This window comes from Leptodactylus fuscus, chromosome 3, assembly GCF_031893055.1.
Source record: "Leptodactylus fuscus isolate aLepFus1 chromosome 3, aLepFus1.hap2, whole genome shotgun sequence".
Lineage (NCBI taxonomy): Eukaryota > Metazoa > Chordata > Amphibia > Anura > Leptodactylidae > Leptodactylus > Leptodactylus fuscus.
The window spans coordinates 6,825,336-7,027,835 of record NC_134267.1 but is presented as its reverse complement, the minus strand read 5'-3'; the positions used below and the strand labels follow the sequence as shown (position 1 = coordinate 7,027,835).

The 202,500-nt window shown below is 44.1% G+C and overlaps 2 protein-coding genes across 2 annotated transcripts; one reads left to right on the top strand and one right to left on the bottom strand.

The window, feature by feature from the left end:
• The first annotated feature begins 34,120 nt into the window (after positions 1–34,120).
• GTF2A1L (general transcription factor IIA subunit 1 like) lies at positions 34,121–70,193 on the top strand. Its single transcript, XM_075267043.1, has 9 exons — positions 34,121–34,150; positions 36,885–36,986; positions 45,857–45,980; positions 48,951–48,997; positions 52,142–52,235; positions 57,367–57,959; positions 66,273–66,512; positions 67,625–67,714; positions 70,086–70,193. Exons 1-9 carry the CDS (start codon positions 34,121–34,123, stop codon positions 70,191–70,193), a joined length of 1,428 nt encoding a protein of 475 aa, XP_075123144.1.
• Positions 70,194–75,013: 4,820 nt separating this feature from the next.
• On the bottom strand, positions 75,014–157,121 carry LHCGR (luteinizing hormone/choriogonadotropin receptor). The gene is made up of 11 exons (XM_075267033.1): positions 156,961–157,121; positions 142,749–142,823; positions 115,139–115,213; positions 114,413–114,487; positions 107,340–107,414; positions 105,722–105,799; positions 103,881–103,949; positions 97,323–97,397; positions 92,983–93,168; positions 78,081–78,161; positions 75,014–76,164 (listed from the first exon to the last, which is right to left on the bottom strand). The coding sequence occupies exons 1-11, from the start codon at positions 157,119–157,121 to the stop codon at positions 75,033–75,035; spliced, it is 2,082 nt and encodes a 693-aa protein (XP_075123134.1). The 3' UTR covers positions 75,014–75,032.
• Between the last annotated feature and the right edge of the window lie 45,379 nt (positions 157,122–202,500).

The following is a 202,500-nucleotide window of genomic DNA, read 5'->3' as shown; positions in this document are numbered from 1 at the left end:
CTATCTATCTATCTCCTATCTATCTATCTATCTATCTATCTATCTATCTATCTATCTATCTATCTCCTATCTATCTATCTATCTATCTATCTATCTATCTATCTCCTATCTATCTATCTATCTATCTATCTATCATCTATCTATCTATCTATCTATCTATCTATCTATCTATCTATCTATCTGTCTATCTGTCTCCTAGCTATCTATCTGGGATTGTAGGGTTATAGGTTGGACGTGATGGACTGATGTCTTTATTAGAGATGAGCGAACAGTGTTCTATCGAACACATGTTCGATCGGATATCAGGGTGTTCGCCATGTTCGAATCGAATCGAACACCGCGTGGTAAAGTGCGCCAAAATTCGATTCCCCTCCCACCTTCCCTGGCGCCTTTTTTGCACCAATAACAGCGCAGGGGAGGTGGGACAGGAACTACGACACTGGGGGCATTGAAAAAAATTGGAAAAAGTCATTGGCTGCCGAAATCAGGTGACCTCCATTTTAGACGAATAGTGGATTTCAAATCCGGGTCATATGAGAATGTGAACTTTGTGACTATGAGACAGGGATAGCTGTACAGGCAGGGATAGCTAGGGATAACCTTTATTTAGGGGGGAATGTTATTAAAAATAACTTTTTGGGGCTCTATCGGGTGTGTAATTGTGATTTTTGTGAGATAAACTTTTTCCCATAGGGATGCATTGGCCAGCGCTGATTGGCCGAATTCCGTACTCTGGCCAATCAGTGCTGGCCAATGCATTCTATTAGCTTGATGAAGCAGAGTGTGCACAAGGGTTCAAGCGCACCCTCGGCTCTGATGTAGCAGAGCTGAGGTTGCACAAGGGTTCAAGCGCACCCTCGGCTCTGATGTAGGAGAGCCGAGGGTGCACTTGAACCCTTGTGCACCCTCAGCTCTGCTACATCAGAGCCGAGGGTGCGCTTGAACCCTTGTGCACACTCTGCTTCATCAAGCTAATAGAATGCATTGGCCAGCGCTGATTGGCCAATGTATTCTATTAGCCTGATGAAGTAGAGCTGAATGTGTGTGCTAAGCACACTCATTCAGCACTGCTTCATCACGCCAATACAATGCATTAGCCAGTGCTGATTGGCCAGAGTACGGAATTCGGCCAATCAGCGCTGGCTCTGCTGGAGGAGGCGGAGTCTAAGATCGCTCCACACCAGTCTCCATTCAGGTCCGACCTTAGACTCCGCCTCCTCCAGCAGAGCCAGCGCTGATTGGCCGAATTCCGTACTCTGGCCAATCAGCACTGGCTAATGCATTGTATTGGCGTGATGAAGCAGTGCTGAATGTGTGTGCTTAGCACACACATTCAGCTCTACTTCATCGGGCTAATAGAATGCATTGGCCAATCAGCGCTGGCCAATGCATTCTATTAGCGTGAACTGAGTTTGCACAGGGGTTCTAGTGCACCCTTGGCTCTGCTACATCAGATTGCTACATCTGATGTAGCAGTGCCGAGTGTGCATCAGATGTGTAGTTGAGCAAAACTGACTCAGCACTGCTAAGTCTCTGCATTCGCATAGGAATGCATTGGCCAGCCTTCGGCCAATCAGCGCTGGCTCTGCCGGAGGAGGCGGAGTCTAAGGTCGGACCTGAATGGAGACTGGTGTGGAGCGATCTTAGACTCCGCCTCCTCCAGCAGAGCCAGCGCTGATTGGTCGAGTTCCGTACTCTGGCCAATCAGCACTGGCCAATGCATTTCTATGGGGAAAAGTTAGCTTGCGAAAATCGCAAACTGACAGGGATTTCCATGAAATAAAGTGACTTTTATGCCCCCAGACATGCTTCCCCTGCTGTCCCAGTGTCATTCCAGGGTGTTGGTATCATTTCCTGGGGTGTCATAGTGGACTTGGTGACCCTCCAGACACGAATTTGGGTTTCCCCCTTAACGAGTTTATGTTCCCCATAGACTATAATGGGGTTCGAAACCCATTCGAACACTCGAACAGTGAGCGGCTGTTCGAATCGAATTTCGAACCTCGAACATTTTAGTGTTCGCTCATCTCTACAGAACAGTGCCTTAATGTCAGCTTCACACTAGCATTTGGGTCACTGTCTTTATAGTCCACTTAGGGACCAAAAAACAGAAACCCTATCCACTTAAAAAACAGTTACTCATGGAAACTCATGGACCCCATAGACTATAATGGGGTCCACGGGATTCCGCCCAATATCGGCAGAGAGAAGGGTCCTGTTTGCTGTATATTTTAAGCAGAATGGGGGACGGAGTCCCTGAAAAGTCACCCAATACTAGTGTGAACGTCGCCTAATCTGCATGTGTACACACTGCCTAGCCATATATCCATCCATTCCTTATGGATACAGAATATCACAGCAGACTTGGTAGAAGTAGACGACATGGGCTGACAAAAGGCCATCCCTCCTTATAGCAAGTCACTGAGCTGGAGCAGTCGCTACTGACTGTCTACAGGGGACTTATCACTGCTTCTGTCCATTACGGCGGCTTCTTACATGATGTTGCAGCTTTTTTACCCTTTACCCTTACTCTATAGCTCGCTGCCTGATTGTGCTGGCTCTGACTTTTGGACGGTTTCAGCCATTATTGTAGAAGTCGCCCCCTGTGTGTGAACAGTCAGAGACTCTGTGCAGAGCTTCCATCTCCATAGACTTCATGGACAGAATAGTGCACATGTCGAGTTATTCTGTCCACCAAAACCATGGGAACCACGTTGAGACCTATTAGACCCCATTATAAGCAGTAAAGGTCCGTCAGACATCAGTGGTCGCATCTTATATCCCGCAGGCTACATGTGGCTCAGCCATTATACGCCGCCATTCAGACTATTACTGGAGACACTTTGACTAATCCTCCTCAATTCCATGACAATTCCTTCCATCCATGTTCCTTGCGATGTAAGTATCCCCTCCCCCCCCCATTCTATCCAATTGTCAGCCCACCCCAGGTTAATTCTCCTTGGATCTAACTTAGTCTACAGCTCATTGCTATCCCTCCTTCCAGGCAGCCCATTTTACCTTTCCACCAGTAGAGGGCACTACACACTTGTGTATACGTCTACAACAAACAATGGCTTCTACCTTACAAGGGGATGAAAACATTGTTGGAAATAAATTCAAAGAGAAATGTAGCAAAATGTTACCGTCAGCGGCGGCGAGAAAGTATAATTACATATAATTAGACCTTATACCTGTTTTTGTAGCTGGAAGTGTATATAATTCAGTTATTTCTGTAATTGTCCACAATATTGGAAGAGTAAAAATTGAGGCAGGTTGTTCAGTAATACATTAAAAGGAACGCGCAAAAGATCTGTCATTAGCGGCAGCATCATATTGTCATGTACTTGTCTGCAAGATCTCTGGAATACGGGCAGGATGGGAAAATGCAAATATAATACACGATGCTCCCACCGGAGGATTCGCACCCCAAGGGGATCTGAGCGAGAGATTGCGCTCCATCCGATAACAGACGTTCCTGCGAGCATTGTTCAGCAAGGCTGCCTCAGTATAACAATTATTGTATGTTGTGTTTGGTGTTACACTTCTTAAAAATACATTATATGTGTGTGTGTGTATATAATGTATGGGAGTGGTCGTGGCTATGAATTCACTTGTATACTGCAGGAAGAGATAATAATCCTGACATCAGTCATCAAGCATTCTAGGTAGAGCAAGATTTGGCATTTGGGGGAGTGGGGCTAATAATGTCCCCTTATAGAATACACTTCCCACACTTTATACTGTCTCCCTTAATTCCCCTACATACTATACTTGCCCCTTAGTGCCCACAGTTCTCCCTATACACAGTATACTCTCCCCTTAGTAATCTCACCATACAGTATACCCCCCCCCCCACAATAGTATACTGCCCACTTAAAGGGGTATTCCCACGTCGCATACTCACTAGTCTTCGCTGCTGTAAATTCTTCTTTCTTCCAGCTTTGTTGCGTCATTGGTGGGCGGGGTTACATATGCAAACGCTGCTATGCTGCTGGCTCTGCGTGTGCGCTCCCGATGCAGCTAGGCATCGGACGTACAGCCTTCACAATGCAATACAGACCCGGCATCCGCTGTAATAGAGAGGCGGATGCCAGGGAGTGTAGACGCCGGCACAGGTGCCTGCAGCATCGCTACACTCCTGCCCTGCATGAAGCCAGCAGCAGCAGGAGCGATGCTGTTATTCCGTTTCTCCGCCCCCCCCCCCTCCCCTCCGGAATAGTAGCATCGCTCCTGCCGCTGCTGGCTTCATGCAGGGCAGGAGCGTAGTGATGTTGCAGGCACCTGTGCCGGCGTCTACACTCCCCGGCATCCGCCTCTCTATTACAGCGGATGCCGGGTCTGTATTGGCGGCCCCTTCCCCCCCCCAAAGTGTAAACTACCCCCCCCCCCCTCCAGACTCGCTCCCGTGCACTTAGCCCCTCCTCCCTCCCCCCTCAGAGCAGCAGATACATCACTTGACTTTTGACCAGATAAATCAGGGCTGTGTCAACAGAGAAATGAATAAAGTGATATGGACAAACAAAGCAGTTTTGCTGAAGCAATGTATTTAGGAAAAGTCTTACATTCACATTAACAAGCAGTATAGATAGGATCCTTGTGATGGGACAACCCCTTTAATAGTCCCCACATACAGTATACTGCTTCCTTAGTGCTCCAAAATATAGTATAAGACCCCTTTGCGGTCCATACATATAATATACCTCCCCCACACTCAGTATACTGCTCCCCTAGTAATCCGCACACATAGTATATTGCACCCTTAGTATTCCCAACATACAGTATATCTCCCCCTCACACAATAAACTACCTCCTTAGTGGTCCCCGCATACAATACATTTCCCACACACACAGTATACTGCTCCCTTAGTGGACCCCACATACAATATACCTTCCCAACACAGTATACTGCTCCCTTAGTGGTCCCAACTTACACTATACCTTTGCCACACACATTATACTGCCCCCTTAGTGGACTCCACATACAATATACCTCCCAGTCTTCCTCCTCCATCCTGCCACAGTCGGCCTTACTCACTTATGGTCAAGCCTGGAGAACACTGGCCCATGCTGTACGTTCCTGGCGCTGCCATCATGGAGTAGCTTCAGGAGATGCTGACTGGCATGGAGAGCGTTGGGATGTCATGGGTGGGAGCACATTGGGCTTAAGAAGTGGAGTCAGGAGCCAGGAGAGGTGAGTATTAATATAATGCAATCACTAAGGGTGATTAAAAAATAAATTAAAAAACCTGCTGGTCTGTTTTGTGGGACAATACCCAGAAGAAACAGTTTCTAAATCTTAAAGATTCGGGGAAGTCCCTGCAAATTTGGGATAGTTGTCAGCTATGTGATCAGCAGGGAGCCCCATAGAATTTGGGATGTGTGGTGGTAAACATGGCCCCTTATCCTGGCGTCCATGACATGGGGATTTTCCTGCACCAAAATCTTCAACTGCATGCACAATCCAGTCTAGCCTGTGCCAAACTGACCATGGCTTCCAGTCTTGAGGCATCAATGGGTCGCAGTTGTTTTTATGTGATATGGGGACCGACACAATAATGTCCCCCTCCATGTGGCCCCACACACAGACACAGGGGCTGAATTATGAAGCAAGAACATGTTGACTCCTGACAGTGAGACAGCACCTGAAAACTGGGACCTTCCTGCTGGACCTGGGACTTGGGACAGCTGTAACCTGTGAGGAAACAGGGCAACAAGTCTTCATTTTTATTGCAGCGCCACCACAGGCAAAATGAAGTATTACACTGTCTCACCATGCTGAACTATACAGGCTCCTCTGAGCTTTCCACCATTAACATTTTCCTTCCAAACACACGACCACAAAGCGACCAACACTGAATGATGAGCAGCCAGCAAAATACAATCTGATGCATATTCAAGAGACAGATGTTGATAAAAGCCTGTCCATCTAACGCGTCCCCTAATAGTTGCTTGAAACTGGTGAAATCATTGTTGTATCTGATTTACATCCAATCTCTATGACAAGACAAGAGCAAGCAAACAAATCCCACTATTCTCTGGATCACTAATGCATCCATAATGTACCTTGTCATAGATCTATCCGGGGTGTCTTTCATCCATTGTCCCCTGAGTGATCAGGATTGTTCACATTATACAGAATAACTGCTAGAAAGTGATTATTTCTCCATTTTAGCTGAATACGTTTAGGAATATAAATCATATCCAGCGGGTAGAACTTTGTTTCAATAGCTCGGGCGATGAAGTTGTTCCCCTTGTACAGAACTAAAGGGTCGTAAAGTCTTACTATGTATTGAGTGTAAGACATAGGGACAAGTGAGCGCGGGTACACAGCAAGATAGAAAATAATACTCTATAATATATAGTATAGTATTGATTTGCCCACAGACTCATTTGAGCATGTCCCTGCCAAGGAAAGGTCGGGCTTTCCCAAACCCCATACATAAAGGATGATCCCATTGGTTTGGTTTTGGGCGTGCCCTGGACAGAAAAGGTCTGACAATATATAGACAATTCTAATTTTCCCTGTAGGATTATACTATACCGCCATGCTAAAGAAGTGCCCGACTCCATTCCTGACATAAAGTATCAGGATCACTATGCAGATCCGGCTGTGCGGACAGTAACTGGGCACATGTGTCCACCAGGACGTAGCTGTATAGGTGGACAACACCAGATGGCACCTCACTATGTACAGGCATTTCCTATATCTTCACTGGATCGTTGCATGTCATTGCCAAACCCTCTCCATTTTTTCTTATTCATTCCATGAACCTATATACCAGTTCCACTGCCCGGATTCTCTTGTATATGGGCGGTGGAGTGAATATACTGTAACACAGGCACAACTTGCAGCATCTTAGAAACCTAATTGAAAACTGTGGAAAGACAAGAGAGGACCTTCGGCTCCATGGCCATGCCCTGTCCCCGCACAGATGTAATTAGGATCACAAGGCGAGGAGGAAAAGCAAAATACCTTCAGCGCTTTGGTGGATTCCATCCTAATGAGGTCAAGGAGATATTAAGGTTTAATACAACTTCTCACTTATGTTCTAACCCTGTTCTGAGACTCTGTGACATCTAACTTAAAGGAATTTTTCCAAGGAGAGCAACTTAGTCCCGTCCTGTGAACTCTTGAATGGACTAGTGTTTGTGCAGGTGTCTTGATGGTCCCAGAGATAGCTAGGAGCTGTAGGCCATCTCTCTCTGCAGTGGCGTCACTAAGGTCTTGGGGGCCCGGGTGCAGTGTTTTGTCTGGGGTCCCCTACCTCATTCCTACAGCAAATTCTTTTTTTATTATGTAGATTGAGAGCCCCACATAGAGGTCACAATGTACATTTTTCCCTATCAGTATGTTTTTGGAATATGGGATGGAAATCCATGCAAACACGGGGAGAACATACAAACTCCTTGCAGATGTTTTTTTTTGCCCTTGACAGGATTTGAACACCAGGACTCCAGTGCTGCAAGGCTACAGTGCTAACCACTGAGCCACCGTGTAGCCCCAACCTACTGCAAATTCTTGATAGTGATGGTTATGGGAGCAAAGGAGTTTAATTATGTTTAGTGTGGTTCGGATAATCTGTGGGTCTCCTTGGCCAGATGGAAGCTGCAATCTCAATACTGATACCAGTGCTTATGGGCCCCCTAAGGCTCCTGGGCCCTTGTGCGACTCACCCTCTGCACCCCCTCAAATGACTCCCCTGTCTCTCCGTCCAATAGAAATGAATGGAGCAGTAACCATTCCATTCTGAAGGGGGCGCACTGTACTCCTGTTCTTGTGATCAGTGAAGATCCAAACAATCAAACCCCCACCGATCTGCAGCTGTTTTTGTGAGCAAACCCCAAAACAGTAGATTTCAGACCAACACAGCTAAGACTAGGTTGCAATCTGAGCTTGGCTCTCCACCATTTGGTACACCTGCAGACCCCATACACTATAATGGGGTCTGCCGGGGGTCTGCTGGTCTTATACTGACTCTGGTGGAGAGAAAAGTCCTGCGGTGGAATCTCCAACAGAGTCTCTGGGGCACATGTGAACTTAGCAGTTTATTCCTGACTTCTTGGATGAGACCCCTACTTTGGTGCTCAGAGTCATTCTCCGTTACTACCAGAGCTAAATTTTCCTGATTTCCACATTTCTGCAGTACTTTGGTATTAAGGGTTTGTCCAGCTCATTTTTATTTATGGCCTACTGTCAGGATAGTTCATCTTGACAAGATCGGTGAGGGTTCATCCCTTGGGACCCCACTTAATGACTGTGCAAGTGCTGTGACCCCTTCTTTGTACACATCACACACCGTTTGTTTCCTAGTGGCAGTGCAATGTAATAGCAGTCTCATCCCATTCACTTCTATGGGGCTGTCATGACCTCCTATGGTCGCTGTAAAACAAATGGCACGTGAATGCTACGGGCCCCCTTTACACAGCTGATCAGCAGGGGTCCCGTGGGTCAGACCTCCACTGATCTTTCACTGATGACATAAAAATGAACTGACAACCCCTTTAATCCGTTTAAGGCTTCATTCACACTACCTTTTAACAGGCTGCAGTTTTGATCCATCAAAGGATCAGAACAAGGAATTGGACAACACACAGAATGACTGATAAAAACAGAAAACTTTCCATTTACGACTGACTGCAGAACTAAAGAGATGAAAACTCCTTTCTGTTTGCTTTCAGCTCTTTAAGTCATAAGAAAAAGTGCAGCATCTTGTGTTTTTTCTTCTGATTAGAATAAGTGAATGCAGATGGAGAGGAGGTGATTTGCATACGGATTAAAAGTTGATTTTCTCAGCAGGAGGATTTCACTCTGTTCACTCTGTCACTGACGGCCCCTATCATGTAGCCATGGCCCTCTGTACAATGTGACAATAATTGCAACAATATTGCAACAAATACATCAAAATAAGATGAAAAGTCAAAGTTGATTCCGAAAAAAATTGGCATAATAAAGGATAGTAAAAAACAAAATAAACTTAAAGGGATTTTGCAAATATTTCATCTTATTACCTATGCACAGGATAGGAGGTAAGTGTCTGATTCCCTTGGTCTTAAAGACGCATGGAACGGCCTGGGATGTGACGTGGGACGGGAGCCGGCCTCCTACTCCCTGCAGGTAGCAAAGTGCAGGCGCACCTACTCTGCTCCAGTGTGAGGCATGGGGTGTGTCCTGCAGTATACAGGGATTAGTATATAGTCTATATATTGATCAGTATACAGTTTATACACTAATCTCTATATACTGCACCCTCTATGGTAATACAGAAATCAGTATATAGGATACAGTATATAAAGCTCAGTATATAGGATGCAGTATATAGAAATCAGTATGTGGCAGGGCGCAAACAAAAGTGGAGCACAGTAGGGCAAGAGCACAACCACCTGGACGGCAAGAAAGCAGTTGGGAGCTATAGAAGGGAGCATTATACTATGGAGGCCTATTAAGGGGGCATTATACTATGGAAGCCTATGAGGGGACATTATACTATGGAGGCCTATTAAGGGGGCATTATACTATGGAAGCCTATGAGGGGACATTATACTATGGAGGCCTATTAAGGGGGCATTATACTATGGAAGCCTATGAGGGGACATTATACTATGGAGGCCTATTAAGGGGGCATTATACTATGGAGGCCTATTAAGGGGACATTATACTATGGAGGCCTATTAAGGGGGCATTATACTATGGAGGCCTATTAAGGGGACATTATACTATGGAGGCCTATTAAGGGGGGCATTATACTATGGAGGCCTATTAAGGGTGGCATTATACTATTGAGGCCTATTAAGGGGGGCATTATACTATGGAGGCCTATTAAGGGGGGCATTATACTTTGGAGGCCTATTAAGGGGGCATTATACTATGGAGGCCTATTAAGGGGACATTATACTATGGAGGCCTATTAAGGGGGACATTATACTATGGAGGCCTATTAAGGGGGGCATTATACTATGGAGGCCTATTAAGGGGGACATTATACTATTGAGGCCTATTAAGGGGGGCATTATACTATTGAGGCCTATTAAGGGGGGCATTATACTATGGAGGCCTATTAAGGGGGCATTATACTTTGGAGGCCTATTAAGGGGGCATTATACTATGGAGGCCTATTAAGGGGACATTATACTATGGAGGCCTATTAAGGGGGCATTATACTATGGAAGCCTATGAGGGGACATTATACTATGGAGGCCTATTAAGGGGGCATTATACTATGGAGGCCTATTAAGGGGACATTATACTATGGAGGCCTATTAAGGGGGCATTATACTATGGAGGCCTATTAAGGGGACATTATACTATGGAGGCCTATTAAGGGGGCATTATACTATGGAGGCCTATTAAGGGGACATTATACTATGGAGGCCTATTAAGGGGGGCATTATACTATGGAGGCCTATTAAGGGTGGCATTATACTATTGAGGCCTATTAAGGGGGGCATTATACTATGGAGGCCTATTAAGGGGGGCATTATACTTTGGAGGCCTATTAAGGGGGCATTATACTATGGAGGCCTATTAAGGGGACATTATACTATGGAGGCCTATTAAGGGGACATTATACTATGGAGGCCTATTAAGGGGGGCATTATACTATGGAGGCCTATTAAGGGGACATTATACTATGGAGGCCTATTAAGGGGGGCATTATACTATGGAGGCCTATTAAGGGGGACATTATACTATTGAGGCCTATTAAGGGGGGCATTATACTATTGAGGCCTATTAAGGGGGGCATTATACTATGGAGGCCTATTAAGGGGGGCATTATACTTTGGAGGCCTATTAAGGGGGCATTATACTATGGAGGCCTATTAAGGGGACATTATACTATGGAGGCCTATTAAGGGGACATTATACTATGGAGGCCTATTAAGGGGGGCATTATACTATTGAGGCCTATTAAGGGGGGCATTATACTATGGAGCCCTATTAAGGGGGGCATTATACTATTGAGGCCTATTAAGGGGGGCATTATACTATGGAGGCCTATTAAGGGGGCATTATACTATGGAGGCCTATTAAGAGGGCATTATACTATGGAGGCCTATTAAGGAGGACATTATACTGTGTGGGAACCACAAGGAGGCATGACAAAATGTTAGGACCAATGTACTGTATGGGGGACATGAATGGGAATGGGCACTATACACCTTGGCCGAGATGTCAGCACAGTTAATGTTGCGTGTCCTGATAACTGAGAGAACAACAAACTGCAAGGGCATCAAGAGATGTGCGGACGGGAACCTCTACATGGAGAGATTGTGTGATTGGAAGAATGGGGTCAATCCTCTTCTGCAGTGAGTCCCATTTTTGTTTAGGATGTGGAACCACATGAGCAACGCCATGAAGAGGTCCTCACAAGGGAACATCACACCAGTCCTACTCCCAGGAATAGTGCGGTATAATGTACGGTCGCCTCCAGTACACTAACAGCTCAGCGTTACATTGATCTGGACGGTGAACCAGTGGCCATTTCTCCAAAGTGTCCCAGGAGTTGTTTTCCAATAGGGCCACACGTTGCATGCACGGCCTAAACCAGTCACCATGGCCTGCAGCGTCTCCGGACTGGCCACCCCTATTCCACGACTTATCGGTCTGCATTGATAAATGCTTTATCATTAGAGAACTATCTCTCTACTCGTCGATGTCTGACCTCTCCCTGTTATGTATCCCTGGGAATCCAATTACAAGGGAACAGCAATATCATAGGCTGTAAATCGCCTCCAACCTCTGGCTGCCCCATGACAAGGGTTTCTAACCTGAGATCAAGGACGCGTCACTGTATTGCCCGAAGAGCATTACGTTGTATTTTGGAGCAGAGTAACATGAATGAAGTAGGAAATCCTTTGAGTGGATGTGTTTGGAGCACCGCTGTGAGGAGTGACATCCGATGCAGCCTAGATCAGGCCTAACTCCGCCTAATGAATTACCCTGCTAGGCAGGATTCGGATACATCTTTGAAGTGTATCCGAATGATGATAAAGAGATCAAATCCGATTGAAAGGGAAGCATACAATGAACGTTCCCTGTACAGCAGATAAGGATTTAACCCATTTGTGTGCAGTCATATTTAACATTGATCTCTCCAATTAGATCTTACTTGTTGTTTTTTTTTTTATCTTCGTCGGCCATTGTTTCAGGATTTGCAGCGCGTAATTGGCGATATGTCATGTGACGCTTCTTCCGTTCTTGAAGATGTCTTATCTTAATCAGTCATTTCATTCATTATGAAGTAGATGCCGGATGGAGGAAGGATACGTGGAGATACCAAAAATATTTCATTAAAATGAAATAAATTACATTTTTTTACTGCATCTAGGTCTGCTGCCAAATCTCCGTCTTGGATTTAATTAAATATACAGAAGTCTCTTAGATTTTCTTGCAGTTTTGCAACAAATTATTGAGACCCGGCTTTGTGCATTACAAATTTTATCGATATGATCCTCATGTCAGGTCATGGGCTGTTTCTGCTGCTGGCCCTATCAATGGCCCATTGAGTGCATGGTGACGACCTGCTCATTGACTCTTTGGGTCGCATTGGTAAAACTAAGGCTGTAAAATCAATTGTGAGAAGCAACTGGCTCTAAATAACATATAAGTATAGATTATAGGTGCTAAGTTCACTTATGGGGTTGCTGTTCATAGTAGTTACACGAGTTTCACCAGCAAGAAACACTATCACCATGCACCAAACAGATGCCACTGTGCTGATATAACATAGTGCAGTGCAAAATACCCAGGCAGAAGTGCTAAACACTACAGTACAGCATCACTCATAACAGTAAAGCTGACATTCTCAATGTAGTTTCTGCTTTACAGCCCCTGCTTTGTGCCAAAGTTAACACCGGCACCCACGGAGAGCCAGCCATGCTTCAACTTTGCATTGTACTGACAGGGAAAGCTATGTATTAACATATAGGAGCAGTGAGGAGAGACCTATCCCTCCATCATCTACATCCTATGTTTCCGTCTTGAGCCTGTTTGTTTCTAAAGACAGAATGGAGACTGATGTGGACTGATCTTAGACTCCGCCTCCTCCAGCAGAACCAGTGTTGATTGGCCGAATGCTGTACTCTGTATGGCATTCGGCCAATCAACGCTGGTCAATGCATTCCTATGCTGAGATGTAGCAGTGCTGGCGCTCAGCTCGGCTACACCGGAGATGTGAACCCTGCTGCACACTCAGCTCTGTTGCATCAGAAATGTAGCAGAGCTGAGTGTTATTATTATTATTTATTTATATAGCTCCATTAATTCCATGGTGCTTTACCTTTGGGGGTTACATACAATACACAAAATATACAGGTAGATATAATACTAACAATGACCGACTGGCACGGTGGGGTAGAGGGCCCTGCCCGCGAGGGCTTACAATCTATGGGGGAAGGAGGGTAGAGACAGAAGGAGAGGGGGAGACAGTTCAGAAGGTGGTGTGGTGATAGTATTATTGGAGGTTGTAGGCCTTCCTGAATAGGGGAGTCTTCAGGGCCTTCTTGAATCCTGTGATTGTGGGGATCATTCTTATGTATCTTGGTAGGGAGTTCCAGAGTTTGGGGGATGCACGGGAGAAATCTTGGAGGCGGTTGTGTGATGAGAGAAGAGCAGAGTGTGTGCTGAATCCTGCTGCACACTCAGCTCTGCTGCAGCTCCGGTGTAGTAGTGCTGAGCGCACGGCCAGCACTGCTACATCTCGGCATAGGAATGCATTGACCAGCGTTGATTGGCCGAATGCCATACAGCGTACAGCATTTGGCCAATCAATGCTGGTTCTGCCGGAGGAGGCGGAGTCTAAGATCGGTCCACAGCAGTCTCCATTCTGGTCCGATCTTAGACTCCGCCTCCTCACAGACGAGCTTCCGGCAGAACCAGCGTTGATTGGCTGAATGCTGTACTCTGTATGGCATTCGGCCAATCAACGCTTGTCAATGCATTCCTATGGGAAAACGTCAGCTCCTGCATATCGCAAGCTGACAGGGATCCCGACCAGATGGAGCCCCAAAGAGCTGGGTGAGTGACATTCCCCCCTAAATAAAGGTAATCCCTAGATAACCCTGCCTGTACATCTGTCCCTGTCTCACAGGGACATAGCTCACAGTCTCATATGAACCGGGTATTAAATCCACTGTTCGTATAAATTGGAGGTCACCTGATTTCGGCCGCCAATTACTTTTTCAGATTTTTTTTCAATGCCTCCATTGTCCTAGTTCCTGTCCCACCTCCCCTGCGCAGTTATTGGTGCAAAAAAAAGCGTCAGGGAAGGTGGGAGGGGATACAAATTTTTAGTGCGTTTGCCACCTGGTGTTCGACTCGAATTGAACATCTCGAACAGCCTGATATCCGATTGAACATGTACTCGATCGAACGCTGTTCGCTCATCTCTAATTGTTATGCTTGAGTTCAGGAGGGTGGGATCCTGGTGATCCATCACATCCAGCATGCAGGTGTTTATTTGCAATCCCTGCTGATTGATTATTTTGTAAGCTCGCTTAGGAACTCCCATCATCCCCTATAGCACATAATATGACCCCCAAATCCACACACTCTGCTGCTCAATACACAGTATGTGTCCGTTGCACACACAATTGCTCCTATGCATGCAAGGTGGTATGATATATAGTTGCTCATGCAAGGTGACGTGAACAAGGCATTGATGGCAGTCTTAGCAGAAACAACTATATATCATATCACCGTACATGAAATATGGTTGTGAACTACTCTGCTACCCAAACCCCCTGAGAAATAGGAAGGGACAGAACAGCCCTCACCAGAACAAAATAGAATTGTGTGTTAGATGGACACTAGGGTTGAGCTGATCTTGAGATTTCAGGATCAATTTTAAAATCCGATTTCCGATCATTTTCCAGCCAATCCCGATCGCGATCATGAAATTGCTTGATCGCTGATCGGAATCCAATCTTTTCCGATCCCGATCGCTCAACCCCAATGGACACATTGAATATTGAGCAGCAGAGTGTGATAATTTGGGGATCATATTATGATGTTCTCCAGGATCTGTGGTCGGTGTTTTGTGCACATGTGCTTTGGTGATGTCTGTTCTGCTCTTTGACAGGCACAAGGTCTTTTTCTAGAGATGGGCAAACTGATTTCTAACAAATTCCTGTATAGCTACGGAAACCAAAGTCACCCCAACGCGCGTTTCACAGTCCAGCATTGTCTAGACTGGTCTGGAAATCTGAAACAATGGAGGATTTGGCCCTGGGGGCTGCATAAATTGGGAGGTCTGGAGATCTGTTGATGGTCTGTATGGATAAGGATCTTCATACACGGAAGGTTTGGTTTGTGGTTGTGTATATGCCAATCTGATCAATGGTTCTCTATATTCCCCCAGATAACCATCTCCATTTATACAGACCCCTTTCTATTCATATTCCTACACCAGACCCCATCTCTATACAGATTCCAACACCAAATACCCATCCCCATACAGATACCAGAAAAGATCCAGAATCTATACAGGCTCTATACCGGACAAACACATCCACTCACTGGATCCTCATTTACAGACCAGACCCTTAAAAAAAAAAAAACAGGGCCAAATCCCCATCTATACCAATCCCAGACCAAAACCTTCATCTATTCACAGACCCTACACCCGCTCCACCATCGATACAAACCCAGAGATTACACGTTAGCTCCTCAGTGTATTATACACTATGTTTATAGCAGGTACCAGGAACATATTACATGACTGGTTACCCCTGAGAAGACACGTAACATACAATCCTGTTAGCGGCAAGAAAGGATCTCAAGACAGGTAATTAATATTTCTATTAATTACTAACACCATTGAGCTCTAGACCTGCAGAGATGTGATCCCATCTTCCTGACACGGGGGGAGGAGATGTAGATTCTTTTTGAGTCAGATCTATTCTTATTTTTTTAGACCACAAAGTATCAGCATCTCCGAGCGTTCCCACGCAGGGGACGATATGTGAACAACAAGGACCACAAGGCCAAAGGTATACAAGCGTGGTACGGAACGGAAAAAAGCCGAATAATGAGCAGCATAGTAAAGTAACATAAAATAGTAGATAGTGAGCTAACAATACTGTGTGTGATGGGTGACGAGACCACAGAAGGGGAATGTTCCCTGGGCGAAGGGGTAGAGCTATAGGGGGCCACAATGGACAAAAAGCGAGATAAACCAGCGGTGCATTGGCTTGGAAAACATCACTGGGAAGGAGATGGGAAAAGCCTGGTTTGGTGTAACAAAGACGTCTTCTGTATGTTAGTAAGGAATGGGGTGTAATCCAGAGACTCGAAATTCCACACCAAATTCCTCACCATTTTCCTCCGTGTGAATGGACCCTAAGCGTCTCCATTGTTTGGAAGTGTCTCCAGGTAAATAAGGGCAGGTGCAAGGGGCAGCCTTGCAAGGTGCAGTTCCTGATCTGGAAATGTCCAGACAGTGCGCCCATTAACTCTGCACAGAGACAGAAGATAGACAATGTATTTGCCCCTCGGTGCCCTCTCCCATGATAACGTCCAGGGACCAAGCACTGATCTGGGTTCTTTCCTCACTGCTTTCCTCCCAGTTTCTTCTCTGCCCGGGGTCGGCTGTAACGTCAGTAATCAGATGATATAAACCAAAGCAATTGTTTGTCAGGTGGAATTTACTGCACTGGCTTTTTCCTCCGATGAGAGTCACTCTAAAAACAATGGACCCCCGACAGACCCTATTATAATCAATTGGGTCCATCGGACGCCATGTGTGACCTTCTTTTTTGTGGTTTGCTACTCTATTCTCCAGGTGCCCCGATGGACCCAAACAATGGAGAGGTGGCGCTATTGTGAACGTAGTCTCAGCCAATAACAATATTACCTGAAAAAAGTTGTGTTTAAAACAGAAAGAAAACTGTGCAGATGCAATGAAAAACATTGCAATTTTTTGGCTGCATCTCGCTAGGTGGGGCCTTTGCCTAAAATAGTTTTAGCTTTCCATTATGGTAGCTAACACATAGTAGTGTGCTATAATGGGCAGGGCTACATCCAATGTTGGTTTATTTTACTTCCACTTTAATTTTTATTTGTTTTTTTTGTTTTTTTAAATTTTTTATATATTTTATTTTTTACATTGTGCCCCACATAGACCCTTTTTTTTTTCTACCTTATTTTTTTTGCAAATAGCCCCCAAGCGACAGGAGGAATGCAGCCTCTTATCATTTACTACACAGTCCAGTCCTATTAATGTGACCAGCGCCTACTTTTTACGTCAACGTTACATAACCAATGGCAGAAGGCGCGTGCCATCAGCCATCTGGGTGCACTCATCATTGTGGAAGACACGATGGATCAACACCAGTATGCATCTATCCTTGCGGACCATGTTCACCTCTACATATGAATTGTTTTTCCTCAGGATGATGGCATCTACCAGCAGGACAATGCGACGTGTCATAAAGCTCGCAGTGTACGTGTGTGGTTCGAGGAGCACCAGGATGAGTTTACCGTACTCCCTTGGCCAGCAAATTCCCCGGACTTGACCCCAATGGAGAATCTGTGGGACCACCTCAATCGGGTTGTTCGCGCCATGGATGCTCAACCGCGTAACCTAGCGCAGCTGGCCACAGCACTGGAGTCGGCATGGCTCAACATCCCAGTGACCATCATCACAACATCCCCTCTCTTCCTGCACCTTTCGCAGCGGTCCGCTCTGCCAAAGGGGGTTATTCTGGATTTTGACAAGTGGTCACATTGATGTCACTGGACTGTGTATATAACTGATGTGGGTCTTCTAGAACTCAGCAGCTCCTACAGTTTTGGTCCCTGGGACACATTGAGAAGGCAGAGATGGTAATAAACTATCCCCTCCTTCTCTAGAGGAACCCTGTCTCTAGTAGTAGCCGGTTCTTCCATTCTGCAGCTGCATAATTTTGTGCATCTTAAGCACTGCGAGCATGTACCATTACATCCTTGCAGGGTTATAAGAGGACCCCCCGGACGTATATAGTCAATGTGCAATCCAGAATCGATTAAACCGATCACTGTTTGATTATTGTATTGATTATGCAGGGTGATGGTCTGGGTCTGGCTCACCCTCCCACACGGGCGCCCATGCTCAGACACATACAGACCCTAATCATTTATATACCTATTTTATCCACTCTATTACATACCTACATAACACGCGTGACCTGTAAAGTGTTTTTTTTTACAATACATTTAAAGTACTGTCTCCTGCAGACATAACTCAATTTCAGTAAACTACACTTAAGTATGACATTCGTAAGAACGGGAACGTCTTTTATGCAGAAACAGCAAATGCACAATGCCAGTGGCTAGTTTCCAAGGTGACATCGTACTACGCTGGCATTAAACCGTAAGTGTCATGATTGCTTCTTAACTCTTTCCCGTCTAGGGGCAGTTCTAATTGCATTGCAGCAGGGAATGCTTGTCACTTGGAGATATCAGCATATGAGCTGGGGGAATGTAATTTTCCTGTAATCAGCTGAGACAAATTATATTTCTTCTCTTGGCAGATCCTGCAGATTGTAATGATACCCGCGGTCCGGATTTACTCGATCACATGTTCCGTAGAATTATTCTAAATGTTATTTTCTTTTATTTTTTTTGCAAAGGACTTGTTTAAACCATTGAGGTGGCCTCTATAGCCAATGTCTATAGGAATAGGTTCTCGGTTACAATGTAAATGTATTGCCCTGAGATTTGCATCAATCTCTGATTGCTAAGTATGTGGCATATCACATTAATAGGAGAATAGAGAATGTATGTGCTGACATGGGAGATGACACTCAGCAAACAGGGAAACAATGATAAGAGCAATATATAATGTCTGCTTAACAATGCCACATGTCAAAGGTTCCCTGACTAAGTGAGCTCATTACTTATCTTTCCGTCCATTGCCCTTTGCAGCCACCCAGAGGCTCTTGTACGCCTGTCCTTTCTCTTGACCCCAGGCGGCAGATACTGACATTGAAGCATGGAGATACATCAGGAGGGCATTACCTCGGAAATTGAGCTTTTAATATTAAGGGTGGATCGTATTAGAAATAATAACATTTTTTCCAGTTCTTAAAATTCGGGCTCGTGAGACAAGAACATCGCAGTAAAAGCAGAAAATGGATTTTTTTTTTCTTCTTCTTGGCCTTGTACTGAGGAATAAGACATTAAGAGAAGCAGGTGAAGCAGAAATTGCTACAGGATAATGGTAAAGGCGATGCCGAGGTTAGAGCTGTATGATAATGAACTGGGTGGTTGTTACAGTCATGTACGGGAAATGGAACTGCTCAAAGATGCTTGGCAATGGTAAAACTGGAGGATGGTTGTAATGCTGCTGTGTTACTGTAGTCCCGCTGACCAGAACACCCTAACAGATCTGGTGGTGTAGTGTAGTCTTATGGGGAGGAAAATCCACTGGACACTCTTTAAAGGGATCCTACCATTGGATACCCTTTTTTCTGATTAACACATAGGAATAGCCTTAAGAAAGTCTATTCTTCTCCTACCTTTAGATGTCTTCTCCGCGCCACCATTTGGTAGAAATCTGGGTTTTCTTAGGTATGCAAATGAGTTCTCTTGCAGCACTGGGGGCGAGCCTCAGCGCTCAAACAGCATTGGGGGCGGGCCCAATGCTGCAAGAGAACTCTCCAGCGCTGCCTCCATCTTCTTCTGGAATGGCCTCTCCCTGTGTCTTCTTCCATCCTGGGTTTCGATCTTCTAGGCCTCGGGCAGAGCTGACTGCTCATGCCCAGGCCACAAGACAATGGCTGCTTACACTAGTTTATTTGAGTAAGCAGCCATTTTCTTGTGGCCCAGGCATGCGCAGTTGGCTCTGCCCGAGGCCTAGAAGATTGAAACCCAAAACGGAAGAAGACACAGGGAGACGGCGTTCCAGAAGAAGATGGAGGCGGCGCTGGAGAGTTCTCTCGCAGCATTGGGGACGCCCCCAGTGCTGTTTGAGTGCTGGGGCCCGCCCCCAGTGCTGTGAGAGAACTCATCTGCATACCGAAGAAAACCAGGATTTCTACAGAACGGTGGCGCGGAGAAGACATCTAAAGGTAGGAGAAGAATAGCCTTTCTTAAGGCTATTCCTATGTGTTATAAAAAAAAGGATATCCAATGATAGGATCCCTTTAATACTGGACCCGAAACTTTAGACTTTATCCTGAAACTTGAGTCCCCTGGAGCTTACACATATGAGCTGGTGGGTATTACTTCTATTTCGAAAGGCGATACTGCCCACCATACCCTAACAGATTACCCTCCTGGTCTTATAATGCAGCAGCTGCTTCCCAGGACCACGTAGACCAACTAAAAGGACTCCACATAGGAATGAACGGTTGATGGACTTTCTTGACGAGAAAAAATGGGGAGATGGCGCCTCATGGTGTAGTATATTAGTAGTAGGGCAATCAAAATAGGATATTTATGCACCTGGTAGTGAGCAGACGTCTGCGTGGTAAAGCCGCTGCTCCTCCCAGAGGTAATATCACGGTTATACAGCATGCCTTTGTCCTACCGTAACCTAAGTGTCATGCTGCGGCTAATATGGGTCATAGTATGGGATGTCCAAAGAACAACACATCGGTGCATCCAACGTTCCTCCTCCACACGTTACACCTGCAAAAGACACACAACATTATAGACTTTGCATCACCAACACATCTTGGACACAACCTCGAATAAAAGCAGTTTCTCAGGGGATGCCAACCGCCTTGAGTTGGGACACAGTCTATGGCCATCTACAATCACCTACCTATGGTTGCCTATCTAAAGACGTTAACCTTCAGCACCTTTCATAGACACTAAGGGATCCACTGGTCCTCACTAGAGATGAGCGAGTAGTTAAATACTTGATATTCGTTTTGAGTAGCCCCTCAATATTCGACTACTCGAATCGAATATCGAATCCTATTATACTCTATGGGGGAAAAATGCTCGTTTCAGGGGTAGGCAACATTCAATCAAATTGAACTTAACAAGTCCACGAGTGAGGGTCGGGCTGGATTCTCCAAGAAGTTTTACAGTCAAAGTGGCCATTTTCTTGTAGCGCGGGCATGCGCAGTTGGCTCTGCCCAGGCCCGATGCCAGGGAGAGTGAATTCAGAGCCGGAAGACGCCGCGGGGACGCTGCACGGAGAAGACTTCTAAAGGTAGGAGAAGAACCAGCGTTGATTGGCCGACTGTATAGCATTCGGGGTTAGGACATATGACAGGAGCATCAGAGGAGGAACCGTTCTGTTTCCCCAATGTGATGATACTAGAACCGGATGAGATGAGTAACACTGTCCACTGCACTGTCCAGGGTAGGCCAAAACAGCCCCCCTTTGGGCACAAATATCAATGAGACCTTTTGGATATATCTGTTGTACAGGACATAGAGTTGTTCCAGTGCACATAGAAAAATTACTGTGCGCACAGCCTCGTAGGTGCAGCAAAGAATACGATCATGGTCTTGGGAGTAATTTGATGTGAATTATTTGGCTATGGGATACACAGTAACACGCCATTACGACACTTCATCGTTCTCCAAGGGGCCGTTACCTTATTGGAAGGAAACACTAAGCTATCAAATGCTAGTGTGAATTATCCCTAAATAGCGGCACACATGACATCTACAGTATCTGCCTCCTGTAGAGCCCGATGTACACGGACACGCTGTTTGAGTAGCGGCTTCATCCATTTTAGCCATAGACATCTTTCTTGAGCTCCCGTGCTCCCAGCTCTTCTAAGGCCACCGTCCCTTGAAGTTTAGTCTGTTATTCATCTCTTCCCTTTCCTTTCATCCTCTAGCCCCCCCCATTGACAATGTTCTTGACGTCATCTTCGATCTTGTCTATCCATCATTTTTTTTGCTGACCTTTCTTATTTTTCTCTTACATATTCGTCTCAAGTTTTGTCTGTTCCATTTATTCCATGTCATCAGTCCGGAAATTTTGATAAGTGTCAGTGAGAATTTACTACGAGTCTTGCACCAGTTTTCTGATGGCAAATTTTGGTAGTCATTTCACAAATTTTCAAAAATTTGATTTTCTTACATATTTTCCCATCCGTCGCCACTTTCAAAAATATTGGTGGGGCTTTGAAGCAAATTTAGCTTTTTTTTTTTTTTTTTTTACCACATTGCACCAAAAAAACTGGAGTGAATAACTGCTGCAGCCTGCGCCATTTAGGATTGCAATGACAATGCCAGGCTTGTGTCTATAGCTGACCCTGAAAGAAGAGCTCCAACTGCAGACAAATACAATACACAATCTGTATTGCAGGTGTTATGCCACAAAAATGATTTGTTGGGGGTCTGACCACTGAGATTCCAATTGATTCTAAAAAAGGGGGGATATTTTTTCCCCTATGTGAATGTAGCAGCTCTCCTGTTCCTATCATTTCAATGGGGCCACGGGCAATAGCTGTGTTGTACTTCAGCCCTCCCATCGAAATGATGGTGGGGGTAGTGCTTCTATGTCCACCTTGGCTATATTCACAAACACCCTCTGTTCTAAGTACTTAGAATGGTCTTACCCCCCATTCACGGACCCCAATCGCTGGACACGGACCCCATAGACTATAATGGGGTCCGTGTGCTTACCACCAGATCTCCGCAGGGAACATGTGGACAGGAAAGTAGTTCACCATCGACTTTCCTGTCCGCATGATTCATGTGGGCAGCGTGTGACAAGAACACGGACCCCATTATAGTCTATGGGGTCCGTGTGCTTTTACTGCACACCGCTTGCAATTGCGTTTGTATGGGGACCCCCCCGAACAGAATACAAACGCTGATGTGAATGAGGGCTTAGCTGTTGGACTCACCAATCAGCATTTTACCCTCTATCCTATGGTTACTTATATACCCACCTTCATGGAGGAACAAGGGAAAGGCTATATCACCAGCAGTATGTCCTCATGTCTGTGTGGTCCCTTGATTCTGCCATCCTGTGTATATCACATAGCCCCTGTGATTGGGGCACTCTCTTTAGTGTTCCCCTTGTCCCTCCATGGGTGTCCAGCACTATGGGTATACACATATACTGTATATTAATGCAAGTTGTTTATTGTATTTCTCTATACTAGCCATCCTTCTTGCAGGGTTGCCTATAGACACAGCCTTACTGTGCCCATAGGAGAATCCAGTCCTGTGTACAAACCCCCAGCACTTGCCTTGTACTATCAGCCTAATAACTATTTGCTGCCTTCTTCATGGATCGGATACGCGTAGACATGACATCACTGTTTGCTATTCAAAGCTTCACTTAGCTGAAGTCAATGCGTCACCATTGTTTTCCTCTCCTTGCAGAGAGCTGGCCTTATCTCCAGTGACTACCTTTGCAAAAGACTGTAAGGCCAAGAATAACCGAGGTCCCTGGTGGCTGAACAGACTCGGTGAATAGTCAGAAGCCGCCATACCTAGATATCTATACAGTCTATATACAGTGCACACAATATAGTATATCTGTGAATACGGCTGCACAGGCATACAAAGATGCTCACACCAGCTCACAAATCCATAGGAGCAGCAGCGATCGCTTTCTTCAAACAGCCCTTTACATTTATTAGGTGATAAATGAACGACTTCATCGCATCTCTAATAACAGGCCGAGAGGCTTTTTGCTTAGAGAGACTATTTCAGCAAAGCACAAAACCTCCCCAGCACATAAATAAAAAGTCTCGGTGATACAGAAAGTATCTGACAGTATATTTAAAAGTAAAATTGCCTTGATACAAAGACAGACTGTGAGAAAGCCTTCTTGTGTCTGGAGGACGAATAGCCGGAGTCATTTATCATAGTCTGCCAAACTGGGGCAAATATAATGCACTGAAATGATATAAAAAAAAATCATTATTGATTTCCATGTCAGGATTTCTGCTGATTGATTTGCGGCAGCTCCGTGCCCCAGTTACGTAGCTGGAAAGCTTTTGTTGGAAGGTGTGCGGGAGATGACAATAGCATGTGAAAGGCTTCACGGGGGGCCTAGGCACCCACCCGAGTGTGCAAGATGATGGTGCAAACAATGTGGGTAATTGCTGTAGATGAGGGGTCTCAAACTCAATTTACGCGGGGGGCCGCTGGAGGTGGAGTCTGGGTGAGGCTATGCTCGCCGCAGCAAATTTAGCTCCGCCCAATATTATGATGTCTCCGCCCATTCTTATTCATTTCACACAGTATAATCCTCCTACAGTCACCCGTACATTATATGCCCCCACATTATAATGTTCTCTTCCTACTGTCCCACAGTATTAAACTGGGGGAAACTAGAGGGGGCATGAAACTGGGGCAGCTGGAGGGGGACATAAAACAGTGGGAGTAGTTGGAGGGGGGCAATAAATTAATGGCAGCTGAAGTGGGACATTAAACTGGGGGCAAATAGAGGGGGACATTAAACTCGGGAGGCTAGAAGCAGACATTAAACCGTAGGGGTAGCTGGACAGTGACAATAAACTGGAGACAACTCGAGGCAGACAGGTCCCCCTCCAGCTACTCCCACGGTTTACTGCCCCCTCCATTTGTCCCCAGTTTAAGTGCCCCCCTTCATCTACCCTCAGTTTCATCTCCCCTCACCATTTCTCCCCCAGTTTGATATCCCCCTTCATTGGCCCCATTTTATGTCCCCCCTCCATCTGTCCCCAGTTTCATGTCATCCCTCCATCTGCCCCAGTTTCATGTGTCCCCTCCATCTGCCCCCAGTTTCATGTTCCCCTCCATCTGCCCCAATTTCATATCACCCTTCATCTACTCCCATTTTCATGTCCCCCTCCATCCGCCCCCATTTTAATGCTCCCCCTCATCTCAGCCCCCAGTTTCATGTTCCACTTCATCTGCCCCAATTTCATATCCCCCCTTCATCTGCCCCCATTTTCATGTCCCCCCTCCATCTACCCCCATTTTAATGCTCCCCCTCATCTCTGCCCCCAGTCTCATGTTCCCCTTCCATCTGTGGCTCCAGTTTCATGCCCCCCCCCTCCATCTCTGCCCCTAGGTTACTGACACACACACACACTCCACTCTGCATCTCACATTTCTCTCAGTACTACATCTCTTCATCTTCCGGCCGGCACACTGATACACGCCTCCCTAGTCACGTGACATCTGACGTCACACACAGATCCTTCAGTTTTAAGCTTCAGTAGTACTAGCTTTCCACCGATCATCCATCACTTTCTATTGCTGTTATAAGAGTGGGGGAGTGATCGGAGGAAAGTTTAAGTAAAACACTAAAGGGACATAGCGGGACATGCAGGGAGCTGCGCGGGGGCCGCAAACTATCGTTCCGAGGGCAGCAGTTGGCCCGCGGGCTGCAAGTTTGAGACCCCTGCTGTAGATTATGCAATGCAAAGTGCTACACCTAGAGAGGAGTTCTCCTAACCCAAGGCATTCGGGTTGCTTGTTTAGCCCCATATCTGAATACCGCTCTTGGTGTTAGCGGTACAATCCCTGAATTTTGCCCATTGTTCTGGATTCCTGGAAAGGCACCAGCATGGTAGAAATCTTCACTTTATTACAGGCTGATGCTACGTTCACTTGTCCTATACGCTTTTCTAGTCTGTTGCAGGACTGAAAGAACAGAAAGATGGCGAGCAATGGATTGGTGAAATGACGGACACAGATCCCAAGGGGCTGCATTGACTATAATGGAGTCTGTCGGGTGTCCATTTTCTTATCTAAAATCGCCGGATGAAAAAGCTTACAGCAATTTTTCATCCAGGAATTGTGATGGAGCTGGCGCAGATGTGAACATAGCCTGAGATGAAGGTTCCATTGCATTGTCTTGTAGGTAACAATCCTAAACCATACTTGCTGAATTATTCTTGGTTCCTATCTGCATTGGTATTATGTCCGGGGCTGTCCACATGGGGACCCCCGAACAGAATACTGAACTCAACTGCAAGCGGTGTGCAGTGAAAGCACACGGACCCCATAGACTATAATGGGGTCCGTGTTCTTGCTGCGCACTCCCCGCAGGAATCATGTGGAGAGGAAAGTAGATTGTGAACTGCTTTCCTGTCCACATGATCCCTGGCGGCAAGCACACGGACCTCATTATAGTCTATGGGGACTGTGTGCTTTCACTGGCACACCGCTTGCAGTTGGTTCGGTATTCCCAGATGGAATACTAACGCAGAAGTGAATGAGGCCTTACTGGCATCCAGGAGGCACAACACATGGCAATGCCCGCTTTTTATAGCCCTGCCCCTTTCAGATGCCCTACACCCCTACATGACATACACTCACCGGCCACTTTATTAGGTACACCATGCTAGTAACGGGTTGGACCCCCTTTTGCCTTCAGAACTGCCTCAATTCTTCGTGGCATAGATACAACAAGGTGCTGGAAACATTCCTCAGAGATTTTGGTCCATATTGACATGATGGCATCACACAGTTGCCGCAGATTTGTCGGCTGCACATCCATGATGCGAATCTCCCGTTCCACCACATCCCAAAGATGCTCCTCTATTGGATTGAGATCTGGTGACTGTGGAGGCCATTGGAGTACAGTGAACTCATTGTCATGTTCAAGAAACCAGTCTGAGATGATTCCAGCTTTATGACATGGCGCATTATCCTGCTGAAAGTAGCCATCAGATGTTGGGTACATTGTGGTCATAAAGGGATGGACATGGTCAGCAACAATACTCAGGTAGGCTTTGGCGTTGCAACGATGCTCAATTGGTACCAAGGGGCCCAAAGAGTGCCAAGAAAATATTCCCCACACCATGACACCACCACCACCAGCCTGAACCGTTACCGATACAAGGCAGGATGGATCCATGCTTTCATGTTGTTGACGCCAAATTCTGACCCTACCATCCGAATGTCGCAGCAGAAATCGAGACTCATCAGACCAGGCAACGTTTTTCCAATCTTCAATTGTCCAATTTCGATGAGCTTGTGCAAATTGTAGCCTCAGTTTCCTGTTCTTAGCTGAAAGGAGTGGCACCCGGTGTGGTCTTCTGCTGCTGTAGCCCATCTGTAGCCTCAAAGTTGGATGTACTGTGCGGCGTTCAGAGATGCTCTTCTGGCTACCTTGGTTGTAACGGGTGGCTATTTGAGTCACTGTTGCCTTTCTATCAGCTCGAACCAGTCTGGCCATTCTCCTCTGACCTCTGGCATCAACAACGCATTTCCGCCCACAGAACTGCCGCTCACTGGATGTTTTTTCTTTTTCGGACCATTCTCTGTAAACCCTAGAGATGGTTGTGCGTGAAAATCCCAGTAGATCAGCAGTTTCTGAAATACTCAGACCAGTCCTTCTGGCACCAACAACCATGCCACGTTCAAAGGCACTCAAATCACCTTTCTTCCCCATACTGATGCTCGGTTTGAACTGCAGGAGATTGTCTTGACCATGTCTACATGCCTAAATGCACTGAGTTGCCGCCATGTGATTGGCTGATTAGAAATTAAGTGTTAACGAGCAGTTGGACAGGTGTACCTAATAAAGTGGCCGGTGAGTGTACGTATGCAATGCGCCAGTTGCACTTTTTTTGTGACCTGACATGCACATAAAGTACCCATGTCACGTATACTATAACTGCGAACATGCAGGAGCATTTTGCAGGGTCTGGGACATTGCCCCAGTCTTTAGGGAAGCCAGGTCACCCTGTTTTGTGGGAGCTTCCTAGACGTTCCAGAAAAGTTGGCAAATATGGTCTAAACTGGATGTCTGCTCATTTCCCAGCTTATTCCCAGGGCCTTTTAGACTTTGCTGCAGTTTTTTGAGACAAAGCCAGAAGAGGATTGAGCAGAAGGTAGAAGAAGAATTTCCTATATACACAGTCCAGTCCTATTAATGTGACCAGCGCCTACTTTTGATGCCAATGGCAGAAGGCGCGTGCCATCATCCATCTGGGTGCACTCATCATTGTGGAAGGCACGATGGATCAGCACAATGCATCTATCCTTGCGGACCATGTTCAACCCCAATACATGTGAATTGTTTTTCCTCAGGATGATGGCATCTACCAGCAGGACAATGCGGCGTGTCATAAAGCTCGCAGTGTACGTGCATGGTTCGAGGAGCACCAGGATAAGTTTACCGTATTCCCTTGGCCAGCAAATTCCCTGGACTTGAACCCAATCGAGAATCTGTGGGACCACCTTGATCGGTTGTTCGCGCCATGGAGGCTCAACCGCGTAACCTAGTGCAGCTGGCCAGGGCACTGGAGTCGGCATGGCTCAACATCCCAGTGACCATCATCACAGCATCCCCTCTCTTCCTGCACGTCTCACTGCGGTCCGCTCTGCCAAAGGGGGTTATTCTGGGTTATGACAGGTGGTCACATTAATGGGACTGGATTGTGTAGTTCCCATTCCTTTTGTAGCTTTGGCTTAAAAAGTCACAGCAAGATCTGCAACAAAAAATGCTGTTTCCACCATGTGGGGCCTTAGCCTAAACTGGCTTCCCAGCCTGGTTGTGCTGGCGGCAGATGACCCCCTGTAGATTTGCAGCAGCTAATTCACTGTGATGTGTAATGAAAAAGGTGAATGCCGCTGGGCCTGTAGAGATTTAGCGCGCTACTTAGTGGATAACTCTCCCCCTTTCCCATATAAATAACTACAGGACACCACATTACACTCTTCAATGGGCGGGGTGGCCACGGCTTTAATACATTTTTTCTCCAACATTAACTTACAACTTCTGAACAGCTGTAGGCCGACCGCGGTTATCCCTACAGGCAAGTCCGCCTTCATTCCCAAAATACACGATTTGTACTGTCAGCTGTGACTTAAGAAAATGACTCAGAGAATTCTAGAAAAAGAGAAACGCATTAGTCAAGGAAAAAAAAAATCCTGTATTGGAAAAATTAACTAATCATAGGGCAACATGTACCAAAACCTGAAAGAAGTTGCCTAGTTGTAGTGGGTAGGAAAAACTATTTTAGGCTAAGGCCCCACTGGGCGTAAACGCTGCGCTAAAGTGCTGCAGAAAGAACCGCTGCGTGAATGCACTGCGGTTCTTTCCGCAGAATTTTCAACAGAAAGTTTGCAGAGTTTTCCTCCACGGACTTTCTGTTACAATTATATCTATGGGAAAGCCGCCGGCTGCTTTGCAAATTGCAGCATGTCCGCACTAGGCGTTTTTTTCCGCAAAGTTGGCATTAATCTCATCCCCTTTGCATGCACTGTAAAACGCCGCAATTTTTCCGGAGGAGATTGGCCTTGGGGGCATTTTTTTTAAGTTAGGGGGGTGGGCACAATGCAGTGCAGTGCCCAGAGTGGACACTGATCACGCGCACCCGCAGACCTAGTAGTGCAGTGCACGCCATCCCGCTCGTGATTACGCCCAAATCAACGGCGGGAAAAAGAAGCAAGCTACTCGATTGCAATGAATGAGAGCCTTTTTTGGAGGCAGATTTGAAGGCGGATTCCGCATCAAAATCCACCTGCAAAAAACTCTGTGTGAACTAGCCCTTAGACTGTAAACACTCTTCAGTCATCTACACACGAAGAATAAGAAATGTAATAATCCGGCGCAGTATTTGTCTGGTACCGCTATCTACATGTGGTCAGCATACAACATGGCGGTCCGTATCTCACCATATACACACGGGGTCACCCACATCCCCTCCATGAGCACCTTTCAGAGCTATAACCTAATATAATAGATTCTTCCTGAAGACTGTGGAAATACAGCTAGATAAGGCCCCGCGTAATCCACAGTCTTATACAGCCACCATTTTAGGTAATAGATAAATTTCCAAATGGAGGATGAAATAGGTACATGAGGTAAGGTTGGACATTTTTTATGAAGCGGCCTCAGGACAGCATATATAAAGTGACTGGAGGCTGCCGTATATCCTCACAGGATTCAGTATACAGCCCTGATATATAGATCATTAAATGTTATATACAGCACTAAGATGGAGGCCCTATAGAGATCACTGGACTCCATATACAGTGAGGGACCTATATACAGCAGGGACGATGTGCACAGCATGGCCAGTATATAGAGCTAAGATGGAGGGTGTATACAGATCACTAATCTCCATATACAGGGAGGGGTAATTAATAAACTGTACAGTATGGCCAGTATATACAGTATGACCCGTATACAGCCCTGAGAAGGAGGTCACATAGATATTATCAGTCTATAATCTATCCCACCATGATCAGTATTAGCCCAGAGATGGAGGTATATACAGGGATTATCAGTGTGGCCGCCATTACCATCACCGCACTGTATATCTGATATCAGGCTGTCCCTCTCTCACCACAGGGTCTCCATTACATGTGACCCCCCAGCTCCACCATAGAGAGACCCTCAGTCCCCAGGACAACCTGCATTATACATGAGTCCCCCTGCGAACTTCCGGTTGGCACATGCGCAATGGAAGGGCGGCAAGAAGACTTCCTGTTCCTTAGTGAATTAACGAGGGCTGGGTATGTACTTCAGGGTATGGTCCTCGGGTTACGACGAGCCTGCTGCAGAACCTCATTTTCTGAATGCTATACAGTGTATAGCATTCGGCAAATGAAGGCTGATTGTGTAGCAGGCTCGTCCTTGCTACAAGCAGGTAAGTATGCTGTTACCAGTTGACTTTTTCTCATTGAAATGAATAGACCAGCGTTGATTGGCCAGTTGCCAGTGATTTGGCCAATCAACGCTGGTTCTGCCAGAGGCTCGTCTGAGGAGGCGGAGTCTAACATTGGACTATTCATTCCAATGAGAAAAACTCTTGCCTGCCTGTAGCAAGGACGTGCCTGCTGCAGAATCAGTGTTCATTTGCCGAATGCTATACATATATATAGCATTCGGCAAATGAATATATATACTGTATAGCATTTAGCAAATGAGGTTCTGCAGCAGGCTCGTCGTAACCACGAAACAGTATGCCTATACCCCTGCTAGACATGGCAAACTCTCAAAACCGGAAAGAGATCTTCGACCGGAAATAGGAAGGGCGGGACTTAATCCTTTGTTATTGTTGTCAAAGGGGGACTCATGTATACAGCAGTGTATATGATATATCAGCCATGTCTGTATATATCCTGAGGTAATATTGCAGTATATATATCAGCCAAGCCTGTCTGTATATATCCTGAGGTAACACTGCAGTATATACTGTATATCAGCCATGTCTGTATATATCCTGAGGTAATACTGCTGTATATATATATCAGCCATGTCTGTATATATCCTGAGGTAATACTGCAGTATATATGATAGGTCAGCTATATACTTCAGTGTGTGAGGTAAATGCATGAGGGGCCTGTGTATATATCCTGTGGTAACACTGCAGTATATATATCAGCCATGTCTGTATATATCCTGAGGTAACACTGCAGTATATATTATATATCAGCCATGTCTGTATATATCCTGAGGTAACACTGCAGTATATATTATATATCAGCCATGTCTGTATATATCCTGTGGTAACACTGCAGTATATATATCAGCCATGTCTATATATACCCTGTGGTAACACTGCAGTATATATGATAGGTCAGCCATGTCTGTATATATCCTGAGGTAACACTGCAGTATATATGATGTAGAATGGTGATACTAAAGAGTAAAGGGCAATGGTTTTGTAACCAGGGAACGCCTTCCCTGTCCCGGCACCTGATGCCGCTATCTACAAATAAGACACAGACTCGTCTTGGGTAACAGTGGGGGTCGGCCACAGCTTTATTAAACAAAAGTAAGTGAGTCGCCCCGGCTCGGCCTATGTAGATTCACGGTACGAGCAGGCCCGACACCGGGGGGCGGCAGCGCCTTGAAAAAGGGGAGTTTTAAGCAAAAATGGATTAAAGAAAAATAAAGAAAAATAAAAGTTTGTCGTGACGCCAGTTGGGGTTTCGGCTTGAGGTGAAGCCGGGCACTGTAGGCAGGGCCTCTGGGAATAGGTGGTGATGCAGTGCCAGATGTTATACCCTCCCCAACCAGGGCAGGTCCCAGGGCCAGATGATATAGGTGAGGAAGGGATGATTTCCAGGAGGAGTAACAGAGGATCGATGAAAGAATACAGTCCAGACAGGGGTTAACCAAACACTTACAGTTTACTTCTGTAGTCAGCAGGAGATAACAGATGTTACAGGAGGAGTCACCTTGCTCCAGTATAGTGAGATGCCAGTCTTCCCTTTTACCACCAGTATGATTCAGCCTTCCATTGCTGCTCAAACTCTCTAATAGGTTTCCTCTGGTCCTGGGTTCCAGGAGCTCAGAGGTTAATTACAACTGGGTAGATCCCCCTTCTGGACAGCAGGTAACGCGAGTTCTTTGGGATGCTGGATACAGACACCCCAACTCTGTATGTTACTGAGCCTCCAGGAATCTTGCATTCACTAGGCCTGGGTCCAGTGAGTTTCTCAATGTTCTTAGTGTTTCTCACACTAGTTAGGAATTGATGGTCCTATAACTGCAGCTCCGTGCCTGTGAGGTCTCATCTCACCTCTGCAGGTCTCCGGCCTCCTGTTCTATCACACCATGAGGCTGCAGCACACACTGCACCTCCACACCTCTCCTCTCTCCTGCACACTCCTGCCCAGGATCTGAAAGAGAGAGACCCTCTTCCAGTCTGTAGCTCCACCCCTTTTCTTAAAGAGATAATGGCTGTGGAACTTTGTGTATGCTAACAGGTTGACTGGATCTCACTATACCTTCACAGTACACAGTATAGATCACATAAGATGACATTTGTAGTGACCCACTCTGTGGGGCGCTACATAAGCATATCAGCAGTACCCCGCTACCCCATGATGCAATGTAAGGTGCGTCACTGGAATGCCCCGACACCACATGCGGTGTGCATGTATGATATGTTCAGCGGGTGACGCGCCTCTCCTCTTGTCTCCAGATGCCGAAAGGGGGTTGGGAACAAGGTCCTGCCAATATGGCAGCTGTGACACCTAAAGAAAACAAACAAATAACCACGGAGTAAAATAAAGAACGAAACACACTCAAAACAAGAGAAAATACAAAAGGAAGCCGAGAGGCGACCATTAGGGGAGGGAGGGGAAGATGTATCGCCGATGCTGGCGGGGATCCGAAAGGAAGTCCCCGCCCAGCGCTGACATTTATAAGGCTGCTGTAAGGCTCCGCCCACAGCAGCGTCAGCCGCCAGGAGGGGGGGGGAGCGGAGTGATTGCAATCACGCTCAGTCACATGATGGCTAACACTAGTAGTGATGTCTAATGTGAATGTGGTCACACCAGTGTTGTGTGAGGTGATACATCCTATGAAAGAATTTTTTTGAGAGAAGTCCTCAGTAGTTGATACCTTTTTAATGGCTAACTTAAAAAGTTTTTTGATGACATATTGAGCTTTCGGGACTACTATAAAGGTCCCTTCCTGATGAAGGGACCTTTATAGTAGTCCCAAAAGCTCGATATGTCATCAAAAAACTTTTTAAGTTAGCCATTAAAAAGGTATCAACTACTGAGGACTTCTCTCAAAAAATTTCTTTCATTTCATATCCACTGGCTAACACGGCACAAGGATATATATTTTCTTTTGTGATACATCCTAGTAATATACTCTCTAATACGGCAGCCATATTTCCTCCAGAAGAGGACGAGACAGGGAGGGACATTTATTCCTGAACTCCTCCTCCTCCATATATACCCCTATAGCTGAACATACACACATATATACCCCTATAGCTGAATATACACACTATATACCCCTAGAGCTGAGGCAGCCTGTATAAATTCACACAACCACTGCACAAATTATCCAGCAGGTGAGACAGACACCCGGCCACCAGTATACACCCGACCACCAGTATACACCCGGCCACCAGTATACACCCGGCCACCAGTATACACCCGGCCACCAGTATACACCCCGCTACCAGTATACACCCGGCCACCAGTATACACCCGACCACCAGTATACACCTGGCCACCAGTATACACCCGGCCACCAGTATACACACAGTGGTGTGACTAGTACAGCAGTTGGCATAAGCAACCAATGTGGCCTAGTGCAGAGCGCTGCTACCTCACTAACACCAGATGGCGCTAGACAAAGAGCTCCTGTGCTGTTAGGATGCAGGTGATTGGCAGGCCGGGTCAGGTGACCTCACTGCTGCTTCCCTGTCTGAGCCATCTTTGGGTGACTGAGCGGAGCTGCGCGTGGGACGGTCACTCCTGATAGGAGAGTAGGGGGCGCTGTCTGGGCCTACAACCATGGCTCACTCTGGTAATCCAAACCCTGTGGTGAGTGCCTGAAGGAAGGAGCCTCTGTCCCTGACTGTGTGTTAGTGGTGGCCATTGGCTGCTTTCAGAGTTGTTAGCCCGATGCTATGGTCAGGTTAGTCTATATTCACACTGTGCAGTTATTAACAGCATAAACATTGGGCTTTCGTCACACTTTCTGTAGGTTTTGCAATGTGGTGCTCAGCGCTGCTGTCGTTACAGGTAAATTTGCACAATAAATAGTCACATGGTCAATTACCGCAGCAAAAACACCCTGAATTTGTATTTTATTTATGCGGTGATTGCATTGTCTGAATATAGACTTAATACATGGAACATAAAGGGGTTATACTGCTAAGCATAGAGGATAAATGCCTGGGGGTTGGGGGGTTTGACCTGCACCGATCCTGAGGACAGGGGTGTTTTACCCCCCGCTGTGAAGGCCAAAATCCCTGGTGGGGGTAAACACAGTCCTGGTCACTTCTATGGGAGTGTTTGGGGATAGGCGAGTGCTGTACATCGGCCATCTCCAGTGGGTACGAGGCACATAGACATCCACCAGGGGGATTTTCATTCACCGCGGGGGTAAAACACCCGCCGCCCTCCGGATCACAGGCAGTTGCAGCAGTCAGCCCAAATTCTATATACTTGTACCATCAGGGGGACATCGCTCAGTGTCCAGCAATGACATCCCCTCTGACATAATCTAGTGATCTTTGTACCAAAACTAACGGCGCTGATATCTCTGCAACCAGGGAAGATACCGACGATGCTGACAGTCAGCTTTCCAGCATTAAAAAGGCCATTCGGGTGCTGCCTCTAGTTCTGCAAATGAGCCCCTGGGTTCCTGGAAAAACAAAGAAATAGTATATGTAAATGAGGCTCACCGAGCACCGTGGGCATTCCCCAGGGCCTCCGCGAAATACCGCAGAAATGCCCCTCCATTGCTTGTACTTTGAATGCCTTCCTCCTCCAGACATCCTGCACCGCCCATACCTTCTCTATTCTCACTGAAATCTCGTTCATGCGCGGTACCGCTCCATTCTGAAGATTACTGTGCATGTCTGAGCGCCATTTTGTTGTAGAGAACTGCACAATCGTAATGCGCAGTTCTCTACAACAAAATGGCGCTCGGACATGAGCAGTAGAGATGAGCGAACACTGTTCGGATCAGCCGTTCCGAACAGCATGCTCCCATAGAAATGAATGGAAGCACCTGGCACGTACACTTTGCCGGCGGCCGGTCGCCGTGCCAGGCGCTTCCGTTCATTTCTATGGGAGCATGCTGTTCGGAACGGCTGATCCGAACAGTGTTCACTCATCTCTAATGAGCAGTACTGCTCAGAACGGAACAATGCTGCACATGCCTGAGATTTCAACTGCAGGAGCGAGAATAGAGAAGATTTGGGCGGTGCAGGATATCTAGAGAACGAGGGCAAACGCAGTACAAGCAATGGAGGGGCGTTTCTGAGGTATGACGTGGAGGGTGCTCAGAGGCCCTGGGGTATAACCACGGTGCTCGGCGAGCCTCATTTACATATACTATTTCTTCATTTTTCCAAAAAACCAGGGGGTCATTTGCAGGACTAGAGGCAGCACCCAAATACAGGCTATGCCGGCATATGTTTAGCACAATGTACCTTCCATATCAAGATGCCTTTGGAGTGTGGGAGGAAACTGGAGAACCCGGAGATAACCCATGCAAACATGGGGAGAACATACAAACTCCTTGCAGATGTTGTACTTGGCAGGATTTAAACCCAGGTCTCCAGCGCTGCAAGGCTACAATTCTAACCACCAGGCTACCTGTTGTTCATCCCTGTCTATACTCTGCAGAATGGTATAACCCATAGACCAGTCAGTGCCGCGTAGAGATGAGCGAATCTCGCGAGGTTCATTTTACCTGGTTTGGACGTTAGTTTTGTTTTGGCCCCATAGATACTTTGGGGATCTTGATCGATATGCGGTTTATACTGAGCACCATTGTTTTCTGTGCTATTCCGTGCCCCAGGTTTTTCACATTCTGAACTCAGATGCTGCCCTTATAGACGCTGTATGGGATTCGTTTTTTCTCTCTCTTGACCCCAAAAGTTGGCATAGGCTCATGAGAATGCTCCATTGCGTTCACAGTGCACTGATCACAACAGCCCCGAGGCAAGGAAGGAGATATTACTTGTAGTGTAGATACAAAACCACCTGCTGTAAGGGCAAATGTCAGAGAAACCTCAGGTATCAGCCATTTAACCCCTTATATCAACCAAGGGCAACCATTAACCAGGATCCCATCCACTTTGCAGTTACTGTAAAACAATGGACGTTTACGCTACGTGGGGTCCCGGCCTTAAAGGGCTATTCTATTTAATTCAAATGACTCCCTATATACAGGAAAGGAGATGAGTTGCTCATTGATGTGAGTCCGACTGCTGGGACCCCTCATTGGTCACAAGAATGGGGTCTTGTTCCCCTATAGTTAGAGCTTGTGCACTTCGGCTTCGTTCGTTCTCTATGGCACGGCTGGAGATGGCCTAGAGCTGTACTTGGCTACCTCTTGCAAAGCCAAAGGAGTGAACAGAGCGGCTGTCAGAAACAGAAAGTGCACAGAGAAGAACTGCAGACGTTCTGTGAAAAATGCTGCGGAATAAAACACAATGCACCTCCGTCGTGGTCTTTTTCGCAGCGTTTTTTTTGACTCACTACGTGGGGTCTTAACCTATAAATGGTTCATACATCTCATGTTGTTTTTCGTGTTCCTCAGCCAAAGCTTTACAAGTCCATTATTGAAGACGTTATAGAAGGAGTGGCAGAGATTTTTGCAGAAGAAGGTGTAGACGAGCAAGTTCTTAAAGACCTAAAACTTGTAAGTACCTTCACTTTCTGATTTTATGTGTCATGGTGGATATTGTAAAGGGGTCTGAAACATTATATTTGCTCTCCAACAGCATCTCTTTAATAGTACTGAACCACTTTGTGTGTATGGGATTAAGGTAGGCATAACAGTTGTCATGAGCCAGAACAAAGAGCCACTAGCTAAACCTGGCCCATCCATATACTACACTGTCTACCAATAAGTATTTGGAACCCTGTGGTAGAATAGAAAGATAACATTCATTCCTATCTAATAGTTGGAGACCCCAGCAGACGCTTCCTTACAGATGGGATTGATGGACACAATACTCCCGGATACCTGGTGACACTCCTGGTGTATGTCAGCCATCGGTTGGGTGCGGTTTTTCTGGCCAGCACTCGTCGGTCTCCCAGTTTCAGGGGTCTGCCGACTCGGGGCACTTTCCGACAATCACCGTTCACCTTCCACTTTGTAATCACATAGACCACAGTCGATTTTGGGTAATTCAGTTCATTTGCTCCCTTAAGGATCGACCATTTCGGTGGTACCCCACAATTACCCCTTTCTCGAAATCGGACAACTCTGCACTTCGTGGCATCTTACATGCGACTAATGCCAATGCTCTTTGCTATTTAACACCGGAAGGCGTGACGTACATCACGACTGCAGATATCTTTATTTGCATGCGTGCCCAAATACTTATTGGTAGACAGTGTATTAAATGGATGTCCATATATCATATTTCAATACATTTCCCTTGTAGGGGTCATTGTCTTGAAGTTGAATCTTGAGATAAGCCTCTTTAACAATCTGCATCTGGGTTCTTGTCTTTATGGACATGGCAGGAGACACTGGTTTCTATGTAAGCATTTACACAACATGCAACCAGTCCCTGCCAATGTCCTCAGATAGGGTCATCCGGGGTAACTATTGACACCTAAGATGTTGCACATGCTATGATATAGGGAATATATAGAAAAGTCTTTGCTGGGCTTTTCATATTGATTCTCCTTAGGATTGTCATTGATATCAGATTGGTTATATCAGCACCCTTCATATTATCTCTTTTCAGCTGGTGCTATACAGTGCACAGAGCTGGAATGAGAAGACTCCATGCACTGTGTTGCTGTATTGACACCATTGTTTGCAGAGAGTGCCGCTGATCTTACAGTCATCAGTATCAACCAATCCACTGCTGCAAAAGACTGGAGAACCCCAAACTAGGCTTTGCTTTTAATTGTTGATTTTTTTGTGTTGTGTACAGTTTACTACTCTCCCTAAGGGTCTGTTCACATCAAAAGCCCCCACGCTCTACTGGATCTGCCACGTGTGAGATACTGACAGCGTGTGGGATGGACTGCGCTCACTTGTAATGGGGTCTGTTGGGTTTTGCTTTGTGTTCTTGGGTAGACTTAGGAAGGGCTGTGACGTGATGAACTTTCAGTGTATCTTGAAGAACAGTTCAGGCCAAGCTTCCCATAGGTCTTGATAAACAAAGAAAAACTATTTTCTCAAATAAAATGAGAAATTAAATAATAATTCATGGCGAAGCCTGTGCGAGCCCAAAGCGCAGCGATAAATCTCCATCAGCCATGAAGGGTTTGATGACTGAATGCAAACTGGTCCCAGATCATATCATTTAGCCCTCCATGTGACTGTTACTGTATACTATATCCACATCCTGACTATATAATGCTATATACCAGCTTGTGCAGTTGTCCTCATGTACATCCGTTCTATGTTATCCAGTTTCCTTCCCGTGATAATTTAGGTGTCATACCTACACTATGTGATCAAAAGTATCCGCACACCCGGCTGAGAATGACTGACAAGTTTGTGGCGCCCTCCATTGGTAATTCTGGATACAATATGGTGTTGGCCCACCCTTAGCCTTAATGGCGGCTTCCACTCTCGCAGGCAGACGTTCAATCAGGTGCTGGAAGGATTCTTGGGGAATGGCGGCCCATTCTTCACGGAGTGCTGCACTGAGGAGAGGTATCGATGTAGGTCGCTGAGGCCTGGCACCAAGTCGGCGTTCCAAAACATCCCAAAGGTGTTCTATAGGATTCACGTCAGGACTCTGTGCAGGCCAGTCCATTACAGAGATGTTATTGTGGTGTCACCACTCCGCCACAGGCCGTGCAGTATCAACAGGGGCTCCATCGTGTTGTAAGATACAATCGCCATCCCCGAATTGCTCTTCAGCAGTGGGAAGCAAGAAGGTGTTTAATACATCAATGTAGGCCTGTGCTGTGATAGTGCCACGCAAAACAACAAGGGGTGCAAGCCCCCTCCATGAAAAACACCACCACACCATAACACCACCGCCGCCGAATTTTACTGTTAGCACTACACACGCTGACAGATGACGTTCACCGGACATTCGCCATACCCACACCCTGCCATCGGATTGCCACATTGCATACCGTGATTCGTCACTCCACACAACGTTTTTCCACTGTTCAATCATCATGTTTATGGTCCTTACACCAAGCGAGGCGTTATTTGGCATTGACCTGTGTGATGTGTGGCACCCAATCACCTGACCACGTTCGAAGTCTGTGAGTTCCGCGGAGCGCCCCATTCTGCTCTCTCACGATGTCTAATGTCTACTGAGGTCACTGATATGGAGGACCTGGCAGTAGGGGGCAGCACAATGCACCTAATATGAAAAACGTATATTATTGGGGGTGTCTGGATACTTTTGATCACATAGTGTATGTCATAACTGCTGCAATCCTCGGCAACTCTATAGAAGTGTATGGCATGATACATACTCATTCACATCTGTAATGGGACAACTTCTAAACCAAAGTGATCCCAAACCCCAGGAAAGGTTCCCTTTAAACCTCACAGTCCTCGTCTCTTCCTTTTTGTAATGTCTGTAAGACTGTTTTTTGCATCTGGATGAACAATGAAACTTGTCTCTCTGTTTGATGGTTGCAGCGCTTATCTGAGACAATTTTTAATTTATTGCTTATAAAATACTCAAGTGTGGTTTGTAAAATTTTATTAAAACCAGATGGTTGTAGGCGTTGTCAGAGTGACATGTAGAGTTATATTTTGTCGGCCCTGATTTATGTTATTGCTTGTCTCTGCTCTGGAATTATTAAACACTGTAACGCTCCGTGTTCTGCTTGAGCGTTCGCAGGACCAGCGGTTCCTGGCTCGGGAATAATCACTTTGTAATATGTTTTTATTTTGCTGTGAGGGAGATCCGCTGCACACAAAGATCAGCGCGTGACCAGCAGGCGGTGGCCATAAATGTAATTAAAGTGGTTGTCTAAGATTAAGAAAACACAACTATATTGTACCTACAGCTTCACTGCTGGTTTACTGGTCATACTCCACCTCCTCCAGTCTCAAGAACTCTACATAATATTCTTTACTTCACACCTAAGACGCCTCCCTGTTAATTAAGGGCTCGTTCACATCTGCGTCTGGGACTCCGTTTTGCAGGTTTCCGTTTCCTGCACAAAACAGAGGCAGGAGACGGAAAGCTGCAGGACTCTTTCATACCCATTCATTTGAATGGGTTTGAAAGGTGTCCGGCCGTGAGCAGCGGTGAGCGTTTTATGCTCTCCGTGGCTAAACCGTTTTTTTTTAAACCAGACACAGACAGTACTCTGTGTCTGGTTTAAAAAAAAAAAAACGGTTTAGCTGCGGAGAGCATAAAACATTCACCGGCGCTCACGGCCGGACTCGGCATGACAGATTTCAGTCTTCTGCATATGCAGCCGGAGCTCCCAGAGAGAAGGCAGGGAAGGTTAATTACCTTCTCTGCCTTCTCGATCGCTGTGTATACACAATGAGCGCTGTATACACAGCTATCCGCACCGTGATGAGGCGGCCGCCCTCGACCCGGCAGTCACGTGATCCACCGGGCTCAGTGTCATGCAAGAGCTGCTGGGTCCTACAGGACCCTGATCAGCTCTATAAGCTGTATATATTGCCGTGCAGGAGCTGTATTCTTCCTGCAACTGGGGCTAAATGTACCAGCCCCAGTTGCAGGGGAAATTAGTCTACAATACAAAAAAAAAAAAAGTGATCAGATGTCCCAAAGGTCTCTTAAGACTTTATGGGGACACCATCTGAAAAAAAAATCGCTGAAAAGTTTTTTAAAAAATGTAAATAAAATAATTTAAAAAAATTAAATAATAGGGGGCCACACGGTGGTTCAGTGGTTAGCACTGCAGCCTTGCAGCGCTGGAGCCCTGGTGTTCAAATCCCGCCAAGGGCATAAAACCATCTGCAAGGAGTTTGCATGTTCTCCCCGTGTTTGCATGGATTTCCAACCCATATTCCAAAAGACATACTGATAGGGAAAAATGTACATTGTGAGCTCTGTGTGGGGCTGACAATCTACATTTAAAAAAAAATAAAAATAAAAAAAAAAAAAAAAAAAAAAAATCAAATAATACGCCAATTAAATGCCGTTATTAAAGGTTATAGTCCCACCCCCAACGAAACCATACAAAATAAAAATTATCGTAACGGAGAGGAAAAATTATTTTATAAAGTTTGTCAGTGGCACTTTGTGGTGTTAATTAAAAAAAGAAAAAAAAAAGAAAAGTGAAAAACAGACACAATTTCCCTCCTATTTTGTTTATATTTTCCCGGATATAAAAAAAAATTAAAACACATTCGAAAATAAAAACAACATAAAAATAAAGCCCCATGTGTCCCCGAAAAAAGACGCAAAAATTAGTTGAATGAGACGTATGAGAAAAACGTTACAGCCCTCTAAACTGCACATACAAAATAAGTCGGGTTGAGCGATCGAGGTTGGAAAAAATGGGATTGCGATCGATGATCGTTTAAATATCATGATCGGAATTCCGATCCCGATCTTTTTAGGCGGGATTGAGGTCGGTGATTATTTCCCACAATGCTTTGCTACTGGCCAAGCATTGTGGGAAAAGCTAACAATGTTAGTTAGGTCCCATAGGAATGAATGGATGCAGCCGGCACACAGCCTGTGTCAGTGTCCGGCCGCTTAACCCCCTGCACGCCGGCTGCGTCCATTCATTCTAAAGGGAGACTAGCTAACATCTCTAGTAGCTAACACTTACCTGCACAGATCGCTGTCCGGTCCCTGCTGTTCTCGGTCCTCTTCTCGCCTCGCTGCCCCCGCCTCCCAGGTTAGTGTTACAGACCTAGGAAGAAGGCGGGGCTTCTGGCTTAGGAGAGTGTGGGCGGGTACTGGGAGGGAAGATGTCACATGATTGAAGAGATCCTGGTCACGGTATATTACAGGTTGTACAAAAAAACATAACACAGAAAAAAAGCCAAACTTACCCATTACCTGGGGGTACATGGCTGTGCAGGGTGCAGACTGGCCATATATCAGTATTTTTGTATCCAAGGGCTAGTATATCCAAAATCAATAGTTTTTCAGCACAGGGGTATACTCAAGTGAAAATAAAACGTAGCTTTTAATAAATATGATTAAAAACGAAATTTCTGTGTGTCTCGTCACTGCTATTGTGTTACAGTGTTAACAACAAGTATTGCACACTTGTATCCTTTTGTGGATAGGGCAAGGGGGGTGGCCAGAGTCGGGGAAACCCACCCCACCAGCAATGGTTCAAAATAATTAGCAGCGCGGTGTGGTATACACCCACCCGTATGACCAATTCCCCCCTATATCTCCAAGGGCTAATGTCATTGCTCCTGTCACTATTTGTTAGAATGGTGTCTAAACAGATATAGTCACTTGATAAAACAATAGTAACCCTCTTGTCTAAATAAGTGCAGATACAGCAGACTGCCTCTAATAGGTCGGATATAACAGGCTGCGCTTACACTATTACAGGCTAATTGTTAGCACACAAGTAAACTGAAGTAGACTGAGCTAATGGCATTATAAGCCCTATTTAAACACTCTCTACGCATTTCGCAAGGCTCATCAGGAGAGTTAGAGATAAGAAAACAAAAAAAGGTTGCGGTGATAACTAGAGATGAGCGAACAGTGTTCTATCGAACACATGTTCGATCGGATATCAGGGTGTTCGCCATGTTCGAATCGAATCGAACACCACGTGGTAAAGTGCGCCAAAATTCGATTCCCCTCCCACCTTCCCTGGCGCCTTTTTTGCACCAATAACAGCGCAGGGGAGGTGGGACAGGAACTACGACACTGGGGGCATTGAAAAAAATTGGAAAAAGTCATTGGCTGCCGAAATCAGGTGACCTCCATTTTAGACGAATAGTGGATTTCAAATCCGGGTCATATGAGAATGTGAACTTTGTGACTATGAGACAGGGATAGCTGTACAGGCAGGGATAGCTAGGGATAACCTTTATTTAGGGGGGAATGTTATTAAAAATAACTTTTTGGGGCTCTATCGGGTGTGTAATTGTGATTTTTGTGAGATAAACTTTTTCCCATAGGGATGCATTGGCCAGCGCTGATTGGCCGAATTCCGTACTCTGGCCAATCAGTGCTGGCCAATGCATTCTATTAGCTTGATGAAGCAGAGTGTGCACAAGGGTTCAAGCGCACCCTCGGCTCTGATGTAGGAGAGCCGAGGGTGCACTTGAACCCTTGTGCACCCTCAGCTCTGCTACATCAGAGCCGAGGGTGCGCTTGAACCCTTGTGCACACTCTGCTTCATCAAGCTAATAGAATGCATTGGCCAGCGCTGATTGGCCAATGTATTCTATTAGCCTGATGAAGTAGAGCTGAATGTGTGTGCTAAGCACACACATTCAGCTCTACTTCATCGGGCTAATAGAATGCATTGGCCAGCGCTGATTGGCCAGAGTACGGAACTCGACCAATCAGCGCTGGCTCTGCTGGAGGAGGCGGAGTCTAAGATCGCTCCACACCAGTCTCCATTCAGGTCCGACCTTAGACTCCGCCTCCTCCGGCAGAGCCAGCGCTGATTGGCCGAATTCCGTACTCTGGCCAATCAGCACTGGCTAATGCATTGTATTGGCTTGATGAAGCAGTGCTGAATGTGTGTGCTTAGCACACACATTCAGCTCTACTTCATTGGGCTAATAGAATGCATTGGCCAATCAGCGCTGGCCAATGCATTCTATTAGCGTGAACTGAGTTTGCACAGGGGTTCTAGTGCACCCTCGGCTCTGCTACATCAGATTGCTACATCTGATGTAGCAGTGCCGAGTGTGCATCAGATGTGTAGTTGAGCAAAACTGACTCAGCACTGCTAAGTCTGCATTCGCATAGGAATGCATTGGCCAGCCTTCGGCCAATCAGCGCTGGCTCTGCCGGAGGAGGCGGAGTCTAAGGTCGGACCTGAATGGAGACTGGTGTGGAGCTATCTTAGACTCCGCCTCCTCCAGCAGAGCCAGCGCTGATTGGTCGAGTTCCGTACTCTGGCCAATCAGCACTGGCCAATGCATTTCTATGGGGAAAAGTTAGCTTGCGAAAATCGCAAACTGACAGGGATTTCCATGAAATAAAGTGACTTTTATGCCCCCAGACATGCTTCCCCTGCTGTCCCAGTGTCATTCCAGGGTGTTGGTATCATTTCCTGGGGTGTCATAGTGGACTTGGTGACCCTCCAGACACGAATTTGGGTTTCCCCCTTAACGAGTTTATGTTCCCCATAGACTATAATGGGGTTCGAAACCCATTCGAACACTCGAACAGTGAGCGGCTGTTCGAATCGAATTTCGAACCTCGAACATTTTAGTGTTCGCTCATCTCTAGTGATAACCACATTTCCTGAGTCCTGGATGGTAGGACTCAGTACATATAGCAGATCCGTCAGTACATATAGCTATCCGTCGGATCTGCTATATGTACTGAGTCCTACCATCCAGGACTCAGGAAATGTGGTTATCACCGCAACCTTTTTTGTTTTCTTATCTCTAACTCTCCTGATGAGCCTTGCGAAACGCGTAGAGAGTGTTTAAATAGGGCTTATAATGCCATTAGCTCAGTCTACTTCAGTTTACTTGTGTGCTAACAATTAGCCTGTAATAGTGTAAGCGCAGCCTGTTATATCCGACCTATTAGAGGCAGTCTGCTGTATCTGCACTTATTTAGACAAGAGGGTTACTATTGTTTTATCAAGTGACTATATCTGTTTAGACACCATTCTAACAAATAGTGACAGGAGCAATGACATTAGCCCTTGGAGATATAGGGGGGAATTGGTCATACGGGTGGGTGTATACCACACCGCGCTGCTAATTATTTTGAACCATTGCTGGTGGGGTGGGTTTCCCCGACTCTGGCCACCCCCCTTGCCCTATCCACAAAAGGATACAAGTGTGCAATACTTGTTGTTAACACTGTAACACAATAGCAGTGACGAGACACACAGAAATTTCGTTTTTAATCATATTTATTAAAAGCTACGTTTTATTTTCACTTGAGTATACCCCTGTGCTGAAAAACATATATCAGTATTTGTTCAAAAAAGGTGCAAAGGGCTTAAATGCACACAGATAAAACTCATACAAGGCGCTGGCCACATGATAATGTGAGGGCACAGCACCAAAGAACAGCCAATTGATCACACCTCTTACTATTAGACCGTGCGAGCTGTCCAGCACTTCCATAGGTGCACCCTACTAGTACCAGCACCCCACCAATATAACCGGGCCTGTCTATATTCTACAAAAAAAGGTAAAATAACCATAAGGTATTATATTATGGTCAAAATACACAAGCTTGCAAACCATCATCAAGGTTCCTCATGCCATTGTGAGTCCCTAACCAAAAAAAATCAACAGGTTCCAGAGTTAGAAATAGGCCGACAAGCAATCTGACCCTCCCGAAGGAGGAGAAAAGCAGATGCAAAAACCTGTAACCATGAAAACAATCTAATAAAAAGTGAGTAATGCCGTAATGTGATCGGTGGTTATTATTACATGTTCATTTTCTATGTTTCTTGCCCTAACAGTTGTGGGAAACCAAAGTTATGCAATCTAAGGCTACAGAAGGTTTCTTCAGAGATCACAGTAATCTACCTCAGTTTGTTCTTCAGTTACCCCAGCATTTACATCAGTCGCTCCACGCATCTACAGGTTGGTCATGTAAAAGAACTGATTACGGTATTTTTTTTTGAGTTGTCAATCCTGGGGACATATACGGGTAGAAAGAAGCTTGTCCACACGGGTTCCCGCAGCTGAAACAGATTCGTGACTTTCACTTTCTGGTCATCCCCAAATGAATGACCTATAGAAAATGCCCCTCGGCCAGTCTCTAGATGGGTCACCAATTGGTCGAGTTGTCAATTCCTGTGTCAAGAGTGGCCAGAAAGTAGAGACCAATTCTTCCCCTTTTACAAATTCTTCCCCTTTTCTTACACTATGTACATATCTGTGCCGGGTGTCCATTGTTCTGGTCCGTTGGACAGTGGACACCTATAGTGACCGATGTACCCCATTGATAGTAATGGGGTCCACCGGGTGTCCGTTTATGTATACTAAAACTGCTGGAGGACTTGCAGCACTTTTTCATCCAGCAGTTTTTATGGGCGGTCACTGCGACAGAGTTTCCAAACAGAGACTCCACAACAAATGTGACCCCAGTCTGAAAGTAAAAACAAATTATAGCAGACAACCGTTTAAAAGTCAAGAATAGATATGGCTAAGTAGAAAAGATAAGTATTTCAATAGCGTAAAGTTTGTTCAGGAGGTCCATGGCTATTCCCATCACAAGGATCCTATCTATACTGGTAGTTTGTAGAGATGAGCGAACACTGTTCGGATCAGCCGATCCGAACAGCACGCTCCCATAGAAATGAATGAAAGCACCTGTGACGCTGACTTTGTCGCCGGCAAAGTTAGCGTCACAGGTGCTTCCATTCATTTCTATGGGAGCGTGCTGTTCGGATCGGTTGATCCGAACAGTGGTCGCTCATCTCTAGTAGTTTGTGTAAATTGAAGACTTTTCCTAAATATATTGCCTTTGCAATGTTGCTTTGTTTTCCTGCTATGTGAACTTATTCCTCCCATTGTTTACACAGTGTTTCCATAACCACGGACCTGTGAGATAGGACAAGTGATGTCACTTACTGCTCTAGGCCAATCAGTTCAGCTAATTGCAGTTTGCTGATAAAGTCCTGTCTGTTATCTCTCTATGTAAACACACAGATAGCACTGAGTCCATTCTCTACAAGCATGTGCTTATTATCCTATCTGCTTTTATATTAGATTTCTAGTAATCATAAGTATAGTGATACTTCATAGTGTCCTGTTCAGCAAGCTGGGGGGGGGGGGGGAGGATACGATGAATGAATTCATGGTGGAGTCTGAAGCAAAAATTCCACCATGTGAACTTACCTATGGCGTAGACAGTGACCTTATATACCGCTACCAACCCCCCTCCCCTCCACAAGGTCATAGCTAGGCCTCATAGGTCGTACAATGAAATATAACGGGCACAGTTATACATACACACATATATATATATATATATATATATATATACACACAAAGATAATGGCACAATTTAGATTTTTTTTTTTTTTAATAAAGTAACACTTTGTGCAAAGTTGACGTGAGGTTGCTGCAGCCTTCAGAAGACGTCCTCGGCTTCCTCGGTGCACCGCCTTCCCCCTCTATTTTCATAGTAATTTGTTTCAATTTAGTTCAATAATTCATCAAAGTAAATTTCGCTATTTATGAAGTCAAAACACAGAAAATGGGAAAGAAAAAACCTAATATGATTATTTATTGGGTTCACACCAAGTGCAAACAGCAGTTAATCTGAGCAGATGTGTTCTTGTAAGATCAGAGCGCGGAAGGAACGAGAAGGAGAGGTTCAGGGTAAAGTCTTAGCTTGTATAAATGGAAGAACTCTCTTATCTTCATTCATATTGTCTCTTTACTTTAACATGAGCAAAATTAGCAATTTTTTTGCAAAGTGTTTTTTTTTTTTTTCCCCCTCGATTCTTCATGTTATTGATATGAAGATGGAACCTTAAAGGGATTCTACCATTAAAATCAAATTTTTTTGTCAGTAACACGTAGGAATGGCCTTAAGAAAGGCTATTCTCCTACCTTTAGATGTCTTCTCCATGCCACCATTTTGTAGAAATCCCGTTTTTTGTCGGTATGTAAATGAGTTCTCTCGCAGCACTGGGGGCTGTCCTCAGCGCTCAAACAGCACTGGGGGCGTCACCAATGCTGTGAGAGAACTCTCCAGCTCCATCTTCTTCTGGAATGGCCTCTTCACGCATCTTCTTCCGGCGCTGGTGGTCCAACGTCTAGGCCTTTGGCAGAGCTGACTGCGCATGCCCACAGGCCACAAGAAAATGGCCGCTTACTTACTGTGTAAGTGGCCATTTTTCTTGTGTGTGTGGTTATGGGCAGTCGGCTCTGCCCGAGACCTAGAAGTTTGATCACCAGTGCTGGAAGAAGTCACGCAGAGAGGCCGTTCCAGAAGAAGATGGAGGCGGCGCTGGAGAGTTCTCTCGCGGCATTGGGTCCGCCCCCAGTGCTGTTTGAGTGCCAGGGCCCGCCTCCAGTGCTGCGAGAGAACTCATTTGCATACTTATGAAAACCAGGATTTCTACGGAACGGCGGCACGGAGAAGACATCTAAAGGTAGGAGAAGAATAGCCCTTCTTAAGGCCATTCCTACGTGTCAACGAGAAAAAAAAATAGATTTTAATGATAGAATCCCTTTAAAGGAATATTCCAGAGATTTTGCTATTGATGAGTTCTTCTTAGGATAGGTCATATATAGCTGGGCGTTGTAGTTCTCTCCTCTTATTCCATTGCCTTATAATGTCCTCTATCACATCGGAGCCTGGACATGAGCCTACACAGTATATATGTTCCTGAATCTTCTCCAGTTTACCTATAGCGGACTCTGGGGTTCTGCGATGATCTGTGCCCGGCTCTGTAGAACAGGTTGTGTTGCTGCGGCTTCGGTAGGCAGACATAATAATTCTTGCAAATTATGTTTTAAAATGTTATAAATAATAAAGAATAATAAAAGAATAATAAGAACGAAGAAAAATAATCCATTGTTCTCTCTTTGTTGAAGTTCTTCAAGGCGGCAGAAATCTATCAAACTTTACAGGGACTGACATGGTAAGTAAAATCCTGCTCATTTGCCCCTTAAATCTGAGAACGCTTCAATGGTTTCATTACACTATAAATTCCTCAGCGATTTATTAATACGTTTAGTGTTATTTTGGATGGTTTTATGGGCAGTTTTTTATATTATGATATAGGAAAGTATAAGGGGGAATTCATTCATTGATCTACTGTTCTTGTTAAACCTGAGCATGTGAACGTAGCCTGATTGTTTTCCGATCACAATAGAGTAGGTGCAGTTTTTGCTGGTAGCGGACAGCTGTCCATCACTTGTGCAGGCACTACAGCAGAACTCACAAGATTTCCAATTGTGTGGACAGGGGTCGGGACTTACGGACTGTTGTGATGTGTGGGGAGAGGAGGCAGAACTCAAAGGGCAGGGGTGGCAGGACTAATACTGGAGGTATTCCAATGTATGGATGGGAAAGGCATGACTTACAGGCTTTCCTGATATATGGTCAAGGACGGCAGGCTTCTAGATGTGTGGATTTAGGTGTAGGTTACAGGCTTTCTTGGTGTGGAGGAGGCAGGACTCAAAGGCTTTCCCGATGTGTAGGTGGAGGAGACAGGACTCATAGGCTTTCCTGATGTGTAGATGGAGGAGACAGGACTCATAGGCTTTCCTGATGTGTAGATGGAGGAGACAGGACTCATAGGCTTTCCTGATGTGTAGATGGAGGAGACAGGACTCATAGGCTTTCCCGATGTCTGGGTGGAGGAGACAGGACTCATAGGCTTTCCCGATGTGTAGATGGAGGAGACAGGACTCATAGGCTTTCCCGATGTGTAGGTGGAGGAGACAGGACTCATAGGCTTTCCTGATGTGTAGGTGGAGGAGACAGGACTCATAGGCTTTCCCGATGTGTAGATGGAGGAGACAGGACTCATAGGCTTTCCCGATGTGTAGGTGGAGGAGACAGGACTCATAGGCTTTCCTGATGTGTAGATGGAGGAGACAGGACTCATAGGCTTTCCTGATGTGTAGATGGAGGAGACAGGACTCATAGGCTTTCCTGATGTGTAGATGGAGGAGACAGGACTCATAGGCTTTCCCGATGTCTGGGTGGAGGAGACAGGACTCATAGGCTTTCCCGATGTGTAGATGGAGGAGACAGGACTCATAGGCTTTCCCGATGTGTAGATGGAGGAGACAGGACTCATAGGCTTTCCTGATGTGTAGGTGGAGGAGACAGGACTCATAGGCTTTCCTGATGTGTAGGTGGAGGAGACAGGACTCATAGGCTTTCCTGATGTGTAGGTGGAGGAGACAGGACTCAAAGGCTTTCCCGATGTGTAGGTGGAGGAGACAGGACTCATAGGCTTTCCTGATGTGTAGATGGAGGAGACAGGACTCATAGGCTTTCCTGATGTGTAGATGGAGGAGACAGGACTCATAGGCTTTCCCGATGTGTAGATGGAGGAGACAGGACTCATAGGCTTTCCCGATGTCTGGGTGGAGGAGACAGGACTCATAGGCTTTCCCGATGTGTAGATGGAGGAGACAGGACTCATAGGCTTTCCCGATGTGTAGGTGGAGGAGACAGGACTCATAGGCTTTCCTGATGTGTAGGTGGAGGAGACAGGACTCATAGGCTTTCCCGATGTGTAGATGGAGGAGACAGGACTCATAGGCTTTCCCGATGTGTAGGTGGAGGAGACAGGACTCATAGGCTTTCCTGATGTGTAGATGGAGGAGACAGGACTCATAGGCTTTCCTGGTGTGGAGGAGACAGGACTCATAGGCTTTCCCGATGTATAGGAGACAGGACTCATAGGCTTTCCTGATGTGTAGATGGAGGAGACAGGACTCATAGGCTTTCCCGATGTGTAGATGGAGGAGACAGGACTCATAGGCTTTCCTGGTGTGGAGGAGACAGGACTCATAGGCTTTCCCGATGTATAGGAGACAGGACTCATAGGCTTTCCTGATGTGTAGATGGAGGAGACAGGACTCATAGGCTTTCCCGATGTGTAGGTGGAGGAGACAGGACTCATAGGCTTTCCTGATGTGTAGGTGGAGGAGACAGGACTCATAGGCTTTCCCGATGTGTGGGTTTAGGAGTAGGACTCATAGGCTTTCCTGATGTGTAGATGGAGGAGACAGGACTCATAGGCTTTCCCAATGTGTAGATGGAGGAGACAGGACTCATAGGCTTTCCTGATGTGTAGATGGAGGAGACAGGACTCATAGGCTTTCCCGATGTATAGGAGACAGGACTCATAGGCTTTCCCGATGTGTAGATGGAGGAGACAGGACTCATAGGCTTTCCTGGTGTGGAGGAGACAGGACTCATAGGCTTTCCCGATGTATAGGAGACAGGACTCATAGGCTTTCCTGATGTGTAGGTGGAGGAGACAGGACTCATAGGCTTTCCCGATGTGTGGGTGGAGGAGACAGGACTCCATAGGCTTTCCTTAGTTTTAGGCAGGGGTGGCTGTAGGTTTTCTGATGTACGGACAGGAAAGCCATGACTTACAGTTGTTCCTGATATTTGGGCAGGGGTGGTAGTCTTCCAGATGTGTGGGTTACAGGCTTTCCTGATGTGGAGGAGGCAGGACTCACAGGCTTTACTGATCATCAGGCAGAGCCCACTGTGCATGCTGTGTTCGCCATTTTGCTGTGGTCTGCTACACAATTGAAAAATGTTGAACGGAGCTTGTGCAGTCGGCGTATAGCACAACGCCCAATGCCTACACAGAGCAGAAGATCAGGAGAAGATGCAAGGGGGGAGAAAATGAACTAAGGGGAGGCGAGAGGTGATGTGGTATAAATTTCCAGTTTTCCTGCATATGTTATAGTAAATTGGTTGGACCGAGGCATCCCTGGTCTCTGTCCTCTAAAAATTGGTGAGCAGGTCACGAAAATGTCGCATTCTTTAGCGTAAAGGGCCGTGCACTACATGCGCCAAACGTTTGGTGTAACATTCATTGGTTTCAAAGAAGAACTACATACAGTGGAACACGCTGGTTACTTTTGTTGTTATCCGCACTTTTGATCCCTTCACCATCACTGGTATGACAGGATCTCTATCCTACGGAAGTATTTATGAACATGTTGGCAATTCATTTATTTTGTGTCGCCCTATCACACCTATCAGACTATTAACCGTAACCTTATATTGCAACCCTTTATTTCAGAGCTCGGCTGGATCAGGCGGTACATTTACTTTGCCACCTGGCATCACGTATCCCTTTCACTTACCAGCTGGAATGACTGTACAGACGGCGTCAGGTGAGTCGGGACTGGCAGCGCTTATGACTTTAATGCTTTTAGTGGTGCCCTTGCTTTTAAGTATTATGTGTTCCTACTTACTCGCTGAAGATAAATTGTATTATTCTTAATACTAGAAAATTATCTGCCTTGGAGCAAGTTTCACTCTTGGCATCTGCATTGACATATTAAATAGTTTTCTTTTTTTTCCAGCTGCTAGCTTGTGTAATACAAAAGAAAAATCACAGACATAAGAGTTAACCTAGAAATATTTGATTTTTATGAGAGAGCTGTGCCGTGCCGTTGCTCTGTTACTCCTCCTGGAAATGGGAGAAGTTATTATGTGTCATTGAGGCATGTCCCGACACCGTCTGAGGGTTCACAGCACAATTTGTGCCTCTGTGCCGGGTCCGTTTATGCAAGGTGATGCTTTTTGTTGGCATTTTCTTAAAGGGATCCTATCATTGGATTCCCTTTTTTTTTCTAACACATAGGAATAGCCTTAAGAAAGGCTCTTCTTCTCCTACCTTTAGATGTCTTCTCTGCGCCGCCGTTCGGTAAGAATCCGGGTTTTCTTCGGTATGCAAATGAGTTATCTCACAGCACTGGAGGTGGTCCTCAGCACTGAAACAGCACTGGGGGTGTGGCCAATGCTGCGAGAGAACTCTCCAGCACCACCTCTATCTTCTTCTGGAACGGCCTCTTCACACATCTTCTTCCGGCACTGGTGGTCAAACTTCTAGGCCTTTGGCAGAGCCGACTGCGCAGGCGTGGGCCACAAGAAAATGGCCTCTCACCTGGTGGGGTTGTGAGTGGAACACATGTAGATAATATAACATCCTGGTGAGAGTGGCAGCGGTTCTATCAGCATACACTGGAGAGCTGGGAAATTAAATGGACAGCAATGGGGACCCAAGTCCCTTACCATTAGATCCACGCTCAATGGTCGTGCGGGTGAAACAGAAATCCAAATGTTGGTTGAAAAACCTTTTATTAAAGTATAAAAATAGTAGGCACAACTGGTTTTGAGCTCTAAGATGGCCCTTTCTCAAGTGCAAATTTCCAGGCACACATCGGGTCTTGTAATTTTATGCCCTTGTAATTTTGCACTTAAACGTCTATCTTGGAGTCTGAAACGCGTTGTGCCTACTGTTTTTATACTTTAATAAAAGATTCTTCAACCAACATTTGGATTTTTGTTTCAACCGCACGACCATTGAGCGCGGACCTTCTGGTACGGGACTTGGGTCCCCATTGCTGTCCATACTAACAAAATTGTGACCCAACTTGCTGCATTTTTGGGGAACGATGGCGTGTCTCAGTATGCCACTTTTTTAGACAGTAAACAGTGGTAGACAAGGTGGGCTTGGCCAGGGGCACCCCGGTTTGTTAGATTTACTCTAAATAGCAGTACAGGATAACAAAAGATTTGGGAAGATGATGCTCCAGGATTACTACGAAGGGGTACTGTGTCCCACAAGGGAGAGATGGCACAGGGTCTTATAAGACCATGCATGCCCTGCTAAGGATTCTGTGTAAGAAAATACCAATAATGACAGCTTCACAGTAGCGTTCGGGTTTCCGTTTTTCGGGTCGCTTTGGGACTCGAAAAAACGCAAACCCCCCATCTGCTCAAAAACGATTACCGGTACTTGCGGAAACTTGCAGACCTCGTAAACTATAATAGGGTTTGATGAGTTTAGTGCAAGACCTCATTGGGGAAAAAGAGCGCCACCTGTTGTCAGATAGCTCCCTATAGATTACTACCTGGTTGGCGAAGAAGCCGGAGAGGTTTCTGACTGCAGGGACCAGTTCCATTTAATTAGGGTTAATTGTATTTATGATCAGTGGGATTCCCAGCACTTGGACTCCTACTGATCCGACACAACTCATCAATTCAGCGGGGAGCTTCAGTCTCGGGATAACCCTTTGCTGCATTTTAGTATTTGCAAGAACACCACGTTATAAATTGAGATTACAACTTGCTTGATTTTTTTTTTACTACTTTGCAGTCCGTTGTTTGCTTCGGGGTAGGAAGTGACTATTTCAAGAACTTCTGGTAATATTTCTCATGTATTCGGTGTAATGAGATTTCCCTCTGCCTGAGCAGAGTCACTGGCGGCCTATATCGGGGGTTCATAGCACGCTGACCTAAGTCATAGATTAATTTGCAGCCATGTTTTACTGTAGGTGTGAATGTATAATGTATTCCCTTTCCTTACAGGTGGCGGTAGTGCATGCACGTTATATTTTCTAACATGTCTCTGTTACAAAGTAATTAAAAATCTATTCTTAGAACGTCTTTTATGTTTTTGCACAAATTAGTTTACAATTTTTGCAATTTTTTTTTTATTTTTTACTTTGTGTCGATTGGTTTCGATCTGGCCTTCAATGGGACTTTCCCAAATAGTCACTCTTCATTAAAGGGATCCTATCATTGAACCCTTTTTTTTCTCGATAACATGTAGGAATAGCCTTAAGAAAGTCTATTCTTCTCCTACCTTTAGATGTCTTCTCTGCACCGCTGTTCGGTAGAAATGCCGGTTTTCTTCGGTATGCAAATGAGTTCTTTCACAGCACTGGGGGCAGGCCCTAGCACTCAAACAGCACTGGGGGCGTCCCCAATGCTGTTAGAGAACTCTCCAGCGTTGCCTCCATCTTCTTCTGGAACACCCTCTTCCTGTGTCTTCTTCAGTCCTGGGTTTCAATCTTCTAGGCCTCGGACAGAGCCGACTGCGAAATGCCCGGGCCACAAGAAAATGGCCGCTTACATAGTAAGCTGGTGTAAGCGGCCATTTTCTTGTGGCCCAGGCATGCGCAGTCGACTCTGCTCGAAGCCTAGAAGATTGAAACCCAGGACTGAAGAAGACACAGAGAGTGCGTTCCAGAAGAAGATGGAGGCATCGCTGGAGAGTTCTGTCGCAGCATTGGGGGGATCCTATCATTGGATACCCTTTTTTTTTTCTGACTAACACTCTTACCTTTAGATGTCTTCTCCGCTCTGCCATTTGGTAGAAATCCGGGTTTTCTTCAGTATGCAAATGAGTTCTTTTGCAGCACTGGGGACGTCCCCAATGCTGCAAGAGAAATCTCCAGCGCCACCTCCATCTTCTTCAGGAACAGTCTCTCCCTGCGTCGTCTTCTGTCCTGGGTTTCAAGCTTCTAGGCCTCGGGCAGAGTCAACTGCACATGCCCACAGGCCACAAGAAAATGACCGCTTACACAGGCAGCTTACTGAGTAAGCGGCCGTTTTCTAAAAGTTGCCGTATTCTGACATCCGTAACATTTTTATACTTTCGTGTACGGACGATGTATGGGGTGTCTTTTTTTTCGGGGCCGGGTGTACAGGTTTGGATTTTTGTTAAAGGGGTTAAAATATAAATAAAACCTTATAAATTTGGTATCCCCGGAATTGTCCCGAAACATAGAATACAGGGGACAGATCATTTTGGCTGCACCGGGAACGCCGGAAAAACGAAGCCTGTAAGAAAATCGCAGAAATGCAGTTTTTCTTCAAATCCCTCCCCCCCCCCATTCTGAATTATTTTCCTGCTTCCCAGGACATTGTACAGAATAATTAATGGAGGCATCATGAAGAACGATTTGTCCTGCAAACATTAAGACCTCATATGGCTCTGGGAGCGGAGAAATAAAAAAGTGATAAGGTTCGGAAGGAGGGGGGGGGGAGTCAAAAACGAAAACCAAAAATAAAAAAAATGCAGTCGGCAGGAAGGGGTTAAAATATTTCGTCTCTGTATACCTTTTAGCTGACTTGCTTTGCAACAGAAATTTGTGCTGCAATTTCTCTGCACTTTGTCGCATCTTAAGACCGGTGCCCCACGGGATGTAAATGCTGCGGAGACACTGCAGGAAAAATCACGGCGTTGTACAGTGCAGGCAAAGTGAATGGGATTCCTGCGAATCCCATCCCCACTTTGCGGAAAAGATCGCAGCGTGGATAAATGCAAATCGCAGCATGTCAATTATATCTATGGAAACGCCGGCGGCTTTCCCGTAGATATAATGTTAAGAGAAAGTCCGCGGAGGAAAACTCTGTGAACTTTCTCTTAAAAGCGCTGCAGAAAGAACCACAAAGTGTTCACGCCGTGGTTCTTTTCGCAGCGCTTTAGGCTGCGATTACGGTCCGTGGGGCCTTAGCCTAAATGGGTTTTCCAGGACTTTTCAATTGATGACCTACCCTTAGGATACTTCATTAGTTGAAGATCCATGACCCCCTAGGACCTTTGCAGATCAGCTGCTTGAGTGTACAGCTATGTACCACTTCACAAGCCATGTGACGTCACGTTCATGGGTGAATGGGTCTGAGTTGCGATACCAAGCACAGTTGCTGTTCCGTTGTACGCTGCAGTGCTTGGTAAGTACTGAACAGGTTGCTGGGCTCACCAGTATCAGAAAGCGGTTCAGCAGGGGAGCCCAGGTGTCGGAGCCTCATGAATTTGCCACTAATGACCTATCCTATTTGGTCATCAATTTTTTTTTAGTTTAGGAAAGCCCCTTTAAAGGGATCCTATCATTAAAAAGCAATTTTTTTGTGACTAACACGTAGGAATAGCCTTAAGAAAGGCTACTTGTCTCCTAACTTTAGATGTCTTCTCCGGGCGGCCGTTCGGTATAAATCCCAGTTTTCATGAGTATGCAAATGAGCTCTCTCGCAGCACTGGGGGCAGTCTTCAGCACCCAAACAGCACTGGGGTTTCCCCAATGCTTCAGATAAGTCTCCAGCGTCACCTCCATCTTCTCCAGGAACGGCCTCACTGCGCGTCTTCTTCCAACGCTGGTGGTCAAACTTCTAGGCCTTGGGTGGAGCCGACTGCGCATGCCCGGGACAAAAGAAAATGGCCACTTACTTACTGTGTAGGCATTGGCATGTGCTGTGGGCATGCGCAGTCAGCTTGGCCCAAGGCCTAGAAGTTTGACCCCTAGTGCCGGAAGAAGATGCGCAGTGAGGCCATTCCTGAAGAAGATGGAGGTGGCACTGGAGCGTTCTCTCGCAGCATTGGGGACGCCCCCAGTTCTGCGAGTGAACTCATTTGCATACCGGTGAAAACCAGGATTTCTACCCCACGGCGCACATGCGAACTTAGTAAATTTCCCCAATACATATGAATATATTCCACGTTTTGTTTCCTAGGCCAACTTTACAAAGTGACTGTGCCAGTCATGGTGACCCAAGCCCCCGGAGCCCCCAGGATTCTCCAGCAGCCTCTTCCACAGTTTTTCCAGCATGTCGCTCAACCTCCCCGACCAACCCCAGGCGCCCAGTTTGGTGGAAGCGTTCCGGTTGGGCAGAGATGGCCGCAGCCGGCGCCACAAGTCAACAGGTCGTACGAAGCTGTAAATGGATGCGAGGCTGAAAGGCCGGCGGATGGTAATTTTGGGAATGCTAATGGAGAGTCATTTATTCAGCAGTCTGTTGATATGCAGAACCAGCAACTTGCGAGTAATGTGCTTAATCAGCCATTGAATGGTGTAAAACAAAATAATTTTAATGATATGCCACCACCGCTGTTTAGTCCCAAGCAGACTGAATTAACCTTGGCTGATAAGTCTGAATCTCTGAATAACTTAAACATGGCTCAGACAGTTCAAGGACAAGCAGACGGCTCGAGCCTATTGAAATCGCCGGGCGCTGATAGCGTGGTCGACCTGATATTGCTGGACGATGACGAAAACGAGAATAGAAATATACAGCTCGATAACGACCATGACAATATTCTAGATAAGGTAAGTTAGAGATCGCGGGGTGTATCAGATACAATATCCAATGCTATTTATCTTTGCATCACACCTTGGTCTCCAAGATACATAGTTGGATGTCTATGGAGGCCAGGGTTCACTTACTTTTGCATGTCCCCATAGCGGTCTATATGAGCGTTTGTAGAGCTCAGTGTACAAACACGCAGCTTAGTCACAGGCCACTGCTACCCCTTTAGGCTACATTTGCACCAATGGGCCCATACACGGGTTCACAGCTTCATACACGGATCTGTGATCATACACATTTGTGTATATGGGGCCATTACAATATAAAGGGTCATTGTGCTAGTCATGAACAACACACTGATAAAGCACACAGTCCTGTGCATGGAATCTCAAGCAGAGTTTACAAATTGCAGAAAAGCAAAAATGCAGCAAAATTTGCAACAGAAAGCTCAGCTTTTCTGCAATGCAGGGCCTCAGACTAGTATGGAATGTAGTACTAAGGCTGTATTCACATCGTACTGATTTATCGAGACCACCATTTTCCATACTGGTTTTGGTGCTTCCTGTTCTGTAGGAGTTTGCGCTTACTATATGACAAGGTGCGCACCTCAAATAAGATTAGGAGCTTTCTGACCCAAAACAGGAGTCTACTTTTGTACATGTCTGGCATAGCTTACACCTGAAAACTGGTATAAATGATAAATGTGATGGGGCCAATGACCACACCAACAGCACCACACCCCCTTGTGGGATACACGGTGTAAATCCTAAAAAGTCACAGTTTTTGTGCAAAAGATTCATACTTGTGACTTTCATGGCTTGTACATTGCTCTTTTGATGCATGAGCCTTGATGAATCTGCCACATTGTGTTTAATGTGGTCATGGAATGTATATGCCAGGAAAGTTCCTTGCTACTCGTAGACCTCCATTCACCTGACGGAGGCTTAAAGGGATCCTATCATTAGATACCCTTTTTTTCTAACACATAGGAGTAGCCTTAAGAAAGTCTCTTCTTCTCCTACCTTTAGATGTCTTCTCCGCCCCCCCCGTTCGGTAGGAATCTGGGTTTTCTTCAGTATGGAAATAAGTTCTCTCGAAGCACTGGGGGCGTCCCCAATGCTGCGAGAGAATTCCCCAGCATTGTCTTCATCTTCTTCTGGAATGGCCTCTCCCTGCATCTTCTTCAGTCCTGGGCTTCAAGCTTCTAGGCCTCAGGCAGAGCCAACTTCGCATGCTCACGGCCACAAGAAAAGTGGCCGCTTACTCAGTAAGCTGTGTATGTGGCCACAAGAAAATGGCCGCTTACACAGCTTACTGTGTAAGCGGCCATTTTCTTGTGGCCTGTGGGCGGCTCTGCCCGAGACCTAGAAGTTTTACCCCCAGCACCAGAAGAAGACGTGTGAAGAGCCCGTTCCTGAAGAAGATGGAGGTGGTGCTGGAGTTTTCTCTCACAGCATTGGGGACACCCCCTGTGCTGTTTGAGCACTGAGGACCGCCCCCAGTGCTGCGAGAGAGCTCATTTGCATCCCGAAGAAAACCAGGATTTCTACTGAATGGCGGTGCAGAGAAGACATCTAAAGGTAGGAGAAGAATAGCTTTTCTTAAGGCTATTCCTACGTGTTTGTCAGAAAAAAAGGTATCCACTGATAGGATCTCTTTAAAGCATCTTGCTGCCATGATGATCCCAAGGTCTGGCGTTACTGCGTAGACAGCCTGGAGTCAGTGGTATAGTCCCAGTACAGTGCCGTGACTGCAAGCAACTGATCAGCGGCGGTTCTAGGACTCAGACCCCTACCAATCCATCCAGATGATAGGCCAACAACAGCAAACTCCCGGCCATGCTCTGAAATAAACCACGAAGGTTTCTTTTGCAAGAACTCCTCCAAACAGTAAAGAACTGATACAGAAAGTCTAGATTAGAGTTGTAGAACTTTTCAGAACGGAAAGGCTTTATTTGCTGAGACCAGTAATCTGTATCCTACACTTCTGTGATGTTCAGCAGTTATCGTGACCAGGGCTCCCCTAATAAATATGTAAGACGGGCTCTAATATCCTTCAGATAAGCCGCTTACAAAGCTTTTCCTCCTTTTGCAGTTCCTCAGTGATAATGTAAGAGTTCACTGATTCATTGTTCTGTTCTTAACCTTCTGTTTCGCCGCTGTGCACATTGTAAACATTCTACGTTAATGCCGCTTAGAATATGTATTACAGTGTTGGTGGCAGATTTCATGGACGTTACTTTTTTGGCTTTACACTCCTTTCTGAAATCATATTCTTGTTTAAAGGGGTCATCCAGTTTAGGATAGGCCACCGATATTAGATCAGTAGGAGTCTGACTAGTCACATCCTCATCAACAGTACAAGGCTATGGAAGAGTATTGTCCCGGGTGCAGGGGCCGCTCCGGACAGCCCGGCGATGAGACTAGACTGCAAGGCCCACGGTGCAGGGGGCGCTCTGAACAGCCCAGCGATGAGGCTAGACTGAAAGGCCCACTTTTCTGAGAGTGAGAGATATTGGTGACAAAATTAAAGGGATTCTACCATTAAAATCAAAATTTTTTTCTCGTTGACACGTAGGAATAGCCTTAAGAAAGGCTCTTCTTCTCCTACCTTTAGATGTTTTCTCCGTGCCGCTGTTCGATAGAAATCCCGGTTTTCGTCGGTGTGCAAATGAGTTCTCTCACAGCACTGGGGGCGTCCTCAATGCTGCAAGAGAACTCTCCAGCACCGCTTCCATCTTCTTCAGGAACGGCCTTTTCATGCATCTTCTACCAGCGCTGGCGGTCAAACTTCTAGGCCTTGGGCAGAGCCGACTCTGCATGCCCGGGCCACAAGAAAATGGCCGCTTACTTAGTGTATAGACTTTTTGCACCCGTAATTTTGCGTCCGCAAAAATACACGCATAAGCCATTGAACTCAATGGCTTACTACATTTTACACGTGTAAAATGGACAAAATGAGCAGAGCGTTACATCGTGTGAAGGCGCCCTAAGACTTAATCTGTGGCACAGCCTTCTATGGAGACTCCAACGCAGATGTGAATCCAGCCTTAGTGATAACATCTGTTGACCTGATTGCTTACCTATGGGTACGACCGAGAATGCAGGAACTTTCTACAGTCTAGTCTGGGACTTGCCAGAAGCCCAGCCATGACTTCCTTATTGTGGGCAGGAACATTACATGTATGAGAATATAACCCGACCACAATAAGGACATCATGGCTGGTTATCAGGAGGACACTACATGTATGAGAAGGTAACCTGACCACAATAAGGACATCATGGCTGGTTATCAGGAGGACACTACATGTATGAGAAGATAACCTGACCACAATAAGGACATCATGGCTGGTTATCAGGAGGACGCTACATGTATGAGAAGATAACCTGACCACAATAAGGACATCATGGCTGGTTATCAGGAGGACACTACATGTATGAGAAGATAACCCGAGCACAATAAGGACATCATGGCTGGTTATCAGGAGAGGACACTACATGTATGAGAAGATAACCTCACCACAATAACTGACTTTCTAAGTCCCAGACCATAGCCTTTTCCTGCATTCATGATCATATCCATTGGCCACCAATCAAGCCAAAAGATGTCACTTCTAAGATGATCAGAGAAACTTTGTTTTTCTTCGTTCTTTGCGGCCTTGCTTGTGCAACACTCAGGAGGGCCAGGGCTGGTATCACAGGTAATATTCGATGTGGACGGCTTTCAGGGGATTAATCCTGGGTCCCAAATGTGCACAAACTCTCCTTTTTGATGTCCCCGACTACCCTCCCCTGCGTGATATCTGACAATGACAACAGACAACCAGGCTTCGGGGGTAATCGTTGCTTTTCTTTTTACTAGCAGGACAAAGTAATACAAATGTACATATGGAGGACTTCTTCACATACAATACAGCGATCTTTGTAGGTAGTGTCCAATTAGCAGAGGATGGGGCAGAATGCTTTGGATAGTAGTTGCTTGGCAGTTAACTTGTATATACTTGTAAAGATGGCCTGTATCCAGGGGGTTAGTCCTCACAAACTGGGTACACGTATATAGAAGAGGAGATACAATTCGGCAATGGGAGACCCTCAATTTCTGCCAGACTAGCTATGGGTTTCTTACTATAGATTTGTCCCAAGGACTTACTTGGATAGCGATATACGTGTGAGGTCCCAGATGTACGGATAAGACAAGTCCATCAACTTCAGCGCTTGTAAGATTAGAGCTTCAGAGGAAAACACTCTCTGAGAAGGGCCTTGAGGACAGAGGAGAAGGCATCTCTGCTTGGTGTACCCTGATAGTGGGCAGCCATCATCCATGCTCCATGTGCTCCGTCTGCTAGCTGTCTCATGTCCTAGACTTGTAGCCCCACACCAAAGAAATCAGCCAAAAACGTCCCCAACCCCCTCTAGAGGGGTGGTCACTCAACTCTCCCCCCAGGCCAGTCAAGGGAGCCTGATTGGTCCTGGAGGTCAGCTAATCATAATGGACACTCCCTTTACAGTAACAACTCAAATTACAATGGCAAAGTATAGGCAGGTGCAGTTCACAAAAACATCCACAAGATGGCGCATTAATAGACCCCCTGTGTGCTGGCTCTGGAAGAATAGAAATATATAGAAGGAATGAAGGGGGAGGAAAATATTTACCTTATATGAAAATGTCCATGCTATCTCGGTCTGCAGTAGAGCGAATTGGACTAGCAGTACCGGGACATTACACTTGCTTTTATACGGGAGCATAGAATAGTCTTTTGTTTCCCTCAGGACATGTTCACACAGTCTTGTCTTCGGTCCATGTTAAGACATAGTAATGAATGCTAAAAGCGAACAAAATGGATTGCGGTGTTTTCAGGACATTGAGGAGGTGGATACGGTTGAGTTCCTTGGGACACAGCAAAGATTTCTTGAGAAATTTCTCACTTTTATTTGTAACATGAGACAAATAGGATGAAGAGAAAGGAGGAGATATCTGAAGGCAGTGCTGGGATATACACCGTATAGATATATTTGATGTTTTTGACTTCTGATGTAACGCTTAGTGCCAATCCTTGAGAATTTTCTATCTGTCTTGTAGAAGGTGAGTTTCTTTTTCGCAGGTTTTTGCATCTTCCCGTCTCTGATACAATATTTTATCTCTGTGCCTTTAGTATTTTTCAGTGGTTTTCTCATATTCGCGCTCGGAGCTCCGCGTATTCAGCCATGCAGACTTAAACCTGAGCTGACAACTCTCCATGTAAATTGGTTTTTAGAAGCTTTTGAGAAATGAGTCTGTAAAAGTCTATTGATTTTATTTTGTTTGCCTTTTTGTGGATCTGCGAGTCTCCTTACGGACTCTTTATTTTTCACCGTTTGCAGTTTGTTGGTTTGAGAAATTGGAATAAGATGTCCCAGTGGCCGTAAAAGACCCATTAATGGGGCACATGGATTAAATCTATGAGGATTGCTGTCTCGGAGCCTGATCTGTTTTCAGATCCTTCTCTTCATAGTACAGTATGTTTTATAAAAGAGACGTTCTATATACGGCTTCATTATAGACTGGGAGGATAAAAAGGTCCAAGTGTCTGTCTATAGGAGTATGTTATAGTGTACGGTAGAGGCCCAGTTTGTATCCTTGTGGTTTCTGTATATAAGTAACGCGATAGATTGTGAAATGATATTTAAAGGGATTCTACCACTAAACTAAAATTTTTTCTAATGACCACGTCGGAATAGCCTTAAGAAAGGCTATTCGTCTCTTCCTTAAGACGTGGTCTCCGCCGCGCCTCCGTCTTGAGCAGCAACTCTGCCTCTTCTGTCTTCTGATGCGGTCCAACTTCCGACGCCTGCGCAGTAGGCTCCTGTATTGAACTACAAGTGCGGCCTCCCAAAAATGGCCGGCGGCCATTTTTGGGTGGCCGCTCTTGCAGTTCAATATAGGAGCGGCCGGTGGCCATTTTTGGGTGGCCGCTGTATGCTCCTGTATTGAACTGCAAGAGCTCTTGTACGTCAATACAGGAGCCTACTGTGCAGGCGTCGGAAGTTGGACCGCATCAGAAGAGGCGGAGTTGCTGCTCAAGAAGGAGGCGGCGCTGGAAACAGCTCTCGGGCAGCAATGGGGACGCGCTCACCGGCGTTTCATCGCTGGGGCCCGCCCTCTTTGCTGCAGAGAGCTCATTTGCATACCGGTTAAAACCGGTATTTCTACGGAACGGCGCGGCGGAGACCACGTCTAAAGGTAGGAGACGAATAGCCTTTCTTAAGACTATTCCGACGTGGTCATTAGAAAAAAAATGTAAGTTTAGTGGTAGAATCCCTTTAATAAAATACAAGTAAAGCACATTTTGTCTAAGGGTATGTTCACCCGCAGCATAAATATCCCAGACTAATATGGACAAGAAATTCAGAACAAACAGGATTTGTCCTACGTTTTCCAAAAGTTTTTTTTCTAGCTCATCGTCTGCAAACCGGATGTGAAATGAATATACTCTTGAGTCTTTTTAGACCCCAGAATATACTAGGTGGCGGCCCAGGGACCATGTAAAAAATAACAAATATTAATATTCTCCTTCCCTCATCTCTGATATCGTGACCCATCTGCGGTGCTCCAGCTATACAGTGCACCAGACAGGGACAAATCAAATCAAAAAAGCTTTATTGGCATGTCCGAATAGACATTGGGCATTGCCAAAGCAAAGAGAGTGGTGAGTATGGGGGGTGGGGTGGGGTGGGATGTATCGGGGCGGATAGGTGATTAGAAGGGGCAGTAATGGGGTATAAGAGTCCATGGGGTCTCATCTTCCCCTTAGTTCGTGGCAGCTGGACACCTATTGGGCAGGACTCCTTTTCCCCCAGTAGAATGTAGAGTTTCCTCTTCTCGTCTGGGATGTGGACAGAGAGTCTTTGGTAGTAGACGGCCCTCACAGCTGAGTATTTGGTGCAGTGTAGCAGGAAATGGGCTTCGTCTTTCACGGCCCCCTGGGCACAGTGTTGGCACAGTCTGTTCTCTCGTGGTTTGTACACCTGCCTGTACCCGTCTCCATCTCCAGACTGTGGGTGCTCAGTCTGTACTGGCTCATGGTCTGTCTGTGTTTGGGGTGGAATATCTTCTCCAGGTAGGTGGCCATGGTGTAGTCCCTAGTGACATCACATCTATACAGGCTGCAGTGCTCCATGAAGTGACATCACGTCCATGCAGGCTGCAGTGCTCCAGGAAGTGACATCACGTCCATACAGGCTGCAGTGCTCCAGGTAGTGACATCACGTCCATACAGGCTGCAGTGCTCCAGGTAGTGACATCACGTCCATACAGGCTGCAGTGCTCCAGGTAGTGACATCACGTCCATACAGGCTGCAGTGCTCCAGGTAGTGACATCACATCTATACAGACTGCAGTGCTCCAGGAAGTGACATCACGTCCATACAGGCTGCAGTGCTCCAGGAAGTGACATCACATCTATACAGGCTGCAGTGCTCCAGGTAGTGACATCACGTCCATACAGGCTGCAGTGCTCCAGGTAGTGACATCACGTCCATACAGGCTGCAGTGCTCCAGGTAGTGACATCACGTCCATACAGGCTGCAGTGCTCCAGGAAGTGACATCACATCTATACAGGCTGCAGTGCTCCAGGTAGTGACATCACGTCCATACAGGCTGCAGTGCTCCAGGAAGTGACATCACATCTATACAGACTGCAGTGCTCCAGGAAGTGACATCACATCTATACAGACTGCAGTGCTCCAGGAAGTGACATCACATCTATACAGGCTGCAGTGCTCCAGGAAGTGACATCACATCTATACAGACTGCAGTGCTCCAGGTAGTGACATCACGTCCATACAGGCTGCAGTGCTCCAGGTAGTGACATCACATCTATACAGACTGCAGTGCTCCAGGAAGTGACATCACGTCCATACAGGCTGCAGTGCTCCAGGAAGTGACATCACATCTATACAGGCTGCAGTGCTCCAGGTAGTGACATCACATCTATACAGGCTGCAGAGCTCCAGGTAGTGACATCACATCTATACAGGCTGCAGAGCTCCAGGTAGTGACATCACACCCATTTAGGCTGCAGTGCTCCAGGAAGTGACATCATGTTCATTTAGATACAATATCACATGACCATAACAACAGACATTGCACAATCCTGTTACAATGCGTCCACATGGCTATACCACAACTGGCTACCATAGACCTGTATCATGATGTCTCCATAGGTTTGTTGTTACTACACAGAGTCAGGGAAACTTCCTCTTGGCAAAAGTATTACAGTTTTGTTTAATGTGATAAAGCTAGAGCTCTAGTAAGAAGGTTGTAGGGATCACAATCTGCTGCTTTTCTTTCCTAGATGCCTACTGTAGAGAATCCGATCGCTCCCAGTGACAACGATATCATACAAGTTGATGGAGCTGGAGACTCGTCTTCTGATGAAGACTTAGGAGCTGTCAGAGATGTGGATGAGAATGAGTTTCTGGGCATTATTGACAACGAAGATCTCAAGGCTCTGGAAGAGGACGATTCTGGGTCAGACAATTCCAGTAGTAACAGCAGTGATGATGAGGATCCGAAGATTGACGTGATCGAGGAGGTAGACTCCATGTTCTTGTGTTAGATTTTATTGGGGGATTCCTCTCTGAAGTCCGCCTAAAATCTGATGACAGTCCACACCCTGTGCATGCATGTGAAAGGGGGGTCTGCAACTCCATTTATATTCTATGCGAGATTCCCGCACAGATTTTTGGCTGCGTCACTGTCGGAGGTGCAAGGCCCAAAGCTTTGTGCTCTGACTGCGGTCAGACCCATCAATGTGATGCCTATCCTATGGCTGAGGGATAAGTATCTTTGATGGGACTACTCCTTTAAACTCCCGCTGATCTGTCCATTTTTCAGCAGAGGGGGCAGGTTTTGGATAGTAGGGAAGTGCTCAACAATCTTTTGTTGCAGCAGGAGCCTCCCCCCACCCCTACCTACCCTAGTGGACAAGACTCAGGACAATGAGGAGGAATGGTGACATAACTAATGTCCTAAGATGCTCAGAGAATATTTCAAGGGACCCCAGGCACCAGTACAAGGGTCACGCGACTCCTGCCCGGCCTGGCGAGATAGCCACTACGAACCACATTCAGATAGAATGAACGGTGGGTCATGGAGAAGTTCATTGCTTGATGGAAATAAAAGCGAATTGAGAGCTTACCCTTTCATTGCCTGCCTAGATATGGCTACCGCCTGCCCTGGTGTACTGGTGGTCAGAGGGCCACCATGATGGGAATGTTCCTTTAAGTTAAATTTGACATTGGTTATTATTGGCATTCCCTCGGGTTGATGGGACCTTTATAAGAGTTTCACTTCCTTATGGTTTATTATTCTATTTCCCCCCAAACTCTTCACAAATTTAGGCGATATTCACAAGATGAATGGGGGATTCCTGACTTTTTATTGCAAATCACGAGCAACACTGTGGGTCTTTAGCTTTACAAAACGATGCCTGATAATACTATCGGTGCGTTCAATGTCGGCAGGGGTGAACCAGTGGTTTCTGCCGCCTGAGGCAGATGTCAGAAAGCCGCCCCCCCTCCCCCGGTCGCTTCAGGTCGCCTCATGGGAGGTTCGGCTCTGAATGTCGGGTGGATTATCTCTGACCGTATTTTTCCAGCTCTAAGATCTGCAAATACTAAATTATTTTTGCCTTTCCTTCTGTAGGATCCTTTAAATTCTGGAGATGATGTGAGTGAACAAGAAGTTCCAGACCTTTTCGACACCGATAACGTTATTGTTTGTCAGTACGACAAGGTATTTCTGCTATTCAATAAGAGGTTAACTTACTACTGATAGATTATGAGACAGTACTGCTATCGATGTGACAGTCTATATAATGCTGAGAGCCGCATCTGTACAGGGTACCTGAGTTTCTGTGAGAAGTTGAAATATCTGCAGGGTCTTGCTGGGCAGTCTTTTCTAGGACTGTATAAGTCTTCTTACATGATGTCCTATTAGTTTTTCTGCTGCTAATAGTTCTTTTATGGTTGCACAATGTGTGTACAATAGGGAGCAGTCTGTCCCCTCCCCTCTGCATTATAACGTCTATTGGTTTTATATGCAATTCTGCCAGGAGTAACTGTAAAATAGCTTAAAGTGTAGGACGCAACAAGGTTCTGTAAAATAGGAGACAAATAGCTGAGAAAAACCCAAATAGATCTAGGAATACTGGACTGCAAATATAGGGCATGATGCAGCTAAACAGATCCCTGAAAGATAAATCACAGCTGCTTACTCTCTGTGGATATGGTGATAAGTGTCTATATTTACACAACCCTTTTAACCCCTTCCTGACCGCCCATTGGGTTTTTATGTCCGGATAGTGGTTTCCTTGGACGTAGCGGTACATCCATGCAGTTTTCAGCTGCTGCACGAAATTGTGCAGCTGCTGAAATGGGGAGCTGGCTGTAACTACAGCCGGAGCTCGGCTAGAGAAGGCAGGGAAGGTTTATCTCCGTCCCTGCCTTCCCGATCGCTCAATGAGCGTTGTGTGCACAGCCATGGGTGCCGTTATGATGCGGCTTCCTTCTGACCCGGTGGTCACGTGATCTGCTGGGATCGGAACCTGTTAGAACTGGTGGATCCCCAATAGGTCTATTATTACCTTGTGGATACAGAATGTAAAATTTAAAAAAAAAAAAAAAAAAAAAAAGTAATAGAAAAGTTTAAAAATTTTAAAAAAATAAATAAATAATTAAAGAAATAAAATAATACATGAATAAAACGCCATCATCACAGGTTCTAGCCCCACCCCCGAAGACACCATACAAAATAAAAATTACTGTAAGAGAGGAAAAACAATTAAAAAAAAAGTTTTTTAGAAGAACTTTGTGCTATTGAATAAGAAAATAAAATAAAAAAAGTGAAAAACAGACACATTTTCACTCCTTTTTTGATTATATTTTCCCAGATATATATATATATTTAAAAAAAAATGCAAAAATAAAAACATAAAAATAATTCCCTATGTGTCACCCAAAGACGTAGAAATTAGTTGAATAACACAAATGATAAAAATGTTATAGCCCGGGGCAACACGGTGGCTCAGTGGTTAGCACTGTAGCCTTGCAGTGCTGGAGTCCTGGGTTCGAATCCCGCCAGGAACAACATCTGCAAGGAGTTTGTATGTTATCCCCGTGTTTGCGTACTGATAGGAAAAAAAATGTACATTGTGATCCCTATATGGGGCTCACAATCTACCAAAAAAAATGTTATAGCCCTCAAAACGGAACATACAAAGAACCGGAAAATGTATCTGGTCCTGAACCAGAAATTGGCCTGGTATTCAAGTGGTTTAACAAGACTACTTTGTGAAGTCTGTGCTGCGGAGTAGGGGCAAACTGTGGCGGAAGCAAGCTGGGGCATTATGGCTTAGCAGCAAGGGGGTCCTCGATAAAAGGATAGCCTACAGGGCAAGGGTTAGCAGACGGTCCTACCATCCCACTCTGCTCCGCATCCATGGAGTAAGCTTAGTTCATCACGTGGGTGCACAAGTGATGGGTGATAGCAGTGGTACCGCAGGGTGTCTGTATATGGTGGGGTGTGCAAGGACTGAGTCTTGGGCCCACCTGGGGATTTACCAGCTCCTAGATGGGCCAGTTCAGATCCTGCTTATAGCCTATCACGTTGTGATGTAATATCCCAAAACCGCTTCTCTTGAAAATCTAGTTATCCTGTGATCTGGATATATCCAACCAGGAGGAAAGGTAAGGAAGGAGACCTTTATATACGTCAGGAAATATTCCCGTCTATCACTAGGTTCACACAGACAGTCGGACATGTAGCCCTAACACTCCGATACAGAGTCTGCCGGACGGCCCGGGCTCACATGAAGCCCCGCTCTTCTCGCTGTGAATACACGGCCCGTTCTCTGTTTTTCTCAGTATTTCTTATTTTCCCGAGAGGTGAAACAAAAACTAAATAAATCTGTGATTCAGCAGCCAAATTATCGAGAGACTTTTAGGATGTTTGCTCGATACAACAAAGCGATAAGCCGCGCATCTTTAGAGAATGGATTAACGTTGTTTTTTTTCGGCAATAACCGCCGTAAACCTAAATTGCTTCCACGGGAAATGTTCGGGGATAACTTTCTTTTTTATTTGTTTTTTTGTTTTTTTTTAAACAGATCCACAGAAGCAAAAATAAGTGGAAGTTCTACTTAAAAGATGGAGTCATGTGCTTTGGAGGAAAGGATTATATTTTTTCAAAAGCCATCGGAGAGGCCGAATGGTGAATTTGTACCACGCGCCCATCGCAAGCTCGCCCAAAAACCAAGGCATTAATCCTTAAGCCTCTCGTATATAGATATAAGTTTATTTTCTTGCATTAGTTGAGATTTTTTTTCCTGAGAGCTGCCGAACCTTCCTTTGTTTTGGAATGGACGGTATGAAGGTTTTTCTCAGTGAATGTTCAGAATTGAACCCTGTTTTTTTTTATTTTAATATCTATGTAGTTCCCGTATTCTTCGGTAATTCATCTCTCAATGCCAAATCCCTCATAGAGTACAAGGAGTTGCCCCATGTTCAGACTATATAATTGATGACCTATCAGTTAAAGATCGGCAAGGGTCCAACACCCGGGCCCCCAGCTGATCAGCTTTAAGGACTCCAGTCCTTATCAAGCACAGCGTCATACAGTTATACAGCGGCCTTGCTTTGGTATCAGTGCAAAGCCCATGGATCTGAGCTATGAGCAGACGATGTGATCGATGAACGTGAGGTCGCACAGCCTGAAAATAGAGCGCTGCCCCAACTAATCCACGGGGCACCCCAGTGTCAGACTCAAGAAGTCGTCAATGGATAGTCAGAAATCCTAGTAAGTCCTTGAAAACCCCTTTACTGGTACAGTCCAATGAAGCCTTTTTTTTTGTATTTCCACTTATTGTAATGCTCATATAGCTATATAGAATACTAGAATATTCTATATAGCACTATATAGCACTTGCTATACTACAATAGCGCCTCCTGCTGTATACTTTGTCCACCTCCAGTATATGATTGGTTTGGGTGCACATGCCCAGTTTTGCCTCTCACTCTCTTTGTTTCTCAATCCCTGTTGTTAAGAGCCCCTTAAATGGATTTTCTGAGACATCAGTACGGGATCGGTGGGGGTTCAACACCTGGGACCTCCACTAATCAGCTGGATGAAGGGGCTGCAGCATTTCCGGTGAGCACTGCGGCATCCTCACTGATTACCAAGCACAGTGCCATACATATTGTAGACGCTGTGCTGGGTATTGCTGCTCGGCGCCATTCACTTCAAAGAGACGGAGTTGCTTGCTTTAATATATGAACGTAACATCGGCACAGAAAAGAGGCCGCAGCACTTGCGAGTACCATGGCCTCTTTGAACAGCTGATCAGCGGGGGTCCTGTGTTGTCCGGGCTTTGGCCTATTCTCAGTGTAGGCTATAAATATAGGATCGATAGAGGAGGCGACTCCTGGCCACCAGACCCACCGTCTGTATAGAGCCACTTCTGGTGCCCGTCTAGTACACAATATGAGGCCGGTGGCGGAAAGCTCCGTCTTTGTAGTCAGTGCGAGGTGAGCTGCAGGGAAGACGTGGAGCAGCTCAGAGCAGACAGAGCTTTCTGATACTGGACCCATATTGTGTACAAAACAGGTACTAGAAGATCCTGCCGGGTGTCACCCCCCCCCCCCCCCCCCCCCGCCCTATTGATCCTGCACCACCCCTTTAACACTTGTTCAGTATATCAGGAATCTCAGGTAGGTAAGTGAGAAAAGCAATACCGAGCGTGTGCGTCCACCTTCCTTTGTTTACAGACGACATTAAGTCTATTCATACACCAATCTGGTGGCGCTATTATATAATTTTAGTAATTCCTGGAAAATTTAGAGATAAAAAAGAATGACTTTATTAAAAATAAGTGTAAATGCAAAAAAAAATGTATATAGTTATGGGCTGGATATTGTGGCTGCGCTGAGCTGCGAGGAACGCTCCCCTGACAGTGCAAGGCTATGATAGAATACTGTCAGGGGGGCGTTCCTCACAGCCCAGGGATGAAGCTGATCTGTAAGCCCCACCCTTTTGACATAAATGTAAGCCCCACCCTTTTGACAGAAATGTAAGCCCCACCCTTTTGACAGTGGGGAGATATTGGTGTCGAAATAACCAGCACTGATATCTCCACCACTGGGGCACATACCGGGCACTGAATCCAACGCACGGTCTGCCTTGTAGCGGTATATAATGCCGCACCTCTATGAGGCTGTGTAGGGTCGTCTGTAGCTTTATATAGAGAGTTTGGAGTTCTATTAGAACTTAGAGTAAAGATTATTACATAGACCTTTATCATCCCAGAATACTGGACCTAGAAAAGACACCGTGTTAAAAATTCACTTTCATGTCGCACATTTGTCCTAATTTTTCCGCGCACGCGGCTCTCGGTGAAAGCTTCCTACACATTCTGGTTTAATCCTTCATCTACAAGATTTTTCTTTTGCTGTAAGAACAAAGTAATTGCGATGAGGGCTGAGCTACTGATCAGCCGGCAAGTTACAGAAATATATATATATATGTGTGTGCGCAAGTTCTCTTCTAAGTTATTAAACATTCTATCGAGCAGATTATCTGTATGGTTTGTTTTCCATGGTATCCGGAAATTTCAACAACTCATTGTGAAAAGGATTGCCACCCAGCTTTCCTGGAGTCTTGGAGTAAGTAATCTAACTAGTAAGGTGGAATTCAGATGGCTGTCCTATATCTGTACTAAACTACAGCGGCAACATCACCGAGGCCTATGCAGAAAAGGATGGAGTCTATGGAGCGTCTTAGATTTTGGAGAAGAGACCCAACTCTACTGAATCACTGAAAGTTTACTTGGAATCTCTTAGTGATGCAGAACATTAAACATGACCTTTATTAGACCTCTAAAACATGGCGAGATGTATCGCAACCAGAATACAGAACAACTCCAATACCTCAGTGGAGAGGAAACAGTCAAAGTCAGACGCGGAATAGACTCAAGGGAGGTCGTGACGCGGATTGTGCATCTATATGTTCTGCACTCACCCTGGAGCTCTACACATGGCTACCATCTATACAAAGATGGGCCCTAAAGCCCGGACTGGGTCCCTGCACCTACACCAGACTAGCGCTGCTAGAAAGCTTAGTCTGTTGATATGTCCGCTGAGGAATCTAGCCACATGGTAGATGAAAAGCACGGGGCTACTTACTGTTTAGGGCTAGCTGTGGGGCAATCTTTGTAAGGACGGGAGTCATCTGTGAGGATCCTGGGTAAGGCCTCGTTAACACCTATGTTGGTATTCTGCATGAGGACCCCCCCAGAATGGAATATAGAACGCAACTGCAAGCAGTGTGCCAGTGAAAGCACACGGACTCCATAGACTATAATGGGGTCCGTGTGCTTGCCACCAGATCTAGAAAGTTGCCAAAAAAGTGCCACAATTTGGTGCATTTCTGTTTCACGATGGTACATCTCAACCCCTGCGCTCCAATGCACAGATCTTTGTAATGATCTTTTTACTCTTAGGCAGGTGACGGTGACGCCTATAGGAAAATCACTGATCGGGATTCTTTACTGTAAGAGCAGTGAGGCTATGGAAGTCACTGCCGCAGGAAGCGGTGATGGTGGATTCACTGTGCAAGGTCCAGAAGGGCCTGGATGCTTATCCTGAACGGAAAAATATTACAAGTTACAAATTTTAGATTTTGGTAACAAGTTAATCCAAACAAGTTATTTTTATGCTGATTGCCAGATTTGGAGTCAGGAAGGCTTTTTTTCCCCCCTGACTTGGGTCAAGGGGCATATGAAATACAAAAGGAGAGACACCGAGGGCCAATATAGTGCAGTATTGGGTACACTGAGATGGAATAAGATTCACTGGTGAATGGCCTCTTACCTTCTGGCGTTGTGATAGGTCACAGCAACACAACAGTATAGAATTAGGCCCAAACGATAAAGGGGCAGCAGCTTTCCCATCGCGTTAATCAAGGTAACCAAGATAGTGTGGACATCAACAGTACAGAGTCCCTCAAGGTCTAAACCAGTGGGGTTAGGAGGATTTGCAGTTGCGCTGATATTCCGTTCGGGGGGATCTTCCTGCAGACTCCTTCCGGACGGGAGGCAAGCGCTAATGTGAACTTACTTGCCCTGCAGAACCAGCATTGATTGGCCGAATGCTATACAGTATACAGCATTCGGCCAATCAACGCTGGTTCTGCAGCAGGCTCGTCTTTTCTAGTCGGGAGAGCTAGCAGATTGTGGTTATGCAGGAGCTGACTTTTTCTCATAGGGATGCATTGACCAGGGTTGATTGGCCAGTGTACAGCATTCGGCCAATCAACGCTGGTTCTGCCAGAGGTTCATCTGTGAGGAGGTGGAGATGCAGATCGAACCACAGCAGTCTTCATTGTGGTCCGATCTTAGACTCCGCCTCGTCAGAGACGAGAGTGCGGCAGAATGAGCATTGATTGGCCGAATGCTGTACACTGTATAGCATTCGGCCAATCAGTGCTGGTTCTGAATCGAATCTTTACTGTGAATAGTATTCAAACGAGTACGAGTGTTTCGAATACCATAGTATTCTATCGAATACCTACTCGATCGAATACTACTCGCTCATCTCTAATAGCGACCTATCGGATAGACCACTAACTGGTTCCAATTGCACTTGAGAAAGGGATCGACCCGAAACGCGTTGTTTGATTCTTAATAAATGTGTTGAAGGATTCCTGTGAATTTTTGGGTTGTGCGCCCTCCCACCCCTCTCCTCCTAACCCAACTGGTTTAGACCTTGAGGGACTCTGTACTGTTGGGTCACGGGGCTTGACCTACGCAGTGTCTGTCTAAATAAATTCCTCCCTCTGTGTTTGATAAATTTTGGTAACATCATTGTTTTATTAACACTTTCTTTGCCATTGCACAATTTTCTGTGGTCGCTTGTTGCTTGCTCCTTTAGAACATTTAATACAAAAATACATGTATACAACAATTAAAATAGCCCCCGTCTAGTCGCACCTGGTATATACATAAATACATGTACATATTTACATGGTGTGTGCAGCTTAAATAAGAATCCCTCGTTGAGACTCAAGTGTCTAAACATGATGGTTTGTCGTTGACGCTCAAGTACTGGCCATCGAAGCTGTCGAGATGCACATCCCCCCGGGAGGTCTTTTTGGGTCCGGAATATAAGCTGTCGGTCTTGCAGTTGGAGGTATAGGCAGTGAAATTGTTGACCCTGTAAAGTTCTGCTTGAATCTTGCAACAACCAAACTTGCTCATCAGCAGAAAGAAATCCCTTCGAAACGCTTTGGTAAAGATTGCATATAGGAACGGATTGGCGCAGGAATTGACGGGGTAGAACAAGACCAGCAATATTTTGGAATTGGTCACCGTAATGAGTGGAACCTTAAAGGCTGCCGATATGGCAAAGAATGATATAGGCGCCATGCATGTAAAGTCAGTGAAGATGAGCACCGCCATTTTCTTGGCTATGTTGGTATCTTTGTTGGTCGGTGTGAGCTCTGGATTTTGGACGGCAATGTAGATTTTGATGTAACAGGCACATATTATAATGAAGGCTATGACGTTGAGCACCAATATGATGATGATATACGCCTGGGAAAGAGGTGTCTCTATGTCCATTGGCAGGCATATGCTGACTTTAATGTAATTGCTGACCCCGACAAGGGGCAAAAGAGCAATAAGCAGCGAGAATATCCAACCTCCGAGCATGATCAGGATGGCGTGTCTTAATCGGAGCTTACGGTCAAGTTGCATTGCATAGGTTATGGTGTGCCACCTCTCAAGGGTTATTACAGTCAATGTGTACACAGAAAGCTCACTGGCGAAGACCGTGAAGAACCCAGCCGCGCTGCAGCCGCTCCCTGTCTGCCAGTCAATAGCATGGTTATAATACTGACTTTTAGTCTTCGAGTCCACCGATGCTATTAACAACAGGTAAATGCCCATGCAAAAATCTGCAAAAGACAGATTGCACATCAGGAAGCGAGGGACGGTGAGCTTGTAATGACTGGTCAGGAGGACGAGAAGAACCACAGCGTTCCCTACAATAGCAAGAACACTGATAAACCAGATCAGAATTCGGAGAAAATTGTAGCCCATGATGTCCTCACAAGGGTTAAAAGCGTCCGGCTCTGGGTTGCATCGAAGGGTTCTTGGCTGACATAAATATTCATAGTCCACAGTCAGTTCCGCACTGTAGAGAAAGGAAAACGGAAATGTAAATTGACTGTTCCAATCGAACATGGGAAGAATATGCAAATCTGACTTCTATGATGTAATTAGGAAGTCAGTGTCTCAGTCATGCACACCAATAGAGGGCGCCCCCCATATCCCCCCAACTCTATTCCAATCGATGCAACGAGCATTGTGCATATGACAGAATTTAGAATGACTTCTCAGAGGGTCATGGTATCATTTAGGGTACGGTCACATCTATTCTGTCCATTCTTCTGATCCATTGCAGGACCAGAAGGATGGAAAAACAGTCCTTCTATTGACGGACAACAATGGATGCCAAGAGACCCCACGTTGACGATAATGTCTATTATTATTTTTCGCTGACATCACTGGATGAAAAAGTTGGGCTTGCAGGACTTTAGTCTGGGATTTCAGACAAATACTCCACACAGCTGTCAACTTAACCTAAGTACACAGAGAAACGGGAACAAAGGAATGGTGAAAGTCAACACGCCCAATATATTGTATGTGGGGCAGCCTGAGAGTTCTCCTACCTTCAGAGCCCAACTACATTAATCCCCTCAAAATTTTGAGGTTTGGATACCCTCCATTTTCTAATAATGACCATCCTTAGACTAGCCATACACAAAAGTCATCCAGGCTAGCCATTTTTTCTCATAAGTAGACCCTCGTTTACAATGCCAACTGTCAAGATAAAGTGTGATTGGGCATTTTGGGTTTGAACATGGCTTATCCTTTGTTCCTATAGGGGGCAAAGGTTACTCCTTTGGTTTGTAAATGCCGTTTTGGAATAATTAAAGAGATTGCTCAGGTATTTGCAGAGGTTTTCTCTAAATCTGCAGTGGCTTTCTTATTTGGTACAGCAAGGCGTTGCATCGCTTAGTGAAGGACTGGGCACATCCCATGTATTCTATAGACCAGGCGTAGGGAATAGAGATGAGGGAGTACTATTTGAAACGGCAGTTTCGAATAGCATGAACCCATAGGAATGCATGGACGCAGCCGGCACCAGCGTCCTGCCGCTTAATCCCTGCGTTCCAGCTGCGTCCGTGCATTCCTATGGGTGCGTGTTATTCGAAACTGCCGTTTCGAATAGTACTCGCTCGTCTCTAGTAGGGAACCTTTGGCTCTCCAGCTGCTGTGAAACTACAACTCCCAACATGCTCCATTCACTTCCATGGGAGTTCCAAGAACAGCAGAGCAAGTATGCATGCTGGGAGTCGTAGATTTGCAACAGCTGGAGAACCGTACGTTCCCTACCCCTGCTATAGACCATTGTTTCTCAACCTTTTCAAGTCAATTCCCCCTCATGAAGAACAATCCAGTCAAGTACCCCAATGGACACTATAGTGTCCATTATGTGACATATCTTGCCCCTTACGTGGGGGGAAAAAACTAGCACGAATAGCATGCCGAGCAAATCCTTCTGCTTATGAGGGGCACCTGTGGCAGTCACTTGTATCAAAGATAGGAACTATCCAGGCAAGCTTGTGACACTAGGTTTGCACTAGTATTGACTTTCCGTTGTTCAGGTCTTCTGACATAGCTGGGCCGCCAAAACTGTGGCTACACATGGAGCCCAGTGGACCCCATTGACTATAATGGGGTCTGTGGAGTGTCTGCCATTTTGAACCTGAAAGTGGTGGAGAAAAAAAGTCCGTGCAGGACTTGGAAGTCTCTGTGACCAAGTCTCCAACGAAGATGAAAACCCTGTTTAATCTATACTCTGCACCTCTGCGGTCATCGACTACGAGCAGAGATCTTGAAAACAGTGAAAACTTGATGCTCAGAACTGTTGTTGTAAAAAGCTTTCAATAAATAAATAATTGCCGAAACCAAAAAAATCTCTTTAAAGCCATTTCGAGACTGACCGTTGCACTAGATAAGATATCAGTAAGTCCTAGTACTTACCTGGTGTCGTTTGTTTGCTTCCTTGGCAGCATATCACATTGGTTGGTTAAATTTCCAAAGTATGCAAGTGGGGAGTTGAGTCTGGGGGGAGCAAAACACAATGAAATGTCAGCGCTGCTTCTTTGTTTTTGTTTTTTTAACCTTTTATCTTTACCTTTTTGCCTTTTTTTTATATCACTTTGATTCCTGTTGATTCTAAGGTATAAACCATAAAGAGCCGCATAACTGAAAGCGGCACATACAAAGCATTGGCATAGAAACAAAAACTGCGGGACATTTCTTACAAACTCGCTGATCTACTGCGAGAACAGAGCAATGAAAAATATACCCACGAAGGAAATCAACGAGCAGGTAAAGTTATAAAGGAGAAGACGGATGATAGAAGGCTACGGAAAAGGAGGGGTGGAAGGGGCGGACATGGAGCAGGAAGGGAGAAAGTGAACTCGATGTAAATCTGGGTCGGGTTCACCTACAGAAAATGTATGCCTATACCTATAGGGGCTTGGTAGAGGAATGGTATACATATGTAACCAATAGGGGGGATTTACTAACCCACCCCCACAGGTTATCTGGTGCAGATGGGTATGAACGTGGTCCATCTGTTTGTTGGTTCTACACCCTGCTCGCTGCTTTTTTCGAAAGCGGGCAGACACATCTTCACCCTGACATTTACTATAACTCGCACCAGAAAACTGACATGAGTTCTACCCAAAATCCACACCAATCCCTGACTAGAATAGCTTTCAATTCTGGAAGACAGGAAAGCTCTAGAATTAAGAGGCTAGAACCTCTTAGTAATTCAGGCACCAGTTGCGCCAGCAGAAAATAAGTTTAGGATGTAAGAGGTTGTCTAGGAATTGGACCAACCCCTGCGGAATCTGGGGGAGGCGTTAAATAAAAAAAAAATACCGGGGCCAGATGGTGGCTCAGTGGCTAGCTCTGCAGCCCTGCAGCACTGTAGTCCTGGTGTTCAAATCCCGCCAACGGCAAAAACACCATCTGCAAGGAGTTTGTATGTTCTCCCCGTGTTTGCATGGATTTCCATCCCAAATTCCAAAAAAGACATACTGATAGGGAAAAATGTACATTGTGATCCCTATATGGGGCCCATAATCTACATAAAAAAAAAATACAGCATACTCACTAGGGTTGAGCGATCGGGTTCAGAAAAGATCGGATCCTGATCGGCAATTGAGAAAATTTTACGATCGGGATCGGCTGGAAAATGATCGGAAATAAGATTTTAAAATCGATCCTGAAACCTCAAGATCGGTTCAACCCTAAAAGTGACTTTTCCCATTGACTAGGGTTGAGCGATCGGGATCGGGAAAGATCAGATCCCGATTGGCAATCGAGCAACTTTTAGGATCACGATAGGTTGAAAAATGATCGGAAATCGGAATTTGAAACTGATCCTGAAATCTCAAGATCGGCTCAACCCTAATACTCACCAGTCCCCTTTGCTCCGGTATCCATTCAGTCTTATGCCAGTGCCTTATTGCCCAAAGTTTTACACCCCACCCAACTGCTGAGTGGCTCCAGTTGGTGCTAATTGGTCTCGGCGCTCTCATGGGGAGCAGGAATTGTGGCAACGAGGTGCTGGTAGTGGACAATGGATGCGTTGCTTTTTAAAAAAAAATTGTTTACACTTTTCTCAGCCTTCATAGGGGTTGGTTGAATTTTTGGACAACCCCCTTTAAAGGGGCTCTATCAGCAAAATCATGCTGCTAGAGCCCCACATATGCGTGCATAGCCTTTAAAAAGACTATTCAGGCATCGGTAATGTTATATAGAACTACCCCCCCCCCCCCCCCCGTTTTAAAAAAAAATAACCTAAAAAAGAATGTGCTCTACTTACGGATCGTGCACGCTGGGCAGGCATTCTGGGTGTGTCTTCATCTTCTTCCCCGCCTCTTCTTCCTCCGATGTCCTCCGGTCCCGTCTTCTTCCAGCGCTCGCTCGCGGACGCTGATATGAAAAAACGGCCTGGGCGCATGCGCAGTAGCATGCGGCTTCTACTATGGCTACTGCGCATGCGCCCTGGCTATCACTGGCCGTCCGCGAGCGCTGGAGGAAGATGGGACCGGAGGACATCGGAGGAAGAAGAGGCGGGGATGAAGATGAAGACACACCCTGAATGCCCGCCCAGCGTGCACGCTCGGTAAGTAGAGCACATTCTTTTTTAGGTTATTATTTTAAAACGGGGGGGGGGGTAGTTTAATATAACTTTTACGGTGCCTGAATAGCCTTTTTAAAGGCTTCACGCATATGTGGGGCTCTATCTGCAGGATTTTGCTGATAGAGCCCCTTTAACCACTTCAGTACTGGGCCATTTTGTGGTCCAGGACCAGACACATTTTAGGTTTATTATGTATGTGCGGCTTAGAGGGCTGTAACATTATCATACATCTCATTCAACTAAATTTTGCGTCTTTATTTTTATGTTGTTTTTATTTTTCGAATGTGTTTTAATTTTTTTTATATCCGGGAAAATATAAACAAAATTTAATAACGCACAGTGCTGTCTGCTTTGGCCATGTACATGCGCGGTGAGAGGACATATAGCGGTATTTCCTTTGCACTCCTTTATTTCATATCCACTCCTGGTCTTGGCTAAAAACCTGCCACGAATTGTGAATCTTACAAAGGTGGGAGGGAGCAAACCAGGCCGGAGCCGAGGCTACTGACTCCGGAGGGCCGCTGAAGTCTATTGAAACGAATGGCCGCCCATTGATTTCAAGGAACAGCATGTAATGTTTCATTCTCTGCGCTGCGTCGCCGCTGTCATGACAAATAGGAGTTAAATAAATCTGTAAAACGATTTAGATTTAGTGCGTTATTAGCTGCCAGCCAACTGGTGAAAACGCTATTTGTTTTATCATTGTAATTATCAATGTGGTTATCAAGTCTTGTTTTTATGGATTTGGGCAGCTAAACCATTGCCGCATTATTGGACTTCATTCTCTGCCAGGTTTAATCCCTTATTTATGTAATTATGGATTGCAATTATACATCATTAAAGCAGTAAAAGCTGTTCCCGAGAATCTGTATGGATGTTATGAAGCGCAGTGGTTATGTGACATTATTATTCTACAATTATGAGAACAACTCGTATTATCGGTGAGGATCTGCGCACGCGTTTCAATCAATACGACTGTATAAATATATATATATGGTTCTGCAGAGTGAATGTCATACCGTACATGGTGTACGCCACGGGATAGGCATGTGTCCATTATCGGTGCTTATAGGGGTGACAGAGGTAGTGGCTGGGTTTGAACCGATCGCTCAACCCTAGTTACTTTATGTTTATGGAGTAGGGTTGAGCCGATCTTAAGAGTCCAGGATTGTTTTTACAATCTGATTTTCGATCATTTTCCAGCCGATCCTGATTGTGAAATTCACACGATCATTGATCGGGATCTGATCTTTCCTGATCCCAATCACTCAACCCTAGTAGGGGCGTATATCTCAGCCATACATGAAGTGCTTCAGGTAAATACCCAGAGGTTCAAGAAAATACCGAGTTATCATAGGGCTTCATAGGACTAGACAGAATTTCACTGACTGCTCATATTTTTAGGGGGATATCATCACTCCTTGGGGAGAGACCACCATTTAGGTGTGTGGAGACTTATTAAGCCTTTAGCACTCCACTGTGCAAGGGACCATAGGAAGAATATGCAAATCTGTCTTCCATGATGTAATTAGGAAGTCAGGTGCCTCAGTGTTGCAAACCAATAGAGGGCGCTCACTGGAATGTGCAAGCCTGTCTTCCCTGATGTAATTAGGAAGACAGAATCTCAGTGATATAGCCCAAAAGAGGCTGCTCCCATTAACATCATGCTCGACCTTCCAAGAGGCCTTTGTTTTGCAATGATGCTGGGATTATTACCAGGTATTACCAGTCTCTCAACCAACATTGTTTCAATGTTATTGCATCTCGTCAGCCCGGTGTAGAGAAGACTACGGGAGCAGCCTCTATTGGGCTATATCGCTGAGATTATGTCTTCCTAATTACACCAGGGAAGACAGGCTTGCACATTCCAGTGAGCGCCCTCTATTGGTTTGCAACACTGAGGCACCTGACTTTCTCATTACATAATGGAAGACAGATTTGCATATTCTTCCCATGGTCATATTTTTGTCATGGTAAGAGGTGACACAATACAGGGCCAATGCAGTTGACTTTGTGTCCTGTATATTGGCTGGGTGCTGGACGGCCAATACTGCAGCTCAGCTCCCACAACTGCAATACTGGAGCCTTTCCACTATCCAGAGACCAGAACTATCTGCTTCCATCCTTGTGCTGGTTGTCGACCCTCCACCATCATTATAATATACCTAAGGGCAGGCCATATAATCCTAAAACCTAGACAACCTCTTTGTAACACACTATTGTAGAGGAGGACTGCTCCTGCAATGGAGACACCGACTGACCGGAAGTACCATCTTAAAATCTTATCTTTAACCCAGTGGATTTCCGTAGGACTGTATAGATGAAGTTTGCTGCTTACCACTTATGCGGTCAGTAAACCATGAGATCTAGCACATGAAACACTGACTCCTTAGTCCTGCCCTCACCATCAAGGGCACTCCAGTCACCAAAAGACTCAGTGAGGTTTACCATTATAGTCATCATGATGCACCCTGCAGGCTCCCACTGCACCAGCCATGAGGAACTGGAGGGTCTGGTAGAAATCTTTGCCCCATGACACTATTGCCAAGTTCCTCACGTCTCCCCCCAGTGGTCTGCTTTACTTACAGTGATAGAAAATAACGGGGCCACACGGTGGCTCAGTGCTTAGCACTGCAGCCTTGCAGCGCTGGGTCCTGGTGTTCAAATCCCGCCAAGGGCAAAAAACCATCTGCAAGGAGTTTGTATGTTCTCCCCGTGTTTGCATGGATTTCCATCCCATATTCCAAAAAAAAGACATACTGATAGGGAAAAAAAAAAAGTACATTGTGAGCTCTATGTGGGGCTCACAATCTACATTTAAAAAAAAAAAAAAAAAGAAAAAGAAAATAACAACAGGAGTAAAACTCACCTTACCATTACCCTCCCACTCCTTTGCCTGAGCCTCTTAGGTTCCCTGCCAGTCTCTGTTCACCTGACACCAGTAATGACGTGTAGTGTATCCACTACAGTCAATGAATGGCCGCAGTAGTGACCTCAGTGATGTCAACATGCCACTGCTACAGTCAGTGATGTCTTATTGTATAGCACTGTAGGGGTAGATTCATACTTCCATTATGAATGTCCATTGCTTTGATCCGTCATAGCATGCAGGGCCGGCGTCAGCACACGGCATAGTTGGGCAAGTGCTGGGGCCCACAGAGCCTCTGGGGGCCCCCCGGCACTTTCCCGCCCCAGCACTTGCCTGTCCTGATTTCCGTTGGACGCTGATGAGAAGAATACATAGGCGAGTAAAGCAGGAGCTGTCACAGCTGCGGCCCGGCTTCTGCATTTGTAGGCGCGATCTGATGACGTCACATCGCGCCTACAACTATGTGAGTGGAGTGAGAGTGGAGAGAGCGGCGGGGGAGCATTGGAAGGTGAGTGTAAGTGTTTGTTTTGTGTTAAACATTAAGGTGGAACATAATGAAGGGGCCCATGAAACTGGGGGCAAATGAAGGGGGCCCATGACACTAGGGCAGATGAAGGGGGGAGAACAGCATGACACTGGGGAAGATGAAGGGGGGGACGGCATGACACTGGGGCAGATGAAGGGGGGAAAGAATGGCATGAAACTGGGGACTGAGATTTGGGGAGGGTACATGAAACTGGGGGCAGAGGAAGGGTGTATATGAAACTGGGAGGGAGATGGAGGGGGGGCATATAATTGACGAGTGACTATAGGAGGATTATACTGTGTGGGAGCACATGAAAAATGAACGAGAATGGGCAGAGTCAACATAATAGTGGGCGGAGCAAAATTTGCTTGGGCGCGCGGAGCGCTGCACATTTTGTCCCTCTTTCTACTCTTCAAAAGTTGGGAGGTATGGCGTAGGTGATGCCCACAGCGGCGCGCAGTGTCCCGACTCCCGCCTCCTCCACAAGGGGGCCCACTGAGGCTCTGTCACCCAAGGGCCCATAAAATCCTGGAGCCGGCCCTGATAGCATGAGCCCGATGGATATTAATGGTAGTAACCCTTTCACAAGGGTAATGGAAACCCAAATGTCAACGTTAGCAGGAATAACAGGAACTGCACAGCGCAGAGTGGTAAGAAAAATCCGGAATAGTTTTCTTTCATGGGGGAAATAAGTATTTGTTAAAAAATGAGATGTCAGGGGGTGATGACAGATCCTCTAGTCATGAGAACAGTCACATTTCATCACCATTACGCTCACTCAGCATTAAAATGGATGAATGTTCTAGAAATCCTGCTGACATCTACCACTTATTCATCCATCACAGAACTTGTTGACATATTATAATAGTGACTAACTAGGAAAGAAATGCAGATTTATGGCCGGCTTCTCAACCAGTTACTAGTCATCCTCTACCGCCTTCTAACATCTGAGGCATTGCATCGAAAATCCCAAAAGTAACATCAAAGACGTCGCACCTTGTTAAAGGGTTTACACCACAAACAATGTTTCTCCTCTATCCACAGGACAGAGCACAAGTTGCTGATCAGTGGGGGCCTGACCATTGAGACCACACCAATCTTGAGAATGGGGGTGTCTTATACCCATTGTGATTGCAGCCGCGTGAAAAACGGCCAAACCCTGTGGACGCAATTGTGCCGCCACTCCCACCCCCATTCAAAAAAAGCCAATGCAGAACTAGTAATGTGAATGGGAGAGGAAGGATAACCCCTTTATATCATTCATCCAATTGTAAAACCACTTGTCATAAAGTAATAGTACAGAGAAATATAAAAAACATATCGGTCCCCACATCGGGCTGCTCTCCTCCTCCTCCTTCCCTAGACTGTTTCCATTAATATCCATCTTCAGTTTCACATACAGAAGTCTATAGAGAGGGGAGGGGGAGGAGGAGCATGTTAATTGATGTATTGCTTCATTTTGTGACTTGGTAGAGCCTTATCTTGAAAGATATAGTAGAATCACAAGAGCTCTGTAACTCACAGTGTAGTCATATGTATTGCTGCTCCCCTCTCCCCTCTCTATAGACTTCTATGTAAGAAGTAACTTGCCTGATAAGTGGAGAAGGAAACCGATTTCTTTAATAAGATACATTACAAAGTTTCTTATCTTAACACGTGTTATTCCTCCTGCTCCAAACACATGCATGCTCAGTTCAGCCATTTTTTTGCGGTCCAGTTTCCCAATGGGTCCATGGAAGACAGGGACGGCCCACTGATATCATCCATGTGCCGCCCGTTCCTTTTTCTTACTGACCTGAACAGTTGCTTTTATACAGGTCAATAAACTGCCCCCGATCACAGGGCGACCCGTGATAGACGTATTATTGATGGACAACTCCATCAGCGTGCCTTTAGGCTTATCCCCAGAACATAGGCCAGTGTGTCGTGTGCAACTCACATGGATACAAGATGGAACGTCTGTAATAAGGCCCACGTAGCTATTTACAATGTATCTACGACCTGTCATTGTTGGGCACGTTGAGACTTTGCATTTTGCATTCTACAAGATGTTCCATAGAGATCCTGGTGCGCAACCCTTGGCCATACAGCCCTCGGTAAAAGCTTACATAGAAGGTAAATCTTTTTGGCTTACGGCAGTGGCTGTGAGTGACAGTATACGGTGCGTGCGGCTCTGAAGACAAGTCATGCTCAGCGTGGAGGAGAATTCGCTTTTTATTACAGTCTGATGTGCGTTGCCAAGGAGAGGAGGATTTTGGTGATAGTGGGATTTAATTTCCCACAGTGTGTCAAAAAGATGTCAGGGGAGTGGTGGTTTTGCGCTTTGCTGCTTCCTATTCCAGGTTTCAGAATAATATAAATCAAGTCAGATTCTCGTCTGAAGAAGAATAAAGTACTTAAAGTAAAATGATCGCTTCATTACCGAACACACGGACGGAAATCTGTATGGTAGGAAATGTTATAGGTATCCATAGAGCCCACTGATGGAAAAGTGCGAATCCCACTCACACATTGCAGAAAAATACGCGTGGTGGAAATGCTGCGATTTACAAAAACGTTGGGGCTTCGGAAATTGCAACATGTCAATTATACCAACAGAAACAATAGCGGTTTCCTATTGGAAACCACCATTGTTTCCGTTGGAAAACTCTATAGACTTTCTGTGAAAAGCTACAATGTGTTTCCGCCATGGCTATAGTGTTTGTACGCTAAGTGGGTCCATGGCCTGCAGAACGGACAGATTTTTTTTAGCTAATTTTTTTGTCGCATTGAAACGAATAGGAAAAAATGTAGAAATTCCTGCCGTGTGAACTTACCCTTGGCGTCCTTGTAGGTCAATGTGTCCTTGAGGCTCCTTTTAGCACCTGGACACAGAATGGGCAGTGGCAGAAGCCACGTGTCATCATCCATCTGGGTGCACTCATCATTGCGGAAGACACGATGAATCAGCACCAGTATGCATCTATCCTTGCAGACCATGTTCTCCCCAACATGTGAATTGTTTTTCCTCAGGATGATGGCGTCTACCAGCAGGACAATGCGACATGTCATAAAACTCGCAGTGTACGTGCGTGGTTCGAGCAGCACCAGGATGAGTTTACCGTACTCCCTTGGCCAGGAAATTCCCCGGACTTGAACCCAATCGAGAATCTGTGGGACCACCTTGATTGGGTTGTTCGCGCCATGGATGCTCAACCACGTAACCTAGCGCAGCTGGCCACGGCACAGGAGTCGGCGTGGCTCAACATCCCAGTGTCATCATCACAATATCCCCTCTCTTCCTGCACGTCTTGCAGCGGTCCGCTCTGCCAAAGGGGGTTATTCTGGATTTTGACAGGGGGCCATGTTAATGGGACTGGGCTGTGTAGATATCACCACTGATTCTGAATGCAGGAGACAGGGAAACTGGTAGAGGAGCAGAAGACACACAGAGGCACGTTTATTAATCGACTTGCGCCTTTTTGGGGGTGTAAATCACTCCTTTTTCTGCCCTATGCTTCATTTATGAAGCGTTTGCAGTTTTTTTTCTAGATGTTTGCATGCCCTCGCCACTTTTTGGTGAGAAATAGTGCGTGGCCTAAATGGAGATCCATTTCACGCTGTATTTATAACTTACGTCTATGTTTTTTAAAAAGGGGCAAAAAGGTACAAATGTTCTCTAGGACAAGGGCAGCTTAAAAAAAAGGCTCTCGGGTCAGACTGCGCTACAAAGGGGCAAATGTGCAACATTTTTTTTTTTTTTTTAGCAAAAAGAGGGATATTGCATCTTTTTAAAGAGATAATGGGAAGTATATTAGTATATACCTGGTAGATCTATAGCCATGGGGGGGGGGGGGGGTGCCCTAGAGGCATTGGAGAGACCAGCTTACCCTCTAATATGTGTAAGAGCTCTCATCTCTCCACATGCTGAGTTTCAGTGCCAGATCCCTTGGTTCTCCCTTGAAATTAGCCGGCCGACTGTACCAGTTACAAACACTCATGCTCTACCATTCTGAGGGTGCGTGTATTGGGGAGAAGGTTTTGGCATCCTGCAGTGGTCACTTCCAGTAAAACTTAATGGTTGTTTTCATTGACTGGAGAACATTCATCTCTTTCTTCTTCTGACCCACATGACCTGCGCCCTTTGTACATTTTTGGAAGGTGAAGACTGAATAGGATGTTCTGATATAAGCCGGTATGGAATGCTAACAATATTACTATGTAGATATGTCAGGAATTTGCGCGCACCTTCCGCGAAGCCCGAACACTAGTGCGATCTGACCTGCCAAGGCTCGGCTTAACCTTTAACATAGCTAATGAATGAGTAATTGAAGTTCTCACTTTGTATCAGGATTTTATTATCAGATTCTTTATTTCTTAAAGGAGCAGATTCATTGTATTTTTTTGTTGCAGACTTTGTTGCAATTTTTTGAGCCAAAGCCAAGAATGTCTACGAACGGAACGGGAAATATATCGGAAGTTCTTACACTTCTATCTTCTGCTCAATCCATTCCTGGTTTTGACTTGAAAAACCGCAGCAAAATCTGCAATAAAATAATCTGTGTTTCTGCAACGTGGGGCCCCAACATACACACAAAGTCTATTGGAAAGTTGCAGAACTTTTTATTAGACAATGAATAAGCTTCCTATGAAGCTGGGAGATCATTGATGTGACGAGTCGTAATAGGTTTTATGGCTGTTTAGTAAAGTTATCCGGGATGAAGACGCGTCAGTCGGGGCCGTAGTAAACGCTCAGACATTAAGTAGCCGCGATCGTCTCGGCCCGGGAAGGCCATTGTTGCTTTACAGGTTTATGCATCAGTGGAGATGATGATTTTATAGGTTGGGCCATGAAAAGTTATCACAACCTCAGAGGCGACTTTCTCTTTTTGGAAAGATGACAAATCTCAAAGCTCTGAAACGGCAGTAATGAGCGGATCTGGGTTTATACAGCGGCACGTTCTCAGCGGATAATAAAAGCATTTATGTAGATTTCTGCAGCTCCTTTCATGCCGCGTAATGGAGAGACGCTATTTATGACAATTTGATAAATGGCCTACAGCACTTTGATAAAGTGTTCTGTTAGGATAGGATTGGCGTAGAGGTGACGCCGCCCTTTGCACGGTATGGCACAACATAGTCCCTAGACTATTCCTACTGTACAATACCCTGTTACATAGTCACCCCGATAAGGCTGGAGACACCCGGTGCAAACCATCAGGGCAATTCTGTAGTGTAAGTCCGTATCTTATCCGTGTCCTGCTCGTGCACCAGCCCGCAAAATCAGACAGGAATAGGACCTCTTCCATATGTTACGGCCCAGTCTGTCCTCATATGGGACCATATAATTCACGGTCATGTGTACGGGGCCATAGAAATGAATGGGTCAGTGTGCTATCTGGGAAAAAACGTATAGCGCTCGGATCCTTCATATGGTCGTCTGCAAGATTGTGTTCACAGCAGAACTTGAATTTCATTTGGGGTTTCTGTCCCCGAATCCACTTAAAAACGTGGAGAAAAAAATTTGGCAGGCAGGACTTTTCTCTCTCCATTTTTCAGCCGGACCCCATTATAGTCGGATTTGGGGCTTTCTGCGGGTAACTGCAATGTAAGCGCATTGGGTCTCCGTTTTTTGAAGAATGGAAGCCTGAGCGTAAGTGTGAGCCTAGAATAACCCTATATTCGCACAGTGAATATAATCCGTGTCACCGCCATTTTTTTAATAGCCGTCACATTAACGACCTCGTTAATTTCAATACCTGTGGATGGAGCTATTCAAATGAGTGATATTTTGACACCGTTACATTATAGGTCAGGTTCTCTCCATACACTGCAATATATCCGTGAAAACAGGAGCCCTTTGGGTACAAAACGGCTGTGAAAAATGGACCATCGGTTTTCACAATGTAGGCTTACCCTAACACGGTCACGTTAATTTAACTGTGTGTGAAGGGGGGCTATACACATGAGCCTTGTTTTGATGGTCTGTTGTATGACGTATTTTTATCTGCAATGTATGAGGGCCGTGAGTAATGAACGTTTTCCACGGCTCTTTTCACCATCTTCTTCTGCAATAACTGGAACGCACAGCCCCGCAGCAATAACTAACATACTGCGGGATTAACCCCTTCTTGTCATTTTTGCATCTTCATGTTTCACTTCCCATCTTCCAAAACCCATAATCTTTTACCATTCTTACTCAGGGTTTGGGGGTGACTGGTGTTGACCCTCGGGGACCTTGGGCCGTATTGTTGGTTGGCGTCTGCCGGTATAAATGGTGTTTTCTGTCTCCATCTCCTTCCTAACCTTTTACAATGCAGGCTGCTATTTGTGAGAATGGGAAATTCTCTTCATTTTTGGTTTTATTCACGACAGCTGACCCCCAGATGTTGGATCACTGATCGCAGTCCGGGACGTTTTACTAGTTTCAGATAAGTATTATTAGATAGCTGACGTCTTTAGTATCTGCAATATTCCTAAATTTGGGTTTTATGCTGTTACATATATAATAGGGCGCTGCTTGTTTAATGGCGAAGGTCCAGGTGTAATATACAGTATAGCAGACCCTTAGTATACAGCATTACAGAGCCGAGGCATGCAGCTCTTTTGTTCCTATGACAACACTTCCTGTGCTCTGTTCTAGCACATTACCCTCGTTGGCGGACGTTCACCAACAATAACACCACGGGTGGGTGACTTTCCAATGGTCCCAATCCAGCAATAAAAATTGGCAGGTACAATCTACACTCACCGGGCCACTTTATTAGGTACACCATGCTAGTAACGGGTTGGACCCCCTTTTGCCTTCAGAACTGCCTCAATTCTTCGTGGCATAGATACAACAAGGTGCTGGAAGCATTCCTCAGAGATTTTGGTCCATATTGACATGATGGCATCACACAGTTGCCGCAGATTTGTCGGCTGCACATCCATGATGCGAATCTCCCGTTCCACCACATCCCAAAGATGCTCCTCTATTGGATTGAGATCTGGTGACTGTGGAGGCCATTGGAGTACAGTGAACTCATTGTCATGTTCAAGAAACCAGTCTGAGATGATTCCAGCTTTATGACATGGCATTGCATTATCCTGCTGAAAGTAGCCATCAGATGTTGGGTACATTGTGGTCATAAAGGGATGGACATGGTCAGCAACAATACTCAGGTAGGCTTTGGCGTTGCAACGATGCTCAATTGGTACCAAGGGGCCCAAAGAGTGCCAAGAAAATATTCCCCACACCATGACACCACCACCACCAGCCTGAACCGTTACCGATACAAGGCAGGATGGATCCATGCTTTCATATTGTTGACGCCAAATTCTGACCCTACCATCCGAATGTCGCAGCAGAAATCGAGACTCATCAGACCAGGCAACGTTTTTCCAATCTTCAATTGTCCAATTTCGATGAGCTTGTGCAAATTGTAGCCTCAGTTTCCTGTTCTTAGCTGAAAGGAGTGGCCCCCGGTGTGGTCTTCTGCTGCTGTAGCCCATCTGCCTCAAAGTTGGACGTACTGTGCGGCGTTCAGAGATGCTCTTCTGGCTACCTTGGGTGTAACGGGTGGCTATTTGAGTCACTGTTGCCTTTCTATCAGCTCGAACCAGTCTGGCCATTCTCCTCTGACCTCTGGCATCAACAACGCATTTCCGCCCCCCACAGAACTGCCGCTCACTGGATGTTTTTCTTTTTCGGACCATTCTCTGTAAACCCTAGAGATGGTTGTGCGTGAAAATCCCAGTAGATCAGCAGTTTCTGAAATACTCAGACCAGCCCTTCTGGCACCAACAACCATGCCACGTTCAAAGGCACTCAAATCACCTTTCTTCCCCCCCATACTGATGCTCGGTTTGAACTGCAGGAGATTGTCTTGACCATGTCTACATGCCTAAGTGCACTGAGTTGCCGCCATGTGATTGGCTGATTAGAAATTAAGTGTTAACGAGCAGTTGGACAGGTGTACCTAATAAAGTGGCCGGTGAGTGTATGTATTTTGCAGAGCCAAGTAAAGATTCATAATGTCCATATTCTATTGTATGTAATTTTTTGCAACGTTCCTTCTTTAAAGAAGATTTTAAGTTTTACAAAACAGCAATAAGAAAACTAAAGACGCACGTAGGAGGGGTGCAAGGAATACAAAAGCAGGACTCGTATCACACGATGTAACGCCTTGCTGATTTTTGCATGATAACTCGTGTAAGGATCAGCGCTGCAAAACAGAAACCCATTGACTTCAATCTGTTACGCGCGTTAAACAGAACCTATTGAAGTCAATGGGTTTCTGTTTTGCAGCGCTGATCCTTACACGAGTTATCATGCAAGGCGTTACATCGTGTGAATGCACCTCTAGTCTGTAGCAAGGACAGGAGTAACACCTGACTGTCATCTCTGTATGGAAATCCAGACATAAATGTGCAGTTTAGTCTCAGATACATTGTCCTGACTTGTCCATCACACGGACTAAGCCCAACTCACAGGAAGTGAAGGGGAGAGGAGACAAGAGAGCAGGTGAAACCTTAAGGCTAACGCCAAATATAGTGAAAAAAAATTCTAAGAAAAATACTCCATAAAAACATTTCTCCCTCTCACAATTCCGCAGCTAAAACCATACATGCTACGTTTTTCAAATACACCTTTCTACAACTTTGTTTCCCACAACGTGTAGATGAGATTAAAGAGTAATTCCAATTTCTTTTTTTGTTGTTAGTGCGTCAGGGGACATGGGGTGAACATTTTTGTTATATCATTTATTAACCTATCTAACTTCCTTTTAATAGAAAACAGGCTGTAAAGTTCCCATTAGCAATGATGTATCTAAGCTTTGTCTGTACACCTGTTCTCAATGCAGCATGTGGAGAGAAACATTTACCAAAGAAGGGAAGGGTCACTTCACATGGCTGTATCTCTGGTCTTATACCACCTAGAATAATGTTTCTGTTATCACAAGAAAGCTGAGATTCTCAGTGTTTGAAGTAGTTGATATAAAAGAATTAGTGATATCACTAGTTAAACACACAGTAGGGAATGCAATTTATATAAGCAAGAGCCTGTTTTCTATTAAAAAGGAAGTTAGATAGGTTAATAACGTATATTACAAAAATGTTCTCCAAGCACCCCCTGACACAATAGCAAAATAAAATGAGAATTCTACTTTAAACAAAATCTCATATACTTTGCTTATACCATCAAACACATTGGGGCACAAGATTGGTGTACAAGGCGTAATACATCAGCAGAATTTCCACAACGTGTTACATGGAAGACGCCTTTAAGCATTCATTGCTTCCTTTGGTTATTCCATGGAGATGTTTCTAATCAATGATATTCCAGGACATAAGACCTGCTACTTACTCCTTTAACCTCATGTCAGTGAAGGCGCAGCAGTGACTGGGATACGTCAGCCGAGCCTCCAACAGGTTGGCAAGTTTGTCCAGAGCTGGTAATTTCTTCAGGTAATAGGATTTTTCTGCTACTAAGACTTGGATATATTCCAGGCCATGGACAGGGAGATGCTCTAATGCTGTAGCTGTTATGTCTCTGGAAAAAAAGAAAAAAAAGTCAGCTTTTCTTTCCAGAAAACCTTTTCCTGTGCATTCAGGTTTCTGCATATTCTCTATAGAGGAGTTTCATTTTTGCTATAAGATTTCATGCGTATGTATCACTAACAACGCTAAAGTTTTTTAATAATGGATGATTCCCAATAACATAAAAAAATTCTGAAACACCGTATTTTTTTTAGAACTTCGTTGGGTTGTTCCTCTGTGATTCCTCTTGGAAAAGCAAAAATATAGCCTATCGCTACGGTGTATGAAGTCAGATTGTGTAGTGATCTACACCTTATGGGCAAGAGGAAACCATAATCTCAGCTCTCATTTTATTGCTGTAACGCGGCGTTGATTCTGACACGTAAACACAGAAAAAACAGAATCCCATTGACTTCCATGGGTTCCGTGTAACATGCACAATACATTGAAATCAATGGGTTAAAAAGCCTCCCATTGATTTCGCGTAAGCCGGCACCCATTGAAGTCAATGGGATCTGTTTTGAAGCGCCGCGCTCTGACACGTCAAAATCAGCAGCGTGTTACCCCGTGGGAACTTACCCTAAGAGTCCTGCTTATCCCATCACTCACATTGATTGACAACTCTCTATATTTCCAAGTGTTTACACGGAAGGTTGTCAATCCCGGTGCGTCCTGTCAGATCAGGCGGTGATAGACTTTGAGCTATTCCCTGGTATAAGGTTATTGGGAATTCTCGCCCATGCATTACAAGCGCAGGTGATTGATATAATAGTAAGGTACAAAGAACATGAACTCCCCGCTGTCAGTTTACTGTGTGGCCCCTGATTTTTGGAGAGTGACAGCCACCCTGGGGCTACCTGCACACAGTATTCACGGCCACAAGTAGCGCTTGGAAAGATTTTGTAGCAATTTACTAAGTATTGTTTCCACTTGTAAATATTCTGGTAATCTCATGTTAGAGACCTGGGCAGGATACAATTCCCTAATCATATAATCTAAAGGTAACTATGGCTTGTTTGGATCGTCGCTTGCCAAAGGTTCTGGAAAGACTTGGAAAGATGTTGCGGCTGTTTTATAAGTCACGGCTCAATAGATATATTGGACACCAGTTTTTTGAACAATGGCTGACCATGACTTGAAGATTTGACCCTGAAGGGTTCTCTTTGTTTACAATAGGCCGAAGTGTCTTATTCCAGGCTGCTTGGGCTTTGGCTGATAGAGGATTTGGTTTAGAATATTTGAAGAGGACCTTTTATCGCCTCCACCATCTCCAGTTCTTTGCAACCTTTAATAGGCCCCATTCCACTGTTGGAATATTTTCTCTCTAGCCCTCGCCATTCCTGAGAAATCAGTGTGGTAGTTTTGATGCCTGATATGCATATTAAGCTGTCTAATGTCAGGTGGTTGGTTGTAAAGGTAGCAATCGCTACCAGGACTTGGATCCTTAGAGAGTCTCGCAACATAGTAAGACAACAGTGTTATACATATCACATGGTAAATGGGGGCCCTGTTACATATTTTGCTTTGAAGTCTCTGGTAGGGTTGAGCGATCGGGAAAGATCGGATTCCAATTGGCGATTGAGTAAAATTCTCGATCGCGATCGGGATCGACTGGAAAATGATCAGAAATCGGATTTTGAAATTTCAAGATCGGCTCAACCCCACCGTATATATAATATACTGTACAATTAGGGTTGAGAGATCGGGATTGGGAAAGATCGGATCCCGATCGGCGATCGAGCAAATTTCAAGTTCGGGATCGACTAGAAAATGATCGGAAATCGAATTTTAAAATCGATCCTGAAATCTCAAGATCGGCTCAACCCTAGTCTCTGATAATGCTTGGTGTATACCCTGTGAAAGCAGAGACATGTTATTTCTTGCCAAGGCTCACTGCAAGTGTTTGTTGACCCTGAGTGTTGTGCGTGTCCTTTGCCTGGTGGTGGAACTCCAGATGACCTGAAGGAGGCGCTGTTTGGGGGGCGACTCTTTAAGGGCAGGATAGAAAGTTGTCCGTTAGCCGAGAGCAGATTGGTGGGGCTAATTGACATGGAATCTTCCATCCTAAGAGGAGGTCTTCTATATGTCTTGGAGGTCTTCTATATGTCTATACTAGCTGGTACCCGCGACTTGGTCTGCGGTGATTGTAGCAGTGGGTATATACAGGCGCAGGTAAGGTTTTCGTACTGTGTATAAGGTATTGGATATGAAATGTAACTTTGTATCTTGTTTTTGCTGTAATTCAGAGAATACGTGAGACTTTTGTGTTGAAGTTACTTTGTATTAGAGCTGCTATATATACGGTGTTCTGAGAAACTTTACATAGTGACTTTGGGACAGAAGTATTTGAAGTTAACCCTTTCCCGCCGATGGCATTTTTTGATTTTCGTTTTTGACTCCCCTCCTTCTAAACCCCATAACTTTTTTATTTCTCCGCTCCCAGAGCCATATGAGGTCTTAATTTTTCTGGGACAATTTTTTCTTCATGATGCCGCCATTATTTATTCTATATAATGTACTGGGAAGCAGGGAAAAAATTCAGAATGGGGTGGATTTGAAGATAAAATGCATTTCTGCGACTTTCTTAGAGGCTTTGGTTTTACGGTGTTCACTGTGCAACCAAAATGACCTGTCCCCTGTATTCTGTGTTTCGTTATGACTCCGGGGATACCAAATTTATATGGTTTTATTTACATTTTGACCCCTTAAAAAAAATCCAAAACTGTGTTAAAAAATTATTTTTTGAAAAGTCGCCATATTCCGACAGCCGTAACTTTTTTATACGTGCGTGTACGGGGATGTATAGGGCGTCTTTTTTTGCGGGACCGGGTGTACTTTGTAGTTATACCATTTTCGGGAAATGTTATTGCTTTGATCACTTTTTATTCCAATTTTTATCAGAATCAAAACAGTGAAAAAATGGCGGTTTGGCACTTTTGACCATTTTTCCCGCTACGGCGTTTACCGAACAGGAAAAATATTTGTGTAGCTTTGTAGAGCGGGCGATTTCGGACGTGGGGATACCTAATGTGTATGTGTTTCACAGTTTTTAACTACTTTTATATGTGTTCTAGGGAAAGGGGGGTGATTTGAATTTTTAATCCTATTTATTTATTTTTTTATATTTTTTTTTACTTTTTTAAAACTTTTTTTTTGCATTTATTAGACGGCCTAGGGGTATTGACATGGGTGGGCGGTGTCACGGATTGTCAGAGCGGTGGGGGTCGGCAAACATGGCTGCTCCGGAGCGTTAAAGAGCGCCTCTTGGAGAATCGTTAAGGTGAGGGGCAAAGTGGTAAAGTATATGTATATGTGATTGTGTGGGGTTAGGGGCGAGGCTGTAGAGGGCAATATGAATTTTGTGGCTTGCTATGGTCCAAAGTGTGTGAGATTGCAGAGATGGTGGTGTGAGTTTGGGTTTTGTGGGGGTCCTGGCACAAACATATGTGTGCTATTGTGACGAAAAGTAGCCTATTGTTTAATCGGGTGTATTAACTATGTTTGTGGAAAATTTCAGCAAAATCGGTCGAGCGGTTTTTCCGTGATTGAGGAACAAACATCCGAACATGCAAACATCCAAACACACAAACCCACAAACTCACAAACTTTCACATTTATAATATTAATAGGATAGTCTTGGAACACCCCTTTAGGCAGTGGCCCTATGTAGCAAGCCAAGAAACGTTGCGAAAGAGACCGAAGTGGAAATTGATTGCGTTTTTTCCCAGCGTTTTTCACCACAAAAAGTCAATAGAATTTTCCTGCGGATGAGATTCGCCAGAAACACATTTCCGCACCAGCCAATAGGCAGTATTTTCACAACGTGGGGCCCCAGCCTTAAACTGCAAACTAGACCAAAGATCAATCACGATGGGGCCGATCAGATTGCCAGCTCATATTTGCTCCGATTCCCTTCTATATGAACTCATTGTTCATAACCGAGAGCTATCAGTTTGCAGTTCTACCTTTACAAAGTAACAAGACGCTGATAATAATTGATTCTCATTATACTCGCACATTCCTAAATTACTGACTAGAAGCTAATAAACGGAGCCGCGCTTCGCTGAATTGATCGCACGTTCTTAGAGTGTATTAATTGTAGAAATTATTTTTTAGAATTATTAATAAATGTCTGAAATGAAGAAACTAAATGACTATTGTACTTACAAACGATTTGGTCCAGTGGCTCCCTTTAAGGCATCATTATGGAAACGTTGTAGATTTTTGTTGTCATTAAGAAACCTGCATGCAACAGATATTAATTACACTACATTCCGCCATAGAAATTCAATTTTAATAGTCACAAGTTCCTGCATACTAATATTCTGCCTAGAGTGAAATGACTTCTCCTGTTGTTACTGCCAGAACGTACAGTATCTGGGTCTGGGGAAAGCGGAGCAAAAATATTACATACTATATAATATATACATAATATATATAGAGAGGAGAGAAGCTGAGCTCTGTGATATATAGGGTTATAGGATAGAGGAGAGAAGCTGAGCTGTGTGATATATAGGGATATATGATAGAGGAGAGAAGCTGAGCTCTGTGATATATAGGGTTATAGGATAGAGGAGAGAAGCTGAGCTGTGTGATATATAGGTTATATGATAGAGGAGAGAAGCTGAGCTGTGTGATATATAGGTTATATGATAGAGGGAGAGAAGCTGAGCTGTGTGATATATAGGGGTATAGGATAGAGGAGAGAAGCAGAGCTGTGTGATATATAGGGTTATAGGATAGAGGAGAGAAGCTGAGCTGTGTGATATATAGAGGTATATGATAGAGGAGAGAAGCTGAGCTATGTGATATATAGGTTATATGATAGAGGAGAGAAGCTGAGCTGTGTGATATATAGGGTTATAGGATAGAGGAGATAAGCTGAGCTGTGTGATATATAGGGTTATATGATAGAGGAGAGAAGCTGAGCTGTGTGATATATAGGGGTATAGGATAGAGGAGAGAAGCTGAGCTGTGTGATATATAGGGTTATATGATAGAGGAGAGAAGCTGAGCTGTGTGATATATAGGTTATATGATAGAGGAGAGAAGCTGAGCTGTGTAATATATAGGGTTATATGATAGAGGAGAGAAGCAGAGCTGTGTGATATATAGGGGTATAGGATAGAGGAGAGAAGCTGAGCTGTGTGATATATAGGGTTATATGATAGAGGAGAGAAGCTGAGCTGTGTGATATATAGGGTTATATGATAGGAGAGAAGCTGAGCTGTGTGATATATAGGGTTATATGATAGAGGAGAGAAGCTGAGCTGTGTGATATATAGGGGGTATATGATAGAGGAGAGAAGCTGAGCTGTGTGATATATAGGGGTATAGGATAGAGGAGAGAAGCTGAGCTGTGTGATATATAGGGGTATAGGATAGAGGAGAGAAGCAGAGCTGTGTGATATATAGGATTATAGGATAGAGGAGAGAAGCTGAGCTGTGTGATATATAGGGTTATAGGATAGAGGAGAGAAGCTGAGCTGTGTGATATATAGGGTTATATGATAGAGGAGAGAAGCTGAGCTGTGTGATATATAGGTTATATGATAGAGGAGAGAAGCTGAGCTGTGTGATATATAGGGTTATAGGATAGAGGAGATAAGCTGAGCTGTGTGATATATAGGGTTATATGATAGAGGAGAGAAGCAGAGCTGTGTGATATATAGGGGTATAGGATAGAGGAGAGAAGCTGAGCTGTGTGATATATAGGGTTATATGATAGAGGAGAGAAGCTGAGCTGTGTGATATATAGGGGTATATGATAGAGGAGAGAAGCTGAGCTGTGTGATATATAGGGTTATATGATAGGAGAGAAGCTGAGCTGTGTGATATATAGGGTTATATGATAGAGGAGAGAAGCTGAGCTGTGTGATATATAGGGTTATAGGATAGAGGAGAGAAGCTGAGCTGTGTGATATATAGGGGTATAGGATAGAGGAGAGAAGCAGAGCTGTGTGATATATAGGGTTATATGATAGAGGAGAGAAGCTGAGCTGTGTGATATATAGGGGTATAGGATAGAGGAGAGAAGCTGAGCTGTGTGATATATAGGGTTATATGATAGGAGAGAAGCTGAGCTGTGTGATATATAGGGTTATATGATAGAGGAGAGAAGCTGAGCTGTGTGATATATAGGGTTATATGATAGGAGAGAAGCTGAGCTGTGTGATATATAGGGTTATATGATAGAGGAGAGAAGCTGAGCTGTGTGATATATAGGGTTATAGGATAGAGGAGAGAAGCTGAGCTGTGTGATATATAGGGGTATAGGATAGAGGAGAGAAGCAGAGCTGTGTGATATATAGGGTTATATGATAGAGGAGAGAAGCTGAGCTGTGTGATATATAGGGGTATAGGATAGAGGAGAGAAGCTGAGCTGTGTGATATATAGGGTTATATGATAGGAGAGAAGCTGAGCTGTGTGATATATAGGGTTATATGATAGGAGAGAAGCTGAGCTGTGTGATATATAGGTTATATGATAGAGGAGAGAAGCTGAGCTGTGTGATATATAGGGTTATATGATAGAGGAGAGAAGCTGAGCTGTGTGATATATAGGGTTATATGATAGAGGAGAGAAGCTGAGCTGTGTGATATATAGGGTTATATGATAGAGGAGAGAAGCTGAGCTGTGTGATATATAGGGGTATATGATAGAGGAGAGAAGCTGAGCTGTGTGATATATAGGGGTATATGATAGAGGAGAGAAGCTGAGCTGTGTGATATATAGGGTTATAGGATAGAGGAGAAAAGCAAAGTGATGATCTGGCCCCCGCAGATATCGCTCTGATCTCACCATCATCCAGTCTGTCTGGGATGACATGACGGACAGATGGATTGGAGAAGCAATATCCATTTCTCTTTTCTTCATTCATTTTGTTAATTGACAGAAATAAACTATGAATATTTCTATGTATTATTACTTATCTGACTTCCTGGAGACATGGAGATACATCTATACATCTCTCTGTATATAGGAGCTGATATTTTCTGGTACAATATTCTTACTATTTTTGTTATTATTTGTATTATTTATTTTATTGTTTGTTAAAAAATATTGCAGAAACTTTATATAAAAACTAAAAAACATTATAAGATATTTGTCAAAAATCTGCCTTTGCTGAAACATTTTTAACATCTCCGCTTTTGGCTATTATAAATTATAAATTAAAATCTTTCTCTGGTTCGGCTCAGCAAAGGCTAACATGTAAGAGTATTGGATTATGTGCAATTCTCAAATGTAGGAGAAGGAGCCGTATTCAGCTAGAGCAAAGCAGCCGCAAGGAAATCAGATTCCCCACAACAGCGCCGTCTAAAATGTTGATAGGATGAGCAGCTCTCGCCAAACCTTACTCATAATTCATGAAGAAATATGCAGGATCAATTTATACATAGCAACAACATTGAAGAGACAAATGGATATTGGTAACTGATACATAATATCCGGTGTAATAGATAGATAGATAGGAGATAGATAGATAGATAGATAGATAGATAGATAGATAGATAGGAGATAGAGAGATAGATAGATAGATAGATAGATAGATAGATAGATAGATAGATAGGAGATAGATAGATAGATAGATAGATAGATAGATAGATAGATAGATAGGAGATAGATAGATAGATAGATAGATAGATAGATAGATAGATAGGAGGTAGATAGATAGATAGATAGATAGATAGATAGATAGGAGATAGATAGATAGATAGATAGATAGGAGATAGATAGATAGATAGATAGATAGATAGATAGGAGATAGATAGATAGATAGATAGATAGATAGATAGATAGATAGATAGGAGATAGATAGATAGATAGGAGATAGATAGATAGATAGATAGATAGGAGATAGATAGATAGATAGATAGATAGATAGATAGATAGATAGATAGATAGGAGATAGAGAGAGAGATAGATAGGAGATAGATAGATAGATAGATAGATAGGAGATAGATAGATAGATAGATAGATAGATAGATAGATAGATAGGAGATAGAGAGAGAGATAGATAGGAGATAGATAGATAGATAGATAGATAGGAGATAGATAGATAGATAGATAGATAGATAGATAGATAGATAGGAGATAGATAGATAGATAGATAGATAGATAGATAGATAGATAGATAGGAGATAGATAGATACAGTGGCGTAACTACCGTGGTAGCAGCAGTAGCAGCTGCCACAGGGCCCGGGCCATTAGGGGGCCCGGTGACAGCCGCTACCGCTGCGGTTTTTTTTTTTTTTTAAAAGTCCGTTACGGGCCCCATTCAATTGCCGATCCTGGCTGGGCCGGGATCGGCAAGTGACACCGCGGGGCCCACAGAGGCTATCATTATACTCGGGGGTCTTTGCAGACCCCCGAGTATAATGATCGGCGGACCGGATAGGTAAGGTAACATAAAAAACAGTGTTACTTACCTCTCCGCGATCCTGCCAGGCCTCCGTCATTCGTCTCTGACGTCACATGACCCAGGCCAGCTTCCCGGGTCATGTGACGTCTGACGTCATTAAAGCTGGAGAAGAGCGGACAGGACAGCCGACAGGAACAGGTAAGCAACTGTCTCTGTTCTTTTAATGGTTTTAATCCCCCGGGTCTCCGATTATTATACTCTGGGGTCTTTTCAGACCCCAGAGTATAATAAATGTTTATAGGTGTCCACAGTGGGACATATGGGGACACTATGGGGGATAATACTGTGTGTACAGGGGACACTATGGGGGATAATACTGTGTGTACAGGGGACACTATGGGGGATAATACTGTGTGTACATTGGACACTATAGGGGTTAATAATACTGTGTGCATTGGACACTATAGGGGTTAATAATACTGTGTGTGCATTGGACACTATAGGGGTAAATACTGTGTGTGCATTGGACACTATAGGGGTTAATAATACTGTGTGCATTGGACACTATAGGGGTTAATACTGTGTGTGCATTGGACACTATAGGGGTTAATAATACTGTGTGCAGGGGACACTATGGGGGATAATACTGTGTGCATTGGACACTATAGGGGTTAATACTGTGTGTGCATTGGACACTATAGGGGTTAATAATACTGTGTGCAGGGGACACTATGGGGGATAATACTGTGTGCATTGGACACTATAGGGGTTAATACTGTGTGTGCATTGGACACTATAGGGGTTAATAATACTGTGTGCATTGGACACTATAGGGGTTAATACTGTGTGTGCATTGGACACTATAGGGGTTAATAATACTGTGTGCAGGGGACACTATGGGGGATAATACTGTGTGCATTGGATACTATAGGGGTTAATACTGTGTGTGCATTGGACACTATAGGGGTTAATACTGTGTGTGCATTGGACACTATAGGGGTTAATAATACTGTGTGCATTGGACACTATAGGGGTTAATAATACTGTGTGCATTGGACACTATAGGGGTTAATACTGTGTGTGCATTGGACACTATAGGGGTTAATAATACTGTGTGCAGGGGACACTATGGGGGATAATACTGTGTGCATTGGACACTATGGGGGATAATACTGTGTGTGCAGGGGCACTATAGGGGTTAATACTGTGTGTACATTGGACACTATAGGGGTTAATAATACTGTGTGCATTGGACACTATAGGGGTTAATAATACTGTGTGCATTGGACACTATAGGGGTTAATAATACTGTGTGTGCAGGGGACACTAGGGGTAAATACTGTGTGTGCAGGGGACACTATGGGGGATAATACTGTGTGCATTGGACACTATAGGGGTTAATACTGTGTGTGCAGGGGACACTATTGGGCATAATACTGTGTGCAGGGCTTACTAAGGGACATAATAGAGTGCGGAGGAGGAGGTCAGTCGAGGTCTTCGGCATCGGTTTGGGGAGGGGGGGCCCCATGTCAAAAGTTCGCCACGGGGCCCCGCCATTCCTAGTTACGCCACTGGATAGATAGATAGATAGATAGATAGATAGATAGATAGGAGATAGATAGATAGATAGATAGATAGATAGATAGATAGCAGATAGATAGATAAATAGATAGGAGATAGATAGATAGATAGATAGATAGATAGATAGATAGATAGATAGGAGATAGATAGATAGATAGCAGATAGATAGATAGATAGATAGATAGATAGATAGATAGGAGATAGATAGATAGATAGATAGATAGATAGATAGATAGATAGGAGATAGATAGTTAGATAGATTGATAGATAGATAGATAGATAGATAGATAGATAGGAGATAGATAGATAGATAGATAGATAGATAGATAGGAGATAGATAGATAGATAGATAGATAGATAGATAGATAGGAGATAGATAGATAGGAGATGGATGGATGGATAGATAGATAGAGAGATAGATAGATAGATAGATAGATAGATAGATAGGAGATAGATAGATAGATAGATAGGAGATAGATAGATAGATAGATAGATAGGAGATAGATAGATAAATAAATAGATAGGAGATATATAGATAGATAGATAGATAGATAGATAGATAGATAGATAGGAGATAGATAGATAGATAGATAGATAGGAGATAGATAGATAGATAGATAGATAGATAGGAGATAGATAGATAGGAGATAGATAGATAGGAGATAGATAGATAGATAGATAGATAGATAGATAGATAGATAGATAGATAGCAGATAGATTATACTAGTGAGTGGCATGCACAGGGTTAAACTTCCATTTTGCGTGAGGTTGGAGTACCTACAGTTGATCCAGCTTTGTTCCATTGAATGCATAGTTTTGTATTTCTTCAAATCCATTTCTGAAAAGTTTCCTAAAGTGTGAAGAATACAGAGGGTCACAGTAACACCGACAGGACGGGCGAAGCACTAAATGGCTTTGTAAACATGTTTTTTTCTCACATATTCTATTATTTGCTGTACAAAAATTAAGTGCGCAAAAATACCTTTAGCTGCGGTACTTATTATGTCCGCCCCCCCGATCGCCCCTCTGCTTCAGCTCTGCAGAGTGTACCCCAATTATAAGACCACTTTGCATAAATGAATAGTAAAGGGGAATATACGAAACATTGTAATATATTTGTTGTAAAAAATCTCTTTCCTTCTCTAGGTTGTTTTACCTCTCATTCCTTCCATGAGCTTGTTACCAGGCATCCAGCCTGACACACGGAGGTCTATGGAGAGGAGGCTGCGCCAGCCTGGAATTTAATATTTTTTTTCTAATGTAGATTATGAATCCCATCTAGGACGATGTAAATTTTTTCCCATCAGTATGTTTTTTGGAGTATGGGAGGAGATACATGCAAACACGGGGAGAACATACAAACTCTATGCAGATGTTTTGTCCTTGGCAAGATTTGAACCCAGGACACCAGTGCTGCAAAGCTGCAGTGCTAACCACTGAGCCACTATGTTGCAGGGCAATTACTTTGCTGTCTCATTATCTACAGTAGTAGAGCCTTAACTCACAAGATGAAACAGTGTAAAAAAAACTCCATCACTCATAGCTACGTTTTATTCCTCTGCCCCTCCATAGACTTCTATATATGAAGTAACTCAGCCTGATAAGTGGAGAAGGAACCTATCTCTATAATAAGATATATTATAAAGTTTCTTATATTCACCTGTACTATCCATTTATAGTTTTATAACTTGAAGTACACGTTAACCCTTCATGTCCTCCATCTGTATATATACAGTCTATTTGAATACACATTGTAAAACTAGGATGTATGTATATATATATATATTTGTATATGTCCTCCATACACAGCCCTCTGTTTAGTGATTATATTATCCATAGTTATGGACGTATTCACTTCTAAGGGCCCATTCACACATCCATAGTGTCTACCGATGGGTCCGAGACTTAGAAAAGAGTCACAAAATATGGAGCAAGTCCTGTATGTTCACTATGGCGGCTCTGTCCATTCATTCATGAGCAGGGATAAGTGAAAATCATGGACTACATAGAGAATCCAATGGGCATGTGGGCACCTTGGTCAAAAAGGGGTTAATATTGGCTATTGGCGATGTATTTTCTGGCTTCTATTGACCCATTATGGCCAGCGAGGTGGCTCAGTGGTTAGTGCTGTCATCCTGAAGTGCTCAAGTCTGAGGATTGAATCTTTCCAAGGAAAACATTTGCAAGGACAGGAGCACGGTGGCTCAGTGGTTAGCACAGTAGCCTTGCCGCACTGGAGTCCTGGGTTCAAATCCCGCCAAGGACATAATCTTCAAGGAGTTTGTATGTTCTCCCCACGTTTGTGTGCGTTTCCTTCCATTCTACAAAGACATACTGATAGGAAAAAATGTCCATTGTGATCCCTATATCACATATCCCTATATGGGGCTCATGAGCTATGTTTAATAATAAAAAAAAACACTTCTAAGGACTTGCCCGGGACCTTAGTTAGTGAGCCCTACATAGGATAGGGACAATGCGCTGCAGGCTATGCTTTAGTTAAGACATTCTGTGGGTGATATATCCCACTGTATGTGAAAAATGCAGCAATATCTGCAATAAAAAACAGACTTTGCACAATGTTTGGCCTCAGCCAAAAGCAATAAGCATCCCGTTACTTACAGTATCAGAGATTCATTGTTCATTTCTTGAAAAGCATTTGCAGGTATTGCAGTTATGTGTAAATTGTCATAGATTTCCCTGAAAAAAGAGAGCGAATCACTACAACAATACTGCGGTTAATAAAAAGAGACATTGAAACAGTCCAGAGAGGGAAAAGGGTTGTCAAGGAAAAACAGCGCCACTCATGTCCATAGGCTGTGACTGGTATTGCACCTGAGATCTGTGACTGGAAGTCTATGACAGTGCCAGACGCCCAGAAGAGGGAAGGCTTTTATTGGCATGTGATGCCAGGCCCCTTTCCGTTATCGATGTGGACTGGAGTCATCAGGCTCCAGATCCCGGGGGACTAGGGCCTTGGGCAATTGTGAAATCATGCAGCTGCTTTCACTGGGAGGCGGCTGTAACTTCAGCCGGAGCTCCCACAGAGAAGGTTTATTCCCTTCCCTGCCATCTCGATCGCTGTGTATACAGTGCTCAATGAGCGCTGTATACACGGCTATGGGCACCGCCATGATGCGGCTGCCCTCTGACCTGGCGGTCACGTGATCCGCCGGGAGCAGCGTCTTGCAAGAGCTGCTGGGTCCTACAGGACTCAGATCAGCTCAGTATACAGTGTATACAGCGTGCAGGAGGCTAAATGTAGCAGCCCCAGTTATAGGAGAAATCAGCCTCCAATACAAAAAAAAAGTGATCAGATGTCCCCAAAGGTCTCTTATCACCTTATGGGGACACAATCTGAAAAAAATAAAAATAAAAATATAATAAAAAAGTTTTTAAATAATGTAAATAATATAATAATAATAAAAAAATAATAGTACGCTAATAAAACATCATTATTAAAGGTTATAGCCCCACCCCCGACGACACCATACAAAATAAAAATTACCATAACGGAGAGGAAAAACTATTTTATAAAGTTTATCAGTGACACGTTGTGTTATTAAATAAATTTAAAAAAAAAATAAAAAAAATAAAAAGAAAAGTGAAAACCAGACACAATTTCCCTCCTATTATGTTTATATTTTCCCAGATATAAAAAAAAATTAAAACATATTCGAAAATAAAAACAACATAAAAATAAAGCCCTATGTGTCCCCGAAAAAAGACGCAGAAATTAGTTGACTGAGACGTACGAGAAAAATGTTACAGCCCTCAAAACCGCACATACGAAAAAACCCGAAAATGTGTCTGGTCCTGGAGCACAAATTGGCCGGTACTGAAGTGGTTAATTAAAATATTTAAATAATAACAATATAATAATAATAATAATAATAATAATAATAATAATAATATTATCATGTAAAATAATGCTACTAATAATATAAAATAATAATAATATATTAATGATAATAATAAAATAAAATTTAATACTACTACTAATAAATATAATAATAATAATAATAATAATATAATAACAATATAATAATATAATAACAATATAAAATATTAATAATAATAAATATAATAATAATATAATAACAATATAATAATAATAATAATAATAATAATAATAATAATAATAATAATAATAATAATAATAATAATAATATAAAATTACAAATAAGATAAAAATAATAAAATAAGAAGGATAGTGATAGTATGTAATTTTTATACTCACAAAATGAAATTTAATTCTATGGAGAAGATTTTGGTGACATCTGGAAATTTTTGTATTCCTGTGTTACAAATACTCCTACAAAATATAAAACAATCCCTGGTAAGTATAGCTGCGACGCCAAGTACTAGAACAATAAAGCAGAACCAACATTGTTATTATGTTCCAGGACAATTGAGAATCCCATCTAGTGTGCAGATATGTGACGGTAACAAGAGGGGAGGCGAACGTATCTCTACAAGTGATGGAAATAAATGCAATAAATATGTAAAGCGATCCTGCGCCATGTTCCGATGGTTCTTCTATTAACCGCGGACTATAGATTTAAGAAATAATTGGCTATTAATGCCGAGTAACATGAACCTGTAAGTAATGATGAGGGCCTTAAATCTGGTGGGACGGCTCCTCTGAATACATGCCTGGCAATTTAGGTGATTAATTTACAGGCTGCTATTCACTCCTCTAATACTCGCCCCGAGATGTCAAGTAAAGAACACACTTCATGATTAAATGAACCCGCAGCCCAACAGGTCATCCTGCAATATGGAAGCGGCAAGGCGAAGGCTGAAGTGTGGATCCTAATTAAATAAGATAAGGTCTGGAGGTTGCGTTTCGAGGCAATTTCTGGCCGTCTAAAGGGGGAATGTGCGTTGTTAATCAAACAGCGGAGGTCATTGCAGACCTTGTACGTTTATGATATTACTGTATTAATAACTAATGAAACCGCTGACAAATTGATGGCTGTTTTATAAGGTTGCCGTCATTTTTTTTTCTCTTTGTCATATTATTGCGTGATGAGATTATGTTTAATTAGTATTATACCGTATAATAAACATTGCGATCCTGGCGGGGAAATTAGGGTCATCCCATCAGCTTTAATATAATACTCACGCTGAGAATTCTCAGTTATGTTTTTCTCATTGTTTCCAGCTCTATAAATTCCCTTAAAGGGAACCTTTCACCATAAAAATGCGGTGTTCTCTGGAGGCGGCATGTTATAGAGCAGGAGGAGCTGAGTGGATTGATATATAGGTTGGTGGGAAAAGATTCAGTAGAACTCTTTCTAGGCTTAGACTAAGTATCGAGTCCAGTGGGCGGTGCTAACGGTGATTGACAGCTCTCTGTAGGCACCAGCACTGCTAGGACCGCCCACTAGACCCAATGACTCATTCTAAGCCTAGGAAGAGTTCTACTGAATCTTTTCCCACCAACCTATATATCAATCCGCTCAGCTCCTCCTGCTCTATAACATGCCGCCAGCCGCATTTTGATGGTGAGGTTCTTTTTTAACTATTACATAGACATAGGAGCCTGCGGCCTTGACAGTCACCCAAAAAGGCCATGTTATAAACTACTGCAGCCTCTGGCCGCTGACATCATGATTTCTTTCCCCCTCTATATATAGTGTCCAGTTGGGTTCACTACAAATTTGTAGTTAATTTGTGTCCAAAAATCATTTGCATTGATATATGTCTTTAATGTGTAATTGTCCCTTTAATGGGCTGAACCACTGTGGAGTGGGAGCTGAGAGTTGGTATGACCCAGACCCACCTAGTAAGTTCTGGAAGCAACAGGAGACCAGGATTCTTCTGGAGTGAGAAGAGACTGAGCCAGAGTTCAAGCTAGGCTGGGACCAAGTCCAGCTTTACCAGTCACATCATTCCAGAAGTCAGGAGATGGGAGTAATCCCTGCTCAGTTTACGGTACAACGAGAGGTGTGTGATGACAATCTGAGAACGTGTTCTACAGGCCTTAGGACAAACAGGGCAACCCTGCTGATCTACAACCCATGTGGGGAACCAGTAGAGACTGTATGGACTATACACAATAGCTAACATGAATGCTCCAACAAAGAAGGCACAGACCTTAAAAAAGGGCAAACTAACTACCAGCTCAGTCCCTGGGCATCAGTGGTAATGCTGGAAGAATTGGCCGAATTCATGATGTCTATCTTTGTTCTGACTTTTCTGCAAACCTCTTGTTTCCGGAGTGTTATTCCTGCAGGACCATCATGGACACCTCAACCTCCATCAGGCTCCGGAAGACTGACAGGAACTAATACGAGAAACACTACTCCAACCATCATCTAGTACCCTGCAGGCCCCCTCAGCACTGCACCAGATCAAGAGCCGGAGGAGTTAGTGGAACTTCTAGCCACTGTGACCATTGCAAGCACTGCTACTCCAAGCCTCCTGGCCTCTCCTAATGGGATTACTGCAAATACAGTCCCCAGTCCATGTGTTTCTCAGGGCTCGTTCACATCTGTGCCCGGCGCACACGGCCGGACCCGGTCTGACAGCTTTCCATCTTCTGCATGCAGTATCCTGGCAGCAATGAATATAGTCCCTAGTAAATTACCCTGTAGATTATTAGATAATAATTCTACACTGGAACATTAAAAAGAATAGTACCGCGCTTGTGCACAAGTTAATCCTGAGCTTTGCTGTACATTGCTGTGCCACTGCATAGTTGCACAGGGAGTAAGCGGTTAATATGCAGCACTTATCGCTCTTTGGATTTCCCATTTTACTGTAGTCCTGACATTTATGCAATAGTGAAATCAGTGCACAGAAGGGGAGAGCAGTCCTTGGAACAGTATGTAAGGTTACAAGATAGGACAGTTTGGGATTGGTGGGGACAGGTGGGGATTGCTGGGGTACATGCTGGCTCTGTAAAATAGAACAATGGTGGGCTTATTTGCCCTACAAGTAAAGAGAGCAGTAGCAGCAGATGGGAGCAGAGGAGTATGGAGGCGAGGAAGAGGAGGCAGAGTGCGGAGCTACTTGCAAGTGAACATTGCATGCTGGGGACAGTAAAGACCATCATCATTCCCTACAGCTGTGACCTTCCTTATCACATGTCCAGATATGGGTGGCAAGGGATGATCAGCTTTTCAAGACAACCTCGTTTAATGATATTATATGACACAGTTATATGTTATCTGTGTCCATACGCAGCCACTTAGTGGTTGTGCTGTGAATTTTAGCCTTGCAAGGATTTGGTTAGCAAGTTGCAAAATTGTATCCAATTGTTTTCATAACAAATTGTGTCTTTAATCCAATTTGAGATGAATTATCACATCTGAAGACTCCGAACTATAGAATGCACTGATTGCTTAGGAGACTTTTAAATAAACTTCATATTTTTTACTCTTTTTTGATAGTTTTTTATTGAACTCCTCTGGTCATTTATTATATAAAGCTACGAATGGACGGAACGGCTCCGATCGTTACATATAGGATAAGCTGAAGCTCCTGTCTCCAGAATACACAGGGTGACTTTCCCTCTGGTTGTTCCTGGACAGACTCGTCTGATATACTTGTAGGTACGCGGTTTTATATAAAAAAAAGTGGACAGCCTGTCTGACATGGGATACGTGCGCTGTTCTCAGTGACAGGTGTTATTTCCTCGCCATTAGACTCTGTCGTCCCTGGTAACCCTTGGAAGTGTCACATAGTCGTCACTCCGGCTTCTGTTCCAGGCGTCATTAAATACCAATTTTCCGTGACCAGGGTTAATAAGTAACCGGACAGTAGGTGCACTGTCATAATCACATGGAGGGCGACGGTGGCGAGACGCTGCAACACAAACCAGAGCTCGCTCTGCTCTACTAAACCAACGTAACAGGTTTCTGCAATAACTTATTTACGAGGCTTCGTGTTTTTTGTTATTTTTGCCCATCGTCTCTGACAGTCCAGGTGTCAAGAGAGAGACAGGCAGGGGAATATGTAACGTGTTAAAGAAACCCTCAATGTAGTCTGAACCGCAACGTCACATCGTGACGGATTCCACAAAGCTCCGGTCAATCCATTCATAGCAAATGTCACAAATCAATCCCCAGGTTCAAGCAATTTTACAGATTCTGTTTACTAGCAAAAACAATGGGGCTGGTTTAGAAAAACAACCCCATTCTTAAAGGGGGCAGCAGGGTGGCTCAGTGGTCAGCACTGGGGTCCTCCAATCAGAAATATACTGATAGGTAACATGGCTTCCTGCAAAACCAACTGATCCTTGTGGGTATTGGGGATGAGCTCATACATGGCAGCCATTAACTCCCCTATCCCATAACACCCCCTATTACATGTCCTGTACTCAGCTTTCTAGGATCTCTTTATTGGTGACCTGCTGTATTCGTAGGATAGATCAACCATACCAGGCCGGCAGGGCGCCAACACCCAGTACCCCACCAATCCACCAATGCAAGGAGCCACCAAAACTCAAACTATACAGTGCACGGAGTCAGAACCCGGCAGCTCTGCTTACTGTGCAGTGGATGTTCCTGATTATTAACACTCAACTCCTATTCAAGTTAATGGCGGGTGACAGGTTCCCTTTAAATAAGACTGCAGGTCAAGCTACCACGTTATTTATACTCAGACAATTGTCATGATTCAGCCCCAAATTTCCACTTGCTGGAAAAAAAATAAACCCCTAAATCCATATTCACACACCATTCCTAGTAACAATAAAGAAAAAAATCTTCAGCTCACCATTTCCCAGACCGGAACGTACGGACTCTTGTCAGCATAGACGTAGTAAAGCAATAGTAAAGTATGGCGCATCAACCAGGGAGATCCACGTGTATGGATGTAGGTAGAAAATATAACTTGCCCCTCAAGAAAAAAAAAAAATAAACCCCTAGGCTAGCCATGAGGAAGGGGCAAGTCGACCTGAAACGCGTAGCTTTGGTTATGGACTGGGATGTTTCCATTGAGTTGCTGTTGTAACTTTGTTACGAGTTATATTTTCCATCTGCCTTTATACACGTGGATCTCTCTGGTTGATACTTTACTATTGGCTTAAAGGGATTCTACCAATAAACCAAACATATTTTCTATTTATCATGTTGGAATACCCTGAAGAAAGGCTATTCGTCTCCTACCTTGCTCAGTCACCTCCGGTCCGCTGTTCTGTAGAAATACCGGTTTTTACTGGTATGCAAATGAGTTCTCCTGCAGCAATGGGGGTGGGCCCCAGTGCTCAAATGGCAATGGGGGCGTCCCCACTGCTGCCAAAAAACTCTCTCCAGTGACGCCTCCATCTTCAGCTGCAACTGCCTCTTAACTCTTCTGTCTTCGCATGCCAGCCGGTGTCCATTTTTGGGCTAAAAATGGCCGCCGGCCGGCATGCGCACTCGGCTCTACTGGTGTCTCACTGGCAGAGCCGACTGCGCAGGCGTCGCAGTTTGACCCAGACAGAAGACAGAAGACTTGCAGCTGAAGATGGAGGCGTCGCTGGAGAGAGTTCTCTGGCAGCAGTGGGGACGCCCCCATTGCTGTTTAAGCGCTGGGGCCCGCCCCCGTTGCTATGAAAGAACTCATTTGCATACCGGTAAAAAACAGTATTTCTATGGAATGGCGGACCGGAGGTGACTGAGCAAGGTAGGAGACGAGTAGCCTTTCTTAATGCTATTCCGACGTGGTAAATAGAAAAAATCTTGGTTTAGTGGTAGAATCCCTTTAACGCACAAAACCTCCCTGGATTCCCTGGAGCAAATTGAAATAAAATTCTATAGAGTTCTGTCCGTCTTGCCTAATATTTCTTACAATATTCCATCTCATTTCATGCCAAAAAGTCCATGAAATGAAATCTTACTTGGTCAAGGTGCAACATTGCTACTGAAATATGGATTTTGCAGAAGTTACTCATGGGTAATGTGTCTTATAAAAATGAGGCTTGATTGTCGCCTACCACGACCATATCTACTCCATCTCCTTGAACTTTGCTGTGTAGACTGACAGAGCTGGCAGAGTTCTCTCATTACTAGAGATGAGCGAACACTATTGGAAACAGCTGTTTCGAATAGCACGCTCTCATAGAAATGAATGGAAGCGGCTTAAACCCCCACGTGTTGGCTATGTCCATTCATTTCTATGGGAGCATGCTATTCGAAACGGCTGTTTCCAATATTGTTCGCTCATCTCTAGTCATTACCAATGCAAAGAGAGATACCGTGTTTCCCTGAAAATATGACAGTGTATTATATTAAATTGTCGCCCTAAATATAGGACATGTCTTATTTTCGGGGGATGTCTCAACCGGCAGTCATGCCAGCACTTCCTTAGCGGAGTGTCAGCATGACTGCCGGTTGTAGGGGAGGGAGAGAAGGTATCCTACTTACCTTTCCATTCTTCCTAGCAGCGCTGGTGCTGCTGTTCATCCCGGCAGTGGTGGGCGGGGCTTAGCGGGGCTTCGGGGGCGGGGCTTAGCAGAGCTTTCGTGGGCGGGGCTTAGCGGTCCCCACTTCACTGACACAGCAGCCGTGCTCTGTGCTCCGTGTGCACAGGAAAGCTGGCTGCTGCCTCTTCTGTATGCCGGCTGCTGCCTCTGGGATGAGCTGGGAGAGCTCATCCTACAGCAGCACGGAGAGCAAAGGCAGCAGCTGACTTTGCTGTGCACACGGAGCACAGAGCACGGCTGCTGTGTCAGTGAAGTGGGGACCGCTAAGCCCTGGCCACGAAAGCTCCTCTAAGCCCCGCCCCCGAAGCCCCACTAAGCCCCGCCCAACACTGCCAGGCATGCCTTATTTTTTGGGGATGCTTTATATTAGGCAATTCAACAGAAACCCCCCACATGCCTTACTTTCGGGGGTGTCCTACTTTCGGGGGAAACACGGTATAATGATGGATGACGGCTCTATGGTACTGATGGAGATCTAGATATGACACGATTGTACTCCCACACTATATATATACAGTACATGCAGGAAGCACATCTGCCCCTCTCTGATCATTGGTGGATGGAGATGTCTCATTGGCATAACTATAGGGTTTGAAGTGGTCAGAGCTGTTTCCAGGTCCAGAAGCCAAGGGCGCCCACAGGTAACCCTCGCAACACTAGGACTGGATAAACCTCTTTGCTTTCCTTTGATGACTGGCAGTCTGTCCATGTAAATGCGTCACCCCTGGCCTCTGGTGTACTGGAGTGAGAAGATTCATGATACACAGCCTTCCACTGTCAGAAAGGAGAACATTAACCCTTTCATGGTAAATACATGGAATTTTACCAGATACAGTCAGGAAAGTCTTCCAAACCAGAGACTGTAGAATATAAGAGGTAAAGTCAAAAAAACTTACAGGTATTTTAATTTTGGTAGATGTCCGAAGGCGCCGCGTCCAATGTGCACCAGGTGTTTTGTGTTTCTGATTGTTCTACAATGAGAAAAATAATTCAGTATTTTATAAGAATAAGTCCAATAACAAGTAGGATATTTGTACTGGTGCGAGTGTCCCTGCAAGTACAAAAACATTATATATTATATATATTATGTATAATCATATATTATATAATATTATATGCGAGTACAAAGACATTACGTTCTAATGGATTTTGTCTCGGAATATCTGTATACTGCAATTTTCTTGAATTTCCAAGTTTGCGCAGAAATAAAATGGATGATATCTGTCATCTGTGACCTCCATGGACCCGTGTGACCCATGGGCTGCAAAACGGACAGGAATAGGAACTGTCCTTCCGGCCCCCACACAGACCCGTGATCATACACAGTTGTGTGTATGGGGCTATAAGAAGAGAGTAGGTCATAAAACATGACAAGCACACTGTAAAAGCAAATAGTCATGTGCATGGGGGCTAACCTGTAGGAAGCCCAGGGACAATAGAATTTCCCTGCAGCACCCCCAGAGGATCAATGCAGTATTACAAAGTCTCCAAGGACTTGCACGCTCCAAGCTGAGGCTCATCATTTTATAGACACGCTGGACAGAGCAAAAGAGTAAAGAATTTGTAACTCAACTGCAAAATCTACAGATAATGGAGGAAATAGAAAAGCGAATGTTACGTACAATTCTGTCAAGTTGGGGAGTCTGGCAAAGGCGTGATGCTGAATGTCTTCCAGTGAGTCACTTTGGGATATTACTCTGCAATAAAACATATAAACAAGTAGAATTTACAAAGTCACAAGTTCTTATATATGAAATAAAGCCATATTCTCTGATTTTACACAGGAAACTTATTTTTTCCTCCAATTGCTCACACAGCCTAGTGTCCCATCAAGTAGCTCCCACAGAGTCCCTCCATAACCACTCACTCAATATAGTATATAATATGTACAAATGAACAAAAACAAGCCCTCATACTCATCTATGGCTCTTCCCACGATGTTGCAGGCTCCGTCTGTAGTGATGTCTCCATCTTGGCGCTCCTCGCTCCCCCAGACATCATCAGCCCGAAGCCTAAGTGGTGGAGCATAGGGCTGATAGCTCTGTACTCCACCATTGTATTACACTTTATCTGCATCCCAAGGACACAGATAGACTTGAAGTAACTACCTGCCAGCCGGAACAGCCGGAAAGTACCCAAAATGCTTGATCTGGATTGGCTGAGGAGGTCCAACTACCATAAAGAACAGAGCAGATGCACCATTTGTCCAGATTTTTCCCTATGTTACAGTCAAATTCTATACTTTATTACTATTAACCATCAAACCCCAATGAATGCACAATGCCCAGGGGCAGATCAAGGTTGATGGAGGCTTCAACCCACTTCTTGAATCCAGACCACTTGACCCTCACCAGGGATCCCCAACTTCAACTTCCAAGAGATAAATGTCATGCAAATTAAGGGTTGTAGTACGTTAATACTCCTGGTAATATGCAAGTTAGAGATATTGCTATAATATATTGTATTTGGTCAGAGCCATGTAACATTAGAGGAAGATCAGAACAACCTTCATGCCTTCAAGGCTGGCCTTATAGTATGGAGCCTTGTGCTGTACTTTCTGTCTGGAAGTGATGATCCGGCCCCACAGATATCGCCCTGATCTCATCATCATCCAGTCTGTCTGGGATGACATGAAAAGACAGACAGATTGGACAAGCAACATTCACAGAAGATCTGGGCTTTGTTCTCCAAGATGGCGGCGGGAACAACCTCCCTGCCCAGTTCTAATGAAATCTGTCTGCAAGTACCGAGAAGAACTGATGGAAGGCAAAGGGCAAAGGTCATACCAAATATTGATGGGATTTACACTTCTCTTTTCTTTATTCACTTCATTTTGCTAATTGACGAAAATAAACTATTAACCCTTCTATTACTGAAACCATTCTTCCTTTGCATCTTTTTTTCCACGCCTGCCTAAAATATCTGCACAGTATGGCATTTCTAATTTATTTTCACGTATTACATACCTGGTTGTCTAGTTTGCAAAAAACAACACCTGTCTCTCTGGAGGACTGAACACAGATTGCCCATTGATTTCAATGGGGATCATGTAATTCCTCATTTCTCCTCTGGGGGTGCTGTAGGGAAATGAACTACTTGATGTCAGATTCTCCTACAGGTTAAAGCTAATCACCGGGTGTCCCAGTACTTTTTTTTTTTAGGTTATCAATACCAAGGGCCCCATTAATGTCCCTATACGTCTGTATATGATACTATATTGTAAGAAGCTTTCACACTATCTGGTTGTTTCTCCTTCATAGAAAGCGTTCGCCTTGGCGCTATCTGTTTAGATCTTTTTATTGTGTTTTTTAATTTTTTTTTATAAGGCATGTAAAGACAAACTTCGAGAGCTAAGGAGACGATATATAAAAGCGACACAGACTATAAATAACATGGTATATACAGCACATGTAAGCGCCATCCATCACTCGCGGTAGGAGAGCAATGTCTGCTACACAAGACTCACCGGCTCTGGTCTAATATCTGTACAGTGTAGCGGTGGCGCTCAATGGTTCCCGCATGGAGGAACGGCATCCTAATATTAAAAATACCAAACAAAATATATGAGAAGCGTTGATATTCACAAACCCGGCCCCAATGAGAAATGGAATGGACGAGCGAGGGAACACAATGTTCTTTTTAAGTGTTTGATAAAAACCTTGTTGCTATCTCTTACAATACTGTATGGAGGACAGAAAGCGAAATCACTCCAACGTGAATGTGAGACTTGTTTTTTTTTTAACTTAAAAATAATCTTTGAATTGCTTTCAAGAAGAAGAAGAAGAAATGTTTTGTAACTTATCTAGATAAACAATGTATTTGTCCTATAGACAGGGCTCCTAAGGGATTCTGCTATAAAGGGTGCGCGGTATTATCTAACCGCCTGATACTCCAGATAGGGGAGCCCTCATAGGCCAGTAATAAAGCCGACCTTCCATTCTAAATGAATAGTTCAGGTTCATATAAGAAGCTTTGTAATATATCTTATTAAAGAAATAGGTTTCCTTCTTTACTTCTAAGACTGAGCTACTTTTTACAAAGAAACTATAAAGAGAGGGGAGGGGAGAGGAGGAGACTGCTGGAAAAGACACACAAATCTCACTAGTTGCTAAACTTTGCTACACTCTGAGCCAAGGAACTCTTTTAGCATTGTTATGTTTCAAGGTAAGACTCAACCATTGCTCAAAATGAGGCAATAAATTTACAGCCTCCTCCTCCTCTGCCTCGCCTCTCCATAGTCTTCTGTGCCTGAGCTGAGGACAAATAAGGATTCTATACAGATGTTACTATTTTGACAAAAAGACTAAAATATCAACAATGATTACATTAGCTCACAAGGGTATATACCATTTTATTCAGATGATCCTAACCTATCTATCTGTGGTGCTGGGTTGGTATGCTGAGTTTTGGTGACCCTAACCTATCTATAGGGCTGGGGTGATATGCTGGTTCTGGTGACAGTAACCTATCTATCTGCAGGGCTGGGGTGATATACTGGTTCTGGTGACAGTAACCTATCTATCTGCAGGGCTGGGGTGATATGCTGGTTCTGGTGACACTATAACCTATCTATCTGCAGGGCTGGGGTGATATGCTGGTTCTGGTGACACTATAACCTATCTATCTGCAGGGCTGGGGGGATATGCTGGTTCTGGTGACAGTAACCTATCTATCTGCAGGACTGGGGTGATATGCTGGGTCTGGTGACAGTAACCTATCTATCTGCAGGGCTGGGGTGATATGCTGGTTCTGGTGACAGTAACCTATCTATCTGCAGGACTGGGGTGATATACTGGTTCTGGTGTCAGTAACCTATCTATCTGCAGGACTGGGGTGATATGCTGGTTCTGGTGACAGTAACCTATCTATCTGCAGGACTGGGATGATATGCTGGTTCTGGTGACATTAACCTATCTATCTGCAGGGCTGGAGTGATATGCTAGTTCTGGTGATAGTAACCTATCTATCTGCAGGGCTGGGGTGATATGCTGGTTCTGGTGACAGTAACTTATCTATCTGCAGGACTGGGGTGATATGCTGGCTCTGGTGACAGTAACCTATCTATCTGCAGGACTGGGGTGATATGCTGGGTCTGGTGACAGTAAGCTATCTATCTGCAGGACTGGGGTGATATGCTGGTTCTGGTGACAGTAACCTATCTATCTGTAGGGCTGGGGTGATATGCTGGTTCTGGTGACAGTAACCTATCTATCTGCAGGGCTGGGGTGATATGCTGGTTCTGGTGACAGTAACCTATCTATCTGCAGGACTGGGGTGATATGCTGGTTCTGGTGACAGTAATCTATCTATCTGCAGGGCTGGGGTGATATGCTGGGTCTGGTGACAGTAACCTATCTATCTGCAGGGCTGGAGTGATATGCTGGTACTGGTGACAGTAACCTATCTATCTGCAGGGCTGGGGTGATATGCTGGTACTGGTGAAAGTAACCTATCTATCTGCAGGGCTGGGGTGATATGCTGGTTCTGGTGTCAGTAACCTATCTATCTGCAGGACTGGGGTGATATGCTGGTCCTGGTGACAGTAACCTATCTATCTGCAGGGCTGGGGTGATATGCTGGTTCTGGTGACAGTAACCTATCTATCTGCAGGGCTGGGGTGATATGCTGGTTCTGGTGACAGTAACCTATCTATCTGCAGGACTGGGGTGATATGTTGGTTCTGGTGACAGTAACCTATCTATCTGCAGGGCTGGGGTGATATGCTGGTTCTGGTGTCAGTAACCTATCTATCTGCAGGACTGGGGTGATATGCTGGTTCTGGTGGCAGTAACCTATCTATCTGCAGGGCTGGGGTGATATGCTGGTCCTGGTGACAGTAACCTATCTATCTGCAGGGCTGGGGTGATATGCTGGTTGTGGTGACAGTAACCTATCTATCTGCAGGGCTGGGGTGATATGCTGGTTCTGGTGACAGTAACCTATCTATCTGCAGGACTGGGGTGATATGTTGGTTCTGGTGACAGTAACCTATCTATCTGCATGGCTGGGGTGATATGCTGGTTCTGGTGACAGTAACCTATCTATCTGCAGGGCTGGGGTGATATGCTGGTTCTGGTGACAGTAACCTATCTATCTGCAGGACTGGGGTGATATGCTGGTTCTGGTGACACTAACCTATCTATCTGCAGGGCTGGGGTGATGTGCTGGTTCTGGGGACAGTAACCTATCTATCTGCAGGGCTGGGGTGATATGCTGGTTCTGGTGATAGTAACCTATCTATCTGCAGGGCTGGGGTGATGTGCTGGTTCTGGGGACAGTAACCTATCTATCTGCAGGGCTGGGGTGATATGCTGGTTCTGGTGACAGTAACTTATCTATCTGCAGGACTGGGGTGATATGCTGGTTCTGGTGACAGTAACCTATCTATCTGCAGGGCTGGGGTGATATGCTGGGTCTGGTGACAGTAACCTATCTATCTGCAGGGCTGGAGTGATATGCTGGTTCTGGTGACAGTAACCTATCTATCTGCAGGACTGGGGTGATATGCTGGTTCTGGTGGCAGTAACCTATCTATCTGCAGGGCTGGGGTGATATGCTGGTCCTGGTGACAGTAACCTATCTATCTGCAGGGCTGGGGTGATATGCTGGTTGTGGTGACAGTAACCTATCTATCTGCAGGGCTGGGGTGATATGCTGGTTCTGGTGATAGTAACCTATCTATCTGCAGGGCTGGGGTGATGTGCTGGTTCTGGGGACAGTAACCTATCTATCTGCAGGGCTGGGGTGATATGCTGGTTCTGGTGACAGTAACTTATCTATCTGCAGGACTGGGGTGATATGCTGGTTCTGGTGACAGTAACCTATCTATCTGCAGGGCTGGGGTGATATGCTGGGTCTGGTGACAGTAACCTATCTATCTGCAGGGCTGGAGTGATATGCTGGTTCTGGTGACAGTAACCTATCTATCTGCAGGGCTGGGGTGATATGCTGGTACTGGTGACAGTAACCTATCTATCTGCAGGGCTGGGGTGATATGCTGGTACTGGTGACAGTAACCTATCTATCTGCAGGGCTGGGGTGACATGCTGGTTCTGGTGTCAGTAACCTATCTATCTGCAGGACTGGGGTGATATGCTGGTCCTGGTGACAGTAACCTATCTATCTGAAGGGCTGGGGTGATATGCTGGTTCTGGTGACAGTAACCTATCTATCTGCAGGGCTGGGGTGATATGCTGGTTGTGGTGACAGTAACCTATCTATCTGCAGGGCTGGGGTGATATGCTGGTTCTGGTGACAGTAACCTATCTATCTGCAGGACTGGGGTGATATGCTGGTTCTGGTGTCAGTAACCTATCTATCTGCAGGACTGGGGTGATATGCTGGTTCTGGTGACAGTAACCTATCTATCTGCAGGACTGGGGTGACATTAACCCCAGTAAACTGGGGACAGTAACCTATCTGGTTCTGGTGACACTAACCTATCTATCTGCAGGGCTGGGGTGATGTGCTGGTTCTGGGGACAGTAACCTATCTTTCTGCAGGGCTGGGGTGATATGCTGGTTCTGGTGACTGTAACCTATCTATCTGCAGGACTGGGGTGATATGCTGGTTCTGGTGACAGTAACCTATCTATCTGCAGGGCTGGGGTGATATGCTGGTTCTGGTGACAGTAACCTGTCTATCTGCAGGGCTGGAGTGATATGCTGGTTCTGGTGACAGTAACCTATCTATCTGCAGGGCTGGGGTGATATGCTGGTACTGGTGACAGTAACCTATCTATCTGCAGGGCTGGGGTGATATGCTGGTTCTGGTGTCAGTAATCTATCTATCTGTAGGACTGGGGTGATATGCTGGTTCTGGTGACTGTAACCTATCTATCTGCAGGGCTGGGGTGATATGCTGGTCCTGGTGACAGTAACCTATCTATCTGCAGGGCTGGGGTGATATGCTGGTTGTGGTGACAGTAACCTATCTATCTGCAGGGCTGGGGTGATATGCTGGTTCTGGTGTCAGTAACCTATCTATCTGCAGGACTGGGGTGATATGCTGGTTCTGGTGGCAGTAACCTATCTATCTGCAGGGCTGGGGTGATATGCTGGTCCTGGTGACAGTAACCTATCTATCTGCAGGGCTGGGGTGATAAGCTGGTTGTGGTGACAGTAACCTATCTATCTGCAGGGCTGGGGTGATATGCTGGTTCTGGTGACAGTAACCTATCTATCTGCAGGACTGGGGTGATATGCTGGTTCTGGTGACAGTAACCTATCTATCTGCAGGGCTGGGGTGATATGCTGGCTCTGGTGACAGTAACCTATCTATCTGCATGGCTGGGGTGATATGCTGGTTTTGGTGACAGTAACCTATCTATCTGCAGGGCTGGGGTGATATGCTGGTTATGGTGATAGTAACCTAGCTATCTGCAGGGCTGGGGTGATATGCTGGGTCTGGTGACAGTAACCTATCTATCTGCAGGGCTGGGGTGATATGCTGGGTCTGGTGACAGTAACCTATCTATCTGTAGGGCTGGGGTGATATGCTGGTTCTGGTGACAGTAACCTATCTATCTGCAGGGCTGGGGTGATATGCTGGGTCTGGTGACAGTAACCTATCTATCTGCAGGGCTGGGGTGATATGCTGGTTTTGGTGATAGTAACCTAGCTATCTGCAGGGCTGGGGTGATATGCTGGGTCTGGTGACAGTAACCTATCTATCTGTAGGGCTGGGGTGATATACTGGTTCTGGTGACAGTAACCTATCTATCTGCAGGGCTGGAGTGATATGCTGGTTCTGGTGACAGTAACCTATCTATCTGCAGGGCTGGGGTGATAGGTTGATTTGCTGAGTTCTGATGACAGACTCCCTTTAATATATTCCCCCCATTGTATTGGAATATATCTGTCTATATAGTGCATGTGCCTCTCGGACCGCGGTGCTGACCAGTCCAGATGGGATTTTTCTTATTATCTATAATCCTAGAGAAGGAAACATTGGTAGATTTTTTTCTTTCACATCTTAAGGCATAGTTCATTATAAAGAATCACTACATATTTAAGGCAGGAGCCGACATTGTCATTGTCTATGTAAGGATGTGTCGCGGGTCGGCTCTATAATTTATTGCGACTCTTCTAAATGAAGTATATTTCACAGTCTTCAGGCTCTTTTATGTCGCTGTCTTTGAACTTTAGGCTCATGTCTCGGGTTTGACACTGATCACTGTCACTTACATATGTAGCAGTGCTCAACTTATCAATACAGAAGTTTGCTGTACTATGTGCTATGTGTCCTCAACTCAGGTATAGAAGACTATGGAGAGGGGAGGCAGAAGAGGAGGAGCAGTAGGATGTAAATTTATTGCCTCATTTTGTGCAATGGTAGAGTCTTATCTCTGAAACATAACAGTACTAAAAGAGTTCCTTGACTCACAATGTAGCAAAGTTTACAGTCATGGCCAAAAGTTTTGAGAATGATACAAATATGAATTGTGACAAAGTCTACTGCTTCAGTTTTCCTAATGGCAATTTGCATATACTCCAGAATGTTATAAAGAGTGATCAGCTTAACAACAATTACTTGCAAAGTCAATATTTGCCTAGAAAATGAAGTTTATCCCCCAAAACACAATCATTGCAGCCCTGCCTTAAAACGACCAGCTAACATCGTTTCAGTGATTGCTCCATTAACACAGGTGTGGGTGTTGATGAGGACAGGGCTGGAGATCAATCTGTCATGATTAAATAAGAATGACACCACTGGACACTTTAAAAGGAGGCTGGTGCTTGGCATCATTGTTTCTCTTCTGTTAACCATGGTTATCTCTAAAGAAACACGTGCAGTCATCATTGCACTGCACAACAATGGCCTAACAGGGAAGAGTATCGCAGCTAGAAAGATTGCACCTCAGTCAACAATCTATCGCATCATCAAGAACTTCAAGGAGAGAGGTTCCATTGTTGGCAAAAAGGCTCCAGGGCGCCCAAGAAAGACCAGCAAGCGCCAGGACTGTCTCTTAAAAGTGTTTCAACTGCGGGATCGGGCTACCGGCAGTGCAGAGCTTGCTCAGGAATGGCAGCAGGCAGGTGTGAGTGTACGCACACAGTGCACACGCACTGTGAGGCGGAGACTCTTGGAGCAAGGCCTGGTCTCAAGGAGGGCAGCGAAGAAGCCACTTCTCCCCAGAAAAAACATCAGGGACAGACTGATATTCTGTAAAAGGTCCAGGGAGTGGACTGCTGAGGACTGGGGTAAAGTCATTTTCTCTGATGAATCCCCTTTTCGATTGTTTGGGACATGTGGAAAACAGCTTATTGGGAGAAGACGAGGTGAGCGCTACCACCAGTCTTGTCTCATGCCAACTGTAAAGCATCCTGAAACCATTCATGTGTGGGGTTGCTTCTCAGCCAAGGGAATCGGCTCTCTCACAGTCTGACCTAAAAACACAGCCATGAATAAAGAATGGGACCAGAATGTCCTCCAAGATCAACTTCTCCCAACCGTCCAAGAGCAGTTTGGCCATCAACAATGCCTTTTCCAGCATGATGGAGCACCTTGCCATAAAGCCAAGGGGAGAACTAAATGGCTCAGGGAACAAAACATAGAGATTTTGGGTCCATGGCCTGGAAACTCCCCAGATCTTAATCCCATTGAGAACTTGTGGTCAATCATCAAGAGACGGGTGGACAAACAAAAACCTACAAATTCTGACAAAATGCAAGCATTGATTGTGCAAGAATGGACGGCTATCAGTCAGGATTCGGTCCAGAAGTTGATTGAGAGCATGCCAGGGAGAATTGCAGAGGTCCTGAAGAAGAAGAAGGGGCAACACTGCAAATATTACACCGCTGCAGTAACTCCTTCTAACTGTCACTATAAGCTTTTATTACTCAGAATATGATTGCAATTCTATTTCTGTATGTGATAAAAACATCTGACAAACACACAGAAAAACCAGAGGGCAGCAGATCATGTGACAATATAAGATGAGTGTCATTCTCAAAACTTTTGGCCATGACTGTAGCATCTACTGAGATTTGTGTGTGTTTTCCAGCAGCCTCCTTCTCTACCCTCCCCTCTCTTTATAGACTTCTATGTATGTATATATGTATGTATGTTCAATTTGCTTTCAGGGTTCACATTTGCACCCAAGTCTCCAACATCCGACTTTTTCAGCCAGAAGTTTTAATCTAAAACAACGGACACCCGACACATTGGATTATAGTGAATGGGGTCCATAGGGAACCATTGGTGTCCGCTGTTTTTGGCGTCTATGTATCTGTTATTCTGGTCTTCCAATGGATCAGAACAAAGGACACCTGGACGAAGGATGTGAACATAGCATCAGCCACAGTGCAGGAGAAGAAGCAGTAAGTGAGGGGGTCATGTCGCTAAATCAGGTGACCACCGCCATCTTGGGGGCTAGCTCAACCGTGCAGACCAGAGATTACCATTTCACCCTGAGACTCCTTCACTCATGTTAGTGAGTAGAGTGGAGGGGCCACAAATGCGACTACTAATTGTAAAAACTTACCTACTGCTCTTCAAAGACTGCGAATAGGAAATCTCCTTGAAGATGACATATGAATTGGATTCATTCACAGTCTCATAGAATTGGAATTTCTTCTATAACTGCAAAGTGGCAACATTTTGTGGTCATGGAATAGACCACAAATTCCTAAACTACTAACTTATAAGACACATTTATCAAAAGAGAAGAATGAAAGTGGAATTACGCCAACTGGTGAGAGGAGACGAGACACATGAAGTCTTGTAAGTAGACCAAACATTTTACCGACATTAATGTAGCCAAATCACCAAGGTGTCTAACCTGGAACTGGAACTGAGACTCTGATATAGTTGTAGATCTACACAATATATTTCATATGGTAGGTGGGCTGATCTCTGAAGCAGGGGCGAACCATTTGTTTCTGCTGTCTGAGGCAGACATCAGAAAGCCGCCCCCTCCCCTCCGGAGGAGGGGGCAGGGCCAAACTGAAGGGGAGGGACCACACGAAGGGGGGGGGGGGGCGAGCTGAGGGGGCAGGGCAGGGCCGAGCGGAGCGAGCGTCTTAACAGGCAGAGAGCAGGCACGGAGAAGACCTGCTGTCTGCCTGAGCGTGAGGGGCGGCCGCTGGATCAGCGCTGCTCCAGTGGCCTCCCCAATCCACCACTCAGTGACGGTGACCCTAAGCCAGTCCAGGACAGCTTGTCCTGGACTGGCTTAGGCCAGCAAAAATGCCGCCCTTCCTGGGGCCCTGACATAGTGCCGCCTGAAGCGGTCGCTTCAGGTTGCCTCATGGGAGGTGCGGTGCTGCTCTGAAGACTGATCTTTTCAGTTGGAGATGTTGTGAAAAAGATATTGTGAATTACTCTGAATGGTTTCCCAATGGTTGGGATTCGAGAGGAGTGAATTTCTCAAAATTCGATTAGGCAGCGTTGCCGAATTTAAAAAAACAGCTATTTCCTGGCTGCAGTGAGCCTGTATAGTGGTGTAAGACACAGAGCCTTGCAGTGGTTTTTAGTGATGTCCCACTAGGGGACCCGAACCAACAATCCTCTGATCACTAATGCAGCACTATCATACATGTGTACTGCTGTCTATAGAGGAAGTCACCCTGTGCAGACACATAGGCTGACTTCATCACTTCTGGGCAGGATCAACCAGATACTGGGGGCTACTATCAGCCTGGGGTCACTGGCCAGACCCTACAGAAGATGCATATTGGCACCCCCCGATCTCGCCACAGGGGGTCCTGAGAGGACATATAGCATGGTGGAACCTTTTGGATGCATCCAAGGGCTTAAAGCCCCCGATTGGGGGGGTTATGGAGCAAGGTGTTTGCTGTAATTTGCAGCTAACATCCGATCCCGATGCCATGGGCGGTCACAAAGGTATTAAAGGGCTGTAATATCACAGGGCTGGCTGGCTGCTGATTGGATGCACACATGGAATTGTGGGTGATCCCATGTTCCCAGATTTCCTTGCCCCATGTCCTAACATGAGCAGTGGCCAGTTTATGAAAAAATATGATGCATTACCACGAAACGGGAGGAAATCCAGATTCGATGCAAATCGAATATTTCCAGAAATTCAGATGGAATTCCACTTCATCAGCTTCGCTCATCTCTAGTTGGGATGCATTGTGCCGCCTGTTAAAGGGATTATCCAGGAGCTTAATTTACCAGAATTCGGCCAGGGTTCTGCCGCTTTGGAACCTCGGACTTCCAGACTGTTTCCAACACTGATTCTTAGACCTTGGCTCCTTCCTCTCTCCATCGTGTCACGTTGTATAACCTGTACTATAGGATAGTTGTGTATTGTTACTTGTCAGTAACAGAGAAGTGACCTGACCTTGATATTACAATGAGTGACTCTGCCAGAACCCATAGCACCATTATACCAAGCAATGGATGGAGACAGGAGGGAAATGGGTGAGGGACATAGGACCTGGTGCTAGAGCCAGTCCAGAAGCCTCAAACCTTTGGAACCTGGGCCAGATGCTGGTAACTTCCAATCCCGGATTCCTCTTTAAGGAACTTGTTAGCGCGTCACCAAAATCTATTGTATGTGCATCGTGCGAAATTGCGTTACTGAAATCCAAGGAAATGTATAAAAAGAACGTTCCCTGGTTCTTTACAAAGTCCTTGCAATAAATGATAAACTAATACAAATGAGGAAGAGATTGTATAATAAAGAGTTTGTATTCTATAGGAACACACTAGAGACGTATCAGCTTCAAGGGCTCTCTAAAGACATTCAATGGTTTCTCAAGACGTTGCTCATCCATGGACTATACCGAAGACTGATGGAAGTGCAGACACTTAACCACCAGCTCTTGTCTCAGACAATGGATGTCTTCATGGATGCTAATACAGATAAAATAATACAAGTTCCATAATTGCTATTAATTCTTTGATCGCTCTTTGCATTGATGGACGTACCTCGATAGTGATCTCATCATGGTTATGTAAAGGATAGACGAGCACGGATGTCATTGTTAATCTAGAACAATACTTGTTGCCGATTGAATGTGTTTTGACCTTTTTAGATATTCCCCCCGCCTGTACCCTCTTTGTATCCTTGTTTTTACATAGAAAGTACAAGCTGTGTGAATCATTCTGCCTCCCTCCATTATAATGGGGATATGTCATTGAAAATACTGATGAACAATGAGCTTGACCTTTGTAACTCCATGTCCAAACACAAAGCGGCTGTGCTTTTATTTATCAGGCCTGCTGTCAGTTACGGAATAATAGACTCTACTCCATGCACATTGCAAATGATAGAACAATGTACCCACCAATGTACTGTACATAGGATATTAAAGGGTGGTCAGTGGGAGTTTGGCTGCTGAGACCCCCACCATGACAGCCTACGCCCCCTCTATATCATGGTCACGAAGTGTAAGGACTGATGTATGGCTGCCCACCAGTGTCCAGGACTTAACATGTCAGTGCCCCAGAGGATCAATCACATGATATCTGATTGATGAGTTAAGTCATGGCAGGTCAAGGAACTACCGGGGTAGTTGAGTCGGAGATGGGGCCAGTTTGGGGGGCAGTCGGACAAAAGTGACCTACTCCAACCCTGGCTTCAGAATAAAATGATTCATTATTTTAATTTACATTATACAGTTATTAATATCCTATGATTAATTAAATGTATAGTTTGCCGGCCATATAGGAAGAAGTCGGAGTCGGAATTGGAGACGGGCTGAGGAAATTAGAGGAGTTAGAGTTGCTACTGTGACTTTCGGACTCTTCAACCCTTGGAACTTACAACATGGTGAATAATTTTCACTCTGGCACAGATTGGACAGCGGTCTATACTGTATCTAGACAAACAGCCAAATACAACGTTTCTATTTTTCAAGATCCAAAATCTTTGAATAGAACCACCGGCTGATTCGTAGCCACCACTTCATCTTCGCTCGTCCTCACCGGGGTCGTGAAATGAAGGAGAATGGAGCAGTTTGGGATCCCGATTCTGGTGATCAGGGAGGTTCCAAGTGATGGTTAACCGAATATGTTTCACCAATCTTGTGGATAGGTGACAAATATCCTTCATGGGAAGCCCCCTATGGGCGTCGGCCACACATTGTAGAGAAGGTATTTTTTTGGTGCAGATTTTGCTGTTTTTGGAGCCAATGCCAAGAGTGGGCTCAAAAGGAATGAAAAAATATATAGGAGAAACCCTGCCTGCCAAGTTTGGAATATTTAACTCTATCATTTCCAAAGCTTGGAGGAAATATTGCTGTCAGTTTTTGTATGTTCATGTTATTTCCTGTAGGTCTTGACCTACCCAACTTGGTTGGCTTTGATGAATCACCGTACTGTAGTTATCCGGGTTGGGAAGGGATTTAATGGGAGTCCACTGTTACCAAAATTGCCTTGAAACCACTTACAGTATATGCTGTTGTAGCTGTGGTTAGTGGCAAAGTGAATATACCATTTGTGTCAACGTGCGATCTTGCTGTGGACGGAATCAACATTTTGAGCAATTGAGCTATTGGGTGTAGCCCCGTCTGCTGGAGTATCCATCATCACCCCCTGATATAATATTTAATGGCCTCAGTCGAAAATGGGTTCTGTGGCAACGTCACGCCTCTGGTGCACCAAACAGCTCATTTGCATACCGATTAAGTTGATTTTTTCAGCAGCAAGATTGCACTCTGATATGAAAAAGTCCTCGAGGTGACTACTCACCCCTGCAACAGCATACAAGGGGTTTGGAAGATATTTTAGTGATGGTAGACTCCCTTTAAAGAGGATCTGTCACCAAATACAAATCACTAAATATCATGTGTCCCATCATTTTATATCTGCTGTGCCCCCGATCAATTTGGAGTTGTTAGGGGCCGTAACTTATGAACAGGTGGACAGTAGAGAAGGGCGAACTAACTCATACCAAGCTGGGTTTGACTCAAGTATTCCAAGAAACCGAACCAATGGAGACCCAACTTGAGTGAACTAAAATGGGTTCCGTATTATACTCTGGGGTCTCAAGAGATCATAGGTGGAGTCTTGGGGAGGGGACAAAAAAAAATAAAAAATCATACTCATCTTCCCTTAACTCTTTAGGGCCTCCTTGTGGTGTCTGGTGATGTCATGTGTCGGGGGTCACCACTGAGGTCTGTGATTGGTCCTCAGTGTTCACATGAGGCAAAACAATGTTACAAGAAAGGAAATGTACCCAACGTGATTTGATTGAACCTGCGGCACATGATGTCAGTGGGAGGCCAGAAGAGGCCTGAAGAAGAGGATGCAGAAGGACCACCGGACTCCACCAAGATGCCCAGGTGAGGTGAGGGAAGGTGAGTCTAAGTGTTTGTTATTCTCCCTCACCTTCCCTGGGCCTCCACCTCCTCACAGTATAACAATAGCGTTTCCACTTCTATCCAAACAAGTTCAGCTCGGAACAAACCGGAGTTCTGAACCTAACAAATATTCGTTGAAATTAACCTTGTAAGGTTTGCCCGTGTCTAGTTAGGAGGAGGATATCAAACCTGTTATTGGTGAGATGATGGAAGGTTGGGGTTGTATCGTTGTCAGTGTCTGTACTGGAGAAGATCTGGATTTTCTTTGGCTTTTGTAATATTTATTTATTCTTTTCAAGGAAAAAATAAAAATGAAAGGAAGTTGCAGCTGCTCTCAAGGGTTCCGGGTCACCAGATGTCAATGCCACGCCAGTAACCACTTACGGACAGAATTATCGGAATACCTGGTGTCTTAGTGTAGGTTAGTTACTAAAAGCCATGTCCGGCCCCTACTCACCCCTCGGCCCTGCTGAGATTACCATAAATCCTCTTTCCTGGACTTATTCAGTGAAAAAATGTTAACTTTTTGGGAGTTCTCAGACATGTCAAAATGTTACAAATACCAAAGCACAAGCGAACCCATTCCAAACCTCAATAAGAAATGATATTTATATTAGTGACATTTACAACCATCTGGCTTAGAAAACGAAAACCGTTATATTGGCCGTGATGTAATGTAAATCATCTGGATTGCTGGATCACATACCGATGCATCATCTAGGCTAGAATCACATGATGTAACAAAAATTCTCTTCTGGCCTCCTCACGTATCAAGAAAACAAGTGGTCTGCTGACCCCGCAACGTGCGCCAATTCCCTGCCGTAGCAGCGTCTATACGCTTCTGTGAAGAGGCGGCCATACTTGTGCTCTCAATTGAAGTCTATGGGAGTTGTGAAAAAATGAGCACTGCGTCCTGTGGGTATGTAAGAGATGAAAGTAACCAAGTATCCCTTTAAATGCAGCAAAAGGGACAGACAGTTTAGTTACCTTCAATCTATAGGGGCTTATAGAATTACTAGTTTAGTTACAAGGGCTGGGACCCCATCAGTAAGGGCAGTAATAGGGGTCCCCGCTCTTAAACCATAGCCATTCCCATTCTCCAAATGTGCCCATAAATTGTATGATAATAACGTAATACACTCATTGACACCCCCCCCCCCCACCCAGACAGATATGTTGGGTTGCTGCAAAACTCAGCAAATATTGAGATATGTGAAGAATTACAGGCATAAGAGTGCTTCCTTGTTGCCTATTAAAAGGGTCTCAAAGGCTACTTTTGGGTAGTGTACTTCCTGGTGAGAGATCATTGACTGCTAGACATGCCTCTACCACAAACTCAAAGACATTCCAGTTTTCCCAGACTTTGAAAGGGGAAAGAGTCAATGGACTGAATGGTCATTTCGAAAAGGCTAGGCCATCGCCATCTAGGCCATTCTGACCTAGTTGACAGTGATTTGAACAAGAATCTTGTATTGCCATGGACTAGTGCTGCATTGTCTTTAGTGATGAATCCACGTTCTGTTCGGGATCCAACGTTGGTTGGATTAAAGTATGGCGGCAGGGTGGTGAGCGTTTCAGTCCTGCCTTTGCTGTAGAGTGACAACTACCCAACTGCTGGGGTGATGATCTGTGGAGCCATCACAGGACATTGGGTCACCCCTAGTAATGATACGAGGGACAGTAACAGGTCGGCGATATGTATAAGACATTTCACGCCTTCCCGCTGGCAGGATAATGCTCACCCACACTCAGTAAGAGACTCCAGGAATGTCTCCACCATATTGCAACAATTCCTTGGTCTGACGGTCGCCAGATGTATCACCAATGGAAGATTTATGAAACTGTGACAGATCTACATGCCCGGCTGCAACATCTGAGTACACATATGCCATACAGAACCTGACTCCCTCCATGTCCAATGGCATCTCATCTTGTATTTGTGCTAAAAGTGGCCCCAAAGACTCCGACAGTTGCCTTTCCATTCTGCAATTTCCCCTAATAAACTTCATTCACTGTAACATTGTAATCACATCTATCATTGTATCCACAAATAAAAAGTTTCAGTCGACAACAACTCCTTCTCGGTGCGATATTTTATGTCACTGAGTGTAGTTACTGCAAAGAGATGTAAAAAAATAACAAGAATAAGCGACAAGATACTTTACACCGCAGCACTGCCTTGTGAATGAGGGATCAAGTATTTCATACTAATTTCTAAAAGTAGCTGAGAAGACAAGTAACCTTGACATGTTTATTCTATATGCTGGCGGAAGAGTAAATATTTCTGTCTGAGAAGAAGCTTGGCGATCTCTGACATCACTGGTGCTGGCTCCAAACATTGTGGAATGTGGTGGAAAGGAGCAAATGACCATAATAAAGCGATAAATCCAATATTGATTAAAGGCTCCATAGACCGAAGCCACGACCGGCCAACAACTGGAAAATACGTCTCTACGGTTCTGGCGACTGCCAAGCGAAATAATTAGTTCTCCAAATGTGAAACTTTTCAATGAGACAACGAATGTTCCTCCGGGTGATTCACTAACTCGAGCCTATTAATAGGAGGAGGAGACGCCAAGTTTGTCTCATTATACTGTATAGCTATAGCCTTACAACTTCAGTATCTGTCAGCAGAAACCTTCTATACCCAGGTCAATACTCAATCTGGGCTGAGCATGCATGTACTGTGTATAGGCTCAAATGTTGGCAGACACCTCTGTTGATGACTAGAGACTGGCAAACCTCTCAAGATTCATTTTGTTTTTGGGTTTGGATTTGTTTTGGTTTGAGTTAGTTGGGAAGGTCTAGTAGTGGGTGGGCTAGCTAGGGAGACAGTAAGGGGGTGTGAGGGAGTGAGAGAGAGAGGGGGATCTGAGTGAAGAGCAATGCATCATGGTAGTTGTAGGCTAAAACAGCAGGAAACTACACCAAGTAAACACATGCAGAAGATGCCACTAGCTCCCAGAGATGCCCTGAAATCATTCAAAATACTGCTAATGATATTTGGGTTATTAATCCATTAATAGTAAGAACAGACCTTTATTAAAAATAAATCCTATTAATATTATAAATGTGAAAGTTTGTGGGTTTGTGAGTTTGGATGTTCGGATGTTTGTTCCTCAATCACGGAAAAACCGCTCCACCGATTTGGCTGAAATTTTCCACAAACATAGTTAATGCACCCAATTGTGCAATAGGCTACTTTTCGTCACAATAGCGCACATATGTTTGTGCCAGGAACCCCACAAAACCCAAACTCACACCACCATCTCTGCAATCTCACACACTTTGGACCATAGCAAGCCCCAAAATTCATATTGCCCTCTACAGCCTCGCCCCTAACCCCACACAATCACATATACATATACTTTACCACTTTGCCCCACACCTTAACGATACTCCAGGAGGCGCTCTATAACGCTCCGGAGCAGCCATGTTTGCCGACCCCCACCGCTCTGACAATCCGCGACACCGCCCACCCATGTCAATACCCCTAGGCGGTCTAATAAATGCAAAAAAAAAGTTTAAAAAAAAAGTAAAAAAAAAATAAAAACAAATAAAAAGGATTAAAAATTCAAATCAGCCCCCTTTCCCTAGAACACATATAAAAGTAGTTAAAAACTGTGAAACACATACATGTTAGGTATCCCCACGTCCAAAATCGTCCGCTCTACAAAGCTATACAAATATTTTTCCTGTTCGGTAAACGCCGTAGCGGGAAAAATGGTCAAAAGTGCCAAACCGCCGTTTTTTCACTGTTTTGATTCTGATAAAAATTTGAATAAAAAGTGATCAAAGCAATAACATTTCCCGGAAATGGTAGAACTACAAAGTACACCCGGTCCCGCAAAAAAAGACGCCCTATACATCCTCGTACATGCATGTATAAAAAAGTTACGGCTGTCGGAATATGGCGACTTTTCAAAAAAAACATTTTTAACATAGTTTTGGATTTTTTAAAGGGGTCAAAATGTAAATAAAACCATATAAATTTGATATCCCCGGAATCGTAACGAAACACAGAATACAGGGGACATGTCAATTTGGTTGCACAGTGAACGCCGTAAAACCAAAGCCCGTAAGAAAGTCGCAGAAATGCATTTTTTCTTCAAATCCACCCCATTCAGAATTTTTTCCCTGCTTCCCAGTACATTATATAGAACAATTAATGGTGGCATCATGAAGAAAAATTTGTCCCAGAAAAATTAAGACCTCATATGGCTCTGGGAGCAGAGAAATAAAAAAGTTATGGGGTTTAGAAGGAGGGGAGTCAAAAACGAAAAACCAAAATCAAAAAATGCCATCGGCGGGAAAGGGTTAACTTCAAATACTTCTGTCCCAAAGTCACTATGTAAAGTTTCTCACAACACCGTATATATAGCGGCTCAAATACAAAATAACTTCAACACAAAAGTCTCACGTATTCTCTGAATTACAGCAAAAACAAGATACAAAGTTACATTTCATATCCCATACCTTATACACACTACGAAAACCTTACCCGCACCTGTATATACCCACTGCTACAATCACCGCAGACAAAGTCGCGGGTACCAGCTAGTAAATAAATAATAATAATAATAATAATAATAATTTTTGCCCTGAAAAAAACTGTAAATTGACTTAAAAATTAGTGTAGAAAACTGTCAGGACTCAAACGAACCTATCTATAATACATAGTGTAAGACACTGTCAGGGCTCCTAGGAACCTATCTATAAAACATAGTGTATGACACTGTCAGAGTTACTAGGAACCTATCTATAATACATAGTGTATGACACTGTCAGGGCTCCTAGGAACCTATCTATAATACATAGTGTATGACACTGTCAGGGCTCCTAGGAACCTATCTATAATACATAGTGTAGACATTGTCAGGACTCCTAGGAACCTATCTATAATACATAGTGTATGACACTGTCAGGGCTCCTAGGAACCTATCTGTAAAACATAGTGTATGACACTGTCAGGGCTCCTAGGAACCTATCTATAATACATAGTGTAGGACACTGTCAGGGCTCCTAGGAACCTATCTATAATACATAGTGTATGACACTGTCAGGGCTCCTAGGAACCTATCTATAATACATAGTGTATGACACTGTCAGGGCTCCTAGGAACCTATCTATAATACATAGTGTATGACACTGTCAGGGCTCCTAGGAACCTATCTATAATACATAGTGTATGACACTGTCAGGGCTCCTAGGAACCTATCTATAATACATAGTGTATGACACTGTCAGGGCTCCTAGGAACCTATCTATAATACATAGTGTATGACACTGTCAGGGCTCCTAGGAACCTATCTATAATACATAGTGTATGACACTGTCAGGGTTACTAGGAAGTGGCAAAAACAGTTACCACAACAAAGTAAAAACAATGGTATTATCTGGGAAGTAGAAACAAACTAAGTTTTTGGTTTAATAGTGTATGACAAGTTATGTTTTGGATACAGGGGTCATAGACTTGGGTTCCTTTAACAATTTTAGCTACTTCCTTCGCGCTCATATTCCCAGTTTCTGGCGGAGAACGGTGGGAGTGCGAAGACATCTGGCAAGTCACATTGCATCCAATTACATCATGAAGATAATATTAGTGTATATTAGTCCAGAGTAGAATTTTTTTAAAAAAATCTCTTATCGTAAATGAGAAATTCCTCTATCAGTAAATAATAAGATGATTATTGTCCCATACGCACAGGTTTATGTTTTTTTAACCCTTTCCCACCGCAGTTCAGCTTTCGTATTTGACACCAAAACCCATAACTTTTTTATTTAACAAAATGTTTATGGAAAGGGAAACAATATATTTGTTATACTTGAATATGCATTCTAGAGAATGGGGAGGTGATATGAATTTTCAATACTTTTAAAAAAAAAAATATGTATTGTTTTTCAATGCAATTTTTAGACCTCTTAGGTGTCTTGAATCTGCCTGTAATGGAAGTCACTGGAAGACAAGCATGGGAGCCTTCAATATGCTCCTGGGTGTCATGTGAAGGGATCGCTGCCCCCAGATGTCGATCCACCCCAAAATGGCAGTGCCCATGTGCCAATGGTGCTCAGCCAACTTTGCAGGCATTGTAACCGGGTCTGTGCTGTATAATAAAGCAGAGACCCGGTGGCCAAGGCACCCGTTCTACAATGGTAGATGTCGGGTAAGGGTTACAGATGCACTACAGGAATACTTTTTATTTTACCTGTATAGTTTAGAATTTACTAATATTGCAGAATAATGTAGAGACTCCTCTTTGTGCCTTTTGTTTGCCCATTGTATTTGATGTGACATTTATTGATTGCCTTCCATCCCGTTTACTCTTTTGCTGTGTTTCTCCTTATACAGACTAACCCCTCGTTCACATCTGCGTTTGTATTCCGTTTGGGGAGTCTGAATGGGGACCCCCTGAATGGAATACCAAACGCAAGTGCAAGCGCTGGTGCAGTGAAAGCACACGGACCCCATAGACTATAATGGAGTCCATGTGCTTGCCGCCAGATCTCCGAACGGATCATTGGGACAGGAAAGTACTTCACTATCTACTTTCCTGTCCGCATGATTCGTGCGCGCAGCACGCGGAAAGCACACGGACCCCATTATAGGCTGTGGGGTCCGTGTGCTTTCATTGCACACCGCTTGCAAATGCATTTGGTAGTCCGTTCGGGGGGCTCCCCATGCAGACTCCCCCGAACGGAATACAAACACAGATGTGAACCAGGGGTTACTCTCCTGTGATAACTCTGGCTTGTCAAAAAAGAGGGTTCCGGTTTTGTCACACTGCATTACCTTTGTACTGAGCTATAGCCAAGTGCAGCTAGTGATAGATCAGTGACATAAAACCTCAGTCCCAGGGGCCACACGGTGGCTCAGTGGTTAGCACTGCAGCCCTGCAGCGCTGGAGTCCTGGTGTTCAAATCCCACCAGGGGCATAAAACCATCTGCAAGGAGTTTGTATGTTCTCCCCGTGTTTGCATGGATTTCCATCCCATATTCCAAAAAAGACATACTGATAGTGAAATTGTACATTGCGAGCTCTATGTGGGGCTGACCAATCTACATAATAAAAAATAAAATAAAACCTCAGTCCCCTAATTCACATTGCAGTTTCTTGGTTTCGAGCGACTGTAGCATTGTGACTGCTGGAGCGGCATGTTTACGCCACTAGAGTTAATGTAAGTAAAAATGTATGTACTTCACCTTAGGAAAGCAGGGTGAAAGGACAAAGTTTGGGAAAGTTGGGTGCACACAAAAGAGACAGGTGGAAGGGATCTATTTGTGATAAGTTAACCCTTCCCTAAATGCTTCCTATCCAGGGAAACATCAGGTTGTGCAGGGTCCTGAGTTGGTATGAACCACTGGGTTAGTGGAGATACTGTGTGGTGTCGCAGTTCCAGGTTCCCATAGTGAGGGGCATTGCATGTCTAGTGGGTAGGATTTGTTTATGTGTAGTGATATACATATATACTTGGATAAGAGAAGAGTAAGTTTAAATCACAAGTTGAGTTACAGACAAAATTTATTGGAAATGTCAGATGTGCCAACCATCAGGGCCAAGAGACGCCGATCCCGAGAGCGAAAATGACCTTTGAGATGTCACACTACTGTAGCTTCAGCCTGTCTCTCCTGCCTACTGCATGTGATAGGTTTTTCACTGTAGCACCTACAAGTAGGAGGCAGGTGAGCGGTGTATACAGTTGCATCTCCTGTAGATACACTGGAGATTCTGCACACAGTACTCACCGATGTTATAAACAGACAGTATGAGCAGAGGAGTTTAATAACTCTGCAGCTAAATATTATACGGATGAAGCCATTACATCACTGGTCACTTAGATAAAGCAGAAGAGAAGTGAAGTACTAGCGCAGGGATAGGGAACCTTCACCTCTCCAGCTGCTGTGAAACTACAACTCCCAGCATGCTCCATTCACTTCCATGGGAGTTCCCAGAACAGCAGAGCCAGTATGCATGCTGGGAGTTGTAGTTTTGCAACAGCTGGAGAGCCGTACGTTCCCTACCCCTGTACTAGCGGGACATAAAGAATATGGAGGATGGAGCATGATGGTCCACACGTCAGGGCAAGCTCTGGTCTGGTAGTTATGGCAGGTTTCCATGCCACAGTTGCAAATAATGAAAGTTAGTAACTGAGCTGGCATTGCAAGAAATAAACAGTAGATGTCCACATTTCCCTAGAAGAAAGGTAAAGAAAGAAGTTGGACAAAAATCACTTTTGTATCATTTGTTTGCTCGCCCGGGTTCGCTCCTTCTTTAGACTTGTTTTTACAGTTAATCAGATTTTATTGAGTTTTCAAAAGTTTTCATGAGACGTAACAAGTAAAGAGTATAGTACAAGTACAAGTACACTACTCTTATAAGAACTGGACCAGGCCTTGGGCAAGAGATGTCCCTGGAAAGAGCGTGAAAGATTATAACAACTCGTAGGCTCGGCGTCCGGGCTCTGGGAATCGAAACGTAACAAACAAAAACAGCAACATCTGGAATAAAGTAAGAGAACAGAGAACTGAGGTAGCTAAACAGGAAAGAGGGGAGGTGAGGGGATGCAAGGAGTCCAAGGGTGGACTCCCCCGAATCATGAAATCAAGACCCTGAAATCAAAGAAGTCCTGAAGCCTAAGACAAGCTCGGAATTCATCAATGGAACGGTGTTCTTATCCTCAGGCTCCTCGGTGATCAGATTGACTTCTTGTTTCCATTAGGGCTGTGTTTTCTATATGTTATGCCCATTGATATCCAATAAACGACCAATACAAAAATCACAAGAAAATACAAGGATTATTCTCATGGTCTTTTTTCAACCACACTATGTAACCGTATGTATTATGAGTGGTACACTTGGGACAAGACCCTTGTGGAGTGTTTGATCAGCAGTCAACATAAATGGCGTCCAATAGATGCTCGTAGGTAATCTTTAGAGATTAGCAAACCAGGTTGGATCGAACCCAGTTCAATCCGAATTTTCCAAAAGTTTCACGTCGACCTGAAACTGAAACTTTTGGGGTTCATCACCCATGGATCGCTATTGTATTCTGTTATCTTCAGAGTATAATAAACTGTGACCCTGGTGCAGAAACATAATAAACTCATATAATCACCCTGCCCACCTCTCTTGGGCTTCCTCAGGGTCATCTTCAGTGGTCTTCAAGCTTCTTCTATATTCCTGTTTGATGTTAATGGTCACCAGGAGAGAAGTGAGGTCTGTGATTTGGCCTCAGCCGTCACATGGGATGATGCTTGTATTATAGTATCATGACTTCAGTACACCCCGGGTGATTGCGGAGGACTAAGCAGTCCTCTGGGACGTGTGACATCAGCCAGGAGGCCAGAAGATGCTGGAAGAGGTCCCATAGGGATGCCACAAGGGGGCCCAGGAGAAGGGAGGACAGGTGAGTTTACGTGTTTTTGCACCTCTACCTAGTTACATAGTTACATAGTTGATGAGGTTGGATAAAGACATTAGTCCATCAAGTCCAACCTATAACCCTACAATCCCTACATATTATACTCTGGGGTTTGAAGGGACTATGGAGTGTAACGGTTCTGTACTGAAATGGGCCAAATTAAACAAGTATAAAACCTACAAATGTTTTGCAAAATGAATTTCTTGAGATTCGTCCTTCTCTAGTTATTTTAAAATATTCTTTTCTATGGTTTGGGTGATCTTAGGTGTAGTATATACGAGTCGTTGGGTCTGCTCGTCGTCACTACATCTCATCTTTGTCTATCCTAAGAGTTTGGACCTTTTTTCTATTTTCATTGGGATTTCATGTCCTGGTCAGGGGAAGTTCATGGAAATCACTAATACTCCTCCATTCTTGGGAACAGATGTTCCTCCTACACAACAAGGCCAGACGTTGCAAGTTACCAGAAATAATACCAGTAAAATAATCACATGAGATCGTCTTCGGCCAGATACAATGGCTATGGGAACAATAAGTAGCATTTTATAAGCTGTCAATGATGGAAGACGTTATAGACGTGAAAATAATATTTCTCCTCCTTGGATTCACGGATTCTAAAATTCAAGTCCATTTCCTTGTCCCTACTAGACGAGGGACGAAGACGAACGTGAGAGAGAAACGTGCGGAGCAACGAAATGTCCAGAAGCAGCTGGAAAATCTTTCCATGCACCTTATAAACTGCTAACAGATTGAAATTTTGGAAAAAAACCTTTTCTCATGTTAAATTCAGCGGACCACCAAATTGTCAAATGTTCCGTTTATTACAGTAAATATTGGCTGAAAGGCTTTGTCGGGTTGAAGATATCGATGACCTGTCCTTAGGATTTGCCTTTAATTGCAGACTGTTAGAGGTCTAAATGTGGGCACCGCCAAGGATCAGCTGTTTTTTTGTAATTTTTTTTTTTTTTTACTAGAGTTGATTTGAATAGTATTCGAAACATAGTTTTGAATACCTCGCTCCCATAGAAATGAATGGAAGCGGCCGAACACCAAGGGGTTAAGCGCTGGCCGCTACATTCATTCCTATGGAGCGAGGTATTCGAAACTATGTTTCGAATCTTTATTTTTAATCCCCACTTTCCAAAAACCTTAACTTTTTTTAAAAAAAATTTCTGTTCACAGAGTCATATGAGGCCTTATTTATTCCCCGTGTCCAGTCCGTGATTTTAATTCCTGTTCCTCAATGCAAAATGTGTTACAGAGTCCCCAGGTATCATGTATTATACTTGTGTCCTTTCTATAGTAAAGTGGTAAGGACTTTGAGTCCCCTCAGGACCCGGATATCAAAGCTACCTCTGCACCCCCTATAGCAGGGGTAGGGAACGTACGGCTCTCCAGATGTTGCAAAACTACAACTCCCAGCATGCACTTGCTCTGCTCTTCTTGGATCTCCCATGGAATTGAATAGAGCATGTTGGGAGTTGTAGTTTCACAGCATCTGGAGAGCCGAAGGTTCCCTACCCCTGCCCTATAGCTATGGCCTTAGGTCCCATGTAGCATCCAGCAACAAAAAAGCACTGCGGGAATAAACATGGCGTCAACGCATCGCTGGCTTGCCTTGGAGAGCTGAGCAAGTGGCATACAGATTCGCCAAAGTCTCAGTGCCCAGCCCGCTGCAATCAATTTCAGTAACTGTCACATGTTATTACTTTTATTTTTTTACCACTAAAATAGTAACCGGATGAATTCTGAATACTTGGAAAAATATCAGAGAAAATATTCAACATTGCACTTCAAAAAATGTCAGGCATGACAAGAGTTAATGCCCCATTGACCTCCCCCAGGGTTACGTCATGTAGTTCCCCTTTCTCTGGGATTTCACTATAATTTATTGTTTTTTTGTTTTGCTGAATTTGCGTTTCGATTCCCCTTTTCTGTTATTTTACCGAGCACAAAGTCCAGCACAGAATGGTCCGATCTATTTGTGATCTGATGGTTAACGAAAACTCATGAACAGTGTGACTCTGCCGCTGAGATTCTCGCTGCCATGGACAGAGATGACCCCTTTGCTTTTTTGATTTTGTGATTTTAGTTTTCGCAGACACTTTTTTGGAACGCCACTTTTATATATAAATAAAATCTTCATTTTCTGGGATTGTACAATGCGTTTCGGCTACATGTAGCCTCTGATGGTGTTTTCAGCTGCCATTTTGTTAGTGCGTGTCCATATAACATCTATTATTTGTACGGTGTTACCTTATTGCACTGCGTTACTTTGATGAATAGCCGCAAGCCCCAGCGCAACAATCCCACCCAGATATACTCTGGGATCCGCCCCTTAATGCGACGTATGCGTCATTGCAGGCGCGCCACTCTCAGCGTCCCGCCCACCAATCTATACAACTAGGAGAAGCTTATTTGGGGTCTAGGACCACCAAGCTCACCAATGGTTGGATCAGTGCTAAAGTCATTTTACATCTCTGGTGTTTCCTTGTAGAGCTGATACATAATAACTGTACTCGAGCCTATGTATGACTATTATCAGATAAGATTATAAGTATCAGATAAGTATCAGATAAGACTATGTATGACTATTATCAGATAAGATTATAAGTATCAGATAAGTATCAGATAAGACTATGTATGACTAGTATCAGATAAGATTATAAGTATCAGATAAGTATCAGATAGTATCAGATAAGACTATAAGTATCAGATAGTATCAGATAAGACTATAAGTATCAGATAGTATCAGATAAGACTATAAGTATCAGATAGTATCAGATAAGACTATGTATGACTAGTATCAGATAAGATTATAAGTATCAGATAAGTATCAGATAGTATCAGATAAGACTATAAGTATCAGATAAGTATCAGATAAGACTATAAGTATCAGATAGTATCAGATAAGACTATAAGTATCAGATAGTATCAGATAAGACTATGTATGACTAGTATCAGATAAGATTATAAGTATCAGATAGTATCAGATAAGACTATGTATGACTAGTATCAGATAAGATTATAAGTATCAGATAAGTATCAGATAAGACTATAAGTATCAGATAGTATCAGATAAGACTATAAGTATCAGATAGTATCAGATAAGATTATAAGTATCAGATAGTATCAGATAAGACTATGTATGACTAGTATCAGATAAGATTATAAGTATCAGATAGTATCAGATAAGACTATGTATGACTAGTATCAGATAAGATTATAAGTATCAGATAAGTATCAGATAAGACTATAAGTATCAGATAGTATCAGATAAGACTATAAGTATCAGATAGTATCAGATAAGACTATGTATGACTAGTATCAGATAAGATGCCCCGGAGGTGCAGAGAACGTCTATAGAACTTCTAGAACTCACCGACTATCGGCACACATTTATATTTTTTACTAAAGTGATGGATCGGTTTTCGTTCCCTTGCACTTCCTAACGCTCCTCCAGTCAATCCTTTCCCTAACACGCGAGACGTATTCAATAGAGGTCGATACTGTTACAGAATAATTACAGGAAGACACTTACACGCTGACGATGTCTTGGCGAAAATTGCGAAATACCTCGGATGGAATAACTCGGAAGGAGAAATGGGATAATGACCTGGAAGAAAGGAGACGGAATATTCAATAATCTACATGGAAGGCACTTATAGGAATGTATCAACAATAATTACTGTACTCATAAAATGGGATAGTAAGATTTTACATTTGTTTTTTTTTATATGACTTTCTGTACCGTATCATAGGCGCTGACGTCTGCCCTGAGCTTCTTCTTTGCTCGGTCAACAGTGTTTAGTGATATTTTTTCAACATGGTCTGTGCCGGGGAAGGGCTAAGATATCATCTTTTGTCAGTAGTGATCTATGAAGGTGTTATCTGTTATTGTTATCCTGTCTGTAAATGGAGCGACTGCTGCAAACAAAACGCCTACAGATTTGGATGTGTCATCTATTATTAGGCTTGGTAGCCAGACTATAAACTGCAGGATTTAGTGAATTTTTAAAAATATGAAAAGTGACCTGAAAAATTTAAAAAAGGTAAAAAAAATAAAGAAAAATAATATATGTATATAATTATTATTATTAATAATAATAATATTATATATATATATATATATATATATATATGTACTGTATAACATAATATATTTAACTTGGTTTTTAAACCATAAGTAATTTCCTAGGGACACATTCCCTTTACCATGTGTGTCTGCTATCTGTACTATCTGGGTTTGCGCTTCTTCTCGTCCTCATGGCCTTGCTGAAGTACATTTGGAGACAGAATTTCTGCATTTGGTTTATGTAACACCCTGGGTGATCCGTCGTCTGTCCAATGAAATGATATTCATTAAAGCTGTAAATGATCAGAAATGCGGCAACTAAGCCTTTTGTGGCCTAATAAGATGCAGACGACTTGGATATCAGAAATGAACCCAGTTTTGATGTTAATATATTTTGCCGGGTACACATGTGTTTCTTCCATCTTGTCTTGGCAGGTAAGGTTCGGATTTTGTGGGCACAAGGTGAAAAGCTTTTCAAATCAACATGATTTTGTGATATTGTATCACTAGATGTTTATTCAATGTGTGATTTTTGTGGCCACCTAGTGGTTGTGTTGTGAGTTGCAGCCTTTTAAGGTTCTTTATCATGTGATATTGTACTGTATTTTATTTTATTTTTTTAAGAAATTAGGTTTCCTTACTAAATTCAGGCTAAATGAAGAGTGGGCACATCTGTAAGCAGTTTGTATGACCCTCTTTAAGGCACATTTTGTGTTTGCAGTTTATGGTATTCACTATAAGGGTAAGGGGTTCCGGACCAAAAACCAGGTAGCCGCGACTGAAAGCTGTTGCACTTGACCAGCACTTGACTCCCGGAAAAAAAGAACTGACTGGCTGCCATTGATTTCAATGTGAGCTGTATTTTTGGTCAGGAATTTGAGGTGGATACGGCCTCAAAATCCTGACCAAAAAACTCTGTGTGAACTTACCCTAAACTGTTTGCTACCAAGACTTTGCTTCAATGCGTCACTTGACCCAGCAAGGAGGTACCAAGTGGATACAAGGAGAATTCATGTAAGGGTGCATTCACACTGAGTAAACGCTAGCTTATTCTGAACGTAAAACACGTTCAGAATAAGCGGCGTCTAAAGCAGCTCCATTCATTTCTATGGGAGCGGGGATACGAGCGCTCCCCATAGAAATGAATGGGCTGCTTCTTTCACTCCGTGCAGTCCCATTGAAGTGAATGGGGAGTGCCGGCGTATACGGCAAGCTCTGCTCATGCCGGAGCGTACACGCCGGCACTCCCCATTCACTTCAATGGGACTGCACGGAGTGAAAGAAGCAGCCTATTCATTTCTATGGGGAGCGCTCATATCCCCGCTCCCATAGAAATGAACGGAGCTGCTTTAGACGCCGCTTATTCTGAACGTGTTTTACGTTCAGAATAAGCTAGCGTTTACTCAGTGTGAATGCACCCTAATACTGGTGTCATCTTATGTGGCAGATGGGCCTTTCCCCTCAAGAAGCTCCAATATTTTATAGGGTCTGTTCTATTAATATCGAAACGGAATGAAACATCGAAACAGAGCTGGTGTTACCCTTGTTGGTTGTGTGTATGAGGCCGTAGGCTGCAGAGACCAGTAGTCTCAATCCACCTCATAAACAGATCACAAGACCAGATCTGCATTGTTCTGATCAGAACGTTACCTTATAATCCATTCTGGAATCCCACCCAAGGAAAGAGAACATAAATAGTTGTGCCGCCCAGCTTAGTAGGTGAGGCCCGCTGACCCCATGTCCCAGATACTGGAGCTCATAGTACCCCGATCCCAATGATTACATGATGAGAGGTTGGGTGTGGGTGGACCGCCGACCTATCCAGCTTTAGGCTAAAGCCCCACGTTACAGAAACGCAACTTTTTTGTTGCGGTTTTTTTGAGACAAAACCAGGAGAGGATTGAGCAGAAGAGAGAAGTATAAGAACTTCCTATATATTCCCCATTCCTTTTGTAGCCATTCTTCGCTTTGGCTCAAGAAAATGCAACACAATCTGCAACAAAAAAAGCTGCGGTTCAGCAACGTGGGGCCTCAATCTTAGGATCATTTAGACCAGATTTCACTTCAAGCGCATGGCCCTGCAGAGGGTGCACCTGATGTATGCGCCATCCTAAATAAGGTGCACCCTCTGCCGGCATAGGAGATAGGAAGACTGGAGTAGAAAACAACCGTCTTTATAAATCTGCCCCAATGGACCTCGCGATTCCTCAATTCTAACTACAATAATAAAATCATCTCGTTACATTTTTGTTACATTTTCTGATTTTATATTTTGCACTTTCTTCCGATGGATGAGAACGTTACAACCAAAGTTCTGTTTAGTTTTTGGAAGTTGCAGCTGAAGTTTTACCCCGTACTTCTCTGTGACTATTAGGCTCGGAGTACGAGGGGTCATGTGCATTGTTGCAAAGAGCATTTAATATAGTCCTGGACCGCGCAGCGATGATGGAAATCTCACAGAATAACACAGGTCAGCGATCAAAGAAAAGCACAAAAACACAAGTTTGTAACAGGAGCAAGAAAGGATTTGGCCCATGAATAAAGTCTGATCTGATTTGTAAAATGAGCTAAATAATGCAAAGAGCCAAGAACTGCGATTCGCAACGAGTCACAGAAAACGCCTGCACAGTTTAGCTGCATATACTAAGTCTATTAAGTAGAAGGAATATTTATTGATACATCCATATTCCCTCTCCTGTTAACCCCTTCCCCATGGCCACAGTTCATCTTCGTTTCCTACTCCTCACCTTCCAAATGCCATAATTTTTATATTTTTCCATTTTCGGAGCTGTATTTTTTGTGGGACACATTGTATTTCCTAATGGTAGAATTTAATATTCTGCACAATGTACTGGGAACCTGGAAAAGGATTCAGAACGGGGTAAAATTAGAAAAAAACTGCATCAGGCTGAAGCCCCATGTTGTAGAAATGCAACTTTTTTTGTTGCAAATTTTGTTGCGTTTTTTTTTTTTGGAGCCAAAGCCGGGAGTGGATTGAGCAGAAGGGAGAAGTGTAAGAACTTTATACTCCCCATTCCTTTTGTAGCCATTCTTGGCTTTGGCTCAAAAAACTGCAGCAAAATCTGCAACAAAAAAAAGCTGCGTTTCTGAAACGTGCGGCCTCAGCCTTTGCGTCATTTTCCTATGGGTTTTGTTTTTGTGGAATTCAGTGTGCAGCCATACAACATTATAGCTGTATTCCACAAAATGGTGCGACATCAAATTGATAGAATTTTTGTTATGCTGTAACATCTTAAAAATCTAAAATTTAATTTTGTTTAAAATATTCTTCAAATCACCATTTTTTGACATTTGTAACTTTTTCAGATTTCTATGTACAGAGCTGTGTACGACTGGTTCACATCTGCACTCAGTGAGCGCTCGGGAATACCATTCCCCAATCCGCATGCCACAAAAAACAATAACATATTAAGAAAACAGTTTGCAGGCAGCAATTCAAAATATAACCACTAGGTGGCTACACATTGCAACATATAGGATAAACATCTTGTGACAAAGTATCAAAAAATCATTTTTTTTTCTTCTTTTTTTAAATGTTGGTTATTTTACACCGCACATCACATACGTTGCATATTACTTCAGTGACATTTCCAGCTTAATGTGGAGAGATCAAACTGGAAAGAGATGTCTATTAGACAGTCACACTATGATAGGATTGTTGGCTCATCCGAGGAGACTTTCACGAGCTCCACCACAAATATGTCATGTACATTGTGCGCGTATCATGTGGAATTACATTGTGCTCCGCTCTCGGATAAAATTATCCAGAATTCTGAGTAATTTCCATAATCAAAGAAACTACAAGCAACAATAAACCTCTTTCATTTACGGATTGTTTCACTTAATTTGGATGAAAACTGAGGAAGAGGATGTGATGCCAAATTGTACAAAAGAACGATATACACTGTAGTATCTGGCAACTTAATAAAGTCGTATTGTTAATTAACACTGTATTTGTAGTGAAGGTCGGTGTGCCAAAAAGAGGCTGTTTTGGTTTCTGTTAGGTGAATGGGGTCCTGAATACATTTGACATAGGCTTGGGGGCTTACCTAGCACATACGGGAGTGTGAATATAGTCTAAGGCTGAGGCACCGCCTTGAGGGAAAGGTGTTTTTTTTGTTGCAGATTTTGTTGAGGTTTTTTGAGCCAAATCCAAAAATGGCTACAAAAAGAATGGAAGATATAGAGGAGGTTCTTATATTTCTCCCTTCCACTCAATCCATTCCTGGCCTTGGCTTAAAAAACACAGCAAAAGCTGCGTTTCTGCAACGTGGGGCTTCAGCCTAAGGCCAGGGCCCTTCATGGCAGAAACACCAAGGTTTTCCATGGTGGAAAACCTTGGTGGAAGTGCAGAAAAACAAAACAAAACAGCGTTTTAAAGTCTCTGCAAAGCAAATGCCATCAGCACATTGCAAAAACATATGCGCAGTGAACATGATTCGATTTCCAAATGTGTTGCGATTTTGGACATTGGACATATCTATGGAAACATCAACAATTTCCTTATAGGTATAATGGAAGCAGAAAGTCCACAGAGAAAACCTCAGCAGACTTTCTGTGAAAAACCATGATACCTTTTCGGTGGAGCTTGCTGCGTGGGGTCTTAGCCTAAGGAAACACAACTTTTTTTGTTGCAGAGTTTGTTGCAGTTTTTTGAGCCAACCTTAGGAATGGATTGAGAAGAAGAGAGAAGTATAAGAACTTCCTATGTGTTTCCCATTCCTTTTGTGGTCACTCCTAGGTTTGGCTGCAACAAAAGAAGCTGCGTTTCTGCAACGTGGGGCCTCAGCTTAAAGGGGTTTGCTGGGCTCCAAATATCCTTATACTAGTTGCACCAAATGTGTCTCTAGATACATTCAGGGGTGAACCTGGGCTTTCTGCCACCTGAAGCACGTCAGAAAGCTGCCCCCCCCAAGGAGGGGCGGAGCTGAGGGGCGGGGTCACAAGAAAGGGGCGTGGTCGAGCGGAGCGAGCGGCGTTCGCAGGCAGAGAGCAGGCAGGGAGAGGATCTGCTCTCTGCCTGAGTGTGAGGGGCGGCCGCTGGAGCAGTGCTGCGTCCAGCAGGGCCGCTCAAATACACCGCTCGCTTTCCGTGTCGGGCTGCAGACTCGATGACGCTAAGTCAGTCCAGGACAGCTTGTCCTGGACTGGCTTAGGTCAGCAAAAATGCCGCCCTCTCGAGGCCCTGGCATAGCGCCGCCTGAAGCGGTCACTTCAGGTTGCCTCATGGGAGGTGGGGGGCTGGATACATTCAATACATCTTCACATTGGAAATTGACTCTACACTTACAAATGACAGTCACAGAGTTGTGCCATAGTCTGCGCGGGTTTCTGGTGTAAGTGATAGTACATTTGTAGGTCCATTGAATGCCACGGTCCTTCCTGGGTTTGGTGCTTGCCATGTTTGTCCTACAATTTGTAAGTTTGTTACCTCTTGGTGAAACTCACAAACTATAGGGCAAACATGGAATGCACCAAAAAAGTGTCCATAGCCATTGATCCATTCCTCTTATGTCCTTGCGGTGCATTTGGAGCTCTGTAACCTGAGTGAGGATTTCTGAACGCTATAAAGATACATTTCATAGAATTTTAGATCTATTTACTGTAGAAAAAACAAAAAAAAGCAGAAAAATCTAATTTCGGCCACTCCGGGATTGTGCGGCAGGAGAAACAAGCTGGCTGTCTCCTGCTTAGAAATGTATGGAATAGATGAGTTGCTTGTTCTTTGCTTGTAGGCTCTTGTGCCTCGTAGCACAACTCATATAGTATTCTCAGCTCTGTCACAAAAGCGATTCACTACAGTAGACACTGTCTATCGCCAATAAATTCAGCGAGCATGAATCCGGGAATGTCGGAATGAAATTGAGTCGAAAACCGTAATTGTGTGAAACGGGGCTTTTTTCTTAAAATAAGAAATCTTTTCTTTCAAATGCCTCATAAAATTGTAAGCAAGTTTACGGCTCACTAACTTTTTTCAGTATTGCTTTTTTCCTAAAATCACCTCTTTACTTTCAGACCTTAAAAGCTGTAGAGAGCGGCACAGAGGGAACTAAAAGTGAAAAATGATGATATCGAGTCCATTTAAGGATCCTGTTACTTGCAGCCGGCTCTTGTAATACTATTGTCTGCTACAAGGATCCTACTCTGCATTCATTTATTTTATTTTGTTGTGAATATGGAAGCGGCCGTGCATGAATATTTTAATGCTGTTTGCTTAGGAAAGGCTCGGCGAACCCCTTTATGGCTGGAGATACTCGTTCCCCTGTAATTGGGGATCCTTCCATGTCACCTTTACAAACATCTTGGATACTTTGTTGCCATTACTTCATTTTCTTCATTTGTTACTTAGTTACAAATGTGATGGAACCAAAATAACATCTATTCATTTATCCCATAATCCAATGCAAAATGCAATTTTGTCCCTTGTCCTGGCGCCGGCTCATAACACTGAAACCTAATTATTAGATTCATATGGCAAAGTTCTTGTTCAGTTTTATAGTAATGAGACTTCTTAGACGTCTGACCTTCTTGCTAGTTCCAGTCTCTTTGTGTTTGTTAGCAGAGCGTCTTATGCAGGTTCTTGGGTGTCGGAGGACTCACATGCCAACTCTAGAATGTTACTCACATAGAGGTAATGCACTTGGTGGTTACAGAGCTCTCAGATGCTAAATAGACTCAGGACTGTAGCTCAGGCTGGAGTTGTATTGGTCATATCTGGCCGTATCTAAGCCCTAGGATGGTGCAACTTTATAGTTTGCGCTGCTCACTGCTATTTTCTAGCTGAGGGGTGGAGTTCTCTGCAGCGCAACCTCCTCATTTTCCTTGGTTCTGCCCCCTAATGGCAAGAAAGTATATACTATTATTCTCTCTGATATTCAAAGTGGCATGAGGCTATGGGATGGGCTGGACCTTACACTAACCAGAGACCCAGCCAGTTTACCTGCAGCCCAGTGCACTATAACTGTGATGACACATGTCTGAGTTATATCTTGACCATGAGGCATAGCTCTCTATATTTTCTAGCTCTAGTGTCGCATACAGTACACTGATTCCTCTTCTATTGGAAGGATCATGTTTCCCACACTGGGCAGCAGATAATTCAAAGTCAGTTAGTAACATTTTCTAACCACCTCTTTTATTCAGTAGCAAATAAGAAGTACACAAATAACACTTGCTATGTGATAACTTTCCTAATTGACTTATATACCCTGATTTGTATTAACATTAATGGGCTTATATCTTTGGACTGGCTGAACAGTTTTACTTCCTATCAGCCTGATGTCTTCTAAAAGCTCATTGATTTACAAATGTACAGTATATTGAATTGTTTTCTATACTACCATCGATCTGTTCAACTCCTCCAGCTTTATAACCTGGTGCCTGCAGATCATGTAGCGTTTATTATGACAGGTTCCCTTTAAACAGATGACTTACAGAACACGTTACCTATCTCATATAGGCATTAAGCCAGTGCGACCATATTACATATTGAACTTATGTGTTGCAAAAGTATCAATGCCCCTTACTGTGCCCATAAAGCTGTGCCGTGTGTTACCGAGCATCTCCTAGCTAACGTTCTGGAGATAATAGAAGGAAAGCCTTTGTTGCCTGAGTTGCACAAAGTAAACATGGCTTCTTAGATACCGCTTCTCGCAGATGCCTGGCTGGCGTTGATGTGATGATACAACTCACAGTTAAAAGGTACATTAGAAGAATTAATGGCATGGAAGTAAACGTGTAAACATGATCCTGTCTGCCAAGATACAAAACCGGCCAGAACGGATATCGCCTTATGCCCAATAATGGAACTTGTGAAAACTGAATTGTACTCTCTTCTGGATAGAAAAATCATTCCAAAATGTTCTCCTGAATGTATCTCCCGGCACGATACAACAGAAGCAAAAAATGCAGTGAAAAACTGACAACTGGAATTAGGCAGCCCTCAAATCCCAATCCAGGTTGGCTTTGTGCCCATTGCAATGGTAAAACATACAACAAATAGGAAACAAACAGGGAAACGGAAGTGATAAAACGGACTGGGCACAAGGTGGAGAGAAAAGTGTCTGCTGAAAGGGGCCTAAGATTTAGCTTTACTCTAAGATTTCTATTCAGTGTCTTCTCCTGGCTATTCTATAAGATATCAAATTCTATAAGATACCACAGATAGGAGATCTCGGGGGTAAGTCATAGACCCTGGAAGCCCTTGTTTCCTTATTAGCTCCATTTCTGTGTACAGTTAACCGTTTCCAACACACTGACATAAAAAATAAGTAAAAACAGCAAAGACTACATAAGGAAGTTCCAGATGGTTGTACGTGCTCCTTGTCTCTTGAAGATCTGTCTGTAGCTACTTCGTGATGGATTGCAGATAGACATACACTTGTATTATCATATATTTGCCAAGTATCCTTCACAGATAACATACGGCAGGAGAACTGGGGTCCCGTTATATTCGGAGGAAGAATGAATGGATTGGTGGTGGCTCATCAGTGCCGGATCCAGGCTTTGCAGGGCCCTGGGCAATTGACTTTGGCAGGGCCCTACTTACCGGGGGGTCTGGGGGGTTGAAGTGTTTTTTTAACTAGTTAGCTGTGTTTGACCAAGTAATAAAACTGACCTTATTTGTGTACTATTAGCTGCATCGGAACACACATGTAAGGCCAGCAGCATAGAAGTGACATCGTCTCGCCGCTGGCTTTGCATATGCAACCTCGCCCACCAATTGACGCAAGAAAACCAGGAAGATAGAAGAGTTTACAGCAGCGAACACTAGTGAGTAAGGGACATGGGAAGACCCCTTTAAGGGCCTCACGCTTCTAACCCACCCATACCTCCCAACTTTTAAAGATTAGAAAGCCGTGGCAAATTTGGTTCCACCCACTTTCACCTCCCAACTTTTGAAGAGTAGAAAGAGGGACAAAATGTGCGGCGCACTTCGCGCTGTGGCAACATTAGCCACGCCCACTTTTATGTTGACTCCACCCATTCTCATTCATTTTTCATGTGCTCCCATACAGTTTAATCCTCCTACAGTCACCCAAAAATTATGTCCCCCATCCATCTCTCCCCCAGTTTCATATACACCCTTCATCTGCCCCTAGTTTCATGTCCCCCCATCCATCTCTGTACCCAGTTTCATGTCCCCCCAGTTTCATGTCCCCCCGTTTCTGCCCAGTTTCATGCCATTCTCCCCCCTTCATCTGCCCACAGATTCATGTCCCCCCGTCTCTGCCCCAGTGTCATGCTGTTCTCCCCCCTTCATCTGCCCCAGTGTCATGCTGTTCTCCCCTCCTTTCATCTGTCCCAATGTCATGCCGTTCCCCCCCCCTTTATTTGATACAGTGTCATGCCGTTCTCCCCCCTTCATCTGCCCCAGTGTCATGCCGTTCTCCCCTTTATCTACCCCAGTGTCATGCCATTCTCCCCCCTTCATCTGCCCCAGTGTCATGCCATTCTCCCCCCTTCATCTGCCCCAGTGTCATGCTGTTCTCCCCCCTTCATCTGCCAGTGTCATGCCGTTCCTCCCCCCCTTCATCTGCCCCAGTGTCATGCCATTCTCCCCCCTTCATCTGCCCCAGTGTCATGCCGTTCTCCCCCCTTCATCTGCCCCAGTGTCATGCCGTTCTCCCCCCTTCATCTGCCCCAGTGTCATGCTGTTCTCCCCCCTTCATCTGCCAGTGTCATGCCGTTCCTCCCCCCCTTCATCTGCCCCAGTGTCATGCCATTCTCCCCCCTTCATCTGCCCCAGTGTCATGCCGTTCTCCCCCCTTCATCTGCCCCAGTATCATGCCGTTCTCCCCCCTTCATCTGCCCCAGTGTCATGCCGTTCTCCCCCCTTCATCTGCCCCAGTGTCATGCTGTTCTCCCCTCCTTCATCTGCCCCAGTGTCATGCCGTTCTCCCCCCTTCATCTGCCCCAGTGTCATGCCGTTCTCCCCCTTCATCTGCCCCAGTGTCATGCCGTTCTCCCCCCTTCATCTGCCCCAGTGTCATGCTGTTCTCCCCTCCTTCATCTGCCCCAGTGTCATGCCCTTCCCCCCCTTATCTGCCCCCAGTTTCATGGGCCCCCTACATTATGTTCCACCTTAATGTTTAACACAAAAAACAAACACTTACACTCACCTTCCATCGCTCCCCCGCCGCTCTCTCCGCTCTCTCCCTCATACACATATTGTAGGCGCGATGTGACGTCATCACATCGCGGCTACAAATGCCGGAGCTCAGCGTTAAAGCAGGAGCTGAGCTGTGACAGCTCCTGCTTTAAACGCCAATGTATTCAGCTCATCGGTGTCCGTAGGAGGGACATACCTCCCGCCGACCGGGACGTTTTGTTAGGCCTTGGATTCTGTGGTTGACCCTTCAACCCCTAGGAAATAGACCACAGGATCCTTTAAATTTGGAAGTCCCTGCTGGACCATTATTATGTTGGAGTTTGGGTCCAACGGAGGATCTTCTGGGCCAGTCTGACACTGATAGTGGGAAATCCCTTTAAGGATATAGGTCCATATAGGTCCACAGCAGATAGCGTGAGTCTCCCATTTCTGCTACAGATATGCCACCTATTTTCAGTTTGTAGTGCCACGGATCCATTGGAAGATCCATTTTTATTTCTACAGCAGCACCAAAAATCTGCAGGGAACATTTTCCATGCATGTAAATGGGTTTGTAGCAATCCCTCCAAAAATAAAAGAGTCAAGTGAACATTCTCTAAGGGTGAATCCAGCGCTGTGTGTGGTCTGGGTATATGGTTCATGGGAAAGGAGCTCACTCAGTTCCTCCGCACAGTTTCATGCCCCTCTTAGTGCCCCCATATATAAATGCTGCCCATCTGTGCCCCACACAGTGTAATAGCCCCCTCAAGTGCCCCCACATAGTGTAATAGCCCCTAAGCCTACTCTCGCACACTCAAACACTAGGGTGAGTTTGGTTCAGCCAAACCAGTCTCGGAAATGCAGCCGTCACATAGTCCAGACTGTATTATCCAGTATATTCTTCACCCTGACTTTATACTGATGGATGTCCCCTAATGGATCTGGAATCATACAAACATGACATAGCCTTCAGACCTAAAACACTCCCAGTGAGGATATTACTATAGTACGATGGTTCTACATGGACAAAACTTGTCATTCATACATAATAATAGCAATGTTTAGCTTTGCACACGTGAAATATTAATGAATGGAATGATAGGAGTGATAGTAGTAACACTCTGTAGTAGTAGTTCTGTATAAGGAGCCTTTGTAATATACTATACGATACTATACTGTACTATACGGTACTATACTATACTATACAATACTATACTGTACTATGCTATTCTATACGGTACTATAATATACTATACTATATGATACTATACGGTACTATATGGTTCTATACTATACTATACAATACTATACTGTACTATGCTATACTATACGGTACTATACGATACTATACTGTACTATACTATACGGTACTATATGATACTATACTATACTATACGGTACTATACAGTACTATACTATACTATACTATACTATGCTATACTATACAATACCATACTGTACTGTACTATACTATACGGTACTATACTGTACTATATTATACTATACAGTACTATACTGTACTATACTATACTATACGGCATTATACTGTACTATACTATACGGTACTATACTATACTATACGGTACTATACAGTACTATACTATACTATACTATGCTATACTATACAATACCATACTGTACTGTACTATACTATACGGTACTATACTGTACTATATTATACTATACAGTACTATACTGTACTATACTATACTATACGGCATTATACTGTACTATACTATACTGTACTATACTATGCTATACTATACAATACCATAGTGTACTGTACTATACTATACGGTACTATACTGTACTATATTATACTATACAGTACTATACTATACTATACTATACGGCATTATACTGTACTATACTATACGGTACTATACTATACTATACGATACTATACTGTACTATACGGTACTATACTGTACTATACTATACTACACTACTGTACTATACTTTGCAATACTATACAATACTATACTGTACTATACTATACTATAATATACTATACTAAACGGTACTATACTATACTATATTATACTACATGGTTCTATACTATACTGTACTATGCTATACTATACTACATGGTACTATACTGTACTATACTACACTATACTGTACTTTACTACACTGTACTATACTATTGTATACTATACTGTACTATACTGTACTATACTATACTGTACTATACTACACTATACTGTACTTTACTATACTGTACTATACTATACTATACTGTACTATACTATAATATACTACACGGTACTATACTATACTATACGGTACTGTACTGTACTATACTATACTATACTGTACTATACTGTACTATACTATATTATACGGTACTATACTGTACTGTACTGTACTATACTACTATATGATACTATACTATACTATACGGTACTACCCACATTATAAGGTCATGAATAATAGAATACAATGCGAGAAATATTGCTGCAGTTTGTATGCAAGTAACACGATGTACATGACCTTAGATTGTGTAACCTGTAACCAGTGTCGTATTTATTATATTATATTCAGCCACGTATAGATGATATTATTTAGTGTTCTTAAAGCGTCAAGTATAGATAGAAAAAAACTGAGCAAAAATTTTTAAAACCCCACACCCCTTTATACAATCTCTCCTTAGTTGCTACCTACACCAATCTGCTTCTTAGCCTTTCCTCAAGTCAGGATATACATCTATAGATGTGTATATACAGTATATAGATGTGTATATATGTGTAGTAGGAAATTTATATTCAGCAGCATTGATACAGAAACTTTGATACTTGGACTCTACTGTCTGTAGCTTTAGAATAGGACGTGGTCACTTGGTTGGATACATTGAAACTTAAGATGTGATTTCTCATGACCCCCCCCAAAAAAAAAAAAATAAAAAAAATAATCCAGTAATGTCAATGCTGCAGTAACACTAATAAATACAATAATAAAATAATATTCATTGACGTCTGGTGCGTGCGCTGCGTGTCATAGGAGGCTCAATCACATTAGAAGATATTATATTGATATAATAATGAGAATATCTGCTCCTGTGTATTTGGAACAATCCGGTTCTGATCCACGTTATCTTGTACAATCTAGTGCAAATACATTGTATCCAATTATCCTCAAGCCCCTAATCATACAACATGCAGCATACTGAAAGCCCTATATGGGAATAATGCAAGTCCCCCGGGATGTGAAGTCTACCCCCGGGGGTGCAGGTACCGTCGGCTCCTACCCTATCACCTATAGCTATGTTTGTAGTAAATGTCACCTCCTCACTAGAAGGCATTAGTATACAACAGTATACAACAGTCAGTGCTATCCCGGGGACCCATATACCTGTCGCTGTATCTATAGGACAAACTGTTCTAAAGCCCCTGAACGTAGAACAAGTATCATCATTATTTTTGCATTGATCTGCCCTAATAATACAACAATGAAGACATTTTAGCCAAAAAGAAAACTTTCCTGGGCATTGCTCATGGCACGGACCGGCACAGCACATGATGAGATCCACTCACATTTAACTATTTAGTAACTTTAGAGGATACTTACAGTTCTAATCCCGGTGGTCCGTGCACCGCCGCTGCCTGAGCCTGACACACCAGGCTGACCCTGCTGCAGTTACAAAGCTTGCAGGCATCAGTCAATACTGAGCAGACTGGCTTCAGGTAAGTCAGATACAGCATGAGGTAATAGAAATTCAGGGTCTCCATGGCGAGCCGCTCCGCAGGAGATTAGTAGCAATGTTATTTCAATTCCATTTTGCCCTTTGTCAGCTCCTTAACTTTTTGAGTTTGCAGTGAATTACAGCTGGGAGATGGAACAGTTTGTATTCCATGCAGGCAACGTGTTCCTATTTTTAGTCTGCATTTACACTGACTAACCGTGAGTCGTTGTCAGGGCTCCTCCTGTCTTTAACTTTGGAAAACTCAAATTTCACTCCCAAATCAAACGATTGTGGCATAAAAAAAAAACTGCACCCCCCATCACCGAGAGCTATCGCTTGTCATTCGGGTTTAGAAGGGCGCGCACCAACACCCGCACATTTATTGCTGCTATAGGAGGTTTTCTTTTCCTATTTAGATTTGGTGGCCGGAGAAGAACATCTTGTTCTAAGAAAGCACAAGTCATCTGATTGTCATCTCATCTCGCTCGCCTGGTGGACTCATCCTCACTGTGTAACCCTTGGCATCTTTTCGCCACATTGTACAAGGTCTATAAGATGTTCGGTGGACGTATTCGCGGTCAGACATGAGGTTATACGGCTAAATACAGACTATTCGATGGACTTCATGTTTAGCCTTCAATAGCCTTGGATCTGGATCTGCTTGTGTGTCTGAAACGCGTTGGTTCTTTCTATAAAGTTGAATGAAAAGTTCTAAAACATAATAAATTACCCGAAATATCGATGTTTAAAGATTCCGTATAATCTGTGTAAATTGTGAACTGACATCCCTGCTTTTTCTAGTTTTAAGAGTCCAGTAGGAGGTCTTCCTTAAAGGGATCCTATCTTTTAAACCACTTATGAAAGGCTATTCTTCTCCTACCTTTCGTTGTCTTATCCGCACCACCGTTCTGTAGGAATCCGTTTTTTGTCAGTATGCAAATGAGTTCTCTCGCAGCACTGGGGACGGGCCCCAGTGCTCAAACAGCACTGGGGGCGTCCCCAATGCTGCGAGAGAACTTTCTCCAGAGCCGCCTCCATCTTCATCAGCAGCGTCCTCTTCATCCTCTTCCTCCGGTGCAGCTTTCAGACTTCTAGGCCTCGAGCAGAGCAGACTGCGCATGCCCACAGGCCACGAGAAAATGGCCACTTACAATACTGTGTAAGCAGCCATTTTCTTGTGGCCTGTGGGCATGCCAGAGTTCTCTTGCAGCATTGGAGACGCCCCAGTGCTGTTTGCATACCGACAAAAAACGGGATTCCTACGGAACAGCGGTGCGGAGAAGACAACAAAAGGTAGGAGAAGAATAGCCTTCTGACGTGTTACTCAGAAAAAAAAAAGGGTTTGAAAGAGAGGATCCCTTTAAAGAAGACCTTTTACCCCTTTGTATCTAACTTCTACTACTTGAGTCACCATTTTTGGTAATTCAAAATGAGCCCGCCCACTTGACAGTATGGAGCATTATTCTACTAAAAGTAACAAAAACTATTGCTCAGGAATGGTGGGGGCTACTTAAAAAATTCTAACTGCCCCTGCAAGGAAATGGCACCTTTTGTTGGATGTAAAGAGAGAACCTGAAGTGCTATTTTTATACCCTCGGGTCTCCTTAGACTCCAGAATATAATAAGTGGAGTGAGGGAACATAACAAACTCTTATACTCAGCATACCTCCCCTCTCCTAGACATCTTTGTGCCATCCAATGGTCCCTAGGTGTCTTCTTCAGGCCTCTTTCGGCTGCAGGATGACATCACTTGACCGTGGGTCAACACTGAGGCTTCTGATTGGGCCTCAGTGATCACATGGGGCTTTGTATTTATGCTAAACATCGATGCTTCCCAAGTGACCGCTGAGTCCCAATGACAGACCTTGCGGTGACCTTGGGGTGCATGACATCTACCGAAGGCCAGAAAAGCCTGAAGAGGACGCTGTGGGACACTCGGAAGAAGTGAGGCAAAGCGAGTATAAGCGCAAGTGCAAGCGCTGTGCAATTAAAGCGCACGGACCTCATAGACTATAATGGGGTCCATGCGCTTTAACTGCACAGCACTCCTCCTAAACACTCTCCTCCTGCTACTTGTGGACTCAGTGACTCTCCTTTAGTCGAATAGTGGTTTCCCATGAAACAAGCATTTTTCCCCCATAGACTGTAATGGGATTTGATATTCGATCGAGTAGTCAAATATTGAGGCTCTACTGGAAACGAATATCGAATATTTCACTACTCGCTCATCTGTAATTAGGACGCCTACTGTGCTCCTAAACAGTAACAGAAGAGATTGCTAGTTCTATTAGCTATCAACCTGCCGCTTCTATAATGCACTACCTTTAGATCAGACTGTGGTTTCCCTGGGGGCGGGGTCTGTATGTTGAACAATGTTACCGCCCACTTGACTAATATACTCTAATTGACATCAACACTAAAAGGGTTTATATCTTTGGAACGGCTGAATGGATTTGGCTAAACAAAATAGCAAAATGCTCGGGGTAACAGCGCCGATCAGGTGTATTAGCATTTTTAGACCTGGTGACTTAACTCTTTAAACTTAGAGTTGTCTTCAGAAATAGGATTTGGGCGGCTGCCGATATGTATGAGATAAAGAGCAGACAGACATTTTATTTAATCGTGTTTGTCTTTATAAACAGCATCCTGGGATCTCCCTGCTGAGCGGAGGGATGGTCTGAGCCAAGCATTTGTCTCCTCATCTCTGCTCCTCCTCCCCTCTCACAGCAGGGAGTCTCACAGACACAGAGAAGCAGTTTCTTCCCCTCCCCCATCCCATAATTCATTCTTAAATCTAGGCAGAATATTTAGGCAGATAAAGAGGTTTCTGAACATTTTCCTTGCTGGCAGGGAAAGGGTAAAGGCTTCTTCTAAGATGTTTGTTTGCCAATGCTCGTCCAAAACCCAAGAGTAATGGTTACCAATAACTTATAGTCGTTGATCATAGGATATGTCATCAGTATCTGATCAGTTTGGGTCCTACAAGGTATAAGGCTGCAAGCTGCAGTGCGGGCGCTAACACTACAGTGCATACATGGTGCCGGGGAAATCTCTGCCTCCATTGACTTGAATAGGAGTAGAGCTGCTTCAGATCAAATACCTTGAATTTGTCATTTGGCTGCTAGTCTGTTGGACCCTTACCGATCAGATAGAGTCACTGATCCGATACTGATGTGGATAATCCATCAGTAGAATACATCATCTGTGTCCATTTCCCTTGAGTCTCAGACAACCCCTTTAAACTCTAAGTCAATATGTTTTTTTGTGTAGGGACTACACTGGCAAGATGGAGGAAATCTGACTAATTAGATACTGGGATATGTTTAGATACAATGTATATAGGTAGCGGCAGGTAGAGGATTCTCAGCTGCCTCTGCATGGGACAACCGTGTGCAGAACTGAATACGGATTGTCTTTAGTAACACAAATTATGGGAGAACTTCAGATGCAATTTTTTTCAAAACAAAAATTGAACAAATGTCTATTTTACGGTTGTATATATTCCAAAAATGCTTAAAATCCCTTAAAAATAAAGCGACAGGTCACTTTCATTTTGTCCTCTGCTGGTTAATATAGCTTGATGTACAAGTTATTACCCCTCCCCTGTGCTGGATATCGTTACACTACTGACCATGACTACTTTAGAGTATGAGTAGTGCTCTTATAAGCCCCACAGATCATGGACAGTTCCTCAGGGGCGGGGCTTATCAACCAAACTCTATTACTTTCCATATCCCATCACAATGATAGTCCATTAGCAATCCTTTTGGTTGTTAGTCTGCACTCCTATTTAATACGTTTTACATATTGTGTTACTTTTACACTCATAAGCAGCATTTTGGGGGTACAGGGAGCCGGGGCCTCAGTAGGAGAGCGCTTGTTTTTGGTGAGACAGCTCAATGTTATAGAGAGGATGATTCATACAAAGTTCTTGAAATTGTACATAGAAATCCATTATGAGGAAGTCGTAATACAAATGTGTAGAAAAGACCGGTATTGTTCTAAATTGGATACTATTACAGGAAAAAGGAACACAATAAAGCAAATGATGTTCCTTTTATTCAAAGATATTTTAGAAATATTCCCTTGGTTTGTGTGTTCTCGTTGCATCCTGGCGATTGGCAATAATTCGGGTGCCAGAAATGTCCACACTAATGATTGTGTCGCGGCAGGTCGGTGTCTGGGTATCAGTGACTACTTAAAGGGGTTGTCTAAGAATTTGTAATTTTTAGGGTAGCCCATATATATATGGTGGGGGGTTGACAGGTGATCCCGACATGGATTAGCTGTACAAGTCTGCTTCTGATACTTGTACTATACACAATATGGGGCTGGAAATATACTGACGGGTAACAATGTTTGGAACTTTTGCCTTCCAGGCTCCAGATCTCACCATCCACTACAGCTTGGAACATGAGACTACCATCCTGTTATAGACAATACCTTGGCTATGTCATACATAAATGTAACTATTTATCATTCTTCTCATGTAACTGCATTGTTACTGTTTTGCTCCTAAAAAAAATTCTAAATTTTAATTTTTATTCTATTGTAAATCCATCCTTGGCTTTCAACATTGTCTGAATCCTTCTGGGCTCGCTCTCGATGAGATTCAAGCTTGTCTTGACCAAAACCTGATACCAGGTCTCTTCGGCCGGGGCCCTACGTGGCACAAAGGCTGCGGTTTGGCAACAGTGGAAACGCCGTGGTAAAAAATGGGGCGTTTTACAGTCCTTGCAAATTGGATGGAATTCTATCAAATACCTTCCATACATTGTATAAAAACACTCAGCGGAAATGTTGCAATTTCCAAAACTGTTGCGTCTTTGGAAATTGCAGCATGTCAATTATTACTACGGAAATGACGGTGGTTTTCCTATAGATATAATTGAAACAGAAAGTCTGCAGAGGACAATGATGTGATTCCTCTGCTGTTTTTCCTGCAGTGCTTTTTGGCTGTGACTCGCTGCATGGGGCCTTAGGCTTCTACACATTCCCAAAGTGGTAGACTCACTTGGGTATGAATACAGCATTTTATTCGACTCTACCCACAAGTATTTGACGGGATTGAGGTCTGGGGACTAATCCAGCTCCTCTACTTCATTGTCAATCAAACCATTCCTTCACTAATCTCACTATACGCTGCGCATTGTTGTCCCGCTGGAACACTATGTCGCCCATTTTATACTCATTGTACTTGAGTGTACAAATTAACTCACCTTCTAGGATACTCAGATATAGCTCAACATTGAGACCACCATCGATCCTGGTCAAGTATCCAACATCTTTAGCTGTGACACATCCCCATAGCATCAGGCTTCCTCTACCATTCTGTTTGCCTCTTTTCCCTTGTTTCTTCCAGACCCATTTTCATCCATCAGTGCCAAGTCTATTGACTAGTTGACTCTCTGCCCTGTGTAATGGCCAGGCATAGCTACTGCAGCCCGACTCCCATGGAAATCACTTCCATACTTCTTTACTTCCCACAATACTTGAAGTCTAATTTATGCATGTCTTTCCAATGCCATTAGCTCATAACCAAGAGAGTATGTACCATAACGGCACCCCATGTGACTAAGCGCCCCCTGGAGAGAGAGAGCCTTGTTCTATTCTAGGTTTGTTTTGTATCCATTGAGTGGTAAGTGTTGCAATGATGGCAACAAAAGAAATAGGAAATTAATTTACATCATGATCATGGGATATAAGAACCAAGTGCTCCAAAACCTGATACCAGGTATCTTCGGCCGGGGCCCTATGTGGCACAAAGGCTGCGGTTTGGCCACAGTGGAAACGCTGTGGCAAAAAATGGGGCATTTTACCGTCCCTGCAAATTGGATGGAATTCTATCAAATACCTTCCATACATTGTATTTTATACGTTCCATACTGCAGGGGATAAGAAATGTTCCCCTTGCATAGGTTAATAGGGCAAAAAATAAAATGAACGAAAAAATGGTAGCCCACCTGCCCTGATATCATCCTCCTCCTCCTCTTATGCAGCAATTGTTTTGCTTTTAGGGTTAAGAATGTGAAAAAATGGCTGCTATTTCTTTGCACTGAACCATACTATGTCTATTACGTATACTATGTAGGAAGATAGAGTATCTAAAAGAAAAAATGCATGTATCTATCGCTTGCCCATATGGGCTCGATGGCCCCCAATAACTACTAAGCTACTGTCCTGTGTAAGGCATGAGAATACAAGCAATGAGAGGCGGAATATCTTGGGCCTGTGCAAACAATTGATGGACTAATATAGAGCAGAAGTGTCTGAAGATGTGAGGTTTTATTCACTGGAATCTTGGTTTATGTACAACTATGTCTCTTATGTAGAAATATTGTAATGTCCAGCAATATGTCCGGTATCCTCCCCGTCCATGTTATCTGAGAAGTCTCTTCCAATTAATTTCCCTTTCCCTTTCCAATTTCAGAGACAACTCCAAAGTTCTTTATCACATCAGTGACTCACGGATCACCAGCGCTTATCATTGCTTCAATATATTTTGCTCCAGACCTTAGAACAAAATGACCCAGATAGAAATCTTCTAATGCTAGCTCGGTGTTTCTATTTCATATGCGTTACATTTCTCTCATTAGACATCTCATTATTCCAAAAATAAAAAAAATAAATTAAAATTTGGAGAAAAGTTTTACTCTCGCTACCAGTGATGTCATCGGTCTATCAATGTTTCAATGAGCAAGCCTCTGCAATATAAGGATTAAAAGAAGTTGTTTCCAAATATCTATACATTGTTCTAGTCCTGTCTGTATGAAACTATAACATGGTTCATCCTGAGCTGCCTGTTTCATGAACGCAAGAACTACAGGTCATTGGAGGATCTGAGGTTATGTGTGGGCAGGTAGCGGGAGATTAGGTCAGAGATATATGGAGGGGACAGGTGAGGTCGGAGATATATGGAGGGGACAGGTGAGGTCAGAGATATATGGAGGGGACAGGTGAGGTCAGAGATATATGGAGGGGACAGGTTGTGGATGAGGTCAGAGATATATGGAGGGGACAGGTGAGGTCGGAGATATATGGAGGGGACAGGTGAGGTCAGAGATATATGGAGGGGACAGGTTGTGGATGAGGTCAGAGATATATGGAGGGGACAGGTTGTGGATGAGGTCAGAGATATATGGAGGGGACAGGTGAGGATGAGGTCGTAGATATATGGAGGGGACAGGTGAGGTCAGAGATATATGGAGGGGACAGGTTGTGGATGAGGTCAGAGATATATGGAGGGGACAGATGAGGTCAGAGATATATGGAGGGGACAGGTTGTGGATGAGGTCAGAGATATATGGAGGGGACAGGTTGTGGATGAGGTCAGAGATATATGGAGGGGAAAGGTGAGGTCAGAGATATATGGAGGGGACAGGTGAGGTCAGAGATATATGGAGGGGACAGGTGAGGTCAGAGATATATGGAGGGGACAGGTTGTGGATGAGGTCAGAGATATATGGAGGGGACAGGTGAGGTCAGAGATATATGGAGGGGACAGGTTGTGGATGAGGTCAGAGATATATGGAGGGGACAGGTGTGGATGAGGTCAGAGATATATGGAGGGGACAGGTTGTGGATGAGGTCAGAGATATATGGAGGGGACAGGTGTGGATGAGGTCAGAGATATATGGAGGGGACAGGTAAGGATGAGGTCAGAGATATATGGAGGGGAGAGGACAGGTGAGGTCAGAGATATATGGAGGAGACAGGTTGTGGATGAGGTCAGAGATATATGGAGGGGACAGGTAAGGATGAGGTCAGAGATATATGGAGGGGAGAGGACAGGTGAGGTCAGAGATATATGGAGGAGACAGGTTGTGGATGAGGTCAGAGATATATGGAGAGGACTGGGTGTGGATGAGGTCAGAGATATATGGAGGGGACAGGTTGTGGATGAGGTCAGAGATATATGGAGGGGACAGGTTGTGGATGAGGTCAGAGATATATGGAGGGGACAGGTAAGGATGAGGTCAGAGATATATGGAGGGGACAGGTAAGGATGAGGTCAGAGATATATGGAGGGGACAGGTGAGGATGAGGTCAGAGATATATGGAGGGGACAGGTTGTGGATGAGGTCAGCGATATATGGAGGGGAGAGGTGAGGATGAGGTCAGAGATATATGGAGGGGACAGGTTGTGGATGAGGTCAGCGATATATGGAGGGGAGAGGTTGTGGATGAGGTCAGAGATATATGGAGGGGACAGGTTGTGGATGAGGTCAGAGATATATGGAGGGGACAGGTTGTGGATGAGGTCAGAGATATATGGAGGGGACAGGTAAGGATGAGGTCAGAGATATATGGAGGGGAGAGGTGAGGATGAGGTCAGAGATATATGGAGGGGACAGGTTGTGGATGAGGTCAGAGATATATGGAGGGGAGAGGTTGTGGATGAGGTCAGAGATATATGGAGAGGACAGGTGAGGATGAGGTCAGAGATATATGGAGGGGACAGGTGAGGATGAGGTCAGAGATATATGGAGGGGACAGGTAAGGATGAGGTCAGAGATATATGGAGGGGACAGGTGAGGATGAGGTCAGAGATATATGGAGGGGACAGGTTGTGGATGAGGTCAGCGATATATGGAGGGGAGAGGTGAGGATGAGGTCAGAGATATATGGAGGGGATAGGTTGTGGATGAGGTCAGCGATATATGGAGGGGAGAGGTTGTGGATGAGGTCAGAGATATATGGAGGGGACAGGTTGTGGATGAGGTCAGAGATATATGGAGGGGACAGGTTGTGGATGAGGTCAGAGATATATGGAGGGGACAGGTAAGGATGAGGTCAGAGATATATGGAGGGGAGAGGTGAGGATGAGGTCAGAGATATATGGAGGGGACAGGTTGTGGATGAGGTCAGCGATATATGGAAGGGAGAGGTGAGGATGAGGTCAGAGATATATGGAGGGGACAGGTTGTGGATGAGGTCAGAGATATATGGAGGGGACAGGTGAGGATGAGGTCAGAGATATATGGAGAGGACAGGTGAGGATGAGGTCAGAGATATATGGAGGGGACAGGTGAGGATGAGGTCAGAGATATATGGAGGGGACAGGTGAGGATGAGGTCAGAGATATATGGAGGGGACAGGTTGTGGATGAGGTCAGAGATATATGGAGGGGAGAGGTGAGGATGAGGTCAGAGATATATGGAGGGGACAGGTTGTGGATGAGGTCAGAGATATATGGAGGGGACAGGTTGTGGATGAGGTCAGAGATATATGGAGAGGACAGGTTGTGGATGAGGTCAGAGATATATGGAGGGGACAGGTTGTGGATGAGGTCAGAGATATATGGAGGGGACAGGTAAGGATGAGGTCAGAGATATATGGAGGGGACAGGTGAGGATGAGGTCAGAGATATATGGTGGGGACATGTGGGGGATGCGGTCAGAGATATATGGTGGGGACAGGTGGGGGATGAGGTCAGAGATATATGGAGGGGACAGGTGAGGTCAGAGATATATGGTGGGGACATGTGGGGGATGAGGTCAGAGATATATGGAGGGGACAGGTGAGGTCAGAGATATATGGAGGGGACAGGTGAGGTCAGAGATATATGGAGGGGACAGGTTGTGGATGGCTTTGTATGTTAGCGTTAGTAGCTTGAACTCAATTCGCTGGGCTATTGGTAGCCAGTGGAGGGACTGGCAGAGGGGGGCAGCCGATGAAGATCGGGGGTGAGGTGAATTAAGCGAGCAGCGCAGTTTAAGTTGGACTGGAGGGGGGCGAGGGTGTTTGCTGGGCGTCCATGGAGAAGGGTGTTGCAGTAGTCTAAGCGGGAGATTATGAGGGCCTGGATGAGCATCTTGGTAGTTTCCTGGGTGAGGAAGGAGAGGATTCGGTGGATGTTCTTGAGTTGGAGGTGGCAGGAAGTGTTGAGGGTTTGAACGTGTGACTTGAAGGATAGGTCAGAGTCCAGGGTTACCCCAAGGTATAGTACTGGCTTCCTCATATTGGGACACCACTTAAAGTTCCTTGGTCCCAGCGACAGCCCCCACTGCATCCCTGCAAGTTACGCCCCTGCTACTGGGCCACAATGCAAAATCTGTAACACATTTGGAGGAATTGAGTAAGTCTGACCTGTTATTACAGCTCCAAATGGTGTAACACTGTAATGGTTGCCATGTGTCACTTTTTTGAAATTCTCTAGATAACTGTTTCCCAAACTGGGGGTCATGATCCCATGGGGGGGGGGGGCAGGGTCATGTAAAGATCTCTTGGGATCACAAGTCAAGTTGAGAAATTTCTCTTCCACACTGTCAGACTGCAAATTGCCTGCTATACTAATTGCCAGTATTTTGCAGATAATGTAAAAGGTCCGTTGATGATGTCACAGTCATGTGACCAGTACCTTGCAGTGGCGGAACTTGCAGCTCAGTGTTTGGTAGAAGCTGTGCAGGGCTGCATAGAGATAACAGTGCTAAATGTGCGGAGAAAGGTGGAGGTAGCAGGGCTAAGTGTGTGTGGAGGGAAGAGTGTAGTGGTATAGCTGAGTGTGTGGGAGAAAGTGGACGTAGCAAAACTGAGTTTGTGAAGGAAACACGGGGGGAACTGAATGCAAGTCTTGCCCAAAAAGGGGTCCTGCCTTCAGAAAGTGTGGAACCCGCTGATCTAGACCATGATACAGCCCCTATGAAAAATAGAAAATAGCAAGGCAAACTCTTCTTCTGATGGAGGAAACAACTGATGAGAAACCGGGAATAAGAAATAAAGGTTCAATACTCCAAAGCGGATTCTGCAACGTCCATACAATGCCCTCGTCAATGGCGAAAATAAAATATGATATTACCAAAGTATTTTTTTTATCATGCTCTTAGGAGGTTATGAATAGAATGCTAAAACTACAGTGAAGACTGACAAAGCAGTAAAGCAGCCGAGGAGATGTTTTGGGTGGGGCGAGTATAAAGTTGTTACTTAGTGTCTGTTCCTTGTGATGGAGACTCACAGATTGCTGACATATCTCACCAGAGTCTTCATGATGCAGATACTAAAATATAAGAGTATGACGCGTATCGTGTCTGGTCCTCTCTCCAGAACTAAGTTACAGGAGGTAAAAGCTTCAGAGAAAGATTTTTCAGTAGTCATGGTGATCCAGCGCAAGGACCTGCAGAACCTAAAAGTGGGATATTAAATAAAAGACTCTGAGGAATGTCGTAGAAACGAAGATTCGGGAAATAATTAGGATGTGAGAGATAAGAAGGACTAGGAAATGTCGGTATTACTGCCCTCTATGGGGCCTCAGTGGTACAAAGACAGTACGTGCAGCTTCTAAGTAGTGATGTCATATGTTATACTCAGTGATGTCATCGGTGTAAAATCACCTTCACGCCGGCCGGCATTCGCTCGCGGCTCTGCTGGTGTCTCACTGGCAGAGCCAACTGCGCAGGCGTCGGAGGTGACGCAGGAGGAAGACGACAGAGAAGGGGAGGATGCAGCTGAAGATAGAGGCGTCGCAGGATCGTGTTCTTGAGCAGCAGTGGGGACACCCCCATTGCATTTTTAGCGCTGGGGCCCGCCCCCATTGCTGCCAGAGAACTAATTTACATACCGCTAAAAAACGGTATTTCTAAGGAACGGTGCAGCGGAGACCACGTCTAAAGGTAAATGACGAATAGACTTTGTAAAGACTATTCCAACGTCTTATCCACAAAAAAAGAGGTTTTAATGGTAGAATCCCTTTAAGTGGATGGAATTCGAGGGAATCCACGCATTGCAGAAAAATATGCGCCATGCGATTTCCTACACCGTTGCAGTTTTGGAAATCGCAGCATGTCAATGATATGTACAGAAATCCCGGTAGTTTCCCTATAGGAAAACTCTGCAAACGCTATGTCTTTGCAATGTTTTTTAGTCGCCACGTTGGGCCTTATCTTCTCTGATAACTCTCTGCTACGTCAGCCCCTTACAACTTGGGTGGGAAAATATCTCAGAGACAAACTCCTTCATCTTAAGCCAGAACAAAGTGATTTACTGACCATTTATGAACTGAGTTTTGGATCCATCTCGCAGAGGCCAAAGAAGGGAAAGACGACAAATGCTGGTTATATTGCCGATCCTGTATTCCTGGTCCAGGCTTCATGTGATGCAACGGACGTGCTGCAAATATTCGGGTGACTTTATTATTAACTGTAATGATCCTGAGGGCATAAAAGCTTTGACGGCCTCCGATGTAACGGTGGACAGAGCCTTGAGATACATTCATACATTTAAAGTGTAAGTAAACTTTCATTTATTATTTCATAACCTCATAGTGCAGGCGAAAGGAATAAACTTTAGACTCGACGTCACTTTCTTTACTACTACTTCTGTCTTTACATGCAAGTGATTGTGTCTCATATTCCATACACAAGCAGTACCAGTTTACAATGAAGTCTATGGAGAGGGAAGGGGGAAGGAGGAGGAGAGAGATAGAGATATGGGACCGCCTACAGGAGAAGGCTGTAATCTGATTGTAAAAGAGAACTGTCTCTTCATAGTCTCTCTGCTTTGAGGGGCTCTCCATAGACGTCTATTGTATTTGATCAGTGACAGTAGTAAGCACATAAGTAAAGTCAGGCCATTTATGGCTATTTTGCATCATGGTTGCCTGACTAGAGCTTGTCACCCCTATTCAGTGCTCCATGCCCTTTCCATCCTTTGCCAAAAGCCTTGAAGCTCACATGACCATTGTGATTGAGGGACTAGTGAGGTATGAACAACCCCTTTAAGCGTCAAGCACAGTATTGGATGAAAAAGTCCTACAAGTCCAACGATTATCATCCAAAGATTTCAGTTCTAAAAACCTGGACCCCCGATGGTCCCATTATAGTCAATGGGGTCTATTGGACACCATTGGTGGACATTGTATAATGGTTCCGATTGTGTCCATTTTTTCCATTCTTCTGGTTCTCTAACAGACTAGAAAACCGGGAACAACAACACCTAGCATAAAGTAAATGTGGTGAAGGTGCCAAGGAGTCCAAGGCTTGTTCTTTGGCCGAAGTCACTGCAGGTCACTCACCTTAAAATCGAGTCCCCGTCTATGGTTACATCACTTCATACTCATAAGTTCCCCCTCCCTTTTAGATTCTGAAGCCGCCGGTCTCCTCGCACTATATGGTTTTCTGCATGATTTGAATAGCAGCAATTACACTTTCCTGCAGTCTTTTTTATTTCATGCTATTACCTTAAAGACTATACTACGAGCCAAGGAAAATGCGGCGAGTACAGCAAAAACCTTGGAGTTTACTGTGGCTATAATCTTACGTAAACTTGCAAACTAAAACGCACATAATTACTTTCGTTCCAGCCTAATTGAAATGGGCAGCGAAGTAGAAAATGCGAGATAAACACTCACTCATTAGTAGCCGAGGACAGTTCAACTAGTCAAGAGCGGCTAATGATTGGGATCACGATATATAAAAAGTACTCCGAGGCGTTCCGTTAGATCAACATCATCTTAAAAGTCCCCCAGAAGTGTTTCATAATCTGGCATTTATGTGCCGGCCTCACTTCGGAGGTCAGAGGACAAGTCGTTCTTCTGGAGAAGCGATGGAAGCAGAAGCCCCTCGCTCATTATGTAGCAGTCAATTACTTCTCAGACCTTCACAAGTTCTCCGAGTTTCTCTGATCCAATTATCATCTAATACGAGAAGATTGTGTGAAAATTAGTTCTTGAGAATTATGAACAGTGAAGAATATGCAAGTGTCCAAGAAGTATTGACCCCATCATCAAGTGTTCTTGACAGATGTTTCAAATAGAGTCGAGTAATAATCTCCATCCTAATCTGTTTAGTTCAACGACCATCATCTCGGGGGCTTATTCTGTACGGAACATTTAGACATGAGTGTTTGTTTAGGAATAGGTTAGTTGAGGCTTTTTAGATGTTAGGTAACCATAAAGTGGTCAATTCCTTGCCAAAATTTGGCATCATATGAGGTTCTTCTGGGGATTCACGTATGGAACATCTATGAGAGATGATTTGACCCACCTGAGAACTACGAAGGAGATCCTCATGTGAACTCAGGTTCTAACAAAGGCTTAGCATAAGAACCTAGTAGAAGTTATTGATCCTATGATCTGTGTGCCCAGTGGTAGCTTAGGATGTAATCAAAATAGATACGTACATGTTCTCCATAAACTAATGTGTGGGCCTACTGAATAGTTTCTGCTGGTGGATCCAGGACATGAAGGCCAGACACTGGCTTCTGCTACTTTTTCATTTTAATAAAATATATGTATTGGCCTAAACTGTAGATATATTATAAAGCCAACTAGAGAAAGATTAGTTTGTTTCAAGTTCGGGTGGTTCAGGATCCAAATTTGGTTTGGGTCGAACAAGTTCAGTACGAACAACACCTTAAATTTGCTAAAACATAATATAGAACACTGTCAGGACTCCTAGGAACCTATCTATAATACATAGTGTATGACACTGTCAGGACTCCTAGGAACCTATCTATAATACATAGTGTATGACACTGTCAGGACTCCTAGGAACCTATCTATAATACATAGTGTATGACACTGTCAGGACTCCTAGGAACCTATCTATAATACATAGTGTATGACACTGTCAGGGCTCCTAGGAACCTATCTATAAAACATAGTATATGACACTGTCAGGGCTCCTAGGAACCTATCTATAATACATAGTGTATGACACTGTCAGGACTCCTAGGAACCTATCTATAATACATAGTGTATGACACTGTCAGGGCTCCTAGGAACCTATCTATAAAACATAGTGTATGACACTGTCAGGGCTCCTAGGAACCTATCTATAATACATAGTGTATGACACTGTCAGGGCTCCTAGGAACCTATCTATAAAACATAGTGTATGACACTGTCAGGACTCCTAGGAACCTATCTATAATACATAGTGTATGACACTGTCAGGGCTCCTAGGAACCTATCTATAATACATAGTGTATGACACTGTCAGGGCTCCTAGGAACCTATCTATAATACATAGTGTATAACACTGTCAGAGCTCCTAGGAACCTATCTATAATACATAGTGTATAACACTGTCAGAGCTCCTAGGATCCTATCTATAATACATAGTGTATAACACTGTCAGGACTCCTAGGAATCTATCTATAATAAATAGTGTATGACTTGTCAGGGTTCCTAGTGTAGAATACACTATGTTTTATAGAGAGAGGCCTCTCAGTATAATAATGCCACTTCTGGTTCCAGAGGATCACGGGATGAAACAAATTTGAGGTTTGCCCCTTATTTGTCACAGCCATAGATTTCACGAGTGATTTATTAGGAGCCTCTTGATAATTCAGGTGCAGAAAGTCTCAGTCCTTATAATCCTCCCCCACCACCACCACCATTTGCCGCTTTTCTACCTATATACCAAGAATACTCCTGTATATATTTCATGACAAACAATCCAGAGGACTCGTAATATAATTGCAATCTTACTTAATTTCGGAGACGCAGAAAACATTGTCTCTTTCTGACTTGTCGAGCGTTCGGCAGACAGGGGCTGACATGCTACGTATAGCGCTTGAGCCTTAGAATGGCAAAATGCAAAGAAAAAGCAGAAATTGAAGGCTAGATCTTTTTTTTTTTTTTTTTTTTTTAAAGAAGGAGAAGTGAGATTCAGAAGAAATACAAAAAAAAAAAGCCATGATTTCATTTATCATTGTACTTTCTTAGTGTCTGCCTTTTCTTTCTGTTCCTAAGGCTCAAGTAATGTCAGATTCTGCTCTTGAATTTTCAAAGAACTTCAGCTATTACTTTGTATGAGCTGAAAAGAAGTCTGTTAGGCTGAAAAGGTGCTTGGCTTTCCTCCTACACTCCAAAAACAGTCTGCTAAGATAATTGGCATCTTATAAACCGAGCCTAGGATAATGGGGACTGTGGGCAGCGAAGGGTTAATGGATAATAATTGCCAAGTTACCGAACCAGCTAGCCTTTGTATTGGTGGACGAACCCGAAGCCTAGTCAGGTCGTATCATCAGGGGGAGCGACGGTCAACCATCCACTTCCCAGTATTACCTACAGGCCATATATATATATACTAGCTGATACCCGCGACTTGGTCTGCGGTGATTGTAGCAGTGGGTATATACAGGCGCGGGTAAGGTTTTTGTACTGTGTATAAGGTATGGGATATGAAATGTAACTTTGTATCTTGTTTTTGCTGTAATTCAGAGAATACGTGAGACTTTTGTGTTGAAGTTACTTTGTATTTGAGCTGCTATATATTCGGTGTTGTGAGAAACTTTACATAGTGACTTTGGGACAGAAGGATTTGAAGTTAACCCTTTCCCGCCGATGGCATTTTTTGATTTTCGTTTTTGACTCCCCTCCCTCTAAACCCCATAACTTTTTTATTTCTCCGCTCCCAGAGCCATATGAGGTCTTAATTTTTCCTGGGGCAAATTTTTCTTCATGATGTCTCCATTATTTATTCTATATAATGTACTGGGAAGCAGGAAAAAAATTCAGAATGGGGTGGATTTCAAGAAAAAATGCATTTCTGCGACTTTCTTAGAGGCTTTGGTTTTACGGTGTTCACTGTGCAACCAAAATGACATGTCCCCTGTATTCTGTGTTTCGTTACGATTCCGGGGAGACCAAATTTATATGGTTTTAGTTACATTTTGACCCCTTAAAAAAAATCCAAAACTGTGTTTAAAATTTTTTTTTTGAAAAGTCGCCATATTCCGACAGCTGTAACTTTTTTATACGTGCGTGTACGGGGATGTATAGGGCGTCTTTTTTTGCGTGACCGGGTGTACTTTGTAGTTCTACCATTTTCAGGAAATGTTATTGCTTTGATCACTTTTTATTCAAATTTTTATCAGAATCAAAACAGTGAAAAAACAGCGGTTTGCACTTTTGACCATTTTTCCCGCTACAGCGTTTACCAAACAGGAAAAATATTTGTATAGCTTTGTAGAGCGGGCGATTTCGGACGTGGGGATACCTAACATGTATGTGTTTCACAGTTTTTAAGTACTTTTATATGTGTTCTAGGGAAAGGGGGGTGATTTGAATTTTTAATCCTTTTTATTATTTTTTTTTATATTTTTTTTACTTTTTTTAAAAAAAATTTTTTTACATTTTTTAGACCGCCTAGGGGTATTGACATGGGTGGGCGGTGTCGCGGATTGTCAGAGCAGTGGGGGTCGGCAAACATGGCTGCTCCGGAGCGTTAAAGAGCGCCTCCTGGAGTATCGTTAAGGCGAGGGGCAAAGTGGTAAAGTATATGTATATGTGATTGTGTGGGGTTAGGGGCGAGGCTGTAGAGGGCAATATGAATTTTGTGGCTTGCTATGGTCCAAAGTGTGTGAGATTGCAGAGATGGTGGTGTGAGTTTGGGTTTTGTGGGGTTCCTGGCACAAACGTATGTGCGCTATTGTGATGAAAAGTAGCCTATTGTTTAATCGGGTGTATTAACTATGTTTGTGGAAAATTTCAGCCGAATCGGTCGAGCAGTTTTTCCGTGATTGAGGAACAAACATCCAAACATGCAAACATCCAAACACACAAACCCACAAACTCACAAACTTTCACATTTATAATATTAATAGGATAATGGGTATTCCAGTACTTGAGGGCTGATATCTATTCATAGGATATAGTAAGTATTGGGCTAGGGCTCCTGGGGCCACCAGTATAATTCACTCCCCGCGCTCCTGTCCTATCGCGAGAGGTGGCAGTGGAGGCCGGGACAGGAGCGGACATAGGAGAGTAAATGATAAGCCACTACCTATAATTCTATAGAACAAACAAGGACCAAAAAAAGGTCAGGTAACTGGACAGTCAAAATGAAAAAGTCAAACGACATACGTGATCTAGCAAAAATACAAAATAGATTTTATTAACGAGAATAACAAATAGGAAGGATGAACAAACAAGTATATAAGGAAAGGCCTGCTGACTCCCAGACACCTAGCAAGGGAAGAAAATGATCCCATACGTATAAGTCATCAGTGTTTCAAACAATCAGCAAGTATTTCACATGACTATAGAATAGGTGGACAGCTCGGAGGACTATAGAAGAGGTGCACAGCTGGGAGGACTATAGAAGAGGTGCACAGCTGGGAGGACTATAGAAGGGGTGCACAGCTGGGAGGACTATAGAATAGGTGGACAGCTGGGAGGACTATAGAAGAGGTGCACAGCTGGGAGGACTATAGAACAGATGCACAGCTGGGAGGACTATAGAAGTGGTGCACAGCTGGGAGGACTATAGAAGGGGTGCACAGCTGGGAGGACTATAGAAGAGGTGCACAGCTGGGAGGACTATAGAAGGGGTGCACAGCTGGGAGGACTATAGAATAGGTGGACAGCTGGGAGGACTATAGAAGAGGTGCACAGCTGGGAGGACTATAGAACAGATGCACAGCTGGGAGGACTATAGAAGAGGTGCACAGCTGGGAGGACTATAGAAGGGGTGCACAGCTGGGAGGACTATAGAAGAGGTGCACAGCCGGGAGGACTATAGAAGAGGTGCACAGCCGGGAGGACTATAGAAGTGGTGCACAGCTGGGAGGACTATAGAAGAGGTGCACAGCCGGGAGGAGTATAGAAGAGGTGCACAGCCGGGAGGACTATAGAAGAGGTGCACAGCCAGGAAGACTATAGAAGAGGTGCACAGCCGGGAGGACTATAGAAGAGGTGCACAGCCGGGAGGACTATAGAAGAGGTGCACAGCCGGGAGGACTATAGAAGGGGTGCACAGCCGGGAGAACACACAGGAGCCACATCAGCACTTTACAGGAAGAAGAGGTAAGTGTGAAATTCATCAGAATTGTGTCGCCCGGACTGTATGTAACGTAATTTGGGATGGGGTAGGGAAAGTTATTACCTGTGGGGGTCACTGTTATCTATGTGGGGGGCAAATTGGACACTACTACTTATGGTATTCATTGGGGGACTGTTACCTTTAACCACTTCAGTGCCGGCCAATTTGTGGTCCAGGACCAGACACATTTTAGGCTTATTTTGTATGTGCGGTTTTGAGGTCTGTAACATGTTTCTCGTACGTCTCAGTCAACTAATTTTTGCGTCTTTTTTCGGGGACACATGGGGCTTTATTTTTATGTTTTCTTTATTTTTGAATGTGTTTTAATTTTTTTTATATCCAGGAAAATATAAACATAATAAGAGGGAAATTGTGTCTGGTTTCCATTTTTTTTTTTTTTTAAATTTAATAACACAAAGTGTCACGGAAAAACTTTATAAAATAGTTTTTCCTCTCCGTTACGGTAATTTTTATTTTGTATGGTGTCGTCGGGGGTGGGGATATAACCTTTAATAACAGCGTTTTATTAGCGTATTAATTTATTTTTTATTATTATTTTATTTACATTTTTTTTAAACTTTTTTATTATTATTATTATTATTATTATTATTATTATTATTATTATTATTTTTTTTTTTTTTTTTTCAGATGGTGTCCCCATAAGGTAATAAGAGACTTTTGGGGACATCTGATCACTTATTTTTTTGTACTGGAGGCTGATTTCTCCTATAACTGTGGCTGCTACATTTAACCCCAGTTGCAGGAGAAATCCAGCCTCCTGCATGCTGTATATACAGCTTACTGAGCTGACCTGGGGTCCTGTAGGACCCAGCAGCTCTTGTAAGACTCTGCTCCCGGTGGATCACGTGTCCGCCGGGTCAGAGGGCAGCTGATTTATGGCTGCGTCCATAGCTGTGTATACAGCGCTCATTGAGCGCTGTATACACAGTGATCGAGAAGGCAGGGAAGGTAATAAATCTTCCCTGTCTTCTCTCTGGGAGCTCCGGCTGAAGTTACAGCCGGCTCCTATTGAAAGCAGCTGCACGATCTCCGTGCAGCTGCTGTGTTCTGACTGGACGTACCGGTACGTCCTGTCAGAAGTAGGCAACCACTTCCCGGACGTATATAGTCTATGGGCGGTCCGGAAGTGGTTAAGGGGGAGATAATTGGGATGGGCACCAATTACCAATTACTTATGGGGGGAGAAAATGAGAACACGATTACCTATGAGCGGGGGGCACTATTACCTATGGGGAGAGATAATTAGGACATAATATATTTTTATTTCTTTTCCTTTCTTTTACATGCAGAAGAATAAAAAAAAACCAAAAGAAACATTATACTTTAAAAAATATCCTTAACCATTTCCAATCCCACCTGCAGCCAATCACAACCCCCCCCCCCAGAAAACAACCCCTTCTCATTGAATCTGAAATATACAGTAGAGCCCCATACTGACCTGTGGGTGTCATGTCTCAGTTTGGTACAACTCCGAGGTATAGACGTGTAATATGGCCACATATTGGAGACATATCTATCGATACTCCAGAGCTGCGTTCACAAATCTGTTAAACTCAGATGTCAACTCTCCCAATATTTATTGATGGCTCAGAGTTTTTAGGATGATCTCTATTTGCCTTCTGAGAAGTTCTGTTGTGACATTTATAGTTGACAATCTGAATTAAAGGAACTGAACTATTTGCAACGACAACCACAAAAATATGAATAGGAAAAAATTGTATAAAATTTGCAAATTGACTCAACTTGCTATCGAGATCATACAGTCCTATGAAAAAGTTTGGGCACCCCTATTAATCTTAATCATTTTTAGTTCTAAATATTTTGGTGTTTGCAGCAGCCATTTCAGTTTGATATATCTAATAACTGATGGACACAGTAATATTTCAGGATTGAAATGAGGTTTATTGTACTAACAGAAAATGCGCAATATGCATTAAACCAAAATTTGACCGGTGCAAAAGTATGGGCACCTCAACAGAAAAGTGACATTAATATTTAGTAGATCCTCCTTTTGCAAAGATAACAGCCTCTAGTCGCTTCCTGTAGCTTTGAATCAGTTCCTGGATCCTGGATGAAGGTATTTTGGACAAACAATTCAAGTTCAGTTAAGTTAGATGGTGGCCGAGCATGGACAGCCCGCTTCAAATCATCCCACAGATGTTCAATGATATTCAGGTCTGGGGACTGGGATGGCCATTCCAGAACATTGTAATTGTTCCTCTGCATGAATGCCTGAGGATTTGGAGCGGTGTTGTGGATCATTGTCTTGCTGAAATATCCATCCCCGGCGTAACTTCAACTTCGTCACTGATTCTTGAACATTATTCTCAAGAATCTGCTGATACTGAGTGGAATCCATGCGACTCTCAACTTTAACAAGATTCCCGATGCCGGCATTGGCCAAACAGCCCCAAAGCATGATGGAACCTCCACCAAATTTTACAGTGGGTAGCATGTGTTTTTCTTGGAATGCTGTTTCTTTTTGGACGCCATGCATAACGCCTTTTTTTTATAACCAAACAACTCAATTTTTGTTTCCAAAATGAAGCTGCCTTGTCCAAATGTGCTTTTTCATACCTCAGGCAACTCTATTTGTGGCGTACGTGCAGAAACGGCTTCTTTCTCATCACTCTCCCATACAGCTTCTATTTGTGCAAAGTGCGCTGTATAGTTGACCGATGCACAGTGACACCATCTGCAGCAAGATGATGCTGCAGCTCTTTGGAGGTGGTCTGTGGATTGTCCTTGACTGTTCTCACCATTCTTCTTCTCTGCCTTTCTGATATTTTTCTTGGCCTGCCACTTCTGGGCTTAACAAGAACTGTCCCTGTGGTCTTCCATTTCCTTACTATGTTCCTCACAGTGGAAACTGACAGGTTAAATCTCTGAGACAACGTTTTGTATCCTTCCCCTGAACAACTATGTTGAACAATCTTTGTTTTCAGATCATTTGAGAGTTGTTTTGAGTAGCCCATGATGCCACTCTTCAGAGGAGATTCAAATAGGAGATCAACTTGCAATTGGCCACCTTAAATACCTTTTCTTATGATTGGATACATCTGGCTATGAAGTTCAAAGCTCACTGAGGTTACAAAACCAATTTTGTGCTTCAGTAAGTCAGTAAAAAGTAGTTAGGGGAATTCAAATCAATAAAATGATAAGGGTGCCCATACTTTTGCACCGGTCAAATTTTGGTTTAATGCATATTGCACATTTTCTGTTAGTACAATAAACCTCATTTCAATCCTGAAATATTACTGTGTCCATCAGTTATTAGATATATCAAACTGAAATGGCTGTTGCAAACACCAAAATATTTAGAACAAAAAATGATTAAGATTAATAGGGGTGCCCAAACTTTTTCATAGGACTGTAAATATTATAAACGGTAAAAATGGACACACCCTTGAATCTGCTTCCTTTAGCATACGCACCTGAACTGCAATTTACATAAAGCCTAATAGAAAAATTCAAGGGGTTATCTACTTTTTAAAAAGTTTTTTAAAAACAGCTACAAATGGTTTTCTCCAACCCCCTTCCTTTCCTTGTACCCACAATCCAGAGCACATGCAACTGCTGTCCCAGTCTTTGGTCCCAAGTGGCCAACGTGTCATGGCTACAGCCAATCGGTGGTCTACCGGTATCACCACTTAGGGATGGGAACCCTGTGTCCATAGTATGCCATGTGGTCACTGACTGGTGACAGCGGTTGGAAACAGAGACCTGGGGGACAATGGAAGCAACACAATCGGCACAGGAAAGGAGAGGTGAGTCTTGTCTAGATTTTTTGCTTTATACTATTTGGTAGATAGATATCCCCTTTTATATCAGTCGTCTTGATCTTGATCTCGCTGCTTTGTTAGAAGGAATTCCAAGCATTTCTTAAGTCTAGTTCTATATCCACAATGATTCATAGTATTTATTCTTCTGCTCTCCTTAATGTGACTCCGGAGGGTGTTTTGTCCTGATAACTTTGATTTTGTGCGTTCTTCTGTAGCGACTGCTCTTCAAACAGACAATCCTATGTGGTTTGCAAACGTTGCAAAAAGTTTCCGGAAAATAATTACTCATGTCTTTATTACCTGCATTTCAGAGTTCAGCCAAGTTTTTACAAACTGCTCGAGTAACTTATGAATAAAATAAGAGCCGACGCTTTGTTGCCGAGTGTCTAAGAAGCAAAATGGATGTGACGAATAGAAGAGTTAACTCAATGGGAGGAATTTCTCACTCCCTTTAGTAGACCTGGCTTATGATACTCCAGTCTTAATACATCGGCCCCGTGATATATACAAATTTGCATTTACAACAAAGTTATTTATACTGCAATGAGTTATAATCTTCTGCAAAAAAAAACCCAAACAGGTCTAATAGCCCAGGATTGCCCAATTGTAGTCACTTTTTTCTGTCTTTTCTGGCTCAGATTGGCAAAAGCCATTCCCACTATCCCCCCCCCCCCCACTGCAGGGGTTTATTGCTCTTTGCTTGTATATCACAATGTCCCTTATAGAAAGACAATGCCTCTTATGGCAACCACAACACCCCATGACGGGCCAACGGACTCTACTTAGCCCATGACAACCACAAGGTCCTTCATGTCAAGGAAAAGCCTCCAAATGACAGCCGCAACATACCTTGTGACCAACAAATGTTTCCCTGTGACAGCTATAAACCCCTTATACAAAACTCTAGGCCCCCATCAAACCAACAATGACCTCATGGGAGCCACAATGACCCCAGAGCAGTCACAATGCCCCAATGAAAGTGAAATGAAATGATAATGTTTTCTATAAACTCTAGCAATATAATGGACAATTGACATTGACTCCATCACCTTTCAAGGCCCTGGATATGTTTGGTATTGAGACAATGGGGGGGGGGGGTTATTGAAGTTTTTAGGAAAGTTTTCTGGTGCACATTTTCTATCACATGGTGGTTTTTGCCAAATATTTTGTCTTTCTTCCCTTCGCCCTTCACCACATTTTGACAAATAAGTCCCGTTGTGCGGCAGAAATGGGGATGAGCATGGGCCAGCTCATATATACTATATATTACGCTATAAAACGCACAATAAACTAATAATAAGACAAACTGTCCCAGTGATTTCAGATAATACTTGCATCTCTTTTATCTCCTTCGGTAATCAGAAATATTGTTTTAAGACTATTTGTACCTGATTATTAGCAGTGAGGAGTAATGAGCTGCAGCTTAGTAGAAGAAAGATGAAATGAATGATTTCACCGTCCTAAAGTGATTGCAATCCTAATAGTAGAAATTATAGACAGAATTAAGGACCGGAGGATACTCGCTCTGCATTTATATAGTTACAGAAATCTCAGCTAATGGAAACACTCACATGGGCGGTCACAATGAACACTGGACTTCACCAGAGGTGTAACTAGGAATGGTGGGCCTGTGGTGAACTTCTTTTTTTTTTTAAATGTAGATTGTGAGGCCCACAATGTACTTTTTTTCCCCCATATCAGTATGTCTTTGGAATATGGGATGGAAATCCATGCAAACACGGGGAGAACATACAAATTCCTTGCACACGGGTTTTTGCCCTTGGTGGGACTTGAACACCAGGACTCTAGCGCTGCAAGGCTACAGTGCTAACCACTGAGCCACCGTGTGGCCCCTCCCTGTGGTGAACTTTTGACATAGCCCCTTCCCCTTCCTGACCGACACAGAAGACCTCATCTGACCGACCCCACCCCATATTCCCGCACTCTATTATCCCCCATAGTGGCCCCTGCACACAGTATTATCCCCCATAGTGGCCCCTTCACACAGTATTATGCCCCATAGTGGCCCATGCACACAGTATTATGCCCATAGTGGCCCCTGCACACAGTATTATGTCCCATAGTGGCCCCTGCACACAGTATTATGTCCCATAGTGGCCCCTGCACACAGTATTATGTCCCATAGTGGCCCCTGCACACAGTATTATGTCCCATAGTGACCCCTGCACACAGTATTATGTCCCATAGTGGCCCCTGCACACAGTATTATGTCCCATAGTGGCCCCTGCACATACTATAATGAACAGCCATGAACACTTATTATACGCTGGGGTCTTTTCAGACCCCAGAGTATAATAATTGGAGACCCGGGGGGATACAAACATAAAAAACACTGTTACTTACCTCTCCCTGGCTCCGTTGCAGTCTTCAGTGGTGTTGGCCATCTTTAATGACGTATGGACGTCACATGACCCGGGACATAGGTCCTGGTCAAGTGACGTCAGGGACGTCACACAACTAGGCCCGATGCCTGTATGGAGCGTGGAGAGGTAAGTAACAGTGTTTGTTATGATCGCTGACCTCTCCCGGACCTCCAATCATTGTACTTGGGGGTCTGAAAAGCAACTGTGGTAACTCCTACCCCTGCTACCCCGGTAGTTACACCACTGGACTTGACCAATGACTTGGGTTTCCATATATATCTCAAGTGTAAAACTAATAAGAAAAACCCTTACACATAGGTCGGCAATGACTCAAACTACTGTAACGGATATCCACTGTCGAAAATGTCAATGGTGCGATCCAACATTGAAACCTTCTTAAATCCAATAGCCTGCAGCTCATATTAAAAGGAACTTGTCACATTGAAAATGTAGTCCAATCTACCGGTGTCATGTTATAGAACATGAGGAGCTGAGCAGATTGATATATAAATCTATGGGAAAAAGATTTAGAATAACTTGTTTTTTTTTTCCTTAAAAATCTCTGCTCTTTGTATGCTGAGAAGTCTGGTAGGCGGAGCTATGAGTGATTGACAGCACTTCCTCCTAGACTAGGACCGCCTCCTAGACTAGGACCGCCTTCTAGACTAGGACCGCCTGATAAACTAGGATTGCCTTCTAGACTAGGACCGCCTTCTAGATTAGGACCGCCTCCTAGACTAGGACCGCCTTCTAGATTAGGACCGCCTCCTAGACTAGGACTGCCTTCTAGACTAGGACCACCTCCTAGAGAAGGACCGCCTTCTAGACCTCTCAACACACAATTGTCACAGCTTTAAATGCATAAATAACAGGTTACACTGAATCTTTCTCTGTAAACCTATATATCATTCTGTTCAGCTCCTTCTGCTCTATAACACACTGCCTGCAAACTCGACTCCATTTTTCATGCGACAGGTTTCCATTAACACAAACAGATGGAGATTTTATTTCTGAACATATCTCACACACTTCTCTTGCCATTCTTCCTGTAGTTTTCTAGGATGACAATTGTGTTGTATTTTTCTGTATTTTTCCGTTCTCAAATTAAAGTTGGCAAATCAATACACATTCAGCAGCTGTTGGCTGAGCCGTCGCTCCGAACTCAATGCTCTCCATAGTGAGAAGTCACTGTCAGACATCTCTACCATGTGGACATTTAACATGTCTGATCCTTCTGTTCTGCAACATCATCTGTCAGGGGAAGTTCACAAAAAGATAGTCGGCTCATAGGGGAATTTACAGGTTCGGCCAACTTTGCTCTTATACATATCGGCACCTCAATGCTGAGCTATGGAATCTTTTCAGAGCCACTGATCTCCAATGTTTATAGATAAAACCCAAAATTTCAACATGCCGTGGTTGATGATGTTGGATAAAGACAAAAGTCAGATCTTACCATTGCCAATAGCAAGGAAACCTTTGGTAGAAAGCCAGATGCCATTACTGTAATATCGTCCACCATGGATATCAAGTTGATCAGGGATAAGGGAGAGCCAATGGCAAAGAGGACTTTGGAGACTAAGACTTAATATTGTTTATGTGCTCTCTCAAGTAGACCAAAGTGCAGTATCCAGTGCAGAAATCCAACTTGTATTAATAATTGGGATTGAGTTATTATAGTATCTTTAGATAATGCGGCAACCTGGTTGCTCGATCACAGTGCAATGTAATATATGCCGGATAGTGATCGGTCTATGCCCCGACTAGAGTTGTGTCCTCCAATCAGATGAGCAGTTTTTAGGGCAGATCATGGCTCCCATTACCGCTCCACATGCTATACTAAGGAGTGCCCATGTATATTTATACAATGTTATCACTTGGTATGTCTAAAAGAATTGGAGCCGCTTTCCAGTTTCGTAGCGTTGCCCTTTTGATTCATCAAAAAAAAGTGGACTATCTCCATTTTGATGGGTAGGCAACATTGCCACATCCAAGTATGTGTCTATAATACATTGTTATATAATAAGACATCTTGCATAGAAGCAATCAAGCTTTTATAAGAAGACACGATGAAGAAACTTTGTAGTTGGTAAAGACTTTTGTCATAACACAAATCAAATGGGATTCAATTGTATAACAGAGCTGTACTGGGGATTGGGATATCTCTTTGAAGTCTATGATCACTGCCAGGGCATATTCCTATTTGCTTTGGGTCTCTATAGTCTATGACCTAATCAGAACAGAAACAACACAGTCGTTTTTAACAGGCATCGTGACCTGAGACAGTAATACAAGTGTCCTCATAGGCTTCTCTAACTACTGAATTCCGCGTACAGTTACCTAATGTGTCCCATTGCTAAACCTTGTAAAATCGGAAGCAATAATAGAAACAGAGGGCTATATATATATGGATATTGCGATTCTTATGTAAATCTGAGAAGGATGTTTAAAAATCGGTATAGGTGATAAAAGGTTTCACAAAATTTCTCAATAAAAAGCTCAAAAACTCAACTTATTCAGGGATCACATCTGCACTTGGGTTTCCATTCTTCGGGTCCACTTGGGGGCCCAAAAAATGGAAACCCAATCTGCTTAAAAAGCAGCTACCTGTGGAAACCCATGGACCCCCATGGACTGTAATAGGGTCCACTAGGTTTCCACTGTTTCAGAGAGAAAAGTCCTGCTTGCATTATTAAGAGGAATGGGGAACGGAATCCCTGAGCGCTCACCGAGATGTGAACCGAGCCCGTCATTTTCCACAGCCCTTATAGACATTATCAGTCACTGTCCCAAGTAGGATTCACCATCTAAGCTCCTTATCTGTATTTCTTTGGAGTGTGGAAGAAAACCGGAGCACTTGCAGGAAACTGACACAAACACGAGGAAAACAAACAAACTCCTTGCAGATGTTGTCCTTGGCTGGAATCAAGCCTAACATTGCAAGGCAACAATGCTAACCACTGACCCACCATGCTGCCCTTTTAAGGAGTAACATTTCCCTCCACAATCCTTAAGATTGTTGTTGCGTGAAAACAGAAAACTCCTTCATTGTCTGCAATAAGATGAACGTAAAAGGGTTTTTCCATGAACATAACCATCTTTAATAATAATAGGTGCGGTGGTACGCTGGGTTCTAAGAAGTGGGATAGGGTCCCAATCTGTGTCAATACGGTAAAAAATTGACCCCACAGAGGAATGGTTTTCTCAATGAAAGGCATGTGTATAAGTGCAGGGGTACAGCCCACTCCCCAATAAAAGGCCATTGGTCCACAAGGTAATAGACCTGAGTAGCTGATGGCTCGGTGGTTGTAAGTAGCTGGGGAAGTGAAAAAAGCATGGTAAGTATCACAGCATATGTCTGGTATACCTGGTATGGGACTACTATCAGTAAGAAATAGGGTTGAGCCAATCTTGACTTTTCAGGATCGATTTTGAAATCCAATTTTCGATCATTTTTCCTTCGAACCCGATCTCGATCCCAATTCCGATCCCAATGCAAGTCAATGGGATTTTTTTTTACTAATCGGAGATCGGATTTTAAAAACAATCCTATTCACTATACAGCATGGAATCTAACCATTGAACGCTTTAATTGTTAGAATCCACACTCTGTAGTGATTTTTTTATTAATCCTCTGGCTACTTAGTCCCCCCTGGTGTCCACTTACCTGCAGAGATGGCTGGTCCGGTGCCCGGTGTTCTCGTTCTTCTTTGGCTCGCTGCCCCCTGCTTCCCAGGTTAGGAGAGTGTGGGCGGGTACTGGGAGGGGAGACATCACATCTCCCCGCCCTCTACTTGCCCACACTCTCCTAAGCCACAAGCCCCGCCTTCTTCCTAGCTCTTTAAACACTAACCTGGGAGGCGAGGGCAGCGAGGCGAAGAAGAACGAGAACACCGGGCACCGGACCAGCCATCTCTGCAGGTAAGTAGCTACTAGAGATGTTAGCTAGTCTCCCATTAGAAAGAATGGACACAGCTGGCACGCAGGAGGGTATCATAATAACCATCTTTAATGTCAGAGACAATAAATATTCTTTAATATTTTTCTCATAAGACGAAAGACGAAAAAAATCAAAAGCGCCAAATTACAGTTTTGCTTGTCAGAAAAATTTGAATAAAAAGTGATTAAAACATAAAATATTTCCCAAAATAGTATTAGTAAAAATTACACCAGGGCCCACAAAAAAAAAAAAAAATGACGCTTTACACAGAAGTATGAATAAGTTACGGGTGTCAGAATATGGCGACTCCAAGAAATTTTTGAAAAGCTTTGAATTTTTTTTTAACGAGTTAAAATGTAAGAAAAAACAACATAAATTTAGATTCCCCTGAATTATATTGAGCCATAGAAAACAGATAAAATGTCATTTTGGCTGCAGAGTGAACACTGTAGAAACAAATCCCATAAGAAAGTTGCACATGCGCAGTTTTTCTCCAATTCCACTCCATTCTGAGTTTATTGTCAGCTTCCTAGCCCTCATACGACCCTGTGAACGGGAAAAAATAACAAAGTTATGGGGTTTGGAAGAGGGGGAGTCAAGAAAATCGAAAAAAAAATGTCTGTGATGGGAAGGATTCAAAGTATTGTACAAAATTTTGTTCTATTTCCTTTCTTTCTTCCGAATACAGCACCATATCCGTCCGCAGGTTGTATGGGGTATAAGTGGCCGCACATCAATGAATCTGAGTTGCTGAACCAGACACAATACATGGGCTGGAGCGCTGCTGTTTCTGAAATAAAGTGGCCATGTTTTTCTATTGTTTTTCTATTGTTTTTCTATCACAACCACACTTAGCATAATACGTCTAGATTCGAGGCTCGAGAGAAAGTGAATAGAAGTATGATATAGCTCTCGGTTAAAAATCTGCAACAGTGGAAAAAGAAGAAATCTACTTTATCCTCAGTTTCTCAAAAGGGATTTTCTGAATTTATAGAATATATAGAAGTAACTAAAAGTGTCTGAATGCTTAGCAGATGATTCTGCCATAGCTCAGGACAAGTTCTTTTTCATTTTCATTACCTTGCCTAGTTCTCGGCAGCATTTTTGCTCTGGACAGGGAATATTAATATAAAAGAATATTTCTTATGGTTTTTATCCCCTCTCACAGACAGAGGTCTTGTTTACAGCTGCCCAGCATGTAAAACATGATCCCCCAAGAACAGGGAGAAAGAAAAGACATCAAGGTAGGGCTGATCTAGAACAAAATGGGGGCAAGGGGAGAACAAAGAGAGGGTCAATAAAAACAGTAGACCCAAAAGTCTATAATAAAGTAGAGTGAGCTAAGGAGTACTGGAAGAGTCCAGTATGTGGGTGAAGGTCAAAGGAACATAGGATCGAACTCAGGACCCACCATTGCATATGGCTGGTGTTGCATTGGGCATCTCCTCTTATCCAGAGCATTACCTATAGAGACAAGAAAGTGAGGTAAAAAAAGAACATGGAGAAATGGGAAGACTTACTTTCTTCTGACCTATTTCTCCATTGATTTTTCAATGAAAGTCTCACCAAGTGGTTTTCGTGCTTTACACACTACTAGAATGGTGCTTGTTACCCCACGTGCAAGCAAAAGTCTGAAAATTTGAAAGGGAAACCAAAGTGTATTCCAATCCCCTCTGTCCTCTAGCAGACATACTGATACTCTCTGCGCCTTTTATCTTTACTCTTGACTTAATATTTCCGGAGATGAATGGCACAAGATAAACAAAACAACATCATTTTGTGATACAGTCAAAAATTGCTTATGCCAATGGTTCTCAACCTCCGGTACATATACTTCTTGGGGTACGCCAGCCATCCTAGGGGTACGTGATGTGGTGAGAGCCACTGCCCCCAAGTTTCCATTTGTTAATCACAGTGTGAACCCGGCTGAGCGGCCTTATCAATTCCTTGGATCCTTTGTATCCCTTTCCTATTTTTATACAGTTCCGCTACCTTTTCCCGTAGATCCGCGGCCAACTGTGTCAATTTTGTATCAAAACTGTAGTTTTATACTATTAATGTGAGAACAATTCAGCCAGATAGAATATTTTAGGTTAATGTACAGTATTCAGTCCCTCAAATATATACTAAAAAAGTAGCAGCAAGTAGACTCAGGCTATGGTAACCATATAACACACCGTACATTAATATTTCATGCCATCTAGTTATAGAAAACACTGCTTCCTCACGTTAGGATTGTCACACCAGTCACATCTTCAGGATATAAAACTTCCAAAATGATATATTTGAAGTCGCCACAATGTGTCATATTTTCAACAAGAGCAAATCTTCGATGGAATCCAGAGAATCTTTTCCATCAGATTGATAGTAATGAAGAAGACGGATTCTGTGACGGAGCCGGACCGACGACTGAGTGATATTACCTGCTATCATGTATTGGACTCCATCCAACATCCCCTTTACAAAGAATATTAACTCTGTTTTAATAACTCCCTGAAGACTAATGTTATTGACAACAGGAACGCGCGACTCTTTGTGTACTAACTATCCAATTATGCCTCTTCTTTATTATCGTACGAAGACTCAAAGAACTCCAGCGATGCCCTGCGGGAGATTTAGAAAGGCTTACAATGAATTACACTTGAACGATTGTCAATTTCTTGATTTTTTTCCCGTATCTTCAGCGTATATTGTTTCAGTGAATGGTTAGGCGATGTTAAATGCTTTGTGTTACCTCCTATTCTTTAATACAAGTATTGAAGATCAACATTAAATGGACACTCGGATGAATATCTATCCTTATTCACAGCAATACTTAAAGAATGTTGAGAATGACGTTGGCGGGTGCTATAGATTTTGTGAATATTACTAAATTTTTTACTATTTAGACTATCCAATAACCAGACTTTCCAAGAAGGCATCTGTTAGCACCAAGATAGGACACATGGTTGACGTGTTGTGATCTGATCAGTTGGGTTGAGCCAATCTTGAGAGTTCAGGATCCTTTTTAAAATCCGATTTCCGATCATTTTCCATCCAAACCCGATCCTGATCCCAAATCTGATCCTAATGCAAATCAATGGGATTTTTTAATGATCGAAGATCAGATATTAAAAACGATCTTATTCACTACACAGCATGGAGTCCAAAAATTGAACACTTCAATTTTTGGACTCCGCACTGTGTAGTGATTAAAAAATCCCCCGGCTACTTAGTTCCCCTTCACTTACCTGCACAGAAGCGCTGCCACTGCCGCTCCCCGTTCTCCTCGCTCCTCTTCTCTCTCATTCACAGGCCTTCAGAGCACCGTGCGTGCCCCAGGCTAGTGTTACTGATGCTGGGAGTAGGCGGGGCTTGTTGTGGCTTACGAGAGTGTGGGCGGGCGCATCACTCACATCTCCCATCCCAGTACCCGCCCACACTCTCCTAAGACACAAGCCCCGCCTTCTCCCAGCAGCTCTAAAACTAGCCTGGGAGGTGGAGATCCGCACAACACTCTGAAGGCCTGTGAATGAGAGAGAAAAGGAGCGAGGAGAACGGGCAGCGGCAGTGATTCTGTGCAGGTAAGTTGAGTGATAGGGATCAGAATTCCATTCCCGATTATCTTTTTTAGGCGGGATCAGAACCCGATCGCGATCGTGAAATTTGCTCGGTCGCTGATCGGGATTCAATCTTTTCTGAACCCGATCGCTCAACCCTAGTCAATGCTTCTCTATGAGAAAAGTCACTTTTCAGGTTGAGCTGATATTGAGATTTCAAAATCCGTTTCTGATCATTTTCCAGCCAATCCTGATCATGAAATTTGATCGATCACCATTTGGTATCCGATCTTTTCCAAACCCGATCGCTCAACCCTACTGATTAGAGATGAGCGAACACTAAAATGTTCGAGGTTCGAAATTCGATTCGAACAGCCGCTCACTGTTCGAGTGTTCGAATGGGTTTCGAACCCCATTATAGTCTATGGGGAACATAAACTCGTTAAGGGGGAAACCCAAATTCGTGTCTGGAGGGTCACCAAGTCCACTATGACACCACAGGAAATGATACCAACACCCTGGAATGACACTGGGACAGCAGGGGAAGCATGTCTGGGGGCATAAAAGTCACTTTATTTCATGGAAATCCCTGTCAGTTTGCGATTTTCGCAAGCTAACTTTTCCCCATAGAAATGCATTGGCCAGTGCTGATTGGCCAGAGTACGGAACTCGACCAATCAGCGCTGGCTCTGCTGGAGGAGGCGGAGTCTAAGATCGCTCCACACCAGTCTCCATTCAGGTCCGACCTTAGACTCCGCCTCCTCCGGCAGAGCCAGCGCTGATTGGCCGAAGGCTGGCCAATGCATTCCTATGCGAATGCAGAGACTTAGCAGTGCTGAGTCAGTTTTGCTCAACTACACATCTGATGCACACTCGGCACTGCTACATCAGATGTAGCAATCTGATGTAGCAGAGCCGAGGGTGCACTAGAACCCCTGTGCAAACTCAGTTCACGCTAATAGAATGCATTGGCCAGCGCTGATTGGCCAATGCATTCTATTAGCCCGATGAAGTAGAGCTGAATGTGTGTGCTAAGCACACACATTCAGCACTGCTTCATCACGCCAATACAATGCATTAGCCAGTGCTGATTGGCCAGAGTACGGAATTCGGCCAATCAGCGCTGGCTCTGCTGGAGGAGGCGGAGTCTAAGATCGCTCCACACCAGTCTCCATTCAGGTCCGACCTTAGACTCCGCCTCCTCCAGCAGAGCCAGCGCTGATTGGCCGAATTCCGTACTCTGGCCAATCAGCACTGGCTAATGCATTGTATTGGCGTGATGAAGCAGTGCTGAATGTGTGTGCTTAGCACACACATTCAGCTCTACTTCATCAGGCTAATAGAATACATTGGCCAATCAGCGCTGGCCAATGCATTCTATTAGCTTGATGAAGCAGAGTGTGCACAAGGGTTCAAGCGCACCCTCGGCTCTGATGTAGCAGAGCTGAGGGTGCACAAGGGTTCAAGTGCACCCTCGGCTCTCCTACATCAGAGCCGAGGGTGCGCTTGAACCCTTGTGCACACTCTGCTTCATCAAGCTAATAGAATGCATTGGCCAGCACTGATTGGCCAGAGTACGGAATTCGGCCAATCAGCGCTGGCCAATGCATCCCTATGGGAAAAAGTTTATCTCACAAAAATCACAATTACACACCCGATAGAGCCCCAAAAAGTTATTTTTAATAACATTCCCCCCTAAATAAAGGTTATCCCTAGCTATCCCTGCCTGTACAGCTATCCCTGTCTCATAGTCACAAAGTTCACATTCTCATATGACCCGGATTTGAAATCCACTATTCGTCTAAAATGGAGGTCACCTGATTTCGGCAGCCAATGACTTTTTCCAATTTTTTTCAATGCCCCCGGTGTCGTAGTTCCTGTCCCACCTCCCCTGCGCTGTTATTGGTGCAAAAAAGGCGCCAGGGAAGGTGGGAGGGGAATCGAATTTTGGCGCACTTTACCACGCGGTGTTCGATTCGATTCGAACATGGCGAACACCCTGATATCCGATCGAACATGTGTTCGATAGAACACTGTTCACTCATCTCTACTACTGATCAGTGATTGCCTTAGTGGTGATTTCTTCTTTATCGGGGAGCACCAGAAAGTAGAGACCAGGAGGGATGTTGTAAATGTGGTGACAGTGGTGGTGGGTGAATGGCAACTTGGATGTATCTTTGTCTTTAAGAGATTTTTTCCACGTGTACCGACCACACAACCCCTTTAACTTGCTCTGATTTGGGGTTTGTAGCTTAAATATATTGTACGTTGAGGCAATAACTCTATGGAAAACTGATTATTGGTTCCAGAGACACTAAAATCTCAAATAATAAACCTAAAATAAGAAATCAGATCTGGATCAGATCATTGCCGGCACTGATGGTGGGCATTAAGGTCCCCAACACCTTGGTCAAAGCTGACTGAGGCGCAAGTTTCCCAGTGTAAATAGGGTTGAGCCGATCCTGACTTTTCAGGATCGATTTTAAAATCCGATTTCCGATCATTTTTCATTCGAACCCGATCTCGATCCCAATTCCGATTCCAATGCAAGTCAATGGGATTTTTTTTATTAATCGGAGATCGGATTTTAAAAGCAATCCTATTCACTATACAGCATGGAATCTAAGAATTGTTTGAATCCACGCTGTGTAGTGAATCACTAAGTAGCCAGAGGATTTTTTTTTAATCCTCTGGCTACTTAGTCCCCCCTGGTGTCCACTTACCTCCAGAGATGGCTGCTACGCTGCTGTTCGCCTCGCTGCCGCTCCACACTGCAGTCTTCTTCTCCCTTCGCTGCCCCCTCCCTGCCAGAAGAGTGTGGGCGGGTTAGGAGAGTGTGGGCGGGTACTGGGAGGGGAGACGTCACGTCTCCCCGCCCTGTACCCGCCCACACTCTCCTAACCCACCCACACTCTCCTAACCTGGCAGGGAGGGGGCAGCGAGGCGAAGAAGACTGCAGCTGGAGCGGCAGCTAGGCGAAGAACAGTGGAGCAGCCATCTCTGGAGGTAATTAGCTACTAGAGATGCTACTTTAGTCTCCCATTAGAATGAATGGAGGCAGCCGGCGCGGTTGGTTAAGGCTGTGTACCGGCTGCTTCCATTCAGTCCTATGGAACCGCAGCGGAGCCTTCACACTGAGTATACGCTATATACTCAGTGTGAAGGCATTGTGGGAAATACTACCGATCTCGATCCCACCTAAAAAGATTGTGTTAGAAATTCCGATCGCAATCATGAAATTTTCTCGATCGCCGATCGGAATCCGATTTTTTCCGAACACGATCGCTCAACCCTATTTGCAAAGTTTTGGATTTTTGTTAAGGGGTTAAAATGTAGATAAAATATATCCGTTTGGTATTCCTGGACTCATACTGATTCATAGACTACAGGTGACAGGTCATTTTGGCTGCACAGTGAACGCCGTATAAACGAAGCCTGTAAGAAAATCGCATCAATGTAGTTTTTCTCCAATTCCACCCTATTCTGAATTTTTTTCCAGCTTCCGAGTACATTGTACAGAATAATAAAAGGAACCCTTATGAAGAATAATTTCTCTTGCAAAGACCTGATATGGCCAGAAAATAGTTTACCATTTGGACACTTACGCAGCTAAGATGCATTGGGTGACCTGTGGACATGCTGGACCAAGTTTGCAGAATTCTTGCTGAGTTATTAGATTTAGGCTTTTGCCTACTATTATATGAATTGTATTCCGGGAACTACATTGCAAAGCAGACTAACCAAGAAGTTATTAGAATATTCATCTGAATTATCTCTCTAAATAAGCGACTCAACAAATTGCATTATTTTTAGAGTCTAAGTGTTATGGTGACTTGCGGCATTATTCACACTTACATCAGTGGCAAGGAAGTGTAATATGATTGAGATACACATAGCCTCGGATAAGGCAGCTGTTTCGCTACTTTTATTCATTACTTTTCTCTCTCTTTTACGTTACGAACTAAAAGAAGCTTTGCTCGACTTTCATTCACCCTACTGTTGTCGATGGGTTGTTATTTTTGGGAAACCGGTAAACACAGACTATTGTTGCGCAAGAGGTTTCTAAGACTATGACCAGTGATCCAGAACGTAATAGATCAGACAAGAGCAAGTGATTTCAGCCAAGAGAACGAAGGAAGGAGCCAAGAAAGCCAAGAGAATCCTACATTAATGTGTCGACCATTCACATCACATACAACTACCCTGGTGTCTTAAAGAAATCAACCCTTCCGGGGTCAAAATAAGATATCTTATCATTGAAACCAAAACGGAACCAAAGAGGTAGAACAGATACTTTTATATTTGCAAATATTTGGTTCTTCCAAATATTGCATCAGCCTTGGTTTTGTAGAGATGTGCAATGTGTTTGACAGGTATGGACAAAAATATTGGGACACCTCCACATTACACCTGGAGGACATCCTAAATCCATATGTGAAGGGAGTCAACAGCTGGGAGTGGGGATCTACGCTCACTGGTCCTTGGAACAAGATGGATGCAATATATGACTTTTATTAACAAAATGTATTTTTCCAACACGTTTCAAGCTATGCAAGCTCTTCCTCAGGTGCATAAATTTCTTTCCAGGTTGAGGTCAGATGTGTCCTCAACCTGGCAAGAAATTTGTGCACCTGAGGAAGAGCTTTCATAGCTTGAAACGCGTTGCAAAATACATTTTGTTAATAAGAAATATATTGTATCCATCTTGTCGGTAATCCATTCCAAGGACCAGTGAGCGCAGATGCCACTCCCAGAGGTTGGCTCCCTTCACATTGCTATCGTCTGGTCCTTTGAGACCAGTTTGTGGATTCTGCTGCCACCACCACCTTTGATGCTTCCTATTGATGTTGTGACTGGCTCACAACATCCGAAGGTGAGGGACCAACTAGTCCATTCATATCGACTTTCATTGTCATGCATTCTGCAATCATTTACAGATCTACATTATAGCACGCTTGGTGTTCTCTCCCATTTTTTGTCTCCGTCCGTGAAGTTGGTCCCACTCTGTAGCTAAAATAACCTCCACTATTCTGGTAAGACATTCTACAAGATTTTGGATTGTGTCCATTCATCCACAGGTGAGGTCAGACCATGATGTTGGAGGAGAAGATCTGACTCACATTTTTCGGTTTTGGATGGTGGTTGAGGTCAGGGCCTTTTGGGTCAGTCAAGCTCTTCCACACCAAACTCGCCTAACCATGCCAGTGTGGATCTCCTACTGGGGCACAGTGATACTGAAACACAGAAAGGGCCTTTCCCAAAACTGTTCCCACAAAGTGTCCAAAATGTCTCGATACGCTGAAGGAAACATATATCTTTGCACAATGTCAAAAAAATGAAAGAGAAGAGGACGGATCTCCCTGTGCCAAAACATTTCTGTAATTCTGGTCACAACACAAATTACATAAAAATATTGGCATGGAAAGGAAACATCAAATCTGAGAGAGACAGGGGGGTCTGGGAGGATAAACTAAGGACAACCTTTGGCACACTAAGAACAGGGATGTCTGATGGATCTAGAACATTTTGCATTACTTTAGGAATGTTCCTTCAGACCTGGTGAGGCCGTCACAAGCCGGGACCAGGTCTCAATGAAAGATAATAAAACTTTTACATTCCTTGTGTAGGAGATGCTCCAATATTTATTGCTGTATTTGTTTGCTTCTTATATCAATCACTCTGTTTTACATCACTTAAATAATAAAAAAAACATTCATATTCACCTTCTGTTACCTCTTTTGGGCCTCCTTGGAGTGTTTGGTGCTCTCTTGGCCTCCTTGGTGACAGTTGATTCTTTCCTGTGATGTCATGTACCCGGGGTCCCTGCTGAGGCCAGTGGTCACATGACATCATGATGCTCAGCTTGCTCATGTGTCCACTGGTGGCCCACTAACAGGCCTCAGCAGGGACCTCGGGTGCATGACGTCACAGGAGAGAGCCAGATGTCCCTGAGGAAGCCCAAAAGAGGTAAGGCTCCCGGGCTTCCACCTATTATACTCTAGGGTATGAGGAGAACTAAGAGTATAATGTGGTGACCATTTTTGTTCATTTGTTTAGTTTTGTTAAAAAAAATAAACAGTTTTGAATTTTTGTTAAGGTCCGATTCACCCGTCTCTAGTCCAAAGCTTTTTAGTTGAGTTAGCGATTAAAAGATATCAACTTCTAACAGACTCTCAATTTTATGTTTGACATTCTGAAACATTAATGTTTCCCTTTATTTCAACCAAACAGATTGGGCCTACCCCTAGAAATCAACTCCCTCTTCCACCAACCTTTACAGTTAGCACAATGCATTCCAGGCCAAGGTCTAGTCCAGGAGGTCACAGATAAAGCCAAATCAGCAAGAGATGTAATAACTAGGAGAGCAGATCAGTAAACCAGGGAATCAGTAGAAAACAGGGAAAACTAGGAGTAAATTCTTTTTTTTTTTTTTTTAAATCTATTTTTTTTTCTTTAAATGTGGATTGTGAGCCCCACATAGAGCTCACAATGTACATTTTTCCCTATCAGTATGTCTTTTTGGAACATGGGATGGAAATCCATGAAAACACGGGGAGAACATACGAACTCCTTGCAGATGGTTTTTTTGCCCTTGGCGGCATTTGAACACCAGGACCCCAGCGCTGCAAGGCTGCAGTGCTAACCACTGAGCCACCGTGTGGCCCCTTGGAAAACTAGAAGTAAATTCTGAGAACAAAGACCCTAGAAAACGAAGACTCAATCCCAGGTTTGGCTACCCTGCCTCAGCCATTGGTTGCCCATGCATCTCAAACCACTGACTGACTAGACCAGTGGAAGGGAACCTATGGCTCTCCAGCTGTTGTACAACTACAACTCCCAGCATGCATACTTACTCTGCGGTTCTTGGAACTCCCATGGAAGTGAATGGAGCATGCTGGGAGTTGTAGTTTCAAAGCAGCTGGAGAACCAAAGGTTCCCTACCCTTGAACTAGACCAACCAACCCAGCCAAAGTTTCAATAGTAGACATAGGAACCCATGTGGCAAATTCAGATGTTGCACAGAATCTCACCGAGCAGCACTGCACAGAAGAGAACGACCACTTCTGGGTGGAGGACTAGGGGCACGGAGATTTAGATTCCTAACAATTGTGTGATGCCATTCAATATATACCATCCTTCTTTACTCTGATCTAATCTGTTGGGAGGGAGTCGGGAGTCCCCCATACACATAAGATTGGTGGTCCAGTTATTGTGAAATCTACAGGTTTGACCAACATGAATCTAATATGTACGTCCGTGTCCAGGAACTGGAATCTTGGACCCAAGTGGAGAAACCCGAGACTATATACCCATTGCTTGATGGTTGTGACCTTAGCAGTGTGAGAACTATGGCATCCTTATCCTCCTACCGCTAACAGAGCTGTTTCCTTCATTACTGGGATATGATTTTAGCGATTGTCATAAACTAAGTTAATGCTGCAAATTGGAATCCAGTATAGAGGGGACGATATGCATCACGCCGAAGACTATCATCAAAGCTGTCACTATGCAGCACTGGGGTGAATTTATCAAAATCTAATCAAGTCATGAGCAAGAAGCCAACTATTACTTGTAGAATACTTATGCAGCACATTTACTTTTCCTATTGTTTAATCACTTTTTTGTTCTAATATATCTCGACTACGGAATAGAAAGGAGCCATAAATACAACTCCAAGAGCAGTTTGTCACGGAAAAACAGAATGTAATAAACAGTAAAGGTGAGTCGGGGTCACGCCAATATGATGGATGGAATATTATTTCCCAGATAATATGGATTCGCTAAGTGACCCTCCTCGGAGAGGATGAAATTTGTCAGAATGAATCGCAAACGCTTTTGACAATCTCCTGCTTTAGTAGCCTTGAAGAGTGCAGAAAATCAAAATGACATTGAATCTAATGAAATAACACAAAGTCTAGGGAAAAAGGATCGTACTGTAAACACCCCGGCATTTATCTCTCTGGAATGTCTCTGTCCTTGTATGTCTCAACCACATTTTAGGCATTTCATGACTTCAACAAGAGTTTCGGCATCCCAGGCTGATTCCTATACAGATTCTGATGTATCTTTTCTATATGATTAATGGCCATAGGATCGCGGTCTACCCTCAGACGGCAGCCGTGGAATTCAATTCTAAGACTAGGCGTCCACTTTTATTACCAGTAACTGTATCCTAAATCTTCATTTATTTCTTTTTACTGGCATGGATTTCTTTGTTTTCCATTATTTATAGATCATAGATGTATCTTAAAGTGTTATATATAGTAGATATTTCACTGGGTCAGATGAGACTTTGCTATGAACTTCTAACCCATTTTCTATATGGACACAATGACACTTCACCTGTAAGGGAATTACAATAGGAGCAATTCCCCAGTAGTTGCTGGTGAACCCTGGGGGAAGAGCACTATAGACAGTGAGCCTAAGCTGAATTCCCTCCATGGTCCCTTCTTGTTGCCGGTCCTATCCTAAGAAATAGGCAGCAACTGGTTCATGGGCCCTTCCTATTTAAGTGACAACACAAAACGAAGACAAGACAAACAACAACAAAGGGAGGTCAGCTAGTCAAGGGTCCAATATCAGTCAAACAATGCAGTACAGAATCAAAATCCAAGAGAGTAGTCAAAGGATAAGCCAGAGGTCAGAGGTCAGCAATACAATAGTAGCAGAAGAGAAACTTAGCAAGGACAAAGTCACAATATCCAGCAAGTCTATGAGGGTTGATCTCCAGTATATAGGAAGCCCAAGACCTGCCCTAGGCTTGATTGGAAGACTGGCTGTCAATCACACGGGGAAGGCTAGAATAATTTGGTGGACATAGGAAACAATGTGCTGGAGATGGGTGTGGTGGAATTTAATTGTAGAGATAGAGCAGTGTTCACACAGTGCAATGAAAAACACTAAGCAAAGAATGAAACTGAATTTGCCTCCTGCGGCGCGGTGTGTGTATGGAGGGTGGCGCAGAAACCCGGACAGGCAGAGACGTTACATCACCATACCAAGGTGTCAACTTCCATAATGATGTCAGCTCTGCAGACCCACTGGCCCTCTTGGCCAAGTGACATGTAAGTATGGATATTATGGATACCCAAGAATCATGTATAACCCAAACTTTTTATAGATGTTGCAGTTTTTCACTTAAATGTATTAACCGGCTGCATCATAGTATAAACACAAAAGACAAGTTAAAGATTGCTGCATCTGTACGTACATAAGTCCCAACCTGTTTGCAGTCACATACACGACCACCTCATGGATGACTAGTGCGGGCAGCTACCTTTTCAGCCTCTTCTGCTCCAGTATAACACCCGCCACTTTAGACCTTTAAACTTAATTTTGATCCCTGACTTCAGAATAAACACAGAGTACCCCTGTGGAAAATTGTAAGCCCAAAATGTTAAATAAGTTACACAGAATAAATACGGACCCCAGGTTAGACTAAAAAAAATTTCAGAACCTAAGCATGGACCCTTGATACAGACGCCTTAAATAGAGACTCCCAGACAAAACCTCCTAAAGACCCTCCAGGCTCCACCATCTAAATATACCCCCTAAAATAAAAACACTTTCATTGCAGCTCATACCATTCTCCATTTTGTTCAGAACCTGCACAAATCCAGTCATGTGACCATTTTTGTGCAGGTCCCTCACCAGTAACTGTGACATTGATGGCCTCCATCCCTCTCTTCTCCTGTGTTCCCCACCTTCTATCTTCCGATTCCATTTTTACTTGGGTGGGAGGCAGGGGAGGTGTTTGTACTACAAATAACTAGAGATGGGTCATCCTCCCAAGAGTTTTTTCGGTTATGGGTGGCTTGGGTTCTTGATTTGTTTCAGGTTGAACAAGTTTGATAGAATTGGAAGTGAAATGATTATACTATGAGACCCTAGGGATCCCAGATTATAATAGGTGGAGGCCGAGGGGAGGTGTAGAAATAAAAATCCTTTATACTCACCCTCCGTCACCCATTTTGGGTGGTGTCCAGTGTTCTTTCTATGTCTTCTCTGTGATGATGTTGTATCGCTTGGTGTCCCCATCTGACTACGGTGACCCAAACACAAGGCTCAACAGTGACTCTGGGTGCATGATGTCACCAGTAGAGGGCTGGTTGCCACGAGGAGGCCCAAAAGAGAAGAGGCAAGGTGAGTATAGATGGTTTTCATTTTTATCACCTTCCCTGGGCCTTAATTTATTATACTCTTGGGTCTGAAGAGACCCCAGAATATATGGTAATAATTTCACTTCCGATTCTCCCTGAAACAAGTATATGACGTATATGGCACAGGACTACAGTGCTTAAACCCACAGTTTGTATAGTGAGTGACCATCAGCCCGGGAACAGCTGGTCTGCAGATAGACCAGTAGTATTAGAAACTGGATGACCCCTTTAAGCCAACTATTCCCAATAGATTTTGGTGGGCTGCCCGAGTTGGCTGATGGTCCTTCCTGCCACACATGGCTTCAGTCTGCAGTATTTACATAGGCATGGTTGGCTGAAATCACTGAAATCCTCCATTTTCATCAGAATAAAGTCATGTGTATGGCAGCTTTATCATCTATTTGCCAATGTTTGCAGCTAATTGTCCTTGGCATCCTTGTTTTTCTGTCTTATAGCCCAGACACACAGATCCATATATAGAGTCAGCATTACACTGTTTACTTACCGCCAGCAAAATACAATTCCATTGATAGCAATCCACAAAACCGAGGCTTATTCAACAAAGTGAAAACCGTCGTAAACTGATGTGTAACAGGCCCCGACTCTCAGCCCGTGACTTAAAGCCATCTCCATGATAAAGAACTCTCTATAAATGAATAATACGGGGGATAGAAGAAATCCTACTAATATAATAAATGTAAAAGTTTGGATGTTTGCTCCTTGATCATGCAAAAATGGCTGAATGGATTTGGATGAAATTTGGCACATAGATAGATTGTAACCTCTATTAATACAGTAAATGACATGGTTTCACAACTGTTATGAATTTATGTTCACCTACTATATTACACTGCTCTTGCACAAGCTTATCTCAGGTCCCAGGTCTGTTATCTCTCTATGTAAACACTCAGTCCTTTCTGTACATACATCTGCATATTATCTGATCTGCTCCAGGCAGTGCTGACACACTTGATGGGAAAACATCTTTAATCCAAATTGTCAGTTTCCCAATTTTAAACATGCCGGAAAAAAGAAAATCTAATTTGCGGCAAAATTCTAAAAGAACGAGAGCTATGAAGGAGCTGGAGGTCACAGAGTTCTTCTCAAGTGGAGCTGAGGGGGATCATTGACGCCAACAAAACACTCATTATATGGCGTCCTAGCGAGCTGCTGAGATGCCGGGACAATCACAGGAATGGCGCAAGGAATGAGTTCAGCTGCAGGACAAGTTGAGAACTGCCGAAACTGTGGAGCAGGTGAACCAGACAGCAGCAATTTGCTGAATATAGGAAGATCATCGACGCCAACAACACGCAGATGAAGCCGTGGGCAGAGGCTAGTCTTGTAATATATCTATGTCGGAAGACGCCCTGGAAAGAACACTGGGCACCCCAAGGAGGCCTAGGAGAGGTGCGGAAAGATGAGGATGAGGGTTTAACATTTTTCAGCCCCTCCCCAGGGTCTCCAATTATTATACCCTGGGGTATGAAAAGACCCCGGAATATGATAGAAGCACTTCCAGAGTTTGACCTCTCAAATATTTGCGAAACAAATCACGTAAGGTTCGTCTATCTATATCAATTATCAGAACTTCGGCCAGAATTTTAGAAAATAATCCTGAGAAATTCAGGTATTTGTAGCTCTAAAAAGTGAGTGGCTTAAAAAAAAATTGGACCAGTCAGTTTGTCAGTCAATTGGACCAGTGCAGGGCCGTTTCAGTATATTAGGGAGTTCAAACTTTTTTTTAAGTTGGCGCTCCAATATTTAATTTTCCCATAACTAGACCCCTCAAAAAGCCCACTGATTCCTCAACCACCACAAATCTCCCCCAAGAAATACAAACCCCATTCCCATGAACCTGTAGGCCCCGGCGGTGATGAAGTCTATGGATTGGCGTTCATTGCACTTTCCTGCCCATAGACATCACCAACCAAAGGCTGAATAATCGAGAGAGAGCTGAGAGCACACAGATAGGGCAAGGACAAGGATAAAGTTGAAATCAGTGCCTGGGACAGCACCCGAAATGTGGGACTGTCCTGATGGATCCAGGGTGGCTAAGAGGGCCAATGCAGCCATAGCCACACTGTTGGCCAAAATGGACCTGTATGATGGATTTATTCAATGTATAGGGGACAACTTGTTATTACTGGACTATCCCTTTAATATTTCCACTTTATCCTGCCTTGGCTGTATAAGGTGCCATGTTCCATCCGCACTCAGTACAAAGGTAATATGGCCGCTCTTCTTCTTCTTCTTCTTCTTCTTCTTGATAAGCAATTACAGGAAAATAAACAGCTGAGTTTCCTCAAAGAAACGTTCTCGGGTTCCTTTCTACCTGAAGGATGACAGAGGGTTATTTCATCATTCCTCCAGTGTAGACGTCTATGTGATTCATAAATGGCCACCAGTGACCTTCCCTGAGACACGTTCGGCGAGATCCTGGAAGAACAATCCGGAGCGTCTGCTCATATTCCCGGGGTTATTTTGTGGCTTCACTTCTTTATCTTTTAGTTTGTTATCTTCAGCTCCATTGCCGGTGTCGGAGAATCGCTGGAACGGGAAAGGATCAAAGTCATTGCTCCTCCTGTCACCACCAAACCTCACATCTTACAAGCGGCACAGACTGAACTACAGAGTCACTGCTTTATATTTATATCCAATGTAAAATAACAAGGTCTGCAGAAAGTTTCCGCTATTTGTTCTGCTGTGATACGGCGTTCCGTTCTGATCCTACCATACGGTATGTCAGTGATCTGCCTGTCATGGGAGGCTTCTGGCGTACGAGCCGCCGGTGCAGCGCTGGAGCTTTAGCCATTATTGTCTTATTTCTGGCTC

Excerpts from the sequence above, each read along its gene's own strand:
- GTF2A1L (XM_075267043.1), top strand. The coding sequence starts at position 34,121 with ATGGCTCACTCTGGTAATCCAAACCCTGTG. Across the intron at positions 34,151-36,884 it reads CTGGTAATCCAAACCCTGTG|CCAAAGCTTTACAAGTCCAT; the intron begins GTGAGTGCCTGA and ends CGTGTTCCTCAG. Across the intron at positions 48,998-52,141 it reads ACTTTACAGGGACTGACATG|AGCTCGGCTGGATCAGGCGG; the intron begins GTAAGTAAAATC and ends CCTTTATTTCAG.
- LHCGR (XM_075267033.1), bottom strand. The coding sequence starts at position 157,121 with ATGGAGACCCTGAATTTCTATTACCTCATGCTGTATCTGACTTACCTG. Across the intron at positions 107,415-114,412 it reads CTACCAAAATTAAAATACCT|GAGTATTTGTAACACAGGAA; the intron begins GTAAGTTTTTTT and ends TATATTTTGTAG. Across the intron at positions 76,165-78,080 it reads AAGCAAACAAACGACACCAG|TGCGGAACTGACTGTGGACT; the intron begins GTAAGTACTAGG and ends CTTTCTCTACAG.